This window comes from Pomacea canaliculata, linkage group LG6, assembly GCF_003073045.1.
Source record: "Pomacea canaliculata isolate SZHN2017 linkage group LG6, ASM307304v1, whole genome shotgun sequence".
In the NCBI taxonomy this organism is placed as follows: domain Eukaryota; kingdom Metazoa; phylum Mollusca; class Gastropoda; order Architaenioglossa; family Ampullariidae; genus Pomacea; species Pomacea canaliculata.
The window spans coordinates 15,169,307-15,397,597 of NC_037595.1; the positions used below are offsets into that span (position 1 = coordinate 15,169,307).

The window sequence follows — 228,291 nt, forward strand, 5'->3', positions numbered from 1 at the left end:
CTCGAAAGTGTACAAAAAATTATAAGGGCTTTGTTAGCAATAATTCAATGATTTCGTCGAAGTATTCATAACTGATATTTGCTCTCTATAAATATGCAAATAAAACTAAAGTGAATCATGAAAACATAATAAAAATAAGTAAAAACAAATAGCAGCAAACGTGAACCGCTGTCACACCCTTGCTGGATATGACTCTCTTGAAGGAAAATATCTGTCGAGAGACTTTTCCAAGCTCATCTTAGTGCGTGGCAATTGTTTGTTTCAGTTCCATTTGATAGTAGTTTGGATGTTTGTTGTGTAACAGGGGTTTTCCTCTACGGGAGATCCGCCGAGACCCATTCACCAAACCCCAAAGGTTCGATCGAAACCTGGTTAAGAACCACTGGCATAATGAAAAGGATAATGAAAAGTAGCCAAAATATCCGATTGATCGAAATGTAGAAGCTGCACAAACACACATTTAAACACATTTTCATTGCATGCGATGATCATAATTAGCCTTATGTGCCAAGAATAAAAAACAAAATGACAGTATCACAGACCACGATTGTAAAATATGACTTACTAATATTGACTTACTATTGTAGTATATTATATAATAGCAATGCATGGTTGATTTGGAATCGAGAAAACTGTGGGTACAGCATTTCAGACAAGACTTTTTTTTTTTGGGGGGGGGGGGGTTGGTTGGACAGATGTATCGACTCCTCGAAATGATCAGTCTGTTCATCAGGTGGTCAAAATATTTTCTTTTTTCATCCATATTCGCGTAGTACGCGGTTGCGCGACAGCGCTACTTGACCCAGCCCACGCCTCGCCTGTATCTGTACTACGCACTGTTGTACCACAGTAGAGTCTGTCGAGTGTTTAGTTCTGTGCGTAAATGAACGAATACATCAGGGGAGAAAATACGGGAACCGTAAGGAATTGTTCCTCTTTCGATTACTTCCCTTTAAAGTCTGAAAAAATCAACCAATCAGGTATTTTCTCCATGTTAAAACCACGCGAAGGTTTGTTTACTTCAGCGCCATTTTGACATTCGTAGCAGGTTACTCAATTCGACGTGGATTTGTACTCAACCGAAAATGAGAAGAAAACAGTAAGTAATATTAAAATTCAAAGGTATATTCTCATTAAATATATGCCTGTTTTGTGCTTTTGTGTGTGTATATATTTTATAAATATTTTTTCTGATTGTCGAACTTTTGACCTACGGCCCCATTTTGTGAGTTCTCGGTCCGATACAGTTACAGTCTTTCAGTTGATTTTACTACAAGACAACAAAACGTATATTTGTTAAAATGTACACCACGTAAATCTATTTTAAATGATCTTTAAAACGGAGTATCACACATAGTTGTTGTTAATGTAGGATATTAAATATAATTTTTTTAAAAATACCAGTCGAGATTTAATTCTCTGCTGCGTGCACCGAGGTCGAACGGGCTACCGCAGCTCCGTATGGAATGAGTTTTTGTTTGGTCTTGTTTCTCTTTCCATCTTTATCAATCTCTCGAATATTCTCGAATCATGTATCTGTCGATGACAGCATGGGGGCTGCAGCAAGACTGACACAAGCTCTTAATCTAAAGTATATATTAATATATATCAAATTATTGCAGATCATTCCACATATATTTGATCAAAAGCACACTATACTCTAAAGTCTAAGGTAAGATCAATTCTATGAGAATACATTAACTCAATTTAAATACAGTTTGTTCAGAAGATAGGGAGGGGAGGGAAGAAATGGTCTTTACATGGAGTAAACAACTAAGGCTATTTCACAGCGAAGTAGCCTGATCTGTAGCAGTTTGCCCAGGCTCAGTGTTGATGGAAGATGCCTTTCAGTAATGGCTAGCTCTGAAAACAAACAGAATAAAAATTATTTGTATTACTTAAACAATGATGATTGCCAACTTTTTAATCCCAATAGGGATAATATTTTGCAATTTAAACACGGGAATTTTACTTATATATATAAAAATGGTGAAAAATATACAGATAAAAACAAAGCCAAAAAATCCAGAATCTTACATGTAGACTAATCTTAGGCACACCTATTACACACTCGCAACTGACAGTTCATTTGTGATTGAGCAGCAGGATAGCAGATTGAATTGGCTTCTACATAGTCATAGCTTATTCCTGAATTTAATAAAACAAATTCTAGTCAGTACATGTTTAGGTAATTACAAAATGGGAGATATTTTTCTACTTGATAACAAAAAGAAGCTAAATCTCCCATGCGCATATCAACCATCAACTGCAGAGGAATCCGACACGACCACAAAATCAATTCACTTCAACACACACAGACACACAACATAGACATCCTCTTACTATAGGAAAGACATATAAGATTCTCTGCAGATAGGAAATGAAATTGCCCAGAAACTCAACGGCAAAATGATATGGTCGCTCACCACCCCGAGGGGCAAGGGGACAGCCATTTACAACAAACTAAATGCAGAAATATACCACTTTCAGATTTCCTCGGTAGGTACATAACAGCCACAGTAACGATCAACACATGCACGATACAGATCCCCAACATTTACATCCCCAAAGACCTGCGCGAGAGTAAAAAATATATATACCCATTTATAGCCACATCTCACCCACAAACCCTCGCAGAATTCAACTGCATCGCTAACTCTACATTAGACAAAAAAGGAGGCAATCCAGACTGTGGTAAGGGACCACAAACTTGTAGACGCATACAGACTCCTGCACCCCAACACGAAGAGCGTTACATGGCTTAGCTCCCGGGTAGGCTGTAGACTGGACAAAATCATCTGCCACAGCCTAGCCTAACACCTACTAACGGCAGAACACATAGAATGCCCTTTTTCCGACCACGACTATGTCCAAATAGAGCTCTCCCACACGACACAAACCAATGTAGGTAAGGGCTTCACAACTGCAAGACAGACTACATCAATAAAATCTTCGCCTCACCAAACTTTGCCTAATACACTTTGCCTCACTAAACAACTACAAGCCTCCCCCTGCTAGACTGGTGGGAACGACTAAAAGAAAAAAAAAGATAATCCAACACAGCAAAAGCAAAGCAAAAGATAGAAACAAAGAAATTAGAGTCCTTAGGACACAATATCGAGTGCTAGAACAACACGAACACCTAGCGGGAATGAACACCATCAAAAAAAGACTGCAACAGCTACGTGAAGAGAAAACAACAGGCGCCCAAATCCGGGCTAGAACACCACTAGGAACCTCACAAGAAACACCAAGTGTTCTTCTGCCAAAAAGAACTTCAACGCGGTAAATAGAAAACTATAGCCAACATCATATGTCAAATCCAAGCGACATACTCAACCCCTTCAAAGCCTTCTATACACAGCAGAGACCACAGACCCCGAAACTCATAACCACCTTCTATAAGACCTCCCACAAATCGATGGCGAGGCGACAGAAAACAGGCACACCAATAACCTTATCAGAAATAGAAAAGGCCTTCAAGAAAATGAAACCAAATAAAACGCCAGGCTCTGACGGCCTACCAAAAGAATTCTACTCAGCTTTCCTCAAGCATCTTGGACCCATACTAACCAAATATACACTTCAACATACGAGGCTGATCACCTGACAAAAAGCAAAAAGAATCTAAAATCACTCCACTCTGTAAGGACCCGACAAACTACAGACCCATATCGCTCCTTAACAGATTACAAAATTCTCACCAAAACACTCTGCAATCGCATCAAACCACACCTCCACCAAGTCATCCACAGCAACCAAACATGCGGAATCCCAGGTAGGTCTATAACAAACTGCCACTTGAAAAGAGACAGAATACTGCAACAACAGAGGCTACTCAAATCTCATTAGTAGACCAGGAGAAAGCTTTCGACAGCATTTCATATCAATATTCATTATATACCCTCAAAGCTTTCGGCTTCAATACACACTTTTTCCGATGGATATCCACAATATACACGCATACACAGCAGTGTCATTGTCAATCCGACACTCACAATAACCAGGTCTGCCAGACACGGCTGCTGCTTCTCTCCTTTGCTGTACATTCTATGCCTTGAACCAATCCTCAAAATAAGACAAGACAAACACATAGAGAATCTCCATACCGGGCAAACCGGAGGAGTGCAAAGTGGCTGCATACGCAGACGACAGCAATTTCTTTTCAATAACTACCAGTCAATCGGGAGGGTGATAACACACTTCCACCAGTACAGTAAGGCCTCAGACGCCAAACATAACAAAAGGCATACACAGGAAAATGGAGTAGAGACATGTCAAAGCCTCCATGGACGGACAAACTGACGATATACATGGTGCCTTTCGGTGACATCATAGAAGACGACATATGGCACCTAGTCCTGACAAAGATAACCGCAACACTGGATCTTTCCAGACTCCACCGTATCTCACTATATGACAAAGCCATCATCATAAACACCATAGTTTTGTCTAAACTGTGGTACCTCAGTATTACCAATACACCACACAAATAGAAAGAACCATCTTCCATTTTCTATGGAACGATGGACACAAACCAATTAAACGGAAGACCCTCTACCTGCACCCCCGACAAGGAGGGATAGGCCTGCTGAGCCTCCAAGACGGAAAGCCCACGTGACAGGACAGGAAATGATGAACAGGACTGGACAAACTACGCCCACCTATGGTTGGGGCTAGACCTGAGGAGGAAGTTTAGCAACTACCCCTTCACCAACAAGCATCCACACAGCACCGAAGACATACCCCCCATTCTTCCAGTCTTGCCGCACAGCCATCAAAAACCTTCTCGTGCCAGATCCCAACTTCACCCTGAACTCAGACATGAAACCAAAGACTCTATATCAAGCACTTCTAACCAAACGCACTATATCCCCAAGAGTACTCCAAGCCTTCCACGAATAAATTTCGCAAACTCCTTCGAACAGCTCAGCAACAAATACGTGGACCCAAGCACCTTAGACACGACCTTCAAAATAGCACACGACATCCTCACACCCTATGCCGCAGAGGTATAACGAAGCAAAAGATGTGCGCTTTCTGCCACAACAAAAGCGAGACAGCAGAGCACATCCTCTTCCACTGCACGCGCATACAGCAAACGCAAGCAACTGTCCCCACTGATGAACAAACTCTCAAACACAACCCCCACACGCTTCAACGCCTTCCCTTTCAACAGCATCTGAAACAGCAGCAACCATCGTCCTCAGAATACAAACAACCAATATGGACAAAGGAAAACAAGGCACGCCTCCACACTCATTGTAGCACCATCCCAGATGAAAGACGCCTTCAACTCGAGGATTACCACGAGATTGAAGGACAAAGACACTGGAAATCCCCCTCTCTGCACCTCGAAAGGAGAATATGTAAAAGCAACGCAACGAATGAACAAAGACTTTTCGTCGTTCTGATTTTGTATCCTTGAAAGGAACGTTTCCGTTGATACTTGTAAATAATACAGTAAATACCTTTGTTTTTATTGTTTAATAAACAAACATGGAAAAAAAGGTCAGGCCATAAAATTTGTCTAATGGTAAAAGCCCCGGGAGTAATGGATTTACTGTAGAGTTCTTTATCGCGGCGCGGAGCCCAACGGTGGGCTCTCAAACGGCTCTTCAGGCTTGCGCGTAGCCCACCTGTGGTACACGCATTGTTAAGACACGCACAACAAGTAAATGAACGAATACACAAGGGAGAAAACACGGGAACCTTTAGGACTTGTTCCTCCAACGATTGCTTCCCTTTAAAGGCTGAAAAATTCAACTAATCAGGTGTTACCTCGTGTTTTCTGCTGCCACCCTATAGTTTGTTTACACGTGAGCGCCGCCATATTGTCATTTTTTGGGACGCTCGATTTGACGTGGATTTGTACTCAAACAACGGAAAATGAGAAAAAATCAGTGAGTAATATGAAATTCTAATGTATATTCTAATAAAATGTGATATTGTTTTTTACTTTATGCTTGTATATATCATGTAAAAAAATTTTCTTTAATTCGTGACGTGTGACATTCCGATCGGGTTGTGAAATCTAAACAGTTACTATCTTTCATGTGAGCTTACTACAAGAAATCAGAAACTATAATTCTTGAAATTAACACACGCAAATGGTTTTAAAATGCTCTTTTAAACGGCGTATCACATATGTTTGTCTTTTTTGTAGTTTAACAGAAATAATTTTTTAACACGGGTGAAAATTTCGTGAAAATTCAATTACACCTACCTAATTTGCTTTGGATTACGTAAAAATTTCGTGAAAATTCAATTACACCTACCTAATTTGCTTTGGATTACCTACTAAGTGGCTGTTTATGCAGGATTCAAATGTGAACATTTTTGTTCCACACAGTTCGATCTCTTATTATTAGTTTCAATTGTTTTTCTAACTTTTACAGTTATTTTTTTTATGATCTTTTGAAATTGGTCAATTTCCATGCGCTCAGGGTAATGTGACCTAGTAGAAGCCCTAAAGAGCTTGTGATACCCTTCGCCCACCGTGGGCGCCTGTTAAAATGGCGGCTGACAGCGAAGTAGAGAATATAATTTTGTTGATAGACATATTTGACAACGACGACGAATTAATAGAAGCAATCTATTGCAGCGCCAAACAATATACTTCTAGTGGCATTCCTTTGGGAACTAAAGAGGAAAAAGTCAATGAGAATTAAAAAGAAAGAACAATGCGGTAGTCAAGCATATAACGTAAAAACAAACGAGTAGACTATCTGTTGTTGTGGTCCCGATTCGAAGTTTCAAGATCGAAGGCAAATTCATCTACCATCTCTAGAAAGACATGACGATGAAACCTGAACTTTTAATACACTTCTTTGTCGTCGTATATATTTATCTGTTGCAAAATACTTATTTATTAGAAGATAAACCGTGAATATCAATGACACGCCTAAACTCGACAACCATGGCGGCCATCTTTGCGCCCGTGGCGTACTACCTCTAGAGGAGCCCTGCGTACCGTAACGCGGGCGCTCACCGCGGATGCCCGCGGGCGCTCACTCACGCCCTAGAGCAGGGGTGGGCAATTAATTTTCCCAAGGGGCCGCATGAGAAATTGGGATGGTTTTAGAGGGCCGGACTAATATAGTTAACTCAGTTTTACCCAATACTGTATATAAAGTATATATACTGGCGGGGGGGGGGGGGGGCAGTGGGCGGGCCGGTCAGAGACAGGAGGCGGGCCGGCGTTTGCCCAGGTCTGCCCTAGAGAGCCTGTGATACCCTTCGCCCACCGTGGGCGCCTGTTAAAATGGCGGCTGACAACGAAGTAGAGAATTTCATTTTGTTTATGGGCATATTTGACAACGACGACGAATTAATAGAAGCAATTTATTGCAGCGCCAAACAATATACTTTTAGTGGCATTCATTTGGGAACTAAAAGAGGAAAAAGTCCATGAGAATTAAAGATTATGTGGAAAGAACAATGCGGTAGTCAAGTATATCACGTAAAAACAAACGACGAGTAGATTTTCTGTTGTTGTCGTCCCGATTCGAAGTTTCAAGGTCGAAGGCAAATTCATCTACCATCTCTAGAAAGACATGACGATGAAATCTGAACTTTAAATATCCTTCTTTGTCGTTGCATATATCTATCTATCTTATTTATTAGAAGATCCACCGTTAATATCATCGACACGCCTAAACTTTACAACCATGGCGGCCATATTTGCGCCCTTGGCGTAGTACCTCTCAAGCAAGTACGCGTGCGCTCACTCAAATTTCGCTGCGGTACGGCCCGCGTTGCGGTACGCAGGGCAGGAATCACACTTTGATGACCGTATATTAAATTGAAATGAATAAACATTGTTCTTGTCCAAAAAAAAAAATCAGATTGATGCATTTAATAATATATCGGTACGCTAAGAAAGTACAGAGCCGCACGAAAAAAATCACTACGCAGCACCGAGTGCCACCGACAGCACCCGTGTTAAAAAATGTATATCTGTTAAACTACAAAAAAGACAAATATATGTGATACGCCGTTTAAAAGAGCATTCTAAACACATTTGCGTGGTGTTAATTTCAAGAATTACATGTTCTGGTTTCTTGTAGTAAGCTCACATCAAAGATAGTAACTGTATAGAGAAGACCATTGACAGTCCGAGTGGAAGGCCTCATGTCAGAAATTTTTTTTTTTAAACATAATATATACAAGCATAAAGTACCAAACAAGTTCATATTTTATTTGAATATACATTAGAATTTAAATATTACTTACTTTTTTCTTCTCATTTTCTGTTGTCCGAGTACAAATCCACGTCAAGAGCGACCCAAATAAAATGTCAATATGGCGCTCACGAGTAAACAAGCGATACACGAGGTAACACCTGATTGGTTGAATTTTTCAGCCTTTAAAGGGAAGCAATCGTTGGAGGAACAAGTCCTAAACGTCCCCGTGTTTTCTCCTTTGTGTATTCGTTCATTTACGAGTTGTGCGTGTCTTTAAAAAATACAGCAATGCACCCATCACAGATGGTTGACGTCCAAGCCTAAAAAGTAGTACACCTTTGGTGGTTACTACTACCTAACCCTCCAGACTTTATTATAAATGACATACAGAAATCTATCTTTATGTTTGTTTGGAATGGAAAAAATTAAATTAATCGAAAAATGTTCATTAAAAATACCCATGCTGGAGGCATGGGCATACCTGATGTTAAAATTTATATGAATGTGTTAAAATTATCATGGCTGTGGAAAAAAAAGAAAAGCAACCACAGCTGGAAAAAAATCTTCTGTCTACACATAAAATGATAGGTTATTTGGACAAACTGGGCCCTGCAATTTGCCACTTTATAAATGCAAATAGCTTCTGGACGGATGTACTAAAAGCATACAGGATATTTGGAGAGAATATAGTGTGTGAAAAACATGAAGAAATTTTGCCGGAACCTATCTTTTGTAATGATAGAATAACAATTGGGAATAAGCCAATTCTATATAGAAGATGGGTGGAGAAAGATGTATACCTAATTGAACACTTGATAGATGAAAGAGGAAACTTTCTATCATATCAAGATGTTTACATTGACTGTCTCTTTTAATGGTTGCAGAAAGGCCATAAAAACATACATAAGCTTAAACAGAATGAATAAAACAGATTTTATCTCCTACATATGACACAAACAAAACTAAGAATAATTCGATCAATACAGAAAGGAGCAAGATTATATTATGATAAAATCATATCTCACGCGTGTATACCAAACTGTTGCTTAAAATGGGATCAAAGGATTTATAGAAATGTTGATTGGCATTATATTTAAAGCAATGGCTAATATAAAAGATGTTAAATGGCTTCAAATCAGAGTGTTACATAGAATTCTGGCGACAAAAGTAATATTATTCCACATGGGACTAGAACAGGGGTCTCAAACTCATATTAGCATGTGGGCCGCAGTGGAAAGTAACAGCCAGTCAGCGGGCCGCACCACGAAAAGAAAATGTTTTTTCATTAAATTTTACGAACACTACTGTCACTGCAGTTAAATGCTAAAATAAAGTTTTTATAATTATTAATTACATTTAGTGTAGTTTTTATTACATGCACAGGCAGTTTAGTTTATTAAAATAAGTTGACGTTGTCTCTGTCACTAATAACGGGGGTAATTTTCACTGCGGGAGTTAATCACCAAGAACAACATACATATACACCGCGGACGTGGCCGAGGGCCGCACAAAAATGTTTCGCGGGCCGCATTCGGCCCGCGGGCCGCGTGTTTGAGACCCCTGGACTAGAAGATGATGATAATGCCTGCAGCCTTTGCAGAGATGAAAAAGAAAATATTCAGCATATTTTTTGGAAGTGTATATATGTTAATATTTTTTTGGAAAAACAAAATTGTACATTAGACAAATGTACCAATGCTCCTAAGATAACTCAGTGAACATTTGATTCTGTTTGGATGCAGTAATAACTTTGAGACAGATGTATTTGATTTCATTTTCTTGCTGGCAAAAGCATACATATATTCTGGTAGATTTAAAAAGGTCATCCACCAGTTAGAACCCTTTATCCAAATATTGAAGATATTTAATTGAAAATTTAATGCATGTTTAGAATAAACCGAAGAAAAGTTTGCTAAACACAGGCTATCAAATGAAGAACTTGTTAATTAAACTAAATACTGACTAAAATGTTTGTTAAATTTATGTGCATATGTTTATTTTTTATGTTGCTATATGGTAAAATATTGTTTGTTTGTTATGTATACTTATATTGTTATGTATCTGTGAAAAAAAAAAATCATGTATCCCTTATGTCTCCTTGTAGTCTGGATACCCTATACCTACTTGAAATGTTTGTGAGGAGACATGTTTTCCTTCCCCTATTTAACATTTATATACTTGAAGATAATATGTAGGTGAGCTATACCTTGGATATAACTAATATCATATGTTTATAAACAAGCATAAGTCAAGTGTATGGTTGAAATGTGCGGAGTGCCTGAAATATGTGTTATTTATTGATGTGTGTTGAAATCTATCTGTATGCTACAACTAAATGTTAAAGACAAACCACTACAACCTATGCTGTTTCTATAATGCAGTGGTTCTTAACCTTGTTTAAGGTACCGAACCCACCAGTTTCATATGCACATTCACCGAACCCTTTTTTAGTGTCATCACACATTAACATAATCAGTCGAGTGTGTCTTGACCTCCGTGGCAGAGGCTCCGCCAAACCCCTGAGACCGACTCACTGAACCCCTAGGGTTCGATAGTTAAGAACCACTGCTATAATGTCAGCTCGTCCTTTCATAGGCTAAGGTATGACGAGGTGGAGGAAAGTTTTGTGTACATTGTCAGGGATAGGTTTGTTGATCTATTTATGTAAATTGATGTGTGCAGTAGTTTATTTATTTTTTTTTTGTTTTGTATATGTATTGTTTAATAATAATAAAAAAAGTAGAGAAAGTTTGTATTAAGTGTACGTATCTTAGCAGTCTACTAACAACAGATGGAGTTACATAAAAGGATATGAAGAACAGACTCATCAAATCAAATCTTTGCCATGCTAACTGAAATTCGAAGCCCAAAACTCTAAAGAGTAATAAAAAATTAAGAATCTACAGAAACAATGTCCTTTCTGTCTTACTCTATGGAAATGAACGCTAAAAGAAAGCAAAAGTCAAGCAGAAACTAGAAACTTACCAAACCAAATGTCTGAGGAACAAATGGGCTCACGAAAGACATCAAGGTGGAAGGACTAAACATCAACAACGTCGTCAAAGATTTCAATGCCAGTATCATCAAGGCAGCCAAAGAAACTATCCCACGAGGGGTGCGAAAGGACTACACTCCGTACTGGACAGCAGAACTTCAGAGAGCCCACGACGACCTGACAAAAGCCAAAGAAGAAGCAGAAACCAGCCCCAGTCAAGAAAACATCAAGCTGCAAGAAACAAATGCCAAACTGCTAAGAACAAAAGTAGAGTGCAAGAGAAGAAGCTGGAGAGAAAAGACAGCAGGGCTGAATATGGAGAGAGATATCACCAAGCTGTGGAGGCTGACCAAGGCACTAAATGATGAGGGTAACAAGGGACAGAAGATCACCCTTGAAGATGGACAGACATTGACAGATAAGGCAGCAGCAAATGCATTTGCGCAAGCATATGCAAAGGAGAGCAGCATCACCATCCCACCGCATCTGCAAAAATAATTCAGAAAAGAAGAAAAAGAAAGAACAACAAATGGGGATGTCCATGAGTCAATGCAGCAAGATATCACCATCCAAGAACTGAAGAATGCCATCAAACAGCTGAAGAAGAAAAAATCTCCAGGTCCAGACAACATAACGAATGAGATGCTGCAACACCTTGGCAGCACAGCCCTCACTAAACTACTGGACATTTTCAACCTTAGCTGGAGAGAAGGCCAGGTACCTCAGTGCTGGAAGGAAGCCAGGATGATCCCTGTTCTGAAAAAAGGGAAGAACAAGTCGCGAATCTTGAGCTACCGCCCCATCAGCCTGATAAGCTGCGTCTGCAAGACCATAGAGCGCATCATCAACCAGCACCTGCAGTGTTACCTGGAGTCTGAAAACATCATCATCCCAGAGCAAGCAGGCTTCAGAAGATACAGAAGTACCGAAGATCAGACAACGCACCTAGCGCGGTCATTGAGGATGCTTTCCAAGCCCAGAAGGTCACCCTAGCGGTCTTTATTGATATGCAGAAGGCTTTTGACAAGGTCTGGAAGGATGGACTCCTGGTCAAGCTCCAGCGAAGCAACATCAGTGGCAACATGTACCGGTGGACCAAGTCCTACTTGCACAACCGAAGAGCCAGGGTGCTTGTAGATGGACACTGTGGCCGTAAGGTGCTGCTACGGCACGGAGTACCACAGGGGGGAGTACTCTCGCCGACCTTGTTCATACTCTTCATCAACGACCTGGTACCAGAACTTCCAAGGGGAGTCCAAGCAGCACTGTATGCAGATGACCTGGTCATATGGTGCTCAGAAGAGTATGCAACAACAGCAACCTACAGGATGCAGCTTGCACTAGACAAAGTGGCAGCCTGGGCAGACAACTGGTACGTTACCATCAACCGAGACAAGACAACAGCCACTCTTTTCTCTCTCCACCAAAGCGCAAGCTGGCAGACTAAAGCTGGGAGACGCTCCACTGACACTTGAAGACCAGCAGACGTACCTGGGAGTCACTTTTGACAAAAGATTGACATGGAAGCAACACATCCTGGACGCAGAAGCAAAAGCCAGAAGAAAGCTGAACATCATGAAAAAGCTGGCAGGAACACACTGGGGCGCCAACGAAAAGATCCTGAAGACCGTGTACCAAGGTACTGTAAGACCACACCTAGAGTACGGATCAAGCACTTGGATGACAGCAGCCAAGTCACACCATCAGACTTTGGACAAGGTGCAGAACCAAGCAAGTCATAACAGGCGCCATGAGATGTACGCCAATAGACAAGATGTAGCAGATAACAGGCATACCCCCATTAAACAAGAGAAGGGAATGCAAAGCGCTCGTGCAGGCCACCAAGTACAGGCACAGTGAAGACCACCTGATGAGTGCCAGACAGAAACAACTGTCCTCAGCCTTGAAAAGATCCAACTTTGTGCGAGAGAAGCAGGCACTACACAGAAAACATCAAAGAAAGCTTCCTGGACAGGTCCAGGTACCGACCCCTCCCTTCGATCTTCCTCCTTGGAAAGACAGAACAGGGAATATCACCATCTGCACCACAGTTCCTCACCTCACAACAAAGAATGAGCATAGCGACGTGAGCAAGTGAGCCCCGACGCTAGCCATGCTAGAAGAAAGGTACCCCCAGGAATCATGGATAAGGGCCTACACAGACGGGTCAGCCACAGACGCTATCCAGACGGGAGGGGCCGGCGTATACGTCCAGTTCCCAAATGGACAGTGGCAGGCAGCAGCAATACCAACTGGCCTCCACTGTACAAACTATAGAGCAAAAGTAGAAGCCCTGGTCCACGCAGCAAATATCATCAGCAGCAGAGCAGACCATGACAGCCAGGTCGTCTTCCTGACCAATGCTCTGTCTGTGCTGCCGGCAGTCAACAACAAACTGCCAGACCTGGAAGCCGCACTGCTAAACATAAAATGCCTCAGAACAGCCCTACAGTGGATCCCATCACACTGCGGGATAGATGGGAATGAGGAAGCTGACAGGGGGGGGGAATTGTTGTTTTACACCGTGCCAGCAACTAAGGCTATATTACGGCAAGCAGCCAGCCCTGTAAACAGATGCCACGTGCAGAGAAAGAACAGCGTGCCCGAGACGAGAAATGAACTCTGGGCAGCCAACCTTCACTGTATTGGTGACAGGCGCTAACCGTTGCGCCACCGGACCGCTCAGGAAGCTGACAGGATGGCTAAGTTGGGTGCAGAGGACGAGCAAGAAGACAATGCAGTCAACATGTCAGAGATGAAAACCATCATCAAGTCACTGTACAGGTCACAGCAACCACGGGACAGTTACCATCAGCTGTCCAGACCGGACCAGGTCGCTATTTTCCGTCTCAGGACCGGACACAACAGGCTGCTTCATCACCTACACAGGAAGTTACACCTCGTGCCGTCCCCAAGATGCCCATGTGGAGAAGCAGACCAGACTGCAGAACACATCCTACAGGACTGTAGGAACCTACGTACCCAAAGGGAAGAGACGTGGCCACAGTCGGAGACCCTGCACAACAAGCTGTACGGGCCAGCGGAGACTCTACAGAAGACCACCAGTTTCATCTCAAGAGCTGGTCTCCAAGTGTAACAGGCGAACGACAAAATAAAAAAAAAATCCAAAAAGAAGATAAAAATAGCTAGGGCATGTGTGGAAAATGAAATCAGAGGCACCACCCAAATAGCCCTTCACAGGACAGCTGATGGCAAGAGGGAATGTTGGCCAAAAAAAACATGATGGTCAGTAGAGAGAGAAGTAAAGGACCAGAAACTGTCCAGGAACAACATTAGCTATGTTGCTATTGCTGCTGACAGACAAAAAAAAAATGAAACCTTTAGAGCAGTGGTTCTCAAAGTATTTCGGACCGCGGACCACTTTACTTAAGTAAAAAATATGGCGGACCACCAAGTCCTAAAAATCAGTCTGTACTATGAGTTTCAAATTTAAATTGCCGCATTTGTTTCATTACAATTCAAAACTAAATGTCCTTCTGTGACAGTAGCATAATAATAAGTTGACATAAAGCTACGTTTACCTCATTATTTGTAATTAAAATGTTAATGCGAGGAATGCATCACTTTAAACATCACTTTGCTGACATATGACGACTGTCAGCCGCGGACCACCTGACATGCCCACGGACCACTAGTGGTCCGCGGACCACACTTTGAGAACCACTGCTTTAGAGGATGCCTTACGTACCACCTACTCATCTAGGTATGAAAAGGACTGAGTATACAAGTACAACCTTCATAAATATTAAGTATTCATTTTACAACAGAAGTAATATGCCAAATAAAACAAAAAATTAAAACAGCTAAAATATCCTCACTTACAAGTTTTCTCATAATAAAAACCTGGTCTATATAAGTTGTGGCCCTATGCTCCTTGAGGAGTAATAAGGACTAAACTATATAAACATGTGACAGAGATAAACTTATATTATTTCTATCATTAAATTCAATTATAATACAATAACTGTTTTTTCCCCAAGTGATATGCCACTTTATGGCCTTCCAGGATGAAGTTTGTGCAGTAAATTGTAAAATTCTGATTTAATTTTAAACTTAATAGTTTTGATATATTAACTAGTAATAAACATGGCTTTGACAAATGTTCATGCATTGTCAGAGTGAAAAATATTCCAACACATAGCCCTTCCTGATTGTTTTGCATAGTGTAGATCATGAAAGAAAACTGTAGTGCATGGGTAGGTAAGAATGTCGTCCTTTTTGGTAGTCTGTTGAATTGTAGACCAATGATGTGCTGCTGAATAGTGCTCACCTCATATATCCACTATATGTGAATGCTGTCATGCATTCCCACCTAAAACAACTGAAAGGGCTGCATGCTGGAAATAAGTACTGCAGCAGGGAATCATTTTGTGTAGTTATAGCTCTTGTGTAGACAAGGCAAATTTTTAGAATAAACTGTATCAATTTTCATGTCCCTGTTGCTGTTTTGTACACCAAAAAAGGGTTTTTATTAAACATTATGATGATTTGTCATATTTTTATAAGTTAGATACTTAAAACAATGCAAAGTACTACATTCTTATACCTGGAGATCATGACTGCTTGTCACTCAAACCCATAATTCTAAAACCTGTGGTTTACCCTACAAGTCATATTGGGCATTATTTGGTGATATTTTGTCTGTGACTTGTATATATGCTGTTTGTAACTGAGCGGGTACATCTAGCTAGAAAAGGGACCCGTCAGCATCCTTCCTGGCATGATCAGTTAGTGCCAGCCACTAGTGGATTATATATGTTGGCAACCTACGTAATTGTGCTGAGTACCACCACTTTTCTTCCTTGAAGGTTCTTTGTGCAGTTGCAATGTGCAACATCCTACCCTCATGTAGATTATCTCCCTTATCAACTGGATTGGCAAAATCTGACCATAGTAAGCACTGCTTGGGTACTCGGTAACACAAATCAAGACTGCCAACAAACTCGAAGCAACTGAGATTAGGACATTGCTAAAACTGTCTGGTACATTAAAATATTCCCATCATTGTCTGATATTGGACACTGATAATGTTGTTTAACAATGATTAGACACTGCCAATGTTCACAAAATCTCAAATAGACATTGCTGATACTTTTATTGGCCGTTGCTGATGGGTTTCATGCTTGTACAATGTACTGAATTCTTATATATGGATAAGCAAGCCTTCAAATGCAGGTTTGTTTTGCTAGTGTTTTCAAAGGAGCTTAATTATATATTCTTGTCTGTTGGGCTTACAGCTCCTCATCTAAAACAAAGTTGCTTGATTTTGTATGTTCTGTAACAATTGTATTGTCTTGCACACCCTTTCCAAAGTAACATATGCTTCCTGGCTGCTTAATTCATTCATTAATAAAAAGCAATGCGATTAAACCTGTAGAATGGTAGAGTTGGTATGAAGTACAATTCCAATATTTACAATAACCTTCAATAAAAACAACTATCATTGATATAATAATAATAAATAGCACACCTTCTTCCAGCATCAGCCAGACGCAAGGTACTTTACATATAGGCATGCAAGCACATCATATTAATTTATACATATAATAATTAAATAATATAATATAACTGTAACGGACAACTGCGTAGTAGAGGGGGCAAGAGGGGATGGGGGAAGGTTGACATCCGGTGTTGACGGTTTGTTTTTAGAAAATGCTTGCGACGCAATTCAGCGAAGACCACGTGCGGGCCAGGCAGTGCTGACACCTGGTCTAGAGGGACTGGGGTGGATATATTTAAGCCCGACCATAAGTGGCCAGGGGGCGGCTGATAATAATTTGGTGGATTTGTGGTTTTAATTCACCGACTCGACGATCTCTGTGGACGTGATACTGTGCATGTATTACGGGAGAAGTACTTTGTGGTTGTACTATCTCTGTGGACGTAATAATATGTATGTATTACGGGGGATCTACTTTGTGGTAGTACCATCTCTGTGGACGTGATACTGTGGCTGTATTACGGGGGATGTACTAGTGCAGATGTACTACTGTGGATGTACATCGTGTTTCTTTAGTCCTTATCATCGCCGTGGGAGCTCTGTGGTGAGAGCAACAGGTCGTGCAAGTTCTTGGGGGCCAAGAAACTGCACACCGACGTGGGCGAGCAGGAGCAGTGGACTCGGAGTAAGGAGGGGGCTACCCTGCCCTTCCTTACGCGGACGTACCGACCAACCCCAGGGAGGGTGCCTGGTCAGCTGAAACTAACCGCCGGAGGAGGGATGGTTTCCCTCTTAGTTTTATCCCAGCTGCATATTGTTCTACCCCGCCTGACAGTAACTTATCGGTATGGTAAAAACACTCTTTTATCATTTATTGAACTGTAGAAGAAAGGATTAAAGTGGACTAAAAGAAACCGGGGACTGGAGAGCTGCAGGGACTAAACGGTTATTAACGTGTTGAACTTTGATGGTGTGTTATTATGGCAATTCTTCATTTGATGCCGTGTGGATTTCGGCAGTGACTTGATAAACATTGATGGTGTGTTATTATTGTAACTTTTCATTTGCTGCCATGTGGATTCCGGCAGTGACTTGTTGAACTTTGATGGTGTGAACGTGATGGAGTGTTATTATTATTGACTGTGGATTACTGTTGATATTTTGTCTACTTGTAAACTTGTGTTTGGTTCTAATAATTATTGGTGCCTCTAAGGAGGGACGCCCTTAAGCGATCTTATATTGGTTTTTTTCGGAAAGAATGCGCATGTCTGCGGATGGTCCGTGACAATTACATTGATAGAAGAAGTAGAAAAATGTAATTGCTAGGTGCCAGGGAACAGGCATTCCGACTTTCTTTAGTGATCTGACCTGATAGGATTCAGCAGGCCCTGCAAGAAGAGGGGGCGCAACTTGCAAAAACTAGGGAACAGATGGATATGGAAGACATGCTACTGACAGCAGAATCTGATATAAAACTTGCCAACATGTATCTCTCTAAACACAAACACAGAGTCTGGAATCGATGGGTGATGTGAATTGTTTGCTGTGGTTTTGTAGAAAGAAGCTGACAACTCCCAGATAACCTGTCACTGCATTACTCTTTCTCTTGCATACCATTAAAAAAATTTTTTTTTAGAACTTAAGCAATCAGATTGCAAGAAATATAGTTTTTGCTTTCCTGTACTAAATTAAAAAAATGAAAGATCATTGTAGAAAACATATTTTCTACTTTTAGCAAGTTTGGTTAGAGTTTAGACCACCAACTGTGAACTGGTCAAGTTGCCATCGCTCTGACTAATGACAAGACAGTATGGTCAAGGCGGTTCCCATAAATCTGACCAGTGACACAGGACATGCTGGCCTACACACAAGGCGGCAGGGTAGAATAGTTTTAGTACCTACAAACTTCCCTGAATAGGTCCAAGATCAATGGGTGACCAGGGACGTCCCACAGGTAGGAAGAGGTGACAGCCTCGGACTAAGAGAGAAACATCCCTTTCCTCATCTGCGTCATCGAGACGAAGTCCATCTCGAGGAGACGGAAGAGAGCTGTTTGCTGGACTTAGCGTATATATCGTTGGAAGTTTACGCCAGCGGGAAGTTAGACTTATAGTATTGATGTAAGTAAAGAAATGAACTGCGAACACTGGATTATGAACTGTGAATATTGGATTACGAACTGTGAACATTTATGAGGCAAGCAGCATAGAGAAGAGAAATAAGTTTTAAAATTACCTTCGGACTTAAATGTAAACTATTTCTGCGTATATATATATACACACAACTGTTTTATTAGATTCATTTGCTTCATATATATTGATCTATTTTACTGATTTGGTGAATGGACATGCAGTGAGTGTTGTAATTAGATGGGCAGCTGTACCTTTACAAAAAATAAATGTTTATCTTTCTAATCTACAAAAGAAAAAAAAAATTACATACCTTGCAAATGTGATGATTGAGATTATACCAAAAATGAGCTCAACACAAATTAGTGCCAGCTGAACACCAGATAATATTATCTCTATTCTGAGCACATATGTTTGCCACAGCAGCAAAAACACGGCACCAAAAAGAGCTGGTACACTCAAAAGGATGGAAATCACCATTCCGGTGATTTGTTCCATGAGGTTTCCTTTCTTTCCTGAAACAGAGTTGAAGAAAATTGTTACTATACCCAGCACAAATAATGGTCAGACAGCTCATGCTCCATTTTGAAATCATAAACAATTCCCCAGTACAACACCATGATGAAGCTACCACCAGCTTGACGTAATTGAATGTGTCATACAAACTCAAAGAACACACTCTACCAGAAAGTCTGACGCTTGATACACTGTTCATACAGTGCACAGCTAGAAACCAGCTTTAACTTTTGCTGGCTACATGACTTTGGCATTTACATTTGATACCCAGAAGTGCAGCGAATTTCAAGCATTTTCAATAATGAAACGTATCAAGCAAGACAGAAAGACAAATTAAAATGTAGTTAAACTTTAAAGAAAGTAAAAACAATGCTTTCTCGTAAATTTCAAAGAAAATCATGTAAATCTAATGGCTTTTCCAAAAATATTTTTGGTACTTGCTTTTTTTTATTATATGGTTTTAGAGTAAAAATGATTAAATATAATGCATATGCTACTATTTAGTTGCTGAATATATAAAAATGTACACAATGAAGTGAACATGTTAATCAATTTATTGACCATATTTTACCATCTTGAGTAAGTGCTGTGAACGCCCCCCCAACCCCCGGACAATTAATATGATGATGAAACAGCAGCATCATATGCACAACAGTGACAAACATGCAGTTTCTCTATAACCTGATAGTAAAAGTTTCTTGTGGTCTTGTGTGTTGTAAGCAACAAGATCGCTACGTCATCTCTACACTCAAAGTGGAGTTAGTCTTCCAATCCTAATAAGTCTTGTTTTTGTTGGAAGCTTTAGCAGTTATCTTTGGCTATCTTGAAAGTCTCACAGAGAATGTTTTTTTAAACTTGAAAAACTAATGATACATCTTCCTATTGTTATGTCCAAGTTGTTGCAAGAAAATCAACTTTAGCCACATAAAGGCTCAGAGAGAATCCTACTGACTTGTTTGGAAGTTTGTAGATTGACTTTGGCAAAGATGGTGCATTACACCAGCAGTAAATAGTTATGAAATAGTAAAGCTGTGACTCTTTTTTGGGGGAAAGGGGAAATACAGCCTCTGGGTATCTTGTGATGGTGTCAATCAACATCAGGATGTATGTTCTACCTCGAACGGTTTTTGAAAAAGTCCAATTAGATCACTAGCAACTAAGTTGAAGGATTAAATCAGCGGTTCTCAACCTGTGGGGCGCGCCCCCCTGGGGCTTACAAGGGGGGCGCGAAGGTGGTCATTTTTTTAAAGTTTCTTATACTGGTATTAGTGAAATTAGCTTACATTGCTGGCTAAGGGGGGCGCACGGACGTGCCTTTGTTCGTCAGGGGGGCATCACTAGTAAAAGGTTGAGAACCACTAGATTAAATGATGACCAGCATTTGTTGTCACCATCAGTTCTGTATGTTTTGCTCTCTTGCTACAGTCTTTTGCAGATCTCACAGTAAATGTGTGTCAGACACTGGGCCACCAAAAATAGATCAGAACTTTCAAAGTCTATTTTAGACATCTATATGACCTGAAATAATACTATCATGGCCATGGCCTGTTCATAACATTGAAGGGGGGGGGGGGAATTGGTGTTTTACGCCCGTGTCAGCAGCTAAGGCTATATTACGGCAAGCAGCCAGCCCTGTAAACAGATGCCACGTGCAGAGAAAGATCAGCGTGCCCGAGACGAGAAATGAACTCAGGGCAGCCAACCTTCACTGCATTGGTGACAGGCGCTAACAGCGCTAACCGTTGCGCCACTGGACCGCTCCCTCATAACATTGAAGGGCTTATTCACTGGTATACTATATGTTGGTCTGTGACCTTTCTTAGCCTTCAGAATTCCATAACATATGCCATTATGGCAGTCAAATGGCAAAGTGCCTGTATCCATAAGATATGCATGACGGCAAAATCTTTGCAGGATAATTTTAGGATCTATTAGTTTAATTATATATGTACACTGCAAATTTCTCTGTGATGATTGTATGGCCTACGTGCTCAGAGGTGATGCTTAGAGTGGTTAGTTGGCTGTATCATGGCAATACAATACATTAGAAGGGTGGAAAACAAGATTCCCAGGTGGTGCAATAACAATACCACTAACAATTAAAGCCAGCAAAGATAAGATAATATAAAAGGGTAGATAATATGTTAAAAAGGGTGTTTTGGCCAAAAGGCCACTGTTAAGCCAGAACCTTAAACTAGAATCTAAAGTTAATTCATTAAATCTGATGGTAAAAAGCTGCTAATGGGATAGATCTAAAGAAGAAAAACAGAGAGCCAGTTATAAAAAATTGCTGTCAGATACTCTGAATCCCAGGACGTAATTAAACATGAACAACAATAAAAGTCCCTGATACCAAGTAAAAACTGGTAGGAGTATGACTTATAAAAGTAGAGAATGTGTGGCATTGGTGTGGTGTGTCCCATTTTAAGCCTACTACTACCTCCTCACACCACACAGAATGGCTTGGAGGTGGGCAGTCAGAAAAAGAAGGGTGACTTATTACCCAGTGGTGTTGTCATAGGGGCTGAACTTTGAAGACAGACTTACAGTAAGATAACACCAGTGACTGCAATTGATCAGGAGACTGACAAGAGGCCTTGGTGGCCTGGTCTGCTCAAACCTTGCCTAGGATGCCAGCATAAGCAGGAACCCAAATGTAGACAATCTCCTTACTATGATTTGCATATGGATCTCAACCATGACATGGTAGATAAAACAAAAGAAAACCTTGGAGAGCAGACAGCAAATCTGAAATGATTCAGAATTTCTGTTTTGAAGATAACTGAACATGGTGAAAGGCTAGCATGATGGCATAAAGTTTTACAGAGAAGATGGAGCAACCATTTGGAACCATCCTTAAAAATAAATCAGAACCCAGGATAGTTAGAATATCCTGCAGGTGTTGAAAAAAGATAAGGTCATTGGAACTATCTTTTGTAAATGTTGTAAGGTCTATATGAATCTCAGGAACAGGAAGAGTCCCAGAAAGAGCTGGCAGGAGAAGGAGAGGATCTAATTGTTGAATATCCACTCAGGCAGCCTTTAAATGAGGCGTAATGTAGAGGGTTAATGGTTTGGGCTCCTTGAGCATGAAAAGCATACAGGGCAGCATGCTGAGAATGAAAAATAGCATAGTAAGTAGGGTGACATTTCAAATGACAGACATGGGACAGCGAAACATAGTCTAGATTGGATTGCACCTGACATGGCCAACTACTCGAAGAATATCCAAGGCTTTCTGACATGCACTGTAGTTTACAAAAGTGAATGAATACTTACTAAGTGGGAGAAAATGTGAAGCCACTTTCTGTCACTCTCTTTTGCACAGTTAATGCACTGCTGAAAATGGCATTCTAGACACGGTAGGGATCTGCCCCAGGTACAGAGTGCGGTCTTCTACATACAATGAGGTTCCCAAACCTGGACAGACTTTAAGACTGAATCTATTTTAATGTTGCAGAAGGTGAGAGTATGCTGGCCCAAGAGATGCCTATTTCCTGTTCCAGAGGACTGGATGGAACAGACCCAAAATGGACTTGAATGAGGAGATGGGAGATAAAGTCTTGATGCCATGCCAACTTTGTCCCTTGTACTTACACTTTGCCTCACTAATGGCATTCTGTCCCCCCCATTTGCAAGTTTTTTTTTAAATTCTGAGAAATACCAGTCTAGAATATATGGTTCTTATTATTTCAACACAGATCTGAGTTCTTTCATTACTTGGGATTTGATGACAGTTTTATTGGTGGGGATGACAGTATCAACACAGGTCATATAAGAAGAGACAACATCAGCCAATTCATCAAATTTGTAAAAACACTCCTGTAGGTAGGCAGTGCTCTCTTCCATCCAGCACTTTACTGTCTCACCACTGGCTTAAATCACTAACACACTATCTTACACACCAGTGATAGGAGAATGCTGCTATGATGCTTGATGGGATAGTAAGCATTAAGGTTTATAAGCACCATGCAGTGCCATAACACAGGTGAATCACAGAATCCCTCCATGTGGTTGAGCAAGACACATATTGCTCATAAATTTTAAGCATAGTTTGGGCATATTTGTAGTAGCTGCAGGTCACTACAAAAACCAATTTTGCCACTATTGTGCTAACCAGCTGAAGCACGTGGCAGGTTTAGTGGGGAAAATCAGTTTGACAGTTGACAAAGTGAATAGAAACATGTTATAATTGTAAAATGTTTGCTGATGGTAATGAAAACCTACATCTACCTCACATGACTCATATATTACTTATATATAACTATTTATTGCTTATATATAACTATTTTTTGTTAAATTAATACTGATATGATGAAAACTTAACTACTGACACTTAGAAATGGTTCCTATGAGGTTTACATTTTATGGAGAGAATGATAAATATTGGCAGCATTAACATCTCTATTCTCAAATTGCACAAGTGGCTTTTATTTCTCTTTAATTTACTCACCAAAGAAAATTCTAAAAGACTCAATTCCCACCATGAGAAAAATAAGAATGATTTCTGCGGCAAGCACTCCACTGCCAAATGGTAATGTCTCACCTGCCAAAAATAAAAAAGGGAATTTTTAGAGTGACATATCCCAGCTTTATAACATCTATGCATGTATGAACCAATATAATGACACACAGAACACAACATGTAAAATTGCTGTCTATAGAATGTCATAAAGAATTAAAGCTATGTAGCCAGGAGTTGCACTAAGCTTGCAAAATGTATTTGAAAAGCAGTAATCCAGGCTGTAAATGCATTTTTCACACCACAGTTCCAGTCATAGAATGGATCATTTTTCTGTTTTTACTGCTTATAGGGTTAACAGCAAAATACCTCTTTGAAAAATGAGTTCCCAAGCTGTTGGAAGGGAAGCAGTGCAGATCACCGATATAATATAGACTTTCAAGATGTTCAACTGTTCATCATCCTTCTTCTTATTCCTTTACGCCCCCAGTGGAGCATAGTGCTGCAACTAGACCACACCATCGGATCCGGTTCTGGGCATCCCTTTCCAGTGAGTCCATATATCAGCTGCCTCCACCTTGCTGTGGACCAATATCCTCCATGTCTGTCTGGGTCCCCCAACCCTGTGCCTCCTGAGCGGGTTGCAGTTCAGAGCTTGTCTTGTTAAATTTTCGGCTGGCTTTCGCAGGGTGTGACCAATCCAGCCCCACTTCCACTTCTTGATGTCTTGCTGGCAGGTGTTTGGTTGTTTCTCTCCAACAGGTCTGTATTGGGCCATCTGATGTTGAGGATGTGACACAGACATCTGTTGACAAATGTCTGAATCTTGTTGGTGATGGTCTTTGTCACATTCTAGGTCTCAGACCCATATAGAGTTTAGTTTAGTCCTTGTTACTCCTCAAGGAGCATAGGGCTGCAACAACATGTTGTGGTACTGTTGAAGTTTCTGTAACAGCTTTTTTTTTTGCATGACTGGATTGTTATCCCAAAGCAAACCCCAAACCTGGAGGGCCAGGGTGCAACATTTTAGTCTACGCTCTCCCCTGACAGACCTGTTTGGCTTGGTTAGACCTGCCAGGAGCACAAGGCTCCTGCCGACATAGCTCTGTGGACTGACAAGGCTCGCAAGCCACCACACGACAAGCTAAGTTGCGTCAACTGGTGGTGGGACCCATATAGAAGGACTGACTTTACGTTTGCATTGAAGATGCGGATCTCAGTATGCAAATAAAGCCAAATTTTCTGCAGCAGGGGGTGTGGCATATCTGCTGCGGCTGTTGGGTCTGCCTTGAGTGCCTCTGCAGGAATGCCATATGGGCCTGCCACCCTGCCACTATTCAAAGACTCGATGGCTTTGATGATTTCTGCCTTGGTTGGTGGGTTGGTTTTCACTTTGAGCTGCTCGGCTGCTGGGGCAATGTCCAAAGCAGTTGCTGGTGGAGGCCAGTTGAGTATTTCTTCAAAATGTTCCGCCCAACACGATCTTTGTTTTTTTTTTGATCATTACCCATCCCCAGTAATGACACTGCCATTCTTATTCTTTACTGGCCTGCATGCAGTGTTTTTCCTTCCTGACAGAATTCTTGTAATTTGGTATAGTCTCTTTGTGTTTTGCCCAGCTGTTTGTCCTGCCTCTTATGCCATTCTGTGTGAACTGTCTCTTGTTGCCTCTTGCACTCTTCATTTCTCGGTTCATCTCCCAGTACTTTGCTCTGAGCTTTTTTTTTTTCCTGCTGGTCTTGACACTGGTTGATCTTCTGCTCTTTCCTTTCCTCTATCTTTTGCCAGGTCTTTAAAGTCAGCCATTCCTTGTGCTGTTTCTCTTTCTTTTCCAGAATGCGTGTGCAGGCAGTGTTCCCCGTCTCCTGTAATCCTGTCCAGAGGTTGGCCACTGTTTCTTCCAGGAGTCCCTCCACCACCGCAAACCTGTTTTTAACTTCGCAGTTGAACTCTTCTTGCTTTCTGTGGTCTCCAAGAAACTGCATGTTGAATTTGTGGTGCAGTCTGTCTGATAAGTCATGGAAGGACCTCAGCTTTATCTTGATGATTGCCACCAGCAGGTGGTGGTCTGTGGCTGCATCTGCACCACACCTTACCCTGATATCCAGCAAACTCCTTCTAAATTGGCAATTAATGGTGATGTGGTCGATCTGGTTTTCTGTATGTCCATATGCCCCCGTATGCATGTAAATTGAATGAGGACAATTCAGTTTACCTGCTACTCGCAGAGTGCTAGTTGAGACCTAGACACGCTTACGGCCTATTCAGATTCTGCATGCACGGAACTCTAGTCGGTCTCCATTAGCTTTCCGCGACTGGCAGCGGGACAACTGCTGCTATTTTTAGAAGCGGCGAAAACCCAATAGTGTTTCAGTGAAGGTAAAGGTCGAAGGCTATTTCCTATCGTCACCTTGTTCTTCCTTTACATCGAGCTGTTCTCTCCAAGGCGTCATCTAATTAATTAGGAAGTCATTGTCTCAGTGTTATGCATTTGACCCTATTGTAGTCGAGGTGCAAGTAACTCAGCATGAACTTGTATTACTGGACTGCTGGCAGACGATTTTTTCCAGTTTAACTACTAAAACAAGGCATGATACTAAAAATCTTGTGGTTTATTCACATTTTAGATTAACTCCTAAAACGAGGCATGATAATACAAAGCTTCCAGTTTAGTCACATTTTTTGTTAGGCTTGCCTAGACTAAAGGCCTATTCTCACGCGGGAATGTTCTTGTACAAAAAAAAAAACGCAGCGCATTATGGGTAGTCAACAATATGGCAGACGACATCAATGACGAGATACTTTTGGAAGCAACTGCGGCTACGATAGTGATATTGCATAATTCAGCAGAGAGAAAGAAAACTATATGTGGGTGAGAGAGTGGGGAACACAAAAGAGTCGCTTAGGAGCATATTCATGTCTTCTAAAAGAAATATCTTCGGAAGATTAACGAGAGTACGTGCAGACGCTTTTTGCGAATGTTATCTTCCACTCTTAAATTGTTACCTGTTATGCCATTACCCATAGCACAAGCGATTTCCGTGAAGGCATTCTAGCCTTATATCTGTTCATGTAATCGGGGTGTGCAGTGTCGAACAGACACGGATAATTCTCCCAAAGAGAAGTCGTGAGCACACAGCTCTCCTCCGACCGCATCGCCATTGTTTACAATGTGGAGGTAAGAAGGGAGCCTACTGTGTTCAAGCATTCCGATTGGCTACAGCTGTATCTCGAAACTTGTGAGGCAGCGATCTCTCACCTTGGTGTGTTTGCATGGTTACTAGTGGCATGGGAGACAAAGAAAATAAGAAAATAAGCAAAGGGGCTGGCGAAAGAATTTATCAAAGAGTAGACGGGTTTGTGATAAGTCAACCACAAGTGAGTTGTATCTTGTGATGATATTAAATCTACAAAAGTTTAAAATGTTCAATAAATAAACGTATGGGCAAGGCTAACTTCAGTGTTTCAACATTGTTTGTGGAGATCTCCCTCAAGCACCGTCCGTGTTTTATTTTGTAGTGACACTGTGACTTAATATAAAAAATGAGATTTCATGGGGAGCCATCACGTAAAGGGTGAATGCCTGTGGGTTGGCTTAGCAAAATCCCCTGAATGCAAAGACAAATGAAGAGCCTTGAAATGTAAATATTTACAATTATAGCCTGTGTTCAGGCCAGGCAATCTTTCAACAGCCTACACCCCATTTGGAACTCAAGAGCATTATCCTTCAGCAGTGAGACCCACATCTTCAACACCAACGTGAAAGCAGTCCTACTGTAAGGTACTGAAACCTGGAGAGTGACAAATACCATCAACAACAAGCTACAGACCTTTACCAACCGATGCCTAAGCCATATTCTGGGAATAAGATGGCCTGAAAAGATCTCCAACATCGGTCTGTGGAAAAGAACCAACCAGAATGCCACTAGCCAAGACATCAAAAAGAGCAAATGGGGCTAGATAGGACACACCCTGAGAAAACCAGCGGCACCCTTGCCAAGCAGGCACTTGACTGGAACCCTCAGGAGAGGAGAGTTGAGAGACCAAAGCAGACTTGGAAAAGAACAGCAGAGAGCAAGGCAAAGGACATCAGAACCACCTGGGCCAAACTGAATGGGGCTGCCCAAAAGCAGGTCCATTGGCGAGGTGTTGTTGCGGCCCTAGGAATAAACTAATAGCCTTTCAGTCAAAGGTTGTATTAAATTTGTTACATCATTAGACTGATAACCTAGAATCCTAGATGATGCATTATTCAAGGATTGAAAGCAAGGGACTATTTAGTACACACATATACCTAGTTCCTCCTGACTGAGGAGTACCTGGCATTTACAAAGCGTCTACACATATGCTGAACACACAGAGTTGCATTTGGAGAGGGTAACATTGTAGTACATGTTGAAAACTGCTGAATACATTCACTGAACAGGGTGATTTAAACACACAAAATATAAGTAAATTGACAAATGACAAATATTATTAATACCAGAGGTTAATTATAAGTCTGCTAAGTTACAAAGCAAGTGCAAAAGTTACAAAACAAAGTGGTACATTCTAAAAGAATGGATGGCTTAATTAAAAAAAAGTAATTCCTACATCTAAGACCATACCATTCACAAACATACACCTTTCACTTACTATTCAATAGTTGAAATGATAAAGGAAATGATATTGTATATATATAATGCTTCTGTATTTTGGCATAGCATAAGGTTTGCCTGAATTTAATAAAACAAGTATTCCAGCAGTGACATGTTCAGACATTGACTAAATGCCAATTTCTTAATTGCAACAAAAACCCTATTTCTCTGCTTGACACCAAGGATCTTACAGCTAACATGGGCAATAGTGTTCAAACTGTTCCTATCATGGACAGACAAACACAGCATTTGGCATTTTAAACCAATGCTTGTATTTGTGTGGATTTGATTTTATAACCTTTTACTTAATCTTTAAAGAATTCTTGAAGAAATATTTTGTGTAATCTAGAATGACTTGGTTCATCCCTTACATCAGCGGTTCTCAACCTTTTACTTGTGACGCCCCCCTGACGAACAAAGGTACGTCCACATGCCCCCTTAGCCAGCAATGTAAGCTAATTTCACTAAAACCGGTATAAGAAACTTTAAAAAATGACCACCTTCGCGCCCCCCTTGTCTCATATCTGCATATATATCTATAATACCCCTCTACTCACTCAAATTTGCATATATATATCCCCCAACACACACAAACCTCCCCTACTCACTCATATTTGCATATATATATATTTTAAAAAAAACCTAAACACATATCTGCTTATGTATATATGTGTAAACCCCCCCACACACACACACATATCTACTTATATATGACACACTCTCATATATATATAATACCCCCTCCATACATACACACTTATTCATACCTGCATATATATACATTTATCTAATACCCCTGACACACACACACACCTCCCCCCACACACATATCTACTTATACAGATTTATCTAATATCCCCAGACACACATATCTACTTATATGTTTCAATCCCCAACATACACATATTTGCTTATATATACTATCCCCACCCACACACACGCATATACTCATATTAGCTTATATATGTATATATGTAAGCCTCCCCACTCCATACATATACACATTCTCTTAATTCTTCTAGACTACCGTCATAATAACAAACTGAGCTCGTCTAATAAGGGCCTTTTTATTTGTTGATGTTAATAAGGAATGGAACTTACAGGCATTAGGAGTGTGAGTATAGTAAGGTGATAAATTATTTGTGTTGGTCAGCAAATTTTTTAGAGTTGAATTAAGGTGACCAGACGTCCCGCTTTAGGCGGGACAGTCCCGCTTTTGACCTCGTGTCCCGCCTGAATATCCCGCTTTCTGGCTTTCTGGCAAGTCCATCAAATGTCCCGCTTGTCTTTAAAAATCACTTTTTTCGGCGTTTTTTGACGGTGACGACACCATCATCGGCACGTGTCCCGCTTTCGCCCCCGAAACGTCTGGTCACCTTAGTTGAATAATGAAATTCATCCCTTTCAAAATATGTAGAGCGTTTCATTTATAGGGTTTTATTTCGTCTACATTTGACTATAGGTTTGTTTGGCAATCCTTCGTGTGTTGTGCATTGAACACACATCTACAAGCACCATACAAATTCAATTATTAATATCATATAAAAGTTTAATTAATTTTCTGTGCGAGTCTCAATTCGAATCAAGTTGAGGTCGATAAATCCAACTGCTTTTGGAAATTCATAGGCCTGATATGTTCAGCACCTTCATCCGGCAATGAAATTTTGTTAGGTACCCGCCGATGCAAAACATCGGTTACTCATGCCTTAGTATGACTAACAGTCAATTTGTCTACATCAGTGCATTCTCCACACACTTCTTGAAAGTATAATGTGGCCAAATATCGTAGGGTGATGAGCACGAAGTAAAGGTGTTAATGTACTTTGCCAATTGGTGACAGTGATGTTGCAAGCCCCTTCTGCTGTCAGCGCTAAAATGATCTCTCATCTAATATGAATTTTGCAATACAATTCTAAGTCATCAAACATTTCAAATGGGTGTGATCTGTCATGAAACAGCTGATTTCATCTCAACAATCAACACTGCCACTGAACACAGTGAAGGCCGCCGTATTTCCTTGCAAGTAACAAGCTATTCAGCCCTGAGAGCACCAATAACTTTAAACGCGATCCGCCAGGCCGGAGAGCTTCTCCAGGCTCCCATGCATACAAATTTTCCGCTGCTATTCACCCTGATCAGTGCTACACCTGTTTAAACCCATCTACATGCATATGGGGCCTGGTGAAGTCCAGGTAAATGGTGTGTGTGGAAAGACTGTGGCTCCGACTACAAGGTCATCGAACAAGCAGAAGTCTATGAGCAGCTCACCATTTTCATTGCAATTGCCCACACTTTCTATCTATTCCTCTTTGTGCATCAGGTTGCACATAAAACCTCAACCAGAGTCTGCCATCGATGTCGATCGGCTGAAACCCGCTCCAGGTGACCCCATGTCCAGCCCTTTCCTTTCATCTCCCTTTCCACTGTTTTTCTCCAAGTTTCCTTCATCACACTGTGCTTTCCCATTATGTGTCCTTTGTTAGTGTTGTCATTTCCAACTTTGGCATTCATGTTCCCCATTATGATCTTTATGTCTCATTTTGGAGAATGATCAACCAGCGCCTGCAGTGAGTTGTAAAAGTCTTCCTTTTTCTCTTCTTTAGCTGTGTTGGTAGATGCATAGCATTGGATGATGGTGATATTCCTTTGGAGTTGAACCTGGCTGACATGAGTCATGGGGAAGATGGTTCCCATGCTATTAGTGCTCTTGCAGCATCTGGTGTTATCAGTCCTGCTACTCCTTGTGTGTGGTCATCGTCAGGGTCCTTCATGTCCTGAGTAGAGGATAGTCTCCCATGACAAAAGTCTGGTCTGGCTGCTGCCATTCCACCTGGTCTTGTACAGTTCTTGGGCTACCTGAGCTGATTTCCCTATCTCTTAAAGGGGTTCTGATATTTCAGGTCCCTATATCCTGGTTATTGCCTTGGCCATGAGACAATGGGTCGGTGAACTGACTTCCCAAAGGTTTTCGCCAACATGCATCACAGGCCCTTCTGAATAGGGATCTTCCTGTCCAGGCTCTCATTGTGCTTGCATTGCATTTGCATTTTCTGTAGCAGGGGTTGTTTTACAGGGTGGGGTTGCTAGCCCCATGCTCAACCCTCCTTCATTTGGGCTTGGGACCAGCAGGTTATCCAGGGTGTTTCCAGGTGGAGTTTTCATCATCCTTAATGAGTAGCAAAATGTTTTCATAGACTGTTTTCGTCTGGTGCTTTTTGAATGTTCGAAACACCGCAGAAAATGATATAGCAGGATAGATTTCTACTGGATTTATGCAAGAGCACCAAATCAATTCAACATCAGTCAAATATGTCAAATACAGCATCTAGTCACAAATCATGATGTTTAGAAGTTAGTTCTACAGTTAGTAGTTCAGATCTACAAAGTCATTATTAAAGGGATTCTACAGGCAAAATAAAACAGTTTAGTATCGTGTAAAGAGTAGGATCAATTTGAATCTCGTCTATTTATATGTGTGTTCATGTGGAAAATATTGAAGAATTTTAGTAGAATGTTGTGTTTAATAAGAGAAATTACACGAGACTCTTTTTTAGCTTCGACGAAATCTCGTTCTCCGTCACGTGACCCTATGTGACCCTATGTGTGGTTTCCATAGTGAGAACCATGCCTCAAGAATGTGCTGCACCCGATTGCCAAGAAAAGATGGGAAAAGAGTCAAAAGTTTCTTTTCATCACTTTCCTAAAGACGAGGCGATACAAAAAGAGTGGGTCATACCAATAGAAAGGCTCGATCCCAGTACGAAAAAGCTTTGGGAGCCCAAAGAGTGGGACGTATTATAATCCGAAGCCATCTTGATTGTGTATTAGTTTGGATATCACTAATCCAACGCAAAATCTTCCCAATGACCACAGACAGTTCATGTCAGAGACTGATGTCATAAGGACACAAGTCTTCCATCTCGGGAAGATATCGCGATTACTCAGCGGAAGAACACTAGGGTCGATTGAACTGGATTTTTTAAATTTTTATAAAACATCGGCGACCGAAATAGTGCTAATATGTGGTAATTAAGCGAGAAATGAATCCTTTATTTCTCTTGTATTGCTCTCGTGCTCTGTAATTGTAACTAAATATATTTTTGAAACGTTTGACCGTTGCCACAGCCTTATCACAAGCCTCGAGTAACCCTTTAATCTATGATTAAAAACAGATACAAGTGACACTCAAAAATAGTTCCTGTCCACAGAAAAAAAAACTCATCGTAAGATCTAATGGGTTGTTGAATAATTTATGACATATTTTTGTTTTTCTACGGGCATTTATGTAAAGAACAAAGATTAATGAAATATTGTCCTCTTCGTTCGATAACCCTTTGCCATCTTTCCGTAAGCTTCATAATTTCTTATGATCTATGATTATTTATTATTATGAGATGGACCTGTCTTAATCAGTGAAAAACTGAACAAAGTGTTGATCTACAGTCTTATGTGAATTGAGTCAGTAATTAATCCCTTTGAAAAAGGATCATGTTCCTTATGTTTAACTAGCATATCACAAAGGTTTATATGCACCGTCAAATGAATGTCTTTCATTTTATCAGGAGCCAAAATATTTATCCAGGTTGGTAAATTCTTGGGGACCTTGTGCTGGTGTTGGTCCCTACTCTATGATGCTGCAAATGTTGCTTACTAATTCTGGTGGCCTCTTTTCCTGTTGTTGTTACTTGCTCTTTATGTCTAGGAAACCCGCCATGTCTGTAGTAGTGGTGTATTGGTTGCCAGATCCCTTATGTTGCCCTATTCTAGACTTATAGTTTTAGTAACTGTATTAGTTTTGACCATTTTAAGGATCTTCGGTTTGTTTTAGTTTTCTTTAATTTTGTTTTTGTCTTTTTAAATCTAGTGTTTGTATGGTTTTCTCTCTTCTTTATCATTTGTGTATTTCTCCCCCACCCCCCTTGTTTCGAAGATGTTTTTAATTTATATGGTTATACTAGCTTAGCAGTATTAATAATTCATTTTTGACTAAGTTTCAGGTTATTGATTTGGTTTTTAGCACTTTTTTAAAATGGGATGTTTGCTTATTTATATGATTCTTAAGTTAGGTTGTCTTTCCACCACTGTTGTCACTAATGATAGTATAGCATGTTTGTCAAATATATTTTTCAAGTCAGTGGAGATACTTCAAGAGTAAGATTAGATTTACAGCAAATAGTGTCAATGAAATTAAGTTTGTAAAGTTTGCTGCAAACTAAATGTGCATTAGACAATTCCATATTAGAACAGACAATAGTGGACTGATGTGAGTTCTGGAATAATTATGTCATGACTGGACTGATGCGACACCCTGTCTATCGTATATCCAGATTTATGAGAGGGCACAGCATTCCACTCGTCACCAACCTACCTTTAATAACTATAGCATATGTACATGCAGACTTACCTTTATACACAAAAATGAGAAGTTCACAAGAAACAAAAAATGCAAAATACCAGCTGTTCAGATACAGCAATATTTGATAGGGAAGAGAAGAATGCTGGGTAACATTAAGGCAAACAGTGTGAGAAGAGTGACAAAATTAAAATGCTTAACTTTATATTATATTAACTCAAAGTCCCCCATTCCAACTGTTAGTATTCCATGTGTAATGCAATTTTATGTGAAATGTAACTACATCTAAATAAGTTAGTCTCTAAAAAACACAATTTAAACAAAGTTACAAAATGACTTAAAAAACAAAAATTTCAATGGACATGAATGCATCCCATTTTGATTAAGCAAAATCTAAAAAATAAATGTGAAAAAGGATACGACCATCTGCACACGACCTGCAAAGAAACTTAAAATTAGAAATGGGTAGATTTATCTGAAACCAATCAACCTAAATTAAAATAACCCCACTGCATATATTTCTCCTCTCATCCATAAATAAAAAAAAATGGTTAACTTAAGATATCAGGTTAAAACTGAAATTTAATGTTTAGATGCTATCTCTGTGGTTTTCATTCTATTTATTTTGCCCTTGATTAAAACTTATAAAAATGTTTTTACACATTCACATAATCAATTGCCATACAAATGATCCCAGATAGTGCCCAAACATTTTAAAAGCTTTCAACTTTTTTCCTGCTGAGGGTAAGATCTGAAGGAAAGATCCATATTTCTATATCTGGAGATGCTAGAAACAATTTAGTTATTTTATAAAAATTGTATATTTACACAGAAAACTTAAAACCTTGTAACTATTAATTTAGCCAAGTCAAAATGAGAATGCTTAGATACATATCAAACTTCCTCATATTTTATGGCTGTACTACGTTAATGCAGCATCCACAGTAATTTTACTGTAGGAATTAACTAGTACAGGTCACCAGTTGTTTTAGTTTTCCGATTTTATATTTTATATCAGTTACTTTCTGTTCAGGGTACGATTAGTACATGTAAAAAAAGAAACATGTAGATCCCTAGTCTTGAACATGCCCAACAGGAACGGATAGAACATTATATAAGCCAACTGGAATGGAACTGTGGTGTGCATAGGAACGTTTTCAGCCTCACAGTTTTTCAACTGGACCGAGTAAGCTGGGAGCAAATACAGACTCCATAACTTTCATCCTACCATATGGCATTCTAAAGACATAACATTTGAATGTTCTGTTGTGAGTGTCCATGTATGTGTTATTATTATTCTGTGTGTTTATCTTTTTTAATCAAGTACTTTGAGATAATCTTTGATGTGGAATAAAGCACTCTAATAATGAAATTTATCATAATCATTATTATTCTTCTTCTACCGCAAGATATCTGTCAATTGCAACAGTGGTCAAATCTGGCAACTAAATTTGTATATAATGAAATCCCATAGGCGGAACTTTGAAGAAAGTGCCTAATGCAAAATTCTAACATGCAAGTTTCACCAGAGCAAATTCAAAGGATACTTAGGAATACCTTTAGATACATCTACATAAAAGACTTTATTAACAGAGTCAATAAAATGTTTGGTTAAATTCCTACGGTTTTCAGGCTCCCTCAGAAGGCTGATTTGTGTAGTTATTAAAAAAAGGTTTAGTCTCCACTTCGAACTGAAATAGGTTGTTATGGACGCCATGATGAGGGATCTACACTAAAACCCCCCCCACCAAAAAGAAGAAAGAAAACAAAACCAAAAAACAAAACAAAAAACAAACATAATCCCCACACAAGCCTTAAACCTAGCCGAAACCCAAACCCTAACTTTAATATTAGCTCCTGCCATCGCGTGCTCTCTTAAAGAGTAACAGATCTTTTAGTGCAAAGATTGAACTTGACATCGACACAACTTGTATATGCATGTACGTGTCTCAACACTTTCGAGAACAGACTGCATGATAAGTTCAGCAAGTGCAGATCATCCCATAGCAAATTTAATGTAAACTGGCAGTGCAGGGCTGATGAAAAGTATCAAAGATCGCAGAAAATGTCAAGATTCGGCAACAGATATGTCAGATCTAATCATCATTACGCCGATTTCTCTATGACAGGGGTGTCAAACACCTGGCCCGCCATGAAATTTTACCTGGCCCGCGAAAGAATTTTAGAAAATCATTGTTAATGACAAGGCGACAATTAGAAGGCAAACAACAGAAAAGTTCACGTCGAGCACAGCAAGCGATGGGATGAGTTTAGTAAAGTTTGTACAGACCACCAACAGTGCACTGGTCAAGTTACCACCGCTCCTGTTAATGACCTGAAGGGATGGTCAAGGCGGGGCCCATAAATCTGACCTGTGACACGGGACACCCTGGCCTGAACATGGGCCGTGTGTCGAAGATTTTTAGTACCTGTTAACTTCCCTGAATCAGTCCGAGATCAAAGGGTGACTAGGGGCAACCTACGCGTATGATGAGGCAGCTCAGCCTCAGACTAATAGAAACTCATCACTTTCTGAATCTGTGGGCTGGCGAGCGGAAGTCGTCTCGATGAGACGTTAAGTTGTGAGAAGCACACTTGTGTAGATCAAGTTGGTGGGAGTATAGCTTCTTCAAGGACTTATATATATATATCAACCATCTGGAATTATATGTGCGAACTGTGCATGATACGTGTGAACTGTAAATTATACACGTGGACTGTGGATGATAAGTGCCAACTGTGGAATACTGACTATCCAGTTCCTGCATCGTCAAGAGTAAATGACTGCCGCCAAAGAGATAAGTATAAATAGCAAGCCACGGTGTTGAAATAATTGCTGCTTGTGTATTGATGATTTGTGTCTTTTTTGCCTAATTATATCTTCTTTTACATACATATACTGATGCAATAACATCACATGTCATAGCAAATAGTACAGAGCACAGCACGCAATTGTTTATTAGAATTAACTGAAAGCTGTGTGTAGTGTGTGAACTTAACGCTAGTCGTAGGTATTGGTGCGCCATCTGTCGGGGAACAAAGGCAGATGATCAGAGCTAAGCACGTGTTGTGACTTTTCTAAAGACTTTTACTTAATGTAAATTTACTTAATAAAGATCGAGAACATTACACTGTGTAGTGAAGGGATTTTCATAATTTCAATATCAATCAAATTTTAAATTAAAGCTAGCCGTTAAAATGGCCAAGAGAAAAGTTGATTTTGAAAACAGAGTCTTTCAAAGCCAATGGGAAGCTGAATACGTGCTTACTAATATCAGCGGTAAACCAGTGTGTCTACTTTGTGGAGATACAATAGCTGTGACCACAGAATATAATCTGAGACGGCATTACGAGACTAAACACCAGGACAAGTTGAAAAGCCTGAATGCAGAACAGAAGCTAAAGAAAGTGGAGGAATCTAAGATGACAGCAGACATTGTTCACTATAGCAACATCACAAAGTGAAGCTGCTGTGAGAGCAAGTTTTATTGTGGCAGAGGAGATTGCTAAATCAGCCTGGCCATTCAATGAGGGAGAGTTTGTGAAGAGTTGCATGATGAAAGTGTGTGTAGTCTTGTGTCCAAACGAAAAGTAAATGTTTGCAAATGTAAGCCTCAGCAGAAACACGGTTGCTAATAGGATTTGTGAGATGGCCACTGATGTGAAAACACAGCTGATCGAAAAAAGCAAAGACTTCGTTGCATACTCTCTTGAAGTCGATGAAAGTACTGACACCTCGGACACCGCACAACTCGCCATCTTCATCCGTGGAGTCGACTCCAGTTTAAATATCACAGAAGAAATATTAGCCATAAAATCCATGCATGGGACGACAGGAAAGGACATTTTTGACAACGTATGTCAAAGTATAACTGACATGAACCTCCCCTGGGACAAACTTGTTGCACTTACAACAGATGGAGTACCAGCGATGTGCGGCCCAAAGAGTGAAAGAGTAGACTATAGTTGCAAGGATGCGGTCACATATCCAAGAAAACTGTAGTGGGCAGTTGATAGCATATCACTGCATAATACACCAAGAATCGTTGTGTGCTAAAGTCCTCAACATGGAGCATATTTGTGTGAGCAACTTTTCTCTGTGATGAAGATCAACAAAACATCGCACAGGAGTCGTCTTACTGATGTACACTTGCAGCCCATCCTGAGAATCTCCACAACATAAACGAACTTGTTGCCAAGAAAAGATGTCAAACGTCCATTTCTGACAAAATAAATTAAGAAGAAAAACTGCTAAGCCTTGGTTTGTTATAACTTTAATTTTGTTTTAATGTATGATTTTGTTTACACAAAATTAATAACAAAACGTTTAGTTTTCTACTGTTCAATAAATTCGGCCCGCAACCTTGTACTCAATGTACTGTATAGTATACGATGTGAGACTACGACATGCTGATTACTAACTGTGTAAAATAAACTTACATACAAATGCTAGTAATCAAATTATTTTTCATAAACGTATAATTGTTTTTCATTCTAAATAACTGTATGACTTTTCTTTGCTTTGGTATTCCTACTTCTTTTCGGTTTAATTGTTCTTTCAAATACTTGCCTCGTTGCTGCAACGGTTGTTGCGCTGCCATGTTTGGCTTCGGAACTGTTGCAAAATAGAAACCTCTTGCGACATCATTGCATATTTTGTTCTGTTGGTTAAATTGAAATTGCTGTTAGAAAACCAATATTTTTAAAGTATAAAAATATATTATATAATATAATAAAACTATTACAAAAATATTTACTCCGTTCTTCTATCATGGAGCGCACCAGGTGATCAACGTGGCACCAACGTGTATACTATTTTATATGTGTTCCTGACAAAATAATCGCAGATCATTTTCAACGTTTATATACGTGAATTAAGAAGTTATTCTTCGTGAAAATTGTTTAAAATTGTGCACTTATCTAAACTTAGTGGAGAGAAACTAACATCACGTGACACCACCACGCTTCCTTTTGTCAGTTTCATGCACGGAAGTCTGCCTAAGTTGTGTGTACAATGACTGCTCAACAGGTCCATCGCGCAATCGTGAAGCAGGTAAGGACTGAATTGTTAGTGTATATTTTAAATTCATTTCAATGATATATATTTAAAGCATTGTTCGTGTGAAGTTCATATGGATTGGTCTCCAAGCTTTATGTTTCCATATTTTCAGAGTGATGATCATGTGTGGCAACTGTTTTTGAACCTTTATCATATGTTACATGTTTTTTATGAGGTTTGATGGGGCTTTGTTAGTCTGTATGAAGAGTCAGTTAACGCTGCTACTAATAATTAATTTGTTGTGACTTGGTGCCACATTAAGGCGTGGTCATTTGCTGTTTTGGGATTTTCTTGGATCTTCGGCAGCTTCTATTAAATATGCAATCACGATTCACAGTATCTAGTAAATAACGAATACATGTACATCACAAAAAATCCATCGGTGGAACTACATGATCTCTTTCTAGCCTTGCAGCACGTTCGCTGATCTTTCGAGCAAGCCTTTTTATTTTAAACATTTACAACATATTAAATTAATTATCCTTCCCTGGTCCAATTTCACGCTTTTTATGCAGCTTGTTGTCACTACAAAGTACAAGCACATTATATTCATCTGGGCCCCTGGCCATTCTGGGTATCCTAGGCAGTGTACGAGCAGACCAGGCCACTACGCTTGGTAACTTCCTAGCTAGCTATAATCACTCTAAGGCTGCTATCATGGCCGATGCCTCAGGGATACTCTGGCCCAAAATAAGTTTAATACTATCCTCCCCTGCGTTTCTAACTGGAAGTAGTCCTAAGCCGATTTCCACCAATGCCTCTCATTCTTACTTTTTGCTTCTTTTCAAGCACAGTTTTTAGCACTTTTTTCTTACATGCAGGCCCACTCCCATTTCCCCTCTCCCCCACTGGTCCTTATTTACCTTGTTTAAACTTATTTAACCAGTTATATTCTCATCCCTGAAACTTGTAAATTTGTGCTTTCAAGCTTAAGATTTTAAATAAATTCAAAGCTTACAGTTTTTGGTTTTTTTTTTTGTTAGAAGCCACACCTTAGTCATCATTAGTTTCGTCCTTGTTACTCCTCAAGGAGCAAGGGCTGCAACACTGCCTTGCCAGCAGACCAGGTTTTGGGCAGCCCCCCTCAGTTGGGCCCATGTGGTTCCGATGTTCTTTGCCTCGCTCTCTGCTGTTCTTTTCCCAAGTCTGCTTTGGTCTCCCAACTCCCAACATCCCCTGAGGATTCCAGTCAAGTGCCTGTCTAGCAATGGTGTCAGCTGGTTAGCACAAGGTGTGTCCTATCCAGCCCCATTTGCGCTTTTTGATGTCTTGGCTAGTGGCATATCTGGTTGGTTCTTTTCCACAGGCCGATGTTAGAGATCTTTTCAGGCCATCTTATTCCCAGAATATGGCATAGGCTTTGGTTGGTAAAGCTTGTCGTTAATGGTGTTTGTCACTCTCCGGGTTTCAGTACCTTACAGTAGGACAGCTTTCACGTTGGTGTTGAAGATGTGGGTCTTACTGCTGAAGGATAATGCTCAGGAGTTCCAGATGGGGTGTAGGTTGTTCAAAGTATGCCAGGCCTTGCTGATGCGGCTTTTGATGTCATATCTGCTCCACCGTCCTTGTTGACAATTTTCTCCAGATACGTGAAGCAGTCACGTGCAGGATGTTGTCTCCTTGAAGTTGGATTGGGTGTTCCTGCTTGTTGATTCTCATCACTTTGGCCTTTTTTTGTGTTGACCTTTAAGCCAGTCTTCTCTTTCTTCCTCTGCTAGCTTACTCGGTTTGGTTTCTGCATGTTGTTGCCAATGAAATAGGAGACATATCATCTGGCTTCAAATGTTTCCTATGAAGTCAGTATGCATCCAATTTTGCAAACTGCAAGGTATGCTTCCAAACCCATCTATTTCTGTTAATGGCACAGTACTCAAAGTGGTCCAGGAAGTAAAATTCCTTGGGTCATCTTTGACCATAAACTGACTTTTCTCATTCATATCATATCTCTACGCCTTTCTTGTCAGAAAGCTTTGGACATTCTTAGAGTAGTTGGCGAGCGGGGGTTGGGGTTGCGGTCTGCACTGTCATGCTTTATGCTTTGTCTGTATTGTGTCCCGGTCCACTCCAAGCTAGACTATGAATCCATCTATTTTGGGACTATGGATCCATCCACGGCTCTGCTCGGAAGTCCTACCTCAAAATTCTCGACCCTATTCACCATCAAGGGCTCCACATCTGTCTGGGTGCCTTCCGCACCACTCCTGTACAAAGTTTTACGCAGAAGCTAGTGAGCCTCCACTTTCTCTCGGTCATCTGAAACTCATGCTATCCTATCATTCTGGAAACCCTGCGTACCGTGCTGTTTTTTGGACTCAGCGTGCTTCCCTGTATACCATTTGTACCAAGGAGCAAATGCCATTATCACTCCATGGAGCACCTAACCTACAACAGGTAGAGTGTTTCCCTCTACTACCAGCTCCTCCTTGGACCCTTCCTGTTCCAGAGATTCATCTTGATCTTGCAGTCTTTAAAAAAAGGGGGACACTAATGACCTTGTTTTTCTCCAGCCATTTCATGAACTCCTTTCTGCTTATCCTGGATTCTGTTCTATCTTTACAGTTGGTTTAAAGTCCCAAGTAGTGGCCCTGTTGCTGCGGTGGCAGTTCCATCCTGCCAACCGCAACAGGCTGCTTCTATTTTCACTGTGGAACTTCAAGCCATCTTGCTTGCCTTGTTCACTGCTCTTCGAAGCAAAACTTTTTGATTATTTCAGACTTTCTTTCTGCCCTCCAAGCTCTCCTTTCCAATGATTTTGACCACTCTCTGGTGGTCCAGTTTAATACAGTTCATGCAGCACTCATTCATTATAACAAGGCCATTGTTTTTATTTGGGCGCAATGTTCAAGCAGACCAGGCTCCCAAGGCTGCATGTCAGTCCCTGGCAAATTGCAGTTGCTGGTAACATCAGACTGTTAACCTTTCTTCTTGGCCTATGTTCAGTCCTTATGGCAACGCCACTGGGACACTGGGCCTAAATAAATTACATGTGGCCCCTCCCCGTCTTTCCGACTGGCTACCTTCGTGCCATCCTGTGAGGCGGGAGGAGGTGGTTCTTGCTAGATTAAAGTTAGGACACACCTATGTCACTTAGGGACACCTCTTATGAGGTGAACCCTCACCAGTTTGTCCAAGGTGTAGGGGAAGATTTAGTGTGATTCATGTTATGATTGTTTGTCCTGGGCTCCAGATTATCCGGTGACAATTTTTTACAAGCATTCTTTGTTTTCCTTGTTCAGGTCCATCCTGTTGGCAGCAGTCTTTACATTTTTAAGGAGGATAGGACTTTATCATCAGATTTCAGGAATTTTATGTCACGATAACTGTTTGTCTTATGGTTTTTCGGTGGCCTTTTGGGGTTTCACCACTCGTTTTTACACTTTGCTCACTCTTTTATATATTATTTACTTTTTGCGTTGGTCTTTTAAAGAATGTTATGGTTATGTCATTCTGGGGGTTTTGTCCCTAGACTTTTAAAGCTAAGATTACTTTTTGTTGCCGTGATATAGCCTCAGTTGCTGGCACAGTGTTCACTGTTCAGCGAAGGGATGGAACTCTCATGTTTAATTAATAAAATCAAAATAGATATTTAAAAGATATGGCCTCTTGCTCTTCCGCTAGCTGCTTTTTGGACTGCTTGACCTTACAACATTTAGAAAAAGGCAGTAGAAGTGACCTTATCTTTCTTCACTCCCAGGAAATTCTTTCAGACAATCTTAGCTTCTTATTTGTCTTTACATGTGACTCTGAAGTTCATTATGGTTCAACTTGGTAATTCCATCGTTCTTTGAAGAACTTAATACCGTTTTGTTAGCCTTTTGGTGTGCTCAACCAGAGCAAAACTTCAAAGTCATTAGAGACTTCTTGTCTGCTCTCCAATTTTTTTTTTTTCCTGTTGTTTTGACCATACTCTCATGGTCCAGCTTCATACCATTCACATGGCTCTTCTTCATTATAATAAGGCGATTGTCTTCATTTGAGCATTGCTGGGATTCCAGGCAAAGTTTGAGCAGACTAGGCTGCCAAGACTGCTTGCCAGTCTTCTGGTCTTTTGCAGTTACTGGTTTCATTCAACTGTATTCTTGTACCCAATGGGCCAAGATATTGCATGCCATTTCTATATGTCTTTTGGATCAACACATCCTTGCCATTCTGTGTGGCAGGTAAAACTGAAGTAGTACCTAGTAGACTTAGGATGGGACACACCTGTGCTACTCATTCCCACCTTTCACATAACGAACCAACACCAGTTTGCCCATGTTGTCCAGGATACTTGACTGTTTAATTATCTGTCTGGCATCTAGAGCGTTTACATGCAGTTCTTTTTTTTTTTTTTTTTACAGCCAGCTCACAGTTGTTCACTCCACTGGCAGCTAATTTTTCATTTTGAAAGAAAGTAAATCTCTGACATCAAATTTGAGGTTTTAATTTAATTCATAGCCTTTTTCTTTAATAATAGCATTTTTAGAGGCCATAGCACATTTTCAAACATGCTATTTTTATATTGTTTTTCTCTTTAGTTCTAATTGTGGTTATATTCATGTGTCACCTGGAAGTCATTGTTATATTATCACTTCTGAGTTAAATGTAGATTGTCGGCATATAATCACTATTTTTTATCATTATTTGACAGCAAGAGAGTGCTTTCCCTTTTGGGGTTAAAAAAATCACTTTACAAAATTTACTCAGTTCTTTTTTTCTTAAGAAATGTTAATATCAGTATGTATATTTTAGCTAAATACATCCTGCATGTGACTTACAAAACTCACTCTTTCCTCTAGCTAGGGGAGGTAAGGAGTACAACTTTTACAAATTTCTTTTGCAAAGTTAACCATACACTATTTTAAAGACCATACCAAAAGCACATCGTGCTTCAAAGACTCTATTAGTAGCACAGGCTCCCTGATATAAGAAATGCAAAGAAAAAAGCATTTTTGAGAAAAATATAAAAGTTAGTTAGAAAAATGTCACTTAACGATGTAACATGTTGGCTTACTTGAACTACTTCAAATGTGTTCTTTTTGTGAGAATAACAAGAGCCACCACTGCTATATGAGAGCTTGAAGTCAGACAATGGTTATGGTGCGCATGACCACTCACTAGCCTCAAGGCATGCCCTGCCTTTATTCTGATAATTGTGAACTGGCAAAGCACACACACACAATCAGGCGTACAAGCTTTGATACAGTCGGACCTTGATAAGTCGACCTTCCCTAAGTCAAAAACCTCCCTATATCGAATTAATTGCTACTTCCCAGCCAAATACCTGCACCTATTACACCATTTTCCCTAACTCAAAAACTTTGTAAGTCGAATTTTTTGCCGGGTCCCTTTGAGTTCAACTTATCGAGGTCCGACTGTATTTTGGGAAATAGCTTGAAACATGTCAAAGGTGCAACTTCTATAATTAAGGGGGAAAAAATGAAACGTTTCAAGTATACAGGTAGTCCTCGGGTTACGACAGTCTCGAGTTACTTCGTTTCGTGGTTACCACGCTTTATACAACGCTCATTCCGACTTACGAGGCTTAGTGTCGTACACTGTTTATTACTGTTACAGCGCTTACAGAACTTACAGTACAGTATTTCATTATTAAACGTACTGTACTGCACACTATTTTACTGTACTTATTGATAATTATGTGGGGTACTGTGTTAGGATAGGTGTTTGGATAGGCTAAGTGTTTGCAGTACTGTACTGTTACTATGGTACAGTACTGTATGAACGTATGATCCGACTTACGTCGAAATTCGGTTTACGACACCGCGTAAGAACAGATCGACGTCGTAAGTCGAGGACTTCCTATACATTGTTTTTGCAAGTAACTCTAATTGGTCAGATTTTTTTTTTTCACACAAAGAGATTATCATTATTACCTATTTACACCCAGTGTCTTTGTAAGAATATAAAATATGTATATTTACAGATGTTGCAGGTTTAAAATTTTTTAATTTTTCCTTTGCTGATGCTGCAGAAAAGTGTCTATTGCTTCAAAACGTTACAGATATCTGACATTTATTCGGTCTATGTGGAGAAGCTGTTCAGATTTTCTGAATTACAGAAAAGAGGTTTTCTATACAGTCTTTGTTTAGTCCGCTAGTCTGGAGGAATTCAGTCTTGTTCCTTTTTCCACGATGGTCCTAAAGTTGAAGCAGGCTTTCTAGAGCAATTTTCTGTCCCATCATACATGATGAATTGTTTTTAAGTATTGACAACCATGACAAAGTTTCATGCAAAAATATGACCTGACTTTTCCTAGATGGAATCACACATTGCTAAGGATATTGAATGCATTTACAGTAAATCAATGCATTCAACAAAGAAAGCAGTCACATAGGTCTCTTCTGATAACACTCCTAAAGTTCCCATCATTGATATGCCAGCTCACTGTGTGATAGAACCTGAGAAGCAAGCTTAACCCATAGGGCTGAAAAACCTGGTGACTTTAAGTGTTTTTCTGTGAGGCTTGGAGCCATTCTGATGCAGTTAGCTATTCATTCTGAAAAAATCTTGTATATATTTCAGTGGATTCAGTACATCAAAGATGGTTGGAACTGCTCACCAGGTCAGCCAGCAGTGTTTGTTAATGAAATAGCTTGGTTCAAAATGATCAGAGCAGAAAGCACAGTTTTCATGCAAGTACAATGCCTGCTGTCCCAACAGATTGCTTCGCTGGCACTTCTGTATCCACTTCTTACATCTATGGAAATGACAACACAAGACTCATGAAACTGCTAAGCAGCAGCATATATTGAAACTTTTGAAATATGCAGATGACATGGCCCTTGTGGGCTGCCTGAAAGATGAGCAGTCCCTGTCACAGTACCTGGCCTGCGTGGGGGAACTGGAGGAGTGGTTTGACCGCAGCTTTCTGGAGCTGAACGTTGAAAAAACGGTGGAGATGGCCTTTGGAAGAGCATACGAAGGAAGAGATAGCACAACTCCTCTCTCCCCACTAATCCAAATCAAAGGACAGCAGGTGCAGAGGGCTGCTGTGTTCAGGTACCTTGGTACAGTGATCAACGAGAAGCTCTCCTTTAATGATCACGTGAACCAAGTGTACAAAAAGGCCCAGCAACGGCTGTACCTTCTGAAGAGACTCCGCAGCTTCAACGTCAGCTCTGGGGTGATGGAGACTGTGTACAGGTCTCTTGTTGAGAGCATCATCTCATTTAACATCGCTGCCTGGTATGGTCACCTCCTCGTCAAAGACAAGGCAAGGCTGGCCAGAGTCATACACCAGGCAAATAAAATTATTGGTGTATCACAGCTGCCACTTTCTGACTTGTACCTTCATGCAGTCAGAAAGATGGCACATAACATCATTTCGGACCTAACGCACCCTCTCATCCCAACTTCCAGCTGTTGCCCTCAGGCAGGCACTATAAAGTGCTGCGTGTATGGAAAGCTGCCTACCAGAGGTCCTTTGTGCCAGCAACCATCACCATCCTAAATAAAGGCACAAGGACTCAGGAGGAATCAAACACAGTCTGAAGAGAAGAGGGTGCTGACATCCATTATAAGCCATCACCTTGTTGAATGTGCACTCCCTTTCGAACAAACAAGATGAGCTCTCTGCGCTCAATCTAAATAATTAATGAAATGCAGGGATTTCTGGCCAATAGATGACATAGAAGACAATTTGTAATGTTGTTTGCCTGCAGGTGATGAACAGATAGTAGTTATTATGTGTGCGTTAAATGTCTGTATGAGTATGAATGCCTGCCCGTGTGAGCAAAAGAAAAATTTCTGTCTTGGGTCTCCTCGACAGACAATAAAGTCTGATTTGATTTGATATGTGGCAAAACCAAAAAGAAATGCAAATCTGCTAAAGAAAGGAAATTCGCTTTTCTCCATATTTCAGAAAAGAGAACAATCAAAAACCTTTAGTTTGAGAGTTGTGACAACTTGGCACAGCTCACCATGTACCACCAGGCATCCTCCCGTAAACTGATACTCATAACTGGGGTGTGGCTGCGGTCACATCTGGGTCAGCATGGCTTTACTATCCTGCCGAAGTGGTCGCTCTTGTTATCTTCTTTGGTTGAACTAGATGATTATTTTGCAGCCTGAGAGTTAGGACAGAATTCAAATTTACCATTTGACTTGCTTTTTCCTTTAAGCTTTTTGCCAGCATCTATTCACCTTTTATAACATTCGATAAAATAATAGCACAGCAGTCAGTGCGACCATGTCTGTGTTTTTAATGTCTGGTCATGAGATGTTATTTCTAACGTACATTAGCAGTATATTATTACATTAGCAGTATATGTTTATATTAATGGTATTGGACAACGAAATCTTTCATTTTTGGGAAAGGGGATGACTAACAAATAATAGCTATCATAACTCTAGATCAAAGTAGCACTACTTTCCCATTCTCCAGCAGGATTCTGTGTCTTTTTCACCAAATATTTTTTAATTGGTGCAATAAGATACTGTAATTTTCAAAACAGATATACAGAGTAGATTACAGTACTTATTCACATCAGTACAATATGCAAACCATCAGTAAGGTCTTTTAAGAAGCATAGATGTTGCACCATCACTGACAATTATTTTTAGATATGTTCTGAGTTTTACGTTTCATTAAGCAGAAAAGTATGATTTTTGTTTTTACAGGTAATTTCAGGTGATACTATAGTCCTTAGAGGTCAGCCCAAAGGAGGACCACCTCCAGAAAAGACTGTCTGTCTGTCAAACATCCAGGCTCCAAAACTAGCCCGGAGGGCAAATCCAAACACCTCTGGATCAGTTGAAACAAAAGATGAGGTACTGTTTACTCTTGGAAATTATTTCACCTTTAAAAATGTTGTGGGCAATATGTATCATGTCTTTCTGACTGGCTTTTCTAATATGATTTGAATTTCATTTTTAACCATAAAATATAAAGTTCAAGATATTTGTTATATTGCATAAAATAAATAGGTAAAAGGATCAAATGAATAATAACACAGATGTGTTAGTTATTTTCAGCCTCAGTGACTATTAGAAAGGTTGGGGGTATGACCTCCACCTTTTTCTTTTTACGTATGGTGATTTGTGAAAAATAGAACATCTAATATGCAGCAATGTCTTAGAAATGGAAGATTCTTAAAATCACTTCTTTTTTTTTTTTCTGGAAATTGCGTGTGGCCAGATTGTAAGACCAGAAAACTTCCAGAGCGATTTAGTCGTTTCGGTGTCTTGCAATCTAACCAAGATCAATAACAGTAATTTTGATTGCTCATTTGAGTGTGTATACACATTATTTGCATTTAGAAGTTTCTAGCTCTTTGTCTGGTTTAGAAAAAAAGTAGGAATCTCTATGTCTGGAAATTTCCTAAACATGCTTTCGTTTAAAAGTGCTGGTTTATCGTATGACACTTTTTTTTTTTAAAACACTGACTTGTATTACTACTCCATTCTCTATTTTTGCTAATACCGAGCATGCTGACAACAAATATGAAATCAATCTGTCTTGTATTTCATAGTCTAGACATTTTTTTTCTATGTGGTTTTATAAAGAATCACTTAGAATATGGAGGACATGATGAATCTCCATAATATACATTAATCTCAAAATGGACAAAAGTTATTTTCCAAAGATGGTTGTCAAATTTCAGGGCCCTGTTTGCCTTAAATGGGTAACCTTTAAGAAGACAGGAAATCTCTACAGCCTTATATTCTTTTTCTCACCTTCTGCCTCTAAATGCATTAATCAATCCAGGTTGGGTACAAACAAGTAAAGGCTAACCTCTTCATATCCACCCTGGGCCACCTTGTCTGCTTTGACAGGGATGCATGTGTTTGCAAAGAGTATATATAAGGGATAATTTTTTATTTTGAGAGGGTTACAACACTATAGCACGTGATGTAAATGTTCAACATAAAAAGGGCTTGGTCCAAGCTATTCAATTGCTGTAGACCAGTTTAAGGAGCTACACAAAGGGAAAAGTTGGAGTCTGCTAAGGAAAACCAGAGATCCATCTAAATGTTGTGCGACTTGAGATAACAGAGTTTAAAGTACCCGGATGTGACGCTCTCTTAGGATGGCAGTTGTGTGGTGGACATAAACCAAAGAATCACGGCAGCAGTGGCTAGGCTGAACAAGGTCTGGGACAGCAGGAGTATAAACTTTAAGATAAAGTTCAAGCTATGCAAGTCTTTGGTCATTCTGTTATGCTTTATGACTGCAAAACATGGGCCCTGTTGACCAAAGGAGAGAGGGTGAAATGCTTTTGGAGACTGCTGACATGTCACAATGTCACAGGCATGTATCTCACAACACACAGGCATGCGTAAGACATGTTCTTTCATTCAACAACTCCAGACAGATCTGCCTGTGCAGCTCCTGTCTAAATTTAATAATACATTGAACTGCATTGTCATTAAAGCATCCACTCCATCCCCACAACACTTATGGTGGTCCAGTTTCGGGTTGGCTGCCCTGGGTTCATCTCTTGTCTCTGGCACTCTGTTCTTTGCATGTGGCATCTGTTTACAGGACTGGATGCCTTGCCTTAGCTGCTTTCTCTGCATCAAACATTAATCCTCCCAAAATAAAATTCGCTTACAAGAACTTTAAAACTAGCCCTTTTTTTGAAGGCAGCCTCCTCTGATGATTTCCGAAGATTACATCAGACATGTCAGCCATGTTATTTATCTTTGTACTTTGTGTTAAAATATTATGTACTGCCAATTTCTAATCCTGTTGTGCTTGATAAATTAAATTTCAATCAAATTAACCTAAGATTAATTTTAAAAACTTCATCTTTTGGCAGACAGGCTGGTCCAAAAACATCCGCGGGTCATACTTTACCCACCCCTGTTCTAGAACCTTCCTAACAACTCACGCAGTCCCTGACATTTTCTCCATTTTCATGTGCAGCACAAAATGTCCGCAGTTGACAGGCTGTCTGTATTTAGCTTGTTTTATTATTATGTCCTAACCTTGACATCACTCTCAATCTCCTACAGGAAACAGAAAACAAATTTGTTTGCAAAACGAATGCTGTCCTTGTGGTTTCTAGAAACCTCCGCTCACCACTGTCAAGCAATAAAGATTGGTTCAGTTCGGACATTTTGTTTGACACGACACACTACCCAAGACAGTCATTCAGGGGTGTGTGGAGGAAGGAAGCCAATGGAGCAAAGATAAAAAACATGGCAGTTGATCAACATCTAGGAGTGGATAGGCTGCCAGATGGGATGTAAAACTCAACCAACCAACCATGAAATTGTTTTACGTGCTTGTAACTGTTAATGCTTAAAAGAGTCTTTGCTGTTTGTGGTTTTGAAAACAAAATGTGTACTTGAATTGCGCAGCATCACGACCAAGATAGGACGCACTCTCTGCTCTGACCAGTAATGATAAATGAATGTTAGGTAGCAGACAATGGATCGTGTGATACGTGTAGGCACTCAAAACAACATACAAGAGCAGAATGTAAATGCAATGGATAAAGGTATAAAAGGATATAGATACTATAAACAGTGTAGAGATGGAGTAGTTACATAATGGTTCACATGACAGACAATATGACAAAAGGAGTTATGAATAGTAGTTCAGGGATAATTCTCAGCGATAACATTTGAATGTAGCCTTCAAGTCAAGTGGCAAAGGTGATGTGAAAGAGAGTTCACTGCTTAGCAGCACGGAGAGTGTCCGTTGTCTCTGTGTGACTGCCTTTGTGGGAGGAATGAATAGAATGCAGGAAGCTGATGAGGAGCAAAGGTTTTGAGCAGGAGTGTGAACAGTCAAGATTTCAGTAGAGAGGGGAGGCCATCAAAGAATCCATAGCATAGAGTTGAGAGCTTGTAGTCTATGTTGGAACCTTCAGTAAGAGGACATTTATCGTGTAGGGACAGATTGTTACTGAATGAGGATTCTTCCTCCACTAGCTCTGCTTTAGCTAGCAATGTCACTTTAAAAATATTCTTGACCAGAAAGCTTTTCTTGATTGACTAAACTGCTTTTCCTTTTTTTCAAACTGGGATGCGTGATGACATTTGTACTTGCTTATCTTTGCTGGATGTGTACTTATCATGTTTAATTACGATTAGTATCTCAGACATGCTTAATATTAGCAGTTTAAAAAAATAGAGATTTTAACATTTTTTTATTAGCCCTATGCCTGGGAGGCTCGTGAGTTCCTACGGAAAAAAGTTATAGGACGGGAGGTTGCATTTTATTTGGAGTACAAGGTTCCTGGTACTGGCAGAGAATATGGTGTCGTTTTTCTTGGAAAAGGTGAGATTTCACATTCATTTATTTCACACGTAATAATAATAAACATGTGATTTAAATAATGCATACTTGTGCTCATAAGGCACATGCTTTTAGCGCTTAAGGCAAGAATGAGACTTTGGCAACATATAAAGGATGCAGGATAAACAACAATATTAATAACTAATAAAAGACAAATATAGAAAATGAAATCAGGTAACAAGAACTGGGGGTTGGGAGGTGTTGAAGAAGGGATAGCATTGTGTAGACTTTGTTGGAAGTAATGCTCAATGAAGAGGTGTGCATTTAAAGGATTTTACGGTTGGTAGGTGGTGGATATGGAAGGGGGGAGAATTCCATTGTTTTGCACTGTAATTAAAATTTTTGTGACAGTATGTTGTTGTTCTGGTGACAGTTATAGTTAGGAGGATATGGTCCTTAGACAAAGCTTAGTTGTCTGGCTGGGATTGTTTTCTTTTGTGGGGGGGGGGGGAGAGAAGAGGAGTTCAGAAAAATAGGGCAGCAGTCTGCAAAGAAATTAAAACACATCTTGGACAGTTTGTTCTGAATGTCTGATGGGTATCTATTTCTGAACATTTTCTTCCTGTCCATTCTGCATTTTTATTGGGTTAAAAGACACCTGTGTACTTTTGTAATATAGAAGACATTTACATTTTATTTTGCTAGAGAGGTGATTCAAAAACTTGTAAATTAGTAGACTTTTTCTGTGGATCTTGAAAAATGCTGCCTTTGTGATAATTCTACAACAACTGTGGATGCTGCTTTTGTGAAAAATGCATCTCATTGGCAACTGCCATAGTTATTAAAAAAGTCACAAAATGTTATTTTTTATGAGAGTGATATATATGTCATTTATGATATTTATATTCCAGCAGAACATGCACTACAGCTGGCACAAATTGTGGTTACAGGTGTCTGAAAAATTTTGAATGCAAGGAGGATGGCTGCCTTAGCTTTAAGAAGAACCATTGCACTCTCGACCATTTCAGAACATTTAATAGAGATTCTTGTGTTTGTAAAGAGCCTGCTTCACATATATTTTATGATTTGTGTCCTGTATTCACCCCCAGAATTGCCAGACACAGTCACATCCCCACATTCATGTGCTACAACCCACAGTGTCACAAATGGATGTTTTTCAACACATTCAAGACCATTTTGCGTTCTTTAAGTAAGGAACACAACAGTTGCCTTAGGCTGCCTACAAATTATGGCTTTAACCATTACATTACTGAGGTTTTTTGCAGATGTTTCCCAGTACCAGGCCTTCTAATAGCAAGGAGTTGCAAATATCAGCCTTTTTGGCTGATTTCTGTAGGATTAAGGTCACCTTTTTTTTTTTAAATTTGCTGTAACTTCTGAACTCTATCATCAATTGTAAAATTGTTTTCTGTCTGTTAATTTAGAAGACCTTTGTTTAATTCAGCTTTTGTAGTTACTTATTATGATATAAAATAGCATAATAGATTAAATTACGTGCATTTCTTTCAAAGTACTTATTTGCAAAATTTTGAAAAATTTTAATCTACTTTGGCAGGAAAACTAAACATCGGGGTTGTCAGAAGCTAGCAGAATTATTGGCAAATAAAAATAAAAAAGATAGCTCTTTGTTCAAAAGATATATTTGTTTTAGTGTCAAGATTTACATCCCTCAGGCAGCTGTCATTGGCAGCTTGCAGCATCTACACTTTCACTTGTCAGATATACATACACTTTGCTGTTAGCATTGACAATAGAAAGAGATAGACTTAGTCTCATCTATATCAAAAATGTTTGTTTATATTTGCATCATTAAATCTTTATTTATATTCAAGAAAAGGTACCTTTTCTGGTCCGCACCCAGACTGTTCTTTGCGGTGAGAGGAGGTAGTGTTATGTGTGATACTTTTGTCACGTTCCTAGTCCATGTTTTCATTACCGTCAGCATGGCCAGCATATTCTTTCCTACTTAAAGAATCACACAGGAGAGTCTGCTGCAGAGCACATGCTAACACAAAAGGAGTAACATGGTGAGCCTGTAGCATTCGTTAAGTTTTCCCCAGCGCCTGATGTACAAAGCCAGTGTGCTGATCGACGAGAATCAACGGCAGTAGTCTACCTGCAAATTGACATGTGTTCATGTCATGTGCTTGTAGTCAAAACTGCATGTACTCCAAAAGGACATACACATCTTGACAATACAAGCAAAAGGTTTAATTAAATAAAACGAATCAAAACAAAAGCCATGCACACCCAAAAGCAGTATGATACATATTCATATATATGATACATATACATTTATACATATAGCAGTCATTTCTCTCCAATTACTATCCCGACAGTCTGTTCAGATAAAGCCGTTTCACCTCACCTTTCTCAAATCCTACAGCAAGTACTGGTCAGGTGAGAAAAAGGTTTCTTTGTTGGGATAGTCAGCACTGCCTGTGATCTCCACCCTGCCTAGCTGTCAGTTAGCAATTAGGGAAGACTGGTGTAGATCTGTAGGGGTTGTCTCCTACCTCCCCGGTAAAAACTATTTGAAAAACTGCCCAGAAGTTCCACCTTTAAGCATTACTCCTAACAACATCCACACAATGCTAGTCCTTTTTCACACCCTTCCCCACTTTTCCCTTATTGCTACTACCCTACTGTCCGCCTTTGCAAAATCACAGTACTCACAGTCCTTGTATTTTCTGTATTTGTCTTTTATTTGTAATCAGTACTGATGTTTATCCTTCCTTTGTTCTGTCCCTTGTCTCGTTCTTAATTTGTGTTATGAACATGCCCCCTTATTATTATTATATATTAAACACAATAGATAAAGTAGGGCACTATGGCATGCATATGTACACTAAATATAAAAAAAAAAATTGTGCAAATTTAGTGCATGTCTCAATCCTGACTAAGGTGACCAGACGTTTCGGGGGCGAAAGCGGGACACGTGCCGATGATGGTGTCGTTACCGTCAAAGAACGCCGAAAAAAGTGATTTTTAAAGACAACCAGGACATTTGATGGACTTGCCAGAAAGACAGAAAGCGGGACATGGGGCGTCCTGCCCGATGAGCAGGCGGGACACGAGGTCAAAAGCGGGACTGTCCCGCCTAAAGCGGGACGTCTGGTCACCTTAATCCTGACAATATTGAGTGTCAATTTGAGTGTCAATGAACATTGTATTTTTTTAGCCTTTAATTAGTAGCTATTATTTCTTGATTTACAGACAGAGACGGTGAAAATATAACAGAAGCTTTAGTTGCAGAAGGGCTTGTTGATGTTCGTCGAATGGGTCTTAAGAAAGATGAGTAAGTAGTCATGTTACAACCCATTCATTTATATGTCTCAGTCTTTTAAGTAAATAAATATTGTATGTTTCTGTGCTTTTCTTTTTCTCTTTTAGGATCATGAAGGATAAATATGAATTCCCATGAGGTAGGGAAGATGGTAGCCAAGTGATTAGAGCACTGATGCCTAAAGAGAGAGGTGCACTAGTTCAATACTAGTATGGTGCGGCAAACTGACCCCATTTGTCTCAGCTATCAGGGTACCTGACTCCGCAGAGGGCTGGGGGAGGTAAAGCAGCAAGGAAGAGGAAATGGGCACTGCCCTCACATAAAGCTTACCCTGAGAAAAGAGAGGTCTTTAACATATCACACCCCAACAACCAGAAAAAGTTTAGGGGGACAGCCTTTACCTTTAGCTTACCCATTAACTCCTGGTGATCCACTTGCAACCCACAGCCAGTGGCTTGCCTTGCTTAAGAGGTCACGTTAAACACAGGTACAGTGCTTTTATAATTCGCAAACAGTTAACAGTACAGAAACAAAAAAAGCTCTTTCTAATGCTGAATCATTTCTCTCCAAGTTACATCCTTTTATTTAAATTAAACAACAGAATTTCGTGTCATTTAACTACCGCAACTCCTTTCTGGTGTAGCTACAAAAAAAAAGAGGGGGGTGGGCCAAGCGAGATGATGCTTGCCAATTTCCCAATAGGTTTTCTGAACCATCATAAAGTACATTTTTTGTGGTTGCCCTTATTTTCATTCACATGGATTATTTCAGTCTACAAAAGTGACATTTCTACTACGTTATTTAAAGTCAATTACCAGAATGTACTGTGACCCCAGTTCAGAAATACTTTTTGAAAAGTCAGTGGAGGGTATGCTGCTTTTTGTGCATTTTTCAATAGCATACTATGGCCTAAAGGTAAAGCAGTTTGGTTTATCTTATATTTATTGTTAGCACACATTTTAAATTACATTTTTTATGACAAATATTTATTTTAAAAATGTTTTTTAAGTGGCCAAAATAAGGTGACTTCAAGTCATAAGGGAAGGTGACCTCATTGAGTTAATCAAACAACAAGAAAAAATATTGCAATTTGTTTACAAACATAAAATCTTTGGCTGGTTCTGCTGGAGGGAAGGTGGCAAACAGCTCAGTCAGGTCCCCATCTCTTTCTTTGTTAAGCAGAACATTTCGTTCATTGTGTGCATTTTTTTGAATTCTCATTTGATACAATATTATTAACTGATGTTGTGGATATGCTTTTAGAGTGAGAGGGAAATGATCATTAGTTTCTTTTGCAATGGCTGCCCTGGCATGTAATAGCTTTTATTGCTGTTTATACAACTGCTATTTGTGTTACACCTGTAAAACATTTTACAAAGCTCTTTTTACCATTTCTGCTACGATGTCTTCACATGGCTCGCTGTTTTGATATCATTTACATCTGTCAACATATTTAAAGAATCATTTTATTAAGAGAAACATGAACAAGAAAAAAGTGCACCAAAGAATCTTAAGATTGAAGAAACTTTGATCCAAATGAAAAAAATTACATAGGCTGTGTTAAACTCATATTTGTATCGCTGAAATTTGTATTTTTAGACTGTACCTGTATCAGCTTGTCTGCACTGTAGGACTTCTGTGCTGGAGCTGTCACTTTATTTTCTTTTTGTGATAATTGGAGGTTGTGAATTGGGAACATCAAAGAGGTTACGAAGAACATTTCACACTAATTTTCTTTCAACTGAGACATTAAATTCACTAGATTCAAAGTTTTTGCAACACAGATGGTAGCCCCCAGCATAAAGCACCTTCGCAGTTTATCCTGTAAAGTCCAGACAACAGCTATTTTAAACCCAAATTTTGTATCTGAAATAAGTATAATCATTCACTTGAGCTAGTTGGAAAGCTTTATGACATTATTAAATCACAGCATCTGTTCTAAAACAGATCTACAGATACATGACTCAAATTGAATTCAGTTTACTGACATAAGCTACTGGTGTCCTGTCACAGTTCTGAAGCAAAGATGTTAAAAAAAACCCAGAAGTTTCCATGGTGTGAGTTTATATTGTGACCATTGACAACTCTTGTGTTCAGAGGGAGGAAAAAGACACACGAAAGAAGAGAAAAAAAAAGTGTTATCTCCTTACAATCCTATTATAAAGTGTTTATTTAGTCTTTATTGTCAAGCACCTTCCCTGACCACTTATGTGAAGTGCTAATAGACATATCCTCAATTTTAGTTTGATCAAGGGAAAAAAAGTAAAACTCAGTTCCTATAAAACAAAGCAATACTGGCATCATTAAACCATCAACAATTGACTATCTAATCCTCTTTGTGCATCATGTTGCACATAAGGCCTCGACCAGAGTCCGCCAAAGATGTCAATCGGCTGAAACCCGCTCTAGGTGACCCCATGTCCAGCCCTTTCCTTTCATCTCCCTTTCCACTGTTCTTCTCCAAGTTTCCTTTGGGCGGCCCCGTTTTCTTCGGCCGTCTGGAGGCCATTGTAGGGTGACTCTGGAGAGGTCTGCTGTTTGCTGGCGGAGCACATGTCCAATCTATTGCCAACGCCTTCGTTGAACCTGCGTGGTGATGGACTCGGTTTCAGTTCTTTGGTGGAGTTCTTCGTTGGTGATGGTATTTGGCCAAAAGATGTTAAGTATGCGCCTGAGGCATCTGTTTTGGAAGACTTCAAGCTTGTTACTGATGGTTTTGGTCATCTTCTATGATTCTGATCCATAAAGGAGGGTGCTGATCGCATTTGACTTGAAGATTCTCAGCTTGATCTTCTGACTGATGTTTTTTGCCTTCCATGTGCTCCTGAGTGAGGCGAAGGCCTGGCTGGCTTTCGCCAGTCGGGCTCTAATCTCCACCTCCACATCCCTGGTGTTTGACATTTTGGACCCAAGATAGGTGAAACTGTCAACTTCCTCAATCTCTTCTCCATTTAGTTTGATGCTGTCTTGGACTCTGGCGTTCACTCTCATGCTTTTTGTTTTCTTTGCACTGACCTTCAAGTCAAGGTTTCCAGCTGATTCTGAGAAGGCATTTGCTTTTTCCTGCATGTTTTGGTGGCAATGCGACAACAGGGCAATGTCATCAGCAAAGTCCAAGTCTTCCAGCGTTGTTGTTGCTGTCATAGTCATGATCCATCTGATCCCTCTCCTCTCACTGTCGGTGGAAGTCTTCATGATCCAGTCCATGGCCAAGATGAAGAGGAACGGCGACAGTGTGCAGCCCTGCTTCACCCCAGTACTTACGTTGAAGGGGTCTGTGAGCTCCGTGTCACATACAACCTGTGAATTAAAATTGCTGTACAGCATTGCAATGACCTGAAAAAGTTTTGCAGGGACTCCGTAATGCCTCAGGATCTTCCATAAGGACTCACGGTGGATGCTGTTAAAAGCCTTCTCCAGGTCGATGAAATTGATGTACAGTGGTGTGTTCCACTCGTTACTCAGCTCCAGAATCTGTCGCAGAATGAAGATGTGTTTGGAGCAGGATCACCCAGGGCGAAATCCTCCTTGCTGTGGTCGGAGGTCTTTCTCAAGAGTTGCCGTCAGTCTTGACAAAACAATTCTGCTGAAGACCTTGCTGGTGAGGGAAAGAAGTGTTATGCCCCTCCAATTATTGCAGTCTCCAAGATCTCCTTTCTTGGGTAATTTGAAGATGAGCCCTGTCTTCCATGCATCAGGGACCTGCCCTGATTCCCAAACTTGCCTGAAGATTTCAGTCAGCATGGCAGCTGTCACATTTACATCTGCTTTCAACATCTCTGCTGTTATTCCATCTGCCCCTGGTTCTTTGCCACTCTTCATTGTCTTGACTGCTGCTGTCACTTCTTCCAGGCTTGGCAGATCTGTGCAGATGTCAAGGTCTATAGCTGCTGGCTGGATGTCTGCAAGCTGAGGAGGATCTGGTCTGTTCAGAACTGACTCAAAATGCTCCCACCAGCGCTGTAGTTTTCCTGCCTCTCCCATTACCGTTCATGTCTTTCATTGGCATATCACTGTTCTTAAACTCATTGTTTAGCTGTTTGTTTATCTTGTACAGTGTCTTCAGGTCATTTTTTCTTGCTGGTATTCAGCTTCATCTGCCAATTTCTCTATGTAGACTCTTTTGTCGAGGAGTTCAGATCCAGTGCTGTTGATTTTTTTGCTTGGCTGACTTTCTTTCGTCTATCTTCTTCCATGTCTCTTCTCTGATCCACTGTTCTTTCTTCTTCTGTTTGAAGCCCAGTATTTTTTCTCCTGGGCTGCTGTGCATAAGCGAACTTAAATTTCTTACTTAATTTGGCCGCAAACCGCAAACTTGACTCAGTTGAGTTCATGGCTGGCGAGAATCGACGTCGGTGTGCATGAGCGGACTCAACTGCTTGCTTAGTTAAGAAATGGGTCAAGACAGTGACCTCTTGTCCTTTTCGGAATTGCTGGGGATTCTCTCACATCATTGACTATTTATATACAAACAGCCAATCAACAATCGCTTTGTTCGCGCATTACGCTTTTATGTTTGCTCCTGTTCAGTCTTTTCAACCACGATACTATCTTTTGAGATTGAGGTATGTGCCTGAAAAAATGAAAACAATTACCAAAAAGAAAGACCGTACGGCCAACTGGAGGGATTGCGAGATTCAGCTTCTCATCAGCTTGGTGGAAGAGCACAAAGAAGGGCTATTTGCGACACTTTCAAATATGTGGACCGTGAAGAAAAAAAATAAGCTGTGGAAAGACATAGCAGTTGCCATCAGTGCTCATGGAGAGCAAAAAAGGAAATGGACCCAAATTTTTTTTAAAAAAATGGTCAAATTTAAAAGCCAGGGTGGTCGATGCCCTCCTGTATTAAATCGCACAGGTTCATGATATTGACTCGCCGAAAGCGAAATCGAGCGTAGAGTTCAATGTCGTCATACAGGTCAAAAAGGATTGTGTCTGTCACGAAACACACGTTCTCTTCTCAAATGTCTTCTTATCATCCTTCTAAAGCAGAGTCGTCTCGCTGCTATCTTCTGTCACTCTTCACACGAAGAAATCAGAAATGTGCTAACTTAAGTCGCCCGACTCAGCTAAGTAAGGGTTTATACTCGGGGGAGGGCAGTCTTAAAGTTGAGTAAGAAATTTTGTACTTAGCGGACTTGAGTTGTCTTGTGCACACCGAGTTACTGTACTTAAAGTTAAGTCCGCCAACTTAAGCTTAAGTTCATGTTTACGTTCGCTTATGCACACCAGCCCTGTTTCCTGTAAGACTCGATTGAAGTCGTCTGAGGTCATCTCTTGTTGGTCTCCTAGTGCCTGGAACCTCTTCTTTACTTCCATAGCAAAGGCCTGTTTGGTGGCTTGATCTTTCAGTTTGCCGGAGTCCACTCTCTGCTGGCATGCCTGTTTTCCTCGCGATCGACGTAGCTTCAGAGAAACTGCGGCTATCACAAGAGTGTGGTCACTGGCAACATCTGCTCCTCTGTAGGCTCTGACATCTTGAAGTGAGCTCCTCCATTTTTGGTTGATGATAACATGGTCTATCTGGTTCTTTGTGATCCCATCTGGTGATGCCACATTGCCTTGTGGATGTCTTGGATGTGTTGGAAGAGTGTGCCTCCAATCAGTAGGTTGTTTTCTTCACAAAAGTCTGCCAGTCTCTCTCCGTTGTCATTGATGGTTCCAATTCCATGCTTGCCTATGACATGCTCCCTGCAGGTGTTGTCACTTCCCACCTTGGCATTGAGGTCGCCGATGATGAGCAACATATCGTGGGCTCGAACGCTCTCCGAGGCTGCCTGGAGCTGATCATAAAAAGCATCCTTGCCTTCTGCCTTGGAGTCTTTTGTTGGTGCATAGCAAGCTAGCACTGTCAGCTTGGTGTACTTTGAATGGAATCTTGCTCTCAAAAGCCTGGGTCCTTGAGGCTTCCATTCCAGCAGTGCCTTTTCCGTTTTCTTGTTGAGGAGTAGTGCTACTCCTTCAGAGTGCTGAGTGTCTGATCTTCCTGAGACCAAGATGGTATGTCCTGACGCTAGTCTCCTCTTTCCGGTGCCACTCCATCTGACCTCACTGACTCCCAGGATGTCCAAGTTGTAGTTGTCAAACACCTTGACTAGTTGGAGAATCCTGCCCGTCTGGTACAAGGTCTGGAAGTTCCAGCACCCCACCCTCAACTTCTGCTTCAGCTTGAGTAAATCCACTGTCGGGTCGCCAGCTCCCTCTCGGGTTTGGCTGTCCTTCATAAATCCAGTCACCTGGCATGCTTTATTACCTCTACCAAATGTAGCGAGTATTCTGGTATTGGTTTCTGTAACATCTATTTTTTACATGGTAGGGTTGTTAGCCCTACAACATGCCTGGCTGGATGGCAGGGACCCTATTCTTACAATGCTCGCTAGGCAAGCATACCCAGGGGTCCCACAGGGGCAACAATTGACTACATAGTGTATATTTGAACTGTGCTACTATTTGTGGTAGCATCTCAAGATTCTACACCACACCTTTACATTTATATTTGCATACATCTATTAAAATGAAATATTGTATTGTTAAGATTATTGATCATTTCATCTGACCCAGGATCACCTAGTTACAAATATGCTTAAGCATTTCAGTTTCAGTATTTAAAAAAAAAATTTTTTCATTCAGTTCTGATCAACAGAAACTTATTCAGCTTGAAGATGCAGCCAGAGTTGCAAGCAAGGGGAAGCATGGTGCAGATATGTCAGCACATGTTCGTGACATCAAATGGATACTTGAAAACCCACGTAATTTTGTGGACTCCCATCATAACAAACCCCTTGAAGGTGAATATAAAGACTAAAAATATCTTATAAGTTGAAATTTGATCTTGTTAGTCTTGTTTACATAAATATTAGAGTTTGTTTTTTTACATTTGATTTTGTTTACATAAAATATCAGCAAAAATGTATTAGTACAAATATGCATCCATTGTGCAAATCAGATTTTGCATCGGTCTGACTTTGACATTACCATTATTTTTCAAATATACTCTCTGGGCAAACGTTATAGAACAGAATTTGAACATTGTTATAGTACAAATGTACACTTACCTCACATATGCACACACAACACAGCGCTCAACAAGCCTCCGCAGATGATGATGAGGATGAAAAGATTTATAGGTGAATTGAAGAGGCACAAGTTCAGTGGAATGTGACTGAGAGAGTTATAATGAAGTTGGTGAATGAAAACCATTGTTTTCCCGCTCACTTTGCCATTTTTAGAGCAACTGCTTTCTTTATGTATGATGTCTTTTTCTGCTTCAAGTGATGTTGAACAAATGACACACACAAGACGTCGGACACAAAACACCATTCTTACATGAAACAGTACAAGACCTACCACAACTCAGTACTCTCCCCCTTGCTAAAATTGAAATCCCCCCCAGATTTCTTCTAACCAGGTTGCTTTATTGTTTCAGTAAACTCCACTATGGGAAATATCTTTTAAAAAAAAACACACCTAATTAAACACACTTCCTTCTGGCTACTCTATAACTCCTATCTTTGAAACAACAAAGTATTAAATCGTAACAAGTAAAATTAACTTCAACTTTCAAAAACAGCAGTCAGCTCCTATTATATTTACATGTTCATTATGCCACCCTTCTTCTAAATTGGACCCGTCTTTGATAGTCAGCCTCAATGTTTTCCGTCCCCTTTATGTATTTTATGTAGGGATGGAATTCCTGAAGTAAAAGTGACCATTTCATTAATCTCTGGTTAGAGTGTTTGGCTTTGGCTAAGACAGGGATGCCCAACCTACGGCCCGCAACACGGGGCCATCCGGCCCGCAAAACTTCTGCCCACAGTGCAGAAAATCGGCATGTTAGTAATTTAAAAAAAAAAAATAAAGAAAACGAAAAAAGGGAAAGAGGAAGTATTCATCCCTACGTAGGGGGGGTCTCTCAATCTTTTTTTTCGATGGACGAACATTTCGATTCAGTGCTCCGACTTGATGTCTCTACGATGCAGTCGGACATTTAGAAGTTGGTTTCGGGAAAACAACTTCAAATATCCCACTAATTACTACATAATTAATGGTAAGTACAACTTGTTTCTAATAAAAATGGTATCTGCTCTATTTTGTTTCTTTTTTTGTATTTTTGCGGTGAAGCGGCCCGCAACACGCGTGTCGGAAATGTTTATGGCCCGCAGGCCGAAAAAGGTTGGGCATCACTGGGCTAAGAATACGAGAGGGGTTATGATCACTTTCTAGCACAAATTCTCACCCAGAGAGATACTGGTTAAATTTCCGAATCACAAAAATCACAGTAAACATTCTTTCTCGCATCTATGGTGTGCTCTCTCAGCCTTAGCTTCCTACCAGTGTACGCTACTGAATGTAAGGTACCATTGCATTCCTGCAGTAGCACAGCCCCCAGACCACGTTTGCTGTCGTCTGTTCTTAGGTGGAACTGTTTAGAAACTGGGTAGTTCGATGATAGGGTCAGAAGTGTGATGTGCCTTAAGCGGCTCAAAAGCTTGTTGGCATGCTTCTGTCCATTCTACTCACTTAAGTTTCTGTGCTGTTTAAAGCCGTAAGTGATGCTGCAGCACCTATAGGTTCACACAATCCGCTTATGCTTTACAGAGATTGGATCCAATGGCCCATCGGTGCCCAAGGCTTTCTGTACTCGGTTAATTACTGTCCTCCGTTGTCACTGAACTCTTTCTCTCCACGTTGAACTTAGGCCTATACAGCTCATGGTGTAGAAGAAAAACTTAATTAATAAGATAGTTTAGGCCTTTCTGAACACAATTATCTCCTGTACATGATGAAGAAAGTACGTTTGATTTTTTTTTCTTTGATTGAATAATATGGCTAGATGGCTGGCAAGACGATGTTGAAATCCGCAACGATCGTAAACATCACGCATCTGAAACGTCGAATAACACTTTCGGGCCACGCCATGTTTGAAATGTGCAAAAAACTTTTTCAGAACTCCACTTCATCTACCTAATTTTGGTTGGATTATCATAAAAGTGAGTTCACAAACAAGATTTAGGTGAGACAGATCCATTTCTACACATTTTGGTCTGTCATTTTCAATTCGAATTGTTCTTCTATCTTGTTTAGTTTTTTTTAAAATAATTTTTTAAAAAAAAAGAGGTAAAGTCATGCATACAAGGGGGTCTGACCGCCTTTAGCCTATAGGAGAGAAAGAGTTAATAGCCTGTCAACCGTACCTTGTCCTCGAACTACCCTTGGTATCCGCATGGATGCTCCTCTTACCTGTTTTGCTTCATACTGCACCCACGTGCTGTTGCATAAACCAGGGTACGTGCTACCTAGGGTGAGAATCACTTCAAGTGTTACTGTCAATGTGCACAGCTCCAATTTCATGATTTTTCCATCATGTAATGTCCCTTCCTTTTCCAAGAACCAGCTCGCATGCCTTCCAGCTGACCACACCTTCATAACATCTTAATGCACTGTTGCCTGATCCAAAGGCATGTGGACATGGCCATAGATTTCCGCATGTATTGCTGATATAATGCGCCCATAAGCGGCTGTACCCTCCTTGCCTTTGCCCAATAGTGCATTCTCATACCTACTTGAATGCTTTCATGTTACCAATCTGAGACAACAACCACAGCATCTTTTTAAGCCAAACCACCGGTAGGCGTGATGGAGTCATCCCTCCTCCAATTCTCATCCTTTGTTTGAGAACAGCTAACACCATCCGCTGTTCCCTCTGCTTCTACTTTCCTGTATTTTCAGCCGTAAAGTCACTTCTAGAAGTTTCTGTACATTCTGTAAAGAATGGTGGGGGGCTTACCTTGACAGTCACCTTTTGTGTATTTGCCCCGACCTCCCGGTCCCTGCCCACTGATGGTGCTGCCAGTTTTGTGATCTGCTTGGGCTTGCCATCTACACTGACAGCTTTGACACAACTGACTGTGACCATTTGTCTATTAGAGCTACCCCTTGAGGCAGCAACCCATACCCAGCATGCACTTGATCTTTAGGACCACCACTGTCTCCTGCCTGTAATGGCACATCTAATTATATTTGAATCATTAATTACAGAGATTGAAAATACAGACTCTAGGCTCTCTGGTAGAGTATAATATGGGTTTCTGACAGGGAGCAAAAAGCCACTAGACCAGGAAGGGAACCTTTTTTCCTCCAAGAGCCATTTATAACACCATTTAAATCATCTACTTAAAAATTAGCCTGCTATGTAATGTGTACAGTCTTAGCCTGCCTAGTGCTGCAGTTCTGAGTCACCACAATCTGCCTATCTGTAATTAAGTGTGCAGAAAATGTTCTGTTCATATGAAAAATATAGCAAAACAACTGTTAGGAGTTTGTAAAATATGACTTTATAATCAGAAAGTTCCTATAGGAGAAAATTAAAAAAGTATTTTTTTTTCCTAATGCACAATTTTCTGTTTGTGATTGTGCAGTGAAAGTACACTATTAACAATTATTTAGTACACGCATATCTCCTCCTTATGGAGTTCATGGCATTTACAAAGTGTCTACACACCTGCTACACACACATGCATGACATGCACAAATAAACTGATACACCTAAATTTTTCTAGCCAGAGCTTTTTCATTTGCTCATCCTTTGGAAATCCATGAAAGGATGTTTAATACTTTTAGGCCTGTATTGTATGCAAAGGTACACAGCAATGCAGACAATCATTTTTTTATTGTATGAGTTGACATGGTCAAAGAAAGCTACCTGTATCTACAGCTGACATCAAATCAGAAGTGGTAGATCCTTGGCTTGGGGGCAGTCCAGTAATGCAATGGCTAGCACCTGTCACCAAAAATTCACTTATTTATTCACACATTTATGCTACTATGATTAAAAGATAGATTTACTGAACTGTGATTGCCTTGGCCAGGCTGGATCAAATAATTTCACGAACTGGATGTTTCCCACCCCTGCACTAGATTAGAATGTGTGCTGTGAGAAAGTGCAAAGAAGATGGAATGATGTAGATGTGAGTTGTTGAACTTCTGGCATAACACACAGAAAGACTGCATCATTTAAGTCTATTAGGTGAACAGTTAATAGGTAATGTGTTAAGAAATGTGAATGAAACACTCAAATAATTACAACTGTTTAACACTGGGTGTATGATTTTCAGTCAACGTAAGATAAATAATCTAACATATGATCTAATTAATACAAAAATTTAACATTTCGAAAAAAATAATTGACTGTCCTTTTCAATTTTTTTATGGATAATTTGAAATAAAGTACTAGTTCAAACTGTTCTTATATAATCTAACACATTTGTAGTTTCTTAAATAAGTGATTTTACTTCTGTTTTGCTTTCTTCCAGCTGTAGTTGAACATGTCCGTGATGGATGTACAGTCAGAGCATTTCTGCTTCCATCTTTTGAATATGTGACAGTCATGCTTTCAGGAATAAAGGTTTGCTTCCTTTTTAAAGTGTAAGAATTGTGTGTGAACATTTGATGAGCAATTATCGCTTCTGTTACTTTATTTGCAAGAATCAGTTTTAACCTAAGGTAATGGTAACCTCAGACCGGTTAATGCTTCCTAAAAATGCATGCAAATTATTTTGACAGTTGTGACTTGCCATGAGAACAGTGTATTTCATGATTTTTATGGCATTGTCTAGTTTCAGTCAATGAAATGCAAAAATTTTCATTGTGATTGGCTAACCAATGGTTTAAATTTGTTTCCACTTCTCACACATTCATTAATTTATTATAAGAATAGACATGTATTAGCTTCCCATCTTTTGAGCTGGATTGTAAAACAAAAAAAAGGATGATTCAAGTATATTTATGTTTCAGCAGTGCATCACTGTTGTTAAATGTGGATTGAGTTCTGCAAAATATCTCTAAAGACTTTTGAATGCCAAAAAATTGTTTAAAAAAATCAGTTTCTTGTTCCCCTACCCCTTTCCCTGATCTTTATATATGAGTACTAATTTTGTTAGATCTTCCAGACTTGACAAAATCAAACTTTTTGGACAAGCATAATTTTTAGTTGTAAGAAAGGTATCTGTTCCACTGTACCATTTCTGTTATTTGCAGCGTACCTGTCTCTCACTACAACCTGCTAAATCCTTGACTGAAACATTTTATTTTTGTGTGTGTATAAATGAAACAAATGAGTTGATGTCAGATACTCTTGCACAGCTCTCCATAAGTATATCTGTAATTTATTATAAAAGACACAATGGTGCTATAGCATATATACTTAGTAGATATATTCATATATGCACTGGAGACAACAAATACACCATAATGCCAACAAAGCATCAGTACAACAGCACACGGTGTTTCTTCTTCCTTTATTCATAATAAAACTCAAACTGTTATAGTGTAAAAATATTAATAAGTGTTTAGTTAGTTTTGTCCTTGTTACTTCTCGAGGAACATAGGCCCGCAGATTAATAGGTGAGCATACCAATATTTATATAAAAATGGGGATGTTCAAAAGTTTTTACAGTAAAATTTGCCATTTGCAGAATTTTGACCAGGAGAGACACATCTCCCATGTGTTGACTCTTGATCCACATGGATCAGTGGTTTTTGTTTCTTTTTATAACACAAACCCACCTTTGATTTGGAGACAGATTTTACAGACAACATTTTTCTCTTTGCCTGTCACCAAGAGAAGAGATTTTGCTTTATGCAGTCATTTTTTTAAATCAAACGGTGCCATGTGATTAATTTACATAAGTATAATCAGAAGATGCATACTCTTTTGTTTCTTGTACACCTATGTCCTTGTAATTGTGTCCCACAAGTATGTCTTCTTGTTCCAGGAGTGAACATCCCGCCTCCCTCTGGTTAGGTAACTGAGCTGACCCACCTCTTCTATTTTTTCTCTCCTCCCTTTTACCTTTCTTCTATGTACATTGTCATCTTTTTCCCCGTCATATCTTCTTTTCCCATTGGTCTCTTTTCTGTGGCCTTCATTTGCCATGCAGGATGACCTGTGTCAGAGGAGATAGGGATCCTGCAGGTTAAGGTCCCTATTAGAATGTGGCTCATAAAAAAATTTATAAATTGGAAGACACATAAGTTTTCAGTTTTTGATTTTAACTTTTGATTGGCTGATTTCAAATGCTTTGTAGTCTTTGCTACTGCTATGTTTTGCATTAGCTGAAGCAGGTCATGGTTGACACAGACCTCCCACTACCTTCCCTGTGGGCCTGGCTTCTCGTGCCGGGTGTGAACACCCAGCCTCTCTCTGGCTGGGTGACTAGGCTGGCCATTTCATCTATATTCTTCTAATCAAACATCTCCCTATTATATTACAGTTTTATCCTTCCTATCTTTTGTCTACACTGGTCTTTCTCCTGTCTTCTTTTTTCCGATCATACCTTTCTTTCGATGACATTTTTTTCCCTCTCTTTGTGGCCTCCTTTAGGCCCCCTGCATTTGCTGTACAGGGCAACCCATGTCGGGAGTGGATGGGATCCTGGAGGTTGAGGTCCCTGATGGGTTGCAGCCTATCAGACCAACACTTCTTTGGCCATGACTTCTCCTAGACAGGAGGTTGGTGTGGCCCACACTGATAAACCGGCTTGTCGTGTATTGCACTAGCTTTGTTAGAAGGCTGCCGCTGAGATCAATCTGGTCTTCATCCTAAAAAGGCCAGAGTATATTCCTTGTCTTGAGTATATTCCTGGTGCAACCCTGCTGGAAAAGCCCCAAGTGGTGCCACTTGGTCGCATACCCTTGTTGGACTCCGTGGTGGGTGGGGAGCATAAGAAAGGAACCTCAACCTTTAATCTCATGGCGCCAAAAAAGAAAAGTCTAGGAAAACGCATTAGAGAAAATGAATCTTCGGATAGTGAGGATGATGTGAGAGAGAATGTTGAAGGGGCCTGGCCTCGTTTTCTTGTAGTGGAGGGCGCAGAGCCGGCCCAGCTGCTCTCGTCCCTCTCCCCTTTCGCAATAGCAAAAGGGTTTAGAAACATATCTACACACTTTTCTGCTGTTAGACTTCTGCGCTGTGGACGATTTCTTGTCCAGTGCACAAATAAGAAAGCATCTGAGGCCCTGTGCCGATAGGATGGGAAACAGATTGTAGACCGGCTTATTAAGGCAACTCCTCATTGATCCCTTAACGCTTAACTCTTCAAGGGGGGTCACAGTGGTGCAGAGGAACATCCTAAAGAAGGGCGGAAAATCTATTCTTACAAATACTCTTGTCTTAACTTTCTGTTTGCCCAAAATACCTGACTTCATTGAGGTTAGATATTGACAGGTCAAAGTTTATTTATTTATACCTTTACCGTTGCGTTGCTTCAACTGTCAGTGTTATGGTTGTGGGACTAGCTTCTGCAAGTCCCAAGCCCGCTGCTTTCGCTGCGGCGGTACAGCATCTTCTTGGAGAATATTGTGTGAAACCCTCAACAACCTTCACACTTCCATTTTCATTTGTGGAAGGTCAATTTGAACCCTTTGCTCTGTTAGATCTGTTATGAGGTACTATCAAAGATCTTCCCAGCAAACAGTTTGAATGCATATGGAATGGAGACCAGTGCTGTTAAGACCAAAGCAGAGGTCTACAGGAACAGGGTTTGGTTCAAGTAATTGATAGCCGTTCTCTCCAAGGACAGCAGCTCCACAAAAGATGTCAGCATCAGGATTGTGACAGAAATAGCTAGATTGTACAGGATCTGGCACAACCATAAAATCAGCTTTACTACAAAATACAATCTGTAGAAATCCCTTGTAGCTGTAAAACTATTTCTGCTCTACAGATGTGAAATGTGAGCTCTTCTTGCCAATACAGAGAGGAAAATCTAGGCATTCAAGAGCAAGTGCCTGAGGATGCCTTTCAAGATCTCATACAGGGCTTCTGCTAAGGCTAAATTCTTTACCTTTTCTAACCCTAACCCTAACCTTTTCTAACCCTAACCCTTTACCTTTTCTAACCCTAACCCTAACCCTAACCCTTCTTCAGATTTTTAAGGGGTCTCTGTTTTTCGCCCAAATTTGAATGGGACCCCATTGACGAAAATTGAAGGGGTCCTCCGAACTTTTAATGCGTACTGTACGCAATTTTTTGCGTAAGCAGAAGCCCTGTCATACAGAGAACATAAAACCAATGACTTTGTAAGAAACACAGTTGCCACAGACACTAGGAACCTCTACTTTCAAAAGTCAAGCAAGGTAAACTGGTCTGGTTTGGCTATGTGACCCAGCTCAACACCTTCAAGGTACCTTAGAGGGTGGTTAAGGCAGGTTGGCCTGCTTGCATGGCCTCTGCATCACCTGCCTTTTTTCAGGTCCAACCTTGCAAATGTAGAATGTCTTTAGATAGTTCTGCTGGAGGGGAGATGGCAAACAGTTTTGTCAGGTTCTCATTTCCTTTGTTAAGCAGTGCCTTGTGTTCTGCAACAGAAGTAATTTCATTGTGTGCATTTGGTTTTATCTCATTTGATACAGTGTCATTTATTTTTGTTATGGATTTGTTTTTAAAGCAAAAATTGGATTATCATCTTTGCAGTTGCTGTCCTGATATGTAATAGAACAGTGTTTATTTTATTTATATTTCTGCAACTGTTATTTGTGTTTTATCTGTAAGTTTTATACAGCTGTGTCTACCTTTTCTGCTACTACAACAACTTATGTCCCATTGCTTTAGCATCATTTACACATTTGTCAACATATATCAGGAATCAATTTGTTGACAATAAGTACACAAGAAAAGGTGTGCCAAAGAATCGTATAATGGTTGGAAGAAACTTAAATCACATGGACTGTGTTGAGCTTACATTAATGTCTCTGAAATATATAGCTGTAAGTCGGCTCATCTGTACAGTTTCTGTGTAACTTCTGTGCAGGATCTGTTGTTTAGTTTTCTTTTTATGGTAACTAGAGGTGGTGGATTGGGAACATCAAAGAAAGTAGGAAGAGTGTTCTACACTAATCTTTACATTTTTTTACAAAAAAATGTATTTTTGTATGATTTCCAGTGCCAGGTATATTTATGCATAAAATTATATATTTTTTTTTTCAGTGTCCCATGTTTAAGACTGACAATGAAGGCAAACAAGTTTCTGAACCTTATGCGGAAGAATGCAAGTACTTCACAGAGACTCGATTGCTTCAGCGAGATGTCAAGATTATTTTGGAAGGAGTCTCTAATCAGAATTTCCTTGGCACTGTTCTTCACCCGGTTAGTGCAAGTAAAACCTTTCTATTAACGCATTGCTTACGGTTGTTTGAGTACAAATCCATGTCAAATCAAGTAACCGGCAACGAATGTCAATATGGCGCTCAAGTAAACAAACCTTCACATGGTTTGAACACGAGAAAATACCTGATTGGTTGGGTTTTTTCCAGCCTCTGAAGGGAAGCAATCGAAAGAGGAATGTATCCTAAAGGTTCACGTGTTTTCTCCCTATGTATTCATTCATTTACGCACAGAACTAAAAACTCAAACTCTACTGTGGTTACAACTGTGAGCCGCTTGGCGATGCGTGGGTGCGTATAGGTAGCATGGTCGGCTGACTGCATGCAAGACGAAACCAATGTGTTAAGACTTGCCAAAATCTACCAAAATCAGATCTTAACTGAGAGGGGTCTTTATAGGAATATTAATAGGGAGATTAATCAATCAGCTTTTATTGCATGAACCATGACTTCATACACCTGTACAGGGGCAGGTAAGACAAAAGCTTAGCAGGGTGCATATGGTCCTAATGGGTGCTTATGAATTTGTACATTTGGGGGTGGGAGAATAATGCCTTAAAAGTGAATGGGACCATCTAAATGGCGGTCAGGTCCTTATCAAAAAAGGGTGCTTGTTAGTCCTTATTATGGGTAAAGTGTGTTCACATTATCCTGTTCAAAAACTCATAGCCTCTCAGAATCTAAGGGAAAATAACTATTGCTGCTGTTAAGATTAGCAAGCAGTACTACTGTTGTAACCAGTAAAACCCATGCACCTTGCCTCCTTCCCCTAGTTCAAACCATTCTTTCCATAAGTATGGATGGGACATCTCCAGCCAGTGAAAAAGCACCAGAACTAAACAGTAAGAATAAGGACGAACTACAAGAAGACACTTAAAACAATCAAAGTTAAAAGGACATCTGTCACAATCCAGAACAGAAATGTCATGAGGGTGGGGCTATAAAAGGAGGATTTTAAAGACTGGAGGGCTTTAGGGGGGGGGGGGTTGACAGGTGAAGGTGGGGATAAGAAATGCTACATACACAAAAATGGGCTATAGGAGATAGCTGTACAGAAGGCAATGGGGTGCATGATTTGATTGTTATTTGCCTTTCTAGTCAGTGTTGGCATTATCTCCTTGTCATATGGGATAAAAGAAACATGCACCATATCAAAGTCACACTCTCACACAGACAGAAGAAAGAAAGGAGAAGCACAAAAGCCCCTCCTGAAGAAGACAGAACCGTTTAAAAGAGGATGAGTCATTGTGTCACAGATTGAAATAGGTCATGTCAGGAAAAGATATAATTTAATTCAGTAATAATAATATGAACATACTAATAAATATGTTGTTGTACAGTTGGGGAAATTTTTATGGATGCAAGTGGCAAACAGCTAACAAAGTCATCGCGCATGGAAACTTGGAATGTGTAGTTTCCAACATAGACGTTTAAAAGAAAAAAAAATCCAAGAACTGTATATTGTAGGACTCTAAAGACAATAGCACAGTGGGGAATTTACAATGGCTCTTTAATTATTGCTCCCATGACTGAAGCTAGTTAAAAGCATATGTGAAAACAGAAAAATATAGGAAAAATAAGAAACATCACAGAGCTGAAAGTTACTTCTTCAGCCCTGAAAATTAAACTGTGCACCTTGTTTTACATCCTCTTTATTGAATCTATAAATCTGTAACAAATGAAATAAAATGAGTGACAGATGACCTGTGGTTAGTTTTGTTTGCACATTTTAAAAACATTCTCGAACGATACATAGAATAGGTTTCCAGGTCCTTATTTTCAGTGTGGTAAAATCTATGTGAACCCTGTAAATGCTTTTCATTTATATGGAATGAGTTAACTCAGCTTCTGCCTTGTCTAAAGCTATATGGTACTAATTATTTTTGAGTTTAAGAGAAAGGTCAACACTTTCTCCTGGCACATCACCAAACATTGTCTGTCTGTCACCAGTAGAGCGCAAATCAGTGTGATTGAATTATTGTGGATCAATGAATTTTATAGTTGTAGTAAATGTGGAAGACAGCAGGTAGACAGATTTGAAAAATGCAGGTAGAAAAGACTTTGATAGAAACAATTTCAATAAAAGGTGTTAATCAGAAATAACACATTCATTAATTATTACATAAGATAAAAGGATGACATTTACAGTGTACTTTTTATGCTGTCATCTGCAGTGGTTTTTGTGTGTGTGTGTAAATCCAAAATGAAATCAGCATTTTATATACCATTCCAAACCACATGGAATTAACCCTTTGAGCATGATGGGCCACACAGGGCTTTGCAGGGGAATAATGGGGAAGGTGAATTTCATTACTTTCATTGCAAAGTTCATGTTTGCTCCTATTCAAAAATGTGTTTGTTTCTTGATCTAATGTTAACCAGAGAGCAGCAATAATAAAAAACAAACTTCACCCACTGTCATTTTCACAGTCTTCAGTAAATTATTAGCCAGTCTTTGTAACACTTAAACCTTTATGTAGTGCTAAGAGAGTTAATGGTTGTTTTTTAAGCCTAAAACTAGTCATTTTGTGCTAATTAATCAAGAATAATATAGTACAAATTTAATTATAAATCCTCTGATAGCTGGGTTTTTTTTCATTGTACAGTCACAACACCATGGTCACCGCTTATTGGACATTTGTTACATTACCAGACAAGAACATTCTGTGGCACTTTCAGGTAGTTAAACGTTTTAAGAGATATCTGTTGGCATTTTATCAGAGTTACTAATTGTGGATGCTGTATCTGTCTTTTTTTTTTTTTTTATCCTTTACTAGAACGGGAATATTGCAGAACTTCTGCTGCGAGAAGGCTTTGCCCGTTGTGTTGACTGGAGTATTGGTGTTGTTACTCAAGGTGCAGATAAATATCGGACAGCAGAAAAGTAAGGATACATTTATGAGAAAATTGGTTACTCCCATGCATGATGCTTTAGTTTATACAGTTCTTCAAACGATCTTGACAAAAAGATGAAAAGCAGTAATTTGTGGGGTTGTGACAGTTGCTGACTGTGCTTTCTGTTGATCTTCATCCTGCTGTGATCATATTCATATAATAACTCAGAGATCTTAAGGCCTAACACATCCCCTTCAAGTGATGAAAATTTTAATTTTAGCCATTTTGAGATTATGGCATATTATGAATGTTCATCATGTCTTCTACCCACTCTCCAGGTGGTTTTTCTTAAAATCATCTAGAAATATGTATATTTTGTCACTAAGGACAGAGACTGATTTCATATTTACTTTTGCCGAGCGCAGAATTAGTGAGAATAGAGAATGTTTGGGACATAGCAACACACTCCGCCGTGTGAGAAACTGGGTTACATCGCATATCGTCAGATAGAGCTTTCAGTTGCCTTTCAAACAAAGGCTAGATCAAGGCCAATAGAAGGTTCCCATGCTATGATTCGAGCTCTTTTCCATACAAGACTATGGACCAGAAATTTCCTTATATGGACACATGCGTAAACATACTTTGCATATACCCAATCAGAATTCACGAAGGCCGACCTTGAGGGGATCATAGGTCACGAGAACACACTTCGAAAGTTTTCAGGTATGCAATATGCAACTGTCATGGCTTCCAGATGTAAACAAATGTCGACAGTAACTCAAAGCTAGTTCTGGGATACTTTCTTTCTGAGACATTAACGCTACATATTTAATGCTCATTGTGCCTGTCAGATGCTCATTTCTTCTGAAAATACCATGTGCAAAAGAATAAAAACCACAATGCCATTCTTAGATTGTTGTAGCAGTGAAAATAATGCAACTTAGTTTAGTTTATTCCTTGTTGTTCCTCGGAGGAGCATAGGGCCACAACGACACCTCGCCAGCGGAACTGGTTTTGGGCAGCCCACTTTAGTTGGACCCAGGTGGTTCTGATGTCCTAGCCCAGACATCAAAAAGCACAAATAGGCCTGGATAGGACACACCTCGTGCAAACCAGCTGACACCATTGCCAAGCAGGCACTTGACTGGAACCCTCAGGGAAGAGGAGAGTTGGGAGACCGAAGCAGACTTGGAAAAGAACAGTAGAGAGCGAGGCAAAGGACAAAGGAACCACCTGGGCCCAATGTAACTTAGTGAACTGAATTTGGCTGTCATAATCACCATCAGTCATGTGGTAGGCATCACGAAAATAGAGCGAAGTTTTAATTTCTGCTGCAAATCTCGGTAGTTATCAGGACTAGATGTGAACATTTACAAATTTGAGTGAACTTGCAATGCTAGTTATTTATGTACTTTGTCTGGAATGTAAGGAAACAGAGCTTTACATCATTTGCACCGATAACAAAGGTTGGGTGGGGGCTGAATTGTCTTACTCAAACCAAATGTCACAAGCAGAATGTGTGAAGACAATTATAACATTCTTAACAAACAAAATGAAAAATGCTATCTAGCCAAGTTTGTAGCCATTTAGTGTCTGAGAGCACATCATTGTCACCCCCCTAAAGCTGGTGCTTTTCCCATAAATCTTTGACAGAAAATGAAAAACCACCTAGCCACAAAAATCAAACATCTTTAATCCATGTGACTACAGAGGTAATTCATAAAATAATCCTAGCATACCGAAGAACAGAACATGAACAGCTGCTCAAATTCTGGTGCACTCAATGATGTATCTCTAGATTTTATGAATAGATTATTCTTCTCACTATTCCTATTCGCCCCTAGTGGAGCTTAGGGCCGCGAGAATAGGTTATACTCCCCTATAAGCTTTTGAAATAATGAAAGAATTATATGTTGATTATATGTTGATGTTCACTCCATCACCCTGCAACTGAAGGCAAAGAAAGATTAGAGTGTTTCCTACTAAGGCTGGTACTTTGGTAGATGCTCACAAAAACTGGAAGCAATATGTGAGACAGCATCACTAAATGTTAGATAGCAAAAGACCAAAGATGGCAAAAACCATGAAGCTAGTGGACACTGAACTTCTATATCAGTGATGCCCAACCTTTTTCGGCCTGCGGGCCATATCCATTTCGGACAGCCGTGTCGCGGGCCATATCCATTTCGGACAGCCGTGTCGCGGGCCACTTCACCGCAAAAGTACAAAAAAGAAAAAAAAAATAGAGCAGATACCATTTTTTGTTAGAAACAAGTTGTAGTTACCATTAATTATGTAGTAATTAGTGGGATATTTTCCCGAAACCAACTTCTGAATGTTCGGCTTCATCGTAGAGACACCAAGTCGGAGCACTGAATCGAAATGTTCGTCCATCGAAAAAAAGATTGAGAGACGCCCCTACGTAGGGATAAATACTTCTTCTTCCCCTTTTTTTCTTTTTTTTTTTTTTTTCGTTTTTTTTTTTTTTATTACTAACATGCCGATTTCCTGCACTGTGGGCAGAGGTTTCGCGGGCCGGATATGGCCCGCGGGCCGTAGGTTGGGCATCCCTGTTCTATATAACTAACTAAACTTATAACTGTGTAGCTCAATGTTTGCAAACACCATTTTTTTTTTATTATGTACTTCTTTGAAGCCTAGTCAACATTTGGGTACACAATACAACCAAGTTGGACTTTTCTAAAAGTGAACAAAATAATTAATTTTATTAGTTATGTTTAAGTTATATGTAGTAACACAATTAAAGATGGTTATACTTTTCATTCAACATGTCAATTACATGAAAGGTTTAGATAAAACAAAGTTCTAACCTTGAACTTTCTGTTCTCGCTTTTTTCGTTCCTTATTTCTGTTACAGTTTGTTTACTTAAAATCCCTATAACATTATATTGACATGTGATATAGGCCTAGCATTTGGTTGAAGTTTTCTTTATACATGTTTAAACATTTCAGTGAGAGCTTTTTTAAAAAAATAATGAGTGGTTTAGTAGTTACTAAGCTTTCACTTTGTTTTCCCTCGCCTTTTCAGTTTCTTGTTTAGCTTGTTTAGTTCAAAAGCTTTTAACTTTATATTGACATGTGATACAGGCCTAAAATTTGGTTGAAATTTTCTTTATCCATATTTAAACATTTCAGTGAGAGCTTTATAAAAAATATTTAGTAATTTAGTAGTTACTAAGCTTTCAGTTTTTCTTTCCTCATTAGGGTTAGGGTTGACATGTGATACATGCCTAAAATTAGGACATCATGGCTTGTTCATTTTGTATGTGAATGCAAAGGATTCTTAATTTACTCGTAGGAAAAATTTTTCATTGTGGGATGTACACATAAATTGCAAAATCTTTTGATATTGCAGAGTTGCCAAAGAGAAAAAACTTCGTATTTGGAAAGATTATTCCCCACCATCATCTGTGACAGAAGTAAAGGACAAAAGTTTTGTTGGAAAGGTTTGTTATTTTTCTGTTATAAAATATGTAGATCACAAAAGTTTTTGTTTGAGTTGACCACAATTTATGAGTGATTGTTCGTTAATGAATAAGCATGCCACTATAGCAGGGTTAGGGAACGTCCAGCCCATGGTCTGTGTATGGCCTGCTAATTAGTTTGATCCTGCTTTCTAAGGCACTCGCAGATTTCAGTCAGTCTAAAAGCTTTTTCTATAGCAACATAAATGATGAATGTAGATTAAATCAATAATAATAATAACAAATTTAAAGGAACAAGCATCGAACATTCATTATGGGATAGAAGGACACATTCAGCTGCACATATAGACAATTCAGAGAGCGTAATAATGAATTTGAGGCATTTTGGGCCCTCTACAAGATAATGGAGCCACTCTAGTCTCTCTCCCCGTTTGAACAATTTCTCATCCAATGCACAAATCAGAAAACTTCTGAGGCACTGCGCAGAGTGTACGGAAAACAGTTCATCAGCTGGCCTGTAAAAGTAACTGCATGCTGATCTCTTAACTCTTCAAGGGGGGTTATTTGTTGTCCTGACCTAGCCCGGATATCAGAACTTGACATCAAATCAGAACTGGCTACCCAGCAGGTCACAGCTGTGCAGAGAGTCATCCTAAAAAAGACAGAAAATCTACTTCTACCAATACACTCTTCAAAATTACCCAACTTCATTGTTCAGGTCCGTCCCATTGGCAGTAGTCTTTACATCTTTAAGGAGGACAGGACTTCATCATCAAATTTAAGAAATTTTATGTCCTGATAGTTTTCTTTTGATTTTTGGTTTGCTGGAGGCCTTTTTGGGCTTAACCACCCCTTTTTACACTTTATCCTCTCTTTTACCTTTTGTTTACTTTTTGTGTTGACTTTAAAGAATGCTATGGTTATATCGCTTGGAGGTTTTGTCCCTTAACATTTAAAGTTAAAATTACTTTTGTTGCCATTATATAGCCCTAATTTCTGGCATGGCAATAAACACAAACAATCAGCGTGCTGCCCTGTGTACTATTCGTACCAAGGAACAAAACCCATTATCACTCCATGTAGCACCTCACCTATAAGCTGCTGGAGTAGATATTCAACAGGTAGAGCCTCTTTCTCTACTACCAGTTCCTCCTTGTTTCAGAGATTCGTCTTGGTCTTACAGCTTTGAAAAAAGGGGACTCTAGTGACCCCATGTTTCTCCAACGTTTTCATGAACTCCTTTCTGTTCTATCTTTACAGATTGCTCCAAGGTGCCAAGTGGTGGCCCTGTCGCTGCGGCAGCAATTCCATCATGCCAACTGCAGTAGACTGCTTCAATCCAACTGGTGGATGGCTGTTCTATTTTCACTACGGAACTTCAAGCCATCTTGCTAGCCTTGCAGCATGTTCACTGCTCTTCGGAGCACAACTTTTTGGTTATTTCAGACTCTTTTTGCCCTCCAAGCTCTCCCTTCCAATGATTTTGATCACCCTCTGGTGGTCCAGTTTCATAAAATTCATGCAGCACTCATTCAGCGAAACAAGGACATTGTTTTTATTTGTGCTTCTGTCCATACTGGTATCTCAGGCAATGTTCAAGCAGACCAGGCTGCCAAGGCTGCATTTCAGGTCCCTGGCAAATTACAGTCACTGGTATCATCAGACTGTAAACCTTTCTTCTCTGCCTACTTTTTGTCCTTAATGCAACACCACTGGGACACTCTGGGCCTAAATAAATTACATGCGACCCCTCCCTGTCTTTCCGACTGGCTACCTTCGTGCCATCCTGTGAGGCGAGAGGAGGTGGTCCTTGCTAGACTAACGTTAGGACACACATATGCCATACAAGGACATCTCTTATGAGATGAACCATCACCCGTTTTTCATGGTGTAAAGGCAGATTTAGTGTGGTACATATTATGATTGTTTGTCATGAGCTCCAGAGTATCCTCCGGCAGTTTTTTATTTTGTACGGCAAATTCTTTGTATTCTTTGTTAGGGTCCGTCCCATTGGCAGCAGTCTTTACATTTCTAAGGAGGATAGGACCTTACCATCAGATTTAAGAAATTGTATGTCTTGATTACCGTTCATCTGTTGTTTTTTTTTTTGTTTTTTTGTTTTTTTTTTGGTTTGATGGTGGCTTTTTTGGGCTTCACAACGCCTTTTTACACTTTACCCACTCTTTTACATATTCTTTACTTCTTGCGTTTGCCTTTTTCAAGAATGTTATGGTTATTATCACTGGGGGTTTTGTCCATAAACTAGAGTTAAGATTATTTTTTGTTGCTGTGATATATATATAGCCCTAGTTGCTGGCAGCGGTCCGGTGGCGCAACGGTTAGCGCTGTTAGCGCCTGTCACCAATACAGTGAAGGTTGGCTGCCCTGAGTTCATTTCTCGTCTCGGGCACGCTGATCTTTCTCTGCACGTGGCATCTGTTTACAGGGCTGGCTGCTGGCCGTAATATAGCCTTAGCTGCTGACACGGCGTAAAACACCAATCCCCCCCCCCCCCTAGTTGCTGGCACGGTATTTAAAACAAGCAAGCATCAAACATCCCCTTGTTAGACTTAGTGGTAGGTGGGGAGAAGAGGAATGCTTTATAAATCTTTCAAAATATTGCCACAAAATAAGCAAAATTGAAAAAACCTCAGTTGCATTAGACCATTGCTAGCTCAATGCAGAACCCAGAAGGCCTATCATAGATGGGAGGAAAAGTAGTTTATAAATATACCCAAACACTGCATAGATCCTTTAACCCTTAAATGGGATGAGCGGTCCGGTGGCGCAACGGTTAACGCCTGTCACCAATACAGTGAAGGTTGGCTGCCCAGAGTTAATTTCTCGTCTCAGGCACGCTGTTCTTTCTCTGCACGTGGCATCTGTTTACAGGGCTGGCTGCTTGCCGTAATATAGCCTCAGTTGCTGGCACGGGGTAAAACACCATTCCCCCCCCCCACCCCCCCACCCTTAAATGGGATCATTTGTTGTCCTGTCTTTACTGGGATATTACGGTTTGGCACTGTCAGAACCAGAGCTTTCCAGAGGATCTGTATCAAAAGAGATATAAATATTTGTACCCTTATACTCTTTTTCTGTTTTTCCAAAATAACTGTCTTAATTCAGGTTGGGTATCTGTAAGATTGTACGCATTTTCATGTGTTGAAATGCCTGATTCTGTTTTCTTATGTGCATCTCTAATACTATATTCTGTCCAATCAGCATATATTGAAAATCTTGCTTCGGAACAGTAGATCATCTTAACAGTTTTGTTTCTACCAGTGTGTTCTCCTTGGCTTTAATATAAATAATTAGTAAAATACATTTTTCTGTGTGGATGTGAGCTTATAGTACTGTACGTGAAAGACTGCCAATGAACTGATAGTCAACAATACAAGAAACACAAGCCTCTGCAAATAGATAATGCCATAGGAAACAGGGCATGGATGAAGATAAGCGAAGAGTAATAGTACTTTTTATTATGCAAGAACTGTGGACAATTCAAGGATAAAGAGGTAGATAATTCTAAACAGTAGGGCCTGAATTTCGTCCATGCATGGCACAGAGAAAAGGGCAACACAAGCGAAGTGAAATGACTACATATATCTTATTGTCACTAAGATTACCTATGACCACATTTTTTATTGCTTTTTTATTTTTTTTAAAAATGTCATAGTAGCTGTTCTCTGACAAAACCTTTTTTCTTACATCCCCCCCACCACCACCACCACCACCACTACTGTCACAGAGACTGGTATTCATTTTCTTTATTTTCTCATAAAATGCTTTTTATTGAATTTTTGTCCTGTGCAAAAGAACACAGCTTCAAAACCCTTAGTCAATGTTAATATACATGTGTAATATATATTGAAATTTATATTTGTACAGGTTGTGGAAATAGTAAATGGAGATGGGTTGGTGGTGAAAGTCACTGATGGAGGGTTCAAAAAAGTATTTCTTGCAAGCATCCGTCCACCAAGGTTGGTACACATAAAAATTTTATTATTTTTAAAGCTTAAAGCCTGTGAAACATTTTATTGTAAAATATAAGTAATCATTTTGAGATAATGTAAGCTTTAATAGCTTTCTTGATGGATATATGGAATTGATTTTTAAAAAGTGCTTTAAGTAAAAGTAATTGCAAAGGCAAGTGAAGAAATACATAAGATTTTATCAGAATTTTGTTGGAGTTGGGTGCTCCCATTCTTTGCTGCTGATTAATGTGATATGCCCAAAAGAAGTTTGCTTGTTCAAAAGTTTGATTAATAAACTTACTTGCTGGGTGTGTTATATTAACATTGATATTGCTGTCCTGATAGAATCTTAATATGAGAAGCAAGCAAAACATCATTTACATAAAATATGCAAAATAATTTTTTTAAATCAAAAGTAAATACTTGGATTTAATGGATTTTCCAAAATTATTTCTCTTCATAGGATTATGCAAATAAAAAGATCAGACCCAGATGTCAAGGATTTAATAGACGTTGGAAATCTTAATGATTTTCGTCAATGTGAAAATTGCCATATACAGAGTCAGAATTATCTTCTACTTCATTTCATGGTTTATTTAGCAAATTCTCATCTTAATGGTCTTGAGATTTATTGATTCCATATAAGTTTTCCATATTTTTCTTTCTCTACCATTTTCCCTGGTTAAGGGAGGCTATTAAATTTTATCTGTGGATCTTAATGGATGAACTGTTTGTATGCAAAAAAATTTTTGATTTTGGGTGTCAGCAAACGAGTCAGTGTATGAAATTTTACCCATGTATGCAGAATGTTAATCGTGTATTCGATAAATAAAATAGATTTTACACCCCCATACATTGCCTAAACTTTTTTTTTTGAAACATCTGATGGAAAAAGAGAGGTAACAACACATAGCTATCACTTGGCTTTTTTTTTTTTGTAAGGAGTTGCATCCCTTTACAAGTAAACAAAACCAGGAATTAGCAGATAAAGATGACAATGAAAAAGAGACAAAAATCAATTATAATTATCCTCATTCTGGTTCAGAGATAATAAAATAAATTTAAGATGATGCAGTAGAACTTCCTTATTAAGATCTTGCTAATTACAACCACCCTTTAGTTACAACCCAAAAAATGTACGTATTTCACTATATAACCGTCATCTCTATTATGACTACCTCCCCAACTCATGACTAAGGGTTTTATGCTTTATTCCTACGTTTGGCAAAAAAAGTATGCTGGAAAAAGCTACTTGTGTTTTAAAATTAGACTGCTTGTGGTTTACTGTTTACGATTACGATTTTATGTAGAACTCATAAAATACATTTTGAAAAACCATGCTTGTTCATTGGAGCAGTGGTCATTGTGATCTAAACCATATTGCTTCAGTTATACGGACCACCTGCCTGAGTTGAATCCATCCCGTAATGAACAAATCCCCCAAACTGAAAGGCCTGAAAGATAAATCGATCAATTTAAATCATTTTTTGTTTGAAATAAGCCTTTGTCATCATTATTCTTCAGTTTGGAGGTTTGTATTAAATGTAGTTCAGCCACTATTGTACTAGACTAAAATGGCCACTTGGCAATATACATTCAGAGAACAAATCACACAATAGTGCATAAAGCGATTTTGTTTTACATCATTTTTTTTTTAATCAAAAAAGCCTTATTATCATAAGTTTGAAAGTTTGTATTAAATGTTTTTGCAGATATTTGGTTTGAAAACCTCAGAAATGATACATAAACGCAATTTTTTCTTATCTATTTTTTTAAGCCTTTGTCATTGTTGTCTCCTTATGGGGTCTAGGCACGTGTGAAAGGCAGGGCCTTGTAGTAAGGTCTCTACTTCACTCTTCGACTACTCCGCCATCCACGCCGACATAATCATGTGCGCGATGCACTTTCACTAAATTCTTAATTAATGCTAATTACCGACTTGAGCCCCCAGCGCACACCCCAACAAACAACGCAATTTTAGTGAAAGCAAGGAAATACTTATTAAGTCACAAGAACAAAATGCCGAGAGCTTACAAAACAATGAACGAATAAAAAGAATATGCAAATGAACTCATTCCCTATCTTGGCTTGTTATCTAGGGTGTCCCGTTAACCTACTCTTTAATACTAATCCAGATACCTAGTGAGTCAATTAATCTATTCTTATCTATCACACTGGTTCTACCACGCACTCACCCACTCCATGCAATACGCATACACACGCCACTTAGCTTGACCCAAGTGCCCTTGCTATGTGGGATGTATAGTCTCTGATGAGAACACACAGTTGTCACTTGCGATTTTGCACAATTGTTCTTGTTGTATGGAGGGCCCTCCCAACGCGATGCAGAAGAAAGATGGCTGATGACCTTGTTTGTCCGTTGTCACAGTGAGAGATTATGATGTAGAGAACTGAGAGGAGCACTCACACATACTGTCCCCTTGCACCAGCATGCACCCCGTTTCTGTCACCAGCAGGCCCGAAGTTTCTCCATGTAGAAATCAGCGCCGGCTTTTGTGACCAGAGCAATGTGTCCACTGCGCTGCCAAGAGTTGATTGTGGGTTCGCAGGGATGGAGGTCACTCTTCTTTTACACTCAGTTTATGAGTGGGCTAACACCTTGGCCGGTTACTACTCAACGTCTCTCATCTGACTGGCAGTAGCTGACAACATGTGGTGGCGAAGACTTGAGTTGCGAAGTCCTCTTCTGATGTGCACCCTCCAAGAGTCAAGTAGTGAAAGCATCGATTTTGAGTCCCAATACAATATTGAGCCACACATGTACCCAACTGGTCAGTCATACCACTGACATACCACTATGACCAATCATGCATCACCGCTAGTGTGAGACCAAAGTCCCCACCCTCTGGGTTTCCACCTTCTTACTAATAACACAATCTGTAATTCCAGTGCCAACCAGTCTGGCTTTCTATTCACAACTGTATCCCCCGTGTGGCAATATTGTCCTTCTTTAAGTTGTTATTAAGGGGCATATTTTGACCGCTGCGACGTCAGTGGTGACAGCTAGCGTCCTGCATTTCGTCATGACCTTACGTTGTGTGTCCGTCATGATGTAAGCGGTCTTTTAATTAACAGACATACCCCTGAAGCCATGACTGCTCTTACGTAAGTGGCCCTCTCTAATGTTTTTATTACTACTCTTTCGTGACAGTCATCAATCTTTAGTTTGGAAGTTTTTATTAGATGTATATGGAACTGCTTGGTTAATATGAAACAGGTATCACTGCTTGGGCATTCAGCTAGCCTCAGCCTGTGTCAATCCAATTTTTGATATTGGGACAAATGGGTCTGATGTGGGACAGTATGGTCATGGCAGGACTGATTCAACATGGGTGGGAGGCTGATTTCTGATCAAAATGGCTGGTTTCCAATCATTGTTCACTCTTTACCAATGCACATCAGTCAGTTGTGCTTCATTATCATCTTTTCCCCTCCAAAGTCACATTTTATAAACATAAAGTTCTTGTGACCGATTGTTTTTTGTTTTGTTTTGGTTTTTTTTTGTTTTGCAACACTTTTGCAGAAATCACATTTAAAAAAATTTAAATGGTGCATCTAGAGAGCATTTTAGTCTACCACAGTAACATGTTTTGATCGATTGCTCTAACCTGGAGAGTTGGTTCCCCTTTAAATCTTCAGTCCAGCACAACAATGGCAGAATAAGCATGACCAAGCAAAAGCAAAGATGATTTTAAAAAAGCACTATGATTTAGTTTTTAAGAGCTTTATTTGAACATTTAAATAAAAAAACTAAATTTATAGGTGCTTGAAGTCACAGTTCCTGGAATAAGAGCAGACTGGTTGATCTCCCTACAGCTACTACTCTTGGTTACAACACAAGTTTCATGGATTTTAGCAAGTCTTAATAGTATTCCTGACTGTAGCAAGTGATTTTGAAAGTGACTTTCATGATAGTGTAAAAATAACTTGCTTAGTCACTGGATAGCACAATGCGATGTTAATATTTGTGTAACCCCATGCATTAAACATGTATGGGAAATTCCCATTAGAAACAAAACATTAATTTTCTTGTTGATTTACAAAAAGTGGTGTGTCAGGGTAGAAAGGATTTCTGTCGATTTTAAACTTTCAGTGTGATGTTAATGTATCCTCTTATTGTTATTTTTTTAATATTTATTTTAAACAGATAATTTTATATCTGCAAATAGGACAGTTCTCAAATGTTAAGGATAATACAATACACCTGCTTTGAATTAATGGATTTTTCTTTTGGTTTACTTACAATGTTTGAGAATTATGTGTTTTTAGGCTGCCTACTGATAACACAGAGAATGGAACTGTGGCTAAGGAGGGAAACAAAAAACTCAGACCTTTGTACGATGTTCCCTACATGTTTGAAGCAAGGGAGTTTTTGCGAAAGAAACTTATTGGGAAAAAGGTAATGTATTCAATTTATTAACACATCAAAAGAAAAGATGTCACTTTAATGATGACACTAACATGTTTATGTTTTCAAACCTAAATCACGAACAGACAGTATATCAGTCATCAGAGAGCATACCATAAATGAAAAATACATTTTTTTTATAATACTGTCTTATTTTTCTGACTATATCCCAACAGATGACAGTGCTGCTGATATTAATGATGTAATCTTTCAGATTACAACTGGTGACAAGGAAATTAAGATTTTATTGATATTCTTACCACTGATCACCATACCACATATTTGTTAAGTTTTCTGTTGAAACAAAAACCATTGACAGAAACATACAGCAATTTATCTCTTTAATTGCACGAGTTTTCTTTACCGGGGGCAATGGAGCAATGGCTAAGGGGCTTTGAACTTTATGTTATAGCCCCAGTTTGTCGTGATGCCTACCAACAGGTATATAATATTGCACAGAGGTGGTTGCAGGGTCCTTACCTATCCTTACAAATCCTACCGTAGAGAATTTTCACCGTAAGGCTTATGTCCTTATATTTGCCATGCAGTCCTAATGATTCCTCACATGCGTCCTTAAATTTCTCTGTGGCCCTAACAAGTCCTTATATCGATAAAATATTACCACAGATTTGTTTTTCATGCCTCTGATAAATCCACAAATTTATTTTTGGAGTCTACTTTGGTGCTATTTTAATCACATGACTGCCAAGTCTCGTTCGCGACGAGAATTTATGTTTTGCAAGATTTTAGTCTTGACAGATGACCTTATTTCTTTGTCTTCTTGGCAATTAAAAAAGTGCAGGGGAAGTGCTGTTCGTAAACTGAAGAACTTAACACAATGACAAATCCGTCACTCAATTGCTTGCAAACAAATAGGTATCTATTTCCATTTAAGAAAGAAAGTAGCTGAAGGACTCAAGTTCTTGAATTTCTCAATTCTATTTATAAGACTGTCTCTTTGTATTTTCCCACAAACATTACAAGTGAGGTTTATGATTGGTTTTTATCTTGATAAGAAAACATTATGCTGCATGTAGATGCTACACTTTTTTTGTTGTTGTTGAAAAGCATTATATCCTTTATTCTATGGCTGTTTAGTAGCACCTGTGGGCCGGGTTTCTTGTGCCGGGGGGGGGGGGGGGGGTTGAACATCCAGCCTCTCTTTGGCTGGGTGACTAAGCTGGCCCACCCCTCTTTCTTTCTTTTCCTTTTTCTCCCTTACCTGGCTATATCAAACATCTCCCTGTCACACTACCGTTTTATCTTTCCTATCTTCTGTCTACACTGGTCTTTCTCCTGTCTTCTTGTTTTCCCATCATGGCTTTCTTTTGATGTCATTTTTTTCTCTGTGGCCTTCTTTTGGCCCCTTGTGTTTGCCATGCAGGGCTCCTGAAGGTTGAGGTTCCTGATAGGTTGCGGCCCGTTATACCGACACACCTCTTTGGCCCGGACTTCTCCCAGACACCAACCAAGTGGCTGGTCATGTATTGCCCTAGCTTTGCTAGCAGGCTGCGGCTAGGGTCAATCTGGCCTTCCTATATTATGTGTTCCTGGTGCGACCCTGCTGGAAATGCCCTAAGTAGTACCACTTGGTTGCATCCCCTTGTTGGGCTCCGTTGTGGGTAGGGAGCATAAGGAACGAACTGAATCCTTTATATCATGGCACAAAAAAGCAACAAACCTAGGAAAATGTGTTAGGATAAATCTTCTGATAGCGAGGATGAGGTGAGAGATAGTGTGAGAAAGAATGTTGAGGGGGCCTGACCCTGTTGGGTTTTTTTTTTGGGGTAGAGGGCACACAGCCCTTTCACACAGCCACTCTCATCCTGCTCCTCTATCTCTACGAATTTCTGTGCTGTTAGATGTCTGCACTCTAGACAATTTCTCGTCCAGTGCACAGGCGCTGTGCCAAAATCACAGAAAACAGTTTGTCGAACGACCCATAAAAGTAACTCCACACATATCCCTCATCACTTCAAGGTGGAGGTGGGGGTCATTGTCCTGACCTTGCTGGGTTGTCAAAACTTTACACTTTAGGTCTAAATAAAACTGGCATCAAAAGGGGGTCACAACATTGCAGAGAGTCATCCTGAAAAAGAACGTGAAATCTATCTCTACAAATGCACTTTTCCTTACTTTCTTGCTCAAAATACCTGACTTCATTGGTTGGGTATTTGCGGGTAGCACTCTCTTTGTACATACCTTCATTGTTGCCTTCTTCAACTGTCAGCATTATAGTCATTAGGCTAGCTTCTGCAAGTCCCAAACCCATTGCTATCGCTGCAGCGGTACAGGCCAAGCTGCAGCTGATTGTTCTCAAAGTGCCAAATGTGCTAACTGTGACGAGTCTCACTTTCTTCTAGAGACTGCCCGAAGTGGAAATAAGAGGCAGCCATTCAGTGCCTACGCACGGAATCTGTCTTTTCTGTCTCATATCAAATTTCTACGGCTTTCTTGTCAGAAAGCCTTGGACATTCTTAGAGTAGTTTGGCCCTGTCAGCTTGGGGGTGGACTGCACGGTCCTGCTTTGCCTGTATTGTGCCCTGGTCCGCTCCAAGCTAGACTATGAATCCATCATCTATGGCTGCTTGAGAGTCCTCAAAATTCTCCATCCTATTCACCACCAAGGACTCTGCATCTGCACCACTCCTGTACAAAGTTTGTGCGCAGAAGCTGGTGAGCCTCCAGTTTCTCTCCGTTGTGTAAAAGCTCATCCTGGAAACCCTGCGTTCCATGCTGTTTTTGGACCTCAGCGTGCTGCCCTGTATGCCATTAGTACCAAGGAGCAAAAGCCATTATCACTCCATGTAGCAACTCACCTACAAGGTGCTGAAGTAGATATTCAACAGGTAGAGCCTCTTTCTTTACTACCAGCTCCTCCTTGGACCCTTTACCAGAGATTCATCTTGATCTTACACTTTTGAAAAAAGGGGACACTAGTGACCTCATCTTTCTCCAACGTTTTCATGAACTCCTTTCTGACTATCCTAGATTCTATTCTATCTTTACAGATTGCTCCAAGGTCCCAAGTGGTGGCCCGGCAGCAATTCTGTCGTGCCAACTGCAGCAGACTGGTTCGGTCGGACTGGTGGATGGCTGTTCTATTTTCACTACGGAACTTCAAGCCATCTTGCTAGCCTTGCAGCATGTTCACCGCTCTTCGGAGCACAACTTTTTGATTATTTCAGACTCTCTTTCTGCCCTCCAAGCTCTCCTTTCCAATGATTTTGACCACCCTCTGGTGGTCCAGTTTCATAAAATTCATGCAGCACTCATTCAGTGAAACAAGGACATTGTTCAAGCAGACCAGGCTGCCAAGGCTGCATTTCAGTCCCCAGGCAAATTGCAGTCGCTAGTATCGTCATCTTTCTTCTCTGCCTACGTTCAGTCCTTAATGCAACGCCACTGGGACACTCTGGGCCAAAATAAGTTACATGCCACCGTTCCCTGTCTTTCCGACTGCCTACCTTTGTGCCATCCTGTGAGGCGGGAGGAGGTGGTCCTTGCTAGACTAAAGTAAGGACACACTTATGCCACATAGGGACATCTCTTACAAGGTGAACTACCACCTGTTTGCCCATGGTGATGGGGAAATTTTAATGTGATACATTTTTTGATTGCTTGTCCTGAGCTCCACACTATCCGTCAGCAGTTTTTACAGAGAATTATTAGTTTTCCTTGTTCAAGTCCACCCGATTGGCAGCAGTCTTCACATTTTTAAGGAGGATAGGACTTTACCATCAAATTTAAGAAATTTTATGTCCTAATAGTTTTCTTTTGATTTTTGGTTTGTTGGTGGCTTTTTAGGGCATCACCACCCGTTTTTACACTTTATCCACTGTTTTACATTTTGTTTACTTCTTGTGTTGACTTTTTAAAGAATGTTAAAGAATAAGACTTGGGAAGCTTTGTCCATAAACCTTTAAAGTTAGAATTACTTTTGTTGCCGTGATATAGCCCTAGTTGCTAGCACAGCATTTTACACAAACAAACAAAGAAAACTTTTCTTGAGTTAAGACATCTGTCTAATCTCTCCTTTCACATCATTTTTACCACCCACTCATGGTGCAGCTTCTTACCATTCATGTGGCTCTTCTTGGTTGCAACAAGGTCATTGTCTTTATTTGGGCTTCATGCCTTGCTTTTATTCCATGCAACACCACTGGGATAATCTAACCCAAAATAAACTACATGCCATCTTTCCCAGTTCTGACCACCTACCTCTTGGCTGTTCTGTGCAACATTTGCAGATATTTTGATTAAAATTAAAAAGGGCAACATTTATGTCAGAATAAACAGCATTTAAAGCTTCTTTAAAATAAGCTTGAATAACATCTGACAATGCATTCCACAAATGCACTTGATCTTTCAGGTAACCATATAAATTTCCTTCTAAAACATGATGATAGGTCTGTCACAGCCTTTTCCTGTATGTACGCTAGTACTAACTGTAAGGCACAACTCCACAGGCATATGTTTCAATTCAGTACATGATGCCACATGCAGAGTCTGACTCAAATTAACAAGCTGAGCAGAAATATATAAAAAAAAATAGTCAATGACGCTTGATCCAGTCAGGGAGATACAAGTAAAGTCACCCCTGGAGTCTTGTAGCAGACCATTCAAGATCACTAAGTCATTCTTCATACACATGTAGCAAGTATATGCCAAAGGCATTAACACAGTCATCCTTAGACTCAATGACTCGTCCAATGCGGGCTCATGCATTTTGAAAAGCATTGTGTGATGCTGTTAAAGGAATGCAATAAAATCAAGTACAGGTACGTTAGGTACAGCATGTAGGGATACTTCTCAGCTTTTTGTTTTCCAAGTACTTAAGTACATGTTTTTTATTCCATATTTCAAAACTGCAGCTGGCCCTTAATCTTTTGTGAGTAGAATATAAAGCAGAGTGTGGTGTGTATGTGTGGGTTTTTTTTATTAGGAGGGGGGTGTTTGGAGGAGAATTATGCTGATTCACTAAAACCATTTTGGATAGTTAAAACCAATCTTCTACCTACTCAGCCATTATGATTATAACATTGTTCACTTTTTTCCTATTTTTCACGTCAGTACTAAAGACCCTAGTGGAGTATGGGGCCTCAGTATCAGCTATAGTTCTTTTGAATATTGCACAAAAGTTTAAGATCTTGCATTTTTAGGCCAGTAAAACCAGTTTCCACTCTTATGCTCATGTGATTGATGTGGCTGAGTTGTATTATAATTATATAGAAAAATGTGCAGTAAGAATTTCATGTCAAACAGGATTTAGAATAATCAAGAGTTGATAATTTTTTACTACATGAAGGTGGTTTTTTTGGTTGTTGTTTACTTTATCCTAAATTGTTTTGACAACTTAAATACACAGGTGACTGTGGATGTGGACTACATACAGCCAGCCAACCAGGGTTTTCCAGAAAAAACTTGCTGTTCTGTGACAATTGGAGGCATGTAAGTATTTTTTGTTAATTATTTTGCCCCATGATCTACTTTCATAATTTGCGCTCTCTGTTACAGTTACCATCCTTCATTTTAATTTAGTATAAAAATTAACACCATCTCCTCAAACATCTCCTGTGTCAATAGCACTATTATATCGAAAGAGTTTGTGCTTTACCCTAACGACAAACTTTGGATGACCAAGAGCTTAAAAGCAGTGCTGAATAAAAAAAAATATATGTTTTTCATGGGTCCTGCCAATGGCAAGAAACTGGTGCATAGGTTCGCAATGCTATCTGTCAGGCCAAAGGTGAAATATAAGAGTCTCAGTTTGGCACAGGTAATATCCAAGCAGCTTGGCCGGGACTCAAGAGTATTGTCACTGTTGAAGATCAGCTTAAGAGCTCTAAAGCCAGAATCTCCGTCTCAGTCATTGACAGTATGGCCCTACCTAATGCTCTGAATGCTTTCTTTGCTTGTTTCAAGACACAAGTTCTCCATAAAAATTAAAGATGTGCTCAGTTTGTTTCATCCTGTTCAGAGGGTTCAAATTCGTTAAATACAAGTTGTGGAGCTGTTTCAGTTAGTAAAGATTTGCAAGGTGTCAGGTTCAAATGGTATTTGCAGCATTGTATTGTGCATCAATTTGGGGTGATTTTTCAACACATATTTCAATGCTTTATGTTTTCACTCTCCATCCCTGCTGCTTGGAAATTTTCTACGATTGTTTCAGTTCCAAAGACAGCTTCAGCACAGCATCTCAATGACTGGAGACTAGTGGACTTAACATTGTTGGTCATGAAAGTATTAATGAGTTTTCCTTTGACCGTCAGCTAGTGTCGTAGATCATTCACTTTTTGGTTGACAAGTAGCAATGGTACTTGCCAACGACACTTTTTCTGACCCCATTACAATGTTCACCTGCTCACCCGAAGGCTGGGTTTTATCCCCGCTTCTATTTATTCTGTGTACTAACAGTTGTCCCATTAACCATGAAGGTCAATATCTCGTCAAATTTTCTGATGGCACTGCACTGCTCTCTTGTCTTAGTGAGTCTATAGATACCCATGGTGTGCCTTTGGATGAATTGGTGCGAGAACAATTTCTTGGAACTTAATGTGAGCAAGACCAAAGACATTTTTAGAATTTTCCACCAAGTTCTGTAAGTGTCATCCCCATCAAGGAGGTGGAAATTTTCCATACTTTTAAATACCTGGGGACCATCTTCAACCATCTCCAGAAGTCCTTCGTGCCAGCAGCCATCCCATCCTAAATAAAATGCACAAGGACTCATAGGGCTGTTGTATTACCTGGCATCCTCCTTAGGAGGTTCACATGTATGCATGAGAAGGTGTAGGTGTGCATGTGTGTTGAATGTCTTGTACAGGTATGTATGTCTGCCCATTATGTTGTGTGTGTGTATTCTCATATTATATTTGTATATGGGGTTGGGCTTTTGAGCAAAAGAAAAAATTCTGTCTTTGACTTCCTCGGACAGACAATAAAGTTTGATTTAATTTTAATAAGAGACATTTGGGATTCCAACACTCAAGCTGTCGGGAAGAAGGCTTAAGGCCACCTCTTCCTTCTCCGGAAGCTTTCTCTATCTCCCAGCAATTTCTGCAGCTCTATTTTGGATCACACATAGAGAGTATGCTTTTCTCCTTGTTTATCTGTTTTTACAGGTTGCCATTCTGTGTATTAACAGATTGAGGCTGTCCTTTGTTGTTTCAGCCATGCAACTTTTGAATGCTACTGTATGCAAATGAATGCAGCTGTCTAAACTGCTTGGTGGAATATGGATATGTTGTATTTTTTTGTACTTTCACATTGAATTGTCCTATGGGGTAAATAAAGTGCTATCTTATTTCTTGCAAATCACATCACTTAAATGTTAAAAAATTCTCTTTAAAACAGTGTAAGCAATGGTTGTCTTCATTGTAGGTCTTATTGTGTTGTTTTTGTTTGTATTAAATGAGTTATGGGCAGAGGTGGGGAAACAACAGCCCGTGGACATCTTTGGACAGGTCTGTGTGCCAGACCGTGAAATCCACTTATTTCATTTTATTTTTATTCAGCCTAACCTAATTTGATTGAAATTTAATTTATCGAGTACTATAGCATTCGAAATTGGCAGCACGTAACATTCTAACATAGACAAAGTACGAAGATAAATAACATGGTTGACATGTCTGATGTAGTCTTTGGAGAGGATTGGGGGAAGCTGCATTCAAAGGAAAGGCTGGTTTTAAAGTTTTATTATGAGCAAATTCAAACAGCTTCACCTTACACAATAAATTCACTAAGTGAACACCATTATGTACTCCCTTGTTGTTCATTCCATCATCACTAGGTTTTATTTTTTTGTGTAGTCACCTGATGTGGGTTTTTGGTATTTAACAGGCCCACCGAATAGCTTAGAATTTTGAGACTGGCCTGCAGAGAGAAAACTTTGCCGACCCCTGAATTAGAGTTTATTTGATTTTGATGAGAGAAGACTTGTAATACATGTGCTGCGATCATTTTTTTTTTTTTTTTCTTTTAAGCATGGTGAGGTGTAGGGATCTAATGCAGAGGTACTGTGGTATGGCAGTGTACCCCAAGTAAAGCACAATTACATATATACAAACACCTACAAACTAGCATCAACCAGGTGGATGGAATGTTATACCAGAGTAACTTGTCTGACTCCTGCACGCATAAAACATGCAATGTTCACAGCTGATGGTGTCCAGGCTGTCTCGGTAAACATATAATGGCCAGAAGATGGAGCAATACATCGAGTTTATCAGATGATCTTCATTTATTGTGCTCTTGTATCAAAGAAGAATGTAACATGCTTTTCTGTAGTCTTGAAGGTATAAAACTTTACATGTTTGAACTTGAGAGTTGCAAAGCTTCAAAACCCCAAACACAATATGCTCAGGCAGCAAACGATGAAGAATGACAACACCATGCCACACCTATTGTGGTAAACATCATCTATGTTTGTCAGATTTTGCAACTAGGGGACCCCTACAGGTAATATTTGTCCATTTATGTATTGTCATAAAAGCCTCAAGTTTAAAAATTTACCACTGGGTCTGATTTGCTTATTTATATGGCCATAGTTGCTCATACAACTGTAAATAACAGTAAAAAAGAGAGTGAGAAACTTTCACCTGCACAGATTAAAAAAACAGAAAAACCAGAATGCTCATGCACCAATTTGCCGTGTAACTTCCTCAATATCATCAGTCCAAATGCGGTGCCTGATGCATAGGACATTCTTGCAGTAGACCAGATTATGCAGCCTTGATGATGGATTTGCTGTAGGTGGTGGACTTCGCTTTTTTGGACTTGGCAGTGTCTGCGCTCGTTGCACAGTGGGAGGAATCCACTGTAAGACGACTGTGCAGTTGACAGGTCGTTCAGTTTCTTGTCTCTGGCAGTCTGTAAGGCCTGCAGAACAGACAGTGCGTCCGTAAAGAAGACGAAAGATGAGTTTGAGGTACATTTATCAAGATAACTTCCAGTGTAGCTACTTTGTGTTGAAAAACGAAAAAAGCATACTTCTGCATAGTTGGCACAGACCCTGGAAGAAGATGCTGTTGCGGTACGTCATGTTGTTTTCAGCATATACATTACTAGCTAACAATCGATAGCAAAATGGCATTTACATATCACAGAGTACTATGCAGATGCAGTGAAGACAACTCTTACAAATAAAGTTGATCTATTGTCTTCTCAATGATAAATCCTTTGGGAATGTGTGCACACTAACCTGTCATGTTTTCCTGTGCATTCAATGACACAATAGCTTCCATATCTACTCTTGGGCTTTTGTGATTCGGTATTTTTTGGGCAACTTGCATCAGCCATGCTGACATCACACAGTTTCAGGCCCACCCAAATGGAGATTTGAACAGGCGAGGAGGTTTTTTTATTTAATTTCCCAAGATTCTTGTTTCTTCTTGCGGTTTTCATGCTAAGAGCAAGATCAAAGGAGTCTTGACTGTGGTGTGTCATCAATTGGGTTGGTCTTTAAAATAGTAGGAAAATTTGTTTTAGAAACTGCATGTAGTCTTGCATGCTAGTATTTGAAGTAGTTTAAAGAAAATGCTAAAAATGTTTTTTGAAATATGTTACATCAGTATTTTTTAAATACTTTGATTTATACAAATATAATCTGCTACTGCTAGAGAGCACTTATTTATTCATTTCAGTTTATTAATTTAACTTAATAATATTAAGTTAATATTTCAAGTAAATGATTTTATTTGGTCTAAACATGCATTGACAGCATATGTGGTTTAATATTTATTTTATACATAAAACAAATATATTTATATATCCAAAACTATTCAGGTAAAAATGAAAGTAGTTTTTTTTTATTGCTTTGTCTTTTCATTCTAGCAATATTGCAGAAGCATTGGTGAGCAAGGGTTTGGCCACTGTGATCCGATACAAGCAAGATGATGATCAACGTTCATCACACTATGATGAATTACTGGCTGCTGAGGCACGAGCACAAAAGAAATGTGTCGGAATATTTTCAAAAAAAGAAGCGCCTATTCACAGAGTGGCTGATATTGCTGGTGTGGGTGTATATTTTTTTTATATTTCTTTATCCAAAACTTTTGAAATAATAAACCTGTACTAATTTAAAGTATTTTGAATATTAGTAATTATTAGAATTAGAAATTATCAGTATTAGAAAAAGTGTTTTGGAGGAAGTTAAAACATTATTGAGTTAATAATATTTACATAAATATATACATAGAGATGTACTCTTTTATTTAATATCACTAAATGTATGGCATCCTTGAAAAACAACAGCAGTGTGGTGGCAGAGGCCTGGAAAGTTGATTAGTGTTAACTTTGTGCAATTATACTGTTTCATTGAAAAGAATTTGCTGGTCATTAATCTAACAGGGAAATACACTGTGGTGTTAAATTAGAAATGAGAAAGTGTCTTAAATATATTTTAATCAAGGTACCCCATGGCAGTCGGTCCTGATTCGCGCAGGAAAATGTCAAAATTCGAATGATGTTTGGTACTGTATCTTTGTCAGAACCCTCGGAGGCTGTATTTTCAAATATTAATATGATCTGTCTGTAAAAGCTTATGAGGAAGCAGATCTGGTGGTTAATTCAGACCCTATCTAATGGAATAATTAAATACTGATTTGTCCTTGGTGACAAGAAGAAATGCACTGAGCAATTGGGGAGGCAGCACACTGCTTCCATAAGTCTTTCTTCACACTTTCAAAAGTGCTGCACAAAGCAAGAAACTGGCAAAAGGGCATCTGACTAATGGAAAATTAGCTTTATTTAATTCCAGTCTATCTTCAACTTTTCCACATTTAGAACAATTAAGACTTGGAAAATACAGAGTATTTTGAGAAGAATAACACTGCTGATGACTTAGTAAGCGACATTGATGAATGTGTGTGGGGTAGGGAACACATTTTAGAAAACAGTGATCACACTTTGATTGTTGATGTACCACTCCACTCAATTCCTATTTTGCTTGGACAAGGGGGTATGAAAGTGTTTAGTATTCTGTTGGTTTTTCTGTGAGCACATATGCTGATTGGACTCATTTTGTGATGGGGAGTCATGGACTAGATTATGGTTAGGTTGTTTAAATTAAACTGCTACAGACTTTCCACAAAATATTAATTATGTTCAATTAGCACAGAATTATGCTGTTATAGAAACATGCAATAAGTGCTTAATACAAAAACTAGGTTAATGTAGAACATGAAGGAACAAAAAGTTGGGCAGTGAGAAAGATAAAGTATAAAAGACACAAATGTAACAATAACAAGGAGTTTGCTGAAAAGCAATCAACAAAGGGATGTTAGGCAGGACTCTTTAAGCCCAGACACCAGTCGAAAAATTGTCAAAAATTTTACATTTTGAGATTACTTCATATTATCAAAGTGTATATTTTGTTTCTATCCACTCACCAAGTGGTTTTTCATAGAACAATCTAGAAATATGTCTATTTTGTCAATGAAAACTTCTACTTCTATCCTATTTACTTTTCCCGAGCGCAGAATTAGCGAGAATAGAGAATGTTTGGAACATAGCAACACACTCTACCACGTGGGAAACTGTGTCACATCGTATATCGGTCGAAAGGTCATGACGTGAATTTTCAAACAAAGGCTGTGTCAGAACCCATAGAAGGCCCCACGCTATGATACAGGCTCTTTTCTAGACCACACAAAGGGTCGGAAATTTCCTTATATGGATGCATGCGTAACATACTTTGCATATAGCCAATCAGAATTCTCTAATGCCGACCTAGACGAGGTCATAGGTCACACGAACACGCTTCGGAAGGGTTCGGGTATCCCACAAGGCAACTGTCATGGCCTCCGGATGTAAACAATGTCGACAGTAATTCAAAGCTAGTTCTGGGATATTTTCTTTCTAAAACATTAACGCTATATATTAAATGTTCATTGTGCCTGTCAGACGCTCATTTCTTCTCACAATACCACGTGCGAAAGAATAAGAACCACGTGGACGTTCTTAGACCGTCGTAGCAGCTAAAAAAAGTAACTTAGTGAACCGAATTCTACTGTCGAAATCACCATTAGTCATGTGGTAAGCGAGCTGAAAATAAAGCGAAGTTTTGATTTCTGCTGCAAATCTCGGTAGTAATCAGGACTAGATGTGAACATTTACAAATTTGAGTGAACTTGCAATGCTAGTTATTTATGTACTTTGTCAGGAATGTAAGGAAACAGAGCTTTACATCATTTGCACAGATAACAAAGGTTGGGTGGGGGTTGGATTGTCTTACTCAAACCAAATGTAACAAATAGAATGTGAAGACAATTATGTATAACATTCCTAACAAACAATGAAAATGCTATCTAGTCAAGTTTGAAGCCATTCAGTGTGCAGAGAGCACATCATTGTCAGCCCCCTAAAAGGCCAGACAGCTGGTGCTTTTCCCAGAAATCTTTGACAGAAAATAAGATACCACCTAGCCACAAAAATCAAACATCTTTAATCCATGTGACTACAGAGGTAATTCATAAAATAATCCTAGCATACAGAGGAACAGAACATGAGCAAGTGCTTAAATTCTGGTGCACTCAATGATGTATCTCTAGATTTCATGAATAGGTTATTCTTCTTCTTATTCCTATTCGCCCCCAGAGGAGCATAGGGCTGCAAGAATTGGTTATACTCCCCTATAAGCTTTTGAAATAATTTCTTTAATTAATGTTCATCCCATCACTCTGCAACTGAAGGCTAATAAAGATGAGAGTGTTTCCTACTAACGCTGCTACTTCAGTAGATGCTCACAAAAATTGGAAGCAATATGTGACAGCATCACTAAATGTTAGATAGCAAAAGACCAAAGATAGCAAAAACTATTAAGCTAATGGACACTGAACTTTTATATAACTAACTAAACCTATAACTGTGTTGCTCAATGTTTGCAAACACCATTGTTTTTATTACTGTGTACTTCTCTGAAGCCTGGTCAGCATTTGGGTACACAACACAACCATGTTGACTTTTCTAAAAGTGAATAAAATAATTAATTTTATTAGTTATGTTAAAGTTATATGTAGTAACACATTGAAAGATGGTTATATTTTTCATTCAACAGGTAAATTACATGAAAGGCTTAGATAAAACAAAGTTACTAAGCTTGAACTTTCTGTTCTCGCTTTTTCCGTTCATTGTTTTTGTTACAGTTTGTTTACTTAAAATCCCTATAACTTTATATTGACATGTGATACAGGCCTAAAATTTGGTTGAAGGTTTCTTTATACATATTTAAACATTTAAGTGAGAGTTTTTAAAAAAATAATTAGTGGTTTAGTAGTTACTAAGCTTTCACTTTGTTTTCCCTCACCTTTTCAGCTTCTTGTTTTAGCAAGCTTGTTTACTTCAAAAGCTTATAACTTTATATTGACATGTTGTACATGCCTAAAGTGAGAGCTTTTTAAAATATATTGAGTAGTTTAGTAGTTACTAAGCTTTTAGTTTTTCTTTCCTCGTTTTCTCAGTTTCTTGTTTTGGTTATAGACAGCTCATTTCAAAAGCTTATAACTTCTTATTGACAAGAGATATAGTCCTGCAATTTGGTTGAGCTTTTCTTCATACAAATTTAAACATTTGTAGTAGAGCTTTTTACGAAATATGTAGTAGTTTGGTAGTTATACCATTTTAAATCAAAATTTCTTAAAATTTAACACACTGTTTCACAAAAAAATTCATTAAAAAAAAACTAAGCCGATTTTGCAAAATCCCCCTCCTACGTTTGTAGCTCTTACTTAGGTAACTATTTCAAACAGAATTTTGAGTCTACTCACAAAATTGACGAAGTTATAAGCTTTTTAAAATGTTTGTTTGGGCGCCATTTTGGATTGTTTCCATGGCAACCGATAGCGCGACGAGTGCAGTAAAACCATTTTTTGAAACTTCATTCAAAGGGTAAATAGTTGATAAAAAAAAATCCGCGCTATCCCGTGAAACAAAACACTTTTTTTTTTCGACCGGTGTCTGGCCTTAAGATGTATAAAGCAAAGGTATAGAGAACAGGTTAGTAATGGACCATGTTTAGGAGCAGTGCTCATGTAAAAGATATGTTTTTAATGCACTTTTAAAAGACTTTACTAAATTGCAGAGTTCCACTGCTTTGTTACGTCATAGCTTAAATGCTGGTGAGAAATGTTACTGTGTTGGTGACAGAAGACAGCATGTACTGGTCAGATGAAAAGCAGTTGATTTAGGTAGAGATGTTTTAAGATTCTTGAGCTGAATTATTTATGTATTTTATCCAAAAATGGATTAAAATGAAATTTGTTTCACTACATTGTTAAGAACTTTTATTTATCTTTTTGCAGGATGTTCCTAAAGCAAAGCAGTTCCTTCCATTCCTTCAGAGAGCAGGGAGAGCGGAGGCAGTGGTGGAATTTGTTGCAAGTGGTTCAAGGCTCCGTCTCTTTTTGCCTCGAGAAACTTGCCTTATTACATTTCTCATTTCAGGTGATTTTTAACTAATTGTGTCATTATATCCACTTCTTATTGTACTATTTGTGAACTTTAAGTGAAAAACAAATGTTGAAAACTTCCCCCAACATGGGTCACCCTGCATGACAAAAATAGCGTGGTTAAAGAAGGCCACAAAGATAAGAGATACATCAAAAACATTTCTTCTATTGGTTTTTCTTCAGTCAAGCGCTTGTGCTCTGCACAATTACTCATCCAGCATGCCAACCTAAAAGCCTCAGATGCCCTGCATTGATAGGATGGAAAGCAGTTGACATCAGGTCAGAACTGGTATCCCAAAGGGTTTCTGTTGTGCAGAGAGTCAACTTAAAGAAGGATGGGAAATCTGTTTCTACAAATACTCTGCTTCTAACCATTCCCCCCCCCCACCCCACCCCCAAAGATACCTGACCATTGAGGGTTGGTATTTATATATATTCTGTATTCATTCCTTCCTTGAACTGCTTTAACTGTCAGTGTTATGGTCACTGGCTAGCTTCTGCAAATCCCAAACCCGTTGTTTTCGCTGCGGCAAGACTGGCTATACGACTTCTGATTGTTCATAAGTGCCCACTATGCCAATTCTCACATTCCCTCTTCCAGAGACTGGAGTGGAAGGAAGAAGCAGCCATTCAACACATACACACGAAATCTGGTATCTCGTTTAGGGCGACCCATGTTGGGGGAGGATGGGATCCTGGAGGCTGAGATCCCTGATGGGTTTCCCATTATCAGCAATCTTTACATTTTTAAGGAGGATAGGACTTTAACATGAGATTTAAGAAATTTTATATCCTGATGACTGTTGTCTTTTGGTTTGTTAGTGGCCTTTTTGGGCTTCGCCACTCCTTTTTATACTGTGCCCACTTTTTTACATATTGTTTAGTTCTTGTGTTGACTTTTTAAAGAATGTTATGGCAATATCACTCTGGAGGTTTTGTCCCTAAACTTTTTAAAGTTAATAATACCTTTTGTTGATATAGCCCTAGTTGCTGGCACAGCATAAAACTCCAGCTAACTAGACTGAATTATGCACAAGACAACCCCAGACGCCACCACCAGTATCCAGTGGACCTTCACCAAACAGCTAGAGGACCTCGACTTTGCCGATGAAATTAGTCTTCTGTCTCATCGGCAGCAGCTTGTACTAGCCAAACTGAGTAAGCTAACAGAGGAAGCAGAGAAGACTGGCTTAAAAGTCAACAGGAAGAAAACTGAAGTGATGAGATCAACAACAACCAGAAACTCCCAGTCCATTTTCAAGGAGAGAACATCCTGGAAACAGACTGCTTCACATACCTTGGGAACATCGTCAACAAGGACAGTTGAACAGAACGGTCTTGACAATCCGGGTTAAGCAGTCAGGTGATACTGATGCGGCGATCACGGCATTATATCCAAGATAGTGAATCGTTGGTACATATGTTTCGCACAGACTGTTATCCAGTGGATTATAAGTTAGGTTGACACTCAACACAGCAGTTCACCGAGGTGACGATCGGTAGGCTGTATCCGATGTGGATTTATATGCGAAACGAGTGAGCAGTTAATACAGGTGCTCACCCAAGACAATGATTGGCGGATTAATCAAGTGTATCCAAAGCCGGCGAAATATTAACACTGAAGTTCACCTGAAACAAAATATTAGAAGTCCAAGACAACACAACTGTGGTTCACAACTTGCAGAGCAGCATTGTTATGGAGTGTTCCAGGAAAAAATATTTCAATGCTACTCTTTAGTAGAGAAGATGTTGACTCAGCACTACCCTTCGGTAGGAAAGGTGTAAGTGTCCATTGTAAACATATTGCCAATTCTTTGGAGGTCTGTCCTCATACACAGATTTCTGCTGAATCCAGGGAAACGTACCGCAACTTTAATTTCCACCCCATTTGTACGGCCAATCAGGCCATTAGCACCTAGGTAGCTAAGATGATTGCTAAGGTGACACCAACTAACTGCAATCCCTACCTGGATTAAATGGTATTGATCCACATACTATCACACATTGTTTCACTTCTTCGAAGATTAGAATTATATGTCCAAAAGAAAATCTACAATTCTTACTGTGTCGCGATGTGATGTAATAATGTGGGCTTGTGTCACACGTCACACGACTTCCCCAGAATGTGCTGTGATTCTACCTATGCTTGAACACACAGTTCTACCTGTACTTGAATGAATACATTTAAGTTGGAATTCAAACTGTAAATCATTACAGACACATTCTGTACATACCAGTTGACATCATTGCCAGGCAGGCACTCGACTGGAACCCTCAGTGGAAGAGGAGAGATGGGAGGTCAAAGCAGACTTTGAAAGGAACAGTAGAGAGTGAGGCAAAGGATGCCCGAACCAGATGGGCCCAAGTGAGGGGGACTGCCCAAAACCAGGTCCACTGAAAAGGTGTTGCGGCCCTATGCTCCCCAAAGAGTAGCAAGGGATAAACTAGATTCTGGTTTACGGTTCTGGTGACATTTCAAGTCACAACACCCCTCTTGTACCTATTATCTGCTCTTTTATGTTATTCTTGCTGTTTTATTGTTTATAATGTTACAAACCTGGAAGTTTAAGATTTAATGTTTTTATGTCCTTAGGTTTCAGGTTCTGGTTGGTTGGCAGCTATTTAGGCCACAATACAGTTTTTACATATAACCTACCATTTTATAATTTTGTTCCTTGTGTTGGCTTTTGTTGTTAAGGATGTTATATCACCTGGGGTTTTGTGTCTTAACCTTTTTTTATGAAACGTTACCGTTTCTCACCATGATATAATCTTAGTTGCTGGCACTGTGTAAAACACCATTTCTGTAATGGACTTATTCATTTGTACATATCAACAGGTATAGGCATTCTTTTGGATGTAGGATGCCCCACCTACCTGTGTAAAAGTGCAGTATAGGACTGTTATATCCAGAAGTTAGACATATAAATCTTGATTAAATTATCTTCAGAATTGTGGCTTTTCCTGTTTGACTTGAGTATTTTGTACTCGAAGGTTACTATTATTTTAACTTGGGATGTTGATGTCTTTTTTAATAGGTATAGATTGCCCAAAGGGAAGTCGCCAGGTTCAGGGAGGTCAGATCATGGCTGGAGATCCTTTTGGAGAGGATGCTTTGCTCTATACTAAAGAACTTTGCCTGCATCGTGAAGTAAGATGTGTTCTTGTCTTACTATCTTGGATGAAAGATGATAATTAAAATACTATGTCTACACACAAACTTCAAATTATTACTAAGCATTTTACAGTTAGAAGGAAGAATCAAACTTAGTTCTTTAGGTTGATAATTATAGCTGCATATTATGTTATGCAATATCCCTCCTCTCCATTACTTTTAGCTCCTCAAGTATTTGATCTAACTAGATATTTTTCCCACAATCTTACCAACAAAGTAAAGCGACCCTTGATATGGAATGGATTTGCAAAAGCTAGCCAGTGACCATAACATTGACAGTTAAAGGAGCACCATCTACTTCAAGCTCCATTTCCTACTCAGCAGCTATCACAAAACGACCGTCCACCTCTTTGTCTATCCAGACGGACATGACATGGGTCTGTTCCAAGAGCCCTGTCCCAGTCTGCCAGGACTACCACAGCAGCACCGTCAATCCCTGTTTCTAATCGCTTTGCTTCTCTTGGCGAGCAGGGGATGGATGTGGATGAGCGAAGTTTAGTGTCGCCTTCTCCATCCCGCCGTCCCCTGCTTTCTTCTTCTTCTTCTCCCTTAGTTTCTGTGAGGCACTCTGCGTCTTTTCCTCACAGATAAATCATGTCTACAATCCTTCAGTGGAACTGTCGAGGGATCTGAGCCAACTTTGAAGAACTCCGATGCCTAGCATCTCATTTCTCTCTTGATATTATAGCACTGCCGGAGACTCTTCTCCTACCTTCCACCTCTTTTTCCTTCAAAGGCTTTCGAGTTTTACGTCAGGACGCACAGACTGATGTCCCTTTAGGTGGGACTGCTCTTCTCATTCGCTCCCACCTTTTGTTTACCCAGATACCACTTTCCACTCCTCTTGAAGCTGTTGTTGCCCAGGTTACCTTGGACAAGACTATCACTGTTTGCTATATCCATCTTGCTCCTTCTGCTTTGATATCCTGACAGGACCTTGAGGGTCTTTTGACCCTAACTTCCTAGATCCTTCCTAGACAAGATCCTTCTTTTGGGGGACCACCCCTTGTGGTTATATCACTTGGGAGTTTTTTTCCCAAACTAGTTTAGTTAAGATTGCCTTTTTGTTATGCTAAGATTACCTTTTGTTGCCATGATATAGTGGTACTTTGCTGGCATGGCGTTAAACGCAAACAAACAAACCATGGAGGAACTGCAAGCGGAAGAACAGGCTGCCTTTAGACCAGGTAGAGGCACAGTTGATCAGATCTTTAACTGTCACATCCTGATTGAGAAGCACCTGCAGTATCAGTGGGACCTCTATCTCAACTTCATAGGCTTTAAAAAGACTTTCAACAAAGACTGGCAGGAGGGACTATGGCATGTGAAACATCAGAGTCATCTTGTCCAAGTCATTTAAGTGTTATGTAATAGCTCAACAAGCATAGTACTGCTGAATAGCCAAATAGGAACTTACTTTCACACTACAATAGGTGTATGTTAAGGGTGCCTCCAGTCACCTGTGCTGTTCAACATCTTGGAGAACATGTGCAATACAAACTATGACCACACTTCCATTTTCATTGGGGGAAGGTCAATTTGCAACCTATGCTTTGCAGATGACAGACTGTTAGCATATACTGACAAAGAACTCCAACAGACTGACCGTTTGAATGCATATGGAATGAAGTACTGAGATGAACAAAGCTATGATCATTGACATCAGCAAAGTGGAGATCTACATGGACTCGAAGACGTAAGCAGCTTTAAATACTTGGGGGCCACCCTTTCCAAGGATGGCAGCTTCACAACAGATACTCACATCAAGATCGCAACAGCAGCAAAGGCTTGGCTTTACAGCGATTACATTGGGTTTGCTACAAAGTACAATCTGCATAAACCCCTTAGTGCTGATCCTGCTCTGAAACATGGATGCTGCTAACCAATACAGAGAGGAGAACCCAGGCATTTGAGAGTAAGTGCCTGAGGAAGCTGCTCCAGATCTCATACAGATAACACAAAACCAATAACTTTGTAAGAAGCACGGTTGTCACACTTATAGAACACCAGAAACCTCTACTTGGTAAAGCAACCTCAGCTGGTCTGGTTTGGCCATGTGACCTGGCACAACACCTTGTCCTTTAAAGGCCGATATCGTCCCTCCTTCGGGAAGTGAGTGGTATCGCCTGTGCAAGGGAAGGTAGGAGTACATGTGGTGCAGACTGCTAGCGGCCAGTCGTCTCCAATTACTACCCGGACAATAGGCGAGGTAGAGATCACAGGCACTGCTGACGAGCCTGGCAATAAAACGTCTTCCTCACCCGACCAGTACTTGTTGCAGGGTCTGAGCGCTGAGGTGAAACGACTTCTGTCTGAACATACTGTCAGGGTTTGGATTGAGTGTATTCTCCACAAACTAACAAAACTAGAATACATAAAGAAGAGAAGGATGAACAGCACAAATGACATAAACATAAAAACAACTGAATTTTCAAACTGTTTTTTTTTTTTATTTGATTTTTTTTTTTTTTTTTTTTTTTTCTGTATCTCTTATCTTTCTTTCCTCATAAGAGGAGGATATCAATATTCGGCCTGTAGTCCGTGCTTACATGTACGGTCTATGTGTGCATTCCACCCAAGTTTTAAGTGCGACGTGTATGTAGGCTAGTGTTCAGACTGTAGTATTATTATTTTATTTTCTAGTTGTTATGTATACTCTGTTTCTTACACTCTGAATCTGGAAAATGACAGTCGTGTCCATACTTCTGGGAAGTCATCTGTAAATGTGCAGTAGCATCCGAGGCTGGAAGCGGCAGCCCGGTGGTGCAACGGTTAGTGCCTGCCACAAATACAGTGAAGGTTGGCTGCCCAGAGTTCATTTCTCGTCTCGGACATGCTGTTCTTTCTCTGCACGTAGCATCTGTTTACAGGGCTGGCTGCTTGCGTAATATAGCCTCAGTTGCTGGCACCGCGTAAAAAAACCAATCCCCCGAGGCTGGAAGCACAAGGGCAGAGCTTGAAATACACCGCCGTTAGTTTGGCTCTGGTGTGGTTTGTTTCAGTTTGGACAACCCAACAAAAACAAGTAAGAGAGGAAAAAAAGAGCAACAATAATAGCAAAAATACAGTTTGCAACTGAAATTCATTTAATTTATTTGCACAGTTTCAAACACCTTCCCCCTTCATCTCATGATTTACGTAACATTCAGAATCCGGGTAACAGGTAGCAACAGTGACGCTCGGGGCCACTTGGCGATCTATTTGCATGTTGCCACGTATCACCTGCACAGTCTCCAGTTGTGCTGTACACCTGCTTTGTTGTAATATGAAGTAGAAGCGCTAGCAACATGTTCATTTCAGTCTCAAACAGCAAGACCTATGGGCATGTCATAGTGCCTCGTGTTTGTAATGTGAACACACTTAAGTAGATGGACCAGACACATTATTAAAACTTTCAACATAAAATGTGTCTTTAGACGGCCATAGTCCTCTGGATGTTTATAGAGGACATGGCCATGAGAAAATCACTCAGAAGCTTGACAGCAGCAGGATCAGTTAGCACTATTAGAGATGGTAAACATTACGATTGCCTGTATGGTGAGGCTTGCTTACACTTGTCATGGATGTTTGCCTTAGTCTCACAGGGTCACTATTAATATACCAATAAATATGATCCCTGACCTTCTGTCTTGTCACTGAGCTGAGGGCGCCACGTCTTGCCGAGGTTCGCTTTTCTACCTTGCGCCAGGTTTTTTTTTAATCCCAACTTTCATACTTTTAGCAACGTGCCACCCCTCTTTAATGTTTCTTATAACTTTAGTTCTCACTAACTTATTAATTGCCATGTTATGGTCGAGAACATCCTCTTGAATGATGGCATCTGAGGCATTCATACTTTCATACATCCTCTCGCACCTACTGCCCGGTACCGCTGGGTGCATGTGTCTTCCTCTGATGATGTGCTGAAGATTTAAAACCTTGTGGGTCAAGACTACCAGAGTAACATCATCAGTGTGATATGAAGTTTTTCGACATGCGTGCCTTGCATCTGTCATCACACTGATCCCATCATTCAGAGGAGACTGTTCTGCTTCACGTGAAACTGCGACAGACTGGCGCTTCAAGAAGTCAACGACTGCAGATCCGTGGCAGCCGTTTTCTCAAAAATGTATCATTTACATGTCTCAAATGGGCACAATAAGCAAATTCTTTATTCTGAATGGGGATAATACCCGATGTACCGCAAGGTACATTCATTCACTCAGAGAATAACTGTCACCCAGCAGAGACTAGTTACAGAATGCAGACGATATTATGTCCATTAGGACAACCAAAGATAATCAGCACATGTCCACCCATTTTTGAAATCTTCACTTGGAGCAAAGAAGTGCTTGAGACTGAATGTGCATGAATGTGATCTACAATGTCCTTCACCTTGTCGTGCTCACCAACAAACATGGACTGTGGGGCTGCTATTGTAGATGGTGAATGGGCTCACTGTTGTACACTTAAGACAAAGGCTTTCTGTTCAAAGGCACATATCTACTTAAAACCACTGTCTGTAACCCTCTTCCCCCACCCCACCTCCAAGAAAAGGGGGCTATAACGAATGTAAAAAAAAAATAACCACCTAGGGTTATTAGTAATTTGAGAATGTTGTAAATGCACACTTTTCAGTGTTCAGATAAATTTATTATTACTACTACTACTGACCACTTTTATGTAGATCTACAACCATCTTTTAACTAGAAAACTTTGTGCTCCTTTTAGCCCCAACCCCCTTTTCCTTCTTGTTTTATATGGTGATGAAAACCTAATTTGATTTAAGAATAAATTTTCTGATTAAGCTCATTGATTGGATAAACACTGTAAGCATCTGCATCATCGACAGTTCAGAACCTGATATGATTCCATTTTGGACAGGTGGAGGTAGAAGTGGAGGCAATTGACAAAGGTGGAAACTTTATTGGATGGTTGTTTGTTGATGGAATGAATTTATCTGTGGCCCTGGTGGAAGCAGGACTGGCAAAAGTACACTTCACAGCAGAGCGCTCTCCTCACTTTTCAGCCCTTATGAAGGCACAAGAACAAGCAAAATCAGGAAGACTGAAGGTATTGATTTTTATTCATTCTATCTTTAAGACACCTTGGATAAAATTGTTGAAATTTTTGCTTTTTAGCCAATTGGAGATTATAGCATATTGTGAAAGTTCAGTCTGTTCTATTCACTAAGTGGACTTCCTATAGAAAATTCTAGATTTTTGTGTATTTTGTCAATAAAAACATCTACTTATATCCTATTTACTTTTCCCGAGTGCAGAATTAGCAAGAATAGAGAATGGGACATAGCAATACACTCCACCATTTGAGAAACTGGGTTACATTGCATACCGTTTGATAGCGCTTTGAGTTACCTTTCAAAGGCTAGGTCAAGGCCGATTGAAGGTCCGACACTATGATTCGAGTTCATTTCTAGACTAGACAAAGGGTTGGAAATTTCCTTATATGGGCGCATAGGTATATAGCCTATATTGCATATAGCCAATCAGAATTCACTAACGCCGACCTCGATGGAGTCATTTGCCACACAAACACGCTTTGGAAGTGTTTGGGTATCCCACAATGCAACTGTCATGGCTTCCGGATGTAAACAAGTGTTGACAGTAACTCAAAGCTAGTTCTGGGATATTTTCTTTCTAAGACATTAACGTTATATATTAAATGTCCATTGTGCCTGTCAGACGCTCACAGCTTCTCAAAATACCACGTGCGAAAGAATAAAAACCACGAGGACATTCTTAGACTGTTGTAGCAGCTAAAACAAGTAACTTAGTGAACCAAATTCAGCTGTCAAGATCACCATCAGTCATGTGGCCAGCTTCTTTAAAATAAAGCAAAGTTTTCATTTCTGCTGCAAATCTCAGTAGTAATCAGGACTAGATGTGAACGTTTATAAATTTGAGTGAACTTGCAATGCTAGTTATTTATGTACTTTTCAGTGAGAGCTTTATAAAAAATATTTAGTAGTTCAGTAGTTATTAAGCTTTCAGTTTTTCTTTCCTCTTTTTCTCAGTTTCTTGTTTTGGTTATAAACTCTTTGCTTCAAAAGCTTATAACTTTATATCGACAAGAGATATAGACCTGCGATTTGGTTGAGTTTCTCTTCATACAAATTTAAACATTTCTTTGAGGGCTTTTTAAAGAAATATTTAGTAGTTTAGTATTTAGTAGTTGTTTTAAATCAAAATTTCTTAAAATTAAAAAGTTTTTTTTTTCCAAAAAAATTCATAAAGAAACTAAGACAATTTTGCAAAATCCTTTCTCATAGAAATTTAGATCTGTCTTTTAGGTAACTATTTCAGGGCAACATTCTTTCTCCAACTCCTGTCGCTCTTACTAGTTGTCTGTGCAAAACTCTTGAACGCATTGTGAATGCTCGGCTCACCTGGCATCTCGAGTCTCAAGGTCTCCTCTCCAACCTGCTGTGTGGCTTCAGAAAATGCCACAGCATCCTGCACCACTTCATCCATTTTGAAACTTTTGTCAGGGATGCATTTGTCGGCAAAGAACATGTTTTATGGGTGTTTTTTGATTTGGAGAAGGCATATGACATTACCTGGAAGCTAGGTATTCTGTTGAACGTTCACGCCCTGGGCCTCCGGGGCTGTATGCCACTCTTCAAGAATTTTCTTTCACATCTCCTTTTTTAAGTCAGAGTGGGGTTTATCCTCTCTGATCCTCAGGAACGGGGAGGGGTCCGGTGGCGCAACGGTTAGCGCTGTTAGCGCCTGTCACCAATACAGTGAAGGTTGGCTGCCCTGAGTTCATTTCTCGTCTCGGGCATGCTGTTCTTTCTCTGCACGTGGCATCTGTTTACAGGGCTGGCTGCCTGCCGTAATATAGCCTTAGCTGCTGACACGGCATAAAACACCAATTTTTCCCCCCACCCCTCAGGAACGGGAAATGGGCATCCGTCAGGACAGCATTCTTTCTCCAACTCTTTTCAACATCAAAATAGATTCAATCTAGAAATCTGTATGTCCAGGTTTGGAGGCCTTGTTGTATGCAGATGACTTTGCTATCTGCATTCGAGGCCGATCCCTACCATGCCTTGAATACCTACCATGCTGGCTACAACTGTGCGTAAATCCTGTACAAAGGTGGGTGACAGAAAATGGCTTCAAATTTTCTCCTTTGAAGTCAGCATGCATCCACTTTTGCAAAATGAGAGGTATGTTTCCAAACCCATCTATTTCTGTAAACCATAAACTGTCTTTTCTGTCTCAAATCAAATCTGTACACCTTTCTTGGACATCCTTAGAGTAGTTGGTCATGTCAGCTGGGGCACAGACCGCATGGTCCTGCTTCATCTGTATCGTGCCGTGGTCCGCTCCAAACTAGGCTATGGGTCCATCATCTGTGGCTCAGCTCGAGAGTCCTACCTCAAAGTCCTTCTGCACCAATCCTGTACAAAGCTTGTACGCAGAAGCTGGTATTCGTACCAAGGAGCAAAAGCCATTATCACTCTGTGTAGCTTACAAGCTGCCGGAGTAGATATTCTACAGGTTGAGCCTCTTCCTCTACTACAAGCTCCTCCTTGGACCCTTCGTGTTCCAGAGATTTGTTTTGACCTTACAGAAAAGGGGACACTAGTGACCCCATCTATCTCCAACGTTTTCATGAACTCCTTTCTGACTATCCTAGATTCTGTTCTGTATTTACAGATGGCTCCAAAGTCCCAAGTGGTGGCCCAGTCGCTGCAGCAGCAGTTCCGTCCTCACAACGGGCTGCTTCAGTCTGACTGACGGATGGCCGTTCTATTTTCACGGCAGAACTTCACGCCATCTTGCTAGCCTTGCAGCATGTTCACTGCTCTTCAGAGCACAACTTTTTGATTATTTCAGACTCTTTCTGCCCTCCAAGCTCTCCTTTCCAATGATTTTGACCACCCTCTGGTGGTCCATATTCATAAAATTCATGCAGCACTCATTCAGAGAAACAAGGCATTGTTTTTATTTGAGCTCCTGGTCATGCTGTATCTCATGCAATGTTCGAGCAGACCAGGCTGCATGTCAGTCCCCAGGCAAATTACACTCACTTGTATCATCAGACTGTAAACCTTTCTTCTTGCCCTACATTCAGTCCTTATGGCATTCAAAATGTGTTGCTTGTATGTGCAGCGTATATAGGTATGAATGATCAATGATGATCACACTATTGCAAAAATCTCACTTTTTCAAACTTAGTTTGCAGCTATTTTCCATTATCGGTAGACATGTAGTAGGATGGAGGCTCACTAGCATAATAGGGGTAGACTTTTCCGAGGTTTTTCTTTTTAATAGTTTGAAATTTGTATTTTGCTTTTGGAGGCTTTGTTAAATTATAGCTAGTTCACTCACTAGAAAGCAAGATCTGTTGGTACAGCAGCTAGAAAACTTCCTATGCCCACCCAACAGTGATTGGTATCTGATTTATTAGGGAAAAAGAAATTCAACAGAGGAATAGCAACATCCCTCTCTGTCTAATGCCTTTCTCTTTCCCTTGCATAAGCCATACCCTAGGTCAGCGGTTCTCAACCTTTTACTTGTGACGCCCCCCTGCTGAACAAAGGTTAATCCACGCGCCCCACTTAGCCACACAATGTAAGCTAATTTCACTAATACCGGTATAAGAAGCTTTTAAAAAATGACCACCTTTGCGCCCCCCTTGTAAGCACGTCGCACCCCCACCATTTGAGAACTGCGGCCCTAGGTACAATGAATTGCTTTTTTTCACTGCCACAACCATTATGCTGTGGGATCTTTACCCTTTTACTTTTTTTCCAGATATGGTCCACTTTTGAAGAGCCAAAACAAGAGGCAGTTGTGGAAGAACCATCAGAACGTCAGGTCAATTACTGCAATGTAATTATTACAGAGGTTACAAACCAGTTCACCTTTTTTGCACAAAAAGTAGATGATGGTGGGTATCTTTTCTGCTGCCTTCCCCTACCTCTAATCACCCCTCCCCATTGTTCTTTGCTTAAATTGCATGTTAATCTTCATGTTTACATAGCATTCTCATAGAGATGACGGATCCTTGATAATATGCTGGTGCATAGACACGCTTAAAAGGAATTTTAAATTTCATGTCACATTCGTCTTTCAAACCTTGTGAGAACAGGTTTTGAGTCTATCAATACATTTAACTCCTTCAACCAGATGTTTTACAAGAAAATAAAGAGTCAACTGTATTGTGTGTTTTCAACCAGGTCAATTCAAGAAAATGAGCATTTTGTAGTTAAGAATTTCTTTTTCAGTACTCAGAATCATTTTCAGTGCTGGGGTTGACCCAGCTGCTTGCCAGTCACCTAATTGTATTGTCGTTAAGTAAAGCTAGTTGCATTATGACATTAGGAACATTTACAGCCTGGATCACAGTTTTTCAAATGATTTGTGCACGCTGTAGCATCTTCTTGATACATGTCTTTAATCTCATCTGGCATTCTCTTGTCACTGATACTGCATGTTAAAGGCAGAACTTCTGTCTGACAGAAGAGAATGGTATCGTCGCAATAAAATGTCTTTCTTGCTCAACTTGCTGAAGGGTCCGAGAGCTGAGGCGAAACAGCTGAACATACTGTCATGATTAGGAGTGAATGTATTCTGCACAAAAACCAAAATTAGAATATATAAAGGAGAAAAGAATGAACAGCGCAAATGACACAAACATAAAGACAACATGAACATGATCTACAATGTTCTTCACTTTGTCATGCTTACCAACAAACATGGACTGTGAGGCCGGTATTGTAGATGATGAATGGGCTCTGTGTTACAGGTGTGAATTGTAGCCCATTTGTAAAGGTACAAACATTGCGCCCAAGCACAGATGTATTTTATGTCAGTCACCTGGGCAATAAACTGAAAATGGTAAATATTGTCATCCCTTATTGCAAAGAAAGATATAGAGATATAAAGAAAGATAGAAGAAAGCAATATAAATAAAGTTTTAAAATTCAATTGTCTTTACGTTTGTGTCATTTCTGCTGTTCATCTTTTTCTCCTTTACTTTTCTCTCTATTTTATGGAAAATTCATTCAATTGTCGGTTTTAACCCTGACAGTATGTTCAGTTGTAAGCCATTCACCTTTCTTAACACCAACAGTAAGTACTTGGCGGAGAAAGACGTTTTATTTCTCAGGTAGTCAACACCGACTGTGATCTCCACACTGCCTCAGGGTCAGAGTAGCAATTAGGGAAAACTGACCCCTTGTAAAGTTAGCACTGCGTACTCCTCAAACGGCCGAAACCATTTAAAAAAATGCCCAAAAAAAGTTCCGCCTTTAAGTTTCATGCATCTATGTATATCTGGGTTTTTCTGAGAAGCGCCATGAACCTGTCAATAGGACTGGGTATGGCGCGATATAAGTTCACTATATTATTATAATCAAAAGCAATGCTTTGAAAAGGAAGGCTTTGTTGTGCATTTTTCAGTTCTATTCCCCTAACCCCCTTCACCTCTCTCTCTCTCAATTTGAGTATCAGTGATGAAATGACACAAGTCTGAAACAACCATCAAACAAATCTTTAGATATCTGTGTGAAGTATTTGAAAACAGATATGAAATGAATACATTGTCGGAAACATAAAGAAATGTTAGTATGCACAGAGCACCACTCTTTAATATTGACAGTTTTAATTATAGTAGCAAATCCCTGAAAGATTTAAGTCCGCTGTTAATCCATAATACAGTGATGAAATATTTTCACTCAGGACCTCAGTTAGAAAAAATGATGGATGAACTGCGGAAAGAGATGGAATCAAACCCACCATTGCCTGGAGCATATACACCAAAGCGTGGTGACTTGTGTGCATCAAAATTCTCTGGAGATTCACAGTGGTAAGCATTTGACTTATTCATTACTTTTTTGTGATATGTGGAAGAATGGAGGTGAGTAACTGCTGTAGAGCATAAAATGAGTCGAAGTATTGGTGATTGTCACAGATCACTTCCAGCGTCGCCAGATGCACACGTGCAACCGCTCTCACAGCCGGCATGAACACACACCCCCTACTCGCTCAGCCATAGACGGGACATAACATACCTATCAAACCTTTGATGAATGTAGACCACAACAAATACGAAATTAACAGTACAAGTAATAACTTTAATCACAATAGATGAAATAATTTTAAGGGGCGAAGAAGTGGAAGAATAAGGGGAAGATGTAGCAGAACAGCAAAAACAACCAGGACAAGATCAACAAAAAGATCATAAGAAGATAAGGGGATAGAGAAGCCTGTGGTGAAAACCAAGGGGACAATAGGTGGCTTCAACATGAAAAAACTCCCCACAGCAAACCCCACCTATAGCTAAGATTAAATACAGTCCCATTTAGTTCTCCCTTCCAATACAGAACAAAAATGGTGTGCTCCACATGTGCCTTGACCTGGCAATTTGTCCCTGGTATCAGTGACCTTTTGCTGTTGTTTTTATTGTCCTGGCATCTATATTGTCCATTAGTTGTGGTTCTAACAGCTAGCCCTTTAGTTTAATTGGCAGCTGTTTCTTCTTTTTAAGGAGAGCAGGGCTTTAAGCTTTTGGTTTTATTTACAGCCTGTGGTTTCATGAAGGTCTGTTAGGCCACAACACACTTTTTTCCAGCTAATTTTTTGTATATCGTGTTTTGCATATTTCATCAACAGCTATTATCTTCTTAACCATAAAATTATACTTAAAAGTTAAAAAAAATTTAATTATTCTATAGCTTTTTTATTACTGGCAGCCTTTTCAAGGTCTCAGCAATCTTCCAGAAAGGTTTTTGTTGTTCACATTTTTTTTTTTTTTGGCAGTTTGTTGATTTGTATTGGTTTAACAAGGCCCCTTTTGGATGGTATCGTTTTTTGTGGGGTTTTTTCCTTCATGAAATGGCCAAGGCCACCAAGAGCCAGCACAGGCCCCGAGTCAGAGGACTCTCCAGACCCCTTGTAATTGTAATAGTAAATTATTTGCCCAGTATATAATATTGTGTTTACAATTTGATTGTCAGTATCTACATTTCATTCAGTGATGTAATATAGACTGTAAACATTAGGACAAGTGCACTAGGATTTACATCACTACATGAACATAGAGTTGTTTACATGTGAGTGGTTAGTAAATGAGGAGAACTGAAGTTAAAGGATCAGACTTGTAGTACCCTGCTCCATTAGAAAAAAATCCCCAGAGTGAGGAATGTTACATCAACAGCAATGTCAAAACCTTGACAGATTAGAGAAACGACTAGAGCCTAAAGACACTATAATCATGATTTCTATCACCCTATTGCAGGTGTGATGAAGGTGGCTATTGTATATGCAGTATGAGGAACAGTGTCAGTCATTACACAAACACTACACTGTCCGCTTTAATAATATAGGTCCATACAATACCTGGTGCATTCATTGCCTTAACATTACAGCAGTGGTGCTTTGCAGGCTTTACAACTTGCAAAAAGTTGGATAATACAGTCGAAATGGATTGTTCCTTTGGGGATCAGTCACTATCCGTTAAAATACTTGCTAAGTTTTAGAAGACAAAGCAAATGTTTTGAAGACTCAGTAACCTGCAGTAGCTGTTATGAACTTTAATATTTAAGTAAATCAAAAGGAGAAGGTTTTGTGACAGTGACATAAAACTATGTATGTATATCATATTTTGGCTGAATTGTAAAATAAAGAAAGTTATGTAGTACCAATATTGTCATTTTATCTGCAGACTTAGGACTTGTAATGCTATATTTACAAGCTTTTCTCACAAACTTCATTAGTCAATGTGAGACGCTTGCTAGTCACTCTCATCGACACTGATGTCCCTGCTTTTTCAAATGCTATTTGCCAATAAACAGAAAATCAGAGAAACATTAATTAAAAAAAAAAATACTGTATTTACCAAACAAACAAAGTGCAGTATATCTTAGCATTTGAGTGTAAAAGACAGCGTGTGACAGGCAGGAGAGTGCAGTGTGAAAAGATATATGTAGCTATCTCTAAGGTCCAAACTTTCTTTGGTCCAAGGACTCTGAGCTAAAGGGAGGGGAAAATTAAGTGTTAAACACTCGGTGACTTGACTGCTGTCTCGTCTGAATAGCTCATAAAGATGTCAGCGTATTCCTCCAAACCCTGATCATTTAGACCAGTGATGCCCAACCTTTTTCGGCCTGCGGGCCATATCCATTTCGGACAGCCGTGTCGCGGGCCATATCCCTTTCGGACAGCCGTGTCGCGGGCCACTTCACCGCAAAAATACAAAAAGGAAAAAAAAATAGAGCAGATACCATTTTTTATTAGAAACAAGTTGTACTTACCATTAATTATATAGTAATTAGTGGGATATTTGAAGTTGTTTTCCCGAAACCAACTTCTGAATGTCCGGCCTCATCGTAGAGACACCAAGTCGGAGCACTGAATCGAAATGTTCGTCCATCGCAAAAAAAAAGATTGGGAAACGCTCCTAAGTGGGGATAAATACTTCTTCTTCCTTTTTTTTTTCATTTTTTTAAGGTCTTCTTTTATTACTAACATGCCGATTTCCTGCACTGTGGGCAGAAGTTTCACGGGCCGGATGGCACCGCGTCGCGGGCCGGATATGGCCCGCGGGCCGTAGGTTGTGCATCCCTGATTTAGACCATTTGGTTCCCATCGAGTCTTCCAGAAACTATTCCCCCCCCCCCCCAAACTTCCCCTCTTGTCAGGTGGGCACCAAAAATGCATTCCAACCCATGCATGGAAGTTGCTGTCATCACAGTCACTGGCTTCTAAACAAAACAGGGCCAACATAATCTGCCTTTGCCTGGATTGTGGCTGTCAAGAAAAGGAGCAGTTTAATAAAAACCTTGACAAAGTTAATATTTGCATCATAACACATCTATCAACTTTCCCTCCTCCTCCTTTCTTCATTGTGAAACAAATATACTCTACACGACACTCATTAAAAACAACATAAAAATATAAGCAGGAGATTATTCGAAAAACAAATGTAGCAGCCATCACAAAACTATATACAGCAGCATATGTGGCAGCTTCCTGGAATACAACTAGCACACGATAAGAACGATTCCAAGATGGATTTTGGGGACGGATGGTGAGTAGAGAGCAGAATAAGGTGAGAGAGTGGAAAGAAAGATATTGACCTTTCCTGGTGATGTATTATAGCACAGCGATGTTGGTACATCGCCAGTAAACAGTAGTTGTCTGATCATCACTCTTAAAGTGTCACCTTCTTTGGCTACGGTTGTTGGAGTCCCAGTGGCATTAACTTTCCTCCCTACCTCCTGCCCTACCTCCTTTCTCATGGTAACCTCTTTTTTATCCTCTTCCCAATGTTGTTGTTTGTTTGGTGATAGAGAAACTGGATGAGAAAGTTTTACTGTGTCGTTAAGTAACTATGAAAAAGCACCTTTGACACCTCTCACTAAGAGGCTGCAGGGCTATGGAAGGGCCCCCATCCCCTCAGTTCACAGTGTGGCCACACATCAGTAACCTCTTCACTGTCAATTCCGATTTGCTTGCAGGCCCCCCTAGTGGTACATAAATCCAGCAGTCTCAATGCCTTGTCAGGCCTGGAAATGGACCTTGTTGCTGACACAACATTAAGCCACAGCCACCATCCTCAAGATCAAAAACTTTTTTTTTATTTAAACTTTATTGTCTTTGAAATATAGTTTCTTGTACTTGTTTCTTTCAGTCTTAATAACAATTTTTATGTGAATGCCACAAAATCTGTTGCAGGTATCGAGCAAAAGTTTTGAAGGTAGAAAATGGCAAGGCAAACATCCTTTTTATTGACTTTGGGAATGTGAGTACATTTGTTTCAAATTTTATTCTTGAAACAATAACGTTGCAGACCTATTTGGAAATGCAAATATAAGGGTTTTGTGGGGTTTTTTTTTATCTGCATGTACATGTTTTTCCTTTTTGTTTATTGAAAAAGGCAGAGGAGTGTAGCGTGGGTATGGTCACATGTGTTCACATGCTCCCCGCAAGTAACCGCTTGAGCACCCCTCACCAATACTTAACAACAGTCATGTGCTTATCCCAAAACCTGGAAAGGATCCTTCTGATGCACATTCCTATCACTCTCACTAGTTTAATGTGCAGTACTTTAAAATGCATGTCAAATGCCCACCTCACCTGGAATCTTGTCTCGTGGTCTCCTGGATCACCTTGTGCATTTTGAAGGGATGCATTTGTAAGAGCATGTTCTATGGGTGTTTTTTTAATTTAGAGTAGGTGTACGAAGCAAGGTATTCTGATGGACCTTTGTGCCTTTGGCTTCCATGGTCATATGCCACTCCTTATAAACTTTCTCTCCCGTCGCCTCTTTCAGGTCTCTGTTGGGTCTGTATCCAATCTTCTGGAACAGGAAATGGGCATCCCCCAGGGTAGCATACTCTCATCTTCTCTCTTCGTACTTAGACGGTCCATGTTTGGAAGCCTCGTTTAGTGTAATGACTAACTCTGTAGACATGGCAGATACCTTGACTTCAGCTTTCTTAAAATGTGCAAAACTGGATGAGATGACTGAAAACACCTTCGAATTCTCTCCCACAGTACGCATTGTAAAGTGCAAGGCATGTTTCCAGACCCATATCTCTCTAAGACACACCTACCTTATGCATTCCTTCTTGTTAAGAAGGGAACCGTATCCAGTTGTCCTTGGTGTCAGGGACATCTTACTGTGATGCACTGTTATCATTTGTCCTGGACTGTAGAGAAATCGCCAGAACTTTTTTTTTTTTTTGAAGCTTGCCCATCGTTTTGTTTGTTAGAATCAATCCCTTGAGCAAGTATATTTTCATTTCGGAAAAGTGTTAATTTGTACAATGAAATTTAGAATTTTTAAATTTGTTTATAGCAAATATTTTAGAGGGGGGCTTGGTGATGGCTACAACATGCCTGGACAAAAATTGCTTTTCGTTGACATAATATATGTTTGTTTACCTCTGTATTTATTGGTTGTATTAATATATTATAAGGCAGCCTTGTTTTCATAGTTTGCATAAATATCTTAAATGACCTTTTCACCATGTTATGGCCTACATTGCTGGTGCATCCTAAAACAATAATCTTTTATGGCATTTGACTGAATAAAACCACTTTGATAATCACCAGGTTTGATCACATCATCAAGCTGCTTTAGATTCTGAAAGTTAATTTCTGAAAAATTTATTACATTTAATTAATAACAGATCTGTCTTTTCTTGTTCAAAGTACATTTTAGAGGGCAAAAGGCTTACCAACGAATTCTTATCATTTAGCTTAATTTATTTTGACAGTGTTTATGGATGTCTCCAAAAATGCTAAGTGTTCAGGTAATCTTTCTTGTGGGGAAGATTTTTATTTGTCATCTTTTAACTCCAGAAGGAAGATACGCTGATCACCAATGTAGCAGCATTACCAAGTGCTTTTCGGACAATGCCATCTCAGGCTACTGAATATGCTCTTGCTGGGATTGCACTTCCACCTGACGTAAGAAGCTTGTGAAGTCTGTTTACCGGCTCCTGTCTTTCTCTTGCTTTTATCAGTCTCACCTGTTGGTTCTTTCTTCTTTACCCAACCAGCCAGCATACATATAAATATATAGACGTACCTGTATGACATGCACACAGCACAATGAACAGTTTTGTACATGTCTTTTATTTTAATTTATCAAAGATGATCTTAAAAACTTAACTCATCATGTAAAACTTTTAGCACTGTACTAGTCTCATCAGAAAATCTTTCCTGCACCAACCAGTGTCATTTACTTCTATGGGTGAGTTTGCCAATGTGTATGAACAGAAGAAGCTCTCTTAACATAGGCCACAATATTAGCAGAACAATGAAGATGTGTCTACAGGAAAGATCATTATGAAAATATTTTTCTAGTTGGATTCTCTCTTATTAGCATCTTGTAAAGGTTTGTTTTTAGATTTAGATAGCAGATTAGTTTCCCAGATGTTAGGGTTAGGGTCAGATCAACTGTAGTGCTGTGTTATTTACCAGTTTAATTGCAAATTACCTGAGAAATGGAGGAAAACATATTTGAGTACCATTCAAATCTAATACTTATGTGTCCTTGATGTTTTTAATTGTCCTAAGTGTCAGGTGCATTTTTTTGGTATTATTTTGTGCTTTGACACTTCCCATTATTTTTTTTATTGATTCATAAGTTAAAATGAAGGTTCCAAAGTAGACAAAAGGCAATTCTTTTGTTATGAATAATAAATAGTACATGGATCAATATTTAAATTTATATTGCATTTACGGGACAATCATACTTTTTTTTTATTGCATATATTTTCAGTGAAATCAAGAATCAACACAGCTAAAAATTTGTAATCATTTTCCAAATTTTCAAAACTAACCCACATATAGCATTGTATGGTTAGAGAGAAAGTCCAATTAATTGGGGGGGAGGGGGGGTGAAGCATTTTAAATCATCTAGGCTGCTTCCCTTTAATCTTTGTGGTCTATATGAAACAAGCAACCCCTGTTGCCACCAATTTGTAACTCCTTTTAATAGTGGGGAAGAATCAACATTGAGGTATGTTAAAGGAGGATATTCCTTGTTTTATGGCACCCTTGCAGGAAAGCTCATGAAAAAGTTATCTGTTAAGGTCCTTGTTAATTTTGCTAAAACAAAGATTTTATTTAAAAACTCTTTGGATATGCAACATTTGCATCGTTTAGGTATGCATAAAATTCCCATTTTTAAAAAAAACTTAAACTATCAGATAGCAAAATAATAAATAAAATTTAAAATTGTAGAAATTGGTTTTTTTGCTTGGTAGTGTCAAAACACTCACTTGTCACCACTGCAGAGAGAGGCTTTGGGTTCAGATCTTCATCTCAAGACACTCCATTTGATAGGTTTCAGTATCAGGATTTTTTTCATCAGTTTCTATCTTGCTTTCTGTAATGTCATATACTTTAACCATCATTCTCTTCATAGGTTATAAACGTCAGGTTTTGTGATGGTTAGCACCTGTCACAAATGCACTGAAAATTGGCTGTCCTAGGATCAGCTCTCGTCTCTTTCTTTGCATATGGCATCTGCTTACAGGGCTGGCTAGGCTTTGCCGGTATACAACCTTAGTTACTTGCTTGGCGTAAAACACCAACATCTCTCCCCCCCCCCTCCACACACCTTTTCACAGGTTAAGACTGTAAAGTGATACACTCCATTTAATTATATGTACTACTAAAGACCTGATTAACTCTGCCGTTTTATCAAATAAAAACATTCCAAAACATTTAAAATTGTAACTAAACTTTCATGTCTGCCATTATTTGTTTTTTTAAAGGAGGATTCCAAGCAAGAAGCTGTGGATCAGCTGTATAACGATATTATGAACAGGAATCTTCTGATGAATAAGGAGTACAAGGGCATCAATGCAGACTGTGTGACACTAGTTGCTGAAGATGGGGATGGAAAGAATGATATAGGACAGATGTTACTTGGAAACGGATTTGTCCTTGTTGACAATCGAAAAGAAAGGCGTCTTGCAAAACTTATGGCTGACTATCAGAGAGCACAGGAAAAGGCAAAAAAAGAGCGGGTTTGTATACTTTTCTCTTTCATATTTTATGCGCTTAGGAATTGTTTTCGCTATACCGATTATTCACTGCACCAAATGTGTTGGTGTTTTAAAAAACATTTTTAAACAAAGCTTTAATTTAGTAATTTAATATATCTTAGATTCTTGTGAGCAAGTATTTAAAATTTGTAAAAGCTTCAAAATGAGGCATAGGTTTCAGAAACTGAAATATGGCTTAGTGACAGGCATTTTCAAACATGAAAAATCTTTGCTTGTCCTGCTCCCAGTTCACTTATGTCCAATGGGTATTGCTCTTGCATGGAATGTACCACTACTGTCTCACTTATCAAGACTCCAGAGCAAGGATACAAACTGGAGTCCAAAGTAGTTTTTTTTTTTTTAATTAATTTTTCTGAATATTGTTGAATCTGGTTTTGGCAGAATTAAATTTCTGGTGAAAGATCTATTTGGAAAAAAAATTGAAGATTTGGAAGAAATTTAATAAATTTGGCAGAAAATCATAAATTCAGGGATGGGAGTTCTCCGTCCGGGGGACGGATTTCCGTCCTGAGAAAAAATCTCAGGACGGAACTGGGACGGAAAGTAAAATTCAAAATTTTCACTGATTACGAAGGACCAGGGACTATGAATAAAAAAGCGAAAATTTCTCGTATCGTGAACGATACCATACGCTAGTGCTAATAGGTAGAGGCGGCGTTAGGAATACGCGGGGCCCGGGGTAATGGAGTACGTGTATCAACATCCCTATTGATATGATGCCGGAAGCACTGATTTATATACAGTTAGTTAGGTTGGATTAATTTCGCGAAATAACGCACGAATTTAGTGTTTAATTGTTGGTAACCTTTCCCACCGTCTGTGACAGTACCGGCTTTTTCTTACAGCGAAATAATATGGTGACGATAGCTTAATAAACTGCTTGTTACTATTGTCGGGCTTAACGTGAAGACATGGGTTCAATAATTTGCCTAATTAGAACTTAGAAGTGTTTTCTGAACGTCAATTTTTGTCACAACATGTTTAACACAGCTAGCAATAAGTCAGAAAGATGACCTCGGGTAAGGTGGTCAGACGTTTCGGGAGCGAAAGCGAGACGCGTGCCGATGACGGTGTCGTCACCGACAAAGAACGCCGATAAATAAGGGGGGGGGGGGACTTTCCTCTGACTTTACCGAGTAGTGATGCTTTCAACGGCAGATCTGTCCATGCCACTACAGTATTCCATTTAAAATAGAAAACCGGTATTTAAAACTTAAAATATTCCTACCTTATCTCCCGCTCAGCCAACTTTGCTGACGTGCAGGTGAGGCGCTGTATAAATTATCGTGCCAATAATGGTCCGGCACCTTCGTCATCTTGCGGGGCTGTTGCTCCCAAACCGTACTTCATAGACCGTGAATCTCCTTGTAAAGTTTCAGTCATTGCAAGATTGTGTTATACAGTTTTTCACAAGGATTTCGTGAATTTTCGCTGTCAAAGTTGCACTTCACAATTAAAAGTCCTTTCAGTGTTTCCACCTTTATCTGTCTTTTCACTGGCGATGTTCGCATCGTCCCCGACATAAGTTTAGTCACTGATCCGTTCTCAAAGAAAACGATTACTGGAAGCGAATAAAATGCCGGGCAGCGGGAACCTTTAATATTATGGATGACATTGTTGAAAAAGACAGAACCAACCTTACACCTAAAAATGTTGAAGCCATTGGATTTGACATGTATGATTTAAGGGCCAGAGGACTGAGAGCCATACAGATGGTCCCCAGTGACCAAATGATAAAAAATGTGATTTCTGCACATGCATCATATACAGTGCATTTGGAAAGAGAGGCTCATCTGGCTAAAAAAAAACAACACAGGACACTGTTTGCCAGAATGCTGTCCAAAAAAGGAAGTTGGAGGACTGCATCAGCTTCCAGCCGACTAAGAAGCAGCAGTTACCTCATCCAGCAACTGAGCCATCAACACAGACAGCTAAGAGACCAACAGAAACCACACAGCCTGCCAACATAGTAACTGGACAAATTGACATTTTGACAAATACCCATGAAAAGTCTGCTCCCAGAATGTCAGGGAGACCAGTGCAAACATCAATCACTGGATTTTTAAAAAAATAAGAAGTGTTAGGTTTTGGTGGGTATTGGAGTTTTTACTTGTTTTTATTTGCCTTATCAAAATTAAATGTAGATAAGACAGAAGAGATAGGCATAGACTTTAGGAAAATAAAATTTTGTTTTATTGTGTACCTGTTGAGACAGTTAACTCCTTCAGGTACTTAGGCTCTGTTTTTGATTGCAGGCTAAAATGGGATGTAAACATGATCAGCATGTGTACCTTCAATAGCTGAATAGTTTTTCAGTCAGCACAGCAACATTGAGCTGTTTTTATCAGTCATTCATTGAAAGTCTTTCACTTTTTCCCTTCATATGCTGGTTTTACAGTTTTCTGTCCATGATATGAACAGTTTGAACCATACTGTCCATATTTTTCTAAGGTAATTGGTGTTAAGCACAGAAATTTGGATTCCTTTTTATGATCAGCAAATTGTCACAAAAGTTTACAGCATTTTGTCCATACCAAAACATGTCCTAGCAGGAGAATTTGTTATATTGAGTTCAGGCAGGCAAACATACTATGCCTATATGCAAAAGCAATAGGGACTTGAAATGGTTTGCAACCTCTGCAGTCCACATGCTCAACCATAGATTATAGATTAATTGTCAGTTGTATGTGTGCATGGGTGTGTGATATAGGTGTACCTTAAGAATGTTTTATATATAAGAATGCACGTTCTTATAATGCACCACTCGCCTAATATTGTAACTAGCAGTTTTTTTTAAACTTTTGTAACAGAACACACTTCCCAAGTTATAATTGCCCATTAGGGTTAATAAAGTTGGACATTTGTCATTATTAACTACTAAAGACATTGTATGACTTATGTGTGTTATGTATGTGAAAAACATGAAACGCGTATGCAACCATGTGTCATAAAATGTTATATGCATATGCTCTAGTACTACATGGCTCTTGAAAAATCTTCAGTCCCAGGAAAATTTCTGGCTCCCACCTATGTAAATTAGTGGGAAAAGTTCCAGGCTAGTGTTACAAATTAGGTTCTGGCCAAAGGCACCTTAATATTTGACACAGCTGTGCAAACTGTGAAGGTCTCCTCTCCAACCTGCAGTGTGGCTTCAGAAAATGCCACAGCACCCTGGACCACTTGGTCCATTTTGAAACTTTTGTCAGGGATGCGTTTGTCGGCAAAGAACATGTGTTAGGGGTGTTTTTTGATTTGGAGAAGGCATACGACACTACCTGGAAGCTAGATATTCTGTTTGACGTTCACACCCTTGGCTTCTGGGGTTGTATGCCACTCTTCATCAAGAATTTTCAAGTCAGACTGGGGTCTATCCTGTCTGATCCCCAGGAACGGAAAATGGGCTTCCCTCAGGGCAGCATTCTTTCTCCAACTCTTTTCAGCATCAAAATAGATGAAATCTTGAAATCTGTCTGTCCAGGTTTGGAGGCCTCGACTTTGACTTTGCTATCTGCATTCGAGGCCAATCCCTACCATGCCTTGAATACCTACCATGCTGGCAACAACTGTGCGTAAACGCTGTACAAAGGTGGGTGACAGAAAATGGCTTCAAATTTTCTCCTTCGAAGTCAGTATGGATCCACTTTTGCAAACTGAGAGGTGTTCCAAACTCATCTTTTTCTGTCAATGGCATGGTACTGAAAGTGGTCCAGGAAGTAAAATTCCTTGGGGTCATCTTTGACCATAAACTGTCTTTTCTGTCTCATATCAAATCTCAATGCCTTTCTTGTCAGAAAGCCTTGGACATTCTGAGCAGTTGAGTTGCTGGACATGTCATGATTGTTTGTCCTGAGCTGCAGAGCATCTGCCGGCAGTGTTTTACAGAAAATTCTTTGTTTTATTTGTTGAGGTCCATCCCATTGGCTGCAGTCTTTACATCTTTAAGGAGGATAGGACTATCAGATTTAAGGAATTTTATGTCTTGATGACTGTGTCTTTTGGTTGTTTGGTGGCCTTTTTGGGCTTCACAACTTCTTTTTAAACTTTGCCCACTCTTGTATTTATTGTTTACTTTTTGCGTTGGTTTTAAATAGTGGGGGGTGGCGGATTGTCCCTAAACTTTTTAAGGTAAGAAAAGTATTTGTTGCCATGATATAGCCTTGGTTGCCGGCATGGCGTTAATCACAAACAGCCATATAGACAGCTTTTTATTTGTTTGTTTGTTTCTTCTCTTTCATAAAATTCCTTGACGTTATTTTTGTTATACTACTGTCACTCCTTTTCATTCCTAGCAAACCACATATTTTTAGCATTTAAATTATTTTTTTTACACATTTATTGGGTTTCAGTTGAACATTTGGCGCTATGGAGACTTCACAGAGGATGATGCAAAAGAATTTGGATACTCCCGCTAATTTCTCTAGTCTCATCATGCACTGCAAACACAAGTGAAGAGTAGAATTTATAATAACTGTTTTAATTACCTTTGTGGTAAGCTTTGTCTTAATGAAGGGGTGGGTATTTTCCTGATTTTCTATATATGTACTGTATAATACTTTTAATCCTGTACTGTTACACTTAGTATATTCAAATGTTTTAATTTTATTGGGAAGGTGTGATACCCTTATTGTGGTTCTTTTAGTTATAGGAAGCTGTATAGAAGTGAATAAGCTAGAAGTGAATTAAATTTTTGCCTTTCACACATTGTAGTTAAATGGTGGTGGTGTGGCAGATTTTTACTTGGATGAGAATATTTAAGAAAAGGAGGGTATGAGCAAGTGTTTTCTTGTGCAGCCAAATGTGCAGTAGTCTTATTGGTGTGAAGATGCAACCAATTGTAATAAATTTAAAGTTTAATCATCTTCATTGATTTATTGAGGAAAATTTTAATATTGTGTATAATTTATTAATCATGTGTTAATATGTGAAGTTCATTAGTAGGCACAAAAATGAGTATATTGAAGGTTTGTTATTTTTGGGAGAGCAGGGAGATAGTTATGAAAAAAAAAAACCCCAGAAATATCTAACATGTTTACCATCTTTCACCTCTTATAATCTTCCTACTTAATATAAGTCAATTAAAACATTTTTTGGTCAAAATCTGACTTCTACCTTTGTTTTTGTGTTGGTCCTCATTATGCCAAGTCATTGCAAAAAAAAAAAAAAAAAAGACAAATGCTGATTAAGCAAATCAAGAAAGACTATTAAAAACTGGGAAATAAAATCAGAAACTGCTTGTTTGACATGCCAAGTGTGTCATTTTGTCTAACTCCTACATCAGCTTGGCGACCTCCTTCTCTTGAAGTGCACGTGCTAGTTTGGAAACATGTTTGTTATTAAAAGCAAAGCACCATGTCACAGGTTTGCCAAATTCATAGGAGATTCTAAGACTTTCAGATCTTGTACTGAATGTTCTCTGAAACTTGCTGGAACTCCTGAACTTTGTGTGAAGAGCTCCCAACCCATTTGTATGGGTAGGGGATGTCTTGACTTGAAAGGGACTCAGTGCCAGTGCCTTTCCACCCACAGTCCTGCCTAAGATGTTGATGAAAGCCAGGGGAATCAATATTTATCTTCAGACTTCCAACTTCATCTGAAATTGAAGTACTTTTTCTGTCGTGCTGTAGTTTATTTTCAGTTCTGTCTGTGCAAAGAGCAAAGGTTTTTGCACACTTGCAACAACTAACATGCTGAAATACTGAATGTTCACCAAGGACAAGAACCACCACACAATGAAAGCAATATATTTATTCTTATGATTATCTGCCATCTTAAAACTCAAAATGTTAACATTTTACCAAAACTGGAAAACACATTTTGTCCAAAATTAATTCTCCATTGTAAGCTGACTGATCCCAAGCAAATTAATCTCTTGGAGTGTGCCAAATCACGTTCCCATCCCAGCCACAAGACATGAGCATTTCTCTGTCATTCCATGTAATATTTTTCACAAAGTCTGAATGGGCATCGTTGATATACCTAGAGAAAAAGAGTAAAGGATAAGTATGAGACAAAGGCAAAGTTTTAGTTAGTAAAGATATGTGTTTATGTTAACATCAACTGGCAACATAAGATACATCACTGATATACATGTATTTGCTGATAAAGGTTTTTGCAAAAGCTCTGAAGTAAAATGGTTTACTAACTGCAGTTTTTGATTTTTTGCAATCAGACACTCTGTTAACTGACAACACAGAGAACTGTCTTTAAAAAAAACTTACTTTTTCTCTATTTCAAGCTAACCCCAATAAAACATTACCACATTTTTTAACATTCAATCTACTTTATAGGTAAAAAAGATGCTTTAAAGTAATGCAAAACTTCAAGTGAAAAGCTTTCATATGCCTATAAATGAAAATCAAATTTGATATAATTCACACATCCTTTTTCTAGTTGGGACCATGTCATGCCAGCTACCTCTGCCGTGCTGTGGATCAATCTCTCCATGTCTTTCTGGGTCTCCCAACCCTATGTCGCCCTTGTGGGTTTCAGCCCAGCACTTGTCTCATTAAATTCTCAGCTGGCTTTCACAGGGTGTGACCGATCCAGCCCCACTTCCACTTCTTGATGTCTTGGCTGGCAGGATTTTGGTTGGTTCTCTCCCACAAGTTTTTATTGAAGATCTCGGACCATCTGATGTTAAGGATGTAGGGCAGACATCTATTGACGAATCTCTGAATCTTATTGGTGATGGTGTTTGTCACACGCCATGTCTCAGATCCTGGGTCCACAATGTCAAACACCGGGGATGCGGAGGTGGAGATTCGAGCCCGACTGGGGAATGCCAGCCAGGCCTTAACCTCACTCAGGAGCACATAGAAGGCATAAAACATCAGTCAGAAGATCAAGCTGAGAATCTTCAAGTCAAATGTGATCAGCACCCTCCTTTACGGATCAGAATCATGGAAGATGACCATCAGTAACAGGCTTGACGTCTTCCAAAACAGATGCCTCAGGCGCATACTTAACATCTTTTGGCCAAAGTACCACACCAACGAAGAACTGAAACCGACTCCATCACCACAAGGTTCAACAAAGGCATTGGCGATGGATTGGACATGTGCTCCGCCAGCAGACAGCAGACCTCTCCAGAGTCGCCCTATGATGGACTCCAGACGGCCGAAGAAAACGAGGCCGCCCAAAGGAAACTTGGAGAAGAACAGTGGAAAGGGAGATGAAAGGAATGGGCTGGACATGAGGTCACCTAGAGCGGGTTTCAGCCGATCGGCATCGGTGGCAGACTCTGGTTGAGGCCTTATGTGCAACCTGATGCTCAAAGAGGATTAGGTAGATAGATGTCTCAGATCCATATAGAAGGACTGACTTTGCACTGAAGATGCGGATCTTGGTGTGTAGAGATAATGCCTTGGAGTTCCAGATAGATTGCAGTTTGTGAAATGCAAGCCTGGCTTTATTTATTCATCTTCATGGCGAAGATCTACTTCTCATGATCCAGTCTATGAAGATCAGAAAGATTGTTGACAAGAGCATACAACCTTGCCTCACTCCAGTTTTCACTGCGAAAGGGTCGATCAGCTTGTGGATCACCTGGCATGTTGAGTTTTCATACAGCTGCTGGATGATGGCGATGAACTTCGGTGGAAATCCGTAGTGCTGCTATACCATATATTTATACTATAGAAAAAAAATTTATAAGTTGTTTCCTGCTTGCCTACCAGAAGTGCTTTCTGCTAAAGGGACAGATCTACATCAAAAACTAGAAGTATGATAAATAGCACAATGCATAATATCTATACTTTCTCAAAATGATCCCTGTGAACAGTGCATTTGTCATTTGGATGATATACTATTAGTAAGGAGTACCAGAAAAAAAAAATACAAGCAGATTGAGACTGATACTCACAAATTTTGTGTGCCGAAGGAATTTAAAGACACAACAACTGTTCTGCAGTCTTCACTTCCAGATGCCAACAAATCTGGTCTTAAAAAAGAAACAAATTTCTCATTATTTTGATTGCAAAAATGCTGATATAAAATTGCAATATATGATATTATCTCCTCCTGTAATTTATCTCAGCTGTTCTGAAATGGTATTGAAATCGCAAGCTGGCTAAATAGTATGTCCTTCAGAACAAAATACCCACACTGTCAAAGTATGCTCGACTGAATGAAAAATTATAAAAAATACTATACATATGTAAACAATCTTTCCATGTTTACTTTTAATCCTCCCAGTTTTCAACAGTTTTAAATGCTGGACTGCGGACAGTGTTGCAACCTTACAAGGCTGTTTTGAATGTACTAACTGGGATGTCTTTTTAGAATTATGTCCTAATCGGGACGACTTAGTAAACACCATCTCTTCATATATCTCCTTTTGTGTAGATTGCACCATTCCATCGAAACAGTTTGTGGTTTATCCTAATAATAAACCTTGGGTGACCAAGAGCCTGAAAGCAGTGCTTAATAAAAAGAAACATGTCTTCTTCACGGGTTCTGCCCATGACAAAAAAAGGGTCAATAGAGAGGTCCGTAATGCTATCCGTCGGGCCAAGGTGAAACATAAGTCAAAAATAGAGTCTCAGTTTGCTGCAGGTAACATTCGAGTAGCTTGGCAGGGATTCAAGAACATGGCCAATATTGACGATCGGAGTAAGCAGTCGAAAGCCAAAATCTCGATCTCAGGCGTTGAGAGTACGGCCCTGCCTAATGCTCTTAATGCTTCCTTTGCTCGTTTCAAGACTTATGACTTCTCAGTGCAAATTAAAGATGTGCTTAGTTCTCTTCACCCTGTACAGAAGGTTGAGATTTGTCGTGAACAAGTTGTGGAGCTGTTTCGGCGAGTAAATATTCGCAAGACCTAAGGTCCGGATGGTATTTGTGGCAGAACACTACGTTTCTGCACGCACCAACTTGGAGGCATTTTTCAACATCTTTTTCGGGGCTCTATGGATTCACTCTCCACCCCAGCTGCTTGGAAATTTGTCTACCATTGTCCCAGTTCCAAAGAAAGTTTTAGCTCGGCATCTCAATGACTTTCGACCAGTGGTCTCAACATCGTTGGTCATGAAAGTATTTGAGACAATCATCAAGGCATTGATTCTTAAGCCACTAACAATTGTCTTGATCCCTTGCAATTTGCATACCAGTCCAAATGAAGTATTGATGATGCTAAACTGTTCATCCTCCACGCTTTACTTAAACACCTGAAGAATCCTCAAGCCCATGCTCGACTGTTGTTTGCTGATTTCTCGTTGGCCTTCAACACTATTCAGCCACATATCCTAGGTAGACAACTCCTAGATGAGTTTTCCCTTGATCATCAGCTGGTGTCATGGATCGTTCACTTTTTTGGTTGACAGGCAGCTCGAGTTCTTGTCAATGGCACTTTCTCCAACTTAATCACGACGTGCGCCGGCTCACCTCAGGGCTGTGTTCTATCTCTGCTTCCTTTTATTCTGTACACCAACAGTTGTCGCAGTCGCCATGAGGGTCAATATCTTGTCAAATTCTCTGATGATACTGCACTGCTGTCTCTCCTTAGCGGGCCAGTGCATACCCACGGTGTAGCTTTGGAAGAATTCATTGTATGGTGCGATGACAACTATTTAGAGCTTAATGTGAGTAAGACGAAAGAGATTGTCTTTGATTTCCATCGGAATTCTCCGCCATGTCCTGTATGTGTCACGAATGTAGAAGCCTGTTTTGTTGTGTACGAATTTTAATTGAGCTGCAATTGAATTGCCCTCTGGGATAAATAAAGTATTCTCTTATCTTAACAATCAAATAATTGTTCTTTTGTGTCTATGATACTTGTCTATTATAATCCATGTTGTAAGTTTAAGAAATTTTACAGATTACCTCTTGGGTGTCTATTCTCTTATTTGAGTATGCTAGTTTGATAAATTATTAATTACACTACCACAGCATCTCAGCTAAGCGCTACACTTTACCCACAGTACTACATTTATACTGAGGCAAATACTGTTGAAGCCTAATTCTAATTGTCTTTTTTGGATAATAGAATGTTTACTGATGTTTATGCCCCCATTTTCTGCCAAACATTTCTGGAAAAAGTATCAACTGTCTAACTCTTTAGGGCACTAACAGTGATGTGGTTTGTAAACACTGAATTCTACAAACTTTACTAGGTGTTATTCTTTATTTAACTATGTTAAGGATATTATCCAAACTGCCAGTCTGTAGTTGCCAGTACACTAAGCCATGTCATCATTTTCTTATTTTTTGCCACTACAGTAGCCTTAGAATGCAGTTATCATTTTCCTCTTTTCACACAAGGCAGTTTGAGAAGAAATAAAAGTCATAAATGCAGCGAGTATTCAATATTTAGCATAAATATCTCAGAAAGAAAACATCCATTAAACAGCTTTGAATTATGGTTGACATTTGTTTACATCCAGAAACCATGCATAAAGGGACTATGGGACACCTGAAAGCTTTCAAAGCATGTTAAGGTGATCTGTACGGCCAAGGACATAGTCACACACATTCTCTACTTAAAATTATTTGCACAGCAAGAATAAATATGAAATCACTGTCTTTAGTGACAAAATATACATATTTCTACATAGTTTTATGGAAAGCCACTTGTAGAGTGGATAGAGGATGTGGCAAACATTCACAATGGCATGGGGGAGGAGGCAGCTGCCCCCTCTAAAAAGATATTGAGGTAGGCAAGAATGTGAAAATGTGAACATCGTTCAGTCAACATGGAGTTTGCTCCCTTCCCCTATCCCAAATGTGAGCATATCTTCCTACTCCATTGATTCATAATATGCAATAATCTCAAAGTGGCTAAAAATTCACATTTTTGCAAAATTTCAGGTCCATGTCTGGCCTTAAAACAAAATTTTCAAATACCAGCCCAGTTTATCACTTAAAAATGTTCTGCAATGCAGAAAACACAAGCACTGCAGACTTCTGAGAATACACAAATAACTGGGTTAATAATTGTCCAAATTTTCTGTAAAAGACCTTATGTTAATGTTGACTTATCACACACTCCTTTGAAATGTAGTAAATATATAAATTAAATTAATCTTATTTTTCAGCTTTTTATTTCTGCAAGGTTCCTGTACTGTTTTGTGTGTGTGTGGTATTGTTAATATCCTGACAAATAGATCTATTTTAAAAACAATTCAAGGATTACTTTTTCTTTCTCTAATGTAAACATAAAAGAAAGCAGCAGAGATGCCATTGCCATACCTTGTTGTTGAAAAGGCAAGACATGTAACTGCGCTGCAATGGTGCTGATAATTAACTGTCTTCTCAACAACAACACGCAAATCCCGTATGACAATACCTCCTCCTTCATCTCCAGTCCCAAACATTTTTGTTGCTGAGGGCTGCCAAGACACACAACATGGAGCTGAGCCACCTTGACTTTTCTCTGAAAAGACAAAAGCATCTTGTAGTTATGCTATCCACTTATTTTCTTGCTGTCTTTAGCTGCTGATATTAAACCCTAACCCAGCATTAAACCAAGCCTAGGAATCTCATCAAAGACCCTCACTGCCGCTTGAGGGAAGCAGCTCCCAAAGAATTCCTTATGGCCTGTATGTATGTTGTGGCATAATTGTTAGCATTACATAAAAAACGTAGAATACATGGTTAGAGTTAAGCTGTTATGTTAATATTTAACTGCCATTTGTGTTGGTCAGTTACTCTGCAGCATGAGAAACAAATATTCTAGCATTGTTGCAAACTATAAACATAAGGTAAATGGGGAGGATAAAGAGATGGTGGGTAAAGCAGGAGACAATCAGCTATTGGAAATTGTTATGACGCAGGTGAAATTAGGTGTTGTTAATTGATTGACAAATATGCATAAGACCCATATGCTTACATCGTCGCCAATGGCTTGTGGGTCATAATCTATGGTGCCAGCATTACCTTGCAGACTTTCACACAATTTATTTCCAGTTTACAGTTGTAGACTTGTAGACAGCACACCCATTGGCAATTGGCAACACACCAAAATAGGATCAACTGCAGAAATTAACCTAATAGCGAAATTACACACCTTACAACACTTGCAACAATGACTAACAGTGACATACACTGGCTAAAGGCAACACACACCTACATAAACAAAGGCAACACATATCTGATGATTCTTGCAAACTCTCACTGTACTCAATCCATTGTGCTTTCTCTTACTACTGCACTTTTCTGTTCTTCAACACTCTCAGGGCTTATATACAATGTACAAAAAACATTTAGTACCTACTAGTTACCATGTGCTCTTTCACACTGAACATTCTAGTTAACAAGGCTTATATCAGTCACACATGCTGGCACACCTACTAGATCAGGACTACCTGATGGGTCAGGACGACCACTGTAATAAGTGACAGGAGGAAATATAGTCGGTTGTAAAGTGGTTAAAATTAAGACTGCTGTTGCGTAACCATCCCTGACATCACTGGATGCACACTTGCAACCACTCAAGCCGGCACAAATACACAACCACTCGCTCGGCCAGAGACAGCGCACGACATTCCAGTCAAACCAGTCGAGTGCAGACCACACAGCAATAACAAAGACAAAATGAACAGTACAAAACAAACAAATTTATTACACACATAAAAATATACTAATGAAATGTCTCATACACACATACACTTAAAAGTGAGAGAGAAAGAAAAAAAACTGCCCTGTGCACAGGTGAGAGACAAATGCAAACAAAAGAGGACACAACGACCACACGCTCTGTGGGGTGGTAAGTCTATAGTCTGGTCAAGGGAACGAAATTTCATCCCGCCAGCATTTTCCGCATCGCTAAACCTCTAACCTCTTGAGAGCTGGCCGGTCGCCAGGTGAGCACCACGTGTGCGAGCTGTGTCACCCGTGTCTGTGTTGATCTGACTCAAGTTAACTACAGTATGCGGTCATTCCCCAGTGCCACTCGTGGAGGTGGAATTGCTGTGATCTTGAAAAAATCTTGTGACCTTGCATTTGGTACTGATCTCTTTTTTGTAAACTCACATTTGAATTTGTTAATGCATGACTTTCGCTGCCAGACAGAGAAGTTCATCTTCTGTGTTTATATAGACCATTAACCAACACTACAAATTGACTGACAACATGTTTCTGTCAGAATTTCACGATCTCTTTGACCACTGCAACACACTCGGTGGCATACCTATGATCGCAGGTGACTTCAATGTCCAATTTGATGAAAATAATCATCTGTATACGAAAAGGATCACGGACCTACTCGATATGTTCCAGTTCACCCAGTCACTGAGCCCAGACCTGATGATCATGTCATACACGTGGTTGCTGTATCAAATGTGCTCTCTTCAAATGAAACTAACTTACTTATCTCACAGCATTGTATGAACTCAGATTTAATTCAAATACTTACCAATTATGCTGGCTGGTTTACTTCTTCTTGTATCCCACAGAATAGTTCTTCCATCCTATGTAGAAACAAAAACATTTTAAAAAGTTGCTGAGAATATGCAAGTAGCATAGACACAAATATGCCAGTTTTACTAAATGGCATGAGGTTAGTAGCTGAGTTCCAAATTTAAAGAGACTGGTCAAAATTGGCTTGTCAATTTTCCGCTTTAGAACAGGGCACCACCTTTACTGCAAGCTACTTTTGGTGACATCCCTAATGTACTTCTGTGGAGATGGAGTGCAAACCATGAACTATATATTCCACACGAAAGTAGGCTCATCTAGGAACTGAGGGCAGAGATTTGCCCATCACCGATGCCCCTTGACACCAAGCTGTAGGGACCTATGGACAGCAGATGACCGACAGTTTCATCTAAAGCAGGGATGCCCAACCTACGGCCCGCGGGCGGTGCCATCCGGCCCGCCAAACTTCTGCCCACAGTGCAGGAAATCGGCATGTTAGTAATAAAAAAAGACCTAAAAAAAACGGAAAAAAGGGAGGAAGAAGAAGTATTTATCCCTACCTAAGGGCGTCTCAATCTTTTTTTTTCGATGGACGAACATTTCGATTCAGTGCTCCGACTTGGTGTCTCTACGATGCAGACGGACATTCAGAAGTTGGTTTCGGGTAAACAACTTCAAATATCCCACTAATTACTACATAATTAATGGTAAGTACAACTTGTTTCTAATAAAAATGGCATCTGCTCTATTTTTTATTCTTGCGGTGAAGCGGCCCGTGACACGCATGTCGGAAATGTGTATGGCCCACAGGCCGAAAAAGGTTGGGCATCACTGATCTAAAGACCTGGCCTACAAGTGTAACAAAAACAGGCAAATGACAATGACCACTCTCAAGTCCCCTCTAATACCTGTGCTTAACTTTAATCACCACGGAGAGTTCCCACCTCCAGATAATTGCTTTAAACAGATCTCAAAGATATAAACTGCAAGCAAGACTAAGCTTGTTTACAGTGTCTGTACTTCCGGTCCTAATTATAAGAAAAAGGCATGCTGGCAAAATTTTTCAAAACCAGCATTTAAATAAAACAATAATTTAACTCAGTTGCATTACCATTCTAAGGGGTTATATGTCTTCAAAAGTGTATTTTGTTATTTCAAAATTATAAAAATCTCTTGTTAGGAAATTATTAAAAATATAATAAGAAATTAAATGAATTTTAAAAATTGAGGGAAAATCTGTTCTTACTTTAAATCTATGTTTTGCTTAAGTTTTAATTATTGTGAATGCAAAACATATTGAACTGTCAGAAGAAAAATGTCCCAGCATATAATTGTAACTGAGACCCTCCCATATAACTCACCATAACTGAGCATGATGCTTAAGTTTGAAGAACCTGAAGTTTGAAGAAATATAATCACTACTGCCCTCTTTAAATACTGTCAGTCTCATCATTAAGTGCTTGAGTCTCATCTCAGCTGAAAACTATACTGAGGGCCAGATAGAAGATAATTTACAGACCCAACCCCAAGTGTCATTAGAAAATAATGTACAGCTGGTTGGTTGGCTGTTTCACGTGGTGCCAGCAACTAAGATTATATCATGCAAAAGAAAGTAATCATACATTAAAATGTTTAGGAACAAAAAGCCCAAGGTTATACAATAACAACATCCTAAACAATAAAAGCCAACATAAGAAGCAGCAATAGCAAAATGGTAGGTAAAAGAGGGATGGTGTGACATAAAACCACCAGTAAACTGGAACCTTAAACTAGAACCTTAAAAAAAAAAAGGAAAAAGAGGTTGAAGGTAGGAGAAGAGTCTCCTGTAGAGATATAATATCAAGAGAGAAACGAGATGTTAGGATGCTAGGAGTTCTTCAAAGTTGGCTTGGATCCCTCAACAGTTCCACTGAAGGATTGTTGACATACTTTATTTGTGAGGAAAAGATGCAGAGTGCCTCACAGAAGCAGAGGAAGGAGAAATCAGGGCAATACGGGGTGGAGAAGCCGAAGCTAGACGTTGCACATCTATATACATTCCCTGTTCGCCAAGGGCAGCAAAGCGATTAGATAAAGGTACTGAAGTTACAGCTGTGGCTGATGTTTGCTGCTGGGTAGTGAATTTTTTCTGGTGATTTTGTTTTTGGCTTAGCTCCCTGTTTTATTTTATAGGCAATGATGCCAGCATTGAGAAATGCACTTCTTGTAAGTTTGTGACCTTTGGCAAAAATTTACTAAATTTTAATTGAAAAATCACCAGCTGGTGGAAGATTCTGACATCTAAATCACATTTGTGTAGCAAGCAATGCAAATTTTATGCTATATTATGTCATGAATGAAGAATTTCAAAAAATGACATCCATGTATCTACAGGATAGTTAACTTCTACACATTCATAGCTTGAAATCAGATAAAGGATAGGAAAAAATGCAAAGCAGACTTTGCTATCTGCCTTTTGTAGAAAATGAAAGTGATGCTCTTTATTAACTGAACTTGAATTTAAGCATAATGAATACAATGACAATGAAAAACAGTAAGGTGTGTACATGCAGATTATGGGCCAGTGAAGTGTTGACTACATTCTGGGTGGGTGGGAATCAGGATTTACACCGAGCTAGCAACTAAGGCTATATTATGGCAAAGCAGACAACCCTGTAAACATAAGCCACATGCAGAGAAAGAACAGCATGCCCAAGATGAGAACCCAGGACAGCTAATCCTGATTGTATTGGTGGCAGGCGGTAACTGTTACATCAGATCAGCTACTACATTCTGAGGACTTTCTTTCTTCAACATCTTTTGAAAACACACAAGTATTTTTTGGGGGGAGGGGGTTACAAAAAATGTAATTTGGAATTTGAAAAAAAATGTCAAATTACCTGAGAGCAGGAAAGAAAGAGGTCTGGTTCTGTTGGATGATACTGGACATCCAACACTTTATTGCCATGTGCTGAGGTAGAGTAGAGAAAAATAAAACTGATTTGGAGAAAAGTCACATTAACACTTACTAATGAAGTCATATAAATACTGAAATACTTTTTTCTAAGGCAGTTTAAAATGTTTACAAGAATATTATGACTGATACACTTATCAGTCTGTGGTCAGTCACTCATTCAATCAGCCATGATTCTACAGCCAACATGTTTGTAATAAACATCAGTTGAAAGTATGTAAGTCAGTCATTTGTACTGGTACTGGTCATTGGGGGAAGTACATGGAGATGGCAGCTGACAAGGCTTGCCACTCACGCCTGTCTTCAGTGATAATGAGCAAGTCCTGCACAGAATAGCCAGTCCTCTCCTTCACATTCGTAAGCCAGTTTTTCCTCTGCTACCATCGTGTTGACCCTCTAAGGTACTTTGAAGAACAGTCTTCCACAAAGTCTCATGCTGGGTTCCATCATCAGACGCTTGCATTCCTGGGTTGTTGAAAGCAGGGGTCCAAGGTGTCCTGAATGAGGCAACTGTGATCTGTAAAAAGTCACTGGTTTTATGTTTCTGTACAAGATTCAAAGCAGCCTCCTTAGACACTTGTTCTCCTATGCCTGGATTCTCCTCTCCATATTAGCAAGCAGAGTCCATGTTTCACATCTGCAAAGAAGGATCAATACTATGAGGGATTTGTATAGACTGTACTTTGTAGTAAACCTGCACCACACCCTGTCCAGGATAGCCATTGTGTTGTTGGTGTCACAATCCTGATGTTGTGGATCTATGTGGAGTTGAAAAGGGTGGCACCCAAGTACTCAAAACTGTTTACCTCTTCATACTCTGTTCATGGAGACATCTGCATTGTTGTTTTCAACAAACATGAGTTTGCTCTTGTCAGTTCTGGTTTCCCTTCCATTTGTTGGAACTGTCTGTCAGTCTGTTGGTAAGGTCTTGTAGTTCTCTGTTAGTGCATGTGTCATGATCTGAACCTTTGCCCGAGACATAAAGCGCACATGCGTTGGCCAGCAAGACACGCATGCGCAGACAAAGTCGAATTGCAATCTTGATATACAGCAAGATGAGAACTATTTTGAGAGGAGAATTCGCTCATGTTAGTATATTCCAGTGTATGTCTAGAATGCAATGATGTAATGTTATTCTGTATCAATAATGTGTTAGTATAATGATTTTCTGTAGGGGTTTACTCCCTTAGCCTATATCTTTCCCAAATATTTCCCACAAGGCAGTGAGACCATTCTGTTTTGGCTAGGGTGTTGGTGGGGGGGGGGATCGTTTTTTTTACGCCGTGCCAGCAAACTAAGGCTATATTACGGCAAGCAGCCAGCCCTGTAAACAGATGATGATGATGATGATGATGATGTCGATTTGTAATGCGCAGGTATCCATTCCAAAGAATGCTCATTGCGCAGAAAAAAGAACAAATGAAGAACAAAAAAGTGAACAAATATATAAAACACCAGGAAAAGTAAAAAACTGGACAGAAGTGTTTCTTCGTAGTTTAAGACTGGCTTGAAAGAAACAGATGGGTTTTCAGTTTCTTGCGGAACGTGGTTGGTGAGGTGATGGTGGAGAGTGACGATGGCAGAGCATTCCACAGCTTAGGTGCCGCATTTTTGAAGGCCCTGGCTCCAGTGCGCTTCTTGTTGGTGTCTTCCACTGCAGGGAGACAGAAGCGTGACTGGGAGCCTGAGCGCAGGCTACGTGACGGCTGGTACGGAGGAACTATTTCCTGCAAATAGTCAGGAGCAGTGGAGAGATGCCACGTGCAGAGAAAGAACAGCGTGCCCGAGACGAGAAATGAACTCTGGGCAGCTAACCTTCACTGCATTGGTGACAGGCGCTATAACGCGTAGGGTGGTGGTATAGTAAGGAATGGTACCAGAGCCTTTTTCAATGGATGCACAAATCGTTATTATTTTCAAAATAAAATGTTAAAAAAACATGGTTAAAAGACAAATATTAGTAGAAATCAAATTTTCTTCCATGTCGAGCCTTTTTTTTGTTTTGCTTTTGTTTTTGTTTTGTTTTTTGTTTGGGGGGGGGGTAAAGCTAAATATATTCAGGAAGGTAAGTAAATATATTCCTAAATATATTCAGGAAGGTAAGCAAGTAGGCTACCACAGCAAACTGGGTCCAATCACAAATCTTTCCCAAAGTCCAGATTATATATCAAAAATACATGTGAAATGATCCATAAGGAATCTAAAAATACAGATAAAGCGCAGCATATGCATAAAGGTTGAGTGCGTTTTATGCTGAGGATCGACATGAAACCTCTGATATCTGACTCACTATTATCAAAAGGCAGTAACTAGATCCAGAAAAGTCTAAATTACCACCATGAAAGAACCGACTAATCAATGTCAAGAAAGACCGCTGCAGAAAATGTATTTCTAAAGTGATATCGGCAGTTACATCCTTCAGTCTGTTATTAGAAATGGACAAGACGATTAACTAGCTTTCGTAACACTGCCTTACACAGCAGTCTTAGCACTTGCACAGACTTTCATACCAATGGTCTATGAAGCGACTCCTATGAGTTAAAAAAGATTATTTATGTGGCAAAAAAATAAGAAATAAAAATAAATTTTATGAAATAGAAATGAATGGGAAAAACCTACTTTCCCATGCTCGAGTCAATTTTGACCACTCCCTATACCAAGTAGTGCAAAAAATATGGAAAACATTGACTTTTTCTCAGTCACTTTCTTTTCACATCTTTATAAGTTCCTTGTTCTTGGTGACATCATGTTTACTTGTTGCACTTTCACCAGACAATGTTATAAAGCAAACTATAAACTGTCCTTTCACTGGTTCCATGTAAACTAGTTTACACATAATATATATATGTAACTTTATGTATGGTTCTCAGAATATTGTAAGTTGAAATTACTGTGCACTCAGTGTCTATTCCATTATATAAACCAGTTCATAAATTTGGGTGGACTGAGAGCAATGACACCTGAAACAAACGTTCTTCTTCCCCTCTTCGATCCCCACACCTAAAAATTCTTAGCCAAATTCTTATTTCTACTGACTGTAGGTTTTCAGGGTGCAGGCTTTGGAGTTTCTTCATTTCTTGGAGCCTTCATTAGGGTTTGCAGGTTGCTTAGTTTACCAGCTCCTCTTGTAAAACCACCACCTTGCCATGGTCAGGGTACTTGAATGTCTCAATGATCCCTTGAACTATGAAACACTAACTCCTGGTAGGGTCACCAATGTTGGACAGATCAAAGGACAGAGATCAGACTAAAAGTGGTTCACCAGTCCTCCAGGTTACAGGAGGTTGGGCAATGGACTAACAATTCATTCCTCTAAAAAGATATACAGTGATACCTCGGTTCTCGAACGCCTTGACTTTCGACCAAATCGGTATTCGACCAGGAAATTCGAGAAAATTTTGTCTTGGAATCCGAACAAATATTTGGAACTCGAACATCCGAACTTCCGAGATGAGCCGAGTTGAGCCGAGTTGAGCCGAATGGCGTTCATTCTACCCAGCGCGCCTTGCTTGCGTCATCAGTGTGAGTGCAGAGAGAGAGAGTCACGTTTTTGTGGAGAGAGTCATGAAATGTGTGCAAAATGGGCAGAAATCGCAAATTTGTTGAACAACATCACCCTGATAAAGTGGTAGCAAATAGAGCAGTTAACATTTTTAATGACAATGTTATGTCCACTTTCCGCAAAATTTTGCAAAGGAGAAAAAAACAGCAAACAATTGACAAATTCTTCCGTAAAGAAATCAGACATGCAACTGCAGAGCAAGATTCTGATTCTCCTCAGCAGAAGATACAGAGAACAGAAACACCCGAAGAGCAGTTACCCTCTGTTTTTATTGAAGAGGACTCCCCTTCAAAACAATAACCATCCCCTTCCCTCCTCCCTCCACATTCATTCCCTCCTGCCATAAAGTTTGGTACAGGTACAGTAAATGAAACACAATTTACTGTACTGTACTGTACAGTACATTTTATTTATTTTTTTTTTGTTTTAATAAATACACTTTTATTTCTTATTTCTTGTTGAGACTCATGTTTTTCTACATATTATATACAAATTAGGCCAGTAAATAGGCATTTTCTGGGGCTTGGAACGAATTAATCCAGTTTCCATTATTTCCTATGGGTTTCATTGCTTCGGTTCTCGAACAATTTGGTTCTCGACCGTCCTCCCGGAACGAATTATGTTCGAGAACCGAGGTATCACTGTAGTTACAGAAACTGAAACTAGAGAAATTCCAAGAAATGGCGACAGTAGAGATGGAAACCAAGTAACTAGAGTTATAATGGCTGGAGACCAAAGCTAAAAGGATGTTTCCAACCTGAGAGTCAACCTGCTCTCACCCAAAAATCTTATTACTATGGGTTGCTGGAATGTGAGAACACTGAACCAAACTGGAAAGCTAGCACAGGCCCTACAAGAAAATCATCTACACTGACTTGATCTTCTTAAAATTACAGAAGCACGTTGCACAGGCAAAGGAAAGAGAACTCTTGTAAAATGTGACACTATTTTGTGGTCTGGGAGGAACAATGACAAATGAGGAGAAGGGGTTACAATATTATCCCAAAGCAACACAAGAACTCTGTATTAGGAGGTAAACCAACCAGCAAACTCCTCCTGTATACTAGGCGCAACTCCAGATTAATCAACCTTTCTATTCTGACCTGCTATGCACCCATGGATGAGGTAGAAGAAGAAGAAGACCTAAAACAGTTTACAGGCAGCAACAGAAAACATATAATAATAGCACTTTAGTACAGAGAGATTGCTAGAGTAGGCAGCAAGAATGAAGGAAGAGAAAGAACCATGGGAAAGGAATGTATATGTTGTATAACAGACAGCTTGTGTGATTTTTGTGAAGAAAACAACCTTGTAATTGGAGGAACAATTTTTCAACAACAAAAGATTAACTAAGTCACCTGATGGCAGGACAAGAATCAGATAGACGACACTATCATTAATGGCAAGACATTAGAGTCGAAAGGGGGGCAGACATAAGTAGTGACTATAACTTGCTTATCAGTAAACATGTTCTAAAGCTAAAAAAATCCAAGGTGGCAGAACAAAGGCATCCACACTTTGACATGGATCAATTTAACATCTCAGCAGTTCAAGTGAAATTTATCATAGCATTGAAAAATAAGGTCAGTATCCTAACAGATGACATAAAATGATAATTACCAACTTTAGCCAAGCAATGAAAGAAGCAGCTAAAGAGAACATCAGCTCCAGACAAACAGTGCGAGCTGGATCACTTTGGAAACGTAGAAAACAATGGAGAAGAGGAAAGAGATAAAACACAAAGTCTCCACGCCTAAAAGAGAAATTGGTAAAAGAATAGTCCTAGAAAGACAAGGAAGTGAAAAGGAGCACTAACAGAAATAAAAGAAAGTTTTTTTTTAAAAATCTAGCTATAAGATTAGAAAAAGCTGCAGAGAGACAAGACATGAATGTGGTTGACAAAATCACAAAAAGGCTAACAGGAATACAAGTGGAAGTCAAGACCTACCTTTAAAAACTTAAGATGGAAACATCATCACTTTAAGTGAGAGTACATTCTATTTAAAAAAAAAAAATTGTTGCTTTAAAGATTATTAATAACATTTTGTGACGGAATCATAAAATATAAAATAACTATCTAAAAAAATTGTTTTAAGTGATTACAGTAAAAATGTTGACTGTAATCAATTTTTTTAAATACTATTTTTTTCAAAATAACTTTCAGAAAGTACCTAAACCATAGATCATTGATTTTAGTCTTTGTAAAGTAAAAACTATTGTCTAAATTTTCATGCACACTCATTTTGATATCTTTGAAAGTACTGGAGATATGTGTGGTCAAAGTGGGGACCCCATGAGAGGTCACTCCAGAAAATAGCCACTTTAAAATGTTGTGGTCGAGTTTGAGATAGATTTTGATACTTTGACATTTAATGCATGTGGCCCAGATGCCTCTTTTGCTAAAAAAAGAGTGTTTCAATGTTAAATAATTAATTTTTCACACCTATCCTCACAGAATGTACATAATTACAAGCATTGGCGGGTTGATGTGCGATGAAAGTTTAGGGGATACCCACGTTGACCAGACCTATCATAAATACTTTCGAAGATATCAAAACAAGTATTCTTGAAATATTGAAATATCTTGAAGTATTCTAGATAACTGTTTGTTGTAAGAAACATTACAACAGAAGCTCTTTAACTACAATTATAGTAATGGTATTCCCCCCTGATAAAAGCTGCTCCTGATGGCTCTTGCTACTATTTTTAAGAAATAATAAAATTTCAAAATTTTTATACCATAAATACCATCAGGGCTGTGAGGTTAAAAGCAGTCAGCATCATCACAGACCCTTCTCACCCACTACATCGCCATTTCCAAATGCTACCCTCCAGCCGTAGATGGAAGCAAGTGGTCACCAAGAAGAGTGTCTTTGCCAAATGTACCTAGTCTGAATATGTGTGTGTGTGTGTGTAAGAGAGTAAGAGGAAGTGTATCTGACAATTTGTCATATGAGGGGTTTAAGCATGAGTATAACTGCCTGAGTGTATGAGGTGCAAAAGTAATCTCTTCAGTTTATTATTCTCAGATAACTGTGGGAGCTCCCAGCAACAAAGGAAAATTTCTATCTCTGTTACGACCAGACACAGACAATAAAGATGTATTGTATAATAAGAAGATAAAAATTACCTTTAAAACTGTTAAGAGATGTCAGATTCGCATCCCAAAGCCTGATTCTGTAAAAAAGAACAGATTTGTTTGAGTTTGTTTTTACTCTCTCTGAAGATGATCATTTTGTTAAAGTGTGACGAAACCCATTTTTCAGTGTATCTATGAAGAATCACATGAAGAGAGTTGAACAACATAGATTATTTTACTGGCAGATTGACCTGTAAAAAGAGAATATTGATCAAAAGTTCCATATAGAGAATATTGATCAAAAGTTCCATATTCTGGTAACTGTCAACGTGCCACAAACATTGGAATAGCTTGATGACAAAAGCAGGGTATCAACAAAATGGCTAGCAGTGGTGTGAGTTTACAATTTTACCAGTACCAAACCTGCTGTACTGCCTAAACCAGTGAAGACAATGTTTCTTAAAGCAATGCTGCAGATCATGACAGAGGTGATAGAACACCAGCTGGTAAGTCTCGAATATGAATTACTGATTACTATTTGAAATCTAAATGATCAGTTTGCCAATGTGGCAGATACTTCAAAATTTAGCGAAAGCCTTATCACAAAATTGTTGATTTTAGACCCTTAAAAACTATCAGCATGAATAGGCACATATTTTTCCCCACACAAAAAGGAGAGAGAAATATGTTTTGGTGTGCTGATAAATGTCGAAATTGATGTGCGCAAAATTATGGTGTGTAATCTTGCACTCTAATATGCATCTAATGGGTGGTATTCACAAAGATCTTCCACAGCCATCTTATTAATAAATTATCGTCCAGTACTAAATTATAAACAAGCATATTGGATTGGGAATGAAAAGGTGATCATAATACAGTTTTGTGTTTGGCCTTTTGTTCAGTTGTACAAAATATGCTAAATCTGGACTAAAGTTCAAAGAAGAGGTTTCTGACTGGCTTCCTCCCAATTGACACGGAGGTGTGATGGCCATGGAGTGTATCACACATGATTTTCTTCAGACAGATGTTGAACAGCACTAGGCAAAAAGGGTATACCTGGTGCACACCCACTATTGCTATATCATCACCATGCAACTACCACATTTTCATTTTTTAATTTAGATTAAATTTTTAAACATATGTATATGAATTACATACAACAATAGATTTTGCTAAATTTTTTTGTTGTTTTGCCACCTGTATGATGCCTAGGTAAATGCTATTATTAAATACTACTATGTGAAACAATGATGGGTAACACATCATATTGTCAATTTGTGAGACTTCGTCACAGGAGTTTAGGGAAACTGTACAAGTCCCACTACCATCTTGTTCCCTACAAACAATTAGAAAAGCTTTGCAGGAATTCAATATACAGCTATTTAATTTTAAATATATAAAAATTTAGATTTAAATAATTGTAATGCTAAGTTTGTAGCTTATGCACCTAAAGGATTTCTAGAGACTGAAGAATGCCCTAGACAAGAGACTGAGGCAAGAACAGGCAGGCTTTTGGCAGGGTAAATCATGCACAGACCAAATCGCTATACTACGAAATATTGAACTGTCCATCAAATGGCAGTCGCCACTATATATAACTTTTGTGGATTTTGAGAAGGCTTTTGACTCCATAGACAGGGAAACCATCTGGAAACTGATGCAGCACTACGGTGTGATGAAACGAGGCGGCTGTAGAGGGATGGGCCTCACTCGCCCGAGGGGAAAGGGGTCTGGCTCGCTCCGCCCTCTTTCACCCTCACACTCGGTCACCCGCCCGTTCACACGTCCGCACGTGTACAGACTATCAGTCCCACTTGCCCGCGTGCGCAAACACAACTGACAAAACAGTGTACAACGTAAAAGATTATAATTAAAACAGAAAAGCAAAATTTAGGTTGACACGAATTTGAGCATACATATAACTATTTAAAGCGACCCGGCATCAGCGCCGGTGATGGATGGTTACAGACTAAACTTTAGATGTTAACTAATTGGTACATACGTCCTGATACTCTGTCCGTTCCGGGCTTACAGTTCACAGTCTGGGAGTCTGAAGCCCTCCTGGAACACGCACTTAATTGTTCCTTTACACTGGCACTGGGGGTACCACTCGGTTATCTTGCCTTTGGTTTTGTAGGTGAGTGCACTGACGGCAAACACCTTGCCTTCTCAGTCCGGACACTGTCCGTTCTGGATTTACAGTTCACAAACTTGAAGACGAACTGCTCCTGCCGCTGATCCACAACAGTCGCTCCAGGCAGTGGACTGCAGCGATGATTCTCTGCGGTAGAGATGACTGGGTTACTGTTCTCTCAAGATGTCTGCAACTGGACCGGTGGCGCGGTGGTCTCTACAAGCCCCGCCTCACGCTTCTTGCTGCCGGAATACAGTTGACTCTTGCTAGACGTTTTGGAGAACCAGTCTTTTGTACATCTGTACACCCCACTCTCCCCTCTCTAAGCAACCAGGTTACAAGTACCAGCAAGTAGTGATGTACGTTCTGAACGGAACGGGCTTCCCTTACTCAGACCTGCTGCCTGCGCCTGAAAATCACTCAGAGAGCGACGTCTCTGCTGGAATACGAGGGAAAAAGCCCCGACTAAACATCTACCCCTAACTATATACTAAAAGGACACGTGACTACTCGCCCCCCAATCTGCCCGGTTCTGATGCTATTGATCTAATACTAAGGCAACTACTGACCACTGCGCTATTCCACTACTACTCCATCTTACACCCCCTCACCCTGGGCCTCGATCACCTCCATAAATCACGGCGACCTGTCAAGTCGTAAAAACAGACAGAAAGGCTTCCCTTCACTGTCCGCTTTCACTGACCACGGCCCACCTATAATTACCTACTCCGATTCGGCCGTGTTGACCTGCTTGAACCCGGCGGGTTCATGACATACGGATTTCCACCAAAGCTCATTGCCATCATCCAGCAGCTGTATGAAGACTCAACATGCTAGGTGATCCACAACGGAAAGCTGACTGACCCCTTCGCAGTTAGGACTGGAGCGAGGCAAGGTTGTATGCTCTCGCCAACAATCTTCCTGATCATCATATACTAGATCATGAGAAGAACAAACTCTAACAGCAACACGGGCGTTCAGTGGACCTTCGACAGGCAGCTTGAGGATCTGGACTTTGCGGATGACATCAGCCTGTTGTCCCACAAGCAACAACACCCACAGACAGAGCTCACTCGGCTTGCAGAAGAAGCAGCGATGACTGGCCTGACCATCAACATCAAGAAGACAGAGGTAATGTGGGTCAACAACAAGCAAGAAGCCTCACTCCAACTACATGGAGAATTACAGAGTCTGACCATTGCACCTACCTTGGCAGCATAGTCAGCATGGTCAGATCCACTTTCAGATCTTGTTGTGGATGCAGATATTACCCAGATATCGAACTGACAATTCTTTGATCACTCTATCATTAAGCAACAAAAAAAGAAAGAAGATTTAATCTATAGAAGTTAAATTCATCACATTTAAGGGATCAAAATTATCTAACTCAGCGTTATTAGAGAAGTTACAGAATACTCAGCCCTTCCATACGAAAGGAATAATTTAGAAAATATTCCTTTGATGGAATTACAGTTTGTTGTATCTGATCAGACCTTTCTAGACACTATGCTAATGAAGATCAGAACAAAAACAATAGCTTATGCAAGTGAGAAAAAAAGGAAAAAATATTTTTAAAAAAAAAGAATTACACAGCTGGAAGACAAAGGGAGGCTAAATGAAGAAGAACTGAATGAACTTGAAAGGAACAAAAATGAAATTAGTATATGGGAAAAGAAAATGGAAGGTTTACTGATTTGCTCCAGGGCAAGGTGGATAGGAGAGAAAGTCACTCGATATTTCTGTTCATTAGAAAAACGCAACTATGTAAGTAAACAAATTCAAAAATTACAAAAGCAAAATGGGGAAAGCACTACAGGATCTGAAGAAATAAGAGCTGAAGTGCAAACGTTTTTTCTCTAATCTGTATTGAGAACGAGCAGTTCAAGACTTCAACTTTACTGACATCCAAGAAGACATACCAAAAGTTACTGAACTAGAACTTTATTTACTAGACGGAACTATCACTTTAATTGAAGCAGGTCAGGCCATAAAAAGCATGTCTAATGGCAAAAGCCCTGGGAGCAATGGATTTACTGTGGAGATTTTTAAGATTTTTGGTGAAACAGCTTGGTCCTTTCATTGTTAGATCACTAAACGAAGGCCTTCTAAAAGGAGAGTTGTCAGCAATACATAAAGGTATAACTATATGTATACCTAAAATGGATAAGCCCAGAGAGCAAATCAAGAACTGGAGGCCAATTACTCTCTTAAATGTGATTGGTGCAGTATGCATTGCAAATAGAATGAAAAAAATTTCGCCATCTCTTATCCATGAAGATCAGTCTGGCTTTATCCATGGAAGATACCTTGGGGATAATATTAGACTTATATATGATCTGATAGAACATTTAAATGTAAATAAACAACCTGGTTTACTAATGTGCCTGGACTTTGAAAAAGCCTTCGACAGTATTGGAGTTTTATGCTTAATGTTCTATATTCCTTTGGAATTGGCCCCTTTTCTGTAAACAGATCACCACCTTTAATCAAATATCAAATCAAGTGCGTCAGTGAATGGCACACTATCAGAATGGTTCCAAATTAGAAGAGGCTTCAGGCAGGGGGACCTTTGTGACGATTCGCAATTCAAAGACGAATGTATTTTTTTCATTGTAATTATTTGTTGTCTGTGTTACCAGGGGAGAGCAGTGCGCGAGAGCTGACGAAATCCCCACGCAGATTATTTCACGTCATTCGACGTGTTTTACGTAGAGAAAGTTGTCATAATCGTAACTACGGCGACTGCGGCCGATTGAGGTGGGAGCCATGCCAACCACACGGTACAGAGATTATGATTGGTCGGCATGGACCCCACAAAGAATCACTAAGCAGTCGTCTTAGTTACCGCGTCGCTAATGACCTGATTGGTCATTAGAGGGAGAGGAGTTAGTTAAGTTAGGGAATCTAACGTTGCTTTGGACAGAGAGAGCTGAGCAGTCAGTGGAGTAAGACCTACGAAAAATATCAAGTCTTTGTTAACGGTCGCCAACGTCCATCCATATAAAGGTGGAGCCGAGTCATCATCTTGTGAGCTCAAGAGGAGTGTAGCGTTGTATGGGTTCGAGGAGGTATTCAGCGAGAGATCTGTGCTGTGCTGACAGAGATTCACGAACTTATAGCATCACGTTCGACGGATGCTAACGCTTATCTACCGAAGGGTAGATTTGGATATCACCGTCTTACCGATTGGGAGTACAAAATCTACACCAGCATCACAAAGGATACGGTGGGTTTCTGTGTGAGAGGACAGATTCTGGACGTAGTGGCATCTCGTGTGTAACAGTCGCCGATATTTCCCGTGCCCAAGGGTAGAGTTATGCGGAGCATTTGAAGTACAGGACTTGTAACCTGTAGCTGTGCCACCGGTCATCTGTGCGTGTATGTGGATATCAAACGGATGCTATCTACAACGCCATGATTTGGATTACCGGATCGTCTGTCCAGCCAGCTAAGTGACAGTGAAGGCTCAATAGCTCATGGGCAGTAGGGTTTAGACGTCGCATTTATCTTCTGTTTTATCATTCCATTTCTTTCACGTTAAACATTAAATGTGTTAACCGTTGGCCGGACCTTTTTGTTGAAAAAGGTGGAAGAGTGCGGCGAGCGTGGTTTACATGTAGATGTTTACACGCGCTCGCATATATTCCTAACACACTCTTCCCAAAACGTTACAACCCCATCTCACCTTATTTATTCATTTTGTCCATAGAATTTCTACCTATTATGATCAGGGAAAAACAAATATATAAAAGGTATAAAAATCCACACAACTCTGAAAGTAAAATAGCACATTACGCAGATGATACAGAACTTTTGAAGATGACGGACTCTCTTTTGAAGAAACTATGAGCACGTTAGATATATTTGGAAAGATATTCAGATTAGTACTAAGCACCGAAAAATCAAGTTCAGTATGGCGGCTGGGGTGCAAAACAAATTCACCAATTAAGTTCTTACCACATTTACAGATACAGTGGGACCCAGAATAATTTTTTATTCTCAGCCTTTGGTTTACAAATAACCTAAAAGACTGTATAAAATTAAAATATGATAGCAAACTTGCTGAAATTAGAATGTTGTACAAAATATGGTTAAAGAGACAGTTAACTCCATTAGAAGCCTCAGTTTGTTCCATTTATGAGTTTATGACATGCATAGGAAGCAGCACTCCATTCAGACACTAGAGCAGGATTCTGCTTAGTGTTAATTACAAGTAGAAAATTTGAAAATTCATTACATCAGTTATTTCATGAGCTGTTGCGTGCAAGATGCTGAAATTTACAGAAGGTTAATGCTGTCAATACTTACTGACATCTCCAAAAAACAAATAGTGTGCAAGTTGTTCTTTAAAAGAAAAATTATTTTTTTAAATTTAACAATGCAAAAAGTTTTATTTAATTGTAATTTAAATAAAATTAACAAATTATATCCTTTATTTTGCAGTATTTTAATCTTAAACATTTATGGATTCCACTAGTGTGCTAGCGTCTAACACGTGAACTGAAGGGTGAATATTAATTTTTCAAAATTTTACTCACCGTTTGTCATGGCTGGCAGACACAAATCGATTACCATTAGCATTTACACTGACACTTGAAACAATGTCATCATGTTCACAAGCTGAATGAACCATGCTAAAGGTTTTGTTATCATCTTGTAATTCCCATATAGTCACACCTCCTGTTGATAAAAAAGACAAAATACCAACTACATAAGGAGAAATGGCAGAAGGTCAACAGCAAAACCTCTCTATGAAGGTTTGTTAAAATCCATCAAAGTCAAATAATAACCGAGAAAGGTCTTAGTAGCGAAATGGAGTAGTTTGCTTTTTTTACTTAAAACATCTATAATTTATGTTTATTTTAAATATTGAAAATAAAGCTCTTAAATCATGCTGTAAGGCTTTTTTTCCCATTTGCTAGTCTATGCTTACTTATTTCCCCATTGTTGATGTAAGATTTATAGGAGAACTAACCTTCCTTCAATACACATGTACCAAGGAAGACATTTTTTTTTAAATTGTGTTTCTGCAAAATGCTGCAATAAAGCACAATCAGAACATTTGGTCACAAAAACTTTTTTCCAAATATGACCTGCAAAAGGTGATTAACTCCTTGAAGAAGCTATTTTTAGCTGAGTTGCATAATAAAATCAATGCCAACAGAAAAGTAGAAATGTTCTTAAGAGAAATAGAATTATTAAGAGTACCATACCTGTATCCATGGCAAGTAGAACATGATGAGCTGTGATCCAGGAAGCCCCAGAGAGGCCTGCTTCAAGCTGAACACCTGCAGTGCAGAGCTCAACATTTGGAGCATATTCAGGTGACAAATAAAACCACAATGATCCAAGCCAGTAACGCCCTGTCAAACTTGAGGCACCCAGCAACAGTCCTCCTTCTGCAGAGTATAAGCAAAGCTCTCAAGCAGATTTTCAAATTATATAATATCATGCATTGGTAGTCTGTATAGTTTATTATCAACAAAGCCTTTGCCAAAGATGTACTTTAAATAATTTAGGTTTAAAATATTTGAGAAAAGCTTAATTTTTTTTCACGATGTCATTAATTTTTACTCTTTAAAAACTAAGTTTTAAACTAAAGCCACCAAGCTGTCTAGTCACTTTCATTTTGGCTAGATGTTTAAAAACTGATTTATTTAAAAACATACATTTTAGGGAAGTCAGGTATATACAGTGCATAAATACAAGCACTTTCAACTTATAACACAATCTGCTTATATGTATGCTACACATATGGTCTCTCTGGGCAATGTTCTTGACATGAGAAGGTATGTGCTTCATCCCACCATGATATTTGCACCTCTTTAGATAGAGACTTTGCACACATCAGAGTCAAAACAAAGGTTCATGAAACTCATTAGAGACATGCTGTTTGCAAATGGCATGGCACTTATTACACACATCCAGCAAGCTTTTGAACTGGTTCTCTATGACCTGCAAAGATTTCGGGCTCATTATCAGCCTTCAGAAGACCAACGTTCTTGGACAGAATACAGATATATCACTAGTCATCACCACTAATAACATATTTTTTTTAAGGCTCTTAGATCAAAGTGGATTTCAGGAACAGAAACAGGAAGCAGGCAAGTGAAGAAAAGGTTTGATTAAGACCTACTTTCCAGCTTGCAAGTGGGGCATTATCCAGCAAGGTAATAATTTCTGCTTTTTTGCACAAATGGCATAAAGAGCAGCATGTTGAGGATGGAAAATGGTATGAACTGCACAGTTTTCAAAGTAAGCTTTTAAGTGACAAACATAGGAAAGCATGAGTTCCATGTGGCAATAAGGAGAGGTTTACCAGCGTACATGCTTTGTAATGCATGCATACATGCTTTGTAATGGAGTGATGTGGAAGACACCCAGGCACCTAATGGTGAATGGGATCAAGAATTAAAGATAGGAGTCTCAAGAACGGCCACAGATGATGAATAGATTACTATTCTCATTTCAAAGAGTTGGTACCTCTGAAGAACACTTCAAATGAAACTGATTAACATGGCAGTTAACTTTGCTAATCAGTATGAGTTTACTCGCTTGGCGAGCAAATGGGGAGGCAGAAAGAACAGTTCAAACTCTTAAAAGAAAATTATGAAGCAAGCAGAAGATCTCTACCTAGCATGTATTTCTTATTATGCTATGTCCTTCAGTAAGATTTAAGCCCAGGTTTAACTTAGTACAAAGATCCCTACACTGCCTTTAAAGTATTCAAATCAGACTAATTTGAAATATTTCAGTAAGAAGGAGGAAATACAAAAGAAGAAACAGAAGCAGAACTATGGCAGGTATCCCATCCCAGGTAAGCTGTTCCTTTGGAACAACATCAATTAGTTTGGATGAAGCCACCAAAATGCCAGGAAGTAAGATTTCATTTTCAGATTTATACTTGAGCAAAGTATATTAAATTCATTGCACTCACTAATTAAAATGGCTGTGGTTCTAGTCTGAATGTATCTGCTTCTGAACACGATGAGTCTCTTCAAGAACTACCTCCCTGCTTACTGAGTTAATTCTGCACAGTAACAGGCAAATGTCAGTCATTCTCAACACCATAACAAGTTATTTGCTTGCTGGATCCTGTTCCCATCACCCTGCTGGTTGAGTTTTGACCTGATTTTGCCTACTATAACCAACATCATCAATAACAGTCTATCATCTGGCTTATTTCCACCACCATTCATATCTGTAGTTGTAAGACAACTCCTCAATAAAATGACTCTAGATCATAACCTCAAGAATTCTTAATCTGGTTTTTAATCTTTCCCTACTTTCCAAAATCTTATAAAAGATTGGCTTCAAATAGCTCTTTGTACACTTGAATGATTACTCTATGATGTCATCTCAACATCAGCATACCATTCATCATACAGCACTGCTACAAGTTACAAATTACATCTTGTTGATTCTTGATCATGGAAATCTGTCTTCATTTTCCTTGATCTTAGTGCAGCATCTGACTGCTGATCATAGCATATTTTTTTATTCCCTCAAAGGCCATCATGTTCTCTCTGGAACCATTCAGCACTGGTCTGAAAAACGACTGGCTGTATTCAGTTAGTTATCAATATTTATGTGGTCAATCTGTCTTTTCATTCAGAGTTCCATAGGATCTGCTCTTGAACCTGTCTTTTTCATTATGTATACAAAGCAACTCTGCTCCCTATTAAAGGTCATGCTATTTCTAACCAATCATTTGTTGATGACACACATACTTTATACCACCACTCATTGACAACACTAATAAAAGGCTATAATGCAATATTATAGGTGTAAAATCATGGATGACCATTAGCAAACTGAAACTGAATGACAACACGATTCAAGTTCTATATTTTTGTCTTCATTATTTTATCAAGTCATCAAGTATTATTTTCCCTTAAGTGGAAACACATGTCATGCCCTTCACATCTTCTGCCCATAATTTGGGATACATCACCTTAAATGACAAGTTCATGGACCACATATGACTCATATTTATCACTCAGCTTATGTAGCTGTTCTTCAGATCAACACCATCAGACCATATCTTAATATTCAGGCCAAAAAAAATTAAGATCTAGTTTTTTTCACTTCTTTTGTCCTGACGATTATGCCAGCTCTCTCGCTGTCCACACCATGTAATAGAGGAACTACTGAGAGTTCAAAACTCTACTGAATGCCTTGTTACCAAGTCAAAAATGTGTGATCATGTTGGCTCTTCTCTGTTCAAGCTTGAGTTGATTACAACCTAGCTGTGATATATCACAGCTTCATCTGTGTCTCCTCCTCTACATCCCTAATATAGCCTTCCTTCACTCACCTTGCAAAGAGAATCAAGTCTATACCCATTTGAAGAAGGACTCCTACAACATCTATATCAAAACCTTTGATCCCTTATTAGTCATTAGTCAAAAAAGACATCGACACCCATTTTTGTACATATTCTAATTTTCCCTCTTGTTATTTTAATCTCTTTGTTTTGTAATAATGTAGACTTTCAGTTTCTTTTCCTTCCTAGATGTGAAAAAAGGATATAACCTTTGCTTGTCTTGTAAATAAAGATTGTTCATTTGTTATATGCTTTCTGTTTAATCTCCTTTGAGACGTTTTCACTCTTAAGCAGACCACCCTATCTTACACCTGCCGAAAGGTTTGAACTACAATCCTCTTATACTGGACTTTAACTATGGAACTTGATGGCACTCTCATTTCAAGCCATTTAGCCTGTTTCAAGAGGATCTTAAAAACTTTATTTTGAAAATACCTCTTGTATTAACTCCATTCTCAATATAATTCTTTTTAGTCCATGATAAAGATGTGTCTTTGTGTGTGTACATGTGTAAGAAAACTATTAACATCCGTCACCTATCAGTTGTATTCTATATTAATGGCCTAGTAAAATGTGGAGAGATCGGCCAGGGGTTGGGATTACCACTTATACAAAACTCCACATTATTCTTCATCTCTTCCCAATCATGAAGAAAAACAGGGTGGAAAACAGCAGTAATAAAAATGCCCTCTACTGATCTGTAGAGATCCTAATCCAGAAACCCCAAAACATATTTCCAGTGATTTGTTATCACTCATTCAATACCTGTCAACCCTTGTGCAGATTCACCATCTAGATCTGAGTTTTTCAACAGATGACAATATATTTTGTTAACCATTAATGTAAAATAATTTGACAAATTTTGGACTATTATCTAAAGAGTTCTTAAAGCTGTTCAAATGTGATGCATATTTAAAGTTAGTAAGCAATGATTTCCAATTTGCAGCAAGTCTTTGTGAAAAGAAACATTTGTATTTAGTAGTGGAACAATTGTTGATAAATACTTTTCCATCTGAATTTCGAGTAATATGAGTATGTGGTGGTAAAAAAATACATGCTTAGCAACATCATCGTATCTGTGAAAAATCTTGAACATTTGAATCAGATCCCTCCTGATTCTTCAGAGGCTAGAGTCTTAAGTACCTAAGTCTATAACTGTAAGTCATATCTTTACATTCTAAAGTAATTTAGTAGCACGTCTTTGTACTCTTTCTTCTGCTGTAGACTGCCTCTTTAACATCGGACTCCACTCCCATTGGCATATTCCAAATGTGGACTGATCAGACCTGATGATTTTGTGCCATGATCTATGAATATTTCTAGACTTCTGTCATTACTTATCCCTCCTCGGTGCCAGCATGGTGCTCTGCTCTAAACTAGAAATTGTCCACAAAACTTCATTCAAAACAAAACTTAACGCATTGTTCAGACTAACCATTCTAAGCCTCGTCTTGACTGTCAAACTTTGCTCCTTTTGATGATGCGCTGCTCTTGTGTCTCTGTATATTATATATTTTTGTTTATGTATGTTTCCTATGTTTAAGGTTGTCTCTTTTTTATACAGACACTGAAGTGAGAAAGTGCGCTATATAAATCTACTTTTTACTATCTGCTTCGCTAACAGTAACACTAACCCCTTTTCCGGTTTCTGATGTGTCATTGTGTCCACAGCCTTTCCAAAGCACATTTGCATCTCAAACATTAACTGACCTTTATTTATACTCGCCACATCTAAATGTCTGTCCATTGCAGCTGGCATTTGCTCCATTGTCGCTTGCCTTAGGTACTCAGACTAAAAGCGGAAACGATAATTTAGTTGTGTCCCTTGTAAGTTACCGCTCGTTCGATCGCGTCCATGGTTCGATCATGGACGTTAACTTGCGAATTATTGTCCTTAGTCACAGTTCAGAGAGTAACAAGAGTAAGGACCTGTATGTAGCTATAAACAAACTGTACTTTATTCATAGTTACAAATGCAAAGGACTATATTTGCTAACAAATCCCGATCTTAAAAATATCGGTTGTTCGACTTAAATTCTGAAGACGAATGACGTGCGGATACAGCGGACACTTCGTCAATACGCATGCGCTAAAGTTCGTCTGCTCGTGCTCGTTTTCGTTGGAGCCTCAGCACCAGATTTATCATATGTGTGGTTCATAACCATGCAAAAATCTGATAATACATATTTCCTTGCTCTATGAATGACAAGCGAGAAGAAACTAGCATGTTTGATGACATACCGTCGTAATAACGTTTCTAAGAGTGCATACGACTTCAGTTTCCAGACATTTCTCAAGAAACGTGCAAGAAAAAATGTGTTATAGAAGCTTGCACTATTGTGCACTTCTGTTGAAGGATGTAGAAAGAGAATTGGAGTCTACGTGTGAAGCTGAAAAACAAGTTTTAATAGTTAACACCTTTATTCAAAATAGAAGAAGAGAGTAATGTTACAACTATATATTACTATAGTTAAGCTAGAATAGCTAGACTACAATTAAGCTCTCAACTCTATGCTATTAATTCTTTGAAGGTTCCTCCCTCCTCCCACTACTTTACTGAAATTTTGTCTGTCCACATTCCTGCCCAAAACCTTCGTTCCTAATCAGACTCCTGCATTCTATCCCTCCCTCTCGTGAAGACAGTCACATTCGGACAACGGACGTTCTCCCTCTGTGCTGCTAAGCAGTGGAGCTCTCTTCCACATCACATTCGTCATTCGGACTCCAAGGCTACATTCAAACGCTTTCTGAAAGCATATCTGTTCACAAAGTACCATCCCTGAATTACTATTCTTAACTCTCTGGCAATACTGTCTGTCATGCTAGCCATCATGTAACGACTCCATCTTATAGTATCTACATCCCTCCATACCTTCATCCATTGCTTTTTGTTCTACTCTTGTACCTCATCTTTATGTTGTTCAGGGCCCTATATTTACCTCACTGTCCACTGGCTATTATTTTTCATTTATCATTATTGGTCTGCGCGGAGAATGTGATCTATCTTGGTCATGATGCTGCTCATTATAAGTTCACATTATTATTATTGGCTTTATATATATATAAGGATGTCTGCTTAATATGTGAGACTAATTTTCTTTTGCATGTACATAGATTTAAAGCGAACATTTATCTCCCAACCAAAGTACGTGACAGATGTCTGAACACGTCCATTTAATGTAAGCATAAAGTGCACTTTTCATACACTTAGATGCAGCCACACACATGCACATAACACAATGAACAACACACACACATGGGGTCGAGGATATCAGAGAACCCAGAAAAAGGCTTCTAATGGTCAGACCTGTAAACAGGTGTCATATCCAGAAAGTGGTGTATGGAGCACAAAAAGCTAGAAAACCATGATTAGGTATTTTCACTGTCCTGGTGACGTGCTTTAGCCACTATGCCACCAACTGCCCCAATATGTGTATGTACATGCTATATAAAAAGCAAGAAAGTGTATTTATAAAAGTTTCAGTCATACCGCGCTCACACTACTACCTAAAAATGATAATAACATAAAACATGCAGCAGCAATTAAGGCTATTTTGGAACTTGTTTTTCTATTAGTACTTGTACAAGAAATGTAATGCTACCACTGAAACTATGATTTTTAATTCACAGCAACAGGAATAGTTTTTTTAAGGATCAAAAAATGACCTCATGTTATTTAAGCCATTTTCAGTTTGTGAGTTGAGACTTCAAATCAAGCAGCTCATTATGTGTATGTCTGTCAAATTCATTTTATTTTCACACTAATCAGACAGACAAATGTTCAAACTGGAAAATCAATGAGCTATATGGATGTTACAGGTATTAGTGAAGAAATTTTATCTGAATTTATCATCTTGAAATATTCATTACCATAAAAATAAAAACCTCCAAAAACGTTGGAAGGAGGGGCCCATAATTTGTATCTACTCCCATCACACATTCCCATTCATGCTTATAATATTAGTGCCAAAATTGAACAATGCTGGAAAATGAACACTACACCACAATGAAATACATGTTTTGAAAAAATTAAATAATTGGAGAGGAAATGCATAAAAAGTATAGGCAGCATCACAAGTTTCAATCACTACACTGCTTGAAACTCTTTTCACAATGAAAGCCAAGTGCAGTTCAATCATAGATAAACATAATGTTTGTATGCTGCTTGATGATTTTATGTTGCGTTTTGATAAGTTTGCTCAGCATGGTAAAATCAATGTGTACACTGAAATCCAGATACTATTTGTTTAAGAGGGCAAGTGGGGTGCATTGCTTACTGATTGGATAAAAATTAGTGCAAGATACTATTTCCTTTTAAATCTGTGTGAACACCCATGCACCCATTTCTTCCATTTTCGAGACACAAGCCTACAGACATCACCACGCATGGAAAGTGGTCAACAACACAGACATCAGGGTACTTTTAGGCTGAGAAGGCCTCAACCAATGGGAGTACTAGAAAAGTATGTTAATTGGGCTTTGTATATGCGTTTGTTGGGTCTGTATCTGGAAAAAGGTATTTACCGAGATTTGGGGAAATAGCATCATGTACTGAGTTTTACCAGTGATTCGTATAGGCTTTATCTAATCATTAGAAAAACACTTGAACCCTTAGTAGTCCTTTAACTATCAGAAGTTTTGAGGAAACTTAAAAGCACCATGTACTATAAGAATCGCCATATATCGTGCTGCCCATGATATTTAAAGCTGTTAAAGCCATATAAAGCTTACATCCAGGTAACATGCATCCGTTGTCGCTCAGTCTTTCAAAACCTCCTTTTGCAACTGAAAGAAAGGGTTTAACAGAGGGACAAGATGCATATGTGACTGGACTTAAATGTGACCTTGAAGCAATGAAGAGTTGTGGCAAGCTTATACATGTATATAGTTTGCAGCCAAACTGTCGAGTACACTCACTCTCTCATCGGACGTGTAGTATTAGTTCGTGCTCTCTCAGTCTCTTTCTATTGTTCTCATTCTTTTCAGTAGGGTCGAGAATACACTGATTGGCTGGCTTTGTTGAATGGATCATTATCACTAACTTTTGCGAACAATGCACTACGCTCAGAAATTCAGAATCCTGAACGGTCAAGGCCCTAGCTGATCAAGATCACTGTCTAAACAGACACGCACTCGAGATCCATTAATATTCCCTTCTGTCGCTCGCGCGAGCATGGATCAGATCCCTCACGATACACAGCTGAGACTGTGCGCGAGATGGTATGCCAGGTTGTTGAGTATAAAGCTGAAAGTATTATAACTTTAGTGGTGATGTGGTTAATCTCTTTTTTTTTTTTTTTTTAGGCTTTTCACGGATTGCAGATTTGATAAAAGCTTCTGTCAATTATTTTAATTAACTTATTATTAACTACAGCTTATGAGAATATCTTTCAAAGAGTGCTTAAGGAGTTCGAGTCGTTCTGAAATTTAGTTTCAGCATGAGCTGTGTCTATAAGCTTATTTAAGCGGTCTTAAAGTGTGCACGTGTTCGAGCACTAACAACTCAGCATGTAACTCGAAAAGAGAGCGTATACATGCGTACACAAATTCATACAGATTCGACGTATATAAATGTATTGGGTGTAATATTCTTGAATTGAGGTGTTGACGATTAGATCTATTTGGTTAATGTGATTAGTTTAATTTAATCTAATAATTATTAGTTCAGATTATTATTACCTTGATTTATTGCGATTCGACGTCTGCATCGTATGTTCTCCTTTTGAAGGGACTAAATTTTCCACCAAATTTAAGTTTAAAATTCAAAAATGTATTCACTCACTCTACTTTCACGTGCATACGCACAGCACACACACACACACACTGTAAAATGATTCACAACAGGGACTGTAATATGAAGTTTCTTTAACCAAATACGAATATGCCATGTTTGACCTTTTGCTACTTGCTATTGTATCACTGCGACATCGCAAGTAAACTTCCGATAACGGGAGACTTGATACAAGCGTACTCATAACTCGAAATCTAATCTCCTTTCTGTGTATGATTTTTGCGCAGCAAGGTGACAGCTGCCTAATACAAAAAAAAAAAAAAAAAATTAAAAACGTTGATTCATTTACACGCACAATAAGGCGATGCAGTACATATAGTTTAACTCCTTTCTTTAAGTTTTATCGAGTTGAAGTAGTATTTGGTTCAACAGAATGACAGGGAAAAGTTGAATTTGGGGGCATTAGACAACTGCAGTGTTCTACACAAAATTCCCGAGCGTAGCTAGAGGCAATAACTCGCACAGTTTGAATGCGAGCAGTCCAAACCTCTGTCGAGGGGCATTTACCAGGCAGCTGTCAAACACGTTTTAGGAAGGACAAACTAATGTCACCTTGTTTCAGGACCATGAACAGGGCAACACCCGGTGTGTGGATTACTTTCATCAGTATTTGAAGCAGGCTAGGTTTGCCCTCGGTGGGACAGTCTGGATTTCTCGGCGTTAGCGAGCAGGACAAAAACACGGCTGGTTCGTCGAAAACACTCATGAAGGTTAGTCTCTCTCTCTCACACACACACACACGCATTAATGAATCCAGGAAGCTTATATGTGCTCAGGTAGGGCGCGCGCGTGTGTTTGTGTAGATATATACACACGCCTGAGACGGAGACAGGGTGGACGTTGCAACGTGTACAATATTTATTTTCTTAGTCTTTCTGTCTATCTCTCTCTCTTTTAGTTATGTCTACGTCGATTGCAAAACTAGGATTTTAATTGAAAAAAAAATCAGGTATAGAGTACAATACTACACAGGTAAGAAAAAACAGAATTGATGGAAAAAAGTAATTGCATGTTATGCTTTTTTTCCCATGAATAGCACTAAAAACGGATTGCTTTTTTAAGTATCATTAGTTTTCTTCTTAGGATGTTTGAACCGTTTCCACAGTCAGGCTGTATATGCCCATCTGATTATTGTGAATACGTGAAACATGAAATCTTTCTCCGTAAATATGATTTTGGAGTTAAATGACTTGTAGTCATAGTCTTAAATGTTTAACACAAAATCATACAATGACATGTGCCCACAACCTTTATAAAAAGATTCACTAAGATTTACTATGTAAGCAAGTTTCTATGCTGAATCTGACGCAGCCTAATGGAGAGTGAGGACCATCAATCACAAATCAATTAATCATCTCGATACTAGCTTACAGCTGTTGGCGCATGCAGAGGTAAGCGTTCACCTGAAATGGTGAGTTAGCGATAAGATTGGGAACGCTACATCTTATATGTTATAACCTTTAGGGGGGTGAGTGTGTGTGAGAGAGAGAAATTGTACTGTGCGCTCAGGAATCACTGCAACATGTAAACACATTTATCTTCATGAACCCATTTGTCTCTTTAACCTTTGACTCTTTTATTAGCTACATTCACTTTAAGCCAGTCACTTGCAAAAACAACCGGGAAAGGAGAGAAATATTCGAACTTGGTCACAGAATTTTTAAAAGAATACCTCAGTAGAATTATTACAGCTTTCACTCTCAGCTATCGGTAACAGTCACACACCCTACTTTGAGTATAGGGCAGTATGCTGTAAAGCCAATGTGTACAGCACGAAGCCCACCCGTCCGTGAAAACGTGGTGGTCATTCATGATGGGAGGAGAGAGTGAGGTTTTAAGCTAGTGGGCTCAAAGCCGCGAGCACTGCGCACTAACCACAAAGCCGCGGAGCCTGTCGATGCAATGCGCAATAGGAAGAGACGCAGGGTGAAAACGGAGGTTTACGCCCAGCCATCAAATAAAGCTATGTCAGTGAAAAGCAACCGGATCTGTAACTAGATGTCACATGCAGAGAAAAATAAAGAAATAATGATAAAAAATACCCCAGCAATAATAGTATACCCGAGACCAGATCTGAGACGAGGACATACAATCCTCACTCTATTAACGATAAGCATTTAGTCACTGAGCCACAAGCCCACTGTGTAAATAATAATTATTACTGAAAATTAAAATTCAAGAAGAAAATTGGCTAAATACTCGTGGTTTAATACATTTTATTGAAACAAGATTTTCAATTGTAAATTATAATAAATAACTATAAATAAATACAAAAGTAAGCAATAGACAAAGATTCTTATTCACAGCATCATTTTGTGGTCCTTGTTTTTATTACTTTCTGCAGATTTTTGATAATGTTACAATTGATATGGTACAGGCGATAACAAAGACTAAGTTATAAAGGCTGGCACTTTTAGGTTGGTGCACGGTTTAAATGTACACCTGTGTTTGGGATGTCCTGATAATGTCCGCATACCCGATTATTTACTGATTGTCCGGTAAGGGCAAGCAGAGAGACGAGTGGTTAAAGTAGTGGTCCCAGTCAGGAGGCGCAAACATTATACCCGGGTTGATACGTGTAGGGCGCAGGATTCTTCTACAATTCGTCCAGCTGCTGGATCGATATCTGAGCTCTCAGATAGATGAGGAAGGAAAAGCATCGAGAAAGGGGAGACGGGTACTCCCTTTACTAAAAAAACAAAAAGCTGATGAGTGCTATTTTTCACTCAGACCAAAAGATTACTGGCTACTTTGTTGTAGCTGCTGCTGCTGCTGCTGCTGCTGTTGTTGTTGTTGTTGTTGTTGTTGTTGTTGTTGTTGTTGTTGTTGTTGTTGTTTTTTGTTGTTGATGATGAAACCAGTTAGAGTGCTTCATCTTTCCTTATGCGATGACACAAGCGAAAAAGGGTGCAAAAGTCAAGGCAAATGACAGTTACTGTGTGAGTTTTTGATGGATCGACTTAATGCTTTGCTCATCCACAGTTTTGACTCTAACGCTGACGAACAACTCTCAGCAGTAAAACATTTGACCTTTGGAGTTCTGCAGGGATTGGTATTGTTTATTTTATGAACAAAACTTATTAATGTTGGTTCAGTCACATGCCATTTCTTTGCAGACATCACACATCGGTGCGTTTCCGTCTTATCTCAGACTACTCACACCCAAACACAGACTACAGAGGCATGCCAGAAGTCGTCTTGGACGGTTGAAAACAGAATAAAATTAAATAATGAGAAGACGGAAGCTCTTTTGATTCATAAAATGTCAGCCAGATTACCAGAATTAATGCCTAGATCCAATAGACTCCACTGATATTCCCTTTCCTTCTTTCCGTTAGCTTAGTGTGTTATTAATTTTTTTTTTAATATTCACATTTATTGCTGATATTATACTCTACTTTTTTCAGCATGAAACATAGCATTGTACCATGGAACACTTCAGTATTTCAGTCGACTTATGTTTTATTTCATTTTCACTTTACAGGCGTCTCGTTAAACATGCCGGTCATATCTGCATGGGAATCAAGTCCACCTTGCCATTTAGATACCGAAAGATTACACTTTGCAGGAGACGTATGTGTTTTTAATTTTGAAAAATGCTTCAGTAGGTCACAAACGAACAGCATTAAAGAAAAAAAAAAAACTTATCGTTTCCGTTTCTGGGGTAATTTTCGCGACTCGATTTTTTCTGTTCACAAGTTTACTAGAAATCATTTCAAACTTTCATCTTATCTAGCATTTTTACTTACTATAAACCACCAACTCCCATTTCCATCATTGGAGGTAGTTCTAGGACTTTAACCAGGATGTGAAATTTGGAATATTTTCAAAACTGCCTCATATACTTTTTTTTGGCAGCCAATATTATGACTGTGAGAATCTTTGTGACCAGAGCGTTACTTCTGTGCCATCTAATCGCAAGAAAATAAATTTATGTAGAAGGTATATGTTGCGACAGCTTGATATACAGTTGTGTGGATACAAATACACGATGTGCAGGAATGGGAACGCCCTTGCAGTATCCGTTACGCTGGCACGCTTAATTCCTAGTAGAATTTCATGCGCACAATACAATAGAAGACCGTAGCATACTGCATTTCAAATGGATCGTGTGTATATTTTTAACTAGAAACGTCTAAAAATATCTTTTTGACAAAGTACCTTACATTATTTACGGATTTACACACAAAAACGCAATCGCTTTCTCTCCATTTTATATTTTTTTTTCAGTTCTTGTTCTTGCTATTCGGTTCCTCTTTGCGTTTTCTGTATTTGATTTTATTCTTCTTTGATTTTATTTAGTACTATTGTTTATTATTTTATAGTTCATATGTTATTTTCCATGTCCTTTGTATGCTATCCATGTTTCGTTCTTGTTCTCATGCGCTAAGAGCATGCTCCGTAGGAGTGTGAGTATACGCTTTACAAATTTTGCATTTATTATTAGTATTTTGTTCACTATGAGATAGTCTATCTTACTCAGACAGTTGGCCTGCTTGACTTGCTTGGTTGATTGTTTTAAGTAACTTTAAGTTTTTTATGTGTTATTCCTTTACTGAGTAAGCTGCAAAGAGATCTTTGATTTTATGGAGCTAGTAAACACGTAACATTTTTAAAAACTAAATTAATCTCTCGGCGACACCTGTGCCTAGCTGTGTGTAAGGTGAATAAACATCACGAAGTGAAGGTCAAAAGCAAGAAAAGTGGCGGTTATTTGCCTGAGACTGCGGTAATGGGATACCGCTAAAGTAGACATACCTGGTAAAGTGATACTTAGTGATTTTGTCTCCTAGGACGTAAATGACGTCCTTCAAACAGTTCCTGCGAAGAAAATGACATGCTCACAGGCAGACCCTGCCATGTTTATTACCACTTGATCTACATCAACGTTTCAAATGCTTTTAAAGAAGCGGCTTGATGCTTCATAGTACTGACAAAGTGCTTTCGTGCTTGTCTTGTCTCAGTCTGAGCCCTCGCCGTTGATTAGCATTGCTTTCACAGCACTGCAAAATGAAGAGAAAAGCACACAAGCCTCACCCTGCCATTAGAACGAGCCTTTTCAGAGCAGTCCTTTTGCAGTCCCTCCTGGCAGCAGGCGTAAAACTGGACCCCATATTAAAACTACAAGGAACCTGAGAAGGTTTGGCTTCCAGATATGCGGCAGACACGCCCACTAACTCGTGAACATGCCCTGATGCCCATGAACCAAATCTCAAGCTAGGGACAAATACCAAGCCTTCTTCTAGAAAGGAAACCCGGGAAGCTGAACCCCGTCAACTGGTCAGCTGGTGCCCACTGGAGTCGGAGGGCAGTGGCCGCGTGGTTTAACCAAAACTAGCTGCTGTGATTTCGTATTCTAAATATCTTGATCGATGTATTATCATCTTCCTTGAGTGTAACCGGCGGTGGACGGTGAGGTGCCTCAAAGGGCTACCAACCATGGTTCTCTTTGCCTATGTCCAGAAGAGGTCAAAACAAAATGAGTGAACAATAGACTCACAACATAGCACACAAATATTGAAAAACAGACACAACATAGCGCACTGTAATTACAAAAAATCTGACAGCAATGGCCCTAACACAAATATGAAAGACACTTTTTTACGTTTCACAACGGCTAAAGCTTATATGATGATTTTCAACGTTGGTCAGATTGTAAAGCGTGAAATATCACTAGATAAACTTTCAGTAGCACACTGTCTTTCGATCAAGTAGTTTTTTTCCATCATGATAGGATTAAAGTTTTCTTTTTACGGCACTGCTCCTTGAATTTCATACCTCATGCTTTTACTCACTAAGAGCATAGATTTTTAAAAGAAATGTCTCTTCGCCTGTTTTCAAATCCTGTTTTTCGATAACTCTTGCTTTAGATGAGTATGCTTAAGAGCAGACCTGGGCAAAGGCCGGCTCGCGGGCCGGATCCGGCCCGCCTCCTGTGTCTGACAGGCCCGCCCGCTGGCCCGCCCGCCAGTATATATATCAACCTTTACTGTCAAACTATGAGCTATGCAAGTAGTCTAGATTCCGCTTAACGTGTTTACTATTTATGAAACAATTAGTGTATTATGTCCTCCTCACAAGATAGTAAGAAACTCAATAAGCACAGTCTCGTGATTTGATTAAAAAGTGATTCTCCTTACTTGCTCTTTCTTTTTTCTTTCCATTGGCTTTGATCTCGTTTACTGTAATTTTGAATGTAGTGTCCGAGTAGCTGGCGATGCACCGCCATTTTCTAAAGGCTTTCTCCTCTTTTAAAAAGTTTGTTTTTGTTTTTCTTTCAAAGTAGAACGACATGGTCGAGTAGGTTTAGTTTATCAGCGCGCGAAGGCACTCGGAATTTTGGAGTCTGTGACGTTTCAGCAGAGGAAATAGAGAACACCTACTACATCATCCAATATAACAATTGATCCACATTAATATGATTCACAAGCTTCACAGTTCTTAGCATAAACTTATGCCACATCAGACAAGAGCTACCTGCAACACTCCAAATGTCTAATATCAAAAGAAAAAAATCAAACATATGCAGGTGGTTTTGTTTTTTTTGCGTGTTTGACATAACGTAAAAATATATTACAGTGTAAACTGCAGTGTAAGCTTTGCCTTTTGTAATTAGTAATACCCTTCTTTCATCCACAACCAGTGAATTTTGTCTGTTGCTTTCTTTAGATATATATATATAATGGAGTATTGTAGATCTTTTTCTGTAATTTTCGACGCGAGCGTCCATCAGAGTTTAAGGTGTTTATTATCTCTTTACTATGATTCTTGTACTTTTTTGCATGTGAGTCTCATTTTGTGTATATCTTAAACATTATCTTGTATGTATACTTACTATAGTGTATTTTCAACTTGCCATTACACAAGCACGTGTGGCTACTTTTAAATGTCTGATGCTCTTTGGCCGTATTGAAGGAGCGAAAGTAAGCCTCAACCCAGTGACAAAATGTTGGAAAATAAGCAAAACTTCTCATTTCTATAGTTATATAGTTCTATGGATTATCTAGTCCACACGAATATTGCTTTATGTAACTTTATCCTAGAGAATTTTGCCTTTGCCTTATAACTAAGGTCCCAGGGATAAAGCAACCCCTACGACGTCTGGACTCCCACTTCGTAACTACGAAAACTAGATGCTTGTCCTTGGTTCACAACAACTTCGCTTCGTGAGTACGACCCTTGAGTGGAAACTAATCTTCTAGAATGAATAATAACCTGAATATAGTGTTTACATATTTTTCAGGGTCCTGTGCGTCAGCCATCGCCGAGGCACTTGCCCAAACCCACCCAGTCAAATGAAGGGCAGGTGAAGGTGAAGCGCAAATGCGGGCGTCCGCGAAACCCCATTCCTCGCCACAAGCGCGTGTCTCATATCAACGCAGAACACAGGCGGCGCGGTAAAATACAAGTAAGCGAACGAATGAACGAGAGAGGAAGAAAAAATCGAGAGAGAAAAAGAGCTAAGTACATTGCACAGCCCACTCTGTCCTGAAGCTATCTGAGGAAGACTGATAACAGCTTTCTTGAAACCGACAACTTTGCAATGTCAGTACTTGTACTTTTGAGAAAAGAATAAGCTTTGTTTGTCGGAGTGATAAATTCCACACAAAGAAATATGAAAATATACTTTTAAAACAAGGACTGTCCAACTTTGTAAGAAAAACATAAAAGACGATGAAATGCTTGGAGAAGTAAATCCGACATTTACAAAAGTAAGGGTGTGCGTGCGTGTTTTTATGTGTGTGTGTGTTGGGGGAGAACGGGTCTATAGAAAGAGAAAGTTTCAGTATTTGTTGTGTGTGTGTGTGTGGGGGGGGTGTTTTGGGGGGTTGTAATTTGCACACTAAATACTTTGAAATATTAGTTTATGGTCCCCGAATTTTATTTTTATGGTAAGTACATCGATTGTTCTTCAACGATCGAACGGGTGTCTTGTTTGTTATCATCATTAATAAAGTTCCTATTGGTATAAAGGTACTTCAGAGAACAGTCACGGGTTTTTTATGCCACACAGCCGCTACGATAGCGGTTGTTCTTTATTTAAATTTTGAAGACACCATATCGGCAAAAAATGGGAAAATAAAATAATGAAGCTTTTGAAAGATGAAAACTACTGCCGTTCTCCGAGGGATGAAAAAGCAACATTAATAAAAATATTCTTAATGTAAGGATTCTTGGAGATATTTTTGGAATAAGACTCTGTGGACAATAATATCAGCTTTTGTGAAATTTCAGAATGGATTCCAGACTTTAAAAAATTTGGTACCAAAATTTGAAACATCGGGACGAGAGAGTAAAGCTGACATTCTCTTTAAAGGTAATTTTTTTTAATTCATATGTAATATACAAGCTTGATTGCTTGTCTTTTGTAATCCTCAAGAATGTGAAACACACACAATGAAATTATTATTGCCAGTTTGATTTATTCAACTCTACAAGAAGCAAACTAAGTACGTAGCAAACTAGAAGGTTACATCTTTCAGCAAATATCTATTCAGAGTTGTTTGAGATAAAAAGGCCATGAAATAGGTCATCTTTGCTGACTATGCTGCCAAGGTAGGTGAAATGGTCAGACTCTGTAATACATTCCCCATATGGTTGTAGTGGGGCTTCTTGTTTGTTGTTGACTCACATTACCTCCGTCTTCTTGATGTTGATGGTCAGGCCAGTCATCGCTGCTTCCTTTGTGAGCCGAGTGAGCTTTGTCTGTGCGTGTTGCTACTTGTGGGACAACAGGCTGGTGTCACCCGCAAAGTCGAGGTCCTCAAGTTGCCTGTCGAAGGTCCACTGAACGCCCGTGTTGCTGTTAAAGGTTGTTCTTCTCATGATCCAGTCTATGACGATGAGGAAGATTGTCGGTGAGAGTTCTTGTTCCCAAGTTTTCTGCAGCAGGGGGTGTAGCATCTCTAGTGCGGATGTTGGGTCTACCTTGAGTGCTTCTGCAGGAATGCCATCTGGGCCTGCCGCCTTGCCAGAATTCAAGGACTTGATGGCTTTGATGATTTCTGCCTTGGTTGGTGGGTTGGTGTTTACTAGGAGCTGTTCGGAGGCTGGGGTAATGTTTAAAGTGGTTGTTGGTGGTGGTCGGTTAAGTATTTCATCAAAATGTTCCACCCAGCGTGATCTTTGCTCTGCATTCCCGGTGATGACGCTGTCATTCTTATTCTTTATTGGTCTGCACAGATTGGTGTTTTTCCTTCCTGACAGAATTCTTGTAATTTCGTATAGTCTTTTTGTGTTATTTTGCCCAGCTGCTTGTTCTACCTCTTCTGCCATCCTGCGAACTATCTCTTGTCGTCTCTTGCACTCTTCTTTACTTCTCTGTTTATCTCCCAGTATTTTGCTCTGAACTCTTCTTTTTCCTGCTGGTCTCCTTGGTGTCGACGTCACACATAAGTCTCAAATTGTTCTTTCTGGAAAGAGAAAAGGTGACGGTTTTAATTTGCTACGATGCTTTTGATGCTATTGTAGACAAATAATAATTTTGTGGAACAATTTTTAAGCAGAAGGCTGTTGCGTGTCTTATTCCCTAACATGCATTGGAGGGATGAGAAATAGAATGAAAATAAACATGACATTCAAATTTTAGAGGTTAAAAGGGATTCGGTTCAATGATGAGCCTTACACCTTACACTGGGGAGTGGTAAAAAATACAAAAGCTAACTTCAGTTTTCAAAATATTAAATAACTCTCCAATTGCTCATTAAATTTGAACTCTCCAATCACTATTCAATATTTCCGTGCCGTCTTTTGTTTTTCGTGATGCTTTATCTATTCTCTCTGTACGAACGCTATGTTCAGCGTAGCGCTCAATGTGACAGTGTTGTGCTTCCGGTATTATCATTTGATATCTATATACGTATGTGTCTGTGCGCGCGCGCTGTATAGCGCATACAACTACTTGTCAAGTGTGAGATGAGCTTCATAAACCATTTGTTATTTTTGTTACTAAAACTTCGTTTATCCAACGATTTTTCACAAATATCTACCTCCTACAGCAGTGGAATATAGTCGCAAGTTACAGCGGGAATGCACTGAACAGGGAAGACAGTTGGAAGAACTACGCGCAGAACGGGAGACGCTGAATGATGAAATCGAGTAAGCACATATTTGTTTACAGCAATGCTTTCAGTATAGTTGTTTACCTTTAAGAACTGCTTAATAATAATAATATGTAACCCATTAATTATCTAACTACCCATAACACGGAATTCCAGTCGTAAAATAACTTCATTTTTCATCATGTTTATAGTTATTCCTGTTGCTGTAATGAGACAGCAGGGCGTAAATCTACTGGTGTGGCACATGCGAGTGGATTCTGGCCCAATTTCATGCGGGGTACAACATGTTAATATACAATATATAAAGCATATATTTGCGGCCCTATGCTCCACTGGAGGCGAATAGGAACAAGAAGAAGAAAGCACATATTTAAGCACACTCGCCACTAAACTTCCACTCGTGCATGTATAATACACATGGTATAAATGCAGACGTGTGTAAAACCATCACTATTATACATATGCACAAATTCACAGATATGCGTCAAGCCAAAAGTCACAATACGTCTCTGTAAAAGCACAGGCATACACTTGACACGTGGGGGGGGGGGGGAATTGGTGTTTTACGCCGTGTCAGCAGCTAAGGCTACATTACGGCCAGCAGCCAGCCCTGTAAACAGATGCCACGTGCAGAGAAAGATCAGCGTGCCCGAGACGAGAAATGAACTCAGGGCAGCCAACCTTCACTGTATTGGTGACAGGCGCTAACAGCGCTAACCGTTGCGCCACCGGACCGCTCCTCTTGACACGACTCAATCATGTATACACACATAGGTACAAACACTTTCAAATCATTAATCACTATATATCATGTAATCGACTCACGTTAACATTCATGTATAAAATTTTGAAGTGTAAAGGAATTTAATCAATGGTAATTGTCACGACACCGTATAGTGTCTCTCGCTCACTTCCCTTCGAGCACACTTGCGGGGTCGGACAATTGTGCGTTCTTTCACACAAATAAACAAAATGATTTGCCTGTAAGAGTCTGCATATGTTTACTAAACAAAACAAAATAACATAAATAATAAGTTTTAAAAAGTCTTAACTACGATATATTTCCTTAAAGTCAATAACACAGTCAATAACGCAATGGCTGGCCCTTTGATACGTTGAGATAACATAAACGTAGACTGTAAAGTGTTCTTCAGTTCCTCTGTACTATTCCTTTAGATACACTGACTCGGCAATGGCTCTTCACTTCGAATAACACATCCAAAAAATGCAATAAATCCCTTATACACCAGTAAAGCACACTGTCTCGGCAATGGCTTCTCACTTCAACATAACACATTATCTTCTCCTCATAATTAAACGTCCAATTTCACGTCCTCTCGCCCTTTGCTCTGTTCCCAATCTGTCCTGCTCGTTAACTGCTCTCCCATCTCCCGTCACACCTTTCTTTTTAACAGCATAGAGACACGCATTCCGGAAACTGCCATCATTCACACCCCTTTATCCGTGCACGTGCGCTTAGTCCTAGCACTTCGACTACATCTACTCAGACTACACACCCAAGTGGGGCTCACTACTACCCCGCTAATTTTTCAGGCTGGGGTGACAGTAATACAACTTTTCCATACGCACAATGCATTATAGATAAAAGAAGCAATGCTTAGTGTAATTAGAATTCTGGTATCTGACATCAAAAGTGAGCCCCCGCTCTCGAAGGGGCCTGGCGCTTCAGCCCCGAGGTCATCTTTCTGACTTATTGCTAGCTGTGTTAAACTAGTTGTGTTTCAAAATTGACGTTCAGAAAACACTTCTAAGTTCTAATTAAGCAAATTATTGAACCCATGTCTTCACGTTAAACCCGACAATAATAACAAGCAGTTTATTAAGTTATCGTCACCATATTATTTCCCTTTATGAAAAACCCGGTACTGTCACAAACGGTGGGAAAGGTTACGAACAATTAAAACACTAAATTCGTGCGTTATTTCGCGAAATTGATCCAGCCTATCTAACTGTATATAAATCAGTGCTTCCGGCATCATATCAATAGGGATATCAATAGGGATATTGATACACGTACTCCATTACCCCGGCCCTCGCGGATGGTCGGTCCCAGGCCCCGCGTATTCCTAACGCCACCTCTGGTTAGCCCTATTCAAAATGTTATCAATTTTTGTGCGTTTGTGTTCTAGCAAAAAGGTACAGAGGTTTGATATCACCGGCCTGATCAGAATCTATCTTTTGCGACCTGCACCTTTCGAGGATGCGGTAAAGAGCACATGTTTTTCGGCCGGCGTGGTGTTAAATTCACATCCTTTGAATCATCGCCTCTCGCGATAGGCCAAGCGCACCACACACTCAAACCATTTGAGCAATCACTACCTATAGCTAGTACGTGATGGAAAGATGGCCATTCTTTCTTTTGCCCATCGATCCTTCCCCCTTCCTACCTGTAACTCAACAGGCTGAAGAGGCGCCACGAAATCGGACTTATTCACTATCAACGTTCGCGCCGGCTGCAGTAAACTCGCCAACTCCAGGTACACCGCAACGGTCAACTGTCCAGTATTCATCCGTGATTCCCAGCCGTTGACCAGCCTCCTAGGGAGATAACGGCAATGGGACATCCTTTATCTCTGTCTCTCCCGACGGCCTGGCGCCGCAGTGTGTTCCGGGACGGAACACCCCCAGCCCCTAACTTTCTAAAGTTCAGAGCACCTTTATGTCCATTTGATTGTGTGTTCGCCTGATCCATGTAGGAGGCAGACATCTACGTATAGCTATACTCCTAGTTATCTCAAGACAGCTTGCAATTATATCTGTGCGGATTAAATGATATTAGGATACACTTTTATTTAATAAAAAATAACAACATATGACTATGGAATTTTTTCATTTGCCATAAAATGAACGCCTTTTTTCTTTTCGTGATCAGACGGCAAGAGTAAATTTTCAGTCATCGGATAATTTTCTGTAAAGCTATAAAATGGTAGCTCTTTCACAGATTAAACATCTGGTCATAGCTGTAACCTCGAGTTTTTAGTCTCAAAATGCACGGGATAGTATTATTCAGAACACGTATTGTTAACTTTCTTTAGGTAATAACACAGGGTAGGCTTATTTAGGGCTATATACTCCTCAAAACAGGGTCAGTCTCTCGGACAATGTTTCCACTATTCATTCGTCTTAATTCAAGAACAGCGTGATTTAATGTCTTTTCAGGCACCACCAAACAAGTTTACCCGAAGGACAGCTATTTGAAGATCAACCACTGACTGCAGATCAGCGGCTGGATCACTTTATTCACTCTAGGTGTATTGAAACATGGCATTTTTGGATCGTATCCTGATACATAATACAAAAACAGACCATCAAGCTATGACAGTTAGAAGCGATGTGTGCACGTTCATGACTATTCATGACAGGCTAGTGTGGATATTTCGTACATTCGTGTGTGAGCAGGTGTGTGTATGGTGCATATTTGCAATAAGATAGGACTTGATTTATCCTAGAAGGCAATTAAATGCAGCTCTATATTGAAGCACAAAAACAAAACAACAGTACCACAACACATTCATATCTGCTCCGCCAAACAGATCATACAATCATGGTTCAGGCTTACATATGATCTACATTCATTCGCACACAGAAGCGTTCAGAAGTCGCATGGCCGAAACAACAAAGGACAGCCTCAACAAAAGTCAAGCTGCTCTTGTCCTTTACTGGTAAACTTCTATAATAACAGAGAAAAAGATAGCACACTCTCTATATGAGACCTATAAAATAGCTGAAGAAATATTGGAGACAGAGAAAGACTTCATCTTCCGGAGAAGGAAGTGGCGCTGTTGAGTTTACGATAGCCCGAACATTGTTTTAACAAAGTCTCTTGTCGACGATGCAACTAAGGGTATTTAAACGTATTGACAATTTCCACCTCCTCGTCATGGATGACAGTTATGCGTTTTTGTGGAGAATTCGACGAAGATCAAAGACAATCTCATTATTTCTTACGTTATGTTCCAAGAAATCGCGTTCGCACCAGGCAATAAATTTGTTCAAGGCTACACAGTAGGTATCTACTGACCTGCTAAGAAGAAAGAGCAGTGCAGTGTCACCAGGGAATTGGACAAGATATTGATCCTCGTAGATACTGCTACAGCTTTTAGTATACAGAATTTTTCACAATTTCTTATATACCTTATCCGGTCATACAGAACCGAACAGACGACTAAGGTTAGAACATTTTCCTTTGATGTTCGTATAGCGTCAACATGTTAGGCTCGACATGAATGCCAGCCCTAACCTTCACTACTTAATGAAGACAAAATCCGGGCACCACGTAAGTCTATGGATATCTTCTTTTCAAACCAGTGACCTTATGTAGGAATGCCCTAAAAATTGTCTTAACCAGGCATGAAATATATCAAAATGTGTCATATTGTGTTATCGTCTTTTTCTCTTGTCGTGCCACGAAGTACTCAGCCCGCCTGGCGAGACCTCCGCAAGCAGAGCACCACATCGTGAAGAGTGAGTGTTGTTCATTTCAAGCGAGTGTCAATGCGTTCTACAACCGTTATGCGCACATCCATCTTCAGTGTTGGATTTTGTCTCCGATTTTTCATTCTTGTAGAGAGATTTGGAAACGAAGGCTGACGAGGATCCCCTGCCCGGGTGCTACATCAAAGTATTCCTTCTCCTAGCTAGTGGCTCAAAAGCCTGACCCTGGGAGCAAAGGTTTTCTGTTTGTTTTGTTTTTGGTAATTGAGGACCCATCTTGGGGTTCGGTTTGTGGGCATGACCACACACCGTTAGGCCTGCTTGTCGCACGTCTGGGGCCCAAACCTCTTCCGAGCCCTTGCAAGTTTCCACCTGTTGCCACGTGGAGGCATTGCATATGCCTTATTGCTGATAGACTACTTGTACTAGCAGGGGAGGCTTATGCATTCGGCTCTCTTTTCCCCATGCTGCCGAAGCAGGGAAGCTGGCCAGCAGTGAAGGCTGAAAGTGATTGGTGACAAGCACACAGAAGCCCACCAACACACCACTAGACGCTCATACAAACTTTGACAGGAATATTTTGTTATTATATACAAGATTTAATTCTGCCTTTTTAGTTTTTACTTATACTGTAAATTGTTAACTTTTTTCAGTTGTATTAGCATAAGTAATAATTGAGAAATGGAATGATGAGAGAGTGCGTTTGCGTGCGAGTGCATGCGTGCTCGTGTCAAGAGAATAGTGACAAAATGACATTCCTTGACAACTTACCAAGTTCGGATTTTTTATGCGGCCTCTGCATAGCTCTTATAAGAATGTCGACTGCGCAACAGCGGATGCTTTCGTGAACAGTGTAGTAAACTGGGCAAAGCAAAATCTTTCTTCGGCAAACCTTAGATCAGGTGCGTATCACAAGAACGGTTTTTCAAGGAATTCTAGTTTATATAAAAATCTTATTTTTGATAGCTATGATCGACTTAATTTAGTAAATAATCTCTTTTATATGTAACTTAGCATTAATAAAAAAAAGCAGGTATGTACTAGAAAGATCATGGAGTTTGAATTTTGTTCGAAAGCTTCAAAGAATAATCTCTCGGTTGGTCTGTATTATATGTCTATATACATTGATAAACTAACCTAAAAAATGCTGGTGACTATATATTCAGGCTACTATTATTCTTGTCTAGTCTAGATAAGATTTATTAAGCTTTTTATTTTTTCCATCACCTTATTTTAATTATAAACAGACAAAAATGAACATTTAAAATCTGAAATTAATGTGGTGTTGTTTTTTTTTTAAGTAGCACATAACATTGTGTGTAGTTTACTTTTCTGATTTAAGCTTTTGCTTTTCCGACACAGTGGCTTTGGAGTCTCTTCGTAATATAAGCATCCAGACTTCTATAATGACAAGTCCTGAAACTTTATCAAAGGAAGCACGTGAGCACTGTCGCAGAACCGTTGCACGAGAACATGTTCCTACAAGTACGGAGACTTGTCGCCAGCAAGTACGAAGACACGACGATCTCATGATATCCTCATCTTCTCATTCACGACGAGGTTGTTTCTGTCTCCATTCCGCCGTCACAGAATTTGATAAAGCAGGCACATTATGTAACGAACACTCATGCTCTGAACCCACTGAAATGCTCCAGAACTTTGATGACATAACCAGCTATGATTCCAGCACGTCGATGGATACAACAAGCAGCGACATTGAGTCAGCCTTTCAACTTGTTGATAAGCATAGCCTTGAATCATCAACACTCAGCCTGTGTTTAAAAACTTCACCCCTGCATATGAAAATACCAAAAGCAATCAAACAGGATGATGCTCAGCAAGGTGTAGACCAAGATACAGTCATTTTTGACAACTATGAGTCATCGGCAACAGAGGAGGAAATCAAAACATCACTTGAGGTATCCCCTCTTAATGCAGCAAGCAGTTCCTATCACTGTCCGAATCCCCTTCTTGAAGCTGTTGGAGATTCACGTGTTAACGAACCTGCTTTATTTGAAAGTTTTGATACGCAGTATCTTCTGGAGTCAGCTGGCTGTCAATTACAGTCAAAAATTACTGAAAATCATTGCCTTCTAGAACATTCTGATCATCAGTTACTTGACACTGCTGTAGATTCTGATCATCCTTTTGATCTTTCTATGTTGGATTATGATGTGGTGGGGGATTTACCTTTATCGTGCTATATGATGCTTTGAGAATTCTTCTTCTCTTGCACCTGTATCAGTAACTTTTTCCTCTACTTTACGCATTCCAACCCTATGCACTCATACACATATCCTTTTCCTTTCTTTCTCTCTCACTTCTCATTCTTCAACAGAGAGACTTGAGCTCTTCTGGTGACAGAAAAGGGTAATAATTTTTGTAGGTGGTGCTTTCATAAGAGGCTATTTCTGTCAAGCTGTTTGCCTCTTTTGCTGTTCTGTTGTGTTTAGCGACATTTGCAATGCGTTTTTCTCTTAACATGATGTTATCAAATTACTTAGGCTAATTGTTTGAACAACTAAAAAAAAATAAACAAAATATATAATGAATATTATAAGGAATAAAAATGCTAGGGCACCATCTACTATAATCTTTCCTCTTTACGCATTTTACAGTAGACTTTCAGTCTAACTGGTACCCATGGGGATTGGTAGATGCTGGGTAAATGCAGCTTCAATGCTTGACAGTTACTATTAAATATAGGCCTAAATAATACTACACCCCCCTACTATATCATACCATACTATAAACTCTGTATTGGCTTGAAATCAAAATTGAAATACAGTGATTATAAGCAAATGAAGACACATAAAGACAAACTTAATGTAGTGCTTATTGATTATATAAACTGCTTTGTGAATGCAGGTGTGCAATGAAAGTTAAATGGCAGTAAATAAACTTTTCAACTTAATGAACTTTACTAATACGTTTTTAACGCTCGAGTAACTTACTTCTAACACCCTTTCGCACAATGCTAGTGCTTTTTCACACCCTTTCCTTTTGCTATATTATAATAAGTTCTTGTCCTTGTTATTTGGTTCTTCTTTGCATTTTCTGTATTTGATTTTATTCTTCATTAGTACTGTTGTTTATTCTTTTATAGTTTATATACTGTTTATTTGTTTTCCTGTCCCTTGGTGCTGTCCATGTTTTGTTCTTATTCTTAGGCGCTAAGAGTATGCTCCTTAGGAGTGTGAGTATGGGCTTTATAAATTTTGCATTTATTATTATTATAACTAAGAGAAAAAAAACACACACTTAAAACTTTACAATAAGGGTTTACTGAGTAGACATTGCATCAGGATCCTTGATTTTGAACTTACATTTCCACTAGAAATTGATTTTCACAATATTTTAAAGTATTACTTCTGTAATTTTTTTTCCGCGGGGTGGGGTAGGTGGGGGGGGGGGCTGGTTGCTTGAGTTCCAGGTAACCATCTATTTTAATATGGTTCAAATTAGCACTCTTCAAAACCCTTTCCCAGCAGTTTAAAATTTTTAAATTTTCCTAATGAGACTGAACAATTTTATCAAAAACAAGCTAAGGAGAAAAGCGTTTTCCGTCTATTGATGGTTAAAAGGAAATGTGAAGTTTCTCAAAATTTGCTCATTATTTACACTGACAATGACATAATGCTGAGCGAAACTAAGAAACTGTTAATGAAATCTCAAATGCTATGTAAGAAATTTTTTGCTAATAGTCATGAAAAACCTTTGAGGTTTTCACAAATATTTGGAATTTGCTTTTTTATTGTTGATATTTTCTCTTTTTGTGGGATACAATATACAACTGGTGCATTTTTTCATAAGTATTAACCACGCTCTTGCTCCCTCTTTCTTGCACAAATATTGTCACACTCTGCTTTATTTATAAGATTTTTCCAAATGCACCTATAAACTAATTGTGCATGGTAGGAGAAAAATTAAACCTTATGAAAAATTATATATAAGGCCCCACTTTAGCTTTTGACATAAATCATATACCTTCATCAGGAGCAAATGGCTAACTCAGAGGGGCTAATAAAGCACAACCACTTATTCCCATTTGCTGTTACATAGAGTCATACCTGGGGTATAGTGTTAAATTATCTTATACCAGAGCATATTTTGACACTGCTTAATAACTATGGCTCCAGAGGTGAAAGAACATACAGTGTCTAGACACTGCCTTCAAACTAAAAAACAAGATGCTTGCCATTATCTTGCTTCTTCACTGCAGCTCCTAGTGGCCTGAGCAGGGGGGAAAAAGTTCTTACTACTTATTCTCTTTTGACACACACTCACACAGAGTTGAAGCTAGGTGTTGGAATGTACTTTGTTTCGATAATGAATATTCCAAAAACGGGAGCCACACTTTTATTATTTTCTCTTCCATTCCTTCTGCATCCTGGTATACCTGAGTCCACTTTCCCTAAATAACATTTACACATTTTGTAATCTCTATCATGTAAATAACATTTTCACACCTTATAATACTTATGTCTCTATCATGTAAACAGCAATTTATTTTAGAATTATGTACAATAAAATAAAAGTGTAAGTTGTGTAGGAAAATACCTTTGTTTAGTCAAGTGATGCAGTTTACCAGCACAGAACATGCTTTTCCAGTGTTTTGAGATAAGTTCAGGCATCATATTTATTCAGAATTCAGGTTTTTTTAAGACACATTTTCAGACTCTCCTTTACTATAGCAGGACCTAATTAATGTTCCAAGAGCGGAATCTATATACTCGAGCTCCCAATACTGAAGCTTGATTGCATATATCATGAATGACACCTCCTAGAACAGAATCAGTGACTTCCCTATTGTGGTTTTGTGCTTCAAACTAGATATCTTACAAAAGATAATTAAACATGTATCAATATCATAAATCGTTGAAAAATCAGCATATTGTTCATTTTCATTCACAAAACAGTAGATACTACAGAAGACTCAACTGCATTAAACAGTAATGTGAAAAGGCAACAAATGGTCACAGCACAAAAAGAAAACAGATTCTTCTGAAGCCCTATACAAAATGTGGATAAAAGAGAATTTGACGTTTTTTCAAGCATTGAAGAGAACTCAAGCATTTAGAGTCTATGCACAGTGTGAAAACGGCAGGAATTAAAATTTTAGTTAAACTTGACCAGAAAGTAAAGTATAAAGGTAGTAGAAAATATGCCTTATAGAATCATTTTGGTATTTTGACCATTTTGTTCTTTTCAGAAGTGTGGTTTATAATTATGTTTAGAAATATGTATCTTGCCTAACTGGTCTTAAATTAATATTCAGAAAACCCTTAAGTCATTCTGTCTGCTGTGCAAATTTGGGTGAACAACCTGGGGGAGAAGTGTGCGTGTGTGTGAATGGACATGCTCACACAGAGTTTGGCTTTTCTGAAATTTGTCAAATTCAGCATACGTACGTTGTGTGTGTGTGTGGGGACGTATTTGTGGTTAGTGTATTTATGACTTGCATATTAAAGGAATCTGATATTATCTTTTTTAATTTATGTGCATGTGTTGAAAAACCAAGCTTTCTTTAAGATGGACAAAATCATGTTTTTTAATCATGGAAATAAATGAGCTTGAATGAAACCATGTTGTTTACACACATCATACCTTAAGTGCAAAATGACATTTTAAACAGGAAAAAACTATAAAGCTCAAGATATTGAACATTTGATAATATTTACCACTTTTTCATGGAATTCTTAGCTATTTTTCATCCATCCTTAAAAGTTGTTAAAATCTAGCAATTACAAGACATTTAGCTAGTGATCTCTTGTGCATGACTAAAATGTGACTAAATTTTAATTTATTCTCAATTTAAGACCAGGAACAAGAAATGTTTAATGATATATAACAGACTGCATTGCTGCTTTAAATGAATGAATTTTTCAAGGGTTGTATTTTGAAGGAGCTGAGGGTTATTTGCTCAGATTTGAGAAATTAGTAATGTTATATAACACAGTCCCACACATAATTGCAAAAATTAATTCAGGTGAGTTTTCACAAACTTCAAGATGGTGACATACAAAGAGAGAGTCAGAAGTGAGGCAGTTCATCTTCTGTGGAATATGTGCTGCACTGGAACGGGGAAATCCCGTAGCTGTTTTGCCTGCATAGATTGAGGCATTATAACTCGTATGCTACCAGAAAAGGTTGGACAATAGCAGAATTGCAGTCGTGGATCATAGGACTTTTGTTTAAATATGACTTTTTTATTATTATTGCTGCCTATGTCCTATACAGAACACTTTGGTGCACATAAGTCCAAAACATGCTATTGTGTTTGTACACTTTTTATTTCTCTAAATATGCATGACTATTTGGAAAATATTTGAAAAGGTATTTACTAACCATTTAAGTTTAAATTCGACATATATTTTCTTGATTACAACATATGAAACAAAAAAAATTGTAGACACTTGCTCATTGAATAAAGAATTGGATGTATCAAAAGATCATAGCATTTTTAATGAGCTAAGGAATTTTATATGCATTAAGGTAAAATATCACAGAAACACAAACTGATGGATGTGTGAGTTTCTGTTCCAAGGACGAAAACTCCAGAGGAAGCTACATGGATTGCTGGTGCAAGCAGTGGAGCCATTATTGGGATATTCCTTATTGAACTATCCTAGTCTATATCACAGTCAGTTACAACAGCAACTTGCTTAGCTTGCTTATAGCTGCTGCTGCTGCTGCTGCTCTACCTGCTGCTGCTGCTGCTGCTGCTGCTGCTGCTGCTGCTGCTGCTGCTGCTGCTGCTGCTGCTGCTGCTGCTGCTGCAACACATAGCCTGAATTTTTCATTGTTGTGCTGGCCACATACACTGTGCAGAATTAGCCCCCAGGATAAATATAGTGGACCTAGAGGAGAAAATCTTGAAAATAAAACTGGAACATGGAACCCGCCCAAGAAGTGCCAGGGATCCCTATGGAAATAAGTGCACATGCTATGTCAAATAATGATTAGATATTAACACACCTCAACAATGTGGCTCTTCATCTCCTGTGCAACAGTTTGAGGGGAAGAGCATCCACTAGCAACTCTGCCAGCTTTGGAGACAGAGTTGAACTACTGCCAACATAACCTACCCAATGAGACACTGCTCACAGTAGCATAATGAAATGGAGGAGGCTATAAAAAGCAAGAAACTACAAGAATTTCTGAAATAACAATGTTCATATCTTATGTTCCCAGGAAACATACCACACTAAAAACCACTGTTTCTTTGTAAGTGGGGGGACGGAACAGAACAACCATACACAAAAGTTTGGGGATGGGAGAGGGATGGCTACTGACTCAGGTTAGCTGCAGTCCACAGAATGGAAGACCATGCTAAGAAAATCTCAAATCTGCCATCTGATGAACTTATAGAAACAAACTATTAGTCCCAAACCAACAGACAATGCAATGAAAAACCAAACTGAAGGACTGCAGCCATCTTATACTTTGTTACTTCAATGGCCATTAATCAAGATGGAATAGAGCCAGGTGGCAAGGGAGAAGACATAGAAGATCAGATGTATAATCACCAATTAATTCTCAGTCAACCCTGAAATGCCAACATTCTACTGTAAAGCCTGGAAAATAACATCTACACCAAACATAGTAATGGCTAGTGAAGACATTCAGAAACTCACTACAAGAATCATATACAAATAACTTGGAGGAAATGATCACCATCCAGTTTCTTAAATCCAAGCATCCAAAAAGACACCAAATGAAATTTCAAGAAAGCCAAGGGGCTCCCGTTAGTGTAGTGGTTAAAACACTCGCTTGTCACCACTGCAGTGGGCAGCTAGCCGGTAGAGTAGAGTATATGTTGTCAGCATATAATTGACGAGAAACCTGGTATGACCGGATAATGACAAAAAGTAGTTCTGTATACAAAATGGATAGAACTGGGCCAAGTACAGGAAAGCAGATCAGGGTGAGATGTTTGGCAATCAACAAACACAGTCTGCATCCTATCAGTGAGATAAAAGTTTTTACCAATGCTAATGCAGATCCATAAATTCTGTACAGGGTATGGAGTCTATGAAGGAGAAGAGGGTGGTCGATAGTGTTGAATGCAGCAGACAGGTCCAGTAGAGTTAAGACAGAAACATCAATTCAAGGGCAGATAATATATAGATATGTCAGGGGTCACTTTAGATTTGGTATTGTGAAAAGGTCTATATGCTAGCTGAGCTTGGGGATTAAGGTGGTGCTCTTGTAAGTAGGCCCCAGGCTGTGTCAAAACTACTTTCTCTAAAATCTTTGAGAGAAAAGACAATTTGGAAACTGGACGGTACACACTGACGTCAAACATGGACTTCTTAAAGAGTGGCCAGAGCATTTCCCAAAGATGAGAAAACACCTGATGACAAGCTGAGATTTACAATATTTATGATGGCAGAAAATAAAATATAAGATAAAAATTTAAGAAGACACTCTTTGTCATGGGCATATTAAGGGTTTATTTATTAAAGCCCTTTAGATATAGGAACATTTTCTTCTGGACTGGCCATCACATGACTATCAATCCAAAAAAAGACAAATTTCACACCCTCCCAGCCACGTGAAGATTTGTGTGAGTAAATGTTTTACACATCATACATGATGAACAAACATGCTTATCCACACAATTTTCACACCAAAATAATGCACTATATCATAAGAATACTCATTTGCATTTCATTGACAAATAGCACACAAATCTAACTAAAAGTTCCTTCTTGTAATTTATTTCACAATTTTTCCCTTCCATAAATATACACATACTTTAATATAATTCTATAGAATACCTGCTGAATGCAATTAGAATGTACAATAGAGGGTTTTTTATTCTCGTTACTGGTCACAATGAAATTTGACAGTCAGGCATACAACTCATGTAGAGAGGAGACAGCCTTGGCAAGTGACCAGATATCGTCTTCAGTTGTGTGAATGTGAAGTGAAACTCTCACATACAGTTTCCCTTGCAATGCCTTCACTGGAACCTTGTGAACACACACAAATCTTAATTATTTCTCCAGTTTTGACACCAGAGATGACATATACTTGTGAGATTAAAAAAAGGGGATTTTTCCAACCATGTTCTCATGCAGGCTTTGGACCAGCCAACCTTGCTCTGCCCCATACAGTGATACCTCGGTTCTCGAACATAATTCGTTCCGGGAGGACGGTCGAGAACCAAATTGTTCGAGAACCGAAGCAATGAAACCCAAAGGAAATAATGGAAACTGGATTAATTCGTTCCAAGCCCCAGAAAATGCCTATTTACTGGCCTAATTTGTATATAATATATAGAAAAACACGAGTCTCAACAAGAAATAAGAAATAAAAGTGTATTTATAAAAACAAAAAACCAAAAAAATGTACTGTACAGTACAGTAAATTGTGTTTCATTTATTGTACCTGTACCAAACTTTATGGCAGGAGGGAATGAATGTGGAGGGAGGAGGGAAGGGGGATGGTTATTGTCACTGATGACGCAAGCAAGGCGCGCTGGGCCGAATGAACGCCATTCGGCTCAACTCGGCTCATCTCGGACGTTCGGATGTTCGAGTTCCAAATATTTGTTCGAATTCCAAGACAAAATGTTCTCGAATTTCCTGGTCGAATACCGATTTGGTCGAAAGTCAAGGCGTTCGAGAACCGAGGTATCACTGTATTTGCAAATGATACAAAATGTTTTAAAAAAGGAAGAAACATTTCAGGTGAAAGTGAATGTCACTTTGTGCAAGAACAACAATTTATGTGTTATCGACAGATAAGGTGTCACTCTGTTGGCAATGAGAACTGCTGAAATGTTAAATTCTAAAGAGAATGATAAGATTTGATTGTTTAAGCTCTGTGGTAATAATATTTTTTACAAAATGAACTGTATCAAGGACAGAGAAACTAACAGAAAAAAGGGGCACACTATGTGAAAAGGGATGTAAAACATGATTAGTAAGGCATCTACAGAAATGCCAGTCAGCGCACAGAAAGACAAGAAAAAGTCTGTAAAAAAACAAACTGGAGACCAACTAAAAGCCCATCTTTCATGGCCCAAAGCCTCCAAGATATTAAGAAAGGTTATAATGTCATTTTAAAAATAGCAAAAATTAAAAAGAACAACTATTTCAGCTATGAACATAGAATGTAATCATTATTACCTTATTTAAACAAATTTTAAAAGTGTGGCTGAGTCAGAATGAGAAAAGTTAATGAAACATAAATTTTAAAACTTTTTCAACACTCAGCAATGGATAATATTTTATATTATAAAGATATAAAACTAAAATATGATACTGACAAAGATGCTTATTGTGTAAGTCTACATCAAAACTGATAACTGAATCACAGTGAAGACTAATATGTTTCTGATTGTAAACAGCTAACAAAATCGACTTACAATACTTAAAGGCTAAGCAAGTGCAAAATTATGATCAAGTGGGTTCAGTTCATTAAAAAGTATTTGACTGCAGCTTTCAGTGATGTTAAAAATATGAACTGAAATCCATATGTGCTTTACTAAAAACATAGTTATCCCTCTGTATACAATTTATCATACCTCAATGTTAAATCTGTGATATAGAAGGTTTTGTACTTTTTCTGCTTCATTGTAATCAACAACACTTTTGTGTGCATAGATTGTGGCAGGAAGCTGCACAAGAATCATGGAACCTGCAAACAAAAATAAAAAATAATGACCATGAAAATCAGGGTTTTAGTAAAGCCAGCTTTTCTCAAGAGCAAATATGAATGCTAATCTTCAAGGGCTATTATCTCGTTGGGTCCCTAGACAAAATACTTAAGACCAGCCAACGTGCAAATTTTTATAAGGGGAAGACAGGTTGAAAAGGTAGAGAGGCAGTCTAAGATGAGACGGCACATGTAATTAGCAGCTGTGGGTTTTCAGATCAAACCATCTATCTTGTGCTAAGGAACAAATCGAGACATAAGCAATGCTCACTTACTATGCAATAATCTGCACACAATGAAAAAATAGAAATAAAAAAAATTCTTACCAAACATGGATATTGGTGCTGCCAATGATGTTCTCCACGAAGATAACAAGACATCTGCTGCAATGGTCAAGATTTTAAAATAAAAGCACATGGATGCAAACATTTAAACCTCCTTACCAAAAATATGCTAGTGTACTGATGGACTAAATGCAGTAATTTACAACTTTACTGCAAAAGAACTGAAATACTAGCTTCACTGTTTGGGTCAGTTTATTTAAATGTCTTTCTAACACAAAATATTACCCAAAATTTGCTTGGCCACTTTGTTGTACACTTTAATATATAACTTTGCTTAGAAATAAAATCCATCTCTTTTCTGAAAGTCAAAGAAGTCAGCCGAAATAAGCACAGAATACTAAAAATATGTGTAAATCAAACAAGCCCCAGTGATATAGTAGAATTAATGCAGAATGACTCCAAGGAAAAAGCAAACCATATATATTCTGAAAACTTCTCTGTTCAAATGTTTGTGTGGTCATGGAATTTTTATATACTTGATAAACTGACTGTAACCTGGTGCAATCAGCCATCAAACACTTGACACTGTTTTATTCCAAAGAAAGTTGTATTAGTAAAATAGCAAAATAGAAGACAATATAGTTGACAATAAAATTATTTGTTTTTTGGTATAACACTGAAAGTGACTTGGTAAGTATTGTTTCAAATCATTTGAGCAGGGTATTTGTAAGTGAACATGAAGGTGGTGAGAATGGTAGACTTGAAAGCAAGGCTATTTACTGAAATGTGTTGCTGTCCATAGTTTATAGTTTATTCCTTGTTTCTTCTCGAGGAGCATAAAGCCACAATTGCTGTCTATAGCAGATAAATAATTTAATGACATTATAGCCATCTTTGAACTATACAGTAATTGGTGTTTTATACTGAGCCAGCAACTAAGGCTATATCATGGCAAGGCAGCCGGCCCTGTAAACAGATGCCACATGCAGAGAAAGAACAGCATGCTCGAGATGAAAGCTGAACACAGGACAGCCAACCGTCACTGTATTGGTGACAAGACGTTAACCGTTACGCCACCAGACCATCCATATAATGCAGAAACACAGCCAATCTAAGACCAAATACAGATTTATCTTTCTCTAATGTTTCATGCTTTTAATTAAAAAAAAATAATGTTCGTTTTGTTTCTCTACTAGATGTTCTTGGCAAAGCACTGCTCCTGTAAAATTTATCCAAAAACATCTTTCATGCTTGGCAGTTGCAAGAAATGCTTTTGCATTACTTAAAAACACAATACCACTTTTATTCAAAGATACCTGCATGGCTGGACATTCTTCTCATGTACCGATGTATTGAATCTGGACCAGCTGCATGCCAGAAGTCAAGTACTGTGTGCAATGCAAGGAAAGGGCTATAATCCTTCAGACCTGGTAAATAGATTTTTTTTAATTTGTAAATGTCATTTCTGAAAAATCAGTCTACTTGACATATGCACCATGACCAATACCTCAAAGGGGTTTTTTTTTGTAATAATTAACACTATAAATGTTCAACTCTGCAAATCTTCTCTTACACACTCCACAACACACATGTATGCATGCTCACACATCTCTGCAGTGATTATCCCTCAAAATTCAGACAGGTGTGTGTATACTAGATTGCATATCTACCTATTATTCCAGCTATGAAAATCTACCTCACATTTTTAAATACCAAAGAATCTCAGTGATTCTTCACTCTTTAATACTTTTATTTATGGTGTTTGTGGCGAGGATCTGACAAAGGTGAGTGTGAGATGAGCAAGTGATGCTGGCAGTAACAAGACACAGGACCACATCCTTGGAGATGTGCAAGAGGAAGTCAATGCTGCTAGTGTTAGCAACTCAGTCAGGGAAAGGAGAGGTCTTTTCACAGATGCTCATTGTCAAGGATGGTGGGAATGAACAACTCAGAACAACCAAGACCATGCCTACAATCCAGGCTTGGAGTTGACTCAAACTACACCAAAACACAGCACTCACAAAAAGTATGTGTTCAATCAGCAATAGATGATAATCCTGTCTGCAGGCATGTCAACAGGGAATATCATGTAAAGTGTCAAATAAATATATTAAAAAAAGAACGGTGCATAGAAGTTGCCGATATAATGCAGAAGATGTCTTTTTTGTGATGGTAAACCTCACATAACAATCAGTCAAATGGGGGAGATGGGGATGTTGTGAAAGTTGGTTCGAGTGACTTTCTCACTGGTTGGCAGTGATGTTAGGCTAGTGTGTCTGTTTAGGCCAGGGGTCCCCAACCTGCAACTCATGGGCCACATCCAGCCCATGAAGGTGCCTCATGCAGCCTGCTCATTTTAACCACACACTACATAATTTCCTTTTTAATGTCATAATTGTAGCAAAACCCCATGTTCTAGCCTGCGAGATTTTATATCATGTCCAGTGTGTCCCTCGAGCAAGAAAAGGTTGGGCACAACTGGTTGAGCTGCACAGCACACAGCTCCACGAGGTGTGTGTGTGTGTGCTGTGCAGCAGCCAACCTGGTTACGTGTGCTTCAAAGTTTGGATGTCCATACTACATGGGCACTCATCTGCATATGGCAATTTATGTTTGTGGAGGTGTGTCATAAGTTGACTGTGATTGGTCATAAGCCTTAAGATGGTAACTACTTCTCTAGCTAAAACCTCAGTCAATTGTAGGTCACAATAGAATTTGTCAAAAGTTGGCAACCTATAAAAAGGTAGAAATTCATTACACCTGTGGCAACTGTTATGTCACAGCCCAATTGATCTCACACTCTGATCAGATTCTGATGCACAGTAGCATGTCAAAATTTTTTAGGCTTGTGAATTGCTTTATAAGAGCATGAAGTCATAATTTTGTAATTTGTATGATTTTGTCATAAATAAATAGTAAAATTGCTGTTCTTTTCATAACCTTCTTTTCCAGCATTATGATTCATTTTTCTTTCCAGTTGCTGATAACATATATTTATAAAGGGTTGCATACAGAACTATTAATATAACAAGCAAATTTTAAAAGCCAAATGGGAGAACTAGCTTCATCTCTTGGCACAGAATTACAACAGGTTTGCTATAAAGTACTGATTGTGCAAGTCCCTAACAATCCCCATGCTCTACAGATCCAGCACTTTGTAGAAGATGGATCTAGGCGTTTGAGACCATGTTTCTATGGAAACTACCCTGATTTCCCACATGGAACATGGACCAAAGTCAATCATTGGACTCGTACCAGTTGTTTAGACCAATGCATGGATAGACATGGCAGCTAACATGGCCCACCACTCATGCATGTTTTGGGTGATAGTGACCAGGTCTTGCACAAGATGACCAGCCCTCTCCTTCATGTCTGTAACCCAATTCTTCAAGGTAGCTTAAAGGACAAAATATGACAAGTTCACATAGGCAAACCAGACCAGCTTCACTGCTGCAAGTAGGGGTTCCTGGTGTCTTACTAGTGTGGCAACTGTGCTTCATACAAAGTCGTTGGTTTTATGTTATCAAGATCCAAAGCAACCTCCTCAGACACTTGTTCTCCTATGCCTGGATTTTCCTTTAAAAATCAGCAGTGTCCACATTTCACATCCATATATCAGGATCAGTTTTACAAACTTGTAAAGCTGATACCTTCGTAGTAAATCTGATGTTATGGCTTCACAAGACCCTGTCCTGCCTAGCATTAGTGCTGCTGCTGTCATAATCTTGATGCAGATATCTGTTATGAAGCTGGTGTCTCTGGAGAGGTTGGTTCCCAAGTACTTAAAGATGTTTACCTCTCTGCATGCCAATGATAATGACTTTACTCTTATTAGTGCTGATCTTTATTCCATATGTGTTCAAATTGTCAGTCTGTTGGTAAGATCTTGCAGTTCTTTGTTAGTGCTTGCTATTACACTGATATCATCTGCAAAAGTGCAGGTTGCAAACTGGCTTTCCACTGATGAAAAAAATGAAAGCGTGATGATCACGGAGAGTTTCACACATAATGTTCTCTGAAAAAGATGCTGAACAGTGCAGGTTCTAGAGGTACCCTTGACATATGCCTACTGTCCTGTGAAGGTATGCTCCTTAATTTTGATTATCCAGCAATGCTGCACTTGTTGAGCTTTTATACTGTGCTTCAAAGACTTGAATGAGACCTTCAATGTTGAATTTTCCCATCATATACCATAACTTCTCATGCCAGACTCTGTCAACTGTGCTCCTTCCTGATCAAAAGCCTGGTAACATATGCAAGATGGTTAGCTATGCAACCCAACACAACACTTTAGAGTTTAGACCATCCTTAAAAGGTACCTTAGAAGAATGCTGATTTTGAGGTGCACAGAGGGAAAAACAAGACTGGTAACTATGAAGGAATGGACCATTCTTGCAGGACCACTGTCACCACTAAAGATAGTCTTCTGTAGTGAGCCTTGTCAGCCGCTGCACTGTTTAGTTCCTCTTGATGATCGTAATGGGCAGGCCAGTACAGCAGGTCAATGGTGACTGAATGAATGTGTTTTACATCAGTTCACACAAATTCGGGTACTGCTCCTTCTCCTTCTCTGGCCATCATGTCCGAAATGCCCAACATCTACCACTGAGACCACCTTCAAAGCTTTCAAGGCTAACTCTAAGACCAATTTCTCTCTAGTAGATGGTGGTCTTCTTGCCTCACCATCTTCCCATCCCCAGTTACGGTGTTCAACTTATGCTGCTGTATTTATTTCACATGCAACTCTTTTTCATGTGTACTGAGCTCACTGCAAAGTGGGGATGATTCCCTAAATAAAGGATTATTACTTTTGTACCTTTCATATTTTTTGCATATTTAGCTTCACAAACATTTTCATGGTAATTCTTGTTTCAGTCAAGATACAGAAAGGCACATGAAAAACTCACCTGACCAAATAAATTCAGAACTGAATCCATAGCCATAGCCATGAGAAATCACCAATGGGCGAACATGGTTTTTGTGATCTTTCCTAACATATAAAAATGCTGCACCCTTAGGACTGCAAAACCACTTATGACAGTTTGAGACATAGAAGTCAACGTTAAGTTTTTCTAAATGTAGGTTCAATGATCCAAGGGCATGAGCTCCATCTATCAACACTTTCGTTCCACTGGAATGAGAAAACAAATTAAAAAATCCTTATTGTGAGACTCAATGAAAGAAGTAACTGAAAACTTTTAAAATAAACCTATCATCACATCAATTGCAGACCCATTTACTCTCAGGATGACCAACCTGTAATCCATGTAAGAAAAATCTGAAAATCTGAAAATCTGATTTAGTGTTCAAATTGTTTAATGAGTTAAAGATCACAAATGCTAATTCTTCATTTTTCCTTCAAGTTAACATTTAACTGTTGCTGAAATGGATTTTAGGCTGTTGATTTATTTCTATCAAAGAAAGATTATTCTAGAATTTCCAAATCCAGAAGACTTGTTTAAAAGTAAAAGAGAGGCCCACTGAAATATTTTCCCCAATCTCTTTTTTGTTCTGTATATACTAGATGTAAATAGAATGCACCGAAAAATACTTTAATAATGTAAAAGAAATCAAATATGTAGATTAAATTACTGAGATACACAGCTTTTCATTACTACTAACCTCCATCAGAAGTGTGTAAAGGTAGCCTTTTAGCTTTTTTGTTCAGTCTCATTCTATTCTTTTCTTTGGCTCACCAAGCCCTTTTCTAAAATTTACTCTGAAATGTTTTCACTTTTACTGATAGAACAGGTAATTTATTTGTTGTATTCTGTTTTATTACTTTTATTTACATGGTTTGAAAGGAAATTGTCTGGTTTTTTAAACATATTTAAATGATTACTCTCATCAAAATATTAAACTATATATATATTACATTAACACATTCTGTATTGTGATTGTGTCTTCATTACTGGTTTTCATCCTGTTATGTTTTTTTTAGCTGATGTGATCTGCTTTAGTTTACTTCTTGTTACTCCTCTAGGAGCAAAGGGCTGCAATTACACCTCGCCAGCAGACAAGGTTTTGGGCAGGCCCCTTCAGTTGGACCCATGTGGTTCCCACATAATTTGCCTCGTTCTCTGCTGTTCTTTTCAAGTCTGCTTTGGTCTTTCAACTCTCCTCTTCAGCTCAGGGTTCCCGTCAAGTGCCTGCCTGGAAATGATGTCAGCTAGTTTGCACAGGGTGTGTCCTATCCAGCCTCATTTGTGCTCTTGGCTAGTGGCATTCTGGTTGGTTCTTTTCCACAGGCTGCAATTGGAGATCTTTTCAGGCCATCTTATTTCCAGAATATGGCATTGAATTGTAAAGGTCTGGAGCTTGTTGTTGATGGTGTTTGTCCCTCTCCAGGTTTCAGAACCATACATTAGGACAGCTTTCACATTGGTGTTGAAGATGTGGGTCTTACTGAGGAAGATTAATACTCAGGAGTTCCGGATGGGGCACAAGGTGTTGAAAGCATGCCTGACCTTGTTGATGCAGCTTTTGATGCCATCGTCTGCTTCATTGTCCTTGTTGACAATGCTCCCCGGATACTTGAAGCGGTCTGTTTCCAGGATGTTTTCTCCTTGAAGTTTGGTTAGAAGTTCCTGCTTTTTGTTGATTCTCATCACTTTGGCCTTTTTCTGTTGACCTTTAAGCCAGTCTTCTCTGCTTCATCTGTTAGCTTACTCAGTTTGGTTTGTGCATGTTGCTGCCAATGAGATAGTGAGACTAATGTCATCTGCAAAGTCTAGGCCCACTAGCTATTTGGTGATGGTCCAAGCCACCACACCACTACAAGGTAAGTTGCACCAACTGGTGGTGGGTGATCTGCTTTATATATCTTTTTTCTGGTCCTCTCCCACAACAAAGCCCCCTTCTACCTGTCAACTCCTTGGGTCTTTTGTTCACTGGCCTTTTATTATGCCTGCTCAGACAGTAGAACTTTTACAGACACTGCCTAAGGCATCTCCATTAATTTTTTTCTTCAACCTTCAAAGATGGTGACAAATCAGTTGCAAATGCTTATGCTTCACAAACTTCCTGCAGCAAAATTTGAAGCTGTAAGTGGAAAACAGTCAGTTTGAAAGCTATCCAGTAGCAAGAAACCTACTGAAGATCCCAAGAAGGAAAAAAAGAAAAGAAAGCAAAGTTGTGAAAACATTTTTCAAGCTACAATTAAAAAAATGTAAAGCTATAGTTGAAAATAAGATAACACCCACATCTGATAGGTTACTTGCAAAATAAGAAGATAATAATATTTTACTGTTGATGACAAATGGGCAATATGGTTTCAAGTGGTAAAATAAATGGTGCATTGCTAGGGATGTGGTCTAACACTGCCAGCTTCACATTTTCTTTACTTATCACTTGTCTCACTGCATCCACAACCTGAAAACAGACATAAAGAGGTTCAATACACATTACATTTTAATTTTCCATGTATTAATGCAATGATAAATACTAACATCGGAAAAAATATTACTAGTGACTGAAGATTAGAGTGTGCAACACAAAAATTCTTGGAATAGAGTAGGATAATTACACACAATTAGCATGTGGGTGAGATTAGTGAAATGTTAAGCCTGCTGACACTCCAAATAATTCATTTGTTTAAAGGAGTAGCGGACAAAGGAAATTTTTTCCAACAGATTGATGCCTTAACGAGCAGTGCATTCAGTCTCAAATAGCAGCACTTGTCTAGAGTGTCCCAGTGGTGTTGCCACAGGGACTGAATGTAGACCGTGAAGATAGACATAGAGAAGATGAAGCAACCATCTGCAAGACAGGCTGAAGAGGCCTGCTGCTGCAGTTACAGATCCACCATGTAATAATAATAAAGGGTACTTATAACGTGCAGCATCATGACCAAGATAGCACTTTCTGCGCAGACCAGTCATGATAAATAAAAGATAACAACCAGTGGACAGTGAGGTATTTATAGGGACACTGAACAACATAAAGATGAAGTACAAAAGTAGAACATAATGCAATGAATAAAAGTATGAAGGGATGTAGGTACTGTAAACAGTGTAAAGATGGAGTCATTACATGACGTTTAATATGACAGTATTGCAAGGGAGTTAAGAATAGAAATTTAGGGATAGTACTTTGTGAACATGTTTTCAGAGAAAGTTTGAATGTAGCTCTTGTACAGCCGGTAGGCTGTTTATTGTTATTTTTTAGCGGGGTGGGCGGTTGATTGGTAGTTGTTGGCAGGACCTGCTGAGGCATCACAAAAGAGGATACTTGGCAGTGATTGGCTAGGGTTAAAGCTCCTAATTGTCCCGGCCGTATAGAAGCATTGTGGAAAGTTTAGCCTTCCGAGAGGTATATAATGGCAGAGCTGAGATGAAACAGGAGAACAGACGTCGGCGGATGAGAGAGATGGCACAGACATGCGACAGTAAGGGACAGCCCTGATGTTTAGTGCCTCTGAAGATGCCGAGTGTGTTGAAAGTTTGTTGCCACAACCCCCTCCACTAAGCTACATTTGAATCAAAGAGTGGCGAATGTGATGTGGAAGAAAGTTCCACTGCTTAGAAGCACAGAGGAAGAACGTCCATTGTCCGTATGTGACTGTTTTTGTGGAGGGAGGAATAGAACGTGGGAGTCTGATGAAGAGCAAAAGTTTTGGGCAGGGGTGTGGAATCTTGGAGCTGTCTGTAAAGATAGAACAAAATCCAAGATATTCAAAAAATTTCCCGGTCCTTTCATAAAGATGAGGTCCCTTTTGCATCCCTATAAAATGTTGTAAGGTCAAGACAAATCTCAGGAACAGGAAGAGTCCAAGGAAGAGCTGGCAGGAGATGGTGAGGCTCTACCTCTACTCTAGTACTCCAGCAGAATGTAGATGAGGCATAACACAGAGGGATAATGGTTTTAAGTTACTTGGCATAAATGGAACACAGGACAGCATGTTAAACATGAAAAACAGGGTTTTCAGGATAAGCTTTCAAACAAAGACATAAGAGAGCAAAAGTTTTAGATAGAAAAGAAAAAATGGAGGTTCACCAACATCTGTGTACAAACTTTGTACAGAAATAGTAAAAGGCACCCAGACATGTGAAGCCCATGATGATAAATAGGATCAAGAATTTTAAGGTAGGGAGTCATAGCCAAGCTTTGAGTGGACCAGGGCACAATACAGATTAAGTAGGACCATACAGTCTGCTTCCCTTGATATAGCCAGCTACTCAAAGAATGTTGACATGGATCCAGGGTTTTCTTATGAGAGATATAGAGATTTGATATGGGGAATGAACGCATATGTAGTAGTGTGGAAGTATAATGAGGACACATACTTCTACCAAACAAGTTTTCTATTCTGTTTAAACATAGATCGAGCCTGCGTTTGGCTATGTTTGAAACCCAGAACCTTTTTTTGCAGTGGGATGGCAGAAGCCAAGGCACTGAGCCTTCTTATGTGCATGCTATGCTATCCGGCACTCCTTTGTAAACCACAGGACACATTGGTGATTTTTTACATGTCCGTTGCTTGGGAATTGTTGCTGAAGCAACTTCAGTTCATAGGATAATCTTTTAGAGGAAAACATTACCTGTAATATCTAAATTAGATCTATGACTGAAGGGGCTTTAACAAAAAAATAAGACATTCAACAAAAGTGACTGTCATTATTGACTTTTGTCTTTGATGTGGAGATTATGTTTTTAATGTATCACAATGTAAAGCAACTTAATCATTTTGTTTGACTAAATGCTGTTGGATATTAATTTCTTCCATTCAGATTTTTGTTGTTGTTTTTATCTCATTCCAAAGCCACTATGGCACCTGTTGCAATTGGTCTTTGTGAGCTATTTCCTATATGAATGTTTTGTAAGCTTTCTTTTTTTGTAGCAAACTACTGTCAACCAAGCAGGTAAACACAAAGTAATGCATGCATGCTGAAATGAATATGCAGATAGATACCATACACTAATAACATCAAAAGTATGTCAAATGAATAGCAGTGACATTCACTCTTGCCTTTTTCGCATGGTTTATGCTATTTGTTGTTTTTTATTTACCTGTTCTTCACCAGTGATGGGGAAATCTAAGTGAATCTCCTTCAACTCTGCACCAGTGTCCTCACAAATTTGTCTCAGGAGCTTCTTCACTGCACCTTTAGGTAAAAAATAAATATGTTTCATGGAAATAAGACCATAACTTGTTATTGAAAAACCATCCCATACACCCACTAATGCAACCTGGAAAGTCAGCCTTCAACTTTGAAGTTTGACTCCCTGAGATCGGGCTAGCCTGTGCTTGTGCCTAGAACACAGTGGTGCTTGAAAAAAGAATACAATTAAAATAAAAGAACCAATCAGTACTCACCATATGTAACACTTAGACACACAATTATGTCACCCTGAGAAAATGTCAAACTTCTCAGCACGCTGTTTATACCCATAGTTGCATTGGTCAAAAGAGCAAGGTCGCTGGCATCACATCCTGGGTAAAAATTTCAAATGTCAAAAATGCTAACAAGAAATGAATGAATAACCAAAAATTAGAGAGATGAAATAACACGTGGCTTGTACCAAGTCCTGAGCATGTCAGAAGCTATTTCAGGCCATTCCATTACACCCCATTTCAGGCTTCTACCATTGGATACTATTTTTCATTATGTCAAAGCATCACATCATCATCAGGATGTAATTTTTAAAGCACATTTTTACCTGCAATGAAGCAAGTTTAATGTATTTAACATTTAAAAGGCATCAGTAAGGTTGGGTTTCAAAGGTGGACAATGACTGTGGCAAAGTCATAAAGAGACAGCAGAGATCCAAAAGGTCTAACTGGCAGTTATATTGCAGTCATATTGCTGAAAGGTGGTGTGACACTACATAGCCTTTTTGGGGAATAAAAAGCAGGCAGCCCTATTTTTTAAGCTCTCTGAAGCTTTTAATCGAACATATTTGAGAAGCTGAATGTTGTGAATACTTCTATGCAAGGGAAAGACATGACCATATTACAAACAACTGACAAGATGAATGCTTTCGTCTGAAAAATTTCGTTGTGGATGCAAAAGATACGCCAAGAAAATATTTTTAATATGTTTCCGTGCTTGTGTAAGTGCAAGGCTGACTTTAACTTGAATCTTGATCAGGTGAAGAACGTAATTATTGCCCATCTAAACGGACTGCAAGAAAGGTTTCAGCATTACTTCGCTGAAATTGATGTGACTAAATACGACTGGATTCGTAATCTATTTCTGGCTGATCCTAACACAACCGGATTGTCCACGGAAGAAGAAGAGCAGCTCATCGACCTTTCGAGTGACCAATCCCTAAAAATGGTCTTCCAAACAGTACCAGTGCCAAAATTCTGGATTAGCATCAACGGCGAATATCCTCTCCTTTCTGAGAAAGCAATGAAAGTTCTTCTGCCGTTTTTAACTTCGTATATGTGTGAGCAAGGATTTTCAGCATTGGCAGCACTGGTCTAAATACAGAAATCGTCTGGATGCAGAGGCTGATCTGCGAATAGCAATGGGTACGAACATGTTTCTTTTGGCAGACCACATTTCTTCTTGCTATGAACTACTTTGGGTGGTGCCTCTGATTTCATTCTGCACACATGCCCTAGCCATCTCCATCTTCTATTTTGGATTATGATTATCATACTTGTGCAGGTAGCTCATGAAAGAATTTCTTCATTAGCCATCACGTTTGGCCAGAATATCTTGAAGATTTTCCTCAGATATATGATTTGAAAGGTCTCTAGTTTCTGCCTGATTTTTGCTTATATCTTCCAGCATTCACTTCCATAGAGTAAGACTAAAAGGCACTGCTTCTATAGTTTTACACCAGTAGTAATATTGAAATAGTCTGTTAGCTTGGTGTTGCTACAATCCATCTGACAATGAAAATCTGTATATAGTGCTTTTGTAAGTGATACATGTGTTGCGTGTCGCTTGCTGCAGGGGTGTTGAGGGGGCCACGAGGGGATGCCCGGGGGTTAGTGTGGCCAGCCGTTTATTCTGGTCAGGGGAAGGGCCGGCGCGTCGTGCATCTCTCGGCTGGGACAGGTCAGGAGGTAAGAGGCCCACCCGAGGCGCGTCATAAATCAGGGCGCCAAGAGATCGGGGTCTTTTGTTGCTGGCCTTTCACTCACAAGGGTTTCTAAAACACAACTCTGGTGCTGAAGACATCAAAAAATTGTGGTGGCCTCTGTAAATCAGCCTACACATGTGTTTTAGATGTAGATGTAATTGTAAGTAAGAAATTCCAGAGGAACACAAAATTTTGAGTGTAAAAGGTTCAGTACACCGTTCTCCATCAATTAACCTGAATTCCTAGTTCAGTCGACTGCAGTGTCCCTTTAACCCTACCACAAAGCAACATTCAACTTAAGACACAATGGCAAGCACAAGTGCACAATGACAAACAAGGGCAATTAAGAACAGTTTGCTCCTCTTTTTCCTTAATGACCAATGTCATAGACACATAGAATAAAAAGTTGTAGCTTAATGTATACATATACAATATTAAAAAAAAAGAAACATACCAACAAACTTTGCTAAGCGTCGAGTGACAAATACAAGATGTGGCAAAAGTTCTCTGTCGAAAAATCGCAGAGGCTGACGCTCTGCATATAGCTGCCACTGCTGATAAAGATTGAAAATAGTTTTAGTACAACCTGTAAAAGATTACTTGTCTAGACCAGTAAGCTAAATTTATTCTTCTTGCCTGTGCATTTCAAATGGTAAACCTGCCTACGAAACATGTTGATATACTTCACATAACTCTGCAAAATACAACACAGAAGTTGGAAAAGATTACCTTAGATTTCATCCGTTAAACTGTTAAAAGTCGTTAATTCATTGTGCTGCTGTTCATTGGAGACTAGTCCAAAGAAATAAGAATTAAGAAAATCAAGAAAGTAAACAGAATTCTCTCACTTATTTGGTTCCATGGTAACTAACATACGACAGCAGCAAGATTAAAGTTTCAGCCCCTTCTGTCACTTCAATGGAATGCTATTTTTAGCCCTATGCTTATTGCTTGTGTATGAGAACTTTATTTTCTAAATCAGCATACACAACATTATGCTTGCTAAAGCAAGCACCATTTTAATGAACTTTTTCATACAATTTATTAGGAAGAATTGACTAGAAACTCTTAACTCTCTACTGTGGATTCTTTACTGGCTTCTCCCATGGAAGTGCCATGTTACTATGTGGTGACCTCTACAAAACTGGTATTCATCCAGTGGGAGAGAGAGAAACCAGACTGACCATTTACTAATGAATGAGATAGGGGTGGACGCTGATGAGCTATTGTGTTGTTCATAACTGTTCATCAGTGTTACAGTGATCATATATTGTCCCCTGCAAGAAAGTATTAACATAAGTAGGGAGAGTATAAAGTAAAATGAATAATCTACTGCCAGTGGTGCTCTAAACCCCCTCAGAAAAAAGCTTGGCTGATAAATGCATCATAAGAATCTTCATATAGCTGACTTTAATGGGATCTGATACATTGGACAACTGAGTAGCAACTTCGCTAGGAATATTTGTCCATAAAGTATAAAAGTAGGCTATTTCATTCTGCACATTTTGGATATGACTCATGTAGATTGTGTATAATTGATAATGTGTGATTAAGATTTTTAAGAAAGTAACAGTAATAATAATAATGAGGATTTGTTTAACAAAACCTTTCCAAAGATTTTCTCATAGTGCATTATGCAAATCATAGACTAAATTATTAATAACCATGCACCCACATTTACATATAACAGACACGCTCACTTCTACAATACACACTCACTTATACACAAAGTAAATTACAGACATGTTATACTTAAGACGCATCTTTTCAGAATGATGACTTCACTGTGACCCTCTCCTGACAAGTATAGAGTCAAGAGAAACAGAGTGACAAAGGCTAATGGGTAATCCATCCCAAGCTGATGGGGCTCGGTAGGGGAATGATCTCTGTCCCTTTGTCTTAGTGGGACTCGAAGAAGCTTGGTTTCAGAAGATAAGTGAAGAGTCATGCAGGCATGTAGATGGGAGTAAGTTTGGAGAGGTACTGAGAACCAGGGCCAGAAATGGCAGAGTAAGTTAAAGTGGAAAGTTTATGGGCTATACCAGTGGTTCTCCAAGGATTTCAGACTGCGGAGCACTTTAAAAAATAAATGTCAGACCACCCAGGCCTAAAATCACTCTGTACCATGAATTTTAAATTTAAATTGCCACAACTGTTTCATGACAATTCAAAACTAAATGTACTGTTGTGACAGTAGTATATAATAAGTTTACATAAAATTACATGCTTCTCAAAGCTCTTTATTAATTAAAATGTTAATGTGATGAATGTTGTTATTTTTGATGAAATATTAAGGTGATAAACATTACTTTGCTGATATATGATGACTGTCAGCCGCAGACCACCTGACTTCTGTGGCCCAAAAGTGACCCACAGACCACACTTTGAGAACCACTGGGCTATACGGCCCAGGACTGGCAGCCAGTGAAGACAGCGTATAATAAAGGATATATATTCATATCTAGATGGTCTGTAGATGAGGCGAGCAGCATTATTCTGGATCCTTTGAAGTATATCAAGAAGATAGTATTAACAAAATATACACCACAATACAATTATATGCATGTAACTGAACAACTTATTTTGCAAGCTCTTTTGTACTGTTAATGCTGTAGTGCAGCATCCATAGTTAATTTTTTAACTTTGTAGTCCACACCTATACATATATAGCACAGGAAGCCCTCTATAGACCCTTAAATATAATGTTGGACCGTAAAAGTTCCAGGAGAAAAGATATAACAACGGTTAGCCTTTTCTCAAAACAGACCTCCGTTCACTAACCCTAGTGGCTTGGAAAATGAGGTTCCTGGCTAGTTGAAAGGGCCCAAGTTGCCCTTTGCCTACACCTTCCTTTGCCCAGTACAGACCACCCTAGTAAAAATTACTTTAACAGACTTCCTGCCTAGATAGTCTAGTCGCTGTCCTTTATCCTACACCTTTATGTGGGACTATCATGTGTGAGCATGGCATACATTTGTCCAGAATGCTCACTTCTACTGTTTGAGCTGTATATGGAAGGCACAATTTATAAATACACCTTTTTGAAACTCATTTCATGAAAACAATGGACAACACTGAACCTAGTTGACTGTTAAATCTGTTTTGTTGTCATTGTCACTTTCTCTCTAACAATAGTGTCTCTTGCCACATTCTAGCTTAGCTTTTGTTGTCAGTGCAAGTGACAGTCTTTTCAGATCATCTGTATTGCAAAGTTTCTTACCTTTACTGAGTGTAATTATATGTAGTCATTGCGAGCTCTAAATATGAGCTGCCATCATCTGTTTTTCTTTTCAGTCCTACAAGTGGTCATGAAGGGACACAAAGCTTAGATTTTTTTCACACAAAAAAATGATACTTTTTGAATGACCTGGCATTCCCATAACTTTGCAGAGCCACAGCAATTTTGTCTGTCTTGTGTTTTTGTTTGTAACCAACATGTCAGTCCCTTATGGCTACATAAGGGTGGAATAGTTGTACAACAACACAACAAAGATGGAAATGCCACACAACTGTAGATTTCATTCAGAGTTTAACTCAGCAGCTGGCCTGCCTTCTCTTCACTCTCACTTCCAAATCAATAATCCTCATTCAACTCTTAAGCTATTTATCCATCCCCCTCAAACATTCCTCCTGTTTATGCACCTCGACCTCACACCCCCCTTACCCCTGATGTCAGTGGTCACCCCACCCTGCACTGCCTGGTCATGGCCTTCCCAAGTGGGTCAGGGGACTTTGTAACTTTGGGTGTAACAATAGGTCTAGTAGCCAGTAGCCACCGGTGGTAGAGTTCAAGGCTTGTTATTATGTACTTATGTACGCAGAAGGTGTGAGAAAGGGACAGTCCACTACCCTCTACAAAAACAAAAAATAACTTAGTGAGCTACTATGGTGCTACATGTGTTTGCACAACAGAGCTTTGGCTGAGATACTGTGCTATAAACACTCACACTATTATTATTATACTTCAATCTTTGAATGAGAGAAGAAGAAAGTGATACCTAATGCTTCCTTTTACTTTACTGAAGCTTTGCTGTGCGCTATTCACCATGCCTTTGATTACCCTTTCTACAGTGGCACCTAACAATTGTTTTGCAATACATTATTTTACTTTGGACGCACTTTCATGCACCTGCATACAACCAATGCTTTGCTACAGTCAAATCTCCCTACTATGCCACCCCGCTACTATGCCACTCTCGGTACTATGCCACTTTTGCTCGGTCCCGACTATAAATTCAATGTAAAAAAAAATTTACTATGCCACCCCTACTCTCGCTACTATGCCACTTTTTTGGTGACTGTTAAAAGACACAAGTTGTGAAATTCCGCGCAGTGCTCGATTATTATACTGTATGGTAGTGTGGGACATTGCAGTTAGGTGGATGGAACATAGCACGCACACAGGGAGGGTGGAGGCTGGCAATGTGGGGGTGGGGTGGTCACTGGCCGGGTGACATCCACGTGACGGAGGGAAGGTGTGAGGGGGTCGACTAGCGACAGGATGCAGGTGCGCGGATGTGGTTGGGAGGGGTGGAGGATGAAGAGGTGAGGGGGAGAATGAGAGGAGACAGCGAGCGAAGCCGACGATTCTTGAGAGCTTTGGACCAGACCTGGGCAAAGGCCTCCTGTCTCTGACCGGCCCGCCCGCCAGTATATACATACATACAGTATTAGGTAAACTGAGTTAACTATATTAGTCCGGCCCTCTAAAACCATCCCAATTTCTCATGCGGCCCCTTGGGAAAATTAATTGCCCACCCCTGCTTTGGACTGACGGGTAACTTGAACAAATAAAGCCATTTTCACGAACCCTCTCTACTATGCCACTCTCGCTACTATGCCACTTTTGCTCGGTCCCGGTAGGTGGCATAGTAGAGAGATTTGACTGTATATCTTTTTCTTTTTTGAACAAACCTGCATCCATTTCAAAATATATTGTCAGTGACTTTTTTCAAAGAAGTAATTTTTTGTTTGTGAGTAGGATTAAAAGGTTGAACATGGGAGAGCATGTGTAAGTTATTTATCCCATTTGAAAGAATAAGTTTCAAAAGTGCTGTGAATGATCAGGAAGACACTTTCTTGAACCTTCTCGCCACCTCCATTTTGACAGCACTTGACACATGATCATTGTATGTTGTATTTTCTCCAACATGTCATCAATATGAAACTTTACAAGAATTCTTCGCCTAACATCAATAGCCAATAACTATACAATAATTATCATATATTAAATAATGCACAAATATCAGGTAAAAGTATCAAATTGAAATTGTACTTTCTTGGATTTTATCTATTTTCTGTGTTAACTAAAGGTAGCAACTCATGCATACACCACATTACAAATCCACACAACTAGATATTTGTACTTTGTTTTCCATGACAATAAATTGGGGGTAAAACGGAGAAGATTACATCTGAAATCATTGACAGCAGTTTCATTCCTTATGTCATACTAACGCCAGATTACATACAATTGCCAAAACTTACATAAAAAGTACAGAAGAATATGAATGCTATCAGGGAAATGCAGACAACATAAAATGAAAACTGAACATAATTTACCTGTGCAATCTGAATCGCCTCCTTTATCACACACCCAAATGCTCCATGATTCAAAAATGTACACTGTTCCTGTCAAAGACCCCACTGTTAGCAGTTTAATACTGTTTATGTTGAAGTCACATGGTTAGTATGAAATGAACTGGATATGCTAACTTACTTTTATTTACTTAAAAGGTAGGCATAGCTCATATGTATGTATTTTGATTATTAATTTTGATTTAAAAAAGCATGCTGATCTTTACTGAAAAGCAATTATTTTTATGTTGAAGACTGCTAATTTATTGCCAACATTTAAAATTGTTAAAAATAGTGCATATCATCAGACTCCACTCTCAGGGTGATCACTGTCAATTCAGACAGCTGGTGGTATATGTCTCAAGAACTTTAGTGATGAATTCATAAGATTTAAAAACCAAAGGAAACCATTATGCAAATTCCCTGACATTGCTAGTACCAATTTCCAACCACCATCAACAAAACTACATAGAGACTTCTGTGCTCTTCTTACCTCCTGCAAAGAAAGTCAATATGAAAGCATTTCTTCAAATGAAAATTATTTTGACAGTGGAGTTACTCTGTGTCATTAGAGGCAGAAAAAAATCAAACATTATAAAAAAAATGAAAGGGACTCATGTCACTTGTAAAAGCAGACACATATTAATTAATAATTAAAAAGAAATCTTTAATCATATCCTGTTCTCTCCCTTTATTCTTTTCATGAACTGCTGACCTTTTAAAGCAGGGGTGTCAAAAACACGGCCCGCGGGCCACATCCGGCCCGTCATTAAATTTTACCTGGCCCGCAAAAGAATTTTAGTTAATCACTGTTAATGGCACAGTGACAAGAGGTGCAAACGACAGAAAAGTTCCCGTCAAACACAGCAAGCAATGTGATGATTGTAGAAAACGTGTTTTCCACTTTTAATGAAGTTTGTATACAAAGAAAAAGACTCCACAGTCTCTAGGATGAAAAGTGGAAATGTGAGTTGGCATTTCTGTCTGACATAACCACTCAACGCCTTGAACCTGCAGCTCCAGGGATGGGACCACTTGATAACTGACATGCATGATGCAGTGAAGGCATTTCACGTGAAGTTGTTCTTATGTAAAACACAAATGAACCAATGCAACTTGTTTCACTTTCCTTGCTGCTAAACAATGATGGATGAAGTCAGCTTCAAGGTTCCCAAATGCACATTTTGCTGAAAAATTGAACTCACTTCGTGCCGAGTTTAAACGCCGTTTCAGCGACTTTGAAGCGCAGAAAAACAATTTCCAAATCTTTCACAATCCATTTGCCATCAACATGAAAACTGCACCTGTGCATTTGCAGATGGAGCTCATAGAACTGCAGTGTAATGAGTCACTGAAGGCAAAGTACGACTCTGAGGGGCCTCCACAGTTCACTCATTCCCTCCCACAAACGATGCCCCAGCTTCGTCTACATTCGACTTGAATCTTGAGCATGCTTGGCAGTACTGTGTGAGCAACTTTTCTCTATGATGATCAACAAAACATCACACAGGATTCTTCATACTCATTTAGACTTGCAGTCCATCCTGACAATCTCCACAACTCAGAAACTTACATATCACCTAATGTCAAATGCCCAGCTATCACCAATCAAGTCTCTTTGTTCTTGCCTAAACACATCACTGTTTAGTTAACAGAATTTCTAAGCCTTACAATACAATACAATTGAGAGCTGCAGACGACGCACAACGAGGAGCGGCCATCTTGTGTCACATAGTAACACTAATCTTATAACAACACATTTCCTTCATATGTTAAAACCCCCAACTTCTTTAAACCACAAACATATTTCTAACACTCATGCGGCTTTTATAACTTTCATTTTCACTATGCATACATACAAATAGAGGTGCGTGCGTGTGTGTGTAAATTTGCGTTTGATGTCAAGCCAGCAACTATAAGGCTTTATCACCGCAAGACAGCCAGCCCTGCAAACAGATGCCACATGCAGAGAAAGAACAGCATCTCCAAGACGAGAGCTGAACTCAAAACAGCCAATCCTCACTGTATTGGTAACAGGTGCTAACCATTGCACTACCAGAACTGTTTTAAACTGAAAAAGAGCAGATAGACTAAGCAATCCTCTCCACTCCCAGCCAAGCACTGTATGACACCTGATTGTTTGACAGGGCTGAAAGTTCAAAACTATCTAGTTGTTGAGGTAAGTCGGTCTCAGATTTTTTTAACAATTTTTCTGTGTAAGTTTTTTAATTGAATTATTAATTAGAGAATATTAAATTGGCAGTGTAGTAAATTTAAATCTGAATGATTGTTATATTTTTAATGAATGTAATTTTTGTCCAGGGTTTTTTTTGTTTGTCTTTGTTTTTCTGTATTCATTGTTGGCTGGTGTGCCAGATCTTACTGAACTTCAAGAAGAGTGGCAACTAGGAAAAGACTGTGTGTTGGCTTTCTTTGTTGGAGCTCTGGACCTAACAGTGGAGGCTTCAAAAGCAGACTAGCTACAAAGTTAACTGTAACAAAAGACATTTATTGTGAAAGGAGTGGGGGGGGGTTCCTGTTTATGTGTTAAATGTATGTTGTGAATTAGTTTAAAGATTTTATTTGTTGATTTTCTTTTAATATTTATTTCTTTAATTCAGAGTTTGCTGTTATTTTTTTATCTAGTCTGAATGTAGCTGTAGAAATGCAAGAGACAGATTGTAGCACTTATCTGACTGAAGCATCCTCACTGTGATGATGCCCTGCTGTGCAGTTACAGTGTCATGCTCTGTGCCTCAAAAGAGCACATCCTACCCACTGAAAGAAGCTAATTTTTGGAGGTGTAAATACTGCTTGTCAAGAGAAAGCTCAATGTGCAAAGGAGATTCATTACACCCCTCAACATCTTTAATGGCCAGAGGGGATCTCAAGAAACCTTCCCTCGCAGAAAGGCTTTATTCTGATATAATTAGATTCAGATCTATCCAAGAAATATACCTGATCCCCAACCATAGATATACTGTATTGCTACAAGAATTTCAGAATGGAAAAGAAGTAAGTATTTAAAGAAGGCATATTAATGCTCATTAGAAAGAGCACCTTACCTACAGTCCTTCAAAAGGCACCACAGCAAGCTGAAATCTATGGAATCAAAAATCACCATAGACAATACTGTCATCACCATCAATGATCACCATCAATACTGCTTTGAAGACAAAGACCTCTCCCTGCAACTATTCCAGCTGAAAACTGCTTTCTTAATGGTGACTTTAACATCCACTTAATATGTTGGGGCTATAAAGAGACACAAAATAGAAGCTGAAGGCTGGCAGATTGATAGTCATATGATTTTGCTGAATGATCCAAGAGATCTGTCAACGTTTTTCTAGGAAGTAAAATGGGGTGGGTTTGCTAGACTCACAAAATCTATGCTGACTACATCTATGCAGGACGTTATATACAAATGAATCAAGATAAAGATGCATAGAGAGCCTCCTCTCTTGCATCTGAATGTCCCTTTTTAACAGAACAAATTTCCAGATGAACTCCTTTGCACAAATAATGTTTTAATAACAAAACATAATATATTGAATCAAGGTAGTCTTAAAGCCCTGTTTTCTTTTGATTGTCATCTCCCTATCCCCTACTCCCCTTCACTAATACCACCCTTCACCCAACTCCCCTAGGCCCTCCAGTGGTTGATGTTAACTTTTGATCTCACTTTCCTGTTAAGAGTAACCTTTGGAAACACCTTGGTTGGTTGGTTGGGCAAGAAAGTGATTCTAGCATGAGTAATCACTGCACTCAAAGGCCCTGGATTGATATTTCTTCCTTGGACACTCTCTGTATGTGACACCTGTTCTCTGAATAGTTAATTCTTCTCCCCTGTTCTCCCTTTAAAAATCACCTCTTGGTGGAAACACTTTCCCACCAAAGAAACCAACCATTAATGGATGGAAAAACTGCAAGTACTAGAAAAGGAACTCTCCATGACCAGAGAAGAACTAGATAACAACCTTTCTGCCAAGAACATCTTATAATAATAAGATCTGTAGAATAGGCGGACTCTTCTGAAGGTGTCTGCCATCCTTCGTGATGACAGGCATGCTCTGTCGACAGAAACTGTCCGGCTCCTGTCGGGCCGCCGATTTTGTGTGCCTGCATGCAGGACAAACAGACTGCGGCTGTCTTTTGTTGTTTCAGCAGTGCGACTTTTGAATGGGTTATGAATGAGACATGAATAGTTTTGTGCATGCAATTGTGTATGAATTTTAATTTTAATCGAGCTGCACCAGAATTGCCCTCTGGGACAAATAAAGTCTTATCGTATCTTATAAAGAAACATGTCCAAAATATAGAAAAGTTGGCATTTAGGCTACAAGGTCTAGATAAGGAGAGAGCAATTATAAAAAGGTGGTGTTTTTAAAAAACATTAAAAATTCTTTATAAAATATAGTTTTCTTGTGTAACAGTCCTGTTGACGAATAACGGCACTATCAAAATGGCACATTTCATCTATCTACATATGAACGGTACAATTATAGAAATAAGATTTGAGTGATATACAATGTAAATATAGTGTGTAAACATATCAGACTCCAAACTAATCTAAGCAGTCTTACATACCTCCAACAAAAAATGCTTTTGTTTACACTTGTTCCCAAACTGAATGTCTTTAAAGGATGGTAACTGGAATGGCATTGCTGGGGACTCATACTTTTCCTATACAGTTCCAAGGGCATATATAACAAAAAAGTACATATGAATGCATGCATATACATACACATATTAAAATGAAACCATAAATAACAATTTCTGTGAAAGTGCAATACACTTAAAAATAATTAAACACAGCTAGATGAAGTAACATTGGAATACCAAATGGGTCACTTTCTCATAATAAACAACCAAGGGAACAATTTCTTTTCGTTTGTTCATTAATCAGAACTCGCAGTGTCACTGATATTTTAGGTGTTGATGTAGTAGTTCTTTAGATCGCATTTTAAATAGTATTAGAATATACTTCAGCTTAATTCAGTCTCTTGAGCCAACCCATTGTTGAAGGATCACCAATAACTGAAACAGGAATGCCATAAAAACCATTTAACTTACCTCTGGAATACTTATTAGTTCTTGGACATTTGATGCTTGAAATGAGCCAAAGTCACGACAGTTTTCTTTCTTGGCCATATTAGTAAGGAATCTCCTGTTTGAAATAGCACAATTAAGATATGAATCAGACATCATTTATTGGATAATATGTTTGCATTAGTATGTTGAGTGAAAGGTTATACCTGAAGACCTGGTTAAGAAAGCAACACAATTTTATTCTTTAATTTTATTCAAGTTACCTCACTGAATAGAAGTTAACATAAACAGTTACATTTTGTGTTCATGCACACGTACATTGAGGTGCACATTATTTTTCTGCTTTTTAATTATTGTCAATATCTATGTAGCATACATTTTTTCTTAATTAATGACTCTTCAATGTTTAAAATAATATATTGCTGTAGAAGGGTATATTCTTATCACATTAAATACACCAGTAACCAGTTTTGAGGACTCCACATTTTACAGGCACACTAGAGTAGTTGTAGTTCACATCAGCGTCAAATAAATTTACCTTAACAAGCACAGTTTCCATACATCTGAAATAATTGTTATCTATGAATAATCTATGTTTGGGCTGATGAAAGGAGAGACCACTGACATGTATAGGTAGACTGATGTCTGTCTGCCGAGACCAATGCTTAGCCTCTTGCAAAGTTCTCTGTTGTTAGTCTCAGTGAACCTTAACAATAAATGTGACTGAGCCAAAAACTTTGTATACACCAGCCTCGTTCTAACAGTTAAGTTGAAACGTGGCTAAACCGGAAGATTTGTATACCTTGACAGTGGTGACGTTTCTACCTTAACTCTACTGGACTTGTTTGCTAATTCAACACCATCGACCACTCTCTGCTCCTTCATAGACTACACACCCTCTATGGGAATTCTGGACCTGCATTAGTATGACTCAACTCCTATCTGATAGGACACAGACTGCGTTCATTGATGGTCAAACATCTCACCCTGCTCCACTTTATTGTGGCGTCCCTCAAGGCTTAGTACTCAGCCCAGCTCTGCTCATTCTGTATATGAAATACAGAATTCTGATCCTCAGCAATGCATATGAATGTTCTTAACCTATCTGCCTGGACTGCCAGGTTGCCATTTTACACTGCATCATGGTATATCAAAGTGATGAAGAATGAACTATTAAGAAGTACTAGATGTTTAAAGGAATAAAACACTGTGGACTGTTGATGAAAAAAAAATCATGGAGCACATATAGTATTTTTGGTGCACATTTTATGGGCTTATTTCTCTTTTACCATATAGATATTCAAGACAGAATTATGTCAAATACATTTTAACTTACTGGCACCGCTTCAGGTTTCATAGCAGTGTTGTGAGAGAAAGTATTTCACACTAATCACTGTTTACATGCTTTGAGTCAGTAACTTGTCAACATGAATATCTCTGAACCATGATAAAATACAGTTAACATTAGGGCAGTGTCAGCGAAATTATTCTCTCTATTGAAGGTAAAGTATGATAGCAGTTTCCAAGTGCAAGACTGGTAAATTGAGACCCAGGTTATCCCAGTGGATTAATTATTTCTGAATCTGTGTATAACCTAATGCACTTTTGCTTTTGTGTGCATGTATGGAGAACATAATAATGCCAAGTGGTGTCCAAACTGAGAGGCGAGCTGGTTTGATACCCAAGAAGTACAGCCACAAACTTGTATTCCAATTAACTACTAAAGCATGGCATGATACTACAAAGCTTCTGGTTTAGTCACATTCTTTGTTTAGACTCGCCGAGACTAACAACAGAAAACTTTGCAAGAGGCTAAAAGGTGGTCTTGGCAGACAGACAGCAATCCACCTATACATGCCCAAAGTACAACTCACTTCCCCTAGTGGACCTAGCTGGCAAGAACAGGTACCTGACTCCAAAGAGGGTTGGGAAAGGTAAGGAAGCAAGGGAGAGGAGATGGCACTACCCTCAAGAAAAGTGGTCTCAACACCTCACTCCCTAACAAGCTAAAAAAGGTCTTGGGATGACCTTTAGCTATATGGTGAACACAGAAGTCAGCCCAAACGCATACGGCCGATGTGCTTCAAGACAATCAACAAGTCAAAAATGAAAGCATACATGGGAGTGGATGTTAATAGTGACCAGAGCCTCGTCTTCAACAAAGCATCACACAACGTATTGGTGCATTTGTTTCAAGGTTGGGGAAGTTATTGTGATGTGGATATGCTCTCAGGCTACATCAAGGAGGTGCTCTTGACCTCAACCAAGAAGGTTCTTGGATGTCCCAAGGTGAAGAAACAGCCTTGGGTCCACTGAACCCTGAAGAGTGACAAGGTGAAAAAATTATGAGGCAATCGCAAGAGGCATGAAGGCAGCCAGGGTAATTTGGATCAAGGAGAGATGGAGTGAGATCAATGATTGTGTGGCCTAGAATGATAACTTGAAGCCCTTCTGCCTGCTCAAGACCCTCACCAATGAGAGTTAACAGAAAATGTGTCCGACTGAAGACAGCGAGAGCCACCTGCTCTCAAATGGCAAAGTTGTTTTACAGTGAGCTGTACAACTACTCCCAGACGACAGACCTGAACATCCTCCAGGATATCCAGGAAATAAATGCTGATCCAGAGGACTTGCAAATGCAACACAAGGAGGTCGAGCACGCTCTTTAGAACCTGAAGAGAAGAAAGTACCCCCTGGGTGGACAACGTCTCATCAGAGTTGATCAAAGGTGGCAAGGAAGAGATAGGGAAGGTTCTTACTAACCTGTGCCAGTATATCTGTGCAACCAAGCACTGGCCACAAGAGTGGACACAGTGCCTGGTCATACCCCTGCCTAAGAAAGGTAACATAAATCAGTGTCAGAACTATTGCATGATCAGCCTAATCAGTCATCCAGGTAAAGTTATGCTGAAAGTGATCCAAAACTGCCTTACGCCAGAGATTCTAACTGAGGAATAGGCCAGATTCCTGGCCAGCAGGAGTACTTATGAGCAAAGTCAAAAGTCAAGTCCTCATTGAGAAGCACATTTAGCAGGGTACAGATCTGTACCATACCTTTATTGACTTTATGAAGGCATTTGGTAAGGTTATGGCATGAGGGGCTATGGAAACTACTGTACTCGTTCAATGTGGAGGAAGATCTGTTATGCACCATCAAGGCACTGTTTGTCAGCTCCAGGAGCTTTGTGCTCTTCAATAACCAAGTGAGTAAGCTCTTTCCCATCATGAAACATGTATGGTAAAGATGCTTGCTTCCCCAGTGGTGTTCAACATCTACTTGGAGAAAATCATGGTCCTCCAAGGTTACATTGAAGGCCAAGTTTTAATGGTATGACATAGAGGTATATATTGAGCTATTTCAGCGAACGTAATCAGAGTGGAGGACAGCTGTAGCTGTCGATCGCTTAGCTGTCGTTGCTACAGCTTTAATCATAATTTTGTTGTTGTTGGGATTTCATGCTCTGAAACGACAAAGAAAGGTGCGTGGATTTAATTCACTCTACCTTAAAATAAAAGTTCAATTAAAAAATACTGTTTTATCCTGGTTCTGATGAATGTTTTTGCTTGCTTACTCTTATCATCCAGTTTTTTTCGGTATAATTTACTGTAAATAAAATTTGCACTCGGATGGCACGCTGACTTCGATCAGTGACAATGCAACACAGCAAGTAGCCAATCGGTGTTGTACAAAATGGCGTCCTCTGCACGTAGCAGACACGACAGCAGAAATTGGTGACGTCAGTAGAAAACAATGGGCTCGTCGTTCACAGAGTAGGTACATGCTCAGCTGCATGTCTCTGATGGGGACGAGGATATTCAAAGCCTGCCCTTGACTAACGCAACATGATTTCAGCAATGTATGCACATTGCAATCATATAGGAACATATCTGTGATTGCGTAGGTTTTGAGGGTTATTTAATATCCGTTCTTCGAGTCAATTGAATCTAGTTTGGGTCATTTTTTTTTTTTTATTGTCCATCAGAGCCGAAAAAGAGATCTGTTACTGTTGGAATATTATATATAGTTCTTGGAGCTCTTCAAATTTGGTGGATTAAGTTAGCTGGAAGTGAGTTCCAGTTACATCAACTCATTGTGAATGAGTTTGTATGAGGAAAAAACAAAACATGCCTATCGATGTCATAGCATCCATAAAATCTTAAAACATTTCAATAGCCCTTCAAAACTAATGAGGTAGTAGTGGCTCCGATCTTCCTGCCCTTAATCAGTCTATCAGAATAAGACATTTTTACATTCTACTAGCAATTTAAGAGCACATCTTTGTACACTTTCGACTAACATTGATTGCCTCATATTCCAAATGTTGACGCACAAAGGCTTTGTGTAAATTTTAAAACATGGCCATATTTAAATAAAAAGCCTGCCTATTAATCCTACATATTTGATGTACGTTGCTTAGCACTCTTTGATACGAACACCAAAAGACATCAAAATTGACCCCCAATTCCTTTTTTTCATCACATGGTTTTAGTTTTATTTTATGACAAATTGCATGAATGGTGCAAAAAATGGGAAAAAACATTTTAATATATAAAAGTGTGCGCAGTTATATGCATCTAGGTAAAAATAATCAGATGTGTATTAATAAATATGACCCACCACCATTTGCATTTGGTACTTGCATTTGTATTGGTTTTACCTACATGCACAATGCCAACACTTTGATATGTCAAAATATAATGTCAACTTTCACATTATTTTTTTTTTCAGCACCTTATTTTGATCATCACTGAAGCAACTTAAAGAAAAAAATTATGGGAAGCTTTGGAGAACAGGCTCTACCTGGAACATTTTTCATTCTGTTTGCACTGTGGTATGTTGTACAGACCTTCTGCCGTTATTTCAGCTGCAAGCAACGTAGTGCTTGCTTTGCATCTACAGTGGCTTTCTCAAGTGACTGCCTTTGTGGCCGACTGAAAATTTTGCCTATGGAAACTTTTGTCAAGATTTCTTTAGTGACTATAGTATTTTCAGGAGAAGTCATCACTGGTTTTAGTAATAGAACTTTGTCATCTCTTGGCCATTCACAATGTGCTACAATGTCATTTTACTTTGGAATTACTGCAGTTGTTGATCTGCTTGTATTCTATAATTTTCCTGTGCCACCTGATATTGATTATGTCAGCAATATTTTAGCCCTTTTTGCTGAATGGCTATTATTTCATTTTCGTTTTTATGAACAAACAGAATTAAACATTTTACTCCATACCTTACTTAAATGTATCATCATGGCAAATATAGCTGCTATTGCTATGGAAATGTATTATCGTCACAGTCTTTTTGGACCACTAGGACGTTCATACTTTCTGCTGCTTCAAGGGACGTGGCTGTGGCAAGTTGGTTTTATTCTTTACAACCCCACTTCTGGACCAAAACCTTGGAAAGAAGATGACCAAACTGAGTTATCAACTGCAAGCCTATTCTTCATCTGGCACTGTGGTGTGGATTTTATCATTATTTTGCTAACTGGAGCAACAGTTGCCTGCTGTTACCATCACAAAGGTGTAAATTTGCAGGATGATGGATATGGTGTGATGCGCCTTTTACATTCTGATGATAATTGTGTCAATGGCCAGTCCACTGTTACAATGAATAATTATGATATTGAAGATGATCTAGAATTTCAGAGTACCAGTGACTAATAATAATGTTTTTAATATTGAAGATTACTGTTCCCTAATGGGTCACAATGATTTTTTTAAAAATAACACACACTAAAATAATGAAAACAGCATAATAAGATTCTGCATGTACTATCAGTCAAAAGCATAACAGAACAAGTGCTGCTTAAATGATGATGATGATGCATATCTCAGCTTAAAGGTAAGGAATTCTAGACAGCTGCAGCAACAAAGGGAAATGTACCCACCAAAAGAATGTAATTCTAGGAACAGCAGCTTTTCTCTAGACTCTAGAGGAGCGGAGCAAACTAGAAGGAGAATAGGCTTACAGAGTTGCAGAAAGATAGGATATGTGCCTTCAAACTGGCAGAAAGCTAGAGTTGCAATTTTGTACTGTAGACAAAATTTCACTGTCAACCAATGAAGTTCCCTGGGCAAAGATGGTATGTGCTCATTCTTAGATGACTGATTAGCAACTTGGTAGAAAAACATTTTATAGTCAGTTAAAAAAAAAATTCCAATCATAGATATGTTTCTGTATGATGCATATGCTTTAGTCACAGGCTATCATTGACATCATATCATACATGATTGAGATGCAACTATGCAGTTAGGACATAAAGAGCTATAAAAGGAAGAATTTATACAGACATTTTTTTTCCTTTTAGCTCTCTCCCTTTAGCCATTTTTCAGCATCTTATTGCAAGCTTTTGCTATTTGAAAATAAGTTTTATAAGCAGAGTGGGTGTATTGCAGTTCTTATTTTGATATCGATTTATAATTTCAACATTAGGGAAGACAAGATATAATTGCATACAACTTTACCCTTGTACCTCTCATTTGTGCAATATTAGTGCATTTTGTGTTTTGTTTGTTGATAGTGACCTAATTTTCCAAATATCAAAACCATGCATCTCAGGTCTGCTTGCTTACTATTTTTTTTTCACTTGCCTCACCTGTAATTTGGAAGATTCAATAGTGCAAAAAGTACTTTTTCTTTTCTTGTTTCCACAGGTCATACTTGTTAGACCAAGTTTTTCTTGATTGTGAAGTGTTTTCTCCATGTTTGGTGACTGCTCTTTCAAACTTTGTATGAATTACATGTGTCTTATCATATGTGTTTAAGTGTTTGAATGGAATGCAGCACTTTTTTGGTAATAATCTTGCCATTTCAGTGTATCTGTCCACATAATTGAGATGTTTTTAGTGTGTAAATGTTTTATCGTATACATATGATATGTATAGTACCTTTGTATAATTTTTTTCTTAGCCTTTCTTTGTGGACTAGTGTTACATAATACCTTTAGAGACAGATGACCTAATTTTCAAGTTTTACTGAAATATAGATAACCTGTAACTTTTGTAACTTTCTAGTTATACATCTGGAAGTGGGCTGTCATATAACTTTTGTTTTGTAAACTAATCACAACTTTTATATTGCTTTGTTGTAAGTCTCCTTATCTTCCTTTAAAATGTTATTCTCAAAAAGTGCCTTAGATCTCCCATAAAGGAAGTTCACAAGTTTTATTCATACATTTGTTGCTCACTTTCGTTGCTCATTTGACATAAAAAGCAGAAGTGCAGGTTAGCTGAAGTTAGCAGAGGTGAACCCAGATATCACCAAATGAGGTCCATCCCAGTAGATTTAGGTACACAGCCAATATTACTAATATTATACGCATTTTATAGGGAATCATTTACACTGTGGCTGCAAAACCTAGCATTAGTAGAGACCAAAGGAGATACCAGCTGCGTTAAGTGTACAACAGCCTTATTCGGTTATGATTCTTAGTTCACCTGAGGGTGGTGTGCGCTGAATACACTCCAGTCACTCAGCTTTATGGACACCCTGTTAAGTCCATGTACAATTTAACCTTCACTATAGCCAAAGGGTTTACAAATGCTTTTTCTGGGTTTTCTTCAGAAATGATCCAGTTCTGCTGACCCACCGCCCAAGATATACCTAAGTGGCGAGCCTCGTCCCTTTCTGTGACTAGCTAGCTTCCCCGACGACCGCTATTTTCGGGCCATCTTACATGTAAAGATGTTTTGTTGTTTGTTTGAATGGAACACGTGTCATTGACGAAATGTATGTCTGTGTGGTGTGCACTCGAATCCTAACCCTGTGTCTCTGACAAAAATCCAGAACAAAAATTGTAAATGACGAAGAAGTTATACCGATTGGGAACTGAATGACGCACCGTAAAGAACACATCAGAATAAAAGAAGTGATCGAGTTTTGTGCGCGGGGGGTCTGGGGTGGCACAACGCGATCGTTATATAGCACACCCGACGAGCTCTTGGGTGAAAATCCAAATTGGAACTTCCGTCCTCGATCGAGCGGTCCGGTGGCGCAACGGTTAGCGCTGTTAGCGCCTGTCACCAATACAGTGAAGGTTGGCTGCCCTGAGTTCATTTCTCGTCTCGGGCACGCTGATCTTTCTCTGCACGTGGCATCTGTTTACAGGGCTGGCTGCTTGCCGTAATATAGCCTTAGCTGCTGACACGGCGTAAAACACCAATTTCCCCCCCCCCCCTCCCCGTCCTCGATCTCCCCTGGAACAAGAAAGAGGAACGCTGACTAGTTATATAATCTTTGGTGCCGCACATGTTTAGATAGGTAAAACAAATTAGTCCAACTATACGTGCAATAAACAGGGGAAAGGGAGATGAAAGGAAAGTGCTGGACATGTGGTCACTTGAAGCGGGCTTCAACCGATCGACATCGGTGGCGGACTCTGGTTGAGGTCTTATGTGCAACCTGACGCATGAAGAGGACGTGTAGTAATTGTAAAGTTATCAACTTTAGTAATACATATGTAACAGTCAGGCAGTCCTTTGATGATAGAAATGATTATTTTATTTTTATAAATGTTGACTGCATGTTGCCATTAGGAAAGGCGGAAAAATAAGCAAGTTATGACGTCACACGTGAAGCATTTATGGATCTGTCGTTTTATTTGTAACACAACGTTCGTTGCTGTTGTTTTGCATGTTGTATCTTCTGTTAATTTTCTGATTAAAACTGGCGTCATTTTTTAAAAAAAAAGAATACATAATTCTTTCTAAAAGAAGTATAAACAGCACATGTAACGATAATATCCGAAAAACTCGATGGCAAAAAAACAGTTTTTTCACTCTGAGCACCAAACTACTATTTGGTGTGAATGCAAAATGGATAAAGCGATTACTATTCCCTTTATACGTTAATAAAATCTGCATTGTGGACAAATCGAGTAAAGGGGGAAGTATATATATAGAGTTCACGAATCCTCCATGCACTATCTAGCTGTTGTATTATTGTATATTATGTACTATGTGTATTACCCTGCTACTATGGCACATTTCCTTGTTTTTAATTGTAACAATAACGAAAAAGTCTGCTTAGTATCCTGTTTAATGACCAGAAACAGTCCTTATAGTTTGTTATGTTCGTTTATCACTGTGTAAAACTGGAATACATGTATCATTCAAATAATTAATGAGTTTTTATGAAGTGTTTACCACGAAATTTACTCTTTCTGTTCATGATTCGACAAACGTGATACCGTGGACCTTATGTTTAAGAATTATTGAGAGGTTAAAACCAATGCATATCAAGATTGTGCAGTGAAACTCCCTTTCTATGTATTCGCCACCTACCCACTATATATTGAATCCTTTTGAACTTAGGTGCACTGAAAATGTGTCTCTACCGTAAACATTATTCCTAATACCATTTCCTATAATGCTCGTCCTTTTTCACACCCTTCCTGTTGCAAATTATGTTACTCTCAGCACTTGTTCTTTGGTTCCTCTTTGTGTTTTCTGTATTTGATTTTATTCTTCTTTTAGTACGGTTGTTTATTGTTTTATAACTCATATGTTATTTGTTTTCCTGTCGCTCGTATGTTGTCCATATGTTTCGTTCTTGTTCTGAAGTGCTAAGAGTATATCCTTTATGAGTGTGAGTATGCGCTTTACAAAATGTGCATTTATTATTATTATTAAGATATTTAGAAACAAATACATGAAAAGACTTTACTTAGAAAATAAGCACCAAAGCTGCCCTGAACATCTGCTTGAGCAATGTATAGTAAAGAGACTGAAACAATGATCGAGCATTAATAGTAAAATGCAAAGAAAAGGAGTAGAAGTTAAATCTGCACATACAGTAAGGTGTAGAAAAAATGTTAGAAAAATGAGGTACAAATAGTCTATATAGATGGGGTGACATAGTAAATCTAAGAGTAAAGCAGTTTTTTAAATAAAACAAAATTAACGTGTGACAATTAAACTGCTGGGAGGATGTGGGACTATAGACATTCGAAGTGGGTACCTGTGATGATGACCCGTCTTACAAGTACCCTTACACACCCATTCAGCCGCCTCGCACGTCCGCACGCTCTCGCTCAAGTACTTCAGCAAATCAACAAATCAACAATTCAGTTACGGAGATGATTCGAATTAGTATTACGATAGAGTTAAGCAGATTGAACACAAAAAGAAATAATACGGTTAAATATGTATATAGCTTTGGAATTACTAATGCTATCTCTAGCAAATGAGATTTTAAAAAAAATAAAAATGTATATATATATATACTGGATTGCGTCCTTTAGACAACAGTTCACTAGTTTCCCGATTGCCCTACCAATTGTTATTACCTGGACGTCATCGATTTTTTACCTGGTTAACACTGCACATTGCGCTATACTTCTAAAATCTAACCGGGTAGCCCAACTCTGCTGGCGGTCAAATCTTATCATAAAGCACCCTGAGCCACTGAAAAAGGGAAACTGGATTTCAAGGCGGGAGTGTAGATCATGATGAGAGTAGAAAGATTAACTTCCAAAACACCCTTCTCTCTCGATTAACATACTGTGACTTATCCGCATACTTAGTCCTGGCCTAAAAACAACTGGTTCATGACAAAATGCCATTTTACTATGGGCAAAATGGGTAAATTTGTTAACAAAATTTTGTGTTGTGCTTTGATCAACAAGTCTAAGCATTATTTTTGAACAACCCTGAGAATCTGAGTAGAAACATTGCAAAACAAGTCAGGTGTATTCATTGTTAATATCTGTAGCTATTCATATAATGTTCTTCGCAAAATGAAAAATGTTAATTTACCTAGGGCAGAAATCATGTCATCAATAATTGTACAGATACTAAGATCAGCAAACTGTGTGCTGTGGGTAAATACTTTACAATATTACTCATCAACTAAGAAGTAAATATTTTAAGTACCTATTCATTTACATTAGCAGTAATCACTATTCTGTAACAACAGTTGGTAAATGTTTATGGTAACTCCAAATTTTGGGACATACAGTGATGGTGGGTGGGATATTTACATCTATACATCCTAAGTTCCTTAGCAGTACAGAATGCCAAAAATACATGGGTTCCACCTTCTATGTTTTTTCAGCACTATTATTAACTATTTAATAAAAACAATTGTGAATACAATTAAACAACAAGTTCACAACTTCCACAGCATAAATATTAATCTCATGATTGTAGCTTCGTGAACATATATTTTTTCCCTACAGGGAGTCCCAATAGTTATTCAATATTGTAGATGGTGTACTTCAAATAAAATAATCATGCCATTATTTTTTTCTGCAATAAGTCATTTTCTTTTAAAACCATTAAATTTTTTAAGACTGCATTTGTGTATACAAATGCAGAAAAATCCGCTCTTTATTTGTCTCATTATATTTTCCTATTTTAGTAAAGTTTCATTTAATTTGCAGCTATCTTTGGCTTTAGTCAGGTTATACAAAAGAAACATTCTGCTACAAATGTAGAACAACTTATTCACACAACACACAGTCACAGAGACTATGATAATATTTTAGTGCTTCTCTTGCTCACCTTTCACTATGAGCAATGTCAGTAAAACTTATGTTCCATAATTTTCTTGAAAGATAAATAACTGCTATAAACTCTAATTTATCTCTGGTCTTATATTTTAACACTCAAGACATATTAAGAAACATGTAAAATTCTTTCAGTATTTCTTCACCATTTATTAAATATTTCCACCTCATTTACCCTAGTGGGTAAGTCATCTAAAAAAATTTCCTTTACCTTCACTTCTGTATTTCTCTTGTTATCTTATTTTTATTGCTGGCTATATGACTCTTCTCTCTGCCGGTTATTACATGGCTACTCCCTCTCAGACCACACAGCATGCCATGGACATTTATGTGATCACGAGCAAACAGTCCATTAGCAAAGGATTTGTTTACAGAAAGATCTCTGGAGTAACTGCTTGGTTGGTTGGAATGGTGGGAAAGTGCTTCCACCTAAAGGTGATTTCAGGGGAGATAAAGTACCCAGAAAAAACCTCTGATGGCTGCCCCTGTAAGCTATGGTATTCTCTTAATACCACAATTTCACTGAAAAATATCTCCTTAGGGAACCTGCAAATGCATACTCAGAAAACTAAAACTAGGAACAAATCCTAAATTTATGTAATAAAGGTCGAACAGACCCAACAAAGCAAAACTAATAGTTTCATTCCTTAAACACTGCAAACATAACTGTTTACAATTAAAAATGCATGAGAAATTTTAGGGTACAAATGTAAATGGCAATCATTTCATCAATATAAATATCCCAAAACTTTCCTGAAGATGACAAACTTGTACTCTTCACTGTATATCAGGAAAATAATTTTTAAAAATGAGTTATTATAACAGCACATTAAGTGTCATTAATGAAGTGTTACATTTCATATTCTTTTTGAACTGAGATATGCGAGATGATGATAAGATATATATAACTTGTAAACTTGAGTTTTGATGGTCACAACAAGAATATGGTCACGGTAATTAATTATTAACTAATTTTTGAGGACTAGAGTCAATGCCAGTTGCCAGTCGAAAACTGGAGTAGGCTATATAAAATAAGTTTACATGGTTGCTTGTTAATGTAGATTCACCACTATTTTGAGGCGGTCGAGTTAGCACCTGTCACCAATATAGTGAAAATTGGCTATCCAGGGTTCAGATCTTGTCTCAGGCATGCTTTGCATATGCCACCTGTTTACATGGGTGACTGCTTTGCCATTATATAGCCTTGGCTTGAAATAAAACAATACCACCATTCTCCCTCATTACTGATCAACTCGCTTTACACTTTACAGTAATTACTATCCTCCATATATCATAAAAAGGGGATAAGTCCTGACTAGATAAGGTGCACTTTTATTGGTTACTAATGAGATTAAGACCAGATTAATCTATACTATGAAAAAATAAACTGACAAGAACCTTTGCTGTAAACATTGAGAAACATAAGAGGTGGAGGCTGTCCTCCAAAAGGGTTATGACCTTATTTGCATATTGTGACATGCAGCATGAACCAACTCCATATGCCATAAAACAAAGAAAATAATAGTTAAGGGATTTTTATCAATTAGACAAATACACCTGCAGCCATGATTACACTGGAATTTATCATAAGCGAATACTACTCTTCTGACATAAGGGAAAACAGATAATGCACTGCTTCAGCACAGTTGGCTCAGGATATTTTAATGTTGCACAATGTTCGCAAACTTTGGCTCACTGTACCCTCTGCAGTTCTGCTTTCCCTGTGGTCAGTAGGTGCAAAATATCTACAGCAAAGGAGTAACGAAGGAAGATATTAGAGAAAGAAGCATATCAAAAACTGCATTATTGCAGCGAAAAATTAGGGTATTTCTCAAATAAGATTAATGTCAAAGCACTCAGTAACTAACACTACCTTACTCATAATAAAGCTTGTACACTACATACCTGTATTACATATCTGCATTCTTAATGCCTCAGATGTTTTATATAAATTCTTGTCATCCATCTGCCATATTTTAAAAATGTTGACAGAGCTGATTAGAATTTCTAATTTTAATAATTTGAAGTAGCAGACAGTATAGTTGAATGCTGGCCATAAGATCCTTTTTTGTGTAAAACAATAAAACAGTAGTAGAATATACATCAAAGACAATAGTTCCAGCTTTTAAAAGGTTCAGAACAATACCAATGAATAAGCTGGCTAAATGCCAAGTGAAAGAGAAATTTGTCAACATCAAATATTAAGAATCAAAGTGAAGTAAGGACCCTTCCTAGAGGGTGACTAGTGTCGTAATGTGTTGAATGATGTCATCATATGCAAATATAGATTTAACAGGTTACACTGATGCCAATACCAGTATTTTACTGGCTGTGACTGAATGGCATATATAAGCAAATTATGCAACAGGTTGTTCATCTGCCATCCTTTTTCCATTTTCCCAAAGTTCAAATGTGTCGCCAGTAGGGTCTTCATCATGAACCTCTAAAGGAGCATGCTTGTCTTCTGCTAGTTCTTTTCGGCACAAGTGGGCTACTACACCTGCTCCGTAACTGTCACCAAGTACATTGGTTGCTGTACGGAAACGATCCCTGCAAACATAAGTCACAGTTATTTACTATTGGCAGCAAGTACCAATGATCACAAATATAAATTTCATCAAATCTGCATTTAAAAGTGTATATATATTTATGAATGCAGTGCTCTGACATTTTGTCAGTAACTCTGCTAAAGCTGGATTGTAATAAAGAACTAGTTCAACCGTTATGGCAAGGAAACATCAATATCTTTCTTATAGATATAAAAACCTTGATGCAGGTAGCTATCAGTTATTAACTTTGAGCTGCAAACCTTTGCTATGGTAGAATATCATATGGCACTGGTCAACCTATAGTAGAGATCATGCTGAATTGAACAAGGTTCAGATTGGCCCTTGACTTGTGAGCATGAAAACACTCTTTACTTGTCTACCATGACATGACTGCATGGATACTGTTAAGAAATTTTAATTAATGCAACTAAATCATGACATTTTGCCTCTTTTTCACAATGCAAAATGACCAAAGGAGAGCGGGAGGGGGGGGGGAATAGTGACAGGATGGAGTAGCAGGGATGTTTTGGAGAGAAGTCGGGTGTGAAGATCGGGTGAAGAGGGCAGGAGGACAGAATGTGAAGGGACAGGGCAAGAGGTGAGCGCTATGACTCATCAAGAGCATGAGTGTGTGATGTGGATTAGTCAGAACTATTATCTGGAATCAAAGTAAAAGGATTTGGAACCCATGAGAGTGTTGTGTTTGATATTGCAGTGAGATCGGGGAAAGCAGCCGACATTTACCCAGTTACATGTTGACCTGAGGAACGCCCATGTCCTGTTGCTGAGAATCAGACAGGACAGACCCAACATGGACTTGAAATAGTGTCATGGGAGAGTAAGTTCTTGATAAAAGAGCAGGATACAACCCCACAAGGGAGGGAGAAACAGCCGACACCCAAATGAGTTAGAGATGTCTAGAAGGAGGAGGGAGTGGAAGTTGGTTAGCAGTAGTAGCCAGGTGCAGAATCCTTGACTTCTTTAATGGCCTGCTGCAGTTCATTAAAATAGAAAAGGAAGATTGTACTCTTCAGAGTTATCAAAATCACAGCGAGAAGATTCCCTAAGCCAGACTTCAGGCACTGAAAGTCTGAGAACGTAGGGAAGAGGAAAAAATAGTTGTGGGCTGAAGGATGCAGTGAATAGCCACATCTCATAGTCTCCAACCTGTAGTGGTACGCTAATGACGCCAGCCTGAAGCTTCCTTTTATCATCCTTATAGCGCCAGCACTGCATGGGAACTGGTGTGGGAGGAAATGCAGACATAAATCTCATGTCCCATGTTTGTCTATCCTGTTTTAAAAATATTTTGAGCCTGTTCTCAGCTACTTTTAAATTAGAGTACATTTTCTGAAATGGGATAGTGAGGCCTGAATCTATCTTATGTGCTATAGTATGGAATATTACTCTGGCCTTCAGAGGTTTAAAACAGAGCTGCAGCATTCTAGCAAAGCTGTAGGCAATGCATGACCAGACAATGGTGTGTGTGTCAGGAGAGTGGTGCATACATATAGGGCAAGGATCATGATCTTACTCATCAACTCTTCATTCATAACTAATGTATGAGAACCTGGAGATGACAAACCAAGAGATGGATCCTTATGAGGACTGAAGAAGCCTGAGACTGAAAGATAGCAGCATTGCTGATGCATATTATCATTCACACAGAAAAAACATCCAGGAAAAGACAGGGTCACCGGGTAGGCAAGAAGTGTATGAGCTCAAGATCTACACTGACAAGGCCAAGCTAGATGAAAGTCAAAACAAGAGCACAAAAAAACCCCAAAGGGCACAAGGTGAGTAGTTTGAAGAAATGGCAGGACTTTATGGATCCATTTGTATCTATATATATCCATTCTATGACTGGGAAAAGTGGTTGTGGATAGGGAGCATTACAGCCTTACTAGCAGTTTTTGATTATCACCATTACTTGTAAAAGTGCCCTCATAGAGCTAGTAATATGCGCTATTGAAGACTGGGATTGTGGTGACGCAAAGTTAAATGACATAGTAAAGATTAATTTACAATTACATGATACAGAGCATATGGAGGAGTGATAAAATAGACAAAAGTTCTGTGTGTTTGAAATTGTGCTGGATGACTGTGATGTGTGTCTATCAAAATGTTTGCATAAGCAAATACATCATCAGTTTCTATCAAGCTATGTGGATTACAAAGTGATTGGAGGGCCCTGATCAGTTTGTGTATAAAATGACCTTGAAACATATAAGACCTTTGTTACACACAGTATATGACGCTCCCAATGTTTGATACTTGGCTTATTCATTTTATGCACTTCAAAGGTGGGCAAAAAGCACACAGATATGAATGCCTATATCTATGATAAAGTAAAATAGCATTAAACTGTGTGTACATATGATAAAACAATCCACTCAGCACAAGTTTCTGATATCAGTCCACCATCTGAATGTGAATCATTTGTCTTTAGTCACACTGATATTTGCACACACACAAAAAAATCATCTCAGATGTTATAGCAAACTTGCCTCAAAAGACTAACACACTACAAGATAACCAATACAAAACCATCAAACAAAGACATAAGAGAGTCCTAAGCAGGTAGTGTCCCACAGAAGTCAACACCATGATCATGGTAACAAGCTCAGCGGGTAGATGCAGCAGCGTCCAATACGGCGCATGGTGGTGTTAAACTATCAAAAAAAAGATTTTGGTGTATCTAGTGTGAACAAGCACGAAACAAATTGGTACTTACACGAGAGAAAGGTAAGGTAAAAGCATGTTACAGCTGCCTAGCCTATTGCCCAGGTCTGCTGCTCTCTTATGTTCCTGTAAACTCTTGTACATACCTAGTAAGGTAAACAGAGGTCGAAGTCGCTTTTCCATTCAGTTATATGGCAGTAAGTCCATTTGAAAGGCCCCCTTGTTTTAGACACACATATAAGATATAAAACTGGCCAAAATATAACCCACACAAGTACGAAAGCATCAGAAACATTAGGATAAAATTCTTTAAATTTGTTATTCATTGCCTCTGACTTTCAATGTAGGGTTGTTATTTTTTTTTGCATAAAACCGGTTTCTCTCCAAATAAACAATTGTTCCAGCTGTACAACCAGATCAACACTAATCCGCCAGCTTGTAGTGTTCGTCACTAACATCGTTAAGGGCCTGCACCATTATGTTATCATGAAATCTGTGGGATAGCATACTCTAAAAAATGATTTTGGCCTCTCTAATAGCAGCCCTCATAAAGTCACCAAGGAGACCGCATTTTAGGTGATTGCTCCAAGATGAACCCTGTCAGTTTCTAACAATTTACAACCTCTCGTTACATAAAAGACTTCCAAGAACCGCTCAACACCTCCTCCCGTCCTACTAGATGAGTAGGGCCTCCATGTTACTTATCCACCAAACTTCCCTCTTCCATGCCCCGCCTACGCCAACGGGTAGTTTCCGTTTTTTCTACCGACACGATGAGCGATTCTGTTCCCCCTACAATCAACAAGTAGTAATCACGATAGAAACAAACAACACAATATCCCCATTACCGACAAAATATAGCGGGTGGAGGTGCGTTTTATGTTGACAGCAAGGTGGACGAATTTATATCATGGCAAGCAGCAGCCCTGGGTAAACAGCACTGCCCACAGTGCACAGAACGAACCACATCCCAAGACATAGCTAAGTGACCGACGGTTCCGGGGGCGAAAAGGCAGGGACAGACGTGCCGAGATGGTGTCGTCCGTCAAGAACGCAAAAAAAGTGATTTTTAAAGACAACCGGGACATTTGATGGACTGCCAGAAAGCCAAAAGCGGGACATTGGGCGTCGACCGAATATTTCAGGTGCGGGACACGAGGTCAAAACGGGACTGGTCCGCCTAAAGCGGACCTCTGGTCCCTACATAAAGCTGAGCGCCAGGACAGCCTAAACCCTCAAAAGGCGTTAACCGCAGTGACACCGAATGAGGGTCCAACCTGCGAGACATCACAGCTTGCGTTGGGTCCCTACAAGCAGTAACAGCCAGGACCAAAGCTCACTCAGCTCTCAGAAGAAGCAGTGATGGCTGGCCAGACAATCAACAAGGTGGTAGATGCGGTCACAGCAATCAAGAACCCTCTCCTAACTACACGGGGAATGATTACAAGAGCGTCGTCACATACCTGGAGCAAGCCACAAATGGAGGTGCAGATGAAATGCAAGAAGCTGAATAAATAAGCCAGGCTCCCATCCGTACTGCCAATCTATCTGTGAACCCAAGCTAATTGCACAACCACTCAACCCCCAATCGTGAAATCAGTCCTCTATATCCTAAATCTGAGACAAGCATTGGACAAACAACAATAACCAACATGAATTCAGACATTCGTGCAACAAGGTACTCGCGACCATCATCCTTAGCATCAATGGCCCTAAAGCATCCCAATTAGACCTGTGGGAGAGAACCAACCAAAATCTGCCAGCCAGAACATCCAATGAACGGAAGTAGGGCTGACTAAGGTCGCACCCCTGCAAAGGCCAGCCGACAATCTTAATCAAGACAACGACTCTGGAAGCTGGAACCCAGGGGAGGCGGCAACGTTGGGAGACCGCAATAGACATGGGCACGATGCAGTCCCACCAGGCGAGGCGGGCAGAGGCAGCTGGTCAGCCAAGTAAAAGCAAATGCTGCTAGGTGATTCAATTCGACCGTCCAAAACAAAACAATAAAAACAAAACCTGCTAAAACAGAGCTAAGGCATATTTGTTTGTGGTGTACCACTCACTTTGCATCCATTGTAGCAGAGTTATCATAAAACAACCAAAAGACAATCTGACAAAATTACAAGTTCTCGCAACTCCGAAAAGAACACCTACCGTCTCAAAGACTCCCCTAATGAATGTATGGATATATACAAAGACATTGCAACAGTTAATGCAAACGACGACGAACACCAGACGGGCCTGACAAGAAATTGACAATAAAAACTAAAACTCTTGACACATCACTGCAGAGAAAACCTGACCTACCCTATATGAGCTCCTGTGTAGATATGATCTCACTTCCCACCCCTTTAAAACAGTCTAAGCATCTCCAGTGTCATGGAATGCAGGTGACATGGAAAATCTAACTATCTGGAGCAAACCAATTCTTTCTCATCCACTCTTCAAACCTGAAAATTACATCCACACTCACCTCCAAACTCACTCAAAAACATAAACTCGCCATTCTAATCAGTTCACGAATTTAGACCTAACACTCTTGCCACACACACTTAACATCTCTGCCAACAGTGGTTAAACAACAATAAAATGACAACACACACTGTAACCGCTTTGTAGACTGCGAAAGTGTTGCATAACATGACCTGCTAATCAACAACACATTAGAACTCTACAAACTTACAACTGAACTCCATCCAATTCCTAATCCTCTTTTCTCAAAACTGAACAAAATCGCATTAAAAACTAAATGCAGATCCCATCAAGTAGAGTGTCCCACATAGACTAATCTTAGAGTCTCTCCTGCACAAATGACCCATGCCTTTCTCACTATCTTTCTCCTCAAAATATAAGAGGCATTCTAACTCAAAACATCCCCATAACCCATACCGAAGAACTGACCTACAAAGGATGAGCCTAAAA

At 39.1% G+C, this 228,291-nt stretch overlaps 8 protein-coding genes across 20 annotated transcripts in view; 3 read left to right on the plus strand and 5 right to left on the minus strand.

The window, feature by feature from the left end:
* Positions 1-1,104: 1,104 nt before the first annotated feature.
* LOC112567039 (transmembrane protein 216-like) lies at positions 1,105-38,547 on the minus strand. 2 transcript variants are annotated; one of them, XM_025243504.1, is made up of 7 exons: positions 38,497-38,547; positions 38,310-38,400; positions 34,160-34,176; positions 33,791-33,884; positions 23,741-23,833; positions 19,085-19,286; positions 1,105-1,863 (listed from the first exon to the last, which is right to left on the minus strand). In XM_025243504.1, the coding sequence occupies exons 2-7, from the start codon at positions 38,338-38,340 to the stop codon at positions 1,848-1,850; spliced, it is 453 nt and encodes a 150-aa protein (XP_025099289.1). In that variant the 5' UTR covers positions 38,341-38,400; positions 38,497-38,547; the 3' UTR covers positions 1,105-1,847. The 2 variants fall into 2 exon arrangements, with proteins under 2 accessions (XP_025099289.1, XP_025099290.1); XM_025243505.1 differs by lacking the exons at positions 38,310-38,400; positions 38,497-38,547 and adding an exon at positions 37,652-37,850.
* On the plus strand, positions 38,537-126,405 carry LOC112567036 (staphylococcal nuclease domain-containing protein 1-like). Of its 3 annotated transcripts, XM_025243497.1 has the most exons (22): positions 38,537-38,792; positions 47,418-47,567; positions 50,904-51,027; positions 54,223-54,304; positions 60,923-61,080; positions 65,605-65,696; positions 70,278-70,436; positions 73,231-73,337; positions 76,665-76,755; positions 80,623-80,714; positions 84,999-85,128; positions 90,506-90,588; positions 94,972-95,155; positions 99,441-99,582; positions 102,626-102,738; positions 107,626-107,814; positions 111,528-111,663; positions 113,457-113,583; positions 117,453-117,519; positions 119,085-119,192; positions 121,010-121,264; positions 125,650-126,403. In XM_025243497.1, the coding sequence occupies exons 1-22, from the start codon at positions 38,754-38,756 to the stop codon at positions 125,713-125,715; spliced, it is 2,694 nt and encodes an 897-aa protein (XP_025099282.1). In that variant the 5' UTR covers positions 38,537-38,753; the 3' UTR covers positions 125,716-126,403. The 3 variants fall into 3 exon arrangements, with proteins under 3 accessions (XP_025099282.1, XP_025099283.1, XP_025099284.1); XM_025243498.1 differs by lacking the exons at positions 38,537-38,792; positions 47,418-47,567 and adding an exon at positions 50,088-50,242 and having other exon boundaries at positions 125,650-126,405; XM_025243499.1 differs by lacking the exons at positions 38,537-38,792; positions 47,418-47,567 and adding an exon at positions 50,587-50,616 and having other exon boundaries at positions 125,650-126,405.
* Positions 126,406-127,030: 625 nt separating this feature from the next.
* LOC112567038 (methylosome protein 50-like) lies at positions 127,031-156,591 on the minus strand. 3 transcript variants are annotated; one of them, XM_025243502.1, is made up of 9 exons: positions 156,418-156,591; positions 151,595-151,780; positions 150,920-151,061; positions 144,299-144,345; positions 137,533-137,603; positions 134,652-134,706; positions 132,585-132,671; positions 129,165-129,242; positions 127,031-127,279 (listed from the first exon to the last, which is right to left on the minus strand). In XM_025243502.1, exons 1-8 carry the CDS (start codon positions 156,473-156,475, stop codon positions 129,187-129,189), a joined length of 702 nt encoding a protein of 233 aa, XP_025099287.1. In that variant the 5' UTR covers positions 156,476-156,591; the 3' UTR covers positions 127,031-127,279; positions 129,165-129,186. The 3 variants fall into 3 exon arrangements, with proteins under 3 accessions (XP_025099287.1, XP_025099285.1, XP_025099286.1); XM_025243500.1 differs by having other exon boundaries at positions 132,488-132,671; positions 156,418-156,582; XM_025243501.1 differs by lacking the exon at positions 156,418-156,591 and adding an exon at positions 153,319-153,404 and having other exon boundaries at positions 132,488-132,671.
* A 3,779-nt stretch (positions 156,592-160,370) lies between these two features.
* Positions 160,371-181,466, plus strand: LOC112565889. Of its 2 annotated transcripts, XM_025241753.1 has the most exons (7): positions 160,371-161,208; positions 167,742-167,906; positions 168,734-168,815; positions 170,497-170,596; positions 173,740-173,857; positions 175,790-175,916; positions 176,377-181,466. In XM_025241753.1, exons 1-7 carry the CDS (start codon positions 161,203-161,205, stop codon positions 177,228-177,230), a joined length of 1,452 nt encoding a protein of 483 aa, XP_025097538.1. In that variant the 5' UTR covers positions 160,371-161,202; the 3' UTR covers positions 177,231-181,466. The 2 variants fall into 2 exon arrangements, with proteins under 2 accessions (XP_025097538.1, XP_025097539.1); XM_025241754.1 differs by lacking the exons at positions 160,371-161,208; positions 167,742-167,906 and adding an exon at positions 168,061-168,210.
* On the minus strand, positions 168,822-173,731 carry LOC112565890. Its single transcript, XM_025241755.1, has 2 exons — positions 172,968-173,731; positions 168,822-169,911 (listed from the first exon to the last, which is right to left on the minus strand). Exon 2 carries the CDS (start codon positions 169,772-169,774, stop codon positions 169,217-169,219), a length of 558 nt encoding a protein of 185 aa, XP_025097540.1. The 5' UTR covers positions 169,775-169,911; positions 172,968-173,731; the 3' UTR covers positions 168,822-169,216.
* Positions 181,467-181,737: 271 nt separating the features above from the next.
* Positions 181,738-212,333, minus strand: LOC112565893 (probable L-cysteine desulfhydrase, chloroplastic). 4 transcript variants are annotated; one of them, XM_025241760.1, is made up of 13 exons: positions 212,201-212,333; positions 208,653-208,746; positions 208,167-208,262; positions 203,565-203,633; positions 198,457-198,556; positions 196,282-196,398; positions 195,975-196,069; positions 193,213-193,337; positions 190,874-191,097; positions 187,283-187,393; positions 186,009-186,065; positions 185,552-185,664; positions 181,738-183,992 (listed from the first exon to the last, which is right to left on the minus strand). In XM_025241760.1, the coding sequence occupies exons 2-13, from the start codon at positions 208,728-208,730 to the stop codon at positions 183,870-183,872; spliced, it is 1,308 nt and encodes a 435-aa protein (XP_025097545.1). In that variant the 5' UTR covers positions 208,731-208,746; positions 212,201-212,333; the 3' UTR covers positions 181,738-183,869. The 4 variants fall into 4 exon arrangements, with proteins under 4 accessions (XP_025097545.1, XP_025097547.1, XP_025097548.1 ...); XM_025241762.1 differs by having other exon boundaries at positions 212,132-212,263; XM_025241763.1 differs by lacking the exon at positions 208,167-208,262.
* LOC112565895 (transmembrane protein 45B-like) lies at positions 212,317-217,764 on the plus strand. 4 transcript variants are annotated; one of them, XM_025241768.1, is made up of 2 exons: positions 212,317-212,399; positions 213,358-217,764. In XM_025241768.1, exon 2 carries the CDS (start codon positions 213,402-213,404, stop codon positions 214,287-214,289), a length of 888 nt encoding a protein of 295 aa, XP_025097553.1. In that variant the 5' UTR covers positions 212,317-212,399; positions 213,358-213,401; the 3' UTR covers positions 214,290-217,764. The 4 variants fall into 4 exon arrangements, with proteins under 4 accessions (XP_025097553.1, XP_025097552.1, XP_025097550.1 ...); XM_025241767.1 differs by having other exon boundaries at positions 212,351-212,485; XM_025241765.1 differs by having other exon boundaries at positions 212,376-212,526.
* Positions 217,765-218,696: 932 nt separating this feature from the next.
* LOC112566151 (excitatory amino acid transporter 2-like) overlaps positions 218,697-228,291 on the minus strand; it is a 39,225-nt gene continuing 29,630 nt past the window's right edge. Inside the window, 1 exon segment of the mRNA XM_025242129.1 lies at positions 218,697-222,685. Coding sequence (XP_025097914.1) covers positions 222,493-222,685 — 193 coding nt within the window. The 3' untranslated portion in view covers positions 218,697-222,492.

Coding starts and splice junctions, on each gene's coding strand:
- LOC112567039 (XM_025243504.1), bottom strand. CDS start 38,340: ATGGCAGCGCAACAACCGTTGCAGCAACGAG. Junction 23,834..33,790: donor TCTCATTTTTGTGTATAAAG/GTAAGTCTGCAT, acceptor TATTTTTGGCAG/GTGAGACATTACCATTTGGC. Junction 19,287..23,740: donor GTCTTTTAGAATTTTCTTTG/GTGAGTAAATTA, acceptor ACTCTGTTTCAG/GAAAGAAAGGAAACCTCATG.
- LOC112567036 (XM_025243497.1), top strand. CDS start 38,754: ATGACTGCTCAACAGGTCCATCGCGCAATCGTGAAGCAG. Junction 54,305..60,922: donor ATGGGTCTTAAGAAAGATGA/GTAAGTAGTCAT, acceptor TTTTTCATTCAG/TTCTGATCAACAGAAACTTA. Junction 121,265..125,649: donor AAAAGGCAAAAAAAGAGCGG/GTTTGTATACTT, acceptor ATTGGGTTTCAG/TTGAACATTTGGCGCTATGG.
- LOC112567038 (XM_025243500.1), bottom strand. CDS start 156,475: ATGGAGCAAATGCCAGCTGCAATGGACAGACATTTAGATGTGGCGAGT. Junction 137,604..144,298: donor ATCTCTTAACAGTTTTAAAG/GTAATTTTTATC, acceptor ACTCTACCTCAG/CACATGGCAATAAAGTGTTG. Junction 127,280..129,164: donor TCCTTCGGCACACAAAATTT/GTGAGTATCAGT, acceptor CTTTTTCTCTAG/GTATATCAACGATGCCCATT.
- LOC112565889 (XM_025241753.1), top strand. Junction 167,907..168,733: donor GGCGGCGCGGTAAAATACAA/GTAAGCGAACGA, acceptor GTGAAATTTCAG/AATGGATTCCAGACTTTAAA. Junction 170,597..173,739: donor ACGCTGAATGATGAAATCGA/GTAAGCACATAT, acceptor ATGTCTTTTCAG/GCACCACCAAACAAGTTTAC.
- LOC112565890 (XM_025241755.1), bottom strand. CDS start 169,774: ATGGCAGAAGAGGTAGAACAAGCAGCTGGGCAAAATAACACAAAAAGA.
- LOC112565893 (XM_025241760.1), bottom strand. CDS start 208,730: ATGGCCAAGAAAGAAAACTGTCGTGACTTTGGCTCATTTCAAGCATCA. Junction 203,634..208,166: donor AAAAGCATTTTTTGTTGGAG/GTATGTAAGACT, acceptor GGTCTTTGACAG/GAACAGTGTACATTTTTGAA. Junction 198,557..203,564: donor AGGCGATTCAGATTGCACAG/GTAAATTATGTT, acceptor AATCTTTATCAG/CAGTGGCAGCTATATGCAGA.
- LOC112565895 (XM_025241768.1), top strand. CDS start 213,402: ATGGGAAGCTTTGGAGAACAGGCTCTACCTGGAACATTTTTCATTCTG.